The following is a 204,274-nucleotide window of genomic DNA, read 5'->3' as shown; positions in this document are numbered from 1 at the left end:
GGTCGTGTTTAACTGTTGTGTTACCACATTTATTGACTCCGTATTACTGCCGCCGCTCAATACCATAGTGGCACATTGCGCGAGTGACACTCAAAACGGAATAGGGGGAGCGAATAAGATGTCATCTACGAGATTCTAATAATGGTATGATAGAAGCATGTGGACTATTAAGTTCGAACCATTTTTTTTTTTTTTTAAAAAAAAAAAAAAAAAGAAGAACGCATCCTGATTAATCCACCTGTACAGCTCATTTTTGGGTGAGTTGTCTACCTAACCTAACCTAATGTGAATATCGTTTGGGTGGTGTCGGTAGGCAAACCTGTATTTAGAAATATCACGCTGACGCTTTGTATCCACTAGAGATTAATCGACATGAAATTTGACCGTTTCTAGTCTGACCTCGTTTAGAATAAGTCCAACAAATAAGGATTGGGGATACGCCTAGCTGCCCTATCAAGGGTAATAAAACAGTGGTTCTGCTGGCCTTTCTTATGCGTCTTCCACCCGAACCGCTCCACCTCGCCCGGGGTAAACTGCCAATACCTTAAAGGAGGACGGCGTACTATTTTGAATGGCAGCTCCTCGTGAGAATTAAGATTTTGCATGTTAGGAGCGTGCGTCTTTATAGGCAATAAAGGTGGTAACTCCAGCGTAAAGTTTTTCAACACCTCGAGATCTTTCAGTTGTGCAGCGACGCCTTGCTCGGGAATCTTTCGCCACGGGCCATGATCGTAAATGTCTAAGGATATGCGCAGACTGTGTAGACATGAGATACGTCCTAGAGCTTCCCATAGCTCTCGAACTCTGCTCTTAGACCCATCGACGATGAACGGGGCGTACTCATGAAAGGGAAGACTGAGTGATAAGTCCAGGTGGCGGATACTTGTGATATATGGTGAAGGGTTGTAGGCGAAAAACCTATGTGCCGAGAAAAAGTCATTGAATAAGAACTGGTGCGATTCGAGTATCGATTCCATAACCTCGGGAAACCTATACGCTCAGCAGGTTAGTTTAATAATAGCGAGTCTGACTGTAGCTGGAGACATGACATGAGAGTAAGCACTGGCAGGCTTTGTTGGAGACTTACATTCGTTTACAAACGAGCATCATGGACATGAAGTTTGTACCATCTACGGACTTTTGTGTACCGTATTGGACTCTTTCCTCACATCTCCAGTGACGGTTACCCCAAGTCGACGCCAGCCTCTTTTGCCACATTAATAAGTTTCCTTTGCCCGAGTTATGGGCTATGTCCACTGAAACAAATTATTAGTATTAACAATAACTAGTAAAAAATAGCTTTTGCGTCCTTATAAGGCGTAGGGATATGGACGTTATAGATGAAAGTATGAAATAAACATACTATTCTTCTGGATGAGATCTGGATCCTCGTCATCTTTATACATGACGCATCTCATGTTGACCCAATGGCCGTCCACAAAGTGAATATGTCTTCCACGCAGCGTATGATATTTGTGATCGTAAGGTTCACACCAGACGAATTCATATATCATCCGCCTGATCTCAATAGGTAGGTTACGGAAGAACGGGCTAGCGAGTTGAAGATCAGGTCCGGGTCCATTATTATCTTCGATTGTTAAGGTCGACGTGTTCTTTAGTTTCTTATGTTCGTATTCCGAACATGGGTTGCTTAATCTTCTTCTTCTCTTTAAGCCTGAGCGGAAGAAAGACTTGACTTTCAACTGGATCGTACCAACAGCCATCTTGGTTATGTGTCACACAAATCCTAATGTGAGATGAGGATAATGAAAGCGAATTACACCGGTGTATAAAGAAGGTAGGGCACACGGGGCAGTCTAAATACTTTTACGTATAGAATAGGCAGGGAGGCAGGGAGTACAACCAAAGGCAAGCAGTCATTATCGACATGCACCAGGGAGGCGTCTATCATCGCTCCTCAGTTGTGTTGAGACTAATACACAGGCTGGCACATGTTATGGTCCATGTCACCACCTAGACGAGAATGACATGTCTTACAGCATGATAACATCAAATAGACTAAGCCACCAGTAAGAAATTCAGACTTCGCCATCGTGACGAAGCTGGCTTTAAAGCTCAAGATGCATTCGTGGACAGTCATGCCGGAGCTGTGCTTCATCAAGGTTGTCTCGTTAAAGTAATGGGGAATTTCCACCGCCTTGTCTTGATTGGTCGTTTGGATACTTTATACAAGTTGTACAGCGTACGCCTACGAAAGTTGTTGCAGTCGTGTGCCATTAGGATGGTAACCAATCAGCATGAAAGTTATACCCGGTTCGAGTTAATAACGGCCAATAAGGAGTAAGAGTTCTTCTAGGATCGCTTAATCTTAACGGTAAGGCTAAGTATCAGGGTACGTGGCCACGTTAACGACCGTGCGTAGAGAGTAGCAACAGAGAGATGCCGGCCGGGTTCCCCGATCCAAAAACTATTATTTTTACATTCTCACACATCATCGCCTGTGATCAAGTTGAAGAGTCAACCATCTTGAGTCGGTTATATCCTGATCACAGGAATAGTCCTATCGCCCGATGTTATTGGGGATCCTGAAGGATGACTCTTTTCTGACCTTCCAGGTGATCTCACGCACTGTACATTGCGTGGCTGTGGTCGACGAATCGAATATGATAATGGTGATGGATTCGAGACCCCTCAGGCCACACACCTCCTGAAGAAAAAAAAAGGAGGGTACGATATATCTCAACACTAGGTAATACCAATACTAATTGGACACCTAGACAGGTTTCAAGGGTTCTGACTGATGGAACACGCATCAACCTATGTCTTGTCTTTTCAATATTATTTACCCCACGTTCTTTTTTTTTTTCTCCTTTTAGTTTGGCCAACATATTTTGAAGGAGCACAAGCCAAGCCATCGTCACACCATTTTACATATCTTTCAACGCTATTCCCAACTTAAGCTCCCATGAGGTTTTACTATTCAGCCTATCAACCCCGTCTCCTCTCCCCGGTCATACATAGCAGCACATTTTTATTTTTTTCAGTTATTCAAAATATACCTCGTACTGCCGAATACAAAATGTTTCATATCGGGTAACGATAGAGTTAATATGGGAAGATACTGCGCCGTCATTCGTCAACGAAAAGCATTGGGGAGATATTTAACCCGACCTATCTTAAACAGTATCTCGGCTGCGGACATCATAGAACAGATGGCCCTGCAAGCTACCCTGATTAACTGAGTTACAGTACGTGCGTATTCGATGCGATGCAATGCAATGCACGCCCGTCAGTTCCGAACAGCTGACGAACCATCAAACTCTGACTTTTGGTAGACCGTAGACATGTCGCCCAAGGATTCGTAGAGATACCTGTATTATTATTATCATTATCTCTATCCCCCCCCGGGCGGAATAATGTGCTGGATCGTATTAACCAGCTAGTTCCCTTTCCCACAATAGATTTGTCAGTTCTGTTAATACCTACCAATGGTAGTATGCAGGTTACTATATTCTATAAGTTCTACACGATTCAGTACTGAAGATTATCCAAGTGGTCGGTAACCCATATGAACTACTGTCATAACTTTATCTCGTCAGCCGATAGGTACGATCAAAAAATTAGAGTTAGTGAGCAGAGCTAACATTGATGTGCGTCGTGGCCTTGGATCCGTTGGTGGTGTTGTCCTCACCCAGTAAGCGGTGTCTTTGGGGGTTCATTATTTACATTACCTATCATTGGCGATGCTTATGATTCGGTTTAGTATGGTAGGTAAGCTGTATAATTCCCATTATATGAGAGTAAGATCAATTATCCTACTGAATACCCGTGGATCTACTCACTTGTTCAGCCGGGGAAAATCCACTACTCATAACTCATCGAATTAGAATCCGAAATTTGATCAATCTTTAGATTTTTCTTTAACGGGTGGCGCGAGCGTGGGAGGACCAACTTATGGAGGGTCGTCAGCACTAATGCGCGAGATCGACTGGGGAAATCATGGCGAAATCTTTTGGTATATGTACTCGATACCGCTCGATACCTAAGACTTTATCTATGAACCATGTTACGTGCTTAATGCTGTGGAATCGAAAAGATCCGTTGTTTCGCCTCTTCTATCTGATACAAATGATCGAATTTAACGAAGTATGACATATTAAGGAGAAACTGAGCGACCACACTTTGGTATGTATCTTTCTAATTCTAGATTAGATGTTATTTCTTCATCAAAGATATCAAAGATGCTGAAATCTAACTGACTTAGGTTAGAATAAGCAATTCTACTTTCAACTATTCCTAATATACTTCTCAGCCAGCCACGTACGCCATCATAGGTCGATAACTGCACTATCCATGGATGCGGGTTCATCTTACTTACACACACGTGGGTGCCCCCATGTTTCCTGTCATCTACCCCGTGGAGAGGACTAACCTAGCTCTGCAAATAATTGCCGCAAAGCGTGGGCGTCGTAGATATCTGTTCCGTCTATCTAGGTAGTTTACCTCCCTCTTCGGTGAATTAGGCTGTGCATAGAAGAAGAAGTAAAATGTGTTCGCCACTCGTTCGGTAGGAAAACCAATAGGAATCAAACCGTATCTCATGGAATCTATTCTTTAGCTGCAAGTACCTAATAGTTATGCATAAGATGCAGAAGAAATACGCTGTTGAGCATCATGTCAGATATATCTACACACACCCGACCCCCTCCCCGCGACCCCTCGCGGTAGCCGTTCCGCCTACATGACATATGTAGTCGATACGATGCTTCCCTCTCGTGCGGTCAAATGTCCCCGAGTTTATACCGGGCATAGACCGGCGAAGATCAAGCAACCAAGCACCAATAACGCTGATAGGAGACGACGCCATGCTTCCTGACATATCCGACTGGCAGACGTAGCGAGACATCTTATCGAATTCTGCCATCTAGATGAATACTACGCGGTCATTCTCCGGCGTGACACAATGAAACCGGTCTCGCTGTCTTATTCCCACTTAGTATACTGTAGTAGGAAAAAGAAATATAATCTCCCTGTCTATCTCCGGGTGCGACATTTTCCATATTAGCCAAGATTTACGTTATGCGGCAAACTTGACTTCATGTTGATCCGCTCATTCCTTCTCCTCTCAAGTCCTAGACTTCTGAACTCATTTGTCTCCTGATTTCTCTTCTACCCACCTGTAACCTTATACTTCTCTAGATAGGCGATGTTATCAATTTTCCTCAAATCAACCCTCAAAGATCGGCTATGTCAACTAAGCTAACAAATCTCAACCCCGGGAGATAGCTGGAACGTTCATGCTCTTTATTTTCTTCTTTTTTTTTTTTGTAGCTTCTACTGAATTCACATAACACACTAGCCAGTTAGGCTTCTCCTATTTTTACATCCTTTCCCCTGCCTAAATTTCAATAAAATCACTGCGCCATCTCTGCGTAGATATGCAAGAATAGAAAGACCGAGCCTGAGGAGAATCTTCATCATCAATTCATTAATAAGCTACTTAACCTGTCCAGTAGCTATACACTCGTGTACGCCGTCCTGGTATATACCCATTTGCTCACCAGAGCGCGAATCTAACTCGTCCCTTATCTCCGGGCTGGTAATACTCGATCTAGACATGCATGAACCTAAGTATAGTCAGTTAGCGAACGGTTTATTTTTTATTTTAGGAAGTTGGGGTTTGTATGTTACTCACTTCAGGTCCCCATACTCCTTGATTTTCTAGATATCTGCTCATTCCCCTGATTAGTTCAATCTGCTCCTCTGGTGCCAACCCCGTAATAGCCATCTCCATGACATTTCCAACGTTGACTTTGTGCTGTGCGATGAAAGTTTGGTAGTAGATGAAGGCAAAGAATCCCATAATAAATTGACAGTCCATTCTGTCCGTCATGCCACCGTGGCCAGGGATCGAATCGCCAAAGTCCTTGATCTTAAAGGTCCTCTTGAGTCCCGACGCGAAAAATCCACCAAAAGGTGCGATTAAGGATGCAAAAGTCGCTAAGACGATAGCATGAAACTGCATGGGCTCGGTAGTGAAGGAGAAATTAGTCCTTCCAGGAAGGAAGAATAGATCGGGGAGTGTATACGTATGCGGGAGGAACACTGGGTTAGGATCACACTCGAGACCAGTGAAGATGCTAGATCCAAGATTGTTGACAGGGCAGATAAAATATTTGGAACGCATCAGCACGTTCGTCAGAAGGGCAGCCCAAACAATGGTCATAATCCAAGCACCTAAAAACCCCTCTACCGTCTTCTTGGGAGAAAGCTTGATTAATTGTGTTCGACCAAAAGTAATACCGCAGATATAAGCGAAAATATCATTAGTGATAACCAAAGCTGCGGGCAGGAAAAACCAGATCATGCCCTCGAAGACGTTGTTCATGACGAAGTGAGCCTGTACGACGATCAAGTATAGCGCCATATGCGTCCAAGCAAAATTGGTAAATTGAAACTTCAGGTGTCCGGCCTTGAGGTTGGCGACGAAGAAGACGAAGCCGATGACATATAAGACGAAGCTAATAAAGCGATGATGCGTAGCTAATGGGAGTAGAACCTTGTCGACAAGTACGATATGCTTGAAGTAGTAAATAACGGTCTCGCCGTAGAGGAAATACATGGTGGTGGCAAGCCAATACCAATTCAAGCTCTTGGTAGGACGTAGCTGTCGAGCTCGACTAGGGACACTAGCAATGGCAATGACTTCTTTGAAGGAGACGATTTGTACAGCAGTAATGCAAGCAATGATGTATATGTGGCCTGAAAACAGAGCTGCGAAAAAACCCCCTATCATGACGAATGTCCAGAAGGTTCGCGTAAGGAAATTGGCCTTTTTCTTCTCGTAGTCAGTCATCTGAGGCTGTTCTGGCGCTTTCTATAGACAAGACAATATGTTAGCTCTGAGATCAAGAAGTCTACTATAAAGTCTACTTAGTTATATCAAAACATACTTCGCTAATACCGTCTAGTTGCGGCGAGCTTTTAGTTTTGATAGGAGATCCTGATCCATCTTCGCTTATTTCGCTGAAACTAGATCTCCTACCGTCAGAAGAGACGTGGCCATTGAGGCTTCGACCGGGGAACCGGACACCACGACGTGGTTTTGTCATGGCGGTTATTTCTTATACGCTTGCGCGTATATATATCGGCGTAGATGTAGCGGAAGTCGGCGAAGAGTTTACTAGCTAGTAATGGTCTTGTTTTGCAAACGCGACAACTATTTCGCGAATATCTGTATAGATGAGCTGAGGAGACGGGGAGAGTTTTCGTTGGTCAAGAAACAACAAGATCGACAAGTCGGGGCGAGGCTGTTGAGCTGAAGAAGATACCGCGCCGGTAGAGACTTATAAAGACTATAGAAATTCTGTATTTCTAGTCTTACTAACTACTCTGAATTAACGACTTGGTATAACAAAGGACGAAGCGTTGAGAATCGAAGGGTGGGGGAAATCGGATCGTCGGCTGGTGGACACTTTTAAATCTTGACAGTAAATAAAATAAATAGTGAGAAAAGAGGTTTTCTTTCTTTTTTTCCCTTTTCACGTTGATGTCGGCTACTACGGTCCCTAAAGAAACCCGAGAGTCCGTGTTGTTGAGCGACGATATGTTAGGTACACTTCTTTTTTTTTTCCTTGGTGATTTTTCTTGATTTGGGGCCGCGGTTTTCGATGATTGTAGGTGCTGACGGGCTGAGCTTTAGCACTAGATTTGCCTAACGGTTAGACTTTGCAGGCCTTGCAGACCTTGCAAGGTTGTCGTTTGCCCGTGGCATGCTTGGCTACGTCAAAATGTGGCTCAGTCATCAATAAAGTGTGGCATTGCAGCGTGCCACATTTATCTACATAGGTACATAAAGTACTGAAGCCAAATAAATGTGTCGTCATCCCGTCTATTCGATCAACCTTATCAACTTCACATGTCAACATGTCATTGGATATGTGACCTTTGAATACCAAAACTTGTTGAATGCATATGCAGGTAATATAAACTTTCAACTCCACCACCAATGATTCCCATTCACTATTCTTAAACGATAATCCACAACGAGGTCCATAAAAGAGCCTCAAAATTATATTTTTGTAAATATCTTCGAGGAAGCGAGTAGGGCTGACTACTACGCTAATATCCTTAGACCTTTAATAATAATAATAATCGATACACACATCTTTCTGGACCTTCCAAAGTACATTTCGAACCAACAATACCCTAAGCCAATGTCCTCAATGCTACTAAAAATTAGACTAAGTAGACTGAGTCGTATATATGACGTGATTCTGGTATATTTGCTGGCTAGATAGCTGGCATTGTCCAACTGCGCGATCAAAATTGCTTACCCCCCGAAGAACCGTCCCAACTCCTCACCCTCTTCCGGTGTTACTGCTAGCTCCAATAATTCATGCGCAAGTTCTGCCGTTTCTTCTGATACCAGATCTTCTGAGAAATTTAGTCTTCCTAGACTGAGCAAGTACTTCTGCGATACCCCTGGTGGCTTGGCCAGTTTCCCTGACACATTCACCAAGTCAGCAGTCAAGGGGTTCGTGATGATCGTATGTAATAGTAACACCGAACGTGCTACCAATTTCTGTAGTTCCTTTTGTGAAACATCATCCTCCGAAGATTCGTACCGCATGTCGCCATCGTAGAGCTCGTCTATACACGAGGAGAGCAGGGTGACAAGGCGTGGAATAGCATAGTCATTAATAGCTAATTGCGCAAGTCCGAAGGGGGACCTTGCAAAGGCCGCCAGAGTTCGAAGTACGGCGTTTCGAACACCCCGTTGCTTATACTGGTCAATTTCCCAACGTGGTTTTTCGACAAGTTGATGCGAAATGCGCTCAATCAACGCACCCGCTACAACCTCCAACGTCCTGTCAGGACTGATAGGTCCGATGCTTTCGGGGAACACCGACGTGCATAACCATCGCAGTATGGTCAAATAATCCTCTACTGGATGTTTTTGACTTAGATGTAGGAGGAAATTCCACCTGGACCTGACTCCAGAAATCAATTGCAGGGTCTGTGACACCATCAACGGGCGGTGAAGCTGCACATCCTAGGGCAGTTAAATATAATAAAGAGAGAATCTCAGGGGTCGAAATATTCCTGTTGAAATTTCTCCAGGCTTCCTCTGGCGGATCACCAGGGCCCTCATGATAAAATCTAGGAATTCCTACCTCAAAACACGAGTCCATGGCAACCGGTAGAAGAGAGGGTGCAATATACGGAGAAACAGCAACGGTATATAGCTGTACCGTCAAATATCAAAGACACCAGCTCCATTATAGGCTCCAACTATAAAGTGGTCAGTCGATGCTCCTTGGGTTAAGAAATTGGATACCCACAACACCCTCCTTGTGACAGCTACGCCACAGTTGAATAACTTGCTCGCAGAATTCTATCGGTAGGCGCATAGGATCGTGAGGGTCTCCGATGACAGCCAGTTTTTGAAAGAGGGTAGAAGCAAGGCTTTCCGTAGGTCTCGACGGAAGCCGGTAATTAGCTAGGGACTCGAAAGCTAGTGGGCCACCACGTTTAGAACTATGATTAAGTATCACTTTCATATACTGCTGGCCATTAGTATTCTGTAGATAATATATTGATTATTTATGAGGTTCCGGAGACGACATACATCGAAGGAAGCAGCTCTAGGTAGAGCATCTACGTGTGTAAATTGTGCGTTACTAGTATCGTTCACACCAGCATGATCCAGCATGATTGCATCTTCCGAGTGGGTTTCTAGTGCTGCGATAGGACTATCGGCAGCAAGTCGTTTCCTCTTTCCTTTGGTAGGAGTTCTCGTTAGTCTTGCAGGCGGTTCTACCATAGCGCCGGCTACAGCACCGGTATTCCTACCACGCCGTCCCTTGCTCGGGCTACCAGCCATCTCTACATCTTCAAATCCATCCGCAATACCCCACGATTTGGCAGCGGCATTCTTCTTAGGCGTTGCGGGTCCATCTTTACGCCTGGCACGATCTAGCTCGTCTTTGAGATCTCGCCTTGTAAATTCAAGTTCTGTAGAAGCGGCCTGTTGTGCCGCCTTGGCAGCTTCAAGAGCTCTTTCGTGCTTTGATACCTGCTCGGTTGCCTGCTTCTTAAGTGCCTGAAGCTCGCGCTCGTGATCTTCGCGTGTCTTCTCCAACCGTTTCCGGACAATGCCTATCTCTCCATCTTTGGTTGTAAGCCTCGTTTTTAGGTCTAGTATCTGGGCTTGTAAGGCGGATATTTCGTGATTGGTTGGCACATTAGGCCTTTGAGCTTGCGAGGCTTGGTATCTCGGAGGAATAGAAGGAGCCGGTCGGGGTAAAGGAGGCGGTGGACGAATTTGGCTATATGATGGAGCTGGGGCGCGAGAAAAGGTTGCTGAGGTTGACGGGATGTAGTAGGAGCTGGTAGGGGATTTCGAGGGGTTGAATTAATAGGCTGAGGGCGGAAGTGATTAGTAGGAATAGGTACCGGACCACCCCATTGTTGTTGATATTGTTGATATTGTTGATATTGTTGTTGAGGAGCTACCCTCGATGGTAGCTGGGTTGTTTCTTCTGGTAGGATAGAATTTCCGCGCAGTTCGTCTTGTACGACAGCATCGTCGAGGTCATCATCTTCGAAATCATCAACTAATTGAGGCTGAGTCTGAGACTGTTGATACTTCTTCTGTGCTTGAGTGAATTGAATGGCATTATTCTCGAGCTCCTGTAGGATGTTCGCATTGAGAGTATCGAAGTCATCGTCGGAAAAATCGTCCATGGCGACTCGAAGAGTCAGGATTGGTTATATACAAGCCCATTGGCGAAATCATACGACTTGTAGTATTATTTTATTATAACATTGAGTTGGTCATTAATGTTAAGTGGACTATTTTGTTTTGTTAATGAGGGAAGTTTAATATCAATTGTTTAGGTTACCTAGGTACTCTTAGGCTTGTTTATCTTATCTTCTATCGTCTATTATCTATCAATTTACATGTATCTACAAGGCAGTACCTAGATCGCGTAGCGCGTTAAGTGGTGGATACTAGAAATATTACGTCAAATATAAATGTACGTCAGTAGGTACCTGCATGTACTATTTTTATAACAGATACATATTCGATCAATTGATCTTTCTTCTATTCTTTAACTTAATTCTCCACTTGAATATTTGATAACTTACACCATTCATAATTCTTCTTTTTTTATTACTTTAGTTTAGTTTTAATCTGTGTAATTTTAACCTCTTCTCATTATCAAGGAGATCATCATAGCCAAATCGTGTTTCTAACTAATAACACACGATAACTAGCCAAAAAAATAGTAGCAAAACTATCTAACCTTAGACCATAATCAGCTGGTTGCCTTAACAACATAACCCCAAAGCTGACTCTCTCTATCTCTATCCGGTACTGATATTTGGCTTGGCAGATATAAAAATTCGTGCTGTGGCCTAAGAAGGATTCTCCAATCTCTAAATCTACAAATCTATTGGATGAAAAAGGTGGCTGAATGTTATGGTGGTAGCACGACAACTGCGGTCAGATTCCGAATCTTTCAGGAGGCCTCTTATTATCTTATTATATTATCATATTAACGTTTAGATTTTAATTGGCGAGTTTAGCTAAATAAACTCATTTCAGCCTCGTCAGAACGCTTTGGGATGCCTTAAGGGATATATATTTTGTCTCCTCCCCCCTTTTCTTTTTCATCAAGTGCTCTCATTGTCTTATAGTATACCTCTAATACATCTACTTTATATCTTACAAGTGTAAATATACGCAACTCACCCGTATCATGGATCCTCAGAAGCAGCATTATTATTATCAATTTCCCCCTACTGGTGGACCTCCAGACCAGCCTGGACAGTCTCAACCAGGATATCAACAGCCTCCACCCGGAGCCTCGTATTACCCTCCTGCCGGGCCACCTGTTCCTGGACAGCCCCCTTACCAGCAACAGCCTTATTCTTTTTACAACACACCCCAGGGCCCTCCTCAGAATAGTCAATATCAACAGCAATCCCAGCAGTATCCATCAGGTCCACCTCGGGCTCCAGGACAATACACTCTACCTCAACCTTACCCATCTCAGCAACCACAGCAGGGACAATACGAGAAACCGCCAGTTCCGTACCATCAATGGGGTCCTAGCTCTCGACAGAGCCCTCCTCATATTACTTATCCACAAGCCCCGATTCCTTATTCTCTACAGCCGCAACAACACGGAGGTCCTGTAAGTATAATGCTAGCTTTTTATCTACTATAAATATTAACAATTACATGCAGCTGGGTGTTCCGCAATGGCCGCAGCCTCAGCCTCAGCCTCAGTACTCCGAGCCCGGTTATGGTTACGGCGTACCACCGACCCCTGCGTCGCCTGGTTATGACCTAGCTCAGAGAGCGTTCGTGGCCCCCGTCGATACGTCGGCCGACGTTGAAGCTCTTCGCAAGGCTATGAAGGGCATGGGATGCGATGAGGCGGTTCTAGTACGCGTACTCACTTCATCCAAGTACGAGAATCCGTGGGCGATGGCTCAGCTTGTTGGTGATTATAACAAGCGCTTCATCCGCGATTTGGCCAAGGATATAGAAAGCGAAACACGTGGGGGTGTAGAAACCGCACTCCTCGCTCTGATCCGAGGACCACTAGAACAGGATGTGCGAGTCCTCATTAAGGCTCTCGACCGAGCCGGCACAGATGAAGATGCCCTCATGGATGTTCTTTTATGTCGATCGAATGCGGACATTCGCGCAATCAACGCCGAGTATAAGAGAATCAAGGGCAACGAACTCCTGGTAGATATCAAAGACGACGTAGATGACACGTTGTTCCGGCTCTATAGCATGGTACTTTCTGCCACGCGTGCCGAAGATGCAGCGCCCGTAATCAGTTCGGATATCGATCAAAAGGTGACAGAACTGCAGCGCGCGACTGAGGGCACGATCGGCGCCAATGCCATCTCCGTGGCGCAAATATTCACGAATTCTAACACCGCACAGCTACAGGCTATTAGCAAGGCGTACGAGCGGAAGTACCACCGCTCGTTCGAGGAGGTCATTGAGAAGGAGTTCCGCGGGGATATGGAGGACGCGCTCCTCTACATGCTCGAGAACGCCATCGACCGAGCACGCTTTGATGCCAAGAGGCTGGAGAGGCCACTATACAAGACTCCGCGCAAGGACCGGCTCTTAATCAACAGGGTCGTTAGTCTGTACTGGAACCGTCCACGTCAGGATATGGCCAAGGCTGCTTACCAGGTACACTCTTCGGCCAGGACTTCATTGCGTGCTGCGTTTAAGGGTGTCCTGAGTGGAGATTACGAGGATCTGATGATTGCGTTGATTCGGGAGAGAAAGTGAACGGGAGTTCTTAGCTTTGGATAACTATACTTAATCAATCGATCTTGAAAAGTTCGTCATAATGTTCTTACAAGTAAAAACCTTTGTGTCTCGTGTGTACTAAGCTATTTTTGGTTTGAGAAATAGAATATTGTAGATTATATTCATACTTACATTAAAATTGCTAAAGGTTGTATATAATCTAACTATGTGACTTGAAAGTTATAAAAGAGAAATAGTACCGAGGTAAATTACTAACTACCTAGTTATTAGTAAACTCTATGTTTAAAGAAGGGTCTTATATATGTGGATTATCTTCTCCATGTGGGGATAATATAGAATCATTCTATTATGTAGAATGACATGTATAGGGGGTACTTGATTACATCAACTACAGATCATAGAGGATTCGGTCCATTATTAAACATTTTCTTCTTGTGAGCATTGATTTAAAATGTTTGTAGGTTAATATATCGTATATTTATATTCTGGCTGAACATGAAATATATCTACCTACCTCCTCTGATTTATACATGTGGGTTAAATTCAAAAGAGGGGTGTGGGGGTATCGTGGATCGCGATAGGGTGCCACGTGATTTCGTGTTAAATTGGTTCGGGTGGTTTGTGAAATCCGTGCTGTCCGTGCTGTGCTGGACCGAGCCAGGCCGGTCGGTAAACCTAGGGTAAAAGAAGAAGCGCCATTTTTTGAATTTTGCTTTTTTCTTTTTCCTTTTTCGCTCCCGCTTTCTTGCTGCAGTGGTTTGACAGGGGATAAGTCGATCTTATTACTCGCTTTAGGTACATAGGTACTTTTTAATTTAGGTCAGATTACCACATGCATGTAGGTACATTTATGGAAGCCTTCGAGGCAACAGAATTTCTTATAGCCAATTATCTCTTTTAATATTTCTACCTATTTTCTTCCATGGATTTTATTCATAATTAAATGAAACCTTCAATTTCAAGAAGAAGAAAAAAAAAAAAAAAAAAGAGTTGCCTCCATAGAATTGCTGCAGGGACAACGTGTATGTGGTATATGTGTAGCAATGTACATGTAGGTACCCATAGTAAAAATGATCTGCCTACAAGGTACAGGCCTTTTGTAGTGGCTGCAAGACGCTGGGGCCAAGCGTAAATCTAGGGAAGTCTTAGCGCACATGATCCCCCGACAACCTTGGAAGTAGATCCAGGTGCGCCCAAGGTGTACCTAAAAAAAAATACATTAGGTACATAACCTTTAGGTAGGTGCAGTCGCGCGACTTACATAGACCGCGTAATAAACGGCCAATGGCTTCCCTCCATTTCTTCCCCTCCTAATATTGGAACCCATTCGCTACTTTGGATACTTTGGATACTTTGCCCAAGAGTTGACTTGTTCATATTCCCTTGGATCCAAGTTAAAGTCAACGTCAACGTCCAATGTTCCCCTCCGACTTTTTCAATATCATCACCTATGGGGGGTTAGTTAAATGATTAAACTGATACTTCTGTCGTCAAAACCCGCGTCGCGTCTAAACTTCATAGCTGGATTTCAATTCGAGCTCTTTTACTATTAATTCCCGTGTGGCCGCACTTTTATTTCGCCTCCTCGCTTCACCTATACCTATACTTCTACTTATACCTCTATACCTATACATACCTATACTTTATAACATATATCTTATGTCTCAGTTCCAGTCTCAGATCTTTTTCGAATGCTAAATTTACTGAGTGTTGCATTGGCCTCAACGCGACTATAACAATCCGAATGTTATAAGTCTTAATCTAAACTCTCGCAATAACCGCGACTCTGACGACGACGTAACGCGTATACCTCGCTAAGCGACATCAGCGCCCATAAAGGAAATCCTTCGTCTTCTAAACGTGGAATCTTACCGCTTTCAACAATATCTACCTACCCTTCCAAATAGGCTAGGTTCAAGACATGATTTTATGGAAAACGCGATTGATAGCTTCTAATTAGTTGAATTGCATCCACATCCAACAAGACGCGACAACTTCGTGCCTTTGACCGTGGCACTTTCTCTAACATTATATCTAACGCAACTAACTTCTACATTGGATCATGTCGCAAGTCAACACCTCAAGTTCCTTGACAGGCCTCGGCCACTCGTCACAATCTCAAAATATCCCAAGTTCCCAGAATCAACCACTCAATTATTCAAGCAACGATTCCCAAGATACTACCGCTTCCAATGATACAGATCGTATTTTCACTCCGCCCGAAAGTGACAGTGAGGGTAGCAATGGAATAAGAAATAGCCATAGCTCGAGTCAAGAGTCTCAGCTCCTGCAGCTCTCCCAGCTCGCCGCAGCACAGCAGAGGATGAACGAGGTAGACGGGGCACCTACGGCTGGTGGTCAATCAAGAAAGCGTATGGCCGACGGTGTGGTCAAGCACAAGAGGAATAGCTCAAGCGTGTCCCCAATTCGACCTGGTCACTCTAGAAACACTAGCACCGTGAGCATAGCTTCTACCTCTAGTCGCATCGGAGAGGTAATTCGCTAGCATCTAATAACGCATTGCCGCGATCTCTGCTAACTCAATCGTAGCTATCGGCTGAATTGAGGACCAAATTGTCTTACGCTATGGTCAAGGTCAACAACGGCTGGCAAGGGCATTCTATCGATGAGGTTGAGTCGCTCGCGTCTCAAGTTGCCTCTCCCACTTCTAGCACATCTACGTTGCATGGTAGATATGGGGCGTCTGCAAGCCCCCGAGTCGCAGTTGCTCCTACGAGGCACAGGGCTTCAAGCATGGTTACCAGCCCTACAACGCAACATCCATTCCAAGGTCGCCCGTATGAGCCATTATGGAGAGAGGGTAACATGAAGTCATCTGCTTCAACATCACCTAACACCCAAGTGTCCGCGCTAGCTCCGCCTGCGCCTATACAACCACGTCAGCCTAACCAGACCCATCCTCGTCGTAGCTCCAACGCGAGGTTTGCACCAGCTTACCTATCTCACCCGCATCACGTTTCCCCCCATACTCCTGCTCAGCCAAGTCCGTTACAAGCCACTCCGGGTCACGGGAATATTAGGACACCCAATGTCGACCCTATCCTCTTTTCTCCGCACCAGAATGTGCGGGAGCAGGAAGCGTTGGAGACGTTGATGTTTATGAGCAGCCCTGGAAACTCGGCAAATGTAAAGCATACATTTCCCTCATCTCTCCCTTCATCACAGGGCTCGCAGCCAGTACAGCCATTACATCCGCCGCATACGCGCAACGGCGGAAGAACTGCTCTCCCTACCTCGCGACTAGGTTCGGGAGCCGAGGCCGGGAACCAGGGACGCAAAAGTTTACCAACAGCGCGGCCGCAACATAATCACGCGCCCCAAGTTAAGCGCGTTGGATTTGAGAAGTCACCGGGTATCTACGGTGGGATGGATATTGATGACACGCACGTATCTCCGCGAAGTAGAGGCACACCTCGTCGCCGAACGAATGGATCGGCTCCGCGACCAACTCTATCTATCCCTGCTGGCCTAAGCGGCCCGTCCCGACCGAGAACAGCACTGCGAGGTGATGACATAGAAAGGATGCTCGACCGGGTAGGGGCCAGACGACAGCTCGGATCGAGTGAGGAGAGTGAGATCCACATTCCCCAGAATAGAAGAGTGAATGGCCCAGTGGTGGGAGTTTGACGCAATATTCCTTTTCATGGGGTTGCTATACGGCGTACTTGGCGACTGAGATTGTCATTTTTTTTCATCAGTTGTCTCGCGTATATAACATGTTTTCCGCATTGTCGAAAAAGGATGTAATTTTTTTTCTCTCTCTCAATGTCGCATTCACGACCATATGCATTAAGCTACTGGGGTTTTCATGAGATGACACTGGGGATTGCGGGAGCAACTGGGTGCATTTACGGGAGATTTATGAGCATGATGACTGGGGGTAGATGCCGTTTGGGTGTATATGTTGGAACGGGTGATGAGTTTGTTCAAGCGTAGGTTACCTACATACTATCTTGTCTAAGTAGGGGTTATCTTCGGAGCGATTGAATGCATGTGTTGAATGATTCACCATCAAATCGAAAATGCTCTTAATAGTGTACACGTATCTATCTAGGTTGGGGTTTAGGGGTTATGACATAGGAACGAGTCATGTTTACCCCTGATCAAACCTAGGCGTAGAATGCCATGTATATCGAGGGTGTATTAAACGACGACTTGGGTGTATAAGGGGTATGTAAGGGGTATGTACCAGGGTAGGAGTCTGTAATGATATTTGTATAACGAAGGTTGTCATGTTTCTAGTAAGGATGTCTTGCTACTGAGTTAACGAAATAAATGAAATTTACAGCGATACCAACAAAGTTCCCCACGTGTTCATCCCGGCTATCAGCTTTTGCTTGCAGATATGTCTTACAAGGGGGGGTACCTGAAAAGGGGGGGGCAGCCGACAGCTTCGTACATAGGTACACACTTACCTTTCACTTATTGAACCATAAAAATCAGCCTCATTCAGCTAAGTTACCTAATGTACGTAATCCTGCATCGATTATCTAATGAGGCGAAGCTGATTTTCCCCGCCATGATTTGTTCCATTGCGGGCAGTTTGCTCAAGCCTCCGTCACGGCAAACGCATCCGAATTTTCTCCATGACTTCTTCTTTTTTTCCCTGCCAAGGCTTTCTTTTCTTCCAAGCCTCATTCACTTATCGTCACCTAGTATTAATACCGGTGATTGCTAAGCTCCGACTGCGTGTCCGCATCGCCGCGTGTTTCCGCTTTAGTGCACATTTATAGTAATCAGCTGCGAGGCAAAATGACTGCGCCTCTTAATCACGATGGTTGTTGTCAGCAACGTCGGCGCTTATTGGATTAGGAGGTACATACATGTAAGGACGTACATATGTACATGTAAGTATGAAACCAGCCTCAACTTAATATAACCTACTTAAGTTAAGTATATAATTAAAGTTCTGCTTACTTATAAATAAGCTTTATCGACTCTTCTTTATTTTCGGTCAACTTTTTTCACTTTTTCTACTTTTCCTCTCTTCCTCTTTTCTTGCCATAGATATTCAACAAACTATACTTCCTCTCATACTCCTAAAAGTCATTCTTCATAGCGTATAAAGATCGCTTTAGAATTTCTACTTTCAACTTATATCCTCTATTCCTAAGAAAGAGAAAGGATATCAACATGTCAGCAGCAGACTACTATGGAAATAGTGGAGGTGGTTATCCCCCGCCTCAACACCAGCAGGGCTCGTCGCCTTATCCCCCACAACCTCAATACGCTCAGACGCCATCGCATTCCCCGTATCCATCTCAACCAAACTATGCAAACGGTACCCCCTCTCCGGCGCCATACCCCGCTCAGCCCACCTACGCTCAGTCGCCAGCCCCATCTCAACAGGGTTATCTTACTCCCTACCAACCACAGTCCCAGCATTCGCGACCCGGTTCCGCTCACTCGGATGCTGGCTATGCGCCGCCTCCGTGCCCACAGAACGATGGCCGTCACCCAGGATCGCGTCCTCACTCCGCAGATCCATACGCCCAGAATGATCGCGATCCGAACTACAACCAGGCGCAAGCTGGAGAGGATGGCGAGCGTGGTCTAGGCGCGACTCTACTTGGAGGCGGAGCCGGCGGCTTCCTCGGCCACAAGCTCGGTAAGGGCAAACTGGGCACCATGCTAGGTAGTGCCGTTGGTGCGGTGGCAGCCAATTTAATAGAGAACAAGCTGGAGAAGCGCCATTCGAATCAGAGCCAGAATCAAGCTTATGGACAAGGACAGGGATATGGGCATGGTCACGGACATCATGGGTCATCGCATCACGGAGAGTCTTACTATGGTGGCCACCAAGGACAACATAGTCACGGCCACCATGGCCACCACAGCCACCATGGACATCATGGGCAACATGGGCAACATGGACATCACAGCCAGGGCTGGTAAAACATCTGATAATTCGGTAGAACAGTTGGATTGCTACAGTGGATGCGAAGGGGTTCCCCCACTTCCCTAACGATGAATTTGATATTATGAAAGGCGGCGTATTGGTCAGTATAAGTGGGTTTTATTGGTATAGGATTCGGTGGTTTCCCGTTTCTCTCAAATTCCGGTAGAGAAACAACGAGATGATGTTATGGTTCATTATGTGGTTACTACAATAAGTAGAGGGCTGCTTGTATGGGGAATGCGTATTACCTACTACCTTTATTATCCTCGTGAGCGAGGGTATTCTTAACAGCCTATAGTTGGCTGTCGTTAGCCTTGAATATATCTAGTTGCATGATTACCCCTATGTTTTAGTGCGATGATGTAAACACTTGTGGAATTTAAATGAAGAATATCGGTAAAGACTCATTACCTCTTACAGAAGATGACAAAAACATATAGCAGTGTATAATCATTAGTGTCGATAATATACTGCTCGACAGTGAGATACTCAATGTGATGATAATGATGGATTCTTTAATGTCCAATAGTGAATATAAACTACCTAACTCCTTCCATGTGATCGTCTTCGTCGTTAGATACTAGTCTCTCAGACAAAGCCTTTCTAAAGAATTGATAGTGGCGTATTGGAGGTAGAATTTCAATCCTATTGTTTGACTTCCTTACGTCTCAGGTATAACAAAATGAAGCTACCAATTATGAGACCCCTGTCAATATCCTTCCACTTCCTATCTCTATTTGTCCGTCTCTCTTAATTTCCTCCCTAATGTCCAACGAATATCTTTGATTTCTTTTTGGGGGTTTGGAAAGGTGAAGCAATTTGTCAGGCTAGTGTCGCTATAGTCTTGGGCGGAGTGCTCTCCATCATTTCGTCTTCGTCTTCGTCAATCGCCGCTTGGTACGTTTGCATCTTCTTTGGCGCTGGCTTTAATGACTTTCTAGATGGATTAATTAGTCGATTGGATAGTAAAAGTTCTCTTTCGTTTGGAGTTGTTGTCAACATACCACTACACTAAAATATTGCCTGCCATAGAATTTTTAGGAATATGCAGTGTTAGCTCGATTTTCTCTCACTTCATGTTCGGTAATTAAAACAATAGTTGTGCTGCTTGCATACCTGATTTGTAGTTCGCAGTGTTGTAGGCGAAGAGTTTATTTTATGTCGTGTTGTTGACTAGAGGTAATAGGAGGTTTCTAGTTCTTATGGTGTGGTGGCAATATTTAAATACGAAGTGTTAGTTTCCATATAATTCTATGAGTATCTGATGCATTCATAGTACTTACAGTATTTTACTTTTTAATTTGTAGTTATGTGTCCGTCTGCTAACAGGTAACCTTTGTTAGTCTTGCCGATAGTCTTTCCTGTAGTTTTGGCTACAGCCTTCCTCGAGGGTTGTTTCGTATGTGTTTTCTATGAGCCGAGGTGTGTCGATTAAACATACAAGGAAACTTGGTCTTTCTTCCTTTCTGATCCCGATAGCGTCGATGTTTTTGATAGTTTTGTGTAGTTGTTTTAGGTACTTATGTAAGTGAGATTTTGTGCTCTTAAGGGTTCCCTTTTTTGCCTTTCCCCCTTTTTTATTTTTACTTTTATTATTATTATTATATTTCTTTGGGTTTTTTTTTATAATTGGTTTAACTTAATTTTTTTTGTTTTTTTTGTTTTTTTGTTTTTCTTCTTTTTGTTGGATGTGCTGGGAATCTTTTAATCGATCACGCCATTTTAAGGCATGTAGATTCCATGATTTATGAGGTGGTTCTTCATCGCTGTTCTCAAGATTTTTGGGATCTTTGTAAATGCCGCTACGTTCCAACCGTCGAAGTCTGTTCGGAACGTATTCCAAAGATCTTCGTATCAATGTCGAGGTTCTTAAAGTCCTCGTGTATGTGCTTCTCCCAGTTATAGCATCTTCTTCCCATGGCCGCTATCTTGGGCCGCTTTGAGTTTTCCAGCGAACTTTTCCTTGCTGCTCTGTGATTGACTTGTCAGCCAACCACTGATCAGTGTTGGAGTGACAACGGTTAGATGTGTGTATCACCCCAGCATTTTTTTTTCTCGTTTTCTTTTTTATAATTAGTTTAACTTTTTTTCGTTTTTGTTATGCTTAGTCTTTTTCTTATGTATACTTTATTTTAGTTTTTCTTATTTTTTTTTTTTTTTTTTGTAAGTTTTTTTTTTTTTCCTTTGTTTTTTCTTTTTTTTTTCTTTTTTTTTTTCTGAAAATTTTTTTTTTTTAAAATTTTTTTTTGGTTTTTCTTTTTGTAAGTTTTTGATTCTTTTTTTTGGGGTTGGTTTTTTTTTTCCTTTCTTTTTTCGGTTTTTTTCTTTTTTTTTTTTTTTTGAGAGAGAGAGAGAGATTTTATTGTCCGCCAATCTCATTGTATCGGCAAGTTGCTCGATATCTCGTCAAACTTGCAATGTCGTAGAGTTATTGGCGAACCTACCAACCTACTAGTACATATTATTGATGTTCCGTTGGGAGGCTACGCCTCCTGGAGAATGAGATATCTATAAATACTTGTTAGATTCACTTCATCCTAAGTTTAGCCTTCTCAACACTTACCTTGCATACTTTTCGGATATATGGAGGCCAAGTGACATGTGTAGTGAGTTAGAGGCCAGAGGGCTTACCAGTTGGCGAGAGGAAGGGAAAGAGGGGGTGTAATAGTCTAAGACACGGCTTTCGCCCAGTCAAAAACAAAATAAAGATAACAGCCCATCTTCCCGATTTACCGCTCCAAAGAGGGAAGAGAACTGACGTTAAGCAGCCAGACTGCTCTCCAGCCCCCAGGTAATGACAATTAGTACAAAGTCCCTAAGCCAGGCCCAAAGCTCCGAGCGAAGATCTCATTTTCCAGACGGCATATTCCCTTAAATCAACACCAATCTTTGATTGGCACATGCACCCCATAAAAATGCATGTTACATATGAGCCTGCTTGCGAGGCAGAGCTCACGCCAATCCGGCGAAGGACGGCCATGGGGTACAAGGGGGATTATGCTGAATGAAAGAAATGAATTCTTACGACCGCAAAGCTGTTGGGTTGGTGTTGGGACCAGGTGTAACTGTACATTACCAAGGTTCAGAGTAGTCTACTTTTTATCTGCCGGTTTCTTCGGTTTCTTTGGAACGAGGAACGGGTTGGCAGGTTTCTTCTTTAATTTCATTAGTGATTGGTAGTCTGCGTCGTTCTTCTTCTTTTGCCACCCCTCCTTCAACTTCTTCTCGGCCTCCGCGACCAGAAGATTCTTCTCGTTCTGCTCGTCTTGGTTGTGCTTGCTTGCTGTGTCTAATCTCTCCATCATGACACTCAGACGTTCATCATCCATCTCTGTAAATGGAAGCCCATCGGTCTCCTTGTGAGGCAAGCCCTCGTCATCCATGGTGTAGTAAGTGTCAGGTAGGAGGGACCCCTTCACAGCTGCTTGGTCGAAAGCCCTCTGCTTCCCGCCTCGTCCCATGATGCTTTCTTTTGAGCGTTCCTCTAAATTGTTTTTGAGGGTCTTCTTAAGGGCGTCGAGATCCAATTTTTCTGCCTCTCGCGGCTTAGATGGGAGCAACCAAGCTGTAGGAATGCTCGAGAAGGGGCTGGGGCTTTAGGGTGACTAGGACGGGCGTAGCCTTGTCTGGAGAAGTCTCATCAGAGGGATCCTCTTCCATGGGGGTATCTTCCATATCAGGACCGCTGGCAACCACAGGTTCTTCAAATATTGGACCAGGTGCTTCAAATACCAGTTCTTCGTTTCCCATATGGGGGTTACTTGGTGGGGCGATAGTAGTCTGGCTTGATATACCCACATTGGAGGTAAAGTTAATAGAGGATGTAGGTGTATTCATAGAGGTGATATCAGCCGAGTTAAGGTGAGCGATAGGAAATGGGATAGTCGTATGTATGGAGGTAACAATGTTAGTCGGATAATAATTTGGGATAGTAGGAGTATCAGGAATAGGCTGGCTGTGTGGATCCAGTCGCTATAAATGGAGCTTCCGTCATAGGTTCATCCGGAATATATTGCTGGTCCTTATGGTTATCTACTTCTGGTGCATCTTCCATAGATTCTTCGTTGTCAGGATCTTGACCATTTGCAAGCTCCATTGCTAGCTCCTCCTCAAGTGTCTGCTCCATCAATTCTAGAATATCATCGTCGGTTTCTTCTTCCATTGCCTCTAGGTTTGCTTCACCTGTTTCGTCTTCATCGGTTTCGACATCCATTGCCTCATGAATTCGATCATCGGTTTGGGGTTTCTATTCCATCGAAGCCGAGTGATCAGAATTCATTGGCTCGTTTGCATTAATCTGCCAGCTTTGCTGATCAGAGGAGCCCTGGTAAGCTTGGCTTTGCTCAGTGTTAAGAGGCACAGGTTCCTTAGTGTATGCTTCTTGAGTAGTACCCTGTGAGCCATTAGGGAGCGCCCCGGGAAGGTAAGTTGTCCGATATTATTAAAGTCTTTGTGACTGGAATAGGACATTGAAGCATACTGCTCGGGTTCGATAGGCTCCTCGTCACCGTAAGGGAACACTGGCGCAGATTGTTCGCCACTGAAGTTAAAGATAGGGGCAGACTGTCCAGCTTCTGTGGATTGCTCGTTGCCGAAAGAGAACATAGGTGTAGATTGTTCACCGCCAAAGTTAATGGTATAGTCAGGTTGCTCAGCTTCCGTGAATTGCTCATTACTGAAAGACAACACCGACATTGGCTGTGGAACCTGAATTGGCTGCTCATTAAGGAAGGGGGGTATAGGGGTATGTTGTTCGGGTTGAATAAACTGTTCAGCACCGAAGTTAAAAATGGCAGCAGGTTGTTCAACTTCTATGGGCTGCTGGTTGACGAAAGAGAATGTGGGTGTGGACTGTCCAACACCGAAGTTAAAAGAGGAGGAAGATTGTTCGGCTTGAGTAGACTGCTCGCTGTTGAACGTGAACACGGGCGTAGATTGGGTGAGAATAGGTGGTTCACTGTCGAAAAGATGACCATTTTCGACAGCTTGTTCTATGACCATAGGGTTCTCTAGAAATTGTATATTGGAGTCGTACTGTGCCGGCGGGGGGATTATATCTGGCTCGTAGGTAACAACATGCTCGTTGCTAGACTGGCTGTTCTCGGCCTGCTGCGAATTATCTAGAGACAGCATATCGTCCAGTATATTGTCAATAATCTCTTCCCATTGAGCCATATCATCGGATGGTTGCTCATCGTGTGAGACCTGTTCAATAGCATGATCCTCTACAATAGGCTCGCTAAGCTGTTCAATTGCACATTGCTCAGCCGAGGGCTCCTCCTTAAGAGTCTCCGAAATAGTGTGCTCCTCCATAGAGTTCGTCTCAGTAAGCTGCTCGGTGAAAGACATCTCCTGAATCTCGGGGGACTGGGAGGTAGGTTGTTCAGTAATCGCCGTCACAATGGATTGCTGCTCCGCGGGAGGCAGCTCGAAGGTAACAGGGCCGTTGGTCAAGAGGTTTTCGGTACTATGTCCTTCAACAGCAACAGCTTGCTCAATAACCATCTGTTCCATAGTAGGCTGCACGTCTAGAGGCTCCTCACTAGTGGGTTGAGAAATAGGAGAACCATGAGTAGTGAGCACCTCGATAGAAGGCGTGTCATCACTGAGCTTCTCAGGGGTAGACTCTTCAGGGGTAAACTCCTCAGGGGCAGGCTTCTCGATGATAGTCTGCTCGATGATGGTCTGCTCGATGACGGGCTGGTCGATGACGGGCTGCTCAATGGCGGGCTTCTCAACGGCAGGCTTCTCAACGGCAGGCTTCTCAACGGTAGGCTGGTCAATGGTAGGCTGATCAGCTGCAGACTGTTCGATAATAGGCTGCTGAATACTAGGTTGGTCGCCAACAGGCTCTTTAGACTTAGGCGGGCTTTCAGTCGGCGTAATCTGGTTTGGCTGCTTGGCCATAGCCCACTTATTCCTGAGATATTCACGTGAAGAGATTGTCTGACCTGGAGCCCGTAGTATTTCCTCGACAAGCCCTGTTTCAAGATCATCTTCTATCATAAACGATGATCTTCGAAGATATGTAATTCTCGGTTTGACCTTTCGAAGTATCTCGAGAACAGACTTGTGAGAGTGGACTATAGGTGTGGTGTAGGCGTAAGCGGCTCAAGAGGAATAATAGGGGGCAAGTCTGTAACAGTCATGATGGTAGATATGGCTAGCTGACTTTGGCTGTGAGTGTCCATCTGCGTGCTAATGTGAACCATCTTAGGCTTTCCTAGAACCCGACATAACTTGCACCAGAGAGTAAAAGGGAGCTTTAAGATGGACATAGTAACACGCAGGATGAGAACCAAGAAGCGGCCTATGAGTAGACATGTGCGCTGGGTTAATCCGAGAGCCACGGAGAGTACCTATAATATAACACGTTAGAATTAGGGGTAAGTATAAGGGTCGGGATGAGAGTTACCTGGTGAGGGATGTGTCGAAGAGAGGGGGTTGCAGCGCAGACAATCATGACAAGATCAAGAAGAAACATATCCTTGTCGCTAGTGAGAAACTTATGCATTATCATGGTCGTCGCAACGGTGATCGCGCTGGGATACGTGACACCCCAAGAATCCTTGCATGCGCACATGAGCGCGATTCCGTGGATTTCCCGAAGAACACCTCCTCCAAGGGCATACTTCACGCAAATAGCCGTAAGAGTGTTTGCGAAAAGGGCGAAGATATTGGCAGAGGGATCGTTGTCATCATAACCGGAGAGACAAAAGATCATAATAATGCCGATGGCTCCTCCAAAGGGGGCGGCGAACATGGCGTCAAGGGCCAGAAGGAAGGGAACGAGGATAGTGATAGCGTACATGATGAAAGACTTGGTCGATCAATGTACTAATAGAAGGGTAAATAGAGGAGTAAGGTAGAGAGTAAGGTGAATAGGGGAAGAGGTAGGATAGGGTAGGTAATAGATAGATAAATCAATGAATCAACTAAAGTCAATAATTATGACAATAAGATGAATCGATTGATGAATCGATGATAGAGTGGATTGATTGATTGATGTATTGAATAATTGCTTGGATCGAAGGATCAATAGATCAATGAATCAATGTGTAATTGGATAGTGTAACTAATGATATGTGTATGTCGAAGTCGAAGTCGAAGTCAAAGTCGAAGACGAAAACGAGTACGAGGATGATAACAATTGTTGCACTTGTAGAAGAAAGAAAAGAAGGAAGAGAAAAAAGTTCAGTTTGGGTTGAAGGTCTGTAGAATTAAATAGAGAAAGTTTGCGCCGGTGATTGTGAGAATAGTAGTAACATTGGTACTTAGGTTGGCAACAAATCAATTTTAGAATTAGGAAAGAGGAAGGTACGATGTTAGAATTTTCATATGTACCTCAGGTATCGTGAGTTGGATCAAACACTCAACACATCTTAGGCGGGTCGTCACTACAGTTTTACACATACTGTCCGTGCATCTCTTACTGATAAGGCTGTAGCTTTGTTGAAGGTACGCAACAACAGCTAATCAACATCTGTAAACGATCACTTTACAGGTGTAATTATTCCACCTGAGGGGGGGTTGTTGCCTCAGGAGAGATTTGTTGAATTCTTAGCTTGATTTAATTAAAAAGAATTTTTATAGGAAAGCTAAAATTTACCGCTAAACAATTATTGACTTATATTTCGGAATCAAGAGAAATATTAATTTCTATCTAAAATGCAACATAATATTACTATAGCCTTTCATCCCAACACTGGGTTATCAGTCACGAGGGACCCGGGCTAATTTTTAGTATGACTTTAACCAATATATTTTTGAACTTGATATTTGATCATTATATACTTCAACTATCTAAGCAGCTCACTGTGATATCTATTGTAAAGCCGTGACTCAGTAATAGGTAGGTATGATTGTGTAATACAAGAAGTTGTTGTGTCATTAATTCTGACAGTTGGGCAGGTTAGTCTGATTATGTAATTTGTTTGTGTAGCTGTGCAATGATTGGTTAATCATGCGACCCACTTTCCAAAAATAGTATTTTTCTTCTCTAGAGCAGGGTTCCCCAGATTTTGATCGCAGATTAATTGATCTAGATCTAGCAAAGGTACCTAGGTACGTACCAAGATCTGTTGATTTAGATTTTGGTGGGAGAAAAAAAAAAGAAGTATGTACCTAAGGTACGTATCGGAGTGATTTAGGTACTGATTGCCTGGTAAATACAGAATTTTGATTTACTTCCGAGTTGGTACCTTCAATATGAGGTGCGCACTTGCTGGAGGTACGTAGGTACGATGCTAACATGAAAGCTCGGGCACAATAAATTCTGTCACCAGCCGCCAGACTACACGTGCCCATGCGGATTTCAAACTGGATGACTTAGTACCTAACTACATGTACATTTATCCCTCAGGTATGAATCTAATTGAACATAAATACCAGAAAGCTTAATCACGTCCGGTTTACGAAACATGTGGTAAGCATTGTATGTTTTCAGAAAGTAATATTTAGGTCTACTTATAACAGTTTAAATTATTTGAATGGGATGATTCTGAAGGAATGAAGCGATTAAATATAGATGGAATGTAAGTAGTAGAAGGACGCTTAATGCCGTATAATAAATATGGTGCTGCTTAAAAACCTACCTGACCTAGTCCAGAAATTAAATTACAATTACATGAGACTGACTATCAACATCTTTTGAACTTGAGAGCTAACATGTCTGAAGACGTTTTAAGGTGATTTGGTACTAAGAGCAGATGAAGATTATCTTAGATAGTTAGTAGCAATATAAGTGTCAGAGTTGATAGCATCCTTATTTCATATATACCTAAGGTATATAGTTGAGAGTGGGCATATGTATGGGCTGAAAAGGCGAAAGACTAGAGAACTGCCTTCTTTTTTCTAATTTTTCTAAATGTTTTTTTTCTATATCTAAGATCTATAATCTCAACTATGTCCCTTCTGGCAATAAATACTTGCTAACCCTACAGCGCATTCTCATCTACTAGATCTCGTTCACCATACTTAAATCAATATCCCTATTGCAAGTTCATCCGCTTAATTGCGTAAATGCATTAATATGAATCCAAATCTCATCGCTAAATGTCATATGCTCTATCTAATATACAAATAAAAACCATACATATATATATATATATTTTATCTTCGCCCCTGTTCTAGATCCTCTATTATTTGTATCTCCGGGTTGTTATTCGCTAGAACGCCATCAGAAACCACGATCTCGGGAGCTGCCTCTTTCTCTTTAGTTATATTATTTTCTTGTTTTTCTTCCGATGAGGACTCTGTCTTCTTCGACTTCCACATCCTGCTAAACACGGAACCGATCTTGGCAAAGAATCTAGCCAAAAACTTATATACGGCGACGACAGGTGCGGTTACGATCTCGGTGATCCTGGCGAATAGAGCGTCTGGGAATAGTCGTATAACGATAGCCCACGGGAGCGAAATGGCTGCTGCCACCAGGCAGATAGCCCATTGCACGCCGTTGATAGCAGTGATCTCGAACGCAGCACCTCCCACAAAGACAATGGCGATCTGAGCACCAACCATAATGATGTTGATTACAATGAAGAATTTTGTTGCGAAGCACACCTTCGAAGATGTTGAACTTGTTATCCAGGCGTCGGTTGTTAAACTCGTTGAATATTTGCATCCATACGAACGTGTTGAAGACCATAGTGTTGAGCTCCGTCTTCTGAGTTTGGTTATCAGGGTCATAGCCTAGGATGGAAGCGCCGGCGAAGTGTAGAATTAATGTGATGATAAGTTGGTAAATTGCCTGTCCTACGATCATTTTCCACATATTGGTTGTGATGAGGGGTGCGCTCTTCGGTTGGGGTTTGCGGTCGAGGATCTTTTCAGTCGGAGGGTCCGTTGCGAGTGCGAGAGCTGCAAAGGTATCCATGATGAGGTTCACCCAGAGTAATTGCACGGCAGTGAGTACGGAATGCATGTCGGGGTCGGCAACGGCAGATATGAAGGCGAGGAGGACTGCTGTGATATTGACAGTAATTTGAAACTAGAAGATGATTAGTATCGTATACAAATAGTTGTTTGTATCATGTTGACCTGAAACTTACCTGAAGGAACTTCTGAACGGAGTCGTTAACTGCTCGTCCCCATTTGAGAGCAGTAAGAATAGAAGCGAAGTTGTCATCCATCAGTACAATTTCCGAAGCCTCCTTAGCCACCTCAGTTCCGCAGATGCCCATAGAAAAACCGACATCAGCAGTCTTGAGAGCTGGAGCATCGTTGGTGCCATCTCCGGTAACAGCTACCGTTTCTCCAAGAGCCTTGAGTCTCGCGACCAGAATCCTCTTGTCTTCAGGCGACGAGCGTGCAAGTACTTGTAACTTGGGTAATTTGGCATCCATCTCATCCTGGCTGAGTTCCTGAAATCAGGACCTTCCATGATAAGGCCATCGGTGTAAATACCACATTCAGCTGCGATGGCCTGAGCGGTTACAGCGTTGTCTCAGTGACCATGCGAACGACAACACCAGCAAGTTGAGCTTTTCGAACAGCTTCGGGGACCCGGTCTTACGGGATCCTGGATACCACCAGCCAAACCAAACCAAGTTCTTTAGTATTGAGCGAATTTACATGGCCATCTTCAATCTCGGCGTCGACAGGTGGCCAACTCTCAAAATCCTTGTATACGATGCGATGGTCCTAACGATCTTTGGCATAAGAATCAATAATAGATATTATGCCATCGCGATCGCTATTTGAAAGGTCGCTTGTAGCAAGAGACTGAACATCTGCCTTCGCGCTGCAATAGTTTAGGAGGATTTCCGAAGCTCCCTTCACCAAGAGCCTGTATCCAGAATTGTCTCGTAGCTTGATGACTGCGCCCATGCACTTCTTGGATGAGTCGAAAGGCATCATTTGAATAACCTGTTCATTGTTGCGGGCCTCAGCCAATGATTGCATCGCAAGGTGGTCCCTTGCTAGCTGAAGCAGTGCCGTCTCAGTCTTGGAGCCAATAAAAGCGAATTGACCATCTTCCTCGCCCTCAAATGCAGTGGAGTTGATAGCCACTGATTGTACAATAGCGTCCTTGGTTTTTTGACTAAGGCCGGCCGCCCATTGGGAGACGCTCTGAATACCTGGTTTCTCGTTTTCGGATTTGGCAAAGTTTGATTGGCCAAATGTTCCTGCGACAACTGTCATTTTGTTGGTTGTTAATGTTCCCGTCTTATCAGAACAAATTGCGGTGGCGTTGCCCATCGTCTCACAGGCGCGTAACACACGGACAAGGTTGTTTTCCTTCAACAATCTAGTTGTGGCGAAGGCCAACGCCAAGGTAACCGCCAGAGGTAAACCTTCAGGTACAGCCACAACAATAATAGTTACGGCTACGATCAGGATGTCCAAGAAAGCGGAGGCCTTCCCTGAGCTAGAACGCTCGTCCGTTGAGAGGCCGCCAAGGAAACGAAATAGTAGGACGAAGAAGAGAAGACCAGCTGCTGTACTGCCTAGTTTTGCAATAGCAACGGCGAGTCTTTCGAGTTTCTTCTGAAGAGGAGTTGCTTCGATATCTGTTCGGACAGACATCATGATCTTGCCGAAGCTGGAATGTACACCGACAGAAGTGCAGAGGAATGTGCCAACGCCTTCAAGCACCTTAGACCCTGAAATAATAAAGGGGTCGAGACCTTTTTGATTGGCGCCTGATTCCAGTATTTCCATAACCTGCCCACCCGGTGTCTTTTTGATAGCGTCAGATTCACCTGTCGCTGAAGATTCATCGCACTTTAAGTCGTTGCCGTTAATATAAATTCCGTCGACGGGGACAAGATCACCGGGCTCGAGATGTAGAACATCTCCAACCAGGACGTCGTGAACATTAATCATAAATGACTTCCCAGACCGAACAACTTTAATCTCGCGGTCATCTTTCTTAGCGTTAAGTCTGACGAAAGCACGTTCCTTTTGCCAGTCATTGAGTGATCCTACTAGCGTGACGATAAGTATAGCGATGATGATTGCGACGCCTTCAACCCAGTCCACAGATGGTGGTCCTCCTGGTTCAGGGGTCGTCCCGAAAGTTTCGTAAAGGCCAAGTGCCAGCGATATTACAGCGGCTACTGTTAATAATATGATAACCCGGTCGTTGTAGGCATTCCACATGAGTACCCATATCGGTGTGGCTTTCTTCGCTGGTAAAATATTCTTGCCAAAGACTCTTGCTCGGTCAACAAAGGAGTCTGATCCGGGTTGAGGTGTCCGCTCCGGTGTCTCTATAAATTTATCTGACGTCCTCCGCACGGCCTGCTCAAACGTAATGGATGTTCGTACTGTTGCCTCGTCGAGGCTCAGACCAGCGTTAATATCGGATTGTAGGCCGCGTGCTATTCCGGAGATGCCGCCCAGCGCCTGAAATGCGGGTAAAGATTTTGGATTTTGAAGTTTGTTTAACTGACCCGGGCTAAAAGCAAACGGGTTATTTTCGACCTGGAAATCCGCCTCCGAGCCGGGATCTGGACGGAGAGCTGCCTCGGGGTCTACTGATAACACACTTGCTCCACAGTCGGATGGGACTGGTGTTTGGAAAGGATTAGAGTGAGCTGGCGTTAGAAAAGGATTCGATATGTTCGAAATATTAGAGACAAAGGAACCAGCAGGCGTCACCACTCTGGTTTCATTAGTATCGCTCCTCGGACGCGTTCGTGTATCGATCGCCAGCGTTGGCGGCGCTAAACTATTGCCCGCCATGACTATGAAAATGTATAGCTGCTAGTTTTATCTTAATAGATGAATAAATATGAGGTATATCATGGGTTAAGATGGCAATAGATATTTAGATATGATGAAGTATGATGATCATGTAGGCTTTCAAGAACAAGCCGGTGGTCGGTGAGGGGGTATGATATAAGAACCAAATAAAACTAAACGGCTGGCTATGAGGTGAAGTGAGGCCTAGAGAAGGCACATGCTGACACTGTCAAGGCTCACCGTATAGAATTTCCACTTTTACCGAGGCCAAAAGAAAGGGTGTCGTGGTAATGTTGCCCCAAACTAAACTGCGTAGCAAGCTATCCTAGATAGCCAGGACTCTTGGCCAGGCTGTGCAAAGCGGAGTAATGCGATGGCGAAAGTGTCGGATTAAAGGTACCAATATTTTGGTAACTTAGATGGGCAGGATGGTGGGCCCGTCGTAATGCAGACCGCAGCTTGATCTTGGTTATGGGTTATGATATACTAGGCTAGGTTGCTTAATAGATAGATAGTACGCGTTGGGGGGAAAAGACGCGACTCTTTTAAATGTTGAGTCTGTTCATATGTTTAAGGTATCATCTAGACTCGGGCGCAGTTATCAAATCTGTCTTGAAGGTGTAATAAGGAAGGCTATGTTAGGCAAATGACGCAGTAAGAGGCAAAATGCTGTGTTGGAGGCCGCTTTTGCTTGAAGATAAAAAGGCGCTTCCTATCCCCTCAAAGACAGACTGACTATGACGGTTTAGCAACGAAGTGTAGGAATTAGTGGTATTGGCGACAAGATCACAACATCTAAAACATGGTAGTACTATGTACATAGACATGCATGCAACCTCCGCTTCTATGTAGTGATTAATAAAATAATAAAATATCAATACAACAGTTTGATGGATTAACTACATTATGAAGAGAGAGGAGAAATTTCTGACGTTCCCTCCCTTATGCCAAGAGGGGGCCGAGTGAGGCTGTGTAGATGTTAGATACCGCTTTGACCAATTAAAAGTTGGGCGATACGCAGACTTAACATATATTCTATCTGTTTATTGGCATTACTCCTAGTGTGATTTGAATTTAAAAACCGGATCCATGGATCATGGTACATGGTCTAGGTAGTTTCTTCAAACAATATCGCGATTCATGAGCGAAATTCGCCTTTAACCAATTACACGTGGAAAACCATGTTAATTATACTCACTAACAAACCGGCAATACCAAATATACCGAACTTAAACTATCTCCAAATAATAATTTAACATTAAGCCGTAAGAAAGATACGTGGTTTGATTAATCTTACTACTTTCTTTAGGTATCGTCACGAACACGTTCCCTTGCTTTAGTTGATGATTGATAACCTGACACGCCAACAAAAGGGCGGAGTCAACTTACATGTAGCAACTAAGAATGCCTAGCTTTTAGACAAACAATACCAAGCCTGGCATTAACACTTGGCTTAGATGATCTATTCGACATGACGCATACAACTATTTCCTTATCATCGCAAATTTTGGATGAATCTTGTTTTCGTGACCAAGTGGCTCCTTGGAACAAAATCTAAGCAATGCACGATCCGTATGGTCTGTGACTGTATTTTGCTCTCTACCTAATGCATCAATCGTCAACTCTGAATATCTTATTAGTGGAGTCTATAAAGTGATCGAGTGACTTGATAAGTATTAGTGGCCCCTATGTACCACTCAATATAAACCACGTAGATTCCTAATCAAGTACAAGCCAGCACAGAGTGGCTATACGGGCATTAGACTTTATAGACAGAGTGGGTAGTATACTCAAGTCGTCACTGAAAAAGCTAAGCCTTTTCCCATCCCAATATCTCGTCAGCGCCAGTCTAGAGTTGTCCAAGTTGATTCAATAGTCTAACAACAGGCGTGTCGGAATTCTTGTCATTCTAGGAATTAGTAGCTATCACAACAGCATGTTGCTTAAATTACGATGTGATGCATCGTAAGACATCCCCTACGGCACGCTACTAATCGGGCAAGTGAGAATGCAGCTTGTGATTCACGAACTCAAGGGGTTATCTTGTGTCGGTTAAGATATGGTCCTCCTCGCAAGGCAGACTCGGGAGGCATAAGAAGCTCGGTACGAAAATCGCTTCATCGAACCATACCGAACAAAGTCATAAACTGACAAGGAAGACTTCAATATACTAGATATCAAACAACTTTAATTATTAAGCCTTATGAAAGCTACTTGTAAGGGATCCATATTATCACTACATTAAATCAATATAGAAACGGCGGTACTAAGAGATAATGACATATCGATTCCTATCACGATTTATGCGAAAGATCTTGCCATCAGTTACCTTAGGTTAAGTACTTTACACATTAAGAATAAGTGAGAACAAATTCAACAGTCATAGGACCTAATATTGATAAAGTAACCCTATCCCCCGAGAAAGACGTATAAATACTGCCTTGGGACGAAAAGGAGCGTTTTACCTAGCATATTTTCTAACATAAAATACTTATAAGCGACTGCTGATCGATTTCGGTATAATTGATGACATATCCTTCCAGTTTGATGGTGAGCATATTACGAAACTAACACCCTAATAGATATAAGACAGCTTTCGGATTAATCTAGTCCTACACTACCATACACAGCCTCATTATATGTACTCAAGTGGGCAAGCCGAGGCAGAGGTGGAGAGATCTAACAAATACGCGGGTTGATTCTACTTGAGATATCAAATAAAACCCAAAGAGGTATATATATATGCATTTAAATACGACTGTCGGTTTGTCTTGAATATTAAATAATTACACGGTATCGAGTTGAGTTGTGAAGAATGTTCGAATTATAGAGCAACAATTAACAGGCCTCGGAGTTGCTTCATGCCCAGAGTGAGGGAAATAGCATAAACAAAGTATATGAAGAAAATGCCTCATACTATGTAACACTAGAGTCACATTTAGGGTGGCTATGTCCTCCCTCGGTGGACGGGAGCTACAGCTAGTAGAACAGTAAATGTGCAATATTTTCTACAGTGGCCTAATAGAAACTGATATATCAGACACTTGTGTGTATTTGAAGACACTCCTCCTCCCTATTTATAGTATGGTATGCTTAGGTATGTAGGCCTTACCTCATACATATTATTCATAGTTTTTAAGTGTTTCCAATTATCATTTAAGCTGTGTTATATATATTCAACTTACAACAGGTAATTAGAATCAGATGCCGCTTATTGTGATTCTGAACATCTGTTATTAGACTATAGGTTACCAGGGCCCTAGACTACGGAATTATCATTATGTAACTAAAACAAAGTTCCGTTCTATCTTGTAATATATATAGTTGAAACTTGATCTATAATATTCTTCAGTAGGTTGGCGCTTGGGCGTGACTGGAAAGGTATATTGGGTATATTGCATATACAATCTCAAACAGGAATTCTTGTTAAAATCAAAGCGAGCAGGTATAAGTAATTCGTCCCAAGATGAGACCCTACAAAACTTAGCAATATATCGGAAGATCACCTTTCTGTTTCGACCAAGGTTACACTCGGGTGTCTGACCGAGTACAAATGTGTAATTGCTGTATATGGAATCAGGCATATATGGGAGCACTATTTAGATTACATTCGCACAAGGCAGACTTTAAAGGATACCTAAGGTAAGGCTGACATGATCTTAGGTAATAGTAGGATCCCTTCCTATTTGTAATTATTAACGGTATGAGCCTCAAACTATCATGAGACAAAAACATCTGATAAGATAAATAGAACATAAAAGCTGATACATCTTTTCTTAACCCCTGTTCACTTCTAGAACCATTCTGTGACCTCCTGCAGGAATTTGGAGAATTCGGGAGTAATCAGCGCAAATCGCACCTCAATAGAAAAACGGCTGTTACTTAACTACGCCACCATAAGCCCCACGATGAGTACGACCAAACGTCCCCAGAACCGGACTTTGTTTTATTCTTATATTCTCCGATCAATCTAGCGGATAGGTACGACTGATAATATTCTCGGAATGCGCCTCATGGGAAGACTTCCTTATTAAATCAACCAGTTCCATTTCCGGCAATGCCTTAGGTGATCAGACGAGGGCGAAGGAATAATTTATATCATATGACGTCTTTAGAAATGGAGACTTTTGGAGGATCAAGCCCGATGCCATCTAACAAAGAGAGACAACAAATTCGCAGACTATACGACAGTTTATATCCTCGATAGACTTACGTATATCTTTGACGTAGCACTACTCGTACATTATAACGGTAAAAAAAACAGTCAAGTATCATATCTTATTTCGCAGAAATAGCCGGAGTCAAAATACCACATCTGGATAGATATAAATGATATAAGCGAAAAGGTAAGTTGAGGCTAAATGCCATCTTTACTAATTCCTCATGGAGTATTCGATGTGCAAGCTCCGCATCAACGATATATACGATGGATGCATAAGATAGGATCCCAAGCCGCCTATGGCTTAGATACGTATGTAGTAGACAAGAATTTACATGTCTAGAGAGAGAAAAACGATATTGGCTACCCAAGAGAACAATGAAGAAGGCACCAGGGCTCATCGCACTACTCTCCTGGCGGTGCGCCGCCGCCGCCGCAGCCTCTTCCATCCAGACCAAAAGGCAGAATCCAAACACCATCTATCCGCCCTGCACACAAGACGGATACAAGCACTTCTTGATCCGGAACTGGCATAGCACAACATACAACGACAGCACCGAAGTCTTCACCTTCGAGCTCCAAGCCAATTTCAGCGGGTACGCAGCGCCGTGCCACGGGACGCGCAAGGGCGACGACAATAGCGGATGGACATCATGCGACGGCGATAAAGATAATACCTCGGACCCGAGATTCGCCGTCTCTTTCGATTTCTCGTCCAACGACTACCTCAGCGTCAACCACACGTACATATGCGACCGCGGCGACACCGAAACAGACCCGCACAACCGCCTCGCAAACGTTCTCGCGACGGGCGACGGACGACTACAAATCGGGCTCGTCGACACGCCCGAGGGCCATTTCACAGGCACCGAAGGGGATAACATGACCATCGCAGCGTACCCCGAAGTCGCGCATCGCCTACCGAAAGCCGACTGCGCAGCAGCATACGATTTCAGCGAATGGGAAGTACGAGAATTCAAATTCGGCGCTCGGATGCAAGCCGGCAACCCGTGGATCATCGGAACAACGGTAGCAAGTATCAATTACGACTTGTATAACGCGGCGATTGATTATCTGATCAATTGCCAAGGCGTTAACGACTCGGTTGCCGCGTTTCCGAATAACCCGGATCTGATCAATCCGAAAACGCGGTTCCCGTGTCCGATTAACTACCGCGATGACTTGATTCCGCCCGAAGCGTATCCGAAGACTGGGTTTAAGTTTGATAGGCGGTCGAATGAAGTATCTATTGAGCAGCAGTGGGATTGTGAGGATGATGACGGGAATGAGTAAGTAACGGCATCAAATTGATTTCAGGGATTAATTTACTAACGGAGATTTAACCCCTTATAGAAGTACGCTTCTAGCAGTTGGCAGCGCGCTTCTTTCGTTAGAATGTCATGAAACTCCTACTTCGGATGATAACCCAATTCCCCAAGCGGTCGATTGTGATCCCATAACTGTAAAAGTAGAGGGGAAATTGGTCTCCTAAATCAGTTTTGTAACGCAGTGTAATATCGAGGTGGATACGGGAGTTCTATGATACAGAAAGTAATGTATAATATTTGATGCTAGATACTATTAAGCATAGCTACAATACCTTCACCTACTACCCTATCAATGTCTCTCTGGGCGGCTATAGAGTATGATGCCGAGTAGAGCAAGTTCAATCTAAATCTGTAGCCAGTGTCACACATCATCGTCTCACGGCATTAAAGCTCATAAGGACCTGTGGCTCGTGGCTAACGTTAACATAAAATAATCAAGCAGGATCCTCCTTATGCTTTTCTACAAATCTGAATATCCAAAACGCCACCTTCGAATGCTTTTGAATGCTTTAAAGTGCTATGCAATATTTATCGTGAACTGGCTGTTTCCGAATCCAGGGCCGGCCTGCAACTGGTCCGGGATGATTGGCTACCTCCTACTATTCGGTAGGGGTATATGCTGAGAGGGGATTGTCATATATCGCCGATCGGGAACAGTATCCGGGATGTTCTCAAAGGTACGTAGATGGTACACTAGTAACCGACAATTCGTATCGAGGCATTGGCATTGACTTCATCCCTCAAGAAGCGTGCCCCACTCTTGATCTAAGAGAGAATATCGCTCGCAGCCGCGCAAGCGCCTGTTTCTTCAAAATCTTCTACTTCAGTCATGCGTATGGCTTCTCCTACGTCGTCAACGAAGCGGTGTCTACCACCCAACGAGTTCGACAATGCCGCTTCGTTCCATCAATTGCCACACTTCGTTCTGTCGGCTCACGGGTCGGCTGAAGAATACCCTGACGCCCCGGTCTCGATAATTGCGTACTATCTCCTCTAGTACCTGAGTACCAGAACCATCCATTGAGGTGACTCCGTGGATATCAAAGATGACATTTTGTTACTGGCCTGTGGACGAAGACGCGGCAACGCTGGATGTGCATTTCCCGTACCGTACAGCTCGAGCCGTCGCAGTCTATTCTTCAATTCACCTGTATTTGCAAACGTCAAGGGTTCGGGAATCTTCACAATCAGACATCCCTCTACAAACTCGAGATCCTGCGGGTGTTCTTCGGCATTAGCGAAGCGATCACTGTTGGGGATCCTACCCAGAATTTGTATACGAGGGCGTGTTGCATGACGAATGACTTGCAAAAGCGACAGGCCAATGCCAATCGCAATGCCTAGATTGAGAGAAAAGAAGACTGTGACGGCTAGGATGACAGCCATAAGGGCAAGCTCAGTCCAGCCCTTGATTCGTAGGAAAAATGATATGTCATGCGGCGCTTCTTCGATTAAAGACCAGGCAACTGCCATGATCAGAGCAGATAGGACGGGTTTCTGCATCGTAGTTAGTTTGGCGTTCAACATAAAGAGCACTTGTCGCAAAAGCTCAAGGGAGGCCAACGAATGGAGTATGAGGGCGGGTCACTCACAGGAAGGTAATAGAACCACGGCAAGAGGAATAAGATACATATGACAGTAAGGACGCTGAGTATAAGGGAACTCATGGGACTCTTCCCGCCTGTACTCTTATTGACCTTGCTTCGACCGTAACCTCCAAATGCCGGAATGGCCATAAAACACGCACCAACAAGGTTAGCTGCTCCGAGAGCTACAAGTTCTCGATTAGGACTCAATTGCATCCCTTCGACGATTTCTTCGCCTCCCAGACTCTTGGCCGCAACCGAGGACTCGAAGAAACCAAGCATGCCAATCCAAGAAGGACGTGCCCATAGCCTCTCGGATGTGGGACATGTGCGATAATTGGAAAGGGTTATGAAAAGTGAAGACGTGGCCGGACGCTGCTTCGACTTTGCCTAACACTGGAACACCACTCTGTTCCCAGCCCAGATGCCAAGCCATGAGTGCAGAGAATACAACCACAATGAGTCTATCAGGGAAATATGCTACCCCTGGGTATCGTGGTTGCAAGCGCCTCTTAGCCTCCCTACGCATATGATCAGCCGAATTAAATTCTAAAGACAGCAGAGCAATCCTAAACTTACCGTAACACCATAATGACAACAAACCCCACAATACCGACAATAGCAGTAAGGTTGTGTCTGTCGCCAAGGTGTGTGAGTACGAACTCAAGCTTCTGCACAGTGCTTCCGTGCGTAACTCCCGGCGCTGTTTTAGCTGCATGGTTAAGTCCTAAGACGGGAATTAATTGGTCGATAAAGATAACCACGCCAATGGCGGAAATGAAGCCTCGTAGGAATGGTCGGCTCAAGACGCTATCAAGAAATCCCAAACGAAATACACCCATAAAGAAGACGGTTGCGCCAGCTATGCCGACAGCCACACCAGCCACCTGAGCTTGTAGAATGGCATTGTCGTCGTCGCCCCCTCCGAGATCGATACTATTCTTAACAATAGATCCGATAAGTAGGGAACCAGCTGCCTCTGGCCCGACCACCATCAGCGGACAACTTCCCAGTAGCGCATATATGAAGGGGTTGATGGCGAAGGCATATAGGCCATTGATCGGAGGAACATGTGCCAGGTTATCAGCGTACGAAAGAGCCATAGGGAGGTACATAGACGCAATGGTGATAGCGGCCGTAAAATCGCCTTTCAACCACGACCACTTATACTGCTTGATCCATATGAGGAAGGGCACATAGTATGACAAATACATCACCCACGAGTCCTTGACGCCATGTTGCTGTGCCAATGTACTAGAATCCGTCATCTTTTTGCTCTTTACCCTACTCGAAAATGTTTTTCTCCAACTCTTAAGCTGCGTCTCGCTAGACGGTGCAGAGCCATCCGAATCCGCCACAGACCCTATCTCACCATCAATATTACCGGCTTTTGGTGGCGGGCTAGATACACGAGGAGAGAATGTACCGTGGTCGCAAGGGCCATCGTGTGGGCGTTCGTGGTGGAGGAGAGAAGTGGTCTCGTTAGTGTCGTCATGAGATTGATCGTGGCGCGTGCTAGGTCCTGCAGGATTTATGCCTTCCAAATCGTCACTCATTGAAGAGGATGAGACGGTGCGACTATGACGAAGGCCACTCGGAGTCGGTGGAGCATGGTCGTGAGGATAGGGTCGACCAGTCGTAATAGAAGGAGGTCGTGATGAAGACGACATACTTTTTGACTTCAATTATTAGATACTAACTAGCCTAGGAACGTCAAATGAGGCAAATGCCTACTACTTTCGACTTTTGCAGGCTAGAATTATGAGATTGTTAAGAGGAACTGAACTTTCGTTTACGATCCAGCCGTAGTGCGTTTGCGACGTAACAGGCAGAGAGGCAGAGAGGCAGACAAGATAATAAGAGATTATCACTAGAGCAATCTAATTGGCTTTAAAGACCAACAGATCAACGAGAAAACTGGGAGAATGCAGAGTAGAAGAAGGCTAGGTGATCTACATTATGCATACAACTGGAACTGCTAATAGTAGAAATGATATGGGGGATATTGGAGACATGATGAACGATATGCAAGATGAAGTAGGAAGGGAAAAAAATAACATTTATTTAATTGGTTCATTGATAAAAAGAATGACACCAAAGTACTTTTGTACTATTCCAAGGGTCCCGTAGGACAAGAAGTGGGTACAGCGGGGGGGAAGTTCCATACATGTAGGAGGGAGCATTGAGATGTAACTTCTTAGTATCATTTCATCTCAAAAGGTAGCAACTTCTTCTTAACCGATATATGTATGTGCTGTGCTTACCATCTTATAATTTTAAAGAAATAAGAGGAAAGAAGAAGTGAAAAATAGTAAAGAACCTTTCCGCTTAAATAAACTTTCTCAATGATAAACCGAAAAAAAGGTTTAATGGTCTCACATATTTCATAAGATGCAGGTGTACATATAGAATAGATAAACCCTAAATCAGCCATGCGTCTGCAGCCCACCGAAACGCGAGATCCAGACCCCTCGCGAAGTCATGCAGTGGAGATGTTAATGTACCACGCGAGCCGCAGTGGGTAGAATGGCTGCATGTATAGAATTGGAGTTACCTAATAAATACCTAACCTACCTACCCAGACACCAATATCATTTCAACGTTTAAGAAATATTAAGAAATATTTATGTAAGTTCAAAGCTTAGCTACTTTAAAAATTACTTGGTATTTTCTTGGTATTCACTTGGTATGGTCATTACTTGGTACGATTATAAATCAGACGTTGAAATTTGGCTGCCTATAGATCAGCTATCTAACCTAGTGCAATTCAAACGAAATAATTCATCGCGCATTCATATCATGATAACCCATCGAAATTCCTCCACGATGTCGTCTATTCATATATCGGGTGACGAGAGAGGGTGCTATATCGCATCAAGCAAGTCGTCGGAAAATGGAAACGGAAGATCAACGTCGATGTGTGTAAGCAAGAGTCAACGATAGTTGAAATGAGTGTACTATCCGAAGATGAAGAAGGAAGGCAGACCTTCATTGTCGAGTCATCGTGATAGCATATGAGGTCTGGCTAATAAATGCATTATTACCTGTGTTGATGCGATTACACCAGGGCATTAGCACCTTCCTCATCCTCTTCTGCTTCTTGAGCCTTGATATCGGCTTTGATCTTGGCATTGGTTTCGTCTTCATCTTCGCTACCATCTTCCTTAAACTTAGGAAGGGCCTTTCTAGAGGTCTTGGTCTTCTTGCCGGAACCAGGGGTCTTCTCGCTGTCGGCCTTGCGCTTCTTGCCGCCTTTGGTGGGCGTGCTAGGCTCGCTGGTGTTGGCCGTTGTCGATTCTCCTGAGGCCAAGGCGAGCTTTTTCTTGATAGGTCCGAAACAAGCGCGAGCAGTTGAGGCGTTCTTGAAAGGCGCAAGCTTAGCGAGCTTGTCCCAGTTGATCTAGAAATACGGAAACATGGTTAGTAACTGCCAAGATCTTGGCCATATAGTTTTATAAAGGAAATCACGAGGTGTAAGTTAAAGTTTCAAGACGAAGGTCTCAAGATAGCAGGTATATGATTGGTAGCATAAAATATTTGAGGAGTTTTTGATAGGTGAAGGTGGAAAGGTGGTTTCGGTCTTACCTTGGGAGCTACCTCAAAGCACTGCCAAGCTATTCCTAGAATCTCCATGTCTCGAGCGGTGAACTGAGCATCCTTGATGGATGTTGCTTTTGATGCCATGGTGATGGATGGTGATGGATAGTAGTACTGATTGTAGGGTGTGTTGATGAGGGATGCCTTAAGCCTCTAGAAGTGTGAGGAGGGAAGGAAGGAAGTGTGTATCTAACGTGTAGGTATTATCACGGTAGTGAAGAGGAGTCAGAAGCTTTGGAGATTCTTCTTCTAAATGTTGGTAATCTGAATGAGAATCGATATACTAGCGTAATTGTAAGTTAACCGCAGCCTAGGATAATGTATTTGGGTAGATGTTGGTGCGTGTGGAAGGTAAGGTAGATGGGTAAAACAGGGTTGATTTGAAGTTGTAGGATGTGATGATAAAGAGGTAGTAAAATTAAATCTAGGTTGTTGCCCGATACCTTAATATCTTATTTGAGAAATTTACGTACGAGAACTGTTAAAGTAGGAAAGAACGGAATGCGTTAAGGTGCCTTAGGTAGTTTGTGCACTTGTTTTCACGAAACTACACGGCATCTACTTTCAAATTCACAGAATGCAGCTCGGACTAATATTTCCAACTGCTATATTTCCTTGCCATAATATTTACCAAAGAACTTTAAGTTTTTATTTATTTATTTATGATAAGTTATATATTCTTATGTGTGCTTTCTCTCATTATATTATATTCGAGCAGCTCTTAATGAACAACCTCCCAATCCCTAGTTGTGGTGATTTAATAATAAGTTTTTACCCGTGCGCATATAATCCGCTTGGTTCTCATGGAGTAATACTTTGGTTGCATAATAAATGAAATGATAGCTTTTGGGATGTTTTAAATGGTGATTCCAAACCATTTGCTCAACTTATCAAACATAAAGGTCTAAGTATATTCAAATCATATAACATCTGGGTACTATTGCAGTCGATAAATATTGACTACTAAAACATCATAAAGGTATAACAAATATCCAAATGGTCATGAGAACTTGAGGTTTAATCTACAAGATCATCTGCCCTTGAACTTTGAAATCCCGATCATAACTTGTGTAGACATTGGGTAGCAAGACTTTCTGGACGTATAATCAGCATTGATTCATCCAACTAATGAGAGCATTATCGATTGCAAGTTACCTAAAGTACTGTGCTATTCGTCAAGATAAGAAGAAGGACGAGTATTAATATTCAGATGTTTCTAAATATAAACTCTAAATACCTACCTATGTAATTTACATATGATCATGGAACATTACGTATATTTGTGAGACTCGGTAAATTCATGCCAAGACTCGGTATAAGTCTCACTGGATAATTTAATATCACATGGAAGCAGCATTTTCCCATGAACAGAAGGGATATATATCCGCCATAATGCAATTAAAGGATGATACTAATATGCATAAGCCGTTTCGGAGATGATATGTTACTTCGGCCGATTCTTCAACATCAGTCGGACTTATCCCTGATTCACTTCATCACTGATTGATTAGATTAGATCAAGGACTAAACTACATCACCTAAGCTTTTTCTCAATTTCTAGACATTGTACTACCATAGGCTTGTAATGGACGAGTCACAGAGCCTCAAAAGCGACCGTCGCCGCCGCCGTCCAGCTCTTTCATGCGTTAGCTGCCGAAGATCTAAGATCCGTTGTGACCGCAATTTACCTTGTGGTGCTTGCGTTCGTTCTAAACATAAGACCTGTGTTTATGAACCTCAAGGTCGGCATTCGGAGTTATCTTCTTCTGCAATTGGTCCACATCATCAAGCTGATTCCTTGTCCGCCGTTGACTCCGATACAGCCGTTTCTCCCGTGACCAGTGGATCAAACCACGCCCGTCACGGTGAAGCTTCACACGAGGATCAATCAACTCATTCTTTGAATGGGTCTACGACCGTTGACTCGACCCCTTCTCAAAACTATGAACCATCTTTTGATGTTAGGTCACTACTAGACCGAATCAAAGATCTTGAACGCCGCTTAGAGGACTCTACGGGGAATCACTCGCGTCAGAAGAACGCCACACAACCCTCCGCTGACCCAGAGCTTGTAGCTACCTATCCTAGTTATCTAGCAGGAGACTTGCACACCATGAGTAAAAGTGTCATGACCAAAACCCGGTATCTAGGCCAAAGCCACTGGATGAATCAAATAGGAAGCGTACGTTACTCTCATATTCTTTTCTTTCTCTTCTTTTTTTTTCTTTTTTTCTCATTCTTATCACGTCTTGACGTAGGTATAAATACTATATATATTGACAGGTTACTTATCCATTATTAGTTTAAGTACATATTGGAAATATTCGACCAGGAGTGTCGAGAAAAGAAGTCAGAGCCGATAGCGATGGTAAACCGGTGCAAGTCGCTGGCTCGGACGGTTAAGGCGCAAAGGGCACCCGTACAGACTATTAAATATGGTACTAATATACCGTCACGAGAAGTCGCGGATAAGTTCGTAGAGGGATATCTTCGAACGTCGGAAACTGTCTTCCGAATATTACATGTCCCGTCATTTAGAAAGGACTATGAGAATTTCTGGTTGTCGCCCGACTCGGTCGATCTCCCCTTCCTGATTCAACTTCAGCTCGTTATGGCAATTGGTGCCGCGGTTTATGATGATCAGTATACCATGCGCAAGTCGGCTATGCAATGGGTGTACGAGGCACAATCCTGGCTCATTTCTCCGGCCCCTAAATCAAGGCTGACCCTCACTGGCCTACGGGTCATGCTGCTTCTCTGCCTCGCACAAGAGACTGCATCCGTAGGCCAGGATCTGGTCTGGATCCACGTAGGACAATTAATGCGCACGGCTATCTATATGGGCCTTCACAAGGACCCGAAGAAACTACCCAAGATGAGCTTGTTCCTCTCCGAGGTTCGCCGCCGGTTGTGGAATACTATCCTCGAAATCGCGCTACAAGCCAGCGTTGACTCTGGAGGGCCGCCCCTAATCTATCTTGAGCAGTACGATACTTCCGTGCCGGGCAATTACGACGATGATCAACTGACAGACGACGACACGCCGGTTACGGATAATCCCCCAAATAAGTTCACAGATATGTCTGTGGCTATAGCACTTCGTGGTAGTTTTTCGGCGCGTCTAGCGATTGCCCGGCTCCTTAACGAAATCGGTACACAGAACACATTCGATGATACCATTCGACTTCACAACCAACTCAGTACCGCGTACAAATCTCTCTCACAACAGCTCCAACGATTCACGCCTGGCGACCGACAACCGACAGGGTTTCAACGACGCCTCGTAGACCTTCTCGTGCGCCGATACTTCATGGCACTCCATCTTCCTTACTTCAGCTCGGCCATGAGTGAGCCGGCTTACGCTTTCTCGAGGAAGACTGTAGTAGAGATGAGTGCAAAACTGTATTCTACTTTTTTCCTTCGGCCGCTTTTAGCCCTCGGCCACTGCGACCTCAAATGAATGAGTTGGGTCAAATGTCTATTGTCCCAGAAGGGGACGACCTGGCCCGACTTACTACTTGTGCAGCAGGCTTTGCTCGCAGCATCCTCTCACAAGCATCGATGGCTATCGGTCTCGATCTGCAAAACCAATTGCAAGAGGATGATAGCTTAGGGCCGCCCACCCCCGAGCGGACCTACTTAATATTTTCAAAGATGCCACCGCGTGGGTATATTATCGCATCTATATTGGGGAGACGAATGTAAAAGGCTATTTATTTTCATTAGCACTATTAACGCATATCGAAGGATTAATGAAGGGCCTAAAACGAACAGATATCGTAGATTCGATTATTACAGCTGGCACCGAATCAATGCAAGACTGCTTTGAATTGCTCAAGCAGCAGATTGCCCCACAACCTGATGAAGCTACCAGCACGAATAATGCACAGCTTGGTTTCGATAGCATGATGGCGATGGATCAAGATTGGGAATATAATACCCCGGTAAGCTACTCATATCCAGGCTAATGATAACAATAGACTAATATATAAGCCAGATTCAGAATGTCCTCTTCAATTTCACCAACATCGAAGCTGTGTTAGGCGTGACTACAGATTCTGATATGATGACAACCGATTTCTCACAATGGCAATAGTAGTCGAGAACATAGCTGCCTACCTACTTAGGTACATACCTTATAACCAACTGCGTACCTATATATGTTAGGCACCTCCGACGCGCCGAATACTGGAATTAGCTGAAGAGGTAAGTCCGATATGGCTAAAATTCAAGAACCGATACTGCTACTTATCAAGCTGCAGTGTATGGTATTTTACGAACTAGCTAAGGGACTAAACGTAGCCGCATACTTATTATATATCTCGCATCATAGAGATTTTGCTCTTGCGCAGACGAAAACGCCCCTCAATTCATATCGCATCAGCCTTTGCATCCTCCACATACTCCCTCCTACTCCTTGATACAACGATTGTCCTCTACCAATTGTACAAGAGGCAGTTGAAAATATCGTGCCTAATATGTTACTAACACAACTGATACTGCTTGCAACCCAAATTTAATGCTGGCTAATAGTCTGCTGTAACATCTATGCTAGGCACGCTATTGAGGACTGCGTAGCTGCGTGGTGCCATTTGAAAATATTTCCTAGTAAGAGACTGAAGCAAAGACAAAGCGTCGGGGCTCACCGATATCTTATTTCTGTTGTCAGTTATCGAAGCGGTTTCCCAACGCTGCCGACTGCCTAAATATCCATTCATGGGCTGTTAGTCCTTGATCCTCGTCCTCCTTTACTTCATCAGGGACACCCTTCCCTCTGATTGTTTTCATGACACATTTGTCTTCTGGTCGGACGAAATAGACGATGCTATAACGCGGATATCGGCCCTGAGATCCAGGAGATGGGATCACTCGATGGCGCCCGGAACATAGTACGCCGTTCGTGAATTTAACGGCGGCATCGCCTAGGTTAATGATAGCGCAACCTTTTTTAGGCTTGACCCAGAGCCATTCACCCGGGCACATCTGGTTGGCCGTTGCTAAGCTGTGCCTTCCTTGCTGACTCAGACCAGACCTGGAGTCCACCCAGCCAGTTCATCAAGATGGTAATCCTGCGGGACTAGAGATCAGCGATAGCCGTACGGGGAAAAAAATAAGTAATTACTTACGTCCCAAAGTCGGTGTGCGAGGGTGTCTGAATCTCGGGCATCTCATCCGTTTCTCGGGGCGGGCCCCTAGTGATACGGACATGGTCTCCCGAGGGCTCTTCTATTCTATGGCGGTTCGTGAGCTCGGATGGATCAATGCCAAGCCTTTCCGCAAGATATTCATAATCATCATCCCGACAGAATGCGCGCTCTTGATATAATCGGCAAAAAGAGGTTTCGCGTCTAGGATAGCGGGTGGCCATGGGCGGCTCATACGGTCGTTCGGCACAATCATGTCATTTTTGCCCACGTTGAAAAACTCGGCAGTATCTCGAGTGCCAGCCTTATCTGTTACGGTTGATCCAGCATATTTGTACCCGAATAGAGACTTGGCCATCTTATAGTCCATCTTCTCAGCCAGTGGTAACCGGAATACACGTTCTCCCGCCAGCGCAATCTGCTCGGCACCCCGGCGGATGGTGTTCCCTGTAGCGCAGCCGTCTAGGTCTAAGTAGAAAAAGCCGCGTCCGACACATGCTTCGAACACGCGATCCTGCTCGACGGCGTCGCCATTGAAAAGTTTAGATAGGGTGATTGTCTCTAGCGAGACCGTAGGCACATCTGAAGGGAACGGCGGGTATAATTCCGGAGTGAATTCGGTATATGGTTCTTCCTTATGAGGCATGGCTAATTACTTGTGAAATATTTTGATCAGCTCTACAATAGTCTCAGGTTATATCGAAGGGGGGTCGGAGATCTATATAGGTACCTAGGATAACCGAGTTTCCGTTCCGTGTTGATCTAGAAATAGGACGGAAACCTCGGGTAGCCGAGTGGAGGTGAAGCGGGGAGAGGTCCAGCGACACGTCTATGAATATGTCGAAGATGGAAGGTTGCGTAGGGAATACCTAATATGGGAATCCTGCAGCCAACTCGACGCCGATCTCAGTGCCGACAGAGCTTCCCCAGCTTCTCCGCATAGTCTTAGCCGGTATTGTCCCGCTTGTTGATAAACACCAACTTCTGCGCGTTATAGTCAAAGGGGGTCAGAACAAAGAAGTCAAGGATATCAAGTAAAGGGTGTAATGAGTATTTTTGTATAACAGTTTGGAGAAGGGTGTATATTTAAGTTTCTTCTCAGTCTTGATCTAGATACCCCATTAAAAATGAGATCACTACCTGCCTTATAGGTTTAAACTAATAAACATGTGATAGCTTTTATAATTGATAGCTATTTCCTTGGCCTATATATACCTTACCTAAGGTGCTTATTAAGGTAGGTGAAACTATAATGATTTGGAAGCTAAAGCCCGAGTCTAGACTTTTTCTCGTAGTAATTGCACATTGTTCTCAACGTACTTTCTAATACATATAAATTGCTCCGTCTTAACAACGGGGTAACTACCGGCATTTGATATCGGTATGTTCACGCCGTTCTGCAACGCGACCGAGTCGACTTAATAGGTAGTTTCCGGTAATGGTACAGAAGGAAGTTATATACTCATGAACATATTTGTGATGGTGGAATAGGTGTCTTTGATTCGCAGTTTCTTAGTCTTGGCCACAGAATCATACGCTACGACGCGGGAATCGGTAACCACAACGGCACCTACGGGATCATCCGGAACGTCAATGGGCCGCGACCCCGGGCGGTTCGCGCGCACGAAGAAATTCTTGAATGTCCGGTATTGCTCGATATCCGAGGGCTCAAAGTCGGACATGTTAATGTTGTATGTATCGACGAAAGCCCGGATTTGACTATGCGATGCCGGCGTACCTTCTCTCTCGCTCCTCCGGACGGACTTGTTGTGGATCCAGAGCCGCATTAGATGTGCCGTGTAGATCCATTCTGTAAGTGGGTTGAAGAGTACCTAGTAGCAGTTTGATCTTCTTGGTTAGGCTTGCCGGTCTAGTTTAGGCTTTGTTAACTCGAGTATATTTTAAGTCGGCTTTATTAAGTTAGGCTTACCTTGCGGTCAAGGGACTTCTATCTATGTTCCCCATTTGCAGACTGCGCGTGTGACGAGTCAGTAAGCTGAAGTAGGATATCTAAGCTACACTTACTAAATGGCATTTTGCGAGCAGATGGTTTGGAAAGGAATTGGGCGAAATGGTATAGATACTGGAAGAATTCGGTGAGTCTTATGGTCGCGTGTCAACGATTAATTTTCTTTGATTATGTTTGATGGCTACGGTGTTAAGCCCCTTACTCTGGTTACACTGCAAGCTAGCGAGTATCTATTTATTCTTAAATGCGTAGGTAGTTAGATAATTATGTATTCTATTCTGGTAATTTCTCTCTTGCGTAAATTTTATCTATATGAGCACCTTGAGACTTGAGATTCCAAATTTGAATGTTCTGAAGCTGGAATCTCTAATAATATGTTCATCATATGGCTTCTCTAGTGACGTCATCGTGACCTCGAAGTTATAATGTCTTAGTCACCGGAAGGATGGCAAAAGACAAACAGGGTTCGACTTGGTCAACCTCGCATACATTTACTTCACCTCTCTCACACGAACTCGTCAGGATTCTAAACATCAGTTGGATGCTAAAAGTTGACGATACCGGTAGAAGAGTAAGAACGAAGCCGGGTATCCATCACGTGGACCGGAGCAAAGGAGCAAATATCTTGTCCGGTAGAAACAAACCGAGTAGGGATCATTTTGTGCCCCTTGCTTCCCACCAAGTTATTGCCTAACTTTGAGAAAACAGGAGATGTTCCTGAGAATCAACATAACCTTAACCTTGCTACTAGTAGCTTACCTACAGGTATATATGACAACGTCGGTATAGTTCTTAGACCGAACAGCACATATACATATTTCGCGCCGGCTCGAAATATATCGAATAAGCAATACTAAAACACTCCGTAAAAGGAGATCCGCAAAACTAACCAAGCCGTTGCCGTATGGGTACTCTTTATACTATTACTCACTAGTCTAATATCCACGTGTTCGTGTTCATCATTGTCGGGATACCAAGGCAATGCCTTAATTCTAAATTGGATTCTTCTCCGCGTTGCCCAGATCCACAGCAAGACTTATCCTTGGGGGTCAAAGTTGGAGAAAGATGGGGGAACGGTCCCCGCTCTTCGGTCACTCGTTTGTGCAATTAGCGAACGACATCCATCACCGCGAGAGCCGACTGAAAATTCAAAAATTCCCTAACTAGTCCTAATAAGGCTTACATCTTCCGAGGAGGTCATCTACATTAGGTACTCTTCTAGAACAAAAACACACGCTGCTCGGCTTGGTATTGCCAGAGACTAATTTAATGAAGTTTTACTCAGTACTGACAACAATAGGAAAGAATAATTTTGTCCCTTCCCCTGAGGCGATTGGGGTTGAATTTGGAGACCCCAGATGGCGCCGTTTCTAAAAGACCGTTTTAGTCTGACACACGGGAGGCACCCGGGAGTGAAAGCCGTTCGCTTTTGTAGTCGCGCTTATGCACCCGAGGCCTTCCAAAGTTCCTTTCTCGAAAAAGACAAAACTCCCGGATCTAAGAAACGGCAATTTATGTCATTTAGGTAACTTACGAAGCCAAGGAATAGCTTTGTGGGGATGATGCGCCTCCTGAACTTCCCGACTTATTGGTAATAAGTATGTATTCCCAAGTCTCTGGTTGGGCCATGATCAACAAAATCTGGAGATCGAGACTCGGTCCTATTACGACATCGTTCGCTCTTCTACATATTCAACGCTGACCGTTTATTTCAAGCGTCAGTTTACCCGGCGGTGGGCTGACCGGGATAGATTCTTACGGTTTGTTCAATTCAATGTTTGACTCAATCTAGGGATGTAAGTATCACTAAGTTGAATAAAAACATCCAGTTAGTGTTCTTTTCTACGTAGTTCCCTTGCCGAGAAAAATTTTAACTATTAGACAATGATTGTTTGCCGACATCTCTCCCTTGGAGCCCACATCAAGTAGCTAGCCGTACACTAGTATCTTACAAGTCTGGCCCTTGTTCGTGATGTTGGCTACCTAGGTTAGACAGGTTAGACTATTTCTCCTCAACAGACACCCTTGGCACCCCGGTTCCCCCCCCCAAATACCCCAAGCGCCAAGACACCGAAGAAGAGCCTCGTCTCCTCGTTCTCCCCCAAATCTTTCCTCGTTATGATTCCTCTCACGTAGTTTGCCCCGCATTATGGGGTGCTCGGATGGAGAAACGGAGATTGGGAGAGTGGCAAGCCCTTCCCTGCCTTCGCCTTCGCCTTTAGTTAAGCTTCTGCAGCTCACATGGGCTGCATGAGCTGGTCGGTACACGAGGGTGGTACCACAGGGCGTGTCTGCCCAGGGCGGGTTCCCACGATGCTGGTTAGATAAAAACCTCGCCATCCCAGCCATCCCCTCTGCCGGTCATCCTTCTGGCATTCTTTCCGGGCTTCCCTAAAATTGGTTGGATAGTCCCCTTTGTTTGGGTTTTCTCCGAAAAGTCATTATACCCACCAGCCATCAGGATAAAGAAGCTAGGGGAATCACTACTTTCAACAAATATCCATCATGGCCGACGAGATAACAAGAGCCGAGCCTTCTCAAGGCCTGGCGGCGAAGCGGGATGTGGAAACACTAGAGCATACGACAGCGCCTGTAGATACTCCTGGAAACTTACTTGCCGCCGCTTCGATGGATCCGGCGCATCGTGCGCGCGTAGAGAAGTCGCTGTTACGCAAGTTGGATGCGCGATGTTCTCTTTTCGTCTTCATCTACATCCTTAACTATCTCGATCGCAACAACATTGCGGCCGCGCGACTTAAGGGACTCCAGAAAGATCTGAGTCTCGATGATGTACGGCTCCCACTTTGGCACAATTGACAATTTGTGACCAACATCTGTCAGGTTCTTTCTAGATCACCATGCTAACTACTAATAGACTCAATATTCAACTTGCCTGAGTATCTTGTACGTCGGGTATATTTTGATGCAGGTACCATCGAACATGTTCATCAACCGGATCCAACGACCATCTCTCTACATTGCATGCGCTATGCTTCTGTGGGGACTCATCTCTACACTCAGCGGGAACACATACAACTTTACCGGCATGGTTGTAGTGCGATTCTTCTTAGGTTTTGTCGAGGCTGCTTTCCTGCCAGGAGCGCTTCTGATTCAGTCTAAGTGGTACACGCGAAAGGAACTGACGACGAGAAATGCGATTCTGTTCTGTGGTAACATTATCTCTAACGCCTTCTCAGCCCTTGTAGGAGCCGGTGTGCTGTCGAATATGGAGGGCGTTCTAGGCCACGCCGCTTGGCGATGGCTGTTCTGGATCGAGGGTGCGGTTACCATGGCCACAGCCATCACCGCTGGCTTCGTTCTTCCGGATCTACCACACAATTCTCGCGGATTTTCTGCCGAGGAGCTTGAGGTCGCACAGCTGAGAATGATCGAAGATGTAGGCGAGGCCGATGTCGATGAAGCCAATCAAGGTATCTTCGATGGTTTGATTATGGCCGTCAAGGATATTAAGATTTACCTCATGATGCTTACCTTCACGGCCTATGTCGTCGGTCTTTCTTTCAATGCCTTCTTCGTAAGTAGCGACTCATCAAAGCCTCCGTAGGGTTCAAATTAGCTAACTTCTACGCAGCCTACTCTTACTGGTACACTCGGATTCGCCGATATTCCAACACTGCTCATGAGCTCGCCGCCTTGGGTCTTCTCGTGTATCGTTTCGCTACTGAATGCTTGGCACGCTGACCGAACTCAGGAGAAGGTGTGTATACCCATTTCGCAAATCACAGTTTACTATTATGCGAGAAAAGAAACTAACTGGACTTATAGTTCTGGCATATCGTCGGACCCATCCTTGGTGGACTTGTCGGTTTCGTCATCAGCATGTCGACTCTGAATGTAGCCGCCCGATACGTGGCTCTGTTCCTCCAAGCCAGCTCATACGCAGGATTCATCGTCTTTTACTCGTGGATCAGCTCATCATTCCCTCGACCGCCGGCCAAGCGTGCCGTAGCGATCGCGCTTATCAACGCGTTCTCGCAACTAGGCAACGTGGCGGGCAGCTACGTATGGAACCTGAAGGACAATGGATACCGCAAGAGTTACGGTATCGTCACAGCTATGTTCGGAATCACGATCGTCGGTTGTTGGGCGTTCCGTGCCATCCTGGCAGACCTTAACAAGAAGCTCGAAGAGGGCGAGCGTGCCTGGGAGACGCAACCCGACGAGGCGCGCGTATCTGACGCGAATGCCCCTGACGAGGCGCTGCGGCTGCACAAGGGATACCGATACATATTATAAGGAAATGAGTTACGCATATATATGGAACAGGCCGCTCAAGATTTTAGATACCCCTTGTCTTGCTTTATTAGCTTTTGGATGAAGACAATGATGTTAAAGAAGATATAAGATAAAAGTAAAATAACACTGCTGAATAGGTGATTCTTGATTTTCTTGGTGATTTAATGATACTAGGTTAATGTATGGAACTTAAAACCAACAATAATATTTACCGATACGAATAAAAGAGGATATGTCCATATTAGCAAATAAACTGGAAATTATTGAGCAATTGGTAATTTAAGATAGTCCATCGGTGTTCTCACTAATTGAACCATGGAAAGTAGAAGGAAGGTTCACTATAAACGTCATAGCCACCCGGATGGCCGATCGGGTCGGTCAATTCCTAATAGATTGGTTCCGGTCGGATGCATGTCCCGCCAGGTCCTCAGTATTTCTTCAGAAGGAACAACCACAGAATAAGGTTTATATCTTTTATAACACTATATCATATAGATAACTATATCTAGTAAAGTCAGCTGACTTACCTTTTTTTTACTATCTCCATCACAAATCTCTAAGGCTAAGATTTCCTCTACGCATCTAAACTTGAAACAATATATATAATGGGACGAACTGAACCCTCAGTCGGTAGACCACCCGCTAGCTTCCGTCGCGATGCCCGTGCGAAAAGGGCTAAAGCAACTATTAATAAAGTTATACCGCCCCAACTAGCGGCGCATCCGCGGGCTCGCCGGGGGATCGAAGCTTCAGAGTTGATTGTTGATCCCCCTTCTCCACAATCGTCTACTCAAGCTCCCGGTGGGACGCGACAGCATACCCGTCGGAAATCTACCGTGGATGAGGGTCATGACGGGGCCGGAGAACAAGGAGAGAAGGACAGAAGCAAAGGCCCTCGTATCTCGTTATGCGTCGCAGATACCCTAGAAGCAGCATACTCCCTACTCCTCGTCCCGGGCCACGAACCAGAGCAGCGGCGAGATCTCTCCAACACGACAGCTCGTGTTGGCGTGTTGAATATGGCGTCGCCATTATCTGGAGGCGGTGGGTTTCTAAACGGCGCATCGAGCCAAGAAGAATCTCTGTGTATGCGCTCGACGCTTCTCCCGTCCCTACGGGATGAATTCTACCGTCTTCCTGAGCTCGGTGTTGTCTTTACGCCTGACGTGCTGGTGTTCCGTGGTTCTGGTAGCGAGCCTCAGGGTAAGAAAAAAAGGAGCGGGGAAAAGGTAAGGGATGATGAGGACGAGGATAGAGATGAGATAGGGGTAAAAGATACGGGGACAGGGCGGGGAGGCGAAGAGGAAGAGCTCCTATCGAAACGCGATCGTTGGTTCGTCGATGTCGCATCTGCGGCCATGATACGAATACCTGAAATCGAGGTCGACGAAGAATCTGGATTTGCCCGGTATGCTAGCGCTGCGGACCGCGAACTAGCCGTGCGTAAGATGCGCGCCGTGCTACGTGTATTTACTGCTAAAGGGGTGCGCCGGGTTGTGTTAGGTGCATGGGGATGTGGCGCATACGGTAATCCTGTCGGCGAGATTGCGAAGGCATGGAAGAAAGTCCTAATTAGCGGGAGCAGGAACGGGAATAAAGGAGAGAATGGTCAGCAAAAGAGGAAAGGGAAAGGGAAAAAAAAGGAGTCAGATTCAGACTCATGGGAAAGCTTCGAGCACGTCGTCTTCGCGATCAAAGACCCGGGGATGGCTCAGGCGTTCGCAACGGCTTTTGGTGAGGAGTTTCTCGAAGTAAATAATTCTTTTGGGGGAGAAGGTAATATTGGTAGTGAGGATGGAGAGGACGATGAAGAGAATGCTAATATGAAGGAGCTCCGTGATAAGATTCGGGAGCTAGAGGTGCGCGCCGGACAGGCACAGACGCCTCAGCTTCGAGCCGGGCTTAGTTCGGTACTCGCTGGATTAAGGAGTCAATTACCAGATTCTGATGATGTTTCCTCCCGGGCGGACCCTGTAGATAGTCGAGGTGACAGGGATGATGAAAGTGAGAGCGAGGGTGATGACGAGTCGACCAAAAGAGAGTCGGGGAGCGAGATGAAAACCGAAGCGGGCATTATAACGAGAGTTAAAATTTAAATAAACCAATTCGAACCTGTACGTTTTTCTATAAATGTCTTACGATACGGCTAGTATAAGACAAAATGCATAGGTACTTAGATGAGACATACTGGAAAGCAAAACCTTGTCTAAGAATACTATCAAATAAGTTCATTGGAATTCCACTTGTAACCACTCAAGCCCTTGCCTAAGGGAGTCGAATCGCTAATCTTCCCCCCAGTATAACACAATTCTCTGCATAGGGTATAGTAGAGATCGGATTTCTCTTCTCATTCAATATTCACTTTTGTAAAATTTATTATTACAATTCATGCGGCATAATGCTACAAATGGATCTCATCCCTTGTCTATGACCAATCATTTCCCTGACGCCCCTGGGTACATAATTTTTCTTCATTCACAGAAGCAGCTCAAGAGGGTTCTCTACCACCTTCTTGAATTCCTTGATCCATTCGGCACCGACTGCGCCGTCAACTACCTTGTGGTCGAAGCTTCCAGTGACTGTGATCTGGTCATCCCACTCGACACTGGTACCATCCTCACCGGAGGGGATAGCAACCTTCTTCGTGGTACCGACAGCTAGGATAGCAGCCTGAGGGGGGTTGATGACGGCGGTGAAGTTGTCGACGGCAGCGTTCATGCCCATGTTGGAGATGGAGATAGTACCACCCTGGTATTCTTCCGGCTTGAGCTTGTTGTCGCGGGCCTTCTTGGCGAGCTCCTTGACCTTGGACGAGATAGATTCTAGACCGCGGGCCTCAACACCAGTAACGATAGGAGTGATTAAACCGCTGGGGGTGGCGACAGCGACAGAAACATCGACACTGTTGTACTGGCGGATAGCATCACCCGTCCAGGCCGAGTTGGCAGCAGGGACCTTCTTAGAAGCAACAGCGATGGCCTTGATAAGGAAATCGTTAACAGACAGCTTGTACTTGCCGTCGGACGAGCTGTTTAGAGCTTGTCGGAGCTTTAGAAGCTTGGAAACGGAGATCTGGCTGCTGACGAAGAAGTGAGGGTTCTCCCTGACGGACTCTTGTAGGCGCTTGGCGATGGTCTTTCGCATGTTGGATAGGGGGGTATCTTCGTAAGAGGCAACAGGGGAGGCAGAGGAACCGGTAGTTGTGGTGGCTTTCTTAACATCGTCTTCCGTAATCTTACCACCGGGGCCGGTACCCTTAAGAGCAGAGACGACAACCCTTCTCCTTAGCCAATCGCTGGGCTTCCGGAGTTATGTTAGGTAGTCGCTCAAGAGCGGGCTCGATCTTTCTTCTTCGTGAGAGTATTGTTCCGGCTCTTGGGCAGGCGTCGGGGCCGGAGCGGAGGTGGCATTAGACGGCGCATCCGACTTCTTTTCCTCCTTACCTCCCGGTGCTGCGGCGTTACCTCCTGCGTCTGAAAGACTGAAGGACTCGAAGGCAGATAATCGGTTCCCTCTTCGACGAGAATAGCAATTGGCTAAAATAGTAATGTAAGCGTTTCGGAGTATGGAATGGGGAAGCGCAAAAAGTCACGCACGTTGCCAACGGGGACATCTTTCTCGCCGGCATCCTTTAGAATCTTAGCGATGACACCTTCCTCTTGGAATTCGAAGTCCATCTGAGCCTTGTCCGTTTCAATCTCGACCAAAACGTCACCGGGGGCAATGGTGTCACCGGCCTTCTTCTGCCATGCGCCAATGTTACCGGCCGTCATTGTGGGTGACAGTGCGGGCATCTTGACGACTGTGTGTGGCGGGAAAGATGCATAGTATCTGGCCAAGGGCATAAAGCCAGATCTGAGGCTTGTTGTCCTTAGAAGGCCTTGCCTTCTTAACACGGCGCCGAACATTTTTGCTATTGGAAGAAAATAACTCTTCCCCGGATGAAAATATATATTGAAAAGAGGAAGTCCGGAGCAATTCGATATGGCAAAATTAAGGAAAAAGAATAGGACAGGTCGGGGTATCTCAGAGCAGACAAGTTGCCAGCACCTGGGAATGATTGACCGAGTCCAATTGAGTTGAGGTGTGGGAGTTGAGGAAGGGAGACGGCGCAAGACGGGGACGTTGGAGAGAAAAAAAAAAGATTAGATCTGAGAAGTTGAGGTGTGAGAGTTGTTGATTGGCGGCGGGTTATTTTCGTGACGGGGTCCCTTCTCAGCAAAGTACGGAAGTACCGTCCGTCTACGGTGCAGTTATGGGCAGCCTTGCCCCAAAACTTTCTAGGGACGTTGAGAGAAGCTCCGAATTGCTAACGTGTTGCACTAAGAACCACTAGCGCTACATATAGGTACCATATTTTTTCTGGGTAGTGATGTATTGGTACCTTTTATTGTGTAGATTACCTGATATTCACAATTATAATAGGTAGAATGTATTATTTACTTAAATCTATATTAACTAGGATAATATGTAATTCTCAAATGATATATAAATGAATAAGGTATTAGAATTTATTTGTAGAAATTCTATTTTCCTTTTATACCTTTATTGTTAAACGTGGTTTCTATACGACTGTGCGTTTATACTGTTATTGGTATTATTGAGAGGTAGAGATACACCGTCCTCGTCGGAATCCGTAGGAATATGGAAATGGGTCTCCCCAATGGATTCCGCCGTGCGATCTATTTCTGATTGGCTGAAAAGGCGCAAGCTAATAGAGCTCTAGTTAAAAATGTGAAGTTTAAAAAGTACATCTATCTCATCTTTATTACATCCAATCCGTCCTAAGAGCTTCTCTATTAAACATTTACGTCGATATTTAACAGTATTGAAATACGAATGTCTATAAAAACTGAAGAAAAGAGAGAGATTCATTTCAAAGCTGCGAGAAGAATATGCCTAAAGGATTCGGATGATTATGAGATCTAAGAAGTTAGGGAGGTAGGTAAAATGGTTGAGCGAGCTTACATCCATAGTTGTAAGCAGCTGGGTTATCAGGGCTTATATCTTATCTATGAGATAGATAAAGTCGTAAGACACAAAAATGACAGAATTATGGCAGCTGTGGCTGGCTGATGATGGAAATCTCAATTAAGGCTCAATTAGATCGATGTGGCTAAGATCGGTACTCGTGTAAGGCCGCCAATGTTACCTACATAGTAGGTAGTACTTCGTACATACATTACATAACCTAAGGTAAGCAGCTAAGGCCGCTTTTGATTTATCCGTTTGTAGTATGTAACCTTGAACTCCCCACCCACCCCTTGCCGCGGTTTTGGACCTTGGGCGGACTTGTCATCAATTAAAATCTACAGTGGAGAGTGGAGGAGCAACCCTTGTTCAGGGAACTTTGCCAGCTTGGCCAGACCAAAAACCTCTAAAAACTAATAAAAGTCCCTACGAAATTCGTCATTTATTACGACTGCGCCTTCTTTTCCCCTGGAGGTATAAGTTGTTAGTTTGCGATATATTTGTAGTGATCAAGGCGACGAGATATATTACATCGAGCATTGAAGATCGAGAGTGTTGAATCGTTCGAAAAGGACAGACTGACGAATCTCCCTGGATCACGATTAAAGTCGTTAAAGTCGCGAACTCGAACTCGAACCCGAACTCAACTCCGAATCAAACCCCCCTATCTTCAACTAACCGACCTTCCTCGGATGGCCACTATTCCTTCTCCTTAAGCTCGGCGAACCATGAGCTCTTTAGTCTTTGTGGTGTCCTCTCTTGAGGCCATCGCTGCATCCAAAGAAGCACAGAGGAATAAACAGCTCGCCGAACTTACCGAGAAGGCCCTCAAGGCTATTAAAGAAGAGGAAACTCAGCTGCCTGACCCTCAGGTTGTCTTCGCGCCCTTACAATTAGCTACCAAGACTGGAAGTAGTCAATTGATTAATACCGCCCTCGACTGCATACAAAAACTTACATCTTCCTCGTACTTCTCCGTAAATGTTGCCACAGGTAGCGCGCAGGAGGATGGCACGGAGCAGGCTCCTATGATAGATCGTGCTATCGATACGATATGCGATTGTTTTCAGGGCGAGACCACTCCCGTTGACGTCCAGCGACATATCGTCCAGGCCTTGTTAGCCGCTGTGCTGAACGACAAGATTGTCGTACATGGAGCTGGGTTGCTGAAGGCTGTGCGCCAGGTATATAATGTCTTTTTACTGTCGCGAATTCCGGAAAACCAGCAGGCCGCGCAAGGAACCCTTACCCAGATGGTTGGTATGGTATTCGAGCGAGTCAAGGCGAGACTACATATGAAGGAAGCTCGCATTAATCTAGGCACATTGAAGAATAGCTCTAGCAATGTCACATTTGAACAAGCAGAGTCTGTCGCCAATGGAAATGACGCCGCCGAAGAAGAACAAGAGACACCCGAAGAGGCGAACACCGAAGGCTTACCTCAGCTCGCACGTTCTCAGTCGACGAACGAAGGCGGGCCGAAGTTGACCTTAAAGGACCTCGAGCACCGAAAGAGTTTTGACGATTCAAACCTGGGCGATGGTCCGACTATGGTCACCCAGTTAAAACCGCTTAGGAAGACGGCAAGGAGGGTTTCCGAACAGACGCAGAGTGACACGGCCACTGAGGCGGAAGAAACTGCCGAGTCCCTCGAAGCCGAAGATGAGGTCTACATCCGGGATGCATATCTTGTCTTCCGGTCTTTCTGCAACCTATCAACTAAAGTCCTACCTCCAGACCAGCTTTATGATTACCGAGGCCAACATATGCGATCCAAGCTTATTTCACTCCATCTTATCCGTACCCTTTTGAATAACCACATGCTCGTTTTTACTTCACCCCTATGTACCATCACCAACACAAAAGTAATGAGGCGACCAATTTTCTACAGGCTATCAAGTTCTACCTCTGCCTTAGCATTACCCGAAATGGGGCCAGCTCGGTTGATAAGGTATTTGAGGTTTGCTGCGAAATATTTTGGTTGATGCTTAAATTCATGCGAGCGCCGTTCAAGGTAAGCCTAGCATCCGGTTTATTAACTTCTATTAATCTAACATTGTAACTATAGAAAGAGATAGAGGTATTCCTCAACGAGATATACTTGGCGCTTTTGGCTAGACGGACCGCGCCACCCTCTCAGAAGATCTATTTCATCATTATCCTCACCAGGTTTTGTGGTGACCCTCGCGGATTAGTCGAGACATACCTCAACTACGACTGCGACTCTCATCTCGACAATATCTTCCAGACCATTATAGAAGATCTATCGAAGCTTGCTATCAACCCCGTATCTATCACAGCTGCCCAAGAGCAACTATACGAGGAGAAGAATTCGAATCCCAACATCGGCTCAGATTGGCAATTGAAGGGAGTATTGCCGCCACCTCTAAACGTGAGAGACATCGTGCCCCCTAGCGAACCTGAGCCTGAAATACCGCGGGAATATGTCCTTAAGAGGGCAGCCTTAGATTCTCTTGTTGAGGCTTTACGATCGCTTGTCAATTGGTCTGTTGTTGGCCGTCCGGACGTGAACGGTGCATCGCGTGATAATGATACGCGCGCTTCAGTAGACGATATCCGGGAGTCTATCGACCCCTCGGCTACCGATAGTAACTCTCGCTTTGAGACGCCGCTACCCCCATCTACTCCCGTTGTTGACGACGATCCGGCTCAATTAGAGAAAGAGAAGGCTCGAAAAACGGCACTAGCTAATGCGATCCGTCAATTCAACTTCAAGCCGAAGAGGGGAATCAAGCTTCTAATCCAGGAAGGGTTTATTCTAAGCGACACCCCCAATGACATCGCTAGGTTTCTAATTTCAGATGATCGACTTGATAAGGCACAGATTGGTGAATATCTTGGTGAGGGGGAGCCAAAGAATATCGAGATTATGCATGCTTTCGTCGATACTATGGACTTTGCTCAAAGGCGCTTCGTCGACGCCTTAAGACAATTCCTCCAGTCGTTCCGTCTTCCTGGAGAAGCCCAAAAGATCGATCGATTCATGTTGAAATTTGCTAATCGCTATGTCATGGGCAACCCAAATGCTTTTGCTAATGCGGACACTGCCTACGTTCTAGCTTACTCAGTAATCTTGTTGAACACAGATTTGCACAGTAGCAAAATAGCTAGGCGTATGACCAAAGAAGACTTCATCAAGAATAATAGGGGTATTAACGATAATGCTGACTTGCCAGACGATTATCTAATCGGGATATACGAGGAGATTGCGGGTAATGAGATAGTTCTCAAGAGCGAACGCGAAGCTGCCGCGGCTGCGGGTAGCTTGCCTGCGCAGTCATCAGGTTTTGCTGCCGGACTTGGCCAAGCTCTCTCGAATGTTGGTCGGGATCTACAGCGAGAAGCATATGTTCAACAGTCTGAGGAAATCGCGCTGCGTTCAGAGCAGCTTTTCAAGAACTTGTTCAAAAACCAACGAAGAACGCCGCAAAGGCTGGGGTCAAGTTCATCCCGGCGACATCTTTCAGGCACGTTGGGCCTATGTTTGATGTGACCTGGATGTCATTCTTTTCTGCCTTCTCGAATCAAATGCAGAAGGCGCAAAATTTAGAAGTAAATAAATTGTGCTTGGAAGGGATGAAGCAAGCTATAAAGATCGCATGCCTTTTCGATCTGGCAACTGCACGAGAAGCCTTTATGTCGGCGTTGAAGAACGCCACTAACCTAAACAACCCTCAGCAGATTCTCGCCAAAAACGTAGAGGCATTGCGAGTCATCCTGGAGCTCGGACAGACAGAAGGTAATTATCTGAAGGAGTCTTGGAAGGATATTCTTATGTGCATAAGTCAGCTGGACCGGTTACAGCTTATCACTGGTGGTGTCGATGAAGGTGCCATCCCGGATGTGTCCAAAGCGCGCTTCATGCCGCCTGAGAGAACAAGTACGAACGACTCTCGTAAATCGACGGCCTCTGCCCGACGGCGAAATAGGTCTAACCCTGGGGCGAGAGGCTTTTCTATGGAAATTGCGCTCGAGAGCAGATCAGACGATGTCATTAAGAGCGTAGACCGTATTTTCAGCCACACCGCGAATCTAAATGGCGAGGCCATTGTCCACTTCGCCAAGGCTCTCACCGAGGTGAGCTGGGACGAAATTAAAGTATCAGGTTCTAACGACTCCCCACGAACGTACAGTTTGCAAAAGATTGTCGAAATCAGTTACTACAACATGACCCGTGTCCGTTTCGAGTGGACTAATATCTGGGTGGTTCTTGGCGAGCATTTCAACAAGGTAGGATGCCACAACAATACAGCGATCGTTTACTTTGCGCTTGACTCGCTACGGCAGCTGTCAATGCGTTTCATGGAGCTTGAAGAGCTTCCAGGTTTCAAGTTCCAGAAGGACTTCCTAAAGCCATTTGAGCATGTCATCGCCAACTCAAGTAACTTGACTGTTAAAGATATGGCCCTGCGTTGCTTGATCCAGATGATCCAAGCCGAGGTGAGAACATTCGATCAGGTTGGAGGACCATGTTCGGTGTCTTTACTGTTGCAGCGCGGGATCCTAACGAGACTATCGTAAACTTGGCCTACGAAAACGTTACCCTTGTTTATAAGACACGATTCGGCGTTGTCATCTCTCAAGGAGCCTTTACAGACTTGATAGTTTGTCTTACTGAATTCTCAAAGAACATCAAGTCCAGAAAAAGAGCCTGCAAGCAATGGAGACGCTTAAATCGATAATTCCGAAAATGCTCAAAACTCCGGAATGTCCACTATCGCACAAGTCCAATCAAACATCTGCATCAGATGGTAGTCCACTAGAGTCGCCTAATACTGTGTCTAGACAGCAGGGCGGTACTTCAATCGAAGAGGGTTTCTGGTTTCCAGTTTTATTCGCATTCCACGACGTCTTAATGACAGGGGAAGACTTGGAAGTAAGATCAAATGCCTTGAATTATTTCTTCGAGGCCTTGCTTCGATACGGTGGTGATTTCCCGTCTGATTTCTGGGATATACTATGGAGACAGCAGTTATACCCAATCTTCATGGTACTTCGGTCGAGACCGGAGATGACCAATGCTCTTAACCATGAGGAACTGTCTGTATGGCTATCGACCACCATGATCCAGGCACTTCGTAATATGATCATCCTCTTTACACACTACTTCGATGCCCTCGAGTACATGTTGGATCGCTTCCTCGAGCTGCTGGCACTTTGCATATGCCAAGAAAACGATACGATCGCTAGGATAGGCAGCAATTGTCTTCAGCAGCTAATCCTGCAGAATGTGACGAAGTTCACCGATAGTCATTGGGCTCAGATCGTCGGATCATTCTGCGAGTTATTCGAGAGGACAACAGCTTACCAGTTATTCTCAGCTACAACTATCAACGTGCCATCCGCGCTATCGCCACCTCCCAACGGACTAGGTTTCGAAGTACCTCTTACGCCTACAAGTGACTCGCCCACAGACGAAAGGTCGCTAAAGATTAATGGCACAGATAGGGGTAGCATTTCATCTGGAATCGAATCTGCTTCAGATGCCACTACTCTACCTCACCATGCCGAAGACTCCTTACGTTCGCCAAATGGCAACGCCTCGAGCCGTCTTGAAGACTACAAACCTACTTCTTCACTCCAGCAGCAGCCTGTAGTGGTAACGGCAGCTCGACGGCGCTTCTTTAACCGCATTATATCTCGCTGCGTTCTACAACTCCTCATGATTGAGACGGTTAATGAACTCTTTTCCAATGACACCGTCTACTCTCAGATACCATCTAGAGAGTTACTGCGTTTAATGGCGCTCCTTAAGAAATCATTCCTTTTCGCTAGACGGTTCAACGAGGATAAGGACTTACGCATGCGCCTATGGCGGGAGGGGTTCATGAAGCAACCACCCAACCTCCTAAAGCAGGAGAGCGGCTCGGCTGCCACCTACATCCAGATCTTATTCAGGATGTTCGCCGATACGTCGCCGTCGCGTGCAGAGAGTCGACCCGAAGTCGAGAAGGCTCTAGTACCCCTCTGCAAAGACGTAATCAGGGGTTACATAGCACTAGAAGAAGAATCGCAGCAACGAAACATTGTAGCATGGCGTCCAGTCGTCGTTGACGTGCTGGAGGGCTACTCAACATGGCCGGAAAAGGAGTTTGCCGAGCACATTCCTTCGTTCTATCCCTTAGTAGTTGAGTTGTTGGGTAAGGAACTTAGTGCCGACCTGAGAGTTGCTCTACTCGCTGTCCTGAGAAAGGTTGGCGAAGTAGGTCTCGGGATTGAGGGGATGTCCGGTGGCCGGCGAGAGAGTGTTGCTAGCGTCGCCATCAGCGGGGAGACACCAACTACGGAGTTAGAAGTCGGTGAGGTTGGTATGGGTGGCATAAGGGCATGAGATGGCGGGCCGATTCTATCACGACGCTAGTTACTGGTGGTCATTCGGCACTTCCCAGAGAGCGACGGGAGCGAGGCCGTCGCGAGTATTGATTTGTCATAAAAGGGGCATTGGAACAAAAATGGACGCGATTAATAGACGACTACGGTCACATCCGGTGTTCGGTTGGGCGGGAGGGTCCATTATAAGCAAGTTAAGCTCTTGTATGATAGATACAATTTTGTTTTTTTCTTGGTGTTTTGCGTATGTAGGCACTGTACGTATATACGTACGTTGTCTCAGCAGTGATGTTTCGTATTGTACAATTTTAAACCCGTTTTGCCCTCCGAAGAGGATGAGATAGATGAGTGAGGCCTCATGTCTGAGTATGTCAAGTATATCGAGTCTTAATTACCTTCCTAACCTAAGGTAGACCGGAAGCCGCAACTAGATTCCCAAATGGGAAATGTGTGTTGACGGAGCTATTTCGTCTGCTCGTAGCTGGTTTCTGGCGCATGTAATACTTAGATCGTACATACCTAGACGCCAAGGTTAGATATGTAATACCTGGGTAGGTAAGATATCTATCTGGGACAATAGACATCCTGTACGTCACAGCAGTTCTCCAAACAAGCTTTGTCTGCTCCTGTACGAAACCAATGACGTTTCTAGTAAGTCTTTTCAGTTCCTGTCTTGGAAGTCATCTACTTACCGATTGGCTGGTTGCCCCTGGTTGGTTCTGGACTATATATAACTGTTACTAGTATATTTATATGTATGCTAGGGAGGTACTCCTGCTCGTCTTCCAAGGTTCTTACACACACTTGCACTCCTTCTCACCCCCAATGTAATCCTAGTCGTCGCGTGTACAACGACTTTCGTATTGTACGGCTAGATTTCTCGTTAATGATTTCGTTCGTGTTTGCTGGTGTTTTATTTTTTGAGGGGCTGCCTTATATTCTATGTAGATACCTACCTAACCTACCTAATCTAATCTATTTACTTGTCCCTATAAACCTAGGACTATCAAACCCCAGGCCATTCTGCTCTTTTCTTAGCTAACATCGTATCAGGTTTGTCATGGGCCGTACTCCATCGTATTAAAGTATTCCCTAGTTCTAAGCAGGTCTACGGAGTTAAGAGATAGGGGCCAAAATGGGGTTGTAAGTTGCACACAAAAAAAAAACATACTAAATTCTTCCGCGCGGTTAAGGATTACGATAGAAGTTTGAATTGTAGTCTTCTTCTATATTAGATACTGCTTATCAATTTTTTGTCATCTGCTTCATCATTCGCGCCGTCTCTATGGGCGAGGGGGGGTTTTGTGTGACTTCGCGTTGTCTACGGGGGCCGAGATTATTACATTATCTACCTAGGTAGGTACCTATCTATCTATCCCCATCCCCATCGAGGTTGACGATATGAGATTCTCGATTAGGTTTTGCATCGTCCGATAGGTCTCACCAATCCTTCCGGTTTGTTTTTCGGCGATAGTTTATATGCTTTGTTCTTTTTTGATAAAGTATTATCTACCTGATAATTATAATTATAATAATAAAAAGCGTAGCTAGTAGGTAGGACTAGTTTAGAGCCTCAGACGATAGCATGACTGCATGGGCTTGCAAGAGATTGCGATATGTGCAGACCATGTTTATCTAATATTACGGAATGTTGAAGCCTTAGGAGAGAGACAAATAGGAGGGCAGTATAGCAAAGCGTGGTAGGCATGTCAAACAAAATAGGATCTTATCTAAGTGGAATGTGTCCGACCAGTATGTGTTTATGTTTGGTACCTCTGTATAGACCTCTTAAGCGATGTTAATACATGTATTAATAGACGAATCAGCATCCGCATCTCAAAGTCGAAGGGCGTTATTCAGTATTATAAGATTACCTACCTATGCATTTAGAGGTTGAACTACCGGGGACAGAACACACCGAGATTTAAGTAAGGTAGGGTAGTCTCTTATTCCGGAAGGTTTTATTATTGGATAGGATCCCGTATTACTCCCCTCGCTTACTTATCTTCATGCTTTACATGACTCGAGTTACTAGGGTAGCGAGTATGATAAGTGATAGATCCCTTATAGTATGTATTAGGAAATAGGGAAAATAAAATACTGTATACTCGAACTGTCTATTGGTAGACGACATCCTATTTACGTGAAAAACTAGGCACGTGTGCTTACGTTAGGGCTGACCGGCGAACTGGAGGAGGGTTAAATTATCTATCTATTGTTCATTATTAGTAGACGTTATGTTGTTTTTATCTAAGACATATATGCGCTACGATGCAACCCTCAAACGAGATAATGGGTAACACAACATTTTCAGGCAGTAGTATAGAGAACAACAAGTTAAGTAATAGCCTACTCTAAGTTATTTCTACGTAGTGACATAAGATTGAATTATTTGTCTTCTTTCGCCCCTAGTCCCGAGAATATTATACAAGAGAGAGATAATACGACAATACGTCTACCGCGCTAATCTTCCAGAAACGGGAAGGAAATCCGCATCGTTATTTTGTCTATTTATGTGTAGTAACTATGCTATGCATATCTTACCCTGGCTGCTTCACGATAGCTAATTAATTATCTCTTGTCATGTCACACTAGTAGTCCCCCTTCACGACTTCTATTCGTACATCTCGTTCCAGTTCTGCGGAAGACTTGGAGACGAGTGTCTCCTGAGTTATATTATTGGCTCAACTAGGCCAATAAGAGGCCATACAGGGGTCGAGACATGTATATAAATTTCCTCTTCGGGGACCTTGTTGCGTTCACCCTCTGATTGGCCAATTCCTACCCCAAGTAGAATCCGCTTCTCCCTTCTAAGCCATCGGCAGTTCTGTAGGTCTTTTCCTCAACGGGAAGTCGACGACGAATGGAGATGTGATACTGTCAGTTTCTAGAATGCTTCGGCCAGAACTAATTACAGGGGGGGAGATAAAATAAGCTATTTGTCCACATACATACGGTGCCCTTAGATGTGGATGGTACCTACTCACAGTCTTAGCTATGCTAATCCCGTCGTGTTCACGATATTCTACAGGCCGTCACTATCCAAAGCCACAGTCCGGGCATGTCCGAGGTTCTCTTTTACAGACTAAAGTATATCTCCTTGCCCCTGACCTGGAACCCGTGTGCCGGGACGACTACTCAGCCTTACCACGGCATGTTGCAAGGTATCTAGCTACGTAAATGTTGCATATAAAACTAAGTGATTACGTGAGAATGTGTGGTGGGCTCTGGAATATGTTGTTGATCCCCACCGCATAGGAATGGGGCTTTATGGTTTTCGAAAGCCGGGCCTTGGTTCGACACTCCCCTCACAAGTCAGCTCCCCGACAGGAAGAGTTCGTTGTGATACGCTATAGTTCGGATGTACTCCGTTGCCTAAAACTCAGCATCGCACCATTATATTACTCAGCCCTAACTGGCGAGTAATGAAGCATCAAGGCTCGATAGCCACCGCTTTAAGGGGCCCTATTAAGTAGTTAATCGAGCATCAAGAACTCCTTTACATCAGTTTCAATCTAGCTCAGCTGAGATTAACTTAGATTGACTCGTGCGTGGGGGCAAAGGAATCCAACCCCTGACCGCTACCTGGAGACGCCGTTGCTGCAGAGCCCCAAATTTATCGGGCTGTACCTTGCTTAAACCCCTGACGACGTGCCTCGTATCGTGGCTATTGAGGTTAGAAGGTCCTACATTTCTATCTTCGTGGCTGCTGGCTAAGGAAGACGAGCTGAAGCAACTACGTAACATACATAGCATCAGATGCGACTCTCCCTTTTCGACGCTTTAGATATCTCAGCGTGCTTAATAAACGGCAGACCTCTCCGAGTCGGAAATGCTGGTGTGAGATATCTCCTTGAATACAACGTTACGCTACTACAGCAAGTATCAACACGAACATCAACGCAAAAAGATATCGTCTAAGGTGTGTCGCATAACCGGCTCACCGGTATCCTCACAAACGAATCAAGCTAGTCGTTGTAACCATGGTTGGAATACCAAAGAGTAATCGTTGCACATTTTGCAAACTACGGAAGACAAAGGTAAGCCATCTAACCTTGCTCCACTTCCCCTATCCCCACGGGCTGAAGTTGATATTTCCGAATAGTGTGATGAGAACTGGCCAACGTGCGGTGCATGTGCTCGAGCCGGCAAGGTCTGCTCAGGAGCACGGAACAATTACAAGTTTGTGGTGAATGGCTGCCACAATGAATCGACCAACTCGGATGGTGCCAGCGAAGCCTCCGATAACAGTAGTCATATTCAAAGCCAACGGCCACGAGAAGCTGGCCCGAATGGGACTATGATCATTGACATGAAGGAGTATACCGCCGCCATGGGTCCCGGCACATTCCACCGGATGCGGCTTACACGTCCACATCGCGCTAAGAATACCAAATGTAGTAGGCCAACACCATCCCCTACGCCGTCGCCCACACCATGCCCGGCTATGAGCGCTTCAGATCGACTAGCAGCCCAATTAGTGTATTGCTTAGAGTCTGCATCTGGAACGGGCCGTGATATGCTGATATGGGGCCCATCAGTGTGGATGATACCGCAGAGACTCGGATCAGAAAGCGCAGTATTGCGAGACACAGTCAAGTTGGTTGTCGCATCTTGGGCTAACAGCCAACGGGGTATACTACCACCAGAAGCGTGGTTGGACTTGCGACTGCATACGCAAGCTTTAGGAAGTCTGAGAAAGGCCCTTCAAGAACCGGGGCAAGACTTGGTGACAGACACAATAGCGGCGCAATGGTTGCTGCAGAAGCTTGAGGTGAGTTTATATTGGCGTATTCGGAGAGATAATCAAGGAAACATTCCTGATAATTATGACAACTAGCTCACATATGACTTCGAACGAGGCGCAAACCAAGAGCGTCACGCTGCTGGATTAACCGCTGTGGTCAGTAGAGGCGGCCACTGGCAAAGCTTTGATGAATTAGGGCTTCACGCCACCTTCGACAGCTTTTTCAATATGGTAAGTCAAGAGTTTAATAGCGTATCAGATTACAACAGCTAACAATAGCAAATCAGCTACAAGAGGATGTACGCCTAGGGAGAGACTGCGTATTCATGCACCCGGAATGGGCAACAGCTTTCAGACAAGCAATAGATTTTAACACAACACGACCCGCTCTCAAAGCCATGTATCGTCTATGGGTCGAGATGACGACTTGGCCGACCCTAGTAAGACTCGTACGCACGCTATGTCAAGACCCTACAGATACCATGACCGCAGCCGAGCTTGTACTCAGAGCCACACCGGTGATAGAGTACCTCGAGCACGAGAATGAGACAACACTACAATCGATGATGGAGTCAGGAGATATAACCGAGGTAGAGAATATACTAAACCCGGACTTATTCCCGACATGCTACCAGTTTCGCGACATCGACACGGCAAAGCTATTCTATACTCACGCTATGTATAGCATTATTATCCATCGAACTCTGCAAGAGGCAGACCTTGTCTTAGAAAACTACAACCCGAGCGTGATGAAGCGGTGCAGGGAATACAGCAAGCGAATATGGATGTCATACTGCTGGATGAGTGCGAAGATACCTCTCGCCGTCGAATACACAGCTGCTCTGGTATTTTCTTACGAATCCGCAAGCGAAGAAGAACGAGAGTTCTGCATGAGAAGTCTAGTGGATCTGGAATATTATAGGAGGCCGCCACCGGTGGGTCAATGGGTGAGATGCAACTATTATGGCTAACTAAAGGGGTATACTGGCCGTCTACCTTTTATTAAGAGCCGGGACATAACCATCGAAATCTGCGGAATAGGTTGTCGGAGCTAACAGGGCACATGAATATTTGAACTCATACGTGGGCTAGGCTAAGCTAATGGTAAAAGAGTACAAAAGTTTTTAGCAATCTGATATAATTACACTGTTCATGATGCCGTCTTCCTTATTCCGTAAGACAAGTATGGATGACTGAGTGATGTATGCAACGAACTATATCCATCGCTCCTAGCATCCACATTCTTGGTTCTTACCTAAATATGGGGCGCTATGAACTCGAATACTAGAGTCTATTAGGCTTGGTTCTATACGTCGGGAGAATTAAAACACCAGGGCTACTAGCTAGTCTAGTCCGACCGCATAGGTATATCCCCTCAAGCTATTACGCTATGGAATTGGCTGACCCCTGGATGCCAGAAGCAACAGAAGGCTGAGTGTATGGATTCTTCAGCCCTTACTAAGGATTTAGGATCTCTCGAATGAATTGTTGGAGTTCGTCAGCTTCTTCGGGCACAGTTCGTTCGGGTAAGGTGAGTATTGCTGCCTTCAAGACATTATCCTGCGCAGTAGCATCTCTTACAAGACTTTTAAGCGTATCAATCTTGTAGGTAGAAAATGGTGTGACTCGCTGAATGCTTAGAAGGACCTCGAAGAAATCAATGAGATTGAGATGCACCAACATATCCTCTTTATCAATCGACAGGGCAGCAAAATGTAGTAGCCCGCCATTACCGTTAGACTTGGCGTATTTCTGGTTCAAGTCGGTAAAATCAGACCAAGTGACAGCACGGAAGTTTAGGGCCGTCAGACGAGGTAAGATTCGTAGTACACGGCCTTGGGCGAGCGACTGCTGCTGGGTACCGAGAGGATGGTTTGCGCAAAGCGACAGTATAATCTCATATACGTCGCGATCATAGAAAATTCTCCGCCACAATAGCCCTTGACCGGGCGGCTTCCTGATCGCGATTTCCATGCCATTAGCTGACAAGCCATCGGCTGGTCGAGTTTCGCAGTCAACATCTAGAAGATCACCCAGGACTCTGGAACCCTTCTCGCCAACTTCGACTTGCGGTGCGCTCAGCCACTGTATTAGGAAGTTTGTAATTATATTGTTCATCCTAGCTAGAATAGCAGCGTCGCCTGGTGACTTGGTGGCCTTTTCAAGCACGGTCATGGCAAGAATGTTTGCTGACGGAGCGGGAGATCGTAGAGCTTGTATTAAAGCCTCTTCCGAAGCTAGTGATAGTATTTGAGTGAAGTTAAGGGGTCCAAGGAGCTTGATAGCTAAGCTACATAAAATCTTGGGATCCTGTTGATACTGCTTAAGGATCTCGGTGATTTTTGGTAAAAGTCTCGGAATAAGAGGCGGGATGTTGGCGTCTATCGAATAAGTGTTAACAGGTACGATTAATATATCTATAATAATATAATCTTAGCTAGGTGAATCTAGCTGGGCAACCCTACCAGTCAGCTGAAGTTCCACATCGTCGAATAGCTTAAGAGTTGATTCTAGGCTCGGATCTGCGATGAGTTCATCCAAATGCTTTTCTAATTCCTCAACACCGGTGACTGGGATCGTATCTATATCCATTTTAACGACGACCCGGCTCATTATGAAGCCTGAGAAGTTATGAATAGGGAAGAAGATATCTGGATATGGGGAGATATTATCATGTAAGTCCAGGCAGACAAACGATGCGTTGTATTAGTAAAGTTGACAGTTGACTTTCAGGGATGAAGATGGGATCTCCAAAAGACTGGAACTAAAAGAAAGCTATAACCTTAGTGGGGGCGGGGCTATGGAACAGCTAGGTGTGTACCCCACAATAGGTACATTGGAGATGTACATATATAAAGTATCTACGTACCTACAGACCCCACCAAGTCCCCGCCGAAATTTTGAGAAAGCTTGACTCTAAATTCATCCTTTTTCAAAATAATCACAATTTTGCAATTCACATTCGATAACAAGCTATATCCAACAACCACAACATCTTCAATAAGAGGTCACTTCATGCATAAAAATGTCAGGTCGCGGCGGTAGAGGAGGTCGAGGGGGCCGTGGTGGCCGCGGTGGTTTCGCAGCAGGTCGCAAGGCCGCGCCCCAAGGAATGCCTGGCGCCGACGAGCCTGGTCTGATGTTCAATGAGAAGCCTCAAGACACATATCCCGTAAGCTAACACCTCCTTCCCATCTACCTACCTACAAAGACTCAATTTATAAGCAATATTAACATCGCGATCCCCTCCTAGAAATCCTACAACCCCCCCATCGCACCCCCCCTCGACGACTCCGAATCCCGCGCCATAGCCTCCTTCGTCGCGTTCCGACGCGCCTTCCACAGCACGCCCTTCTACACGCACCGACACCTAGCCAACACGACCGGCGACGCAGCAACATCCAAGCCCGCCGACCCCGTGCGCCGCTCCTACGGACAGCCGCAAATCAACGCGCGCTTCGCTGTCAAGAACCGCGCCACCCTAGACCCCTTCCAAGCCGTGCCCATGTACAGCCACAAGTTCGCCGACGAGACGCGCACGCTTCCCGACCTGAAGGCCCGCGAGCACGAGTACGTCCGCGCCCTGTTCCCCGAGGAGCTATGGGCCACGTTGGACGGGAAGGATATGGGCGGGCCTAAGGGCGGGTTTCTGGGGAGCAAAGCGTCGCGGGAGAAGAGGGGCGTTAAGCGCAAAGCGATGGTAGTAGATGGCGACCCGTTTGCTAGTGATGACGAGGGAACCGGAACTAGAGCAGATGGCCTGCGCAGACGTCCGCACGAGGACGAGACGGAGGAGGAGCGCAAGGCGCGCATCGACGCGGCGATAAAAGATGGTGATAATGAGGATCCAGCCAACCCCGAGGACGTGGACTTGGACGAGGAGGAAGAAGAGATGTCGCAAGAAGACGATGATTACGGAGATGACGAGGGCGGCGATTACGATGCGGAGGCTTACTTCGACGCGGGAGACAACGACGACTATGGGGAAGATGAAGGGGTTGGGGAGAGCGCTATGGATTTTTAGTCGCTTATTTCCGAAATTGAAGTTGAAGTCTAATTGCATTGGGGTTGGCGTTCACGAAGGAAGGGCCTTGTATTAGATATATCACAAGGCCTATGATACCATGGCATTTTGGCATATTAGCATTTCTTAAAACGAATAGAAGAACTCTTGCTTAACACCGATCTTCTCTAAATTATATACAAACCTCTCATCACGAGTATGTATCAAATGGTCCGATATGGGCTTTTACCTTAACACATAAATTCAAGGACAATAGAGATATTAGCTTTACTGAATTATACACACCATAATACGCCTTGTATTGCCATCTATCCGCTGGAGAACCATTAATTGAATATCTAGAAAGGTTTAACCCCTTTTTCTCTTCTCCCGCAATACTCGCTGACCGATAATGCCAATAAAAAAAGAACAGGGTAAGATGAACCCATATAAAAGTAAAAGGGATCCGGATCAAAAGAATGAAGTAATGGAAGAACCATGAAGAATATATCCCGACTTAGAATGCAAGCTGTCTTGTGCTATTTGAAACGCGCTTCTTTACCTGCAACTTCGTACCCTTATCCTCGCCCCTCGTTCGGAACCAGATGCGATCTTGGAAATGCTAGTTACTCGTTAAAAATAGCTACGCATGGCATCTTGGTATCCGGTGCCTCCCTTAAGGTCTTGCTCAAAGTTTTGCTGCACATTGAGGACCTCGCGAATATGGCGCATGCTGAGGGGCTCTCCTTTATTAACAGCAAGTGCTTGGGCAGTGCCAATTGTGTTCTTGATCTGCCGACCGTTTAGGTTGTGTCGTGCTAAGCTTGTATAATCCTCCTCATCGAACGGCATCAAGTCGATACCTGCGACTACTCGGGCACGTTCGATAAAAATCTTGAAGATAGCTTTCTTCGCCTTCACATCCAAATCGTCGTATCGCAGCGCGATGTGGATCCGAGATTGGAAAGCGTCATCGAAAGTCTACAAATGATTAATTCTAGCGTTAGTTCCCTATCACCCAATATGGACAGAATAGGAGTGAAAAGAATACATACCTGCACACGATTCGTAGTGAGGAATAATATGCCCTGGAAATATTCCAGCTGCCGGAGGAATATGCTCACAAGAGCATTCCGATGGATGTCATGCATATTCCGTTTCTCCAGAAATACGTCGGCCTCGTCGAGTAGGAGAATAGCGCCCCAGGCATGACATATGTCGAGGATCTTCTGTAGCTCTGCTTCAAGATAGCGAGAGTCGGTTCCAAGATCACCGGCTGATACCATATACAAAGGGCACTTGAGATACTCGCTTATACCCTCTGCCGTCAACGTCTTCCCGGTCCCAGGAGGCCCATGTAAGACAGCTACTAAGCCCTTGCCCTTGCCCTGAATAACATCATCGATACTTGCGGCTGGGTGGTACTTATGAGACTCCACCAAAGCCTTGGGATTCTAAGTTAGCGAAAAGTTCAACAACTACAGAAGCCAGCTTAGGCGGCTGCTTTTGTATCTAATAATAGATAGAAAATAAAGCTTCATCACTTACCTTGACTATTTCCTTGGTGTTTGACTGTAAGACCAACGAGTCGTAAGCATGCTCGTTCCACGAAATCTCCTTAATGCCAGAAACGGTGAACTCAAGCCAGAGCTTCTCGGCAAACGCAAATCCTAAGACGACAGGTGAGGCAATCAAGTATTCCTCGTCGGTAAAGACTGGTGGGGTGTCAGCATTTCCGTCTTCCCCAGCACCCACTTCGTCGTTCTTGCCACTCTCATCGTTTTTACCCTTCTCCTTCTCATCCTTGCTAGGAACTTGATCAAGCTTCTCTTTCGGCGTCTCCGAGTCAATGAAATCTTTAGGTACGCGCACAGTGCGTACATTTCCCTTATTGTCCTTGTATACCTTGGTCACAAATTTAACTTTGCCACTGCCGTCTCCGGCGGCACCTTCGAGGCCGGCATCACCAGTACCCCCGGTATCGTCTCCCGAGTCACACCCACAATCTTCAGCCTCATCGTCGCTATCATCGTCGTCGCTAAGGACGTCGTGATCCTTGGGCCGTACAAGGGAAACCGGGTAGTTGGGGTTTATACGACGATGGATGGCTGGATCAACCATGATCCGGCCATTGATATTGACCTTGATCACAGACTTCTTTTTCTTGTGGTATGCCATGCCTTGATGACCCTTATAATGCACACCACCAAGGCTAACGAATTTCTTACCACGCTCGATAAGATCTTTGCGTAGCTGAACTTCGTTCTTGTGGTATTTAAGAGGATAACAACCTAAACTCGTGATCTTACGAGCACCGCGGAACTCGGTTATCTCCTCTGACATGCTGCCATATCCGAACTGCTTGCCGTCGTATTCGAAGTACTGTGCTCTTAGTGTTAGCGACCGAGTCTACAATTCAGAGCTAACGCTTTATGACAGGGGAGGGAGACCTACCTTGCCCTCTATGTAATAGAATTCCCCCCTAACAATACTATAATGTTTTTCGGCTACTTCGACCTTGAAGACGCGAGGTTCATCGACAGAACCATACGTAGTTGCGTAGGCGAGCGTATTCGGCTTCCAAAGAGCCCATAAAAGATCGAATGTAATAAGGCCATTCTCTAGCATGGGATATAGACTGGTAGTCATATGAGCAAATTGTGTCACCAGCTACATAGAACGCTTCATAACTTACCTCTTTTTGGTCTCGGAAAAGTCTGTGTCTATATGTTTAATAAGGACCCGTAGATGGCGCCTTTTCTCGTCAATCCATTTCTGGACTTTTCTACGTTCTTTCCGTGAATCTCCTTCTGGCTCAAGGTCCTTGAGATTTTTCACATATGTACGCATATCTTCCAGATATCTGTAATTATGGTTAGCAATTTAAAAATAGGATTCAACTTAAGTAGCTCACAAGAATAGCATCTTGGGGTCTAGCTTGGGAGTCTCCTCAACTAAACTGACACCTTTGACGTTTCCGATGATATCCTTGAGGGCCTCTCGTAGTTGTTTGCTTTTAATATCGACGATTGTCGTCTTATATTTTCCCTCCCAGTCAAAGGTCCTTCTCACATGAAAGAGGTATTCGTCGTATTGGGAGCTACTAGCATCTTCAGCCGTATCTTGGAGCTTGTAATTGTGGATCTGCGAGTCCCAGACTTGATCCACGCGTTTAAACTCGAGACGTTGGGCAACTGGCTTGGTATCACGGGCGTCCTTTGTTTTAGATTCCATGTTACGGCCTGCGCTACCGTCTAGCAAGATGTCGTTAGAACTAAGCCGTCTTAACCGACCCACGGCTGGCATGCCACTACCACGGCCCTTATTCATAATATGCATAGTTTTTGGCCTGCTATCTAGTTGTTCATTCCGTTTCTGCGCATATCGATTACCTAAATAGGCATCATTATAACCCATAGAAGCACCAGGAGGCGGATATCGATTGTCGTAATAGGCATCGTGGTAACCTATCATAGGAGCATCGGGAGAAAACTGGTACCCACCAGAATTGAGACCACCAACGAGCCCTCCTTGAATACCTATTCTGGGAGCACCTTGGTTGAGAGACGAGGTAGGGCCGCCGGGAGGATTGTAGGTGAGGTCCATAGATCCCGTTTGGCGCAGGAGCTGTTCGACTTGCAATCGTAATTTGGTAAGCTCTCGTTCCGCGGCCTCGCCCATACCCCCCTTTTTGCCGAGATGAGAGCCATCTTCATCCTCGGCGTCGGTATCGCTAGTGTTGCTTTCTGAGGCCTTGATTTGCGATTTTGACTGCTTAGTGCTCGTCTTGGATGACTTTATCAATTTCTTGGCTTTCCGGAGATCCTGGCGCTTCTTCTGAATCTTCTTCTTCTTCGCGCGCTCTTCGCTCCCAGACGCGGACTCGGTGTCGGTGGACTCATCTGAGGATGAGTTGGTAAACCCGTCCTCGCTACTGCCAGAAGAACTCTCACTATTGGCAGGAGATGCCTTCTTGGACTTACCAGACTTTCCTTTCTTTCCTTTTTTATCGGGTTTACCAGGGGCTTTCTTTTCGTTCTTCAATCCTTTAGTCTTCTTACTGGCATCTGGGAGAGCGGTCGTAGGGCCATCCTCGACCGGAAGAGCTTTGGTATCGTCATTATTAGGGAAATTGCCTTCATGACGGTCTGCCGAATGGCTGGTTTTGGTTTTCTGCGATTCGATTTCCAAATCCATTTTGGAGGCCATATATGCTAGACAGCCCCGGTGTAGGGAGTTTGGGATTTTATGGAGGATCAGAAGTAAATGCGCCTAAGAAAAGCGCACAAGTAAATGGCTTTTTAAGAGTTTAATAAGCTGGACGACAATATAGAATGGCCTGAAGCTGAAAGGCGGGGAAAATTCCTGCTTCTGTTTGCTGTGGGCACAATTAAAATCTTCAAACGTCGTGGGTGATCATGACTGGCTGGTCCGTAACCTAAATACACCGTGTCAGCAAGGGGAAAACAACAAAGTATGATAAAATAGGAATTAAAGGGTGTGAAAGGAGTCGTGTAATTAACAGTGCCAACTGTCAAAATTTCTTTGGGTCGCCTTTTTCTTCCAGTGTCGAGTCCAACAGCAGTCGCCACGCTGTACACGGCAGTACAAAAACTCTTCTTTTTTATCCAATAGTACTAGAAATGAGACGTTACGCACCTATCACGCGACGGATATTGCCGTCAGTATTCAAGAAGCCAGGCGGAGTGAAGTGAAGAATGGATAAGTGGATGATGTTGGAAGATGGCGGGAGAGGGCAATGGTAAGAGATAGTTGTATAAGACAGCTTCACAAGCGGAAGGTATATGTATTATGTACCGAACTGTCTGAGGATAACGTGTACATCCTATGTCTCTTTACTATAGCTTTAGAATAGGAGCCAATATAATGGATGAATACCCAAAGTTAAACAAAGAGTTACTAGAACGAAGAATAGCACGGCAGAAAGACGTGTGTGTGAATATATGTAAGAAGTGTAGAGGGTGTAAGATTATGGTAGTGGTAAGGCAGAACAAGCTGGGGAGAGACACAAGGATGACTTTCGTGGATGACGATACCTACATATGTAGCCTAGATATAAGTATGATATGACGAAGATAACATTAGAAGTATGAACGTGCGTCGGTGTATTTGTTAACTTAAGAATTAGGTTAGGCACTCTGCACGTGCAAATGAGCAAGTGAAAATGAACAAATTAGAAGGAAGGATAACGGAAGAATAGCAAAGAACGGCAACAGTAGTCCCTCTAGAATAAGAAAGGGCGACTCCCGATGCTACTACTTTCTTCAGCTGTACGATTTAAAAGTAGGCAGCGGCGTGGCGCATGCGGTGGTATAATACGTGCAGGACCTATCTTACAGCACATTTACTCATATCAGCATATGTACTTGCACCTTTTGGTTGGATACACAACCTTAGCGCCGCTGTAGCCTATTCCATCTTCGATTCCTGGGGAGAAGCAACATCCTACCTATAAGAAGATGGAAGTAGCGCTGATACCGATGGTCGCCTATGGTCGCCTTACGGTCGCCTACCATTGACAGGGGTTCGTAACTGAGTACCTTACCTAACGTACCGAACATTCCGTGAGAATGGATTAGGTATACATGTACCATACATATATATGTCATTTGTACGACTTATAACCTTACAATTTACCTAAAGTGCTTGATAATTTCTATAGTTATGATATGAAGAGAAATAATGGTATATTTCTGTACTTTAGGTGCATGCATGTAAATGTGAATCTATAGATGTGAGATCAACGCCACCAGACACGTCTTATGCGTAAAATAATAAATATATTCTCTTGGCTACATTCAACGTTAAACTGCACGTATTTAATGTTCTATTATATGTCTTAACTGCCTCTTACATACCCGCCCACCTAAGGGAGTAAATCTAGGCCCCGACTCACCCCACCATCTGTGCCCACGTTTACATTAGGTACGTAAGTACATTCAAGATGATGGCTTAATTAATTATTTGAATACATATAGGAGGTAGTAACTAGAAGGAGGCTTGGTGTAGCCCACCCCAACCGCATATAGGGCTACATAAACTAGAACCACCTGCATTTAACATACCCACAATAGGTATTAACAAACAATAAATGTAACTATAGCATTTATAGTGTAGTAGTACATACCTATTATTTAGTGTACTTGTTGCAAAAGAGATTGAGTAAATCACGGCCATGCCAGCGTGGTTGCCTTATAAGCCTGTAGATCACTCCGGTAAACTTGTCCGCCCTACTATGCCGGTCAATAATAGTTTAAGCGGCTCATTCTATTACTACCCGATTTAACGCTATAATCCGGTATATTGGCCATGTTAGCCTACCATCTGCCTATCTGCCTATGTACAGCCACTACATGACCAGCCTTGGAACACTTATAGAGGACCAATAAGGCAACGTAATAAATATATACATACGTAAGACCTTTCGTCAAAACATAATGTTATATTATTTATAGTTAAGACGGCATATAAGTAGATAGTAAGTTAGGAACATGGGTGCATGCTGGGCACGCATGGCAAGCATATGGTACGATCGACGGTAAACGATGTTAAGTGCTGATTCCGGTGCTGCTGTTGATATATTGCAGTTCACATGCTGTACGAACCTAGCTCTAGTTTGCTGCGCCGCCAGCAGCCCATTAGGCTAGTAGACATCACGGCACCGGTATGTAGTCTCGTGCGCGGCCACGTCGATTGCTTCTATCATGTCTTCCTCGACTAAGTTTAGGCAACACCTTATAGGCAGCTAGCTCTGGTGCGCGTATCATAATCTAAAAGTAAGAAGGTAAGGAGATGAGGCTGAAATCATGACTTATACAGAAATGGAGCTAACCGGCTGCGTATGTACGGCTCGGGGCAGACTTACGGTTTTCGGAGTCACCGGAGGTAAACGCCCCTTGAGAATTTTGACCTATTACTTACAGCATTTGGACGAGGCCGCCGTTACATTCTGATCAAGTAGCCTTTCTAGACTCTCGCATCCCGCATCCCGCATCCCCCATGCCCCTCACCGAACGCGGCGTTGCCTTCCTATGTTTCTATATGATATGAGTCGCGGGCTATTAAATGGAGGAAAGAAAATTTTCCTCGCAATCCTACATTTTGCGGCGGGCAATATGCAGGACCATACATTGATTATCTGCATCGTTGCAGCACTACACCGATATTGTTATCCAATCAACTGGGCAATCCCACGAAGCCTCACCTCCTCAACAAAATCGACCTAGGTCAACGGAGATATGCGAATCAAATATAACAGCTTATTCGTGCTTAAATAGGATTATCTAGACCCGTGAGTGTTGGAAGTCATATTAGAACTCATATAAGCGCGGGATATTTGTATGTATTCGTCGGGATTTTAAATCGTCGGGGCTATACCTTCGCAAGGTATATTTCATCGAAATGATTTTTTTCATGAATTCTCATACTAGTGAAATTCATCGTTGCTGCACCGGGATTCTGCAGAAATCGAGGCAATGCCATTGGCTAGCCGATAGTTGATATCCAAATGATGCAACTCATAATCCGAGAGCCAGGTCCCTCATTTTAGAGCCATAGCTCAACAGGCGTATAATAAGCAAAATGCTTGCAGTTCAATACAGTCGAAATAAACCCGACATGTATCTCTATATTCCTTAGCAACTATAATTGCGAACACCTCAATTGTGAAGATCTGAATTCTATATCAAGATTCTAGATTGGGATTCTAGATCGAGGCATTAGGAATCATGGACGGAATACGAGACTTGGAAGCTTCCAAGCATTTGAAGTTGGTATAGATAGGTATTTATGTAAATATGCCACATACACTAAGTATTTATCCAGTAGAGATAGCTAAGAGATTCTAATAGTAGGTATTTGAATCAATGCGAGATTTCCCCATCCCTGTACGTACCGTACTCCACCTGGGCGGCAGCATAACGTCATGGCGGCTTGCGAAACAACTTTTATTTCTCCAACCAAAAAGCATTGCGGACATCACAGACCGTAGCTGGTCAAGATAAAATAAAATCAAGAATTTTTCGCATTTGAAATTGCTTTTGGGGAACGTCAATCCACCTCATTGGCGTTCTTATTGGTACATGAGCTAGGGGACATGTATTAACTATACCTTTTTTTTCTTCTATTTCTCCCTAGTTACCTCTTTCCCCTCTTTGTTTCGCATAGTTTACCTGTTAGTTAATTCTTCTTCAAGTTTATACTTTCTCCAAAATCAGCTCTAATTATAGTTTCGATCGTCTTAAGACTGGGACGATACTTCTAAATATCGATATCTTTTAGGTTACGCATTAAAAATATTATGGGAAGGTTCAATTGGAGGAAACTCCTAGGATGGGATCGTCACCCTTCGAACGGTCATCACGATTGGTCATTTCACGAAACTCGTCGTCGACGTAAGTCAATTCACTCATCTGTCAAGTTCCCTATCTGGCTATATTCGCCCTTATTTCTTCGGACATTTTCTATAATTGATCTGAAATGAGCTTCTGGGCTAACACACGTCGGACTCTCCGATATGAAGTCCTCCCCGTTCATCGAGACGATGCAGTCGAATCTGCCATTCCCGCTTCAGAAGTTACCAAAGTTGCCCTCCGCCTCCGATACCTTATCGAACAGTGCGTACCATGCGAACTAGAAGAATTGCAAATTACTCGGCCTCATAGCAAGATAATTACACCTAAAGTTATTAAAGCTGCAAAAGAGGCCGGAGGATCGGAGAATCGCTCATGTGTAGTGTTCTGCCTCTTAGTTGTCAAACGTTGGTTTAAGCATCAAGCCATAGTTGAGCTTTGGGATGCCGACCTGCATCAAATCCGAGCTATCGCTTGCGAAGTCATAGCGAAGCAGATCATCGAGTCCGAGGATGATATACCTTATCTGCTACAATCGGTTCTGCTTAAGCGCTACTCCGTCGTCGTCGACGGCGAGGATACCCCACCTGTTAACGTTATCGAGAAAGCTGTCGATCTTCATGCCCTGCGTGTAATTGCTTCTTCGGGCTATCAGAAATGTATCAACTATCTCTGGAGAGGTTGGCTTGTCCAGGATGAGAATGATCCTGCCAGCTTCGTCGACTACAAGGATCGCGACAATACTACATTCATGCTTCATTTGGATCCCGACCGCATGCGAGCACCCATGTACCAGAACGCCTTCCAACTAATCATTTCTTTCGTTTACTTGGCTCTCTACACTGGTGCGATCAACACCATTAACCCTGATGGTGATCTGGACTTTGTCGAGATTTTACTCTACGTTTTCACCTTTGGCTTCCTATTTGATGAATTAGCAAAGTTCTATAAAGCCGGATACCATATTTTCAGCTTCTGGAACGCATTCAACAATGTCCTATACTCGCTACTGATGGTTTCACTCGCTATGCGCATAGTCGCCTTTACCCACCCACCAGATGACGATTCCCGTCAGAAATTCAACCAGCTTTCGTACAACTTCCTCGCGTTTACGGCGCCTATGTTCTGGATCCGCCTACTGCTCTATATGGATTCATTCCGCTTCTTCGGTGCGATGCTTGTTGTGCTAAAGGTGATGATGAAAGAAAGCATGATCTTCTTTGCTTTGCTAATTGTTGTTGTTATCGGTTTCTTGCAAGGTACGTATAGAGTAAAAATATGTATGAGAACCCACTAACATATTGTATAGCTTTCATTGGCATGGATTATGCGGACGACATGACAGGAGAAGATACGATTTTTATTCTACAGGCCATGGCTAATGCTATCATGCAAAGCCCGGATTTCAGCGGGTTTGAACGTTTTAGCCCGCCGTTTGGAATCATTCTCTACTATCTCTTTACATTCGTCGTCATGGTCATCTTGCTAAATGTATTAATTGCACTTTACAACAGTGCCTACGAGGATATATACGATAACGCTGACGATGAGTTTCTGGCACTATTTTCTCAGAAGACCATGCAGTTCGTGCGTGCACCGGACGAGAATGTTTTTATCGCCCCGTTCAACTTGATTGAAATATTCCTCTTGATCATTCCTTTTGAGTGGTGGATGCCCAAGAATCAGTACGAACGTCTTAATGACATTGTAATGGGAATAATATACTCCCCCTTACTCTTCTGCTCTGCCTTGTTCGAAGTCAGGGCAGCTAAGGATATCCGTCGAAATAGGAGGAGGGGTGAGGAAGATGATGATACCGAAGAGGAATGGGAGCAGATGGCGAACGATATTGACTTCGAAAGCGAGGGCTGGGCAAAGAAGGTTGCTGGTAGCAAACCTAACATCGAAGAGGATCCTACCATGACAGAGGTCAAGAAGCTGAGAGAGGACATTGAGCAACTCAAGGCATTGCTGGAAAAATTTAGCAAGAACGTCGATGACAAGGTTGGAGGTGATGGTTTACTTTGATATATAATACCCTCGGCAAGGACAGTCTACTTAGATTGCGATCGTAATGAGTTGTAGTTTTATTTAATAGTCTACATTAATACCAGTATAGGGGTTTACTTGTATTAAAATGATCAAGTGGCGAGCTAAAGGTATAATGATATATGCCTAACCTATACTTATATGACAATGAAGCCAGATAATTAAACAATGATCACTCCAAGTCAGGGACTTCTGCCTACAGGTTTGCTTAATCTAATCCTTACATACAAATAGAGTCCAAGGTTTATACTTCCATCAATGGGTCCCTACCTGAATGCTCATTGTCTCCATAACAGCAACGCAATGAATAAATCTAATGCCTTGGCCGAAAAGAAACGTTAGGATATCTATATGTTGTAGCTTATCTCAAAAGTATGAGCGACATATCTAAGCTTAAAGTATATACATGGGCTATTGAACTAGTTGCTGCCGTAATGCTGTATTTTCTTTCGTTCGGTTCCCATTAATACGAAAAGGGGTCGAGCGTAGATTCATGGTATTACTAAACTCTATAAAGTTAACCACAATGTTATAAAGTTATTCAATTGCAATGCATCTGCAATTACATAGGTATAAATTCTCGCCCTCCCCTAGAAAATTCCGGTCATTGAGAAGTAACCAAATCACTTTCTTTCATTTTCGAATCTCTAGACTGTATTATTGAAGAGATCCCCTAGGTACATCGAACTATCAAGTACTAGCAACTACTAGGATTCTTTCGCCTCTAAACAGACAAAGCCTTACAGTAATAACAAGAAGATCAAAGATATCAAGGTACGTAATCTCAACCGCTACTCTTATAAACAAAACAGAATTTAACAACAAAGGACATCTAGTTTCGCCATGGCTAGCAAGTCTTCAAACTCACCCGAGCTATATGAAGCCCAATCCAACTTTCCAATGGACTCTCTCACTCTCCATTTCGTAATAAGCTAGCACTCGGTTACAAGCCAGATCATTACCCCATGGAAACAATTCCTAAGCCACCTCACTGCGCATGCACTCAGTGCGAGTGCCCTAACCTCGCGCGGACTCCCACAGTATACACCAGCAACTCCGGTTACATCTCGGTCGAGCCACAACCGGCTTTTTGCCTCAGATGCGAGAATCTTGAGTTATGGGCAAGAATTCACCTTCATACAAAAACTGCAAATGCGACTGTCGATGCCAGCTTAAGCGTGTGGATGGTCAATTGCAGTGTGGCGACTGCCTCGAGGCTAACCAAAAGAACCTCACCACCATCAGACTCATGGGAAGGAAGGCGTAGGGGAGTAAGAACTATAAAGATTGGGGAAACGGCTAATCATATCCTGTAACCTTAACGCTTGGCACATCTTTTAGGGGGGAAGAGGGGAGGATTATAGTTTTTCTTTTTTCTTTTTTACTATCATATTCATCATGGCGGATTATAGCGGGAATATTCCTTGTATTCAACCGGTTTCAAGACGAAGCGGTTATCGAAGTCAACGACTTACGACATGTTCTGGTAGCTTATAACAAAACTCCAGATAATATACTTTCTTATGTACTTACAATAAAATTTGTTCTCATCTATGCTAATGACTTACTATCGATGTGGCGATATAATAAGACTGAGTTGATATTATTTAAATTCTTGCTTAATTAACTCGACGATCTCGTGACTATTGACTTGTCATGTTAGCATTGATAAATCATGAATAACATACCTGTACACGTTGGCGTGATCACTTGTAATAGCGTTGTTTGGTTCCTAGCTTGCTGGAATTAGAATGGCTAATGAGTATTACTGACATATCTCTTCAATAACATGGAACAATACTTGCGGCCGTTCGCATCATATAGTCCATCTCTCACGAACCCCGAGATACAGGATTCAATCAAGTCAATCGTCAACAAATATCCTATGCAATACAAGCATAGACCCTACACACCAAGGAAAACGTGTATGTTGTTATTGCACCGTTCAAATCTTCTTCGCCCATTCGCTTCTCGCCACCCAGCTCCTTAGTCTCTTGCCATAGATGTAACTAGGGATGGTTAGTAGGCTGATTCCTAGGTTTAGCATTGCGATTCCGATGAATAGGGTCTGAGGCCCAAACTTGGCAAGCAGACCGTTTCCGATAGTCGATGCGACGAAGCTTAAAAGCGCTTTGACAAAGTTGATGGTCACAAATGCCTGATTGGCATCCTTAGTATGACAGTCAATAACGTAGCTGATCGATGCCTGAGAGGCGAATGGCACGGCTATCGAATGCATCGTAATCCACACTAAGCACCAAGTTAAGGATAAACCTTTGGAAGAAGCGATCCCGAACCCGATAAATCCTACTGTGCTAAATGGGATAGCAATGAGCATAAGGACCAAGCGGAACTCAGGCTCGAAAACTCCCCCGTTCCGCTTTGCCATCCAAACAGGGATTGCGTCGGCCATCCATCCGGAAAGTGGCGAGAAGATTAACGTGGCAAGGGCCAGGGGAATGTTGGTGAGTCCAACCTGCGCTGGTGTAAGGTTGTACGGAGGCGCAGAGAATATGTTGACAGACAAGACACCAATCATCAAGAGCCAACAGAAGAAAGATGCGTAGACGAGAGTTGAAAATATTACGGCAGGGAAACAAATGAGAGGGAATGGCTTAACCACACCCTTCCAAAAGGCGTCGTCAGATAACCGGCCACGGAAAATACGGAGCTGGCTCTTGTAACTTTCCTTTGGCTCGCTGAGTGGGTCATCGCCTTTGAGATCCATACTCCCTATCGAGGATGCTCGCGACCCTGGGCGCTTCTCGTCGAACTTGGTGTTGCGCGGCTTCGTGTACGTGGTCTCGACGATTATGAAGTACATAAGGGGTAATATTAGGCAGAAGATAAGGGCACTAATAGCAAAGGTACCAGTGATACCCATCGCCTCGATGATGTAACCGGAAATGATCTGGCCTAGCAAAACACCTGTTCCTAACATCACTCCCCATAATGACAAGCGTAATCCTCGCTGGTGGACGAAGAATAGATCCGAAACCGTCGACGTGACCAGCGTCTCTAGGGGAGCGGAGGCGATTCCTTGAAAGATACGCATAGCGGCCAGCGAGGGGAAGGACTATAGGGTCTTAGTATGGAGAAGGAGGAAAAAGCGTAAACACTGTGGCTTGACGTACATCTGCGAAAGTACCCCAAATATTTGATATTAACAGCAATAGTGTAGATATAACGAAGAACGGTCTCTTCCCCCAGATATTTGCTCCCGAAGCCGTAAAGAAAGTCACTGCGCCTGTAAACAACAGGATAGACCCGACCATGAATGTAGATACCATGTCAGGACTGGCATTGTATTGTTTACTAATTATCACCAAACCAGGTGAAATCATCGGGCCAAGCCTGTTTACGTTAGATTATCTGCGTAGGTCAAAGATATAACTCTGAGTCTACTTACGAAGTCGTAACGCCGGAGCTGAAGGCGAGAATGAGCATGATTGAGTTTTTCTGCACCATTGACCACTGCATCTCTTCATTAGTCCTCAACCACTTAAGACTTAAGTGTTGTAAATCGATAATACTGACGTTAAGGGGATCATTAGGCGAGTCGCTCGGTTGCGGAACCAGGATGATGTCGCCATCTTTCTTTAAATCGCTGGTACTCGCTAAAAAGACTCATTTTAGCATGGGAGATAACGGACAGCAGAGCAAGAGGAGCTCTCATAACTGACCTGTATCGAAGGCCGGACCCTCTTCCTCGCCAAGCTTTGATGTCCCCGGCGGCCTGGTCATATGCCTATCCTCTAGTACCCCGATACCCATTTTGAAGGAGGAAAAAAAGAAACCGACGATAAAAAATAAGTAGTATTATAAGAAATACAGTAGCCGAAGCGAAGGTAATGAAAATGAAATGAAAGGTAAAAAGACACTGCCGGCAGCGTCTGGTCGGATAATTAAAGATTGAAAAAAAAAGAGATAGTAAGAAAGGAAGGAAACACATTGTCGCAAAACACACGGCGGTACATGTCTTACTTATCCTTCAAAAGAGCGACCTTGCGATGATCATGTCGCACAGATGGCGGTTGGTAATAGTCCATCGTGTGTTCTTAGTGGAGTCGAGTTGGGCTTGTCCCTGTGTCAAGCGATTGATCATCATCAGATAGACGAGTCGTCTACGTTGTACGTATCGAGCATAACAAGGGGAACCCGCATCGTTTCGCTATGATAAACGATATTCGTACAGAGGGAGAGAGCACGGTGAACACAGAGAAAGGGCTTATCAAGAAGGCCAATGCGATTGATCTTCGTCTTGACTGTTCCGTACTACACGAAATAAGTCCATGTGAAGAGGTCGACGGGGCCGAGAAGCGCGGATCATCAGGGTTATAAAACATACATCCCTCCCACAACCCGGTCGGAAACAGCCATGCCCCTGTCGATCCGGCACGATTTATCACGGTAGTTGAAGATAGACTTAGATGGTTGGTTTAGCATTTCCAGCCTTGTAAGTCCCTTGTAAGTCCTTGTAAGTCATTATAAGTCCTTGTAAATTCTTCTAATTCTTGCATTCGTTTCGATAAACGCCCGATTCGGTGTTACGGACTCGGCATCGGGGGGGGAAGTCTGGCTGCCTTATCACACCAGGGGATGATATCAATAATACATAATACATGTAGTTAAAGACATTCCACGTTTTACAATGAATTAGTTTATGTATGGACGATTCTTGCTTACAAATTATGTGGCTTAACTTTCTATGATGACATATGGCTTTCACGATGCATAAATAAGCCCAGATATTTACGTTTCGTCGTGAATTCTACTAACTTGAAACGAATCGGGCGACAAATCGGGGTGAGACCGACTCCGATACCCCGATTAAAACCACCCTAGCACACGGACGCCATGCGGCTGATGAGATTTCTTATTCGGCACCCCACCTCCTATATGGTCGGTATATAACATAGACTGTGCGGTAATGTAGTTTATCTAAGCTTCATTTTATATACGAAATAATAAGATAAGAGATTCAATTTTACGTATAACTGTCATACACATTTAACCTAGTCTATAACACCTCTATTAGAATAATGATAAATGTAGTTATAGTATAGTTAATAGTTACGTAGTTGTATATAAAACTTACAAAAGCCAAATATAATCTCAAACAATGCAGGTACCGGCTATAAGTCAGGCCAAAGCCATCTCAGCATAGCCCTTAAGAACAGACATCAATCAATATATAAGTGGTTGGACCTAGTGGCTATTTAGTTTCAGACCTATCATCTTGTTAAATAAACCCCTAATGTAAGCCCATTTAGATCGGCCACTTAAGAGGCTTCGTTGTACTGTAGTGTTAGTGGAAAACAACATTAATAATAATATTATAGACAACCTAAGTTAAGCTAAAGATCGGCGGCTAGAAACCGGTATAAACTATTGATATATCTAAACGTACATGATTTGAGACAAATTCCAATCTCTTTTTGACAGGGAGCATCTTGGGCTCGTATTAGTCAACACAACAAGTCCCATTAATCACCTTGTGTTTTCGAATCTTCATGCTGTTCTTGACTTAGTGTCGATTGTTCAGGTTTCTTTTCCTCCAATCTTTCTGTTGTCTCCTCATCCTTTTCTGTCTCCTTAGTCTTGGCACCGTTACTCTTATCGCCCTCATCTGCTGTGTTACCTACGTCGTCATTGGCGTCGTCATCCCACTCAGGTATCAACTCGTTCGTGGCCTCGCCCTCATCACTCTCGTCATAGCCTACCAGTACACTCTTAGCCGCTCGCCTCCCCATAACTGGCAACCGCTTAACTCCTGCATCGCTAGCTTTCTTCGGCACTACCTTTGGATCCAATAACCCACTTGAACTAGCACACTAGCCTGGTCCCAGTAGACGTGTTCGTGATATAACTTGCCTCCCCGCAAAGTCACAATACTTACTAGGAGAATCTCGACTTTCTTGTTAGTCGGGGGCACACCTGGAAGTATCCAGGGCATTTCTTGCGTATGCTTGAAAGAGACGTGTAACTCGTCGACGACACGGTCGGAACCGATTGTACGTGAAAGCAAAGTGAGTTTCATGGATTCGGGGTTCCTGTCAATGAAGAACTCGGAATAAAATCTCTGGAGCTCTTCGGAGCCAATAGCTCCTGTCAAGGTAGGGACATAGGTGACGTGAGGGCTCTTGTGGGCCGTATAAGTTGACAAGGTCTGTTGTAAATGGCGGTTGTAGAATTTACCTGATCAGTGTTAGCGATATTAAAGCTACCATCTTATTCATCCATTTTATATTGTCGATCGGGTCAGATAAACATCACGAATGAATAAGGGTAAGCTTTCCACATACTTTCAATATTCTGCTCGAGTACCTTCTCCAGGTCGACATCTCTCCGAAACGCCCTTTGCACCGTTGCTAGGCTTCTAGTCCAGCTAAGCTCTGCGCTGACTCTATCAAACTCGTCCAGGTCATGTTCTGCAAAACCGGGTACTGCATTATAGGTGTAGCTTGGATACGACACTTGCATTGTCCCTCCAGAACCCATACCACGATCAATTTTTCGTTTATCGGTCCTTTTCTTGCCCTGGATTCCTACTATCTGCGTCTGCTTCACGATACCAACTTCTTCGCCAGTACTAAGGTGAACAAGTACATGAATACCCCCCGGGAACTTGGTACGCGTGTCTGGAATGCGCGTAGGATAGTATGCGATGAGACAGCAGAGCTTAAACTCGGGATTATTATCGAGTACGTGGAAGTGCTCTAAGCAGAAGCTGGCTGCATCGCCGTACGCTGGACTACCGTGTTAGAAATACAATACATACTATATCACTCTTAAGGAGTAAAATCCGGGAACTAGAGAGGGGTATCTCAGTCTGTCTAGACTGTAAACATACCAATGATGCCGTAGGTTTCGCAAGGGCCCAAGTTACTCCTACTTAATGATTCTAACTTCATTCGATACTCATTACCGCCGTTGCCCATAGGGATATACTCGACATTGAACCCCTCACTCCTCCATTCATTAACAGTGAGTAGATCGAAGTCATTGTCTTCAGCAGTGATATATAGCTTTGGGGGAGAGTGTGGAAAGTCCTTAGAGAGAAAGCCGGGGTCATTATGATTAGGACCAAGGTTGGAAGAGATAATTCCTACGTTCCTATTACCGCGATTCGGCATAGCGGCGCGTCGATAATGTTGGGGATATTAATTTCCATTATTCGTGATGGAATAAATAGAGATGTAATTGGAACACTAGGATTTTTCAAGGCTTGGTATGAATTTATTAATGATTAACAACTTAAATTTCTACATCTAGAACCATTTAACCTCATACTCACGTAAAAAATAGTTTTTGATTCCTGGTTGGTCCCCAAAACCGGGCATAAACAAGTTAAAAGATGAAGGTTGATTTGGTGATGACGTCAATGCTGAGTTCAAAAACCTGTCTCTCAGCCAGGGTGGCTATCAATATATGTATGTGTAGCCACACCTCCAACAGAGACTACAACTGAAAGCCAATCATAAACCGGAAAAATCAGCTGTTATGATATCTGGAAGGTAAATGTGCCTATCTGAACTGATTATGTTCGTTTTGTATGTATGCCGAAGAAGTATGTTATAAACTTATTAATCAATCATATCGTCCCTCTGATATGAGCCATAAGAATTATATGATTAGCTTTATGTATAGTCGAAGCTTAGTCGTCCGCAAGGAAAAGTCTTTAGTTTGATCTTAATGACTTCACGTTAAGATTTTACAACAGCCCGTTGGGAATAATTTCGGCAATCTAAGATATATACCAGACAGATAGTTGTATTAAAATACCTACCTTTCATAAATAATCCAAAGAACGTTAAAAGTGCTCGGATAGTGCTCGAATTCAATACTACCCAATATAAGATATAAGTTACCAACATACGATACCCCCCGTGTTAAACGACACCACTTACACGTAGATCGACGAACACATGGGTAAGATTTCAAACCAACTGGTCTATAATTGCGTCTTATTAAGCTATATAAGAGAGGCATTATCTAATGTAAATAAGCCTGCGATGGCTAGGATGACGCAAAGGGCCACCTTCTGGGCTACCTTCTGGGCGCCGAGATTCAACATAAGACAGCCAAGACGAACAATACCCGGGCTGACCATTCGGTATCGGGGTCGGTAAACTCTTAACATCGTCAAGCTTTATTCGGTCAAAAAACTATACCCATCATTTGACAATGATCACTATCAGAACCCGATGCCAAGAGACCGCCAGTCATACAATTACACCTAAATTCTCGTTGTCCAAGACAATATAGTCGTACTAATGACAAGAAGATAGCGCCTTGTAGCACCACAGCGATAATACAAAGATGGGTTCATTCCTAGACGAGTCATGTATAGGTATTTGTAGATTAATAATGAATCTTATTTCAAATCATATCAATCAGTCATTATCATCAAGAAATAGACACAGAACGACTACTTTGGTGTCGCTATCCTAAGTCAATGGTATCAAAAGCGTTCCCGGCCATATCCTTCCATCCAAATACAATATCCGCGTGAAGTTCCAGTTATGGAAACCCTATATCTCAAAACAAAATCCAAACACGATCATCAATGAATGAGAATTGCAAGCGATTCTTGTTATATAGATCCAACATAATCATCCACAGCGGGTCACTGAATATCGGTACGCCGCTTCTCGGCGTCGATCCGTACCCTTCCAAATACGATCGGCCTATTGCAAATTTACCCCTAAGGAGCATGGGTAACGGTTCCTTTCTCCGGGTCGCCGTCCTCGCTCGCGGAGGCTTCGCGCCCGGTGTGTCCGTGCCCAACGGCTTTGCTAACGCTTTCCTGGCCAGCTACCTCTACCGCGTCGGCATCATGGCCGACATCCATGCTCCTGCTCAAATGCTCAGGACCAAGTAGAGTTAGAAGGATAACATAAGCGTAAACGCAGCCCATAAAGATGCAGACAACAATGCCATAGTTGTACCGCTTTACCTCGCCCTTAGGCGGGAGAGGGAAACGCTCTCCAATTGTGGCTTCGATCGTGGAACTGGCGGATGAGACGAGGTTACCAAGCTGGTAACTGGTGCCGACGACGAAGGTTCGGAATGCACCGGGCGATAATTCCATTAGATGCACAGGGATGACACCCCAAGCACCCTGGACGCAAAACTGCTCGAAAAATGCGGCGGCGATAATCCTTTCGTTAGAGACAAATGTGTAAGGGTATAGCAGAGCACCTCCGATGATGCACATAACGATGATGCTGAGACGACGACCAAAGATCTGCGAGCAGAAACCCACAACGGCTCCTCCGGACATGGCTCCCAGATTTGCAACAACTTGGGTCACGGTGACTTGATTAGCGTTGAAGTTGAACTGGTTTTTCAGCATGGTAGGATATAAGTCCTGAGAGCCATGAGACATGAAATTGAAACCAGCCATGAGGAGGACCAGGTAGGTAAGTAACATCCAGTGATGCTTCAGAGCAACCTTGCCCTCCTGCACGAACGTCTTGCCGATACTTCCATTAGCACGTCGCATTGCCTGGTGTTCTATGTATGTGTTGGTCTCGGGTAGAAAGTAACGCCAGATGATGAAAAGGACAGGGGGTCCGGCACCGAACCAAAATAGAGGACGCCATCCGTGGGACGTGGAATTGACTAAACCGCGGGCGAAAGCTGTAGCGAGGAGATAACCGAAAGCGTATCCTTGTTGAAGAATACCGCTCATTAAACCTCTCGTCTCGTTCGGTAGATCTTCTAAAGCTGTTGCAGCGGCATTTCCATAAAGACCACCCATAGCAACACCGAAGAGAGCTCGACAAGCTAAGAATTGACCGTACGTATTACAGAAACCGGTTCCCTATAATTCGCAAGTTAGCGATCTAAAGTTACTCTTAAAAAGAAGAATATCGCTCAAACGCGACGCTGGAACCACAAAAAATGAAGCTTTGCCAACACTGCGCCAAGCGACGCCAAGCTGTGGGATAGTGATTGGCATCCCGAGCTTAAGGAACGCCACGCTACGAGGTAACTTCATGGGGGTATTCATGGGGGTGGAACCCTCCAATGGATTTTCTGGGGAGCATGAAGAATGATGTAAGTGATGTGCAAATGTGCGACATACCAATTCAAGTGCGATAAATAGTATGTTATTTACGATGAAGGGCCATTTCCGACCATAACGATCCGACGCGATACCGAACATGATGGAGCCGACAGATCGAAACATGAGGACAAGCGTGATGCCCCATGTGATATCCGTGTTAGACCTGTCGAACGATTCGGCCAAGTCGTCAACTGTCAACGATACAGTGAAGAAATCGAATGCATCCCATGTCTATAATTCACACAACATATTGTCGAACACGGTCAGCAACAATAACAACAAGAGAAATAAGATGAGGGGAAACTGATCAAACTTACCCAGGCCCAAAATGCGACACCAAAGAAAGCCCATTGGTGTCGATTCAACATTCTAATTAAGCGAATCGGGTTGGGTGCTTTTGTCATGGGAGGCTTCAGCGTAGAGATACGCGTAGCCAAATATTCTCTCGCCGACATGCCATAATGAGGAGGATGCATCTCGGACTCATCGGCAATTGCATTTCCATAAGAGTTGTGAGGCGCTGGTGCGCCTTCGTTCTTAGCGACTGTCGCCATTGTTGAGCTATATCAAGCAAATGAGGCTCTTTTTTGTGTGATGTTGTTCACTGCAGTGACAGAACACACAATGACCAGAGTCGAGAGGGACTCGGTCTTATTTAACAGAGGCCGGGGTGGAAAAGAATAAAAAAAACAAACGGCTTACGGCAGATAATGGAGATAATACGGGATACTTGACAGGTTATTATAATGTGGTTTTCCCTCACCTAATGACAAAAAATACATAACATATGTATAACAACCTGGTCATCACCCCCAACCCCAAGGTCCTCTGGCTTCTAGGCGGTCTAGGGGATTAATCTTGGGGTGGTGCGGGGGAAGGGAATGGAATCCCTGGAGCTACCGGGATGCCATATGCAAGTTACGGAGATGATGATTGGGCAGATATCCGGGCGGATAGCTGACGTTATGTTGCCAACAGTCATGAGAATAAGAAGAAAAATCCGAGAGCGGTACCACCGCGGCCTCTATAGGCTTGGCCTATCGAATACTCTTGCCATTTTTCTTTGTGAGATTCGAGCCAAGAATAAAAGGAGCACGAGGTTTCTTTCATCTTTTGGGCTAGACTATCCGACGATCGGTAGTGTACGGAAGCTATGATATAAACGTTGCGTTGAAAGAGGAGGAGGAAAGCAAGGGCTGATGGTAACCTAGTAACCTACTAGGTTAAATTAGAGAGCTCCGCGAAGTATTACTTCTCTCCCCTGACGGTGGGGATGATGAAGCGTGAGGGGAGAGTGTTGTTCCGTTTGCTCGAATCGCATACGTGCCTTTTTTTAGGGTAACCAAATGCTGAAGTTTTGTTGTTGTATTCTTATTACCACGCACTTACTGACGTCCATACTACCATGCTACCATGCTACCACACTACATACCACCTACCTAGGTATATTAGGTAGCTATGAGGTATGATGTATGTAGGTAGGTATGTATGTAGCTCTTAGCATATCAGCATACCTAATGCATCTCGAGCAAACCGCGGGCCTATTACAAATTTAGTTCGATACCTGCTATAAGGTCGTGCATTATCATGAAGTTACATCATTGCTGGAGGCGAGAATAGAAATGTCATACCGAAAGAACCCGAATGGTCAGCCGCATAAGTAAGTCTAACGGGGCAGGGGAAGCCTAAGTAAGATGGCCGGGTAGCAAACTATGTACATAGAACTGAACAGCGTTTTTCTCGAACACAGACTCATTACAGCTAGGTTCTCATACGATTTACTTCCTTGGCCATCCCCCTCATTTCCCCACGCCAGGATAGAGATCCCACTAGGTTAGTAAGTCCAAAAAGCTGGAACACGAGCACACACTAACATACTTCAGGTATGGAAAGCTGGAGAACCCCAATCCAATTAAAATCAACACTCTAAGACATACAAGTCACCATTAAAAGATAATACATACCTACCTACCTACCTTAGGTACTCATGGCGTCTTATTACGCCACAATATTTGCTGAGGCGTAAACGATTCTGTATTTAACATGCGAGTCTAACCTCTAACGGCTCATCCTAAAGACGTGTGGGGAGAGAATGGGGACTCCCCAGAAAACAAGGGCATCGCCGGCGATTTTGTCCATATCGCCTGGACCCTGCTGTGCTGTGGACCGGTTATGTTATTAACAGGCCATATCGCTGTCGCCAAGTTTCTTATTTAATATTGCCCTGACGGACAACCCAACAAGTTCTAGGTCTAGGTCTCAGTCTTAGTCTTCTTAGCCTTGGGAAACGCAACGCAACGCAAACAATTATCGGGTCCGTCATCTAAACCTATCGCACGAGCTTCCAGATCTTGTCCCTCCCTCCTTACTGCGAAAAGAAGATGCGCTACGACGTAAAAATGCCGTGGCGTCAGCGAGAGCTATCCTATGGGCGCCTGCAACTGCAGGCTCAAGCCCACTGATAAAGTCGGATGCGACTGAACACAAGATCCGGGAGGACAAGACGATGTCGCTTAGCCCTAAGGACTACGATCTGGACCTCACGGCCAAGACTTGAGCAATTGAGTGATTTCACACGCACTGTTTTTGTTGTCGCATGTTTACGAGGTGAAGAAATTGGGTCGGTGGGTTTGTATTTTTATTTTTTATTTCTTTCATCTATTCTACTTACACCAAGCTAAACTATGAAATATTCCCTCAATGCTGTACCCACGATATCGAATGCCCGCATCAAAAAAAGGTTCTAGCCCGCCACGCAGCCTACTGTGGGACCGAATACTTATCATCTGTTAGTCACTTACATATTTGTGCCGACAACAAGAACAAACCAAACCATCTAAGATGAGTCAACGACGCCAAAAAAGGTACGCGAAGGTTCCGGCTACTTCTTCCGGAATATTATCGGATTTGCTTCGGTTGTAAGCCGTTTCCTCGCCACCCCGTCCGAAGACCCGAGAATCTTTTTTTCACGGAGGCAAGTGAATTTGACCTAAGCATGCATATATCGAACTACTTTTAATCACATGGAAGAAAATATCGCCAAGTACACTATGTGTCCAATATGGCCCCATGGTAAGGATTAAAAATATGGGAAGTTGGAAATGCTAAGCACTTATAAGATTCATCGACGACAATACTAGTAGGGCTTTTATAGTATAATATAATAACAGTTATACCTATTGTTTTATGTCTACTGGTTGAGTTAGGTTTGACAACTATATTTAGTCTCTACTCCAAGTAGTATTCTAATAAACTTCACGTGTTAACTTAGAGTTCCAATATAGACAACGTCGGAACTAACAAAAAGAGACAAGTTTTAATTCAATAGTTATAATTAAACCACAAGGATGACAGTAATGTAGTTTACCGATAAAATAACCAACTATACCTATTAGTCGTACGTACTTTTCGGCTTTCTTATTATGGAAATTCCCCTTGTGTTAGGTTAGGTAGTGTTAAAAAGTCCCAACTCTGACCGTCTAGACAAGACGCCATGAAATCTTGGTTTATATTGGCATCAGTAGTACCGGTAGTAAAAGTCGGTAAAAGTACGGCACCGGCCCGTAAGTCTTATACCTACCTAAGTTGCTAAAACTACTGGTGCTTGTTCATCTCTACCCGCTCACTAAAGCTCTTAGCATCTGACTGTGGGGATAAAGAGATTATACTCGCCTATTTTCTTACCGGATTTGGTCCAAGTGTTTTTTTTTGCTAGCTGAATCATATCTATTTAGGATCAAGATGAAAACCCTTCCGTTACTAAGAACCAACATGGCCTCGGTATGAAAGTGGTTTTATAATAGACGGCTTGTCGTTGGTAGGTTCCAATGTTACTGCGGAGCCCTATTGACGGCATACGTAATAAGTTAAGAGCAATGAGACGTAGAAAACAGAAATAGAGAAAGATGACATAAAAATCTCACGATAACTTCCCCGTGGGGAAATAAAATTTCAGACTTTCCCAAGATAAAGCGGCAAAAATGTAGGCTGGTAAGTCGGAGAAAGGTATAAATAGGGAATAGGATAGACGCTACTCTCTAGGCATCACAATGCGCTACGCGGCTATTACGTACGTAATCGAACCAACTTACACCGTCTATCATAACTCTAGCTTCAAATATAGACCGACGATGCCAGCATTCTCAGTAACTAATCGTGTATATCGTCTCATTGTTAGCTTGGCTCAAGTTCCCAAGTTCCCAAGTTTGTTAGAAGCACGATCTACTAAAATAAACCCTACCTTCTGCCCAGGCCCTTATTATGTCTCCTTACGCATCGGGCTAGTTCCAATGGCGAAAGCCGGCAGCTAAACTTGCCAAGTTATCGGAAGGCCAAGAAAAAAATATATCGTAACATTGTTGGTTGGTTCTCCGTTCCCACATTCCCCATTCCCCCATTCTCCATATCTCGCTCGCTGGATCCTTAGCACCGAGAGAGTGAGGAGAAGTCCAAACGCGGGGTCCCCATGGTGTAGGTATTTTTGTACCAGGATCATAACTCTTGGCTTTGGTTACACATGGCATGGGGGTTAGTTAGCTGGTGTTTTTTTTCTCCTTCTTTTGTTATTTGGAGAAGAGGTCACGCTGGATGGGACATGCCCCATCCGGCGCGTGTCACTCAAGTCAGCGTAAGATAGGGATAGGTAGTTCGTTAGTCGAATAACTAATGAAAGAGGAGCTACGCTTACCTACCTACCTACCTACCTACCTACCTATATAAGCTGGATGATCTCCTGACGAGACGCAGTTTTTTTACCTCGTAGTAGTAGTAGGCCCCCGTAGAGTCTAGTATTCCTCAAAAGACTGAAAAAAATGGCTGGAGGCGTCAAGAAACCCGTCAACATCTTCAAATTGAAGGATTTGGGAGAGCCCAAGAACGTCTTCAATTGGCGATTATGGTTCGCCGTCATCTCCTTTGGTCTCCTCGGCGCAGCCCGGGGAGTTGACGAGGGTCTCATCTCGGGCGCGTTCGGTTCCAAGGATTTTCAGAGGACAATCAACTATTCTTCATATAGCGATATCGAGAAGACTAATATTAAGGCTAATGTATCCTCTATGGTCCAGATTGGCTCTGTTGGCGGTGCTTTGTTCGCCTTCGTTATTTGCGATCGCATCGGTAGAATATGGGCTACACGCCAGCTCTGCGTCTTATGGATTTTGGGTATTGCAATCTTTATGGGCAATGGTGGCAATCTTGGAGCTGTTTACGCCGGACGATTTATCGCAGGTCTCGGAGTTGGCCAGACCCCTGTTGTTGGTCCTATTTACGGTATGTATTAGAATATTTCCTCTGTTCTTTATTATGCAGTAGTTGATATGTGCTAACTCATTCGCAGTATGTCAGAACTTACTTTCATCCTCCATCTTCCATTTAAGAATCGTCTTTTCGAATCTTCCTATGTTGGCGATTATTAGGAGACCTTCCAGGATCGTTACGATGGGTCCTCGGGTTTAACACGGAATGCTGACCTGAAATAGATTGCCGAAATTGCGCCAGCCTCCATTCGTGGCCTGTGTACTTGTATCTTCACTGGTTTCGTGTATGTAGGCATTGTCCTCGCTTACTTCACCAACTACGGTGCCCAAATCAACCTAGGCGATTCTACTCACGTTCGATGGGTATGTATTATTCCGTTGCCTCTCATTACATGGCTCATGTAACTAACATTGACGATTGCTAGCTCGCACCTACAAGCTTGCACATCATTTTTGCTGGGCTCATTTTCATTTTGACGTTTTTCCAGTATGAGTCGCCACGTTTCCTCATCAAGCAGGGAAAACATGACGAAGCTACTGAGACAATGGCTCACATCCGCCATTTGGCAGTGGATGACCCCTATGTTCTCTCGGAGATACAGGCCATTAGGACCGCACACGAGGAAGAACTTGAAGCTACCATGGGATCTAGCTGGTACGGAGTCTTGAAGGAGATGTTCCTAATCCCTAGCAACCTCTACCGCCTATACCTTAGTGCTATGGTTCAGTTTCTGTCTCAATGGTCCGGGGCTGGGTCTATCACCTTATACGCGCCCGATCTTTTCAAAATCCTCGGTATCACTGGCCAGAACGAGTCCCTTCTAGTCACCGGCGTATTCGGTATCGTCAAGTTCGTGTCGGCCGTCATATGTGCCTTGTTTCTTGTAGACGTCATCGGACGCAAGCGTGCCCTGCTCAGGGATAACATTACAGGCAATTGCCATGATTTATGTGGCTGGGTTTCTGACGGCGGTCCCGGAGCTGGGAGTAGACGAGAGTTATGTGCTACCAGCAGCTGAAGCAAGTGCCAGTCGTGGCGCTATCGCCATGATCTATATATCAGGATGCGGTTGGGCACTTGGCTGGAACTCGATGCGTATGTAAAATCCAGCCCCTATTTCTAGGATAGCAGGTACTGACCACGATTACAGAATACCTCCTAACGGCAGAGCTTTTCCCTTTGCGCATCCGCGCCCTTTCTACTTCTATCGTGATGACGCTACATTTCGCAAACCAATACGGCAACTCACGCGCTGTGCCTAATATGCTACTGCCCACAGCCCAGGGAGGTATTTCGCCCATGGGTACATTCTGGTCCTTCGCGGCCATTACCATTGTTGGTGGTCTATGGGTCTGGTTTTTCGTCCCTGAGACTGGAGGCCGTTCACTTGAAAGTATGGATCGTCTGTTTGAACTGCCATGGTATAAGATCGGGCGTCGCGGTAATGCGGATGCTGACCTCAAAGACGAGGCCTTTAATGAGAAGGCGGGTATGGGCGGCGGAGGTAGATCAAGTCGAAGTGGTCGATGAGAAGAAACCAGGCGGAGATTTACGTGTTTAAAATCGCCAAGTATTCTACACAATTAAAGAATTGGGGTGTACCTAGATAGATACTGATAATTCGAGAAGAACAAACGCAATTAGTTTTTTTTTTCTTCTACTATACGAGCATTTTAGAAACAACTCATGCCCGCAAATCCCTATAAATTTGACTAGGCAATTAATCCATGACGAGAATATAGGTTTATCTGTCAAGCCCTAGGCTTTTAGTTAACCTCTCCATAAGACACCGCAAATACCTTTGTTAGGCAAACACCGTCCAGTCCCCAGCAATATACAGTTTTCTTCCCCTTTCTGGGACGTTTCCTCGTCCCTTAGAAAGTCATCTTCAAGGGTTGTATAGTTTGAACACTTCGCCGGATGCATCGCTCGACATGTACAACTGTCCAGCCCCGTCGAAAACTAGACCAACAGGTCGCGCGCAGCTTGATGACGAGCAGTTTCCTTCGTCTGGCGGGTAGAAGATATCTACATACCCGGTCTTACAATTAGCGGGTGCGACAGGAGCGTAAGCTCCGCCATTGGCGGCATCACGCTGGAATGGTACCGCAACAAGCTTATACCCAGCCGGAGGACTGCGATCCCAACTGCCATGCAACGTAACGAACAGGTTGGTGTACTTAGGTGCGTCAAATTTAGCGTCGAGAGGTGCGGTATGAGCTTGGAAGGTAAGTCGCGGTGGTGTTGACATTCGCGCACATGTGTTGTCGTCGAACGTCTGGTTCGGCGCCAGAACGAATTGCTGACCAACGTCTAGTTGGTTTCCGCTAGTAGCATTGGTGATTGCTGCCTCAGGTTGCCACACCGTAAAACATGTCGGATACCCATACCACTATAGTATTGAAAGTCAAAAAATGGTTCTCTTCATGGAACGTGGAATGATTAACCGAAAGATTATATAGATATGAAATTTACTTACGTTATCATTGGGAGTCATGACATCTCCCAGGAAGTTGAGTTCCTCGGCTGGATTGTCGTTGTGAATATCTGTCGATGTTCCGTTGATGTCGCGTGTGATTTGGTCGGCGCTATTCTCTACGCCCCAGAGCCTACGTAGAATCAGTAAGATTATCCCCCGTAATTTCTCTTAGAAATCGATGGGAAGGTTTGTCATACATATTGTTGCCGTCGAATACTAATCCAACTTCGTTTCGCAAGCCATATCCAGCGCGCCAACCCTCTTTAACATAGTCGTAACCACCGTTTGGTGGGGCGGAGATATTAAAGACTTTGACAGTGGCCCTTGCTATTCCCGGATCGACAGCAGCATAGTCAACGTTGCCTGTGGAGCCGTGAGAAACGACTAGAAGGTCTGGGTAGTGAGGTGGGATAATCAATGTTCTTGTAACGTGGTCGTTGGGCGACATGCCTGAAATCACTGTAGTTGGCTCTCCATCTATATCGCCGGTTGTGAAGTTATATGACCATCTGAAAACCGTTGTGGCTGAACTGGCATATAGTGTATCACCATTGATTCCAAGATAAATTCCGTGGTTCAGGTCGGGCATGGAAATAAGAATACGCGAGGAATAAATGCAACCATCAATATCGAGCTTGTGTTGACTGATCCCGACCCGTTTTTCCACGATTAGAAGTCGATCCCTACTATCAATAACCATACCACGAGGCGAAGATAGTCCATCTGCCACTTTTTTGCCTATCCAACCTTCGGCCAACTTGAACGGATGTCGAGGAGGCGGGACACCGGGACAAGGGTCAGCAAAGCCGCCAACTAGAATGGGTGCCTTTCTGTTAGAATAGATGTCCGATTTAACACAATGTCCCCTTTCTCTTGTGGATGCTTACCGGTGAAAAGTAGCACCGCTACTATGATTGTAATAGGATTATACCACATCTTTGTTCGATTTGGTTCGAAAGACGTCCTATATCGTGAAGTACGAGGGGAAGATTTAATGAAAAGGAGTTGACAAGGGTCAGTTGTTATAAATAGCCCATGTGAAGTTGAGCGGTGGGAGGCAACTGCAATATACTAGGTTACCTGGTAAGGTATCTAAGGAAACTTTATCTTGGAACTAAGTAAATAAAGAAGGCAGGTGAAGAATAGGTAGTGAGCATATAAGCTTAGTTGTATCACGGCAACTACGATGTAAGTATCAAATTATCGGAAGCAGCACCCAATAAGCATCAACGTATTAGGGTGAGTAAAAGTATTAGGTAGGAGTTGACAGGTAAATAACTTGCTCTTGCTTTTTTTTTGTAAGTACAAGATCGGATAGTGCCTCTCACGTGGATTTGGTTGGGCGCATGGGGATTTTGCTCTATTGGTGACAAATATTAAGAGGGTATAAATTTTGAAATCTGCCTCCTAAGGTGCCTAGGGTTACACATGCTCTAAGCCTATCTTTTAAATTCCCTTTTTTTATCCTGAAAATTTAAACTTTCTATACTTTGCTTCTGATGGATATAAAAAATGGAAACATATATCAGTCAAACCGAAGAGATGTGGTTTCGACGATGATATAATACTGACGTCATGTACGATCTATAAATATTATCTTTAGATATTATAATGAGAGGTCTATTATCATAAATAATTAAAACACCTTTAAAGTTATTCTTAAATTCATGACTTAGAAATATCCAAGATGAAGCAATACACCGCCGAGGAATGGCTGCCGTCCAAGTCAGGGTTAGGTGAAAGTCCCTTATACCGTGTCCAGGACGACACATTCTATTTCGTCGATATTAAAAATAACCTGGTACACACTGTACCGCTTTCAAAAGGCTGGGATGGAAGACACACGCTCGAATTGGACGAGCCTGTCACCAGACTCGATATCGTGGATGGGGAGTCGAACTTACTGGCCGCGCAAACAAAACTGGGATTTGCTCTACTTAACCCGATTAAAGAGACACTAGATCGTATCACAGACATCCACCATGTGGAAGGCGCGAACGTAGATGATAAGGTGCGAATGAACGACGGCGCGATCGACGCTCGGGGCAAACGGTGGGCTAGCACAATAGCTTAGGACGAGGAAAGCAAATTGGTCAGCTATGGTGTTTACAAGGCGGCAAAGTGGAGAATGCATCAGCTCGAGATCGATCACCAGTGTTAAACGGCCCCGTTTGGTCTCCGATGACAAGATCATGTACCTTTGCGACACGCCGGAAGCTAAAATCTATCAGTACGACTACGATGTCGAGAGCGGTAAAGCTACCAATAAGAGACTTTTTCACATCTTGAGGGTGGAGGCATGCCGGATGGTTTGGCAGTCGACATTGAAGGTCATGTCTGGGTGGCCGCAAATTCTCTTGGCAAGATAATCAGGTTGTCGCCTGAAGGAGTGATTCGAGAAACATGTGTCATACCCGGCGCGAAGATGTGCTCATGTCCAACATTTGGTGGGAAAGACATGAAGACAATATTTATTACATCGATTCGGGATGAAGACGGGGAATCTACCGGTAACGTTTACCGTGTTAATGTCGATGTTGCGGGTATTCGAAGACACGCTTATAAGCGGAACTAAATTTAAAAGGGACAATCTCATAGTATAACCTAACCTTACGAATATAGAAACGGGATAATTCTAGCTATTAAATACTTTCTCCGATACTGTAGATCCACCTATGCTTCGTGCTTTCCCCCTTTTCCACCCTCTCGCAGAGCTCACGAAGCACCTCGCCAGCCCACTCGAAATCATCAATATCTAGATAAGTCTGTGCACTTATCCTCGCCCACTTGCGGCCATTATGCGTGAACAATGGGAAAAAAGTTTTGTAGTCAGAAACCATCCTCTCCATCATCCATGAAGATGCACGAGATGCCTTATCAAGTGTTAATGGCAACGCGACGTTTGTTGTCGCACACTGTGACATCGTGCCGGACTTATTATCCATGACCTCAGTTCCAAGAATCTGCGCGATCCTTTTACCCCCTTCCTTAGCTAATCCATGGGTATATTTGAGTAATTATCTTCGCTACCGAAGGTCTGCTCCCGCCATACGATCGCATCTTTCACGCAAAGATAGGCGCTCGTGTCCAGAGTCCCCATGAATTGAAAGTTATTGACAAAGGGCGATGGATGACTCTTCGGTAACGGGTTGAACCTGTCGCCGGACTTGGAAATATATCCGTGGGATGTAGGGACTGTCGATGCTATCAATGATTGATTTCGGAATGGGACATATAGGACGGCACAGCTTCTCGGCACGTAAAGCCATTTATGACAATTCGAAACAAAGAAATCGGGATCCAGAGCCTCGAGATCGAGATCAAGCATCCCAACGCCCTGGGCTCCATCTACTAGGCTCAAGATCCCTTCTTCTTTGCAGACTCTTATAACATCCTCGAAGGGAAATCGAACTGCCGGGAGGCTAGATACTGTGTCGAAGAGACACACTTTAGCTCGTTTCCCATCCCTTTTCCCGCTCTCTATTGCATCTTTGAGCGATGCTACAATGACGTGGTCTTCGCATGGATAGGCTATCTGTATCTCTCGAGATGAAACTAGGCCCCGTCCCGAGTCAACGAGATAGTCAATAGTCTTTCCACAGGCACCATATATAGTGCTGAAATAGAGAATTTCATCCTTGCAGTCTTCTTTCCAGTCAATATTTCGAAGGACCGTGTTCACTGCTCCAGTAGCATTTGGGACGAACACTACCGTATCAGTTGGTGCCTTGAGTAACTTCGCCATAGCTTCTCGAGACTCGTTGAGAATATCGGGCAGATCATAGCGAATGAAGGTATCAGGTGTTGCTTCAGTACGATCTTGGTACTGGCGAAGTTTATTTCTTACTTCGCGTGGGCTTGCCCCGAATGAGCCTGTCGATAACTAAGTAAATGCACATAGCTACCTATCTAAGTTGATGAGACTCACTTACCATGATTAAGATTGCGGTGACTTGGGTCAAAGTCAAAGTGTTGAAGAGCTCTCTTGCCAAATATATGCAGGTTGCCTTCAGGTTTACTTCGCGTCGTGTTATCAGCCGCTCTTAGAGCCACGTTGTTACTGTCAACAGTCATCTTGAACGGTATGGTACAAATATTTCGTCGATTCTTAGTAAAATATAAATAGTTCCGACATACCATACATGAAAATGCTCTACGGTATAACTGTTACTATAAAACTACCACGGCTTTCCAACTCTTATATAGACTTTGTTTGCTAAATGTCTTAACTAGGAGGTAGTATTATAGATTACAGATAACTACCCCAGTATAATAGTATTAGTTAGTCACTATCAAACAGCGCCGAACTCCACCCATAGGTACAGAAGGGCGTGAAGCCTACTTCCTACGTAACATCTGTCATGATATACTCCGATATCGAATATGTTTTTAAGCCGATCGCGGAAATCGCGGAATTGTGCCTCGGGTAGTTGCGGGTTAAAATAAGATACGGTATGTCTATGGTGGAAGAGAGTATATTTTCTTTATTCTTGGGTATCCAATTTTGATATCATTGAATCTTTGCTTTCCGTACGCGGCATGAGTCATTCTCCTTTTTCCCTTGGCCCTTTATTTGGTTATGGCTGTTATTATACTCACCAAGTCAGTTTATAGCCAAAGCTACAGATTGCTTATAAGTGGTTCTCAAGTGTAGATAGTAGTTAGCCAGGATTTAGTCTAAGGTATTACAACATTAAAACATAGACGAGATTATAATTTACCTAAGTAGCTTTAATATCGAATATTAACTTAGGTAGTTAAACTGTATTTTCTAGTGTTTCCTGCCTCTTTTTTAGATTCCCAACCCATATAATATTCATAATGACAGCCCCTGTAATTGCACTTTGCTCATCTGTAAATCCCTAGGTCGTAATTTTGTTACCTTTAATATTTTTATACTTAAGTTAGGTAGCTTACCTATATATTCTACCTTCAAGCAAACTATATCTACTCATACCTTTAGCGTCAGCTAATGTTATTCCAAGGTTCTCTACACGTGCTTATTTAGTTATGTATTATATGTTAATTGTAGGCAAATTTCCTCTCTAAATAACTCCTTGTCCATCGTAGTCCTCGGCAACTTGTATTAACTCTGCTATTTTCTAGGTTAAGAAGTTATAAGTTCCCCTCGAGCTAATACGGAATTGATCATATACTAGGTACTCATGCGCTTCTAATATCATTGGCAAATATTCCCCACTCGGGCAATATGCGTTGCCACGAAATATCTATAATAGTCCCGATCTCTCTGTATCGGTAATGCGGGGAGAAATGAATGCCGGATATAGTACAAGACTTGGGGGAGGGGGGATATTAGCCATAAACTATCTCGGTTATCTGTCTTGGATTCATCATAGCATCTGTCAATCTCAAGTAAACTTGCTTTTCTCGGTTTAAAATACTTTATCTTTTCTAACATAATTCCTTTTAATTTTCCAAATCGATTCTAAATGGCAGATCAAAGGAAGCCGCGGATAATCCTTGGCCTCATGGTCATTGGTCCCGAGGGAAGTCCCGGGGCACGTATGACGGATCCGGATGATTTCAAGAAGGCCCTGGACATCTTTCAAGAGCGAGGTTACCATGAGCTCGACACGGCACGCCTATATATCGGTGGGAAGCAGGAGGCATTTACAAGACACGCCGGTGGAAGGAGAGAGGCCTATCCATAGGCACAAAACTATGGCCGCTACCACCAGGATCGCACGAGCCAGAGGCATTAACAAGTGCATTCGATACTTGTCTAAAAGAGCTTGGGACAGATTCTGTAGATGTACGTGCACAGGAAATAAATCTCGCTATTGAGATAGGCTGAAGCAGCGTAATAAACGGTACTGACACAAACCTAGATTCTCTACCTTCATGCACCTGTAACGGAACTCTTTTATAAACAATACAGATTACGAGTTTCAAAACCCATGGGACCTGCTAACTGACACCTTAGGACCGATCTGTGCCTTTCGCAAAATACACTCGAAGCTATAGATAAACTGCATAAAGCTGGCAAGTTCTTGCGACTAGGTCTCAGTAACTATGCGTCTTTCGAGGTGGCCGAGATTGTGATGACGTGTAAACACAATGGATGGGTAAAGCCAACAGTGTACCAGGCCATATACAACTGCCTATTCCGGACTATTGAGGACGAATTGATTCCAACCTGCCGTCGTTATGGTATCGCCATCGATGTATATAGCCCGACTGGAGGCGGATTCCTCCTCGGCCGTATCACATCAAAGGATGACGATCCGAAGGAAGGAAGATACGCGGCAGGCCCGTTTCAGCATTTGACGCGAGGGCGGTACTTTAGAGACGGCATAATCAAGGGGGCACAGCTCATCCGTGAAGCTGCTGAGGCACGAGGGTTGAGTCCCTTGGAGGTAGCAATGCGCTGGTTGGTACACCACTCAATACTACAGGTTATCGAAGGGCAGGATGGGGTCGTGATTGGCTTCTCTAATCTACAGCAACTAAGGGACAATCTGGACTACAAGGGACCGTTAGACGCGGAGCTTCTTCAGGTACTACAGCGAGCATGGAAAGCAGCCAAAGGGGACATGGAGACATATTGGCAGCTACCAATGGTATACACGTACGACACGAAAGAAGTGCTTTTGGGTAAGTGAACAAGTGAAGCAGGCATATATTAGGACCTACCAGGTACTTAGACAAGGCAATATAGCGTAGCAGCCTACATTCATAGTTAAACTAGGTACCTACCTAGGTATCAACATTGAAGGGTAAAGTGTAGCAGCTTATAAGACCAGTATACTATTGTTTTCCAAGCCTCATTGTATGTTTCTTATAACTAAGGTTTCATCAAGTAAAGGAAATAAATTCACTGAGAAGCCATCATGTCACGTAAATTGGTGGATTACCTTGTTAGGGTTATGGGTTAATGTTTGGTGGGTATCTATTCCGTACCAGATACTCTTCTTTTTAGGTAGTTAGATACCGTACGCAATATCATTATCTCTTGTCTCAATAATACATAACTGTCCTTATAATAAATACCACTTATTACATGATCTCTATTTTATCTAAACTAACGGCTTATAGTGCCGGTAGCGGACACATCGGGAACCTGGTGATATCAGTGTCGGCGCCTGCAGCGCGCCCTTGATTGGCTTCACTTCGGCAATAGGGGCAGGTGGAAAGTGACGACTATATGGTGGGGTGTATTAGCAGATATATTGTTAATTTCAAACTAGAATCCTAGGAGAAAAAGAGAGGTAGGAATGAAGGACTTACGGTTAATGCTATTATAAGCTTGGGCGTCCTTAACTCAAATGTGACGAAACTTTTCCCAGCTTCTCACCATTGCCATTATGCATGAACTTTCTAACGGTGTCACAAGCAACATGAGCAGCCCCATAGCTTGGATAGCCATAAAACCGGTGCTAATTGCGCTAAACGCGATAGTTTTCAACCCATTCTGCACGGCAAGCTCCAGGCTCGATTTGTAACAACTGGAAGAGCAGCCTCGCTCTTAGCGGGGTTCGTATCGTCGTATACGGGACCGACAGTATGAATGACTTTTTTACAAGGAAGGTTATATGCATCGGTGATTAGATAAACCAGTATGGCAACACCAAGGTGCGACACTCATCACGTAGCTTCGGACCAGCAGCACGGTGGATAGCGCCATCACCACCACCGCCGAGTAGAGAGGTATTGGCAGCATTTACGATGCATCTACGGACAAAGTGGTGATATCGCCACGAAATAGACCAATGCGATCTTGTGCGCGAAGATGCGCCGTTAAGGGGAGGATCCTTCGGGGCTTCTAGTTTGCTGTTGCGATAAAGAAAGGTAAGAGAGCGGATATCCGACGCAGATATGTGAGCCATCCTGGCGACGATACGAAGCATTCGTGCGTTAAAATTTTACATGGTCGTAAGAGAGAAGTTGAGGTTGAAGATTGAAGATTGAAGATTGAAGATTAATGGTTTGATGATTGGTTGGAAGATGCGTAGAAGAGGTGCGGAAGCTAACCTTAGAGATGTGATGCATACATGTACCTAAGGTACATTTGTACTGATTGAATTACAGGTAGATGGTACCTAACATAGGACAACAAACTTTACATGATAGGAGTATCTACCTACACCTAGGTACAATCAATTGACTGAATTACCGTACAGGTAGGTGGTACCTAACCTAAGGTACTACATGTACCTAACATTACAATGACGTCTTCATATGTACCACCCTGCTCTCTGCTCTCTCTGCCCCTCCCCCGCGTACAAGTACTCAAGTATCTAAAAGATGGTCCCTTAGGTAATGCTAACATCAATGGAAGTTGGACTTATTAGACTTAGACTCAAACTTATACATGGTAATAATACGTTGACCTTTATAAGATATGATCCGGATGCGTCCCACGTCTGCTTTGTGGACAAAAACTTTCTTTTATAGAAGAAAAGTAAATATTGAAAGCAAAATGTCGAAAACAATTATAGAAAACAACTATCTAAAACAATTACAATATAGCCAAGATGGACGGACTCAGTTCCCTCAGTCCATGGTCAACATATCGTCAACATATCGTCAATCTTTAAACTACTTATGTGTTAGACAATTACCAATTTGACCGCACGTGTATTCCTACACAAATATTCTCCCCCGTATAGCATATCTAACTATATCGTTCCGAAGAGATTCCTACTACCTAGCACAATGTCGGGTTGGAATCCAAATTGGCCCAACCCTCCCAACCCTCCTAACCCACCTAGCCCTCCTAACCCTCCTAGCCCTCCTAACCCTCCTAGCCCTCCCGTCCAGCCCCCCCAGCCCCCCCAATCCCCTCAAGTTAACCCTCAAGTTAACCCCCAAGATAATCAAGATCTATCTTACGATCCATTTCCACCCCCATTTCCAGCTCCGTTTCAATATCCGTTTCCAAAGTCTGTCCCATATAACCCCGGCGATCCAATTTCGGGTGGAATCCCAACACCCCCTCAGGTTCCACCAGCTCTGGTTCCACCTCTGCACTTTATACCTCCGGAACATCGACCACCTGCGTCTCAACTTCCAACTGCAACTCCACCTTTATATCAGACAATACCTCATTTCTATCATTTGGACGTACTTCGACCTGAATCCATACCAGCTGACCTCACCAGACCTTTATCGTCATTGGCAAGAAAGCATGGCATCGCTCAACATCCCCTTTACCGCCTAAATCACCCTGACGGCCTAGCTCACTCCGGCCTAAGTCCAGTATTTCCTAGCACGCTACCCCCGGGAAAGGCTGATCCGATACCAAAACCAAATCTTGAGGAATTAGACAGACTTTTCAGGGGAGAGAGGGAACAACTCCTTTGGTCCAATTCCGGCGTCAAGACTTGGAGGCTAGAAGCCCTTAATGATGGACTTGTTTGCGGATGGCCATCCGCAGAAGACCGCTTGAAGAGCAACTGGGATCAATGGGAAGCCTTCAAGACCAACCTGAACGTCGTGGACGAGAGCCAGTGGCTTTCGTGTTTTCGGAAAGAATTCTGGTTTGATTCAAGACACAATGTTTTAAATGCGTTACGTGAACCTGTTCCAGGCCTCAATGTGTGGCCTGATGAAACGTGGTACTCAGTTGACAACCCTATAATTTGGGAATATACCAGTTACGCTATAGAAACCTTCACCCGTGTTATAGGGCTATTATGTGAAGAACAGAATGGATGGCATGTAGCCCCCTTGTTTACATTATATTATCTTATTTTCAACCTGGCTATTGGCGAGCTGGTAGCTAACATTCAATCAAGGCTCGATGCTTTATTATTCACAAGCCCAATACCTATAGGAAACAATCCCAAATACCAATTTCCTGACAATGTTAGGGCTTACAAAACGAAATTCGTTAGCCGTCCAAGGGAACAGAGGGCGTCCGCTGCTGAAATGTTCCAAGCAATCGAAGATCTGACAAGGGGGAGAGTTGTCCTTACCTTCGGCGACGAGACAACTATAGTTGCGCCGGCCCAGGCTACCACATCAAGATTCCGTAATCAACCCAAGGCAATGGGAAGAGCAATTATGTCTTTCAACGTCCGTTATGCCTTACGAACCCTACTTGAAATGGAGACATCGGTTCCCGAAAGATGCAGGCAATTAATCACTTATACCAGTCTTGTACGAGACCTTTTTCCTACAGTGCTGTGGAATTTATAACTAATCACTCTCTTAATTTCGTAGATGCTGCACGAGTTTGCGGTGAGTCTCAAGTCTATTTTCTCGACCCCTCACCCCGCCCCCCTTTTTTTTTAGAAGGCAGTAGAGACTGAATAAGACGAGTAGCACGCGATGTGGATGTGTCGATTTCCCAAAGGTCCTTCGGATGACGAACCGGTAAGATACATTTTGCTGAATATTTCGTATTATTGGGAAGCTTACTTTCCGTTCTACTAGTTCTTTGAAGACGAATGGATCGCAGAGTTGGGCCACTCATTCACGAAACAATTGTGGGGTGGCACGATACAACCTAGCCCAACCCAAAAATTTGTACGCGGGAGACATAGGGGCTTCATAACCTTTCATATACTTGAATTATTCCCCAGTCTTGATTTTGTTGCAGAAGAAAGAGATTATGATAAAAATGTTTACGAAATGTTCAAGAGAGGTGAACGAACAGGTTTTCATTTCTTGCTACCTGCCGCGTGGGCCTCGGCTATCATGTGTGAAGAATTCTGGACCTATATCATACCCCAGCGCGGCAGTATTGCACTTCAGGCACCACTACTGTTTGGCATGGGAACTTTCAATTCCGCAGTATATGAGGCCCGTAGAATACAGAACCCGGAATTCTGGACTCCCGAGCTAAGAGGAGTTTATGAGTCGGCTATGACGCGATGGACAGACGTAGGAGCGCGTATGTCACTCGCAAGACATGATTGGTTCGACGAAGAGTATAAGAAATGGAAAAATTTGACCTGGTCTAATACGTGGTTGGTCGCCCAGATTGAACATTTCACTTACCACCACGCGAATCGGAATTTAGCTAGTTGTCGAGAGATATCAAAGAAAGTCATACGAGGCACAAGGCCGCCGTATGGATATTTCCCAACCAGTTTTACGGGCGTCGCCTATTTAACAGGTTTACTTATGTTATTATCTCGTACGTCAGCCTGCCTATCACTCTCTATCCCCAATCCCTCCAATTAAGTTGAATAGTATATTGCCTTTCTCAAGACCACAGAACTCCTCCCATATCCTTATCCGGATTTTACTAACTCTCAAATAACACAGTTCCTAGAGAACCTATGGGTGATCTATTAAAGCCAATGATGCCGAGTCAGGTCTTTTACTACCCAAGTCGTGCAGCGGTACCTAGGTTTAAGTCTCTATTGCCTGGGTGGAATGAACCTTATTGGGGACCTTCAAATCCCATGGATTATATCCCACCAAACGTTGTTGAACCATTTAAAGATTATACAAGTTTCCCCGATAACATAAAGCAAATTAGTGATACTCTTGTATACTTTGAGTTCGAAATAGGCGCCCCACTGTAAGTTATATAAATCTCCATACCAATAGCTATATCTCCTAGAGCCGTCTCTCTAATAAAAAACTTCCAAATATAGAGGATGGTTAGTAACCATTGTCGACTGTTTTACTCAACTACACGTGGAACGCGACTCGAACCCAGACCCTAGCTGGGGAAGCTTCTCTTTCAAGACACCTCCATACGACCCGGGGTGGGTTAGAGCAAGAGAAAAGAACCAACCATTCTCCAGACCAGTAAATCTTCGATATAAGGCTATTGTGCCTTGGCAACTTGCAAACCTTCCTCAGCCACGATGGTCCCCACCACCTAGTCCATATCTACTCCCAACCAAATGGCCAGCAGGGAATTACAGGCGCTTCCTTGGCTACACAGCCCAGAATACACGCGTGAAGAGAGAATATCCTCAACACTTGTATATCGGTGATGTAGCAAATCATAGGGTCCTCAATGATGCCTGGGTCGTTGAATCAGACGGAAACGATGGGTTTGATGTATTCGATATCACTAGTAAGTTAACCCTGACCCTTCCCCTAGTTCTAACCCTGACTGCTAACTAATGTTCTAGGTGAATTAAGAAGTCTAGGTGCTACGGAAACTGATTATGGCGCCATGGTAGTGATTGGGCCTCAAGGTCCGGCATTGAATCAAGATGCAAGATCGGACGTAGTTCGTGCAAAATTCAACACCAGTATCAAACCGATTGGCAAGTTGATGTTACGAAGGTGTATAGAGGAGGTCGCAGAATGTGATGGCCAGAATGGGCGACCTGCTTGGACCAGCTGGGGCCCACTTGTCTTCGACATAACCAGTGAGTTATAGATATCATATTTAGGAGCAGAGCTATGCTGACTTTTCGCAAGACTTCCCTACCCGGTTATCGAAGAAAAAGAGGGGTTAATCGAGAGTTCTGGTGGCCCATTGTCCAAAGATCTGACAAGATCAGAATATGAAACAAACCAGCTACTGGAGCGTCTAGTCCCCTATACCTGCGCGCATCTCCACGTACCACAACCAGTACGGAATATGAGGTATTTTACACCGGAAATGCTACGGTGGTATGATAATCCCTCTCATGGGGTCTACATTGCACTAGGAAATGCGGTCTACGATATTTCGGGTCAGTTATTCTTCGTTGTAAAGGGCTCTAACGAGTTCGATACTGATATCATTTAGACTATATACGTTTTCACCCCGGAGGTTCCCAATTGTTCATCCACTGCACGGGACTCGACGCTACTCAACAATTCCTGCAGTATCACCAACCTGAGATGATGAATGTTAGTAACTACCGGATATATTCATTTTTCACTCGATGGCCGGAATAGACTTGGACAGTATTATATATATCTACTCCAATCACAGAAGTTCGCCTATAACTCCTATGTGCCGTTAGCTAATCTCCAATTTATATAGTCTTACCAATTTATGCAAGTCGGCTACCTCGTCCCAGAGTGTAATTGGGAACATTTGCAAGATAATCATGTCGTTGTCCATAATTGGGTGTTTAATATAAGCTGTAAGACCCCCCCCCCCTGAATCCTTAATCGCGTCAAATCGCTAATTTACTATGCATTAAAGCGCTTCAACAAGAGGATCCAAATCTCTTCAATTCTCTCCGTACATTTATCCGCCGAGATACTACAGTCGCCGTAACTGGCGACGATAACGACGCCGCGGCATTAATTAAGTTATTTATCCATAAACAACATCTCATCGTTGCAGGTTTAGCGAAGCAGGAACTATTGGATATACCGTTGTGGGAGTTTTTTAAACACAACCACCATGAGAGCGTCCAGGGCGCGTGGGTTGCTGTTGAAGGCTACGTCTACAACGTTGGGGGTATGTTCACTACGCTACGAATTTTTATTCGCCTAGGTTCATAATAAACTAACTCATTCTCAGATCTCATGAAGTATCCCGACTACTACTATTATAAACTAGAATTCAATTGGGCTGGAAAAGTGTTGAGTAATCCTGATTTAGCTCAATGGTTAACGACAAACTACCGATCTCGGTGTATAGGTAGGCTTGTCGAGGGACCTATCTTGCCAGAACCAGAAATAGAACCGGATTTGACCCCGGAAGCTCCTAGAGGAATCGTAGATCTGATTGTAGAAAGAAGAGAGGGTATAAATGAGTAAAATAGTCGAGGAATTTAAAGACAGAATTCAATTTATATATAGATTAGGTACCTAGGTATTTAGTAAATCAACCTAATATTGAAATAATCATCAAAGCCCTTATATCATCCTACTCGCTCTAGTAAGGCAGCCTTACGCAGTCGTAACTTTCATTTTGACCGATCTAATAAGGGAAGTCCTGCTCCGACCCTATGAATTATTTTCTTCGAGGCACGAATACTTGTTAAGAAACATCTCCCAAAGGTGATTGTGATATTGATATGAAGTCATTTCATTCTACTCCCTGGGCCTTTCTAAACCCGTCTTGGAACTCAGTGGCAGTAGTGACATATCCCCTTGTGTTAAGGATCTTATTAATCATAATATCATGGACAGCCTCATCTGGATCCGCACAGCCATTTGAGATGACTGTAGTAACGTATTCGGCGTCGGTAGCTGCAACCGCAGTCCTCATCACGCACCCGGATGTGCTTAGGCCGGTAAGGACTAGCGATTTGATGCCATTCTGCCTTAGGAATTCGTCTAGACCAGGGGATCGAAGAGCAGAAACATGACCGGGCTTGCGGGTAAATGTGACATCGTCGCTGCCACCTTCTGATAGTTCGATAGCCTCTTCGCCGCCGCTTGACCTCGCGCTCGCGATCGTTTCCATAAGCTTATCGGCGCCCCGACAAGTCTCAAACGTCGATGTGTTTAAATCTATCAGGGCATGGATTACCTGGATGCCTTGCGACTTTGCCCAAGCCCTCATACCAGCTGCTACACGAAGAGCCATAATAGCCTTCGGCCCGCCGGCTTTTTGGACAATAATGGAGTGGAAGTCGAGAAGAAGTAAGGCTGTCTGGGAAGGTCCATAATAACTAGGTGTGGTTGGATCTGTCTTGTCGAATATAGCGGAAGGACCTGACATGGTTGGTGATGAAAAGTTAGGAAAGGTTGATAAACTTGTGACTTCTTACAAGCAGCTTTAGCAATAATGCAGTTCTAAAAATCGATGAGATAACTAATGATATTTTTAATTGATTGATTCGAATCAGCAGACATTTATCTGTCTATGGCTTTGCCGACGCCGGCTCCGGTATCTAGTAACTGTATGCCCGAATTCGCTTCCGAAATCACAAACTACCCGGACCTGATATCTGGATAATGTACTTAGGTAGGTAAGAAAAGTTATCGACGAACTCGATATAACCAAGGAAAATCTAACGAATGTTTAAATAAGTGATCGTTTACCAAAAAGTTGTAAAATGAATTTTCGGGATCAGCAATTGCCATAGCCTTTCTTGAATTAACAATTATTATATCCCCATTTACTACTATCCGCACATTGTTAAGTATAAGCTTGTTACCTTACCATCAGATACTAGTGAGACCTGCGTTGTAAGTCTAACAGCCTTCTTATAAACGTGATAACTTATTAGACGCGATAGTAATGAGGATAGGGGTTATAAGAGATTGCTGCATAAGTCTTCGCAAGTGTTGAGTCATTGCTTGGCTTGAAAGTGTTTAATTAGAAACAATACCTGATGAGGGCTTTGAGGGTAACTATTTATGACATATTTATTGTATGCTTGTCTATACACACTATATATGAAATCTTTCGTGGCGTCATCAATCATATAAGAATAACTTGTTATCGTCTTAAATGCCGTCTTACCCCTGAGTAGGTGCTGGCCTCCACATTCAGTAGGCGGTGCCGAACTTCGCTTTGTAGTCGTAAGCAACTGGAATGGTGGCTGAGACCGCCTAGGTTGTCTGGGTGTCGGAAGCATTTATGGAACATACAAGGATCACACATATGATCGTCATATATAGTGCGTATTCAGCAGTTCAAAATAGAAACATCCCTCCATCGCTTGATCAACAAAATCTTATTTTATCCTAATGCGGTTCCACCCTTGGCTCAATTAGTACCTGGCTCCAGTGCCATGATACCCGCTTGCCGTCCTCGTAACCGAATAACTGGGGAAGATGCCCGATGGTGATAGGCTGGTTCTCCGGCGAAATGAACTTGTCGTGCTATGTATCATGTACCACATCACACCGTCAGCAGCGTCGTAAAAAGCTACAAACCCTTGAGGCTTGCTGACTTCGCCGGTATATATAAAGTGCACGGCAGTACTCGATAGAGTTGGCACATCTTTAGTTTAGGTCATCAAACTTACACCATGTTCTCTCCTTCGCTTGCTTCTCTCGCTCTCATCTCCCTCGCCAACACGGCATGGGGACAAGCCGCTGGCTGTGGCCAGAAACCGTCTTTCACACCCGGCGACTTTAAAAACTTCACTGCCCCGGGGGATCGCGAGTATCGCGTGTGGTTACCGGCAAACTACGACTCTAGCAAAGCGACGCCGCTTATTCTTAGCTACCATGGTGCCAACAGGGTTATATCACGCCAAGTTGAATTAGATAAGTTAACCGATCCGTTCTTCAACAAGGACCATATCGTGGTATACTTGCAAGGTCTAGAGGTGAGTCACCATAACATACCAATCGCACAGGTACGTGTTATTAATATCTGAATAGGTTAGCCGACCTGGCCACACGGAATGGGAGGGAGCTCCAGACTGTAAATCCGACGACATCGGGTTCACAAACAACGTTCTCGACGCTGTTAGCAAGGAGCTATGTGTGGATGAAAAGCGCATATATGCGACAGGTAAATCCCAAGGTGGAGGTTTCGTCGGTCGTCTTGCATGTGACTCGGGTCTTTCGAAGAGAATCGCGGCGTTCGCCCCGGTCTCGGGAGCTTATTACATCAAGGAAATCGACAATGAAGCGGACTGCCACCCGGAGACCGTCGAGGTGCCTTGCGACGCGGGTCGTTCTAATATCCCAATCCTAGCTTTCCACGGCGGCGCCGATACCACGATTAGGTACAACGGAGACTTCCGGTCGGGAGCCTGCCTGCCGGCTGTCAGTTCCTGGGCGAAGCAATGGGCAGCGAGAGATAACTTGGACCAGACGCCGGATAACACGACAATTGCCAAGTCGGGAGAACGGTGTTAAAATGAGCTACGGAGGCGGTTTAGTCTCGCTGGTGTATGACGGTGACAACATTGGCCATGACTGGCCGTCTACTCAGACGAACGCGGATAACGATGGAAATGTAGCGGCTTTCGATGCCAGCACGGAGATTATGGAGTTCTTCCGAAGCCACAAGTTATCTTAAACTATTCTGTCGTATTCTATTCGATGATACCTAGACATAGACTTGGTTACCTATTATCATATAATCACTAGAAAATAGACTTGTTAGCTATAACTAGCTTTATATCCATATAACTTTGCTGCTTTGACTAGCGTTTCTTTGTGACTGAACCCGATTCAGGAGTCTACGTTGTCAGCTCCCACCCGCAAAAGGATAAGACGTAGATACCTCGGTGCAGCATGTAAGCTATTTATATTGACACTATTAAGGACATCTCTGAGCCACGCTGAAATAGTGTTAAGCAATATATGTATTTGGTATTGGTTGTAGCGTAATTTGTAATAAGATTGATTATACAATCATCCATCGTCGTCCGTCGTATAGCGGAAGCCCCCGGATTTAACGGACCTAAACTTGAAAGATTACAATGTGGCACAGGTTACATAACCCCGGCATAGTTGATTCTAAGCAACCTGTTGTAGCTAGTATGATACTAAGAATATAACTATCGGATCCCGGGAGCCCTCGGGACGGAGATCGCGCTTCGTCCGTAGGCAAGGCTTGTCTTGTATAACGAACTGGGCTAAAAACTGTAGAGAAGACTGTAGAGATAGCTAAAATTACTATCCACTGCTAGGTGTAATATCTGCTGCTGGTTATGATGATTATATAGAGTTACGGGGCGGTTAGACATTTGCCAAATTGTAATAATACAGAACACATAGGTGGTGAATGTGTATCCCTTTCTCTGAGTTGGAATGGGGGAGTGGCCATCTTTTACGACACAGTTGTTCTCCGCCGCCATATCCTGGTAAAACCGACAACACAACGAGACTTGGCTCGCGGACTTAACTATAGGATTGATAATCAAGATAAATCGTATTAAAGCTACTCATAGTCTAACGTATCAACTGCTCTTCATGCTCTGCGTTTTTCGCTTCATAATCACCTAGGAGAAAACTATAGGAGAGTAGTCGTTACTTTAACCCCTTAATACTGTTCTTCGACGAATAAAAATGGCCTCAAAGCTCATACGTCTGATCGGGCTCATAGGAGCTTTTGCCCCCGCCTTAGGGGTCTCTATTAAAGGACTTCGTCAGATATCCCCTCCGTTATCGTCGAGAATCATCGCCAGGATGAATCAATCTGATGCCTTCGTCGAAAATATTGCTGTCCGCAGTAACGGTGACCTTGTCGTGACGCTCCTTAATCCGTCGGCCTCGGTCTATACAGTGAAGGAGCCATATACTGATTATCCGATTATGTCCCTCGTTCACACATTTGACGGTGCCAACGGTACAATTGGGATTTCCGAGACGAGTCCCGATACGTTCGTCGTCGTAGCGGCACTCATCCAGGACGCTGCGAGGCCCCTGCCGAATACAACGTCGCTATGGGAACTGAAGCTAGGCGACGGAGATCAGCAGGCTACTGCTCGTAGAATGGTCCACATTCCCGAAGCAGGCTTAATAAACGGGATCATCTCCGTACCGGACAGCGACTCTATCATCTTGGCTGCGGATAGCCAACTTGGTGTTATTTTCCGAGTTGACGTCGCAACTAGCGAATACGAAGTTATACTTGATACCCCCGAGCTGAAATTTACTCCCGGGGCAAGTATCCAACTCGGTGTCAATGGCTTAAAGGGTATGTGAAAAAAATACCCGTGTAATGCTGATACCTGAACTTTCCATTCCTCTATTGTCGAGACTCGTCCTTCTATAGTAGCTAACAGTTAATAGTAAGCAAATAATATCTCTTAAATATTCCACCGGGTTTACCCTATGCTTAGATGTCTTAAGTCTAAGTCTACCAACCTTTTTAGGAATGTTTAAGGTCTAACATATATTGGTTACTAGATTCGTGACGGATATGTGTATTTGTCTAACTCGAATCTATTCTCGATTTATCGCTTCCAGATTGACGAGAAAGGATATCCTATACAGGGCGCCGCGGTTGAGAAAGTCGTCACGGTTGAAGGCGTTTCGTTTGTGGATGATTTTACTTTTGATAGACATGGAAACATATGGGTTGCGACGAACACCAATAATACAGTAGTGGCTATTGGAAAAGATGGTCGTCAGTCCGTAGTGGTGGGCTCACTGACGGAACTTACTGTTGCAGGAGATAGCTCTCTTGCATTCGGTAAAACGTCGATTGATCAAGACGTTCTTTATGTCACTACGTCAGGAGGAATTCCCGCTCCCGTCAACGGTACAGTTACCGAACCAGGAAAAATTGTAGCTGTTGATGCGAGAGGATATTACTAGCATGAGCTAAGCTGAGTTATACATGTATACCTAATCTAAGTTAGCAGGGCTATATTGGAAGAGGGCGATAATTTGTTGCTTATTATAAATGGATGGCGGGCAAATCCTTGGAGTTAGCACTAGAAACTGGGTTGGTCTTCGAGGGGGCCTCTAGTTACTACGCAAGTAGAACATGATAATATTAAAAATAATATTAAAAATATGTTAGTTAGAATTCCAAATCGGGAGCACAGTTCCATTGCATTGGATGGATCCTAAGCTCTAAGGGTCTAGACACTAAGACCTGGAGGATAATCTGGAAGTCTACCTAGGCTTGTGATCGGGAGCTGAATATGTACGGAATACCACTGAGGAATATCAGAACGTTAAAGAGGTTGAACATGAAAATAAAGAGGCGTAACCTAAACGTTAGGAATAAACAAATTCAATTCCGTGTTTAAGCGTTCAAGGCTTACGGGAGAAACGGATGTAGTCCCGGATTCGCAAGCATACCTGACCTAACCGTATCTCCAGATTTTTGATATATATCCTGGTACTTTATGCGGGCAATGGGCAAAGATTTTGGCGGGGAAGAATGAGAAGGACAAGTCGTAAAAGAAGATTTCGCCTTCACCGCTTGACCGCCTTACGAAGTGTACAAAGGTACATATCAATAATACCACTGGAAATTGTAGGTCCCTGCTTCATTGCCCCCCTGCCTCCGGAGGTCCCTTTTAAGCAGCTAGTATGTCCACTTCTTTTGATGCCTAAATGGGACTAGGTCTAGATGCCTAAGTGAACTCTGAGAGTTTAAAGAAGCATGAAGGCACGATAAAAGCGATAAAGTACGATAAGCATGAATCATGCTGACCCCTGGCTTATAAACTATTGGTCCTATTCATCTTAAGTGGGCCTAGGTACTTGATAAAGACAACCTAAAGAAAGTGCCAGTGCCAACTGAAGTTATTGCTGACCATAGGTTAGGTACATTAGGTACCTACTGTCAGTAGCTAATTCTAACGGGGGTGGCAGTGGCGTTTTAACAACAATTGGGTTTATCGGGAGTATTAGCCCCACATGTTAATCGATTACAGTGAGAACCCTGCAATCTTGTACACTTCCCCTCGGCAGCCCACCTATCAAGGTTGCCCCTCGCGGGCAGAAAAGAAAAAAAAAATTTGGCCGCCAAAATTTTTTCAGTTAGGATTTGGGACATAGTATTTTCTACTACTAGGACACATAAACCTCGCCCACCACTCCCCAATCCACATTCCACCCTTTTCCCAAATCCTCCTTTTTTTCTTATCACCACATACAATCTCTTTTTCTTTCCATTTTATTCTCTTTTCTTGAAGAGTGACCATCTGAGCCTCTCCAACTCAGATTCGGGTTCATCCTCTTCTCGAGACAAAAAAAAGAGATCTTTGTTCTTCGCCGCGGTTGGGCTTAGACTGGATTAGACGAGCCACGATAGAGTAGATTCTGAACACACGTTTGTCGGAAGTTCTACAGGCTCCAGACGAAGGCCACTTCCTAGACTTGGGTGTGTCTCTTTAGACTTTCATCGTCAATTACCCGTCACCGCATTCACGACCGAGAGAATTAATCGACTCGAGATAATATCACACTCGACTACTTTCCATCAACATATCCTAATCGATTTCCCCTCGAAAGAAAAATAATTAAAATGTCTACGGCTCAGGAAAACGCTCAGTCCATCAAGGTCTTAGATGACCTGATGCAAAAGCTCACTATTTCCAAGGATGCTGCTTCTATTAAGGATGCATCTCACTCTCTGGCCTCTTTCATCAACGGTCGCATCGAGGACCAAGAAGCCCCCACTAGGTAAGAAAATTTTGACGCTATTATTCATACACACATACACATATACAAGACAAACACGCATTTATCGTTTATATTGCATTTTGCAATTTACGACTTCTTTGCTATGTGTGGCACGTCTTTGCCACCTAAATTCTAGCTCCATTTTCAAATTTTTTTCTTCATGTTTATTTTGAATTTCGCTTTTCCCTCTGCCGTTCCTATCCTTTTTTCGCCCACACCCCCACCATGTGCACGTGCCAAAAAGTGTCCTTTACACTGGCATTATGTCAACCCCTCCCCCCACTCATTAGATAGCCATAATATCTACTAGGCGAAATAGAAGAAAAAAGGGAAAGGGGGCTACGACTTGGTGGAAGTGTTCCTCGACATACAGTTGCGATCAAAAACACTTGCTTTTATCATAATTCATATTTTCCCTGATAAATCAACATATGCTAACATGAGATTAATTCTCTCGCAGAACCGTGGAGGCCCTAAAGAAGCAGATTACCAACAAGAAGGATGCTGCGGCTCGCGAGAAGGCAGCCAATGCCGTCCAGGCCATTGCCCAGCACTCTGAGATCGCCCCTAACGTCGAGCCCTACTTGGTTCTCCTACTACCTTTGACCCTAGCTGCTATTGGCGACAAGATCACTGGTGTCAAGAATGCTGCTATTGCTGCCACCACCGCCATTATTGAGGCTGTCAACCCCAATGCTGTTAAGGCCGTCCTACCCGTCATTGTCAAGTCTATTCTCGAGTCCCAGAAATGGCCCGAGAAGATTACCGCCCTTGACTGCATTGATATCCTTGTTCGAACTTCCCCTGCCCAGCTGGCATTCCGAGTTCCTGAGCTCATCCCTGTTATCTCCGAGTCCATGTGGGATACCAAGAAGGAAGTGAAGGAGCGTGCATACAAGACTATGGAGAAGATCTGCGAGTTGATTGTCAACAAGGATATTGAGCGATTCATCCCCGAACTTATCAAGTGTATCGCTAAGCCTGAGAACGTCCCTGAGACTGTACACTCGGTGCTACAACCTTCGTTACTGAGGTTCAAGAGCCTACTTTAGCTTTGATGGTTCCTCTGGGATCGTGGTCTGGCTGAGCGAGACACTGCCATCAAGCGAAAGGCCGCTGTTATCGTTGACAACATGTGCAAACTTGTCGACGACCCCAACATCGTTGCTCCTTTCTTGCCCAAGATGATGCCTGGTCTCCAGAAGAACTTCGATAACTTGGCCGACCCCGAGGCCCGTGAAAAGACTAAGCAGGCTCTGGATACTCTTATCCGCGTTGGTGACATCAAGGATGGCAAGATCCCCGAGGTTCGCCACGACGGTGATGTTGCTGTTGTCTTGAGCCACCTCCAAGCTGTCATCCCCAGCAAGCATGCTAAGACGGTCGAGAAATTGACTCCTATTCTGGAGTACATCTCTGCCATTGGTGGCCAGCTCGTTGATGAGAAGGAAACCGAGCCCTCTACTTGGGCCGCTGCTGTCAAGCCTTTCGTCACAGTTGTTGTTGGCGATGTCGATGCTGAAAAGGTTGTCGACGGTCTTAGAAGACGCGCTTCTTCCGGTGCTGCGAATGAGGCCGAGGAAGAGGTAGATGACGATGAGGGTGAAGACCTCTGCAACTGCACCTTCTCTCTTGCCTACGGTGCCAAGATTCTTCTTAACCAGACCCACCTACGTCTCAAGCGTGGTCGCCGTTACGGTCTTTGCGGTCCCAACGGATCCGGTAAATCTACTCTCATGCGTGCTATCAACAACGAGCAAGTTGAGGGTTTCCCTAAGCAGAGCGAAGTCAAGACTGTCTTCGTCGAGCACGACCTAGATTCTGCCGACACTGAGATGACTACCATTGACTGGACTATGAAGAAGCTAGCAGAGGCAGGTGTTACCACTAGCAAGGCCGACGTTGAGAAGCGCCTTGAGGAGTTTGGCTTCACAGAGGTAATGACTCAGGGTGAGATCACCGCTCTGTCTGGTGGTTGGAAGATGAAGTTGGCTTTGTGCCGTGCCGTCTTCGAAGCCCCGGATATCCTGTTGCTCGATGAGCCTACTAACCATCTCGACGTGAAGAACGTCAAATGGCTCGAGGACTACTTAATCAACTCTCCTTGCACTTCCATCATTGTTTCTCACGACAGCAGTTTCTTGGACAATGTCACTCAATACATTATCCACGACGGCGATTCAAGCTGAAGAGATATAAGGGTAACCTAAAGGAGTTCGTCCGTAAGAACCCCCATGCCAAGTCGTACTATGAGCTTGGAGAATCCGAGATCGAGTTTACTTTCCCCGAGCCCGGTTTCTTGGAGGGTGTCAAGACCAAGGCCAAGGCCATTCTACGTGCCACCAAGATGAGCTTCCAATACCCAGGTACCCCCAAGCCTCAGATCACCGACATCAGCTTCCAATGCTCGCTTGGTTCCCGTATTGCCGTTATCGGTCCCAATGGTGCCGGAAAGTCGACCCTCATTAACGTCCTCACTGGTGAGCTGATCCCGACCGCTGGTGAAATCTACCAACACGAGAACATCCGTATTGCCTATATCAAGCAGCACGCCTTCGCTCATATCGATAACCATCTCGACAAGACCCCCTCAGAGTATATCCAGTGGCGATTCCAGACTGGTGAGGATCGTGAGACCATGGACCGTGCCAACAAGATTATCACTGAAGATGATGAAAAGGCAATGGACAAGATCTTCAAGGTCGAGGGTTCGCAACGCCGATCATTGGTATTCACAGCCGTAGAAAGTTCAAGAACAGCTACGAGTACGAGTGCTCTTTTGCCTCTCGGAGAGAACGTGGGCATGAAGAACGAGCGCTGGGTTCCTATGATGACAGCCGACAATGCTTGGCTTCCGCGAACCGAGCTTCTCGGCTCTCACCAGAAGATGGTTGCTGAGGTTGACATGAGGGAAGCGCTTGCTTCTGGTCAATTCCGACCTCTAGTCCGAAAGGAGATCGAGACCCACTGTGCCAACTTCGGTCTCGATGCGGAACTTGTTTCCCACTCGCGCATGCGCGGTCTCTCTGGCGGTCAGCGTGTCAAGGTCGTTTCTGTGCTCGTGGCAACGACCCCACTTGATCGTTCTTGACGAGCCTACCAACTATCTCGATCGTGACTCCCTAGGTGCCTTGTCTAAGGCTCTCAAGAAGTTTGAGGGTGGTGTCATCATCATCACTCACAGTGCCGAGTTTACTAAGGATTTGACTGAAGAAGTTTGGGCTGTCATGGACGGTAAGATGACACCTTCAGGTCACAACTGGGTCCAAGGTCAAGGCGCTGGCCCTAGGTTAAAGCAAGGCGACGACGACGAAGAGGAGAAGTTCGACGCCATGGGTAATAAGATTGTGACGAAGAAGAAGAGGCTAAGTTGACTAGCTCCGAGGCTAGAAAGAAGAAGAAGGGTAAGTCCAATCTTGCAGAAAACCCCCATAATCCCTGATCCAGTAACTAACCTGACTATAGAGCGTATGGCCCGCCGAAAGCGTGGCGAGGAGGTCTTCTCCGATGAGGATGACTAGACGATTCGCCATTATCATGGCTAGCACGCATCCTTACGACTTACTCTTGATTCACGAATATGATCACTTTTTCCTTTGTTTGATATGAACATAAAAAGTTCGGGTTTGCATGGTTAGGCATTGTCTATGTTTCTTACACGCCAAGGTTGCCCAATGCTCATTGCAACTAAAGGGGGGGCGTTTTATCGCATGGTCGAGCAGGACGAACAAGGAAGGGCATGATACCGCTGGATTGGAGGCCCAGAGGTTAGCCTTTCGAATTCTTAACTGGGCGGGAATACCATAGATAGACAAGCAGGTCGTGAATAGACTTGATATAGAGTTCTAAGTCTTCTTTTACCCGTAGCTGTCAATGTGATATTGTAATCTTGATTTATACTCGGTGCCATTTTGCTTTTGGGACTACTCTTGGGCGAATTATGTAAAGTCAGGCACTATAATGAATTATAGGCTGCATTTACGGGTCGGGGGATAACATCTACTAAACGACAACAACAATCGTTTGACTAATGCCCTTCTTTAGATTCGCCAACATTTCAACCCTACCTATGTATATTATGAGGTGTCGGATCCGGGTCAAAACGTAATGTCACTAATGGGAGGAATTCTTTGTCCTGACCTTTGTTTCAATTGTACCTCTTCTTGACTTTCCGAGAACGGTAAGACAGACTCATTAGATGCCTACAAAGGCTTTCTAGATATGCATTGAGTGGTAGGAAATGGAAATATCCAAGATCCAGGTCTGAAGGAGCAATGCAATTTATCTAAACGTTAGCATTTCGTACTTTTGACGTTAGCATACCTTGATAACATAGAATGATAACAGCAACGATAGGAAGAGAGCAGTAGCAGGTATCGTATAAGCAAAACCACGGGGATAATTATATACATAGTTATCTATATACGGCCTCTCGTACAAGCTCCAGGACCATATCTTAAGTAGACCTAATGTCTAGAAACCCAGTTAAAAGCCAAATCGAGTCCACAACGCCGGCTTACCCGCCGCCGCTGCAACCTGGGCAGACCATCCAAGAGGTAGCAGGGGCGTATTTAGAGACATTTAGGGGGAAATTACCTTCCAATTATTTCTGGGACTGGCAGCCGTTTTTCGAGGCGCTGGTCGAAGGGAACATCTCCGTTCATGGTGTTAGCATTGTATTCCCGCCCGACGAAAATGATGAAATGGGCTTTCCAGATGATGGCCGGGGGCGCGACGGCCATATAACTGTTAGGGGAAAGGTACCGAAGCCGCCTGGTAGCGGGTCGTGGAATTACACGTGGTATATTCCCGAATGGTCTCACCCTGATTTTGACCCGAGTTTCACGGTGTCATACTCGAGAGGATTCCGCCAGCTAGGCTCTAGGGATCCGATTGTTAGACTTTACCCGGCGTTGCGGCCCCAGGACCAACTTCAGAGGCCGACAGAGTGGGCGAAACGCTTCGGTATCTATCCGGGAGAACTCGGGGGTCGAAGTCGTCTTAGTCCGACGTTATCTGCGACTCGAGATCCGTGGGAGGACTACGCGAATCAGGTCAACTTGCTCCCAGAAGAAGCAAGAAGAAAACTCGCTCAAGAGACGAAAGATGCGGCGCTGAAGGCAGGGAAACCCCTTCCTCCTGAAGGCTATATCGACAAGGATGCGTTAGATAATTTGTTGAATTCCGAGAAGAGGTTGACGGGAAAGCAACTACGGGTAAAGGTTGCGGCATACCTAACTGACGAACATGTTCCTCTTAACCTGCAAGTCGAACCTCCTACTACCTTGGAAGAGTTCATAGACGACCTTCGGGAAAACCATCCGCATATCTTAGATGCCCATAAGACGTATTTCCAGAAGGCTTTAGATGATCAAGATTATCAGCGGGTCATGTTCCATGATATGACGTCCGACGAGATGGTATATAACAATATTTATACACAGTCTAACGATCCGATTTGCGATCTTGAAGGTCCGATTCATCCGTGAGTACCGGTGTTTGTTATAAAATGTGTGCTTTATCAGCTAAGCTAACGACTCTCGACTGCTCCAGTGTTCTCACAAGAGACAGGTGGAGAGATTCCTCATCAAAAGGGGCTGAAAGATTCGACCCTCGATATTTATATAACCTAAATGGTGTAAGAGAGGAATGGGATATGGTGAGTTCTCTTACCCTCATCCCTCATCCCTCATCCCCCTTTCCCCTTTCCCCTTTATCCCCGAGCGCGAACGAGCTCGGAATTGGTAAAGTTTAGCTAATTCATTTCCCTGATAGAAAACGAACGATACTCTATGGGCTGCGATACAACCAGCGCTATTGCTTGTATCAAAAATGCTTTTAAGCGGCCATCCCGGCATACGAGATTTGATGGACCTAAGGACGCGATACAAGATTCCGGACGACCTAGTTGCAGAGCGAGAAAATCCCAGGACGCCTCATGTCGTTGGATACAGGTCTATGGAGAAGACGGTTTTGAATCTCGAAAATTCATGGCCGGAGATGATTCAGCTAGATCGATTGGGATACGATTTTATCGAAAATGTGTGGAGGGTTCTCTTCTATTGCCTTCGCTTCGATATCAGTTGCGCTTGGTTTGAGCCCAATGAGTCGGAAGCAAGATCTGCTGTTGATGGCGTCAATGAGGCCAGGACCTTGATATATGGTGTAACTCAGCCGAGTGGTCACGGCAAGGATAGTATTATCACTATTTGGCTGGCGGCTGAGTTGATATGGCCGTTGCTGGTGCCTCAATATAGCCAAAGCGAGAAGTTGACGGCGTCTTTCCTACTTGCCTCGACGTTATTACATGAGTTCGGTGTAAGATAAATAACTCCCTTGGTTCCTAAACTCTCCAACTGCTTGTTGTGTGTCACATTTGCTAATATGATCCTCATCGCCTTTGCATATTTTAGCATGCAATCAACAGTGCCCAATATATTCTAACAACGGAAGAATTTTTTACATCGTATCCAAACCAACCTTTAAATACTGTGCTCCTTCTTAAACAATTATCGCATGTTCTTTGGGATTATGATTTAGAAGAGGGAGACCCTTTTTGGGATGGTATAGGTGTGGCTGAGTTAGGCTTCGATCTCGAGAAGTCGATTTGGGGGTTCCTCGCCAACGTCATGTTAAACGGCTCATTTATTAAAGGTTCCAGGCAGATAGCTTCTTTGCCACTTGCAGCGGAAGCAAATCCGTATCCCCCTGCTAGAAACCCCCCTCCACCTGGATTATTACACATACAACCCATCGAAAACGCCGTGTGGCCCACCGAGAATTATTGTCATCCCGTCCCCATCGACTATATGGCTCAGTTCTTCAAGGAGTCCTTCTGGACCGACGTCTACCCTGTATGGGGTCCCGAATCCCTGAAGCTGAGCCCCAAGAATCGCCTCCTGAAGACTACAATGTCATCTTCCTGGGTACACACACCCATGGGCCAGCGGATCTATGGCGATTCGGCATGGCATTTTTTGTCCTTCGTATACCGGACGCTAATAAAGAACGACTACAGCATACTAGGAGAGTATTTGAAAAGAAAGGCGTGGCACATGATAATGCCTTCGATATTAATGCTCCGCTGGGACTATGATTCCAAACAATTGGATATAGAAACTATCAATCCCCTAAACACTCACATCACGAAATTGTTTAACGAAATAGAAAAGGGGCAAGAGATCCATCGGATTTGCGGACTAGACTACGATACCATGCTCCAAACGTACGTTGCTCAAAACAATAGCAACATTGTTAGCGGTGTTCATCAAAACGTCCTGTCCTTCGTGGATTGGACCCAAATGAATGAACGGAACCGGGAGCAGTATTTCACTGAAGGCGGGACTATTATGCGGGAAGTAGCAGCAACATATAGATGTTTTATGAAGGACATTGCATATCTACAGCGTCTGATGGTAGATTTTCTCAGCTTAGATTTTAATGCCCGAGCCTTTATTTATACAAACAATGGCGCTGCGGATACAGGTCCCCTCGGGGTCATGTACCGACACATAGAAGAGGCGTTTGGATGGGCTCAACACTTTGTAAAGATACTTAACATATTTTCCAATACAGCAACAGTCCAATCCGTCCAGCACGCGTGGGTCACATGGGAATCACATATGCGATCCTGCAATATAGCCTACACAGACCTCCTGGAGATGTTGGGTAATCCGAACCGGTGGCAACCGGATGACCCCAACTGGAGAAGACGTTTTACAACGGTACCGTCCTCCTACTGGAAAAACCGCATGGATCGATTGCGTGTTATTGCATACAGACAGTACGTCACGTTGGACCCACGGATCCGTCATGTTTTCGATGAATGCGAAGGGATCATGGAAGGTGTACAAGGACCGTACGATCTCCCTACTCCGTTCCAGGACTTCCGAGGATCTGTTAGCAGTCTAGCACACGTAGTAAGAAATCTGAAGAGCCTGGGTCAACCTCCGCCTGCAGATGGAGTGTATAAATGGACTGCCCCTGGCCCAGTACGAAAACTTGCACAGGAAGAGCGCCGATCTTTCACGCCGGAACCGCAGCCTAGCCCCATTACGACCGATTTACCCAAGTTCGAATTTACTCCCTCAGGCAAGGAAGAAATAAGAGACGCTTTTGGTGTACCGCGCGACGCAAGGACACTAGGAACACGCGCGCCTCGACGACTTAATATACCGGACTGGGGCTCAGGTGGCGGGAACTTGGGTGGTTCCGCGTCCGGGTCGACATCAAGAGGCGGTGCTCTGGGGACAACAGGAGGTGGTGGACTCAGCAAAAACCGACGTCAGACGAATAGAGGCTACGCACGTTGGAACAAGAATCGGGACGGCGCACAATTTATCCTTTCCGCGCAGAAGATGAATAGCCTAGATAGTCTCCAGGAGATAGGGGTGTCGAGTTCAACCATCGACGAGATAGTTAAGTCGGCCCCCTTCGGAACAGGAGGACGTTTTCAGAGTGGGACGGGGGAGACCATCTTCACGCCACAACCTATTGGTTCTAGAGCCGGGAAGCAGCCGACTATATTCCCCAATCCGTATGCAAATCCTTTGATCACGACAAATGAATCTATTTTATATGACGAGCAGTATCTCCTCCAGGAGGCGCAGCGGTTGGAGGAGCGTAGGGGACAGCAATACCAAACAACGGATACCTGGCGGGACGCGCGAGCTACAGGCTTCGGTGGTACTGAAGGCCAAAGTCCGGGCTCGTCTTCAGGATCGCCGAGCGCATTCCCGTCCCCTGCTCCTAGCACTTAGTCCAAGCACCACTAGGATCGATTCTGCTCGGGGCCAGTAGGATTTTCTCGACCCCAGACGAACCCCTAGATGCATACAATGACTTCTCCCAATCCCTTGTAAGCGACTGACGTTACGGATGACGATGAGTATGTATAATAAGATAAATGCGAAGAGGGCGGGAATGGATAAGCTAATAAGAGCAACTGTTGGGTTAGAGGCCTAAGCGAGTTTAGGCAATTAGGTATTGAAGTCTTGTTTTACCATCAATGTTAATTAGGTTAATTTGTTTCGGACGCGTATAGAGGTGTCCTATTAGTACTCCGTACTCAAGTGATGAAAACAAGCACTCAACGTGACTTACCTGGCAGTAGTCCCCCTGGGCAGGTACAAAACTTCCAACTGAAACCTCAAGGTGACAAGGCTGAGAACTGTTGTCGAGATAAAACGAGGACTTCAAGGTATATGCTGTATAACATAAACTTAGGTAAAAAAAATATATCACTGTAGACAACCATATATAATATATAGCTATACTTTTTTTTATTACTAATAGATGAAGGGCCTCGAGTAGGCTTAACATGCGGGATCTTCTACTACACATCTAGCCAGATAAAAGCCATAGTGTTGGATCATGCCTTATCTCGAATATTTTAGTCCTTCGAGTACCTGAGCTCCCTCGAGGGCTTCTTGTTGGGCCAATTCCCATCGAAGTTGGTCTGAAGGGCTAGGCGGTTTGTCGTACGCACCTACACTAGATTCCTTGGGTGGCCTTCTGTAATTTGTGGTCTCGTATCGCAACTTGATAAGCGGATCGCTAAATAACATGGGATACGTCGCCTGGCCGTATGGCAAAAATCTGGGGTCGCGCTATTGGTGGCAGGTCAGATAGTGGACTCCGTGGTGATACATTCAAACTCGGCTCCAGGGGCTTGATCCTTGCAGGAGGCGAACGCTCCCACCCAGGATGGAAAGGAGGTAAAATTGGCCCTTTAGAAGGAAGCGCCCTACAGTTTGTTGAAGGAGCCAACCCATTTTCAGTGTCATTTGCTCCCTTAAGGCCATGGCCTGGTGTAGAACGTGGAGGTGCAGGTCTCTTAGTTCGAGAAACGATTCCACCAACCGGAATTCCCTCAATCATCTTTCGTTTCCGCCGGCGAGGATTAATCTTAACAGCGGCAGTGATAGAACTGGGCGGTTCATACAAAGGAGGCGTCGCACTCTTTCTATAAGGCGTCGCGCTGCGATTTAATTCTGCCAACCTAATCGGGGTCGGAGATTTACCAGAGCGTGCAAGCTCTTGGGCAGCCTTTTCGTATTGTTTCCGGCTATTGCAATTAGCTAAGAACGTACCTTTGTTAGCAGGTCCAAATTTGATCTCTGGATCTGCCCCTGCATTGGCTGAAGAGACGAGGGCGGCCGGTGCTGATTTCCTTGGTTTCTTTGATTTGGTAGTCGGGATGATAGTCTGAGATACCGGAGTAGGGTGACTAGGAATAGGAGATGGGACGGCCGGCGGAGGTCGACAAGGGAGTGCGTATCCGAGATTATCAAAGGGGCGGTCACCGATCTTGGCTAGGGTTTGGAATATCTCCCAAACTACGTATGCTCCACATTGGTAATCGTTTCTCATGGAAGACGGATTTTTAGGTGGTGGCCGAGGTTTGGCAAATTCGATCGTGTGTCGCCTCTTCTCGCCCAAGCTTTCCCGCTTCTTGGATGTAGTCTCCCTCTTCTTCTCGGCTAGAGCCTCGCGCCTTTGCTTTTCAAATTGCAAAATCTCATCGGGAGACAACCAAAGGTGCGGCTTCCTATCTTTCAAGTCGTCAACCCAAGCATCACAATCCCACTCAATCCAGTAATCTATAATGTCGCCCCAAGCACTATCGGACGGCCTCGTTAGGTTAATAAATATGACCTTGCCTCCTTTATTATGCACAGCTTTAGCAAACTCCTTGACCATCACCTTCAGACCGTGGACCTTAAGACTAGTTCCTAATATTAGGAGGAGGTCCGGTCCGACGGAAAGGTCGTGTTGAACTATAGGAGATATGAGATCGGACTGCGGATGCTCTTCCCCATAGAGGACAATGTCTGGCCTAAGCTTGCCGATACCTAAGGCTCTCTTCCCCTTTTCCTGGCGCGCGGCAGTTGCTCCCGCGCAGTGGGGGCATTCGGGCTGTTCACCCGACATCGTACAGGATTCCCGTCCATCTTCATCCCAATCACAGAGTTTCCCGCAAACAAAGCAGCGAAGGGCATGTAGAGAGCCATGAAGGAACACACATTCAACGCCCTTGTCTTGAGCTAAAATTGAACGGGGAATGTGTCGCCCGGAAGTATCAGAGCTTTGTGAGGCTTGTCCAACATCCACATTAGGGTCATCTTCGTCCTTTGACGCTTCCAAATTCTCTTTAGAATCCTTCCCCCAATCTACCAGTTGTTGTTTAGCAGACTTCCTCCTTTTATTGCCTGCACCGCTCTTCAAGTCCGTAGAAAGGCCAATCTTCTTCTCAATTTCGTCGATATTTTGAGTATATACCCTGGCAAGTTTTCCAACATCACGTAGTTGCGCGATAAAGCGGTGAGTTGTGGTTGGCTCAACTTCCTTTACCTTTTGCCTTAGCGTAGTAGCGAAGCGATAGAATACGGATGTCTTCAGTGGATCTGCCCATATATTACAGTCGAATAGATCTCGTCCTTTCATATTACGTAGGCTCGAATTAGAGGTCTGCGAAGACAGGAGATCTAAGGAATTTTGTGTGTCTTCTTGGTCGGATGCCTCAGAATTTTCCGCACTCTCTCGTGAACTACCCTCTGTAGATGAGTTCGCATTTTCGTAGGGATCGAATAAAACAGGCGGTGGCGAAGAGAGAGGAGACGAGCTGAATACCTTGCCCAGAACAGCTCTCGGAGTAGTATCCCTCGTTTGAACGTTACGAAAGCCCTGTCCTACGCAGAGAGGTGGGTCATCAGTCTGGGATGAGGTTCTTGAAAGTCGGGAGCCTGAGAATAATGACTCTTGGGATGTAGAGGATTGCACGGAATATTGCGAGGCGTGTCGAGGTAATGGTGGCCGTAGTCCTGACTGCGACCTAGTAAGTCGCTGTAACGATATATCAGAAGCTACTACTTCTTGTTTTACAGGGGCCTCTCTCGTAGATCGAACAAGGGTTATCATATCTTCATCAGTGCTGCCAACTAAGGTATTCGCTCTATCCTGGGCTTTTTGACTATCCGAGCCGTCTGCTGCTTTCGTTGGTTTATGTTGCTCTGTTATCCTTTCAGTCATATGTGATATTCTTCTTCTTTTGGTCGGGCGTTCGCTTATAGAAAAATCAACAGCCTGCCCATCGTTATCTTTACCATGACCGGCCTCCGCCCGTTCAAACTGGGCCTGGATGAGTGAATAGAGCCCATTTTCTGAGCGGAAATCCTACACGAATAGTCAGTCCCTAGATGTCTCCAAATATAGCAAGGATGTGATCATACTGGGATACCAGAATTGGTACTTATCCCAGCGCCTGTGATTATGACAACTTTTTTGGCCTTCCCCAGCGAGTTGGCGACGTCTTGGAGCAATTCCGAAGAATTTGGTGTGACTTGGAGTATCGTCATGCTGAATGTTCAAGACCAGAATGTCCAAGGTTGAGTCGCGAATTCGGAGGGATTGTGTTCTAAGCGCGTAAAGGAATCATTGCGCGAGAATGGTCCGTAAAACTTGTGGTCTTAACACGTATCTACGAGCTTGCCGCGTCCTATTCCTCTTCCTCTAGAAGCTTCAAGGGGAGCGCATAGGTAGAAATCGAGGATAAAGACGCGTCAGCACGCGTGTATCGCGGATTAATTAAGTTGTTAAAAGGTCGGCCTTAGAATCTATAACTAAATAGAAACAACGGGATATGGGTTGTTAAATTCAAGAGGCGCGATATAATGGGTTGTGGTATGCCGACGGTTAGAGATACGTTAATCGTGTACAAGACGGGAACATAGAAGCTATCGATCGTGGGGCGGGAAAGTATACGAATATAATCGGACAGTCGAAGGTGATTTCGAATACAAATGACGGCAACAGAAGTGCGAGTACAGGACTATATAGTGTAAAAGAAAAAAAAAGTTAAGTAAATTCTAAAACACAGAAGGAAAAAAAGGGTAACGTGATTCACAAGTCAGAGGCCCAAACAAGTCAGCGGCCCAACCAAAATATAACCAAAAATCAACATTTTTAAAAATCTAAAACCATTTTTAATCAAACTTTTCCAAATTTAAATATGTATTATATAACTATAAAACTAATATATAAAAAAATTGAAAAAAATATTATTGCACTATAACATAAGTTACGATATTTTTGGACCCACTTTTATGTTTTTTATTTTTAATTAATTAAAAAAATAGTATAAAAATAAAGAAAAATATTATTATTATTAAGATTTAAATGCATATTTAAATTTAAAATCCGAATTTTAATAGGAATTCTTTTGAGTAAAGTGCACGGTTACGCACAGACGTATTTTGTATGTATTTTCGTTGGGCCGTTGACTTGTGTGGGCCTCTGACTTGTGAATCACGTTATATAAACTAAGTTGTGTAAACTAAGTTGTGAGATAGTTAAAAAGTACGAGTAAGTACGAAGTCGGCAGTAGCAATTGTAGCAATTACCTTCAATCTTGAGTACAAAGCGCGAATCATCTTTAGCTGGTGTGGAGTCAGTAAACACTGGCAAAGCTGACTGAGATGGCAGTAACGCGTGCTAAGTTGCTAAATTTACCCCACTAGTTTGGTACCTCGTACTTTAAAATGCGGAGATTATTTGATTAATCGCATTCCCATATATACTTGCATGCATGCTCATAGAATATATGCATATATCAGCTCAATATTTTGTATGGAGGTCCTCAAACAATAAACCTAGGTACCTAACCTAAAAAATTCAAGATTGACAAAATGTACCTAATTTTATTATCTACCCTAACATATTCAACAGCTTCGTAAAGTCACCAACGGAACCGAGACCAGTTACACAGTCATAGCCCTTTACACTCTCCCATCCAGGCTCTTTATCATCGCCAAATACACAATTCTGACTGACGCCCGTCGTGATGTCTTGTAGCGTTTCCCTAACAGGTTGTGAATACAGCGCTGGATTAAGCCATCCTGTACTATTCTTCCCTGCCTTCAACCTCGAATCATTGATCAACGCCACTAGAGCAGCTACAACGGGTGTGCTGGCACTCGTTCCAAGTACGTCGGTTTGGTAGCCGCCTACTTGGATGACGTAGTTCGTACCGGTAGCACTAATATCAGGGAACGCCCGTCCGGATGCATTATATAGACCTCTGTGAGATCCGTTGAGGGTAGATATGTACTCGTCCACGACGCCCTTCTGCCACTCTGGCCTAGAGAAGTAGTTGCTGAAGCCACCTGTACTAAATTCGGCCCCTTCTAAAGGTAGAGTATTTCCTGTTGCGCCTACAGCCGTGACATACGGGCAGCTGGCTGGGAACGTGGGGAGGAATATCTTACGCCTTCGGCCATCGTTACTATAACACTGATTCTGCCCTATACCACCAGCGCCGCCATCGCCCGATCCAGAGAGAACTGTAATACCACGAGCTGCAACAAGAGCCAAAAGGTCGCACACGCGAGTAGCATCTATTAACAATAATAGTTAGCTATTACTTCGGGTTGACAAGTTTAGATGTCTCAAGAGTGGTAACTCTTTAGCTGACCAAAAGGGAGAAAGAAAATTATTGATGTCACGTACATGGAGTTGGCACCGACTGCTCATCATCAGCATATGAGATACTCATAACGTGGGGTATTTCTTCGTCCTTGAGGTCAAGAAGGTACTGGAAGAACTCGAGGTATGGCTCATTATCGCTCCTATTCGATGGCATTAAGTCTCCCTCACGATCAACCTTCTCGCCTCGTCCTCCTGTTGAATAGTAAATCACATTCGCCGGATAGGCAAGGGCCATAGCGTACTCGACATCTAAACTAGCCTCCAACCCCGCTCTCGATTCTGGTACATTAGGCTGAGGATTGGTACCATTATTTAGCGTGACAACCGTGAAGTTATAATTCAGTGGTGCGAGTTCCGGTGAATATCTTCCAAGAAATTCGGAAACATCGTCGTATTTGATCCACTGCTCAAGGAAGCCAGCTATTCCGAATCGGACAGGCGACTCTATGGGCGTTTTAGTGTCGGTATATGTCACATTATAAAGCTTTTTGAGACACGCTGGAGTGACACCTGATGAGCAAGGCTGGTCGTCGTCGCTCGCTTCGAAGGCTGCTTTTCGAGAAGGGCGGTGCTTAAGTCTAGATTGAGGTGGTGGCATGAAATTAGAGATTGGATATATAAACTCGACATTTCCGTCAAGTATCCGAGGCAGTGCATATGATTGAGCACGAATGAATGATGAAGAGTCCTGGAAAGAATAATATCCTAGGTTGGCGCGAAGGATCCTATTAACTTCCGCAGCAGTCGAAGTAAATTTCACCATTGAGCCTTCGTTAGTTATATTTGTGATTTTGTTCGACCTGAGCCACGAGTGGACCAAATTCAACGTCTTTCGGTCGGGTGCTTGGTAGGCTTTTACTTCATCTCTCGTGAGATGGTATCCGTATTCAGCATGTCGCGGATCGCTGATACGATTGAGACGGGTTTTTAGTTCATTGATTCTAGGTTGCTTGAGTGCGATTGACAATTGTATCGGTTCTTCTGCCTTCGCTGGCTTCTCGAACTTCCAACCAGCCGGGAGATTGGTTACCACCTCGCGAGTGACCAGCGTTTCTGCGACCGCATAGCTTGCCCATGCTCCAATTAGAGCACCCACAAAGGTTAATCTCATGGTGAATTTCCCTAGGAATTAATGGCCATTTAAAGTAAAGAACCGAAGCACCTCTATTCAATAAGACTACAGACCCCAATCTAATCACAGAGAAAAGGTGAGCTCTCCTACTTCGCTGAAGAAATGTTTAAATGAAATAATTATTTATCAAGATATTACCTCCAAGAAACCTTCAACGCCCTTAACGGAGCGTACCTATTTTCTAAGCACATAATCGCTTGGGATCAATTATGCTAACATATACATCCGGTTTAGCCGGGGCTGGTGCTGTACAAATTAGTAGATCTGGCCAGTGGCCGGAGCTTTCTAATACCATTCTAGGCTTGCGATGGACACATTTCTGTACGTTTATTAAGAGACTTAATCAATACTAGCTGGTAGCTAAGCTTAAAATAGAAACGGTGTCACGGAATAAATATGTGTATAATAGATCACTTTAGGAGATCTGGCCTATAAATACGCTTGCCTAGGAGGCTAGAACGTGTGAACACCGCAGTGCCTAGGTAGCTATGTTAATAATTATTATGCTAGATGACGTCTGTAACGTATGTTACTACTTCAGGTTCTATATACTGATTTATCTTTCCTAAGACGGCAATCCGCCTTCGCGGTACGACTCGCCGAGACGACATTCACTCGAGATTAAACTTCTCCCCTATCAGATCTTCACTTAAGTACCAAAGACGCTCAGCTATGTTGGGATCCTTAGCGAAGTCTGCGCTGGGGAAGAACTGACAATCAGCCAAGTAGAGACCACCGCGAGCTGGCATTATACATTAGAAAATATATCAAGCTAGTGAATAGAGGATAGAGAGACTCACTATTCAAGGCCGGGTCTAACGCTGCGACAAGGGTCGTCGACGCGCCTTGATCGCAGTTCTTCCAGAACGTGGACGTCTTCGCAATAGCATCGGCCATCTCCTCATCGTGTTCTCGGCCAAGCTGGCTATCAACACCTATACGAACAATAAGTTGGTCGGTTCTTCAGGATCAAGAGATTTAGGCTATGTTCTACCTCCTGGGTGTACGGCGTACGACATAATCCCATTCGCTTGTAAGTGCTCTTGGAGATACAGCGTGAACAATACGTTAGCGGTTTTGCTTTGAGAATATGCAATGGTAGGCATGTAGCCATCTTCTTGGATCCTTCCGAAGGTAGGTGGTAAAGGAGAAAACGGCTTTTCTTCTTCAGGGACCTCCTTGTTTTCAATATTGTAATCGTGGAATCGAATAGTAGATAGTCGATGTCCGTGGCTAGACAGGTTGACAATTCGAGTCGCCCCAGCAGGTGATTGTTTAGCTGCTTCTTTTAAAAGAGGTAGCATGAGCTTTGTAAATAAGAACGGTCCGATATGGTTCGCACCGAACTGTATCTCGATCCCCTCAGCTGTCCAACGGCGAGCATTGTAAGTAGCACCAGCATTATTCACTAGTATATCTAACTTCGAGATTATACCAGCGACCTCAGCAGCCGCTTTGCGAATTGAGGCCTGGGATGCCAAGTCTATTGTAACGACTCGTATATCAACTTCTGGGTATGATTCTCGAATGTGTGATGCTACGCTATCGAGCTTTTCTTTGGTCCTTGATACCAGGATCAGAGTTGCAGGTTTCTGAGATGCGAAGGCGATGGCGGTTCCTTCACCAACACCTGCTGGTGCCACGCCGGTAATTAGAACTATTTGCTTCGTTAGATCCATAATAAAGTCTTAGACAGGAAGATATACTTACCATTTCTGCCTTTAATGTACTGAGCATAAGTACTGGCGACCTCCAGTCCGGAAGTCTTCTCTCCCCACTCTGGATTCGACGTCATTTTGGCTACATAGACCTTACAACATAATCCACATCCACGGTGAGGGGGCGTGAGAAATGATGCTATAATCGTTGGTTATTTTATGGTACTTACTCCTCAGATAAAGATGATAGCGAGAGTGTCCTTGAATTATTCCTTACTAACCGAGCCTGACTCCCGTTGTGCCAGACTAAACCGCATTCCTACAACATGGGGTCCCTCAAGAATATCGGCATTATTTACAATTCGTACAATCGGCCATTCTAGGCATTCCAGGCCGGAAGTCGATGATCATGTATAGGCTAAGGTCGGGGGGTAGTATATGTCCAGGATACTCCGTTTGGAGGTCATTAAGGTATCTACCCAATAGTCGGCTGTAGTCCCCGGACAAACTATCCGACGTTCCATCTGGGTCACATCGTAATCCAGTCCCTTGCCAAGCCGAATCCTCTTACCTTAGGTCTCGGGGACATGGCAGCGTGACTAGAAAGGGTCTACGCTCCACCGACTTGGGGAAATCCCCATGTAAGAATCTCCACCCCCGCATCGCGTGTTGGGTTTATGGAGTCGTCTAGCATTAGGGGCAACCGGCATATTTAAATGTTGGTGGTATCAGTACGTTATTGGCCGTCGTCATACACCTAAAATAGTTTGATTATCCTGTCGCAACTTTGGTGTTCTAAATTCTGCCACAAGGAAACTCCTATCTTCTCCCATCTCGGGAGATTCCTTTGTGCATTGACTATCAAGATGGCAGCTAACGGCCATACCAATGGAGCAACAGAGCGACCCAAGACGGATGTGAAGGTAATAGTGGTTGGGGCTGGTATGTACTCTATGCAAGTTATATAAAGCCTCCGAAGCGAGTATCTGATTGGTGATTTCTAACCTCGATTCTTTAGGATTTGGTGGCCTAGGAGCGGCGATAGAATGTCACCGTCAAGGACACGACGTCGAGATATACGAGGCATTCCCAGAGCTTAAGACTCTTGGAGATATCATCTCATTTGGGCCAAATGCGGGAAGAATTTTCTACCGCTGGTCAAATGGCGAAGTAGTCCAACGAATGAGGCCCCTGAGTATTGACCTGAGGAAATATGGGTTCAATATTCACAAATATGACACCGGCGAAATTGTTATTAACCAAAAGACACCTCAATACTCTGAGGATGCGCCAAATTTTAACGGTCACAGAGGCGAGTTACATGAAGTAGTCTTTAACTACGCGAGAGATGATCTCGAAATACCTATTCACTTAGGACACAAGATTCAGACATATTTTGAAGACGAAAAAGAGTCTGGAATCGTTCTAGAAGATGGTAGAAGAGTCAGTAGCCTGATAGATTGAGATTTTGCTATTGCGGTTAGCTAACTGTGTATAAAGATCGCCGCCGACGTAGTCATCGCGTCGGATGGAGTACGATCTAAGGCACGGAAGTCCGTACTTGGATATGAAGATAAGCCAAAGAGTAGTGGATATGCTGTTTGGCGGTCATGGTAAGAGTAGCTCTCTAATTAACACATAGGATAATAGCTAAGAAAGTATAGGTTTCCAAACAAGGACATGCTCGCCGACCCGGAGACTGCCCAGTTCTGTAATAACGGCGATACTTTTAACGGGTGGATCGGACCGGACATGCACTTTTTGTTCAGCACTATTAAGAACGGCTCTGACTGCTGCTGGGTGCTAACTCATCCGGATGATGAACATGACATCGACGAGTCGTGGAGTTTCCCAGGGAAGCTCTCGGAAGTTAAAGAGGCATTGAAAGGTTGGGATCCTCTGTGTACTCGAATCGTCTCGAAAACACCCGAGGATATGCTCGTTGATTGGAAGTTGGTATATCGGGATCCTTTGCCTACCTGGGTCAGCCCTTCTGGGCGAATCCTGCTTTTGGGAGATTCAGCGCATCCATTCCTCCCCACAAGTGCCCAGGGAGCAACTCAGGCGCTCGAAGATGGCGTAGTTATTGCTGTGTGTCTGCGACGAGGCGGTAAGGAAAACGTACCGACCTCTGTCAGAGCACACGAGAAGATAAGATACGATCGCGTCCGCCAGACCCAGAAGACCGGCGAGAGTACACGAGATATGTGGCACAAGACGGACTGGGAGAAGGTAAAGAAGAACCCCGAGATGATTCAGTTCCCAAGGCAAGAATGGATTTTTGATTTTGACGCGGAGAAGAATGCTGAGGAAACATATGATACTGTTGTTAAGGAACTTATTGCGGCATAGACTATGAATTTGCATGCACAAGCTACTTAGGTATCTATCTGAACGATTCGTTATAACTTATACTCGCTTTCATCGCTTACATATGTCTGTCTCTTTAATAAATAGTGAAAGTCTACCGCGCCAAGGTTGTTATTGAAGCCTAGGTGAATTATACGTGGTTATGTGATATATTATTGCTTCATCGGAGTTGATGTCGGTTGATTTAAAACGTCAAAAAACTTGTGAATTCCGCATGTAGCCACGGTATAAAAAATTTACCTTCTCAATCATCTTATTTATCATGACCGGCCCTCTCCTCGATGTATTCCGTTTGTGTCTTCTCACCAAGGGCTGCATGCTTTCCCGTGCAGCGATATTTGCGAAACTTTCGTGCCGGAACCTGAGCTTCGAACTATTTCACGAAAGTTAGCGAATTCCTCTATATCCATGCTAGTTTGAAAGGCATACCATTTCATCTATCTCTTCTAATGTGCGATCCTTCGCTTCGGGCAGGAAGAAGAAGATCCAGATTCCGGCAGCGGCACAAGAACCAGTCCAGATATAACCATACTTCGGTCCCCAGTTTAGCGAATCGGGATTAATGAAATACGGCGCTGTAAAAGCTACACCAAATTAGTACTAAACATCAAGTATACCTAGCGTTTATGAAGCATTGAGACATACTGGTAAGCCACTATGTATAATTAGTTTCAACCCTAGGATGAAGACTTTGAAGGACTTACAGCAAAGAAGAACCCGACGCCTGTAGCTAGACCAAACGTGTGCGAACGTAGACGCTGCGAAGAGAGCTCGCCTCCGGATAGCCATGCATAAGGTGCGACCATAGAGTTGTAGGCGACTATGTAGAGGACGCTCATACCAACGAGAGCTTTTCCGGAGCTTTCTGTATTGGGATGGATTGTGTATACTATGGCTATGATGAGCTGAGAAATCCCACAGAAAATAAAACCTGAAATCATCATAAGTCGTCGACGTCCGAATTTGGTAATTAATATGGCGGTAGCTCCTAGGGCAGCCACCCCCACTCCAGTGAGGATACATGAGTTCTCGAAAGCGTTTCCTACGTTCGCCATCTCGAAGAAGTAAGTTCCGTAAGCTGCCTATATTAGTTACGTACTGGGAACTAGAAGCGAGTAGATGTACGAACATATGACAAACATCGCACCCGATGCTGCTTGACTTGTGAGAGCAAGTATAGCAACGGTTGTCCTGCGGCGGTCGATGGGGTTTCTGACGAGATCCATGTATCCGATGCCCGACTGTAGTCTGGCCTCTGCCTCTAGAGTCGTCTTCATATCTGTCAATTCTTGCGAAACAGACCATCCTTCAGGCCGTAATCGATATAAGGACCGTTCGGCTTCATCAAATCGCCCTTTCGCAGCTAACCAGCGGGGCGATTCGGGGATGAAGAAAAGTCCGATAAACAAGATCCCGGGAACAATGTGGACGATACCTAAAGGGATAATGTAGGCATCCTTAGTTGCGATCTTGGCTGTAAAGTTATCTACGATAGTCCCAATAAGGGATCCTTGGCAAGTTAGGAAGAGTACACCTTATATGGTCGAATGCTTGCAAGATGCGGATTCTTACCGAATGAGACCCAGTATGTGAGGAATGATATGCCCAATCCTCTGTAACGGCTAGGAACACTTTCCTAAGCTGAGGTGTAAGTCACATGTGGTAGTTGTCAGCGCTATACATGTCTGCATACCTGGATCTGCTACATGTTAGTTTCTGCAATATTAAGATATATGCTTGAAGATTAGCTTCTTCGAAACATCGAACCATCCCCATTATTCTTCCGAATCATAGATTTCTTTTCATTTTCTTTTTTCTTATCCCTATAGGATCTTGACAAGGTCTTCCCCCACCTCGTCGTGTATTTAGGTTGTTCTAAGGTTGAGAGAACTAAATAATTTGCTTACTATCACCTCAGTTAGTACACATAGAAGCTGATTTTATAATTAAAGAAAAGGAATTGTTCGAGGTACCATAAAGTTGTGAGTGTGTCATCAGCAGCCCATTGGCAAGACCAAGTATCAGTCTTCCCGCATATAGACCACCTATGTTTGTAGTAGCTTGCATGATAGCGGTAGATGCAAAAACACCAATGCATGCTATCCACAGAGATAGCTTTCGGCCGACATACTTAGCAGTAAATCCAGCAGACGAAGAAGACACAAAGGCGCCTAGGACCATCAAAGACGCAATAAGCTGCTGCCTATCGGATGGAATATTCCATCCAAGTGGAATTGATGGGTCTTCCTGCCCAAAGACCTTGAAAATAAAGCGTGAGATACTACTAGTTCGTTTAGGAATGACTGAATTACCTTTAGGAATGGTACCATGGCTTGAAGACCGCCAATAATACCGAAGTCGAGTCCATACTACCATAAAAGGTGTCAGTACACCTTGACAGTAGGATATCGGTCATAGAAGTTAGAAACCACTAAGGACTGTGTAATAACCCACTTGGAACGAACTTAGAGACACCAGGGTCATCGCAATTATTGCTTTCCAGTGGTCCTTGACCCCTAGGGCCTTTTCTTGGTCTGTCGACATTTTGACGATGAACGAAGAAATTGTAAGTCGCGTGAGTAAAGAAGAGATTGTGTTTGAGGGTCTACTTGCCTGGCTAGACGTTGGTTAGATATCCCAACTTAAGAAGCAAGCACCCATGGCATACTCTATGCATGATGACAACCCCAGACACTTGGAACAAGGAATCCACATATCAACTCGCGGTCTGGATTTGCCGTTATGGGCACGCATACCTGTTCTAGCACACGTAGCCATAAATGTTAAGCGATCCCCTGTTACCCCAGCGTTCAGCAGACCTCTTGGGGCTGATCGCCCCCCTTTCCCCACACGATCACAACAACCATGTAGTATTGCCGGCTAATTCATTGCAACCTCATTTTGGAGTTAGCGTTAACCCTAGCTACACGACGGACGAGAGGGGCCGGGACTATATGGATATTTGTGGCTGCACGGAGATTCTCCAGGTCTGGAATAGAACTTGGCGGTATAAAGAGAGTAAGTTGGTTACCACGTATAGAACAACAGACATGGCTATCTCATGCCGGATGCGACGTGAATAGTATAGTTCCTTGATTATTATTAATGTAGGCAAGCTATAAACCCAAACGAACCAATCACAAAACTTGTAGTATGCCACGGCACATCACATTTTATATCCTAGCCAATCTGAGAACCTGCATCTCCACGATAATCTCTCTATTCTTCAAAAGCTGTTCTTATTTAGCTAGCTCCATCCTTCGTGAGAGGTTTCTAAACGGAAAAGGCCAGCATATGTCTCATCTTGGCTTGGTAGGAAATAATGCTGCCGGATGAAATCCCGGTAGGTCGAGATATCCAATTCTACCAAGTAAATAATTTTGTACTCAGTATCCTTGCTGGAGGACGTAGCCCTGTAATGTTCCCGCGAGCATCGAGGGATTTTCTATCTGGATAATGAGCTGAATATATCTGCGCAATCATGATCGCGTTTTCTTCGAGTGGCGTCTGCAGATTCGTAGTCGCTAGCTTCCTGATACCAGCTTTCGAGAAGTGTTAAGGTTTCGTAATAATTCTTCCCAGGTGGCCAGGCTCTCCCTTGGAGGTTAGCTGCGGACTCAAGGTATTCCCTTGCTAATTTATGGTCGACGCTCGTCGTAGGATCGTCCCCATCAGACCGTGTCTTGCTATAACGGGCCATACAGTACTCGCCGACAAATTCGAGGTAGTCTGAAGGCTTAGGAGACGACTGGTTCTGCTCTAGAACTTTCAACGCGACTTTTGGGAGCCTATCATCGCGCCAGCTACATTGATTTCCAAAGATAAGTAGTAAGTCTGCTCGTAAGTTGGATGGATCCTGAACCTTTCTAGATTTGGTAAGGTTGCTGTCGGTATCTTATCGACTTCCCAATGATTCAGGCATAAGTAGTACCGGTGATATGAATCCCATATAGGTCCGAGATCCCACGGCTTCAGTAAAGTGTAGTCAAATGGTTTACCGTCAAACGAGCTATTAAACCTACCCGAGGCCCACTGTAGGGCCCAGTCTAATACGTTGGTATTGTGTTCTAAACTGTGCTGCTGTGAAAACCTGGCGAAAGACACCAATACCCGATGTAGTGGTTGGTTTACCCCATCAATAGCGGCAGCATACCGCGAGAGATAGCTCCAAAGCTCCCTCATGATCTCTGCGTTCGGATACCTTTGGATCGCCATCATCATTTCGAAGAAGGATAAGGACGCAGATGTCTCGAGAATATGGTGTAGAAGGGCAAAAGCACCTCGACAGAACCAGCCACCCTCTTGATTACGGCCTTCCGAGAAGAGCCAGCATCCGTGAGTCAATAGCTGGACGGAAAGGAGGGCATTGCTCGTATGATGGGCGTCCAACTTCTTCAAGTAGTCAGTATCTATCGGACGGGGCTTGATGAATTTCTGAGATGTCCATTGGAAGAATCTCTCCTTAATACAGAGGTCGCCAGGGGAGTCCAGAAGCCTCGGGATTGAAGGCGGTGTCCGGCATCTTACAGTTGGCGGCAAGTCGCCCGAGTCCGCCACTTCGACGAGATCGAACGCGCTAACCCCTCTTCTCCTCATATACGCCTCTACGTCGATTAATTTACCATTTCTACGGAACGTACTTTCTTTGCCGATAGCCAGACGGTGACGCTGTAAGTAAAGGAGATTTGCTACGTCAGCTTGGCGATTATTCTTGAAGAATTTCCATTGCGTGAGCTTCGTCTTGTACATCTTTTGACTTTAAAAGCTGACTTAGTTAATGGACAAAGAAAATTAAGGGGAAACTCGTAAGCTTACGATGCTCGGAAGCCCCATCGGTTCTCCATAATTTCCATCACATCCTTGAGCCGTTTATTCTCGTCAAGGTAAAGGCGGCCAATCTCCGCCTTATGCGTTTCCCAGACTTCGGGAGCATGTGTTCGTTTACGATGGCCGCGATTAGAACCTGTCGACTTCGGCTTCGGCTTCAGCTTCGGAGTCTGTCCTGAACTACTGGACGATCCGGCCACTCCGGGTATTACCATAAGCTCGCCGCTAGCTGGCCCCGACGACTCTAAAGTCGCTTCTTGTCCATATTCAGTGGAGTCTGATCCCGAACCTACGGAATCGGGCGACAACTGGGGTTTCCGAGTTAAATGTACAAGATCGCGGCTCATCGCGTCCGACTTCTGGGTTCTCGCCTCGGGTCGGCCCATCTGTATCCGGCCAATATCCTAGACCTTTCACCGTGTACCAATATACGCGCGATCAGAAAGCAAGGAGCCCATGATTCCAAATGAGCGGATTAGGCTCAACAAATATTGCTCTTAGACCTTAGTCTATCGCACTGCAACAGAGACGCGTCGGTGGGTAAGGTATTGGTGAACAGCTTAGAATGAATACCCAGTAAGAGCGGTATGTGAGTATGGAAAAGAGGGACAATTTACATGGGTTGAGGGATATCTATGTAGGATTTTTGAGTGGGCTGCGGGCGCTTAACCTCTTCTTGCTTCGCCCTAAAGCTCTGCATAACTACCTCACATTTATAAATATGAAAATATTGGCTACGTGGGCTACAAGGGTCTAATTTTACATAAATATGTTCAGGAATAGTAAGAACACTACCTCATATACTCTTATAACGAGCTCATAGGTAACAATTTAAAGGCTTAGATCTTAACTAAAGTAATCTACTACTATTCATATACCTCGTTGACATATCCGAGTTAATAATACATTTCAATAATGCAAGGTATCCAAAATCCGGGGCAGATTCATTTTTTAAGTGGCTAATCCAATCACAAGACCTTGTCAACTACTTATGCCGACCATCGTATTAACTCCGACATAGCCCTAGGCATCACTCGATTCGCGGCGTAGATATATTATTAATGGCCTTTTTTTAAGAGACCGATCGGATTGTGTATCACGTATGACTATTCACTCGGAAAGATTACATACTCCACTAACGTCCGAAATATAAATATAGCAAACTAGATGATTTACTATGTTACGCGCCCGCAATAGCTTTTGATTTCGGAATCAAACAACAAGTTTAGGTTAACTAGGTACTTTGAAGCTCAGACAACGCCTTGTTCTACCCAACGTAAAGGTGGTCAGGCGTCGAAAATAGAAGCACAATTAGTCTATAAACTGTCTAACCTTTAGCATCTATAGATTGCAATGCGCTTTACCAAAGTTTTCTACAAATATACCTTAGGTACCTGTTATCTATCTTATAAGAGCCCCAGCCCACTTACAGTGCCAGACGGTGGTCTCCCTGAAGATTCGCTCAGACAACTAAAGGAACCAAAGCAACTCGGCTAGCAAAACCTCAACCAAAATACTTCGGTTGAAGCATCATCTTACCTTTCTATGTTGTAAACGTGCTTTACACTTCACATTAGCGATTAGTATTAAATCGCAGTTTACTAGCATTAGGAAGAGACCAAATACAGACACGTATGCCATCAAAGTCTCATGGTAAAATATAAATTAGAGGATAGGTACTATCGTTGGATCCTAAATCAGACGCTCAAGCCGCTCGTAGTTTAGCCAGTCTCTCCTTCGTACTCTTCACGATGTCTTCTTCGTTATATATTCCTGTCACGCTGGGATGCTTGGAAACAGCTTCTCCCCATTTATAAAAGTTAGGGGCCTTGGAGGAGATATCGGTGAGTATATGCGCAGGCAAGATACCATGCTTTGGTAGTGTGAAAAGTCGTATGATGAAGCTCCCCGTCAAAACCTAGAATGATTTAGCTCATGCAATTTAGACAATGTGAGCAACGGGAATAACTAATTACCTCGGCCTGCGTAAGCTTGTCGCTGCCGTTGAAAAAAATGCGGCATTGGCGAGGAGGGGCTCGAGTTCCTTCACGACTGCATTGACGTACTCTTTGACAAAGCCTTCTACTTCATCATCGTTCTTGGCGAATGAGGCCTTGAAGAAGTTACTGTTCACCTTTGAGATGAAAGTATCGACGAAGAAGGCGATCCTAGCACGCTGCAAGGCTCCACCAGGGGCATTTGAAACCGGGATAAGATGAGACGGGTGAGCGTCAGCCAAGAAGTCGGAGATAATACCCGACTCGGTGAGGATCTCTCCGTTATACTCAATAGACGGAACTAAACCCCGAGGGTTGATCTTTAGATACTCGGCAGTACGGGGGGTGCTCAAGTCAATGATCTCTTCTTCAAACGGCAGCCCGAGCTCGGCAAGAGAGATGTGTGCTCGGTGAGCCCCTAATGAATGTATTTATCAGTTCATTTTCCCATGAGAATTGGACGGGGCGCTCGCACATGGGCAACGATGGTTCGTATACAACTTAATCTTTGGTGTCGCCATTTTCTTAAGGGGGGTTGGAGGGAGTATATCAAGAGAGTAGGCTGTAAATGTGATATTTGGAATAAAATACAATTACTCCGGCCTCACGACTTCAACTTATATCTACGGACCTAAGGTTTCTACCGGCATCGACGGAGACTGCTTACCAATATGCGGGGTCATCCTGCGCGCAACTCGGCGTGATTACCCAATAACAGAAAGAAGAGGCATGTAAAGAATTGCGCAATTCGTCTCCGAGAACGTCTCAGCTCGGGCATTTTGAGATTAATCATTCCGAGGAACGTTTCGTAACAAACTCACGATGTAATTATGATTCAAGTTGAAAAGGTATACTATCGGTGTATTCCAATCTCTTCCCCACTCGAAAATGAAGCTATTCATCAAACCCATGTCCTATATAGATTCCTCAGATAAGAACGCCTTAAATAACTTCGTTTTAAGCTAACTAATATAATTCATCACACTACTCTCTACTTTATGATCTTTATAATATTATAACAGCCACTTATGCTCCGTAGGCGTGACTTTTAAAGATGAACTAGAAATCCCCAGAATCTTCATTATCAATCATATTAACCGAGATCTGCGAATATATTCACCTTCGCGTTCGTCGTGACGTAAATCTGACCTCATGAAAATGTATTGATGTTTATAATGTCGATGACGTCAGAGACATTGTCGCCGTTAACTTAAATACCCAAACCCAAGCTACGCAGATGTAAGTTATAATTATTTCATATTTAGACAGGAAACAAGACTACACTACAATTATCACGCTACTAAGTCAAAAATATCTCTAAATCAATATGCCTCGAGACGGAAGCGGTCGAGCCCACAACGCTCAAGATCTCTCGCCTGAGACCGACCACAACATCATCCACGGTGCCGGCAACGAGACTGTAAGCCAAGTCCATCAGTCGCCTAACCTTAGGTAGTCTTTCTCTAATAATATTTATAAACAGGACCCTCATGTTGCACGAGCAGATAAGACTGCAGAGCTTCCCGAACACGAAGATGGCGCAGGAGTGAAAGGATTAAAATGCTAGTGGTGGTTCAAGTCAGGGTCTAACACACATGGTCCAGAGAGCGGACAAGGAGGACGTGGAAGCACAAATTAATGCCTTCACTTCGTCAAAGTGTACATTTATTGTTCTTCGGGGATAGTAGAAGAACATGTATAAATAAACAAATAAATGTTTCAAAAATATTTTACCAAAGTACGCTCATGAGTTACATTAATAATGTATTCTTGCTGCCACCATCGGGGAGCTTAGAGCGCAGTATCAACCCTGGATATATTCTTCTATCGACTCCACTATTCCAGTTTGGTTGGTACGGCAGCTGGTTAATTGTCACATAGAGGTATCCATCCCAGCCCACGTTGGCGCTGTCTGGCCAGACAATACGAGGGTCCCTAACGTACGGTACTGTTAAACGAGACGTGTAACTGAGTAATGTTAGCATCTTATACAACCCTAAATCTAAAAATCAACTTAAATAGATGCGTACTTGTATATAAATATTGCATTGTGCTCCGGCATTAGCATATACACGTTACCGAGGCTGTCTCCAGTGAACCCGTTGGCGTTTCCGCCCCTCTGTCCTAAATTCTTGACGTTATCGAAGGCGTTCTTATTAGCGAGCGGGTCGTTATTCGGGTTTGCTCGTAGATACCGAGTCTCTATCGAGTATAGATAATCTGTAGTGAGTGCAGAGTAGTACATGACCTACTAAGGTTAGTCGTACTCGATATCTTCGAGTTCACATGCCTACCTCTCCGTATTGATCTAGCTCAGCCCCATCAATACCCTCTTCTTGGAAACCGAGCGGATGTCCATGTTGGCGTAGATAAAACGGAATGCCATTATAACTGGGAACGACTTCAGGTATAACCTGAGTACTAGGATGTTGATTCAACTGTCTCCAGGACTCCCCTGTCGCGAGGTCGATCATGATGAACCCCGTTCTCCCTTCATTACTGCTGTCTACAATATACGCAATACCGCCTCCTGACTGAGTGACATTAGGCCGAAGGTCAAACCGCAGGTCATTCATGTAAGAGTCTGGATAATGAACCGTCGGAGGTAGGGTGTACGTCTTTCTAATGCTATTTGTAGTTAAGTCTATAGCTACCAGCTTCGGGCCACCCGGTGCGGCGTATGGCGTGCTAATCTTCTCCTCTTGGATGATAGTAGGGCGTCCAGTGTCGAGCACCCAGAGCGTGTCATCAGGTGTCACATATAGTGCCTGCACGCTGATAAAGTGACTCTCATCGTTACTGCTGCCGAATGTGATTCCGTTGCTAACGGCGGAAAGTCCTTGAGGGGGTGTATTCAGTTCTAAGTTAGGGTACGCCACCTCGGCAGTCTCATTAACGACTTCACCCAAGGTGTATGCGTACGTCCCTCGCGTGTAGCAGGTGAAGACTCGCCCATTCTTAGATACAGCGAGTCCAATGGGCCATTGATCATAAAAATAGTGGTATTCCTCTACCGGTGTCCCGTATGTACCTGTGTCAACACGGACATTTCGTACCCCAGAGGTCTCGAACGTACTATTAAGTGCTACTGGGAAGTTGGCTTGTGCCACCACGTAGCTAAGGACGCCAGTTGCGACGAAAAGGGTTGACTTCATATTTAATATATATTACGATATGAAATCAAAGTGGCATATAAATTTCTAGAAATTACTGTTTAATTCTAAGTAGAGAGGTCATATATTATGAAGGGCTTTAACGCCATTACACTACATCAAATGCCGAGGTCCCGGGCGCATGAATACGAAGTGGACGTCAACCAAAATGTTACGTGTTCCGGAACTATACATCTACATATTTTCTAAAATGCATGATGCTGAGATGTTTTCCAATTCGGGGGTGATGTAATGCGGGGATCATCCATTGACATGTTGAGGGGGTTGCAGCAACATTGAATATTTCCGACGGACTGTTGAGCTGATTAATTCAAGCCCCTATTTAAATATTTCTCCTTATATGACCTAATAATAATAGCAATTTTTAACTCTCCTATTTATACCAAAGATTAAAGTGAACAAATGTCAAACAGATATAAAAATATTAGGCAGTTAATCTCAAGGAGCACAATGAGATATGTATTAGATAAATATTCACTTCCAACTTTGTAAACAGATACCTACTCCTACTAAGCTAAGCAGCACAGTGTAACCTTAACCTTTATACATTCAAACAATTAGACTAGTAGTCTCAACATAGCCTTCTATAATATGGTCAAACCATCTTTACTTGAGCTATGCAAGTAAGTTCAGGTCCGAGTCCTTTGACGCTTTAGGAGATGAAATACAAAACGAAACCGCCAAATACGCTGATAGGTATCTCTCTTGATAGCTTATTATCCCGTGAGTTGGTATTTTGGTTGTTATTAACGGTCCTGCTCGAGGGCTTATACCTAAGCTTTAAATTTATAGTTCTATGGTCGTTCGCAAATTAATAGGATCCTTTCTCGTAGAGCTTAGCCTATTGTATCTATTGTAGTTGTAACTACCTACCTAGGTATCTTTCAAAATTAAAAGCACGATACTAAACTGACACATTGAACTTGGGTCTCTGCTGTGACCATATGCATTGGACTGGTCTGTGGTTTAATTCAAACGCAACCCTTCCAATCATGTCGAGAACCTTATCGCGTCCAAGTGTTCGTCGTTGGTCTCTCAGTTGTTGAATACTTCGTTAGCCCCTTTCTCAACGTCTTGACACATTTATCTAGGTACCTGTTATTCTACTAAAATTCTATTACATTCCTTCCATTAACTATATCTTCTCCCAATCATCCATATCATTACATTTTCTTTTCAAATCACTTATAAGTCTCGTAGTAGATTTCTTTACTTCGACTTGGTATAAAATGTCAACCAAGGATTCCAATATGCTTATTCCGCATATCACTATACAAGACTGGAACGATCCATATGAACTTGATGGGGCCAGGCCTGTGTCGTCGTCGCGAAAGATTGTTAGCGGCATACGAACATTCTTCCGCCGCCTATGGTCGAAACGACATTTTTCAAAGTGGAGGTCTAGGAAGCCATCTTCTAATGGAGAAAAGGCAGCGCTGAAAACAGATGAAATAGATGAACTATCTAGTTCATCCCCAGATTCGACCTTTGATATGCCACGGCTATATTTACCAGACAGTGGCGCACACATCAGCCTACTACATGAATGCCGCAAGTCTCTCCGTTGCTCAATTTCCCTAGAATCATCCGAGGAAGACACAGAGCCAACAGAAGAGACTAATACGAGGGAAGAGCGAGAAAAGACACTTCGCATACTCGAACAGCCTAGAGAAGAGCGGGCGACAAAATTTTCCGATACTCTGGATGCGGCACGGAGACACAGACGATCATTCAAATTAGCCACTGACCCTCGGATTGATGCCCAGCAGTTTGAAGAGTTTCAGAGGTACCTTGAGGAAGAAATCGCTGCAGATCTAGCTCTCTGTCTCGGAGTGTGGCGGAACCTCACTGACCAGTTCCTAAGTCAAGCCTGTACTCCCGTCCCTCCCGAGTATCCATCAAGACCATCGGCTTCCGGAATTGCATCTTGTACCGGGGGACACTCGCAATCTATAAACGGAGCTAGTCGGTCCTCATTACAGAACAACACTACCACTCGACGCTCAGAGTTAGGTGCCAGAATCGGCGAGGGGGTGGAACACCAAGACGGCGCAAGGAAAAGGCGAAGCAGACTTAGTCACCTAAACCCAGCAATAAAGGCCCCAGATCCACTGGTTGGATATGATATAGAATTTCCAGGAGCTAAACGTTTACCAAGACCTAGGAGCGGCAAGCCTACAAGGTCCAAATACCTTACCGTACCTTCGAGAAGATGTTGTCAGGAAAGACGCGCATCCGCTCCAAGCTTATTACATACGGTTACAGAGTATACCAGAACAGAAATTCCTCCAGATTCTAACATGAAACGGGAAAGCAGACGCAAGTCAGATGGGCTCGGGTACAAAATCAAAGTACACCAATATCAATGGATGTCACGCCCAGGACTCTTATCACGCATAATCATGTCTCCCTCTCTTGCGTATGTTTTCGCTTAGAGGATACTTTATAGATGGTCAAGATTAGGCAGTGTTGTCGGGATATACAATGCTTTTATATGGGAAATATCATATTTCTTATTGTTTAGGGGGTCTAGGTAGTTATAGCAAATTAGGACTAATTTTTTAACTTAGGGTATAAAAAATATACCTACCTGTTACTTATTCTATTTCTATCATCTCATAATTAAAGACACTGCGGAATATATTTTGTCGCTCAATCATTGAATAGTCAGGCTTGTTGGTTACCTCCTAAATATCAATCGTAACTTAATGTCAGGTAATTAATCATGGCGTAGCTTTAACAAGTTCCAAAGCTCAAGATTTGGTCTGAGCGACCTCAACAAATACCCAACTATTCGAAGCTAGGAGGCCTCATGCGCCAATGGCTGAATGCATAGCTCTAGATAGCCGGGGAATATACGGTTTCCGCAAGTACCATGCGTAACGTTTTAACGCCATGCCGACTTGGGGATGCAGCTATCGTGCAGCCTGGTGAGCATCATGATTGGGCCGACCGTGCCCTTCCCGCGTAGTACGATGCAAAGCCCCTCGCGATCCCGCAGCTTTGTCCCTCATGAATATCGACTATTACTCCTCACATATGAAACAGATAACTACTAAATAGGAGGTGGGGAGATGACTCAAAATAACGTATTCCCTTATTTATTCTAAAGGCAATCATAAGATCAGATAAACACTTAAGTGGTATAAGGATAAAACACTCTGGTTAGAACAACAACTTTTGGCACTTTCATTCTCATAAGTCACTTACTACCAGTTTAGTCCTCGCAAAAGGTCATTCGCTAAATACCCACCCCGCATGATGGCAACCAGCAAGGCTATCCCACGGGAACGACTCTTGGCTCTGCAGCACGCTTACGATACGCTCTGCATATATCTCGGGTTTCACGACGATGAAAAGCACTTCTTGCGGCAGATCCTAGATGGTGACTTCATCGACCCCTTTTTCGCAGAGTATCGGCGCGACTACCTCGAAGCCGAAGTAGAGATCGAGGATGTAGATTGCAATGAGCTATTCAGATGGTGCAGGTCCAAGAATGCGTTCGCGTTGCCCAAGTACGTCAGCTCTAAGACGCCGAGTAAGGGAAACTGGACAGCGCTCGATCATGCGGCTCGGTTTCTCGTCCGTACTCTTCAGTTCAGTTGGGAAAACGATGGCGAGTGGACACATGGGAAATTTGATCCTGATAACGACCAGGATCTGGAGAGCGATAGAGAGTTTCATCAGGTCTGGGCTATCCTGCGGTATCTTCAGATAGAATGGGAAGCCGCTAATATCGACGAGTGGGAAGGGGATAGCATAAGTGAGACTCTCGCAGATGTGTTATCCAGTCGATTATAACTTAGGGATGAAGTTCAAGCCGGGAAGACTCGTTCTCTTTATGTAGCATTAGATATAATGTAGGCTAAGGCGTATAGGGATCGGTAGCGATTCGAAGCGCGTAGTATGCCCGGAGCCAATATTTCTACTGATAGGCTCTAAATTACCAACCCTTACTCTATTCCGATATATCTACAAAACCACGAGATTCTACGAGTGTACAAATGCCTTGGTATTGCCTTAAGTTTACTTAAGGTTTTGTGTCAAGAGATTTTTAATATGTTAAAGGTAAAGCTTTATTAGCCTTACATCTTAGTTTTGCGCTAATTATCTCAGCCTTACGCTAATAGGTTTTAAATTAATAAAATTAATTAAAAATATTTTATAAATATATTATATTTATTTATATAATATTTTTAATTATTTTATTTATTATTTTATAATATTTTTAAAATATTTAATTAAATTTATCTATATCTTATTATCTTTATCCTTACAAAAATTCTTATCCCCTTCCTCCCTAATTAATCATCTTCTATCTATTCCTCCTTATCTAATTCCCCTCTTTCTTCCTTTTTTTTTCTCTCTTCTCTCCTTCTCCCCTCTTTTTCCCCCCCTTTCTCTTTCCCTCCTTTCTTTTTTCCCCTTTCTTTCCCCCTTCCCCTCTCTTCTCCTTCTTTTCTCTCCTCCCTTTCTTCTCTTCTTTTCTTTCTTTTTCCCCCCCCTTTCTTCCTTCTCTCCCTTCTCTTCCTTTTCTTTTCCTTCCTTCCTTTTCTTTTCTTTTCTTCTCCTTCTTTTTCCTTTTCCTTTCCTTTTCTTTCTTTTCTTTTCCTTCCTTCCTTTTCTTCCCTTTTCTTCTCCTTCTTTCTCCCTTTCCTTCCCCCCTCTTCTCTCCTTCTTTTTCTCCTCCTCTTTCTCCTTCTCCTCCCCCCCCTTTCCCCCCCCTCCTCCTCCTCCCCTCCCTCCTCCCTCCCTCCTCCCTCTCCTCCCTCCCCTCCCTCCTCCTTTCTCCTCCCCTTTCCCCCCGCCTCTCTCTTTTTTTCTTTTCTCTTCTTCCCTCCCTCTCTCTCTCTTTCTTTTTTTCCCTCTTCTCTCCCTTCCTTCCCCCCTCTCCCTCCTCCCTCCCCTCCTCTCCCTCCCCTCCTCCTCTCCTCTCCTTTTTCCCCCTTTCTTCCTTTCTCTCTTTCTCCCTTCTTTTCCTCCTTCTCTCCTCCTTCCCCCCCCCTTCCGTTTTTTCTCTCTTCCCCCCCCGGCCTTTCTCTCTCTCTCCCTCCCCTTCTTTTTGGCCTCTTTTTTTCCCTCGTTTTTTTTTTCCCCCTCTTCTCCCTCTCTTTCTTTTCCTTCCTTCTTCTTTTTCTTCCTTCTTCTTTTCTTTCTTTCTTTTCTTTTCTCTCTCTCTTCCTCTTCCTTCCTCTTCTTCTCTCCTTCCTCCCTCCCTTCCTCCCCTTCCCCCCTTCTTGCCCTCCTCTTTGCCCCCCCTTCTTCTCCTCTCTCTCCCCTCCTCTTCTTTTTTCTTCCCCCTTTTTTTTTTTCTTTCTCCTCCTCTTCCTTTCTCTCTTCTCTCCTTTTTTTCCCTTTTTCTTCTTCTCTTCTCCTTTCCTTTTCTTCTTTCTTCTCCTTTTCTTTTTTCTCCTCTTTCTCCTCCTTTCCCCCCTCTCCCTCCCCCTTTCCTCTCCCTCTCCCTTTCTTTTCTCCTCCTCCTTTCCTTTCCTCCCCCCCTCTCCCCCCCTTCTCTCCCTTCCTCCCCTCTCTTTTTCCTTCCCCTCTCCTTTTCCCCTCTTCTTTCCTTCTCTCCTCCTCCGTTCCTCCCTTCTTCCTCTTTCCCTCCTTCTTTCTCCCTCCCCCCTCCTTTCCCTCTTCTTTCTCTTCCTCCCTCTTCCCCCTCTTCCTCTCCCTCTCCTCCCTCTTTCTCTCTTTCCCCCCTCTCCCTCCCTCCTCCGCCTCCTTTCCCCGCTTTCTCCTCCCTCCTTTTCTTCTTTTCTTCCCCTCCTTCTCCTTCCTCTTCTCCTCTCTCTTCCTCTCCCCCCTCTTTCTTCTCCTCCCTCTCCTCTTCCTTCTCTCCCTCCTTTTCTTCCCTTTCTCTTCCTCCCTCCCTTCTTCCTCTCCCCTTTTCCTCCCTTCCCCCCCCTCCCCTCCCCCTCCTTCCTTCTCTTCCTCTCCCCCCTTTTCCTCTCTCCTCTTCCCCCCCTCTCCTTTCTTTCCCTCTCTCTCCGTTTCTCTCTCTTCTCCTCTCCCTCTCCTCCTTCCTCCTCCTTTTCCTTTCCCCTCTTCTTCTCTTTCCTTTTCTCTCTTCCCTCCCTTTCTCCTTCCCCTCTTCTTTTCCTTCCCTTCTTCTTTCTCTCTTCCTCCTCTCCGTTCTTTTTTCTCCCCCCTCTCCTTTCTTTTTCTTTTTTTTTTCTTTTTTTCTTCCTCTTTTCTTCCTTTCTCCTCTTTTCTTCCCTTTCCTCCCTCCCCTTTTTCTTCTCTTCCTTCTTCCCTTTCTTCTCTTCTCTTTTTTCTTCCTTTTCCCTTTCCCTCTTTTCCCCCCTCTTCCCTTCTTTCTCCTCCCTCCTTTCTTTTTCCTCCCCCCCTTCCGGTCTTTTTCCTCCTCCCTCTTTCTCTTTTTTTCTTTTTTTTTTTTTTGCTTTTCTCCCCCTTTTTTTTCTTTTTTTCCCGTTTTTTTTCCTCCGTCCTCCTTTTCCTCTTTCCTCCTCTCTCCCTCCTCCCGCTCTCCTTTCCCTTCTCCTTTCCCCTCTCCCCTTCCTTTCCTCTCCCCCTCCTTTCCTTCCCTCCTTTTCCCCCCTCCCTTTCCCTTTTTCCCTTCTTCTTCCCTCCTTTCTCTCTCCTCTTCGCCGTTTTTTTCCCCCCTGTCTCCCCTCCCCCTTCCTTCCTCCCCCCTTCTCCTTTTTTTTTCCCTCGTTTTTCTTCTTTCTCTTCCTCCCTCCTTTCTTCCCTCCCTTTTTCTCTTTCTTCTTCCTTCCTCCCCTTCCCTTTCTTCTCCTCTTTTTTTTCCTCTCCCTTTTTCCTCCCCTCCTTTTTTTCCTTCTTCTCCCTTCTTTTCCCCCCGTTTCGCCTCCCCCCTCCTTCTCTCCCTCCCTCTCTCCTCTTTTCGCCCCTCCCCTTTCTTTTTTTTCCCTCTCTTTCTCCTTCCCCTTTCTTCCCTTTCCTTTTCTCTTCTCTTTTTCCCTCTTTTTCCCCCGCCCCTCCTCCTTTCTTTTTTTTCTCCTCTCTTTTCCTCTTCCTCTTTCTCCCTCTCTCTTTCCTTCTCCCCTCCTCTTTTCCTCTCCCTCCCCTCCCCTCTCCTCTTCTTCCCCTTCCCTCCTTCTCCTTTTTTCTCCTCTTCCCCTTCCCCCCTCCCCTCCCCCTCCCTTCCCTCTCCCCTCTTCCCCCTTCCTTTCCTCCCTTCTTCTTCTCTTCCCCCTTTTTCGGTTCCCTTTTCCCCGCCCTCCTCCTTTCTTCTCCTTCTTTCTCCCCTCTCTTCTCCTCTTTTCTCCTTCTCCTCTTTTTCTTTCTTTTCTTCTCCTCCTTTCCCCCCTTCCTCCCTCCCTTTTCTCTCTTCCTTCCTCTTTCTCCCCTTTTCCCCCCCTCTCCTCCTCTCTTCCTCTTCCTCCCCCCCCCTCCTCCTCCTCCCTCTCCTCTTCCCTCCTCTTCCTTCTTCTCCTCTTCCTCTCCTCCTCCCCCCCGCCCTCTTCTTTTTCTTCTCCCTTCTTTCCCTCTTCGCCCTCTTCTTCTTCCTCTCTCCCCGCCCCCCTCTTCCTTTCTTCCCTCTTTCCCCCCCCCTCCCCCTCTTCCCCTCTCCTCCCCCCTCCCTCCCCCTTCCGTCCCCGCCCCTTCTTTCCTTTTTTTCCTTCCCTCTCCCCCTCTTCCTCCCTTTCCTTTTCCCCTTTTCCTCCCTTTCTTCCCCCCCCCCCGCCTTTCCTCCCTCTCTCTCCTTCTCCTTTCTTTTTCTCCTTCCTTCTTTTCCTCTTCCTTTTCCTTTCTCCTTCTTTCTTTCTCCCCCCTCCCTCCTCCCCTTCCTCTTCCTCTTCTCTTTCTTTTTCCTTCCTCCTCCCCCTCTCTTTTCCCCTCTTCTCTTCCCTCTCCCCCTCCTCTCTCTTCCTCCTCCCCTCCCCCTCCTCTCCCCTTTTTCTCCTTCCCCCTTTCCCCCCTTCCTCTCCCTTCCCTCTTCCTTCTCTTGGTCCCCTCTCGCTCTCTTTTCCCCCTCCTTTCTTTTTCCCCTTCTTCCCCCTTCTCCTTCTTCCTCTTCCTTTTCCTCCCCTCCCTTTTTCTCTCCTCGCCCTTCCTCTTTTTTCTTTTTTTTTTCTTCCCCCTCTCCCTTCTTTTCCTCTTTCTTTTCCTCCTTCTTCCTTCCTTCCTTCCTCCCCTCCTCTCCTCCTTCCCGTTCTCTCCCCCTGCCCCTCTTTTTCCTTTTCTTTCCCTCCTCTTCTTTTTTTTCTTCCCCTCCCCTTCTCTTCTTTCTCTCTCTCTTTTCCTTCTTTTTCCTTCCTCCCTTTTCTCCTTTTTTTCCTCCCCTCCCCTCTCCCCCCTCTTCCCCCTTTTCCCCCCCTTCCTCCCTTTTCTTCTTCTTCTTCCCTTCCCCCTCCCTCTTCTCCTCTTTTCCCTTTCTCTTCCCCCCTTTTCCTCTCCCTTTCCTTCTCCCCTCCTTCTTCCTCTTCTCTCTTTTCCTCCGCCCTTCCTTTTTTCTCTCCTTCCTCTCCTCCTCCCTTTTTCCCCGGTTTCCTTTCTCTCCTTTCTTTTTCTTCCCCCCCTTTCCCCCTCTTCCCTCTTCTTCCCTTCCTCTTTCTTTTCCTTTTTTCCTCTTCTTCCTTCTCCTCTCCCCTCTTCCTTTTCCTCCTCTCCCTTTTCTCCTCCCCCCTCTTTTCTCCCTCTTCTTTCTCCTTCCCTCTTTCTTCCCCCTCTTCCTTTCTTCCTCCCGTTCCCCCCTCTTCTCCCCTCCTTTCCCCCCTCTCTCCCCTCCTTTTTCCCCCCCTCCCCCCCTTCCCCCCCCTTCCTTCTCCCTCCTCCTCCCCGTCCTTCCTCCTCTCCTCCCCTTCCTCCCTTTCTCCTCCTCTTCTTTCTCTTTCCTCTTTCTTTTCCCCTTCCTCTCCCTTTCTTTTTTCTCTTCTTCTCCTTCTCCCCCTTTCCCTCCTCTCCCCCCTTCTCCTTCCCCTCCCCCCCTTCCCTCTCCCCCCCTTCTTCTCCTCTTTCCCCTCTCCCCCTCCCTTTCCTCTCCTCCCCCCCTTCTTTTCTTCTTCTTTCTTCCTCCTCCTCTCTTCCTTTCTTCTCCCCCCGTCGCTCCCCCCGGTTCTCTCCTTCTTCTCCTTCTCCCTCCCCCTCTCCTCCTTCTCTTCCCTCTTTTCCGCCCCCTTTCTCTCTTTTTCTCCTCTGCCTCTTCCCTTCTCTCTCTCCTTCCCCCCCCCTTTTCCCCTTCCCTTCTTCTTCTCTTCTTCCCCTTTCCTTTTTCCTTCTCCCCTTCTTTTTCCTCCCCCTTTCCCTCTCTTTTTTCTCCCCCCCTCTCTTTCCCTCTCCCCCCCCCCTTCCTTCCTTCTTTCTTTTCCCCTTCCCCTTCCCTGGCCCGCTCCTTCTTTTCCGCCCCTTCTCTCCCCTTTCCTCCCCCCCCTTCCCCCCGTTTTTTTTTTTTCCTCCTCTTTTCTCCTTTCCCTCTCTCCTCCCTCCTTTCTTCCCCGTCCTTCTTTTCCCTCTTCTCTCCTTTCCCCCCTCCCCCCTCCCCCTCTCCTCTTCTCTCCCCCTCTTCCTTTCTCCTTTTCCCCCTCTCCCCCTTTTCCTCCCGCTTTTCTTCTCCTCTCTCTCTTTCTCCTTTCCTCTCTTCCTTCCTCTTTCCTCTTCTCTTCCTCTTTCTCTTCTCCTCCTCCCCTCTCCCCTCCTCCTTTCCCCTCTTCTTCTCCTCTCTCTCTCCTTTCCCCCCTTTCTCTCCCGCCTCCTCTCTCTCCTTTCTTTTTCCCCTTCCCCCCCCCCTCTTTTCCCCCCCTCTTCTTCTCCCTCCTTCCCTTTTTCTCCCTTCCTCCCCTTCCCTCTATCTTCCTTTCCCCTTTCTTTTCCCTCTTCTTCCCCCCCTTCCCTCTCTTTTCTTCCTTTTTTCCTTTCTCTTTCTTTCTTCTCCCTTTTCCTTCCTTCTTTCCCCTTCTCCCTTTTCCCTCCCTCCTCTCTTCCCTCTTCCTCTTCTCCCCTTTCTCCCTCCCCCCGCTCCCGTTTTTCTCCCCTCCCTCTTCCCCTCCCCCTTCCCCCTCTTCCCCCTCCCCCTCCTTCCCCCTTTTCCTCCCTTCTCCCTTCTCCTTTCTCCCCCCTCCTTCTTCTTCTTTCCCCCGCCTCCCTTCCCCCTTCCCCCTCTTCGCTTTCCCCCTCTTTCCTCTCCTTCCCTCTTTTCTCGCCTCCTCCCTCCCCCCTCTCTCTCTTCTCTTTCTTTCTTCCTTTCCCCTTCTCTTCCTTCTTTCTCCTCCTCTCCTCTCTCCCCTTTCCTTCCCCCCCGTCCCGCTCTTCCCTCTCCCCCTTCCCTCCTCCCTCCCCTCTCCCCCTTCCCCTTTTCCTTTTCTTCCCTTCCCTTTCTCCCCTTTCTCCTTCTCTCTTTTTCTCCCTCCCTTCTTTCTTCCTCCTTCCCCTCTCCCTTTCTCCCTTCCTTCTCTTCTTCTCTTTCCTCCTCCCCCTTTCTCCCTTCTCCTCCTCCCCTCTCTCTTCTCCTCCTCTTCTCTCTTCCTTCTTTCTTCCCTCTCCCTCCCTTCTTTCTCCTCTCTTTCTCCCTCCCCTTTCTCCTCCCTCTCCCCCTTCCTCTGCCTTCTCTTCTTTCTCCTCTCCTTCCTCTCCTTTTCCCTTCCCTCCTTTTTTTCCCTTTTTTTTTCTTTTCTCTCTTCCTTTTTTCTTCTTCTCTTCCTCTGTTCTTTCCCTCCCTCCTCTTCCTCCGCCCCCCTTCCTCCTTCCTTTTCTCCTTTTCTCCTCCTTCTCTCCCCTTCCCCCCTTCCTCCTCTTTCTTCGCTTTCTCCTTCCTCTCCTTTCTTCCTCCCTCCTCCCCCCGTTCTTCCCTCCCCTTCTCTCCCTCTTTCTCCCCCCTCCTTCCCTTCCTTTCCCCTTCCCCCGCTCCCTCCCCCCCGCCCTTCTTCCCTCCCTCCCTTCTTTCCTTCCTCCCCCCGTTTCTCCTTCCTTCCTTCTCCCCCCCCCTCCCCTCCCTCCTCTTCTCTCCTCCTTCCCCCCCCGTTCTGTTTTTTCTCTCTTCCCCCCCCGTCTTTCTCTCTCTCTCCCTCCGGTCTCTTTTTGGTCTCTTTTTTTCCCTCCTTTCTTTTTTTTCCTCTTCTCCCTCTCTTTCTTTTCCTTCCTTCTTCTTTTCTTCCTTCTTCTTTTCTTTCTTTCTTTTCTTTCTCTTCTCTTTCTTCCTCTCTTTCTCTCCTCTTTCTTCTCCCTCCTCTTCCTTCCTCCTCTCCCCGGTTTTCTTTCCCTCCTCCTTCTCCTTTCCCTCCCCTCCCTTCTCCCTCTCTCTTTTCTTCTCTCCTTTTCTTCCCCCGCCCTTTCTTTTCTCTTTTTTTTCTTTCCCTCTCTCTTCTCCTTTCTCTCCTCTTTTCTTCCTCTTTTTCCTTTCTCTTTTCTTTTCTCCTTTTCTTTCCTTTCCTTTCCTTCCCTCCCCTTCTCTCCTTCTCTTTCCTTTCCCTCTTCTCCCCTCCCTCTCTCTCTCTCTCTCTCCTTTCCTCCCTTTCTCTCCCCTCCCTCTCCTCTTTCTCTCCTTTTTCTCTCCTTTTTCCTTCTCCTTCCCTCCTCTCCTTCTTCTTTCCCTCCCCTCTTTTTTCTTCTTCCTTTCCTCTTTTCTCTTTTCTTTTTTTCTTTTTTTTCTCCCTTTTTTCTTTTCTTTCCTCTCCCTCCTCTTCTTTTCCTCCTTTTCCCTTCGCCCTTTCCCCTGGTTTCCCGCCCCCTCCCTTTTTTCCTCCTCTTTCTCCCTCCTTCCTCCCTCCGCTCTCTCTTTTTCCCCTCTTTTTCCCTCTTTCCTTTCCCGTCCTTTTCCCTCTTTTTCTTTTCTTTCCTCTCCTCCTCCTTCCCTTCCTTCCCCCTCTTCCTTTTCCCTCCCTCCCCTCTTCTCTCCCCCCTCCCTCTTCCTTTCCTCCTTTCCCTCCCTTCTTCTCTCTCCCCTCTCTCTCTTTTCCCTTCCGCTTCCCCCTTCTCCTCCCGCTTCTCCCGTCCTCCTTCCCCTCCCCGTTCCCCTTTCTCCTCTCTTCTCCTCTCCTCTTCTCTCCCTCTGTCCCCCCCCTCCCCCCCTCCTCCCCCTCCCGGCTTCCTTTTCCCTCTTTCCCCTCCCCCCTCTTTTCCCCCTCCTTCTCCGTCCTTCTCCGTCTCCCTCTCTCGGTCCCCCTCTCTCCCTCCCTCTCTCCTCTCCCTCTCTCCCTCTCCCTGCGTCGGTCTCCTCTTTTCCCCTTCTTCTCTCTTTTTCCCCGTTCCCCTTTCTCCTCTTCTCCTCTCTCTTCTCTCCCTCTCTCCCCCCGCTCCCCCCCCTCCCCTCCCCCCTTCCTTTTCCCTCCTTCCCCTCCCCCCTCTTTTCCCGTTTCTTCTTCTTCTCTTCTTCTTCCTCTCCTTTTCTTCCCTCTCTCTTCCCTCGTTCTCTTCCCTCCTCGTTCAAATTAATTTCCCCACCCTTTTTTTACAACCTCTCATAACTATATAGATTAAAGGTTTATAAACGTTTTATACGTTAATAAAAAAGAGGTAAAGATAAAGCCTGCTCTTCAAATCTCTAATCTTAATATATTAATAAAAATAATAATTTTATTTTAAATATTTTTTAAATAAATATTCAAACCAAAAAAAACCTTATATCTTATAAATTAATAAATTATTATCACTTCACTCTATCTTCATCCTATCTCCTTTTTTCTTTTCTATCCCTCCTCCCTTTTATTTTTTCCCACCTCCTTTCCCTTTTCCCCTAATTCTCCCCTCCTCCTCCCCCCTCCTCCTCTTTCCTTTCTTCTTTCTCCTCCCTCTCTTCTCCCTTCTTCTCCCCCTTCCTCCCCTCTTTCCTCCCTCTCTCCCTCTCCCCCCTTCTCTTCTTCTTTCTTTTCCTTCTTTTTCCTTCCTCCCCCTCTCCCCGCCCTCTTCTTCCTCCCTCTTTTTCTCCTCTCCCTCCTCCCCCCTCCTTCCCTTTCCCCTCCTCCCTCTTCTCTCCCTCCTCTCTTTCCCCTTCCTTCTTTTTTTCCCCCCTCTTTCCTTCCCTTTCTTTCTCTTCTTTCTCCCCCTTTCTTTCCTCCCCCCTTCCTCCTCTTCTTTCCCTTTCTTTCCCCTCCCCTTTCTTCTTTCTCTTCTCTCCCTTCCCCCTCTCCTCTCCCCCCTTCCTCCCCTCCTTCCCCCCCCTTCCTCCTTCCTCCCTCTCTCCCTTCCCCCCTTTTCTTCCTCTCTTCTCCCTTCCCTCTTCCCTCTCTCCCTTTTCCCCCTCCCCCTCCTTTTCCCCTTCTCTCTTCCCTCTCTCCTTTTTTTCCCCTCTTTTTCTCCTTTTTCCCCCTTTTCCCCCTTTTCCCCCCTTTTCCCCCCTCTCTCTTCCTCCTTTTCCTCTCTCCCTCTCCTTCTCCTTTCTTCCCTTTTCCCTCCCCTCCTTCCTCCTTCCTTTCCCTTCTCTTCCCCCCTTTCTTCCTTTCTCCTTTTTTCCTCTCCTCTCTTCTTTTCCTTTCTCCTTTCCTCTTTCTTCCTTCTTTTCTCTCTTTTTCTCCTTCCCCCTCCCCGTTTTTTTCTCTTCCCTCCCTTCCTCCCTCCCCTCCTTCCTCCCCTCCTTCCTCCCCTCCTTCCTCTCTCTCCTTCTCTTTTTCTCCCCTCCCTTCCTTTTTTTTCCCCTTTTTTTCTCCTTCTCCCTCTTCCCCCCCCCCTCTTCCCCCCCTCCTCCTCTTCCTTCTCTTCTCCCTCTTTTTCTCTCCCCTTTTCCCTTCCCCCTTCCCCTCCTCCCTTTTTCTTTTCTCTTCTTTTTTCCCTCCCCCTTCTTTCCCTTTCTCCCTCTCTCTTTTTTCTCCTTTCTTTTCCCTCCCCCTTCTTCTTTCTCTTCTTCCCTTTTCCCCCCCCGTCTCTCTTTCCCCGTTCGCGCCCCCGTTTTTCTCTTTCTCCCTTCCTCGTCCCCTTTCTCGGCCCTTTTTCTTCCTTTTTTCTTCTTTCTTCCTCTTTCTTTCTTCCTTCTTTCTTCCTTCTTTCTTCCTTCTTTCTTCCTTCTTTCTTCCTTCTTTCTTCTTCTTTCTTCCTTTCCCCTCCTCCTTTTTCCCCCTTTCCCGTCCCCCTCTTTTTCCCCCCTCCCTTCCTCCTCCCCCCCCTTCTCCCTCTCTTTTTCCCTCCTCTTTCTCTCCTTCTTTCTCTTTTTCCTCTTCCCTCTCCCCTCCCCCTCCCCTTTTTCCTTCTCTTTCCCTTCCTCTTCCTTTCCCTCCCCTTTCTTCTTTCTCTTCCCTCCCTTGCCCCCTTCTTCTCCTCCTTTTTGCCTTTTCCCCTCTTCTCTTCTTTTTCTTTCTTCCCCTCCTCTCCTCCTTTTCTTCTCTCCCTCCCTCCCTCCCCTCTCTCTTTCCCCTCTTTTTTCCCTCTTCCTTTCCTTTCCCCTCCCCTTTCTTTTCTCTTTCTCTTCCCCTCCTTCTCTCCCCCTTCTCCCTCTCCCTTTCTTTCCTCTTCCTCCCCCTCTCCCCCTCTCTCTTTTTCTCCCTTTTCTTTTTTTCCTCCTCTCCCCTCCCTCCCTTTCTCTTTTCTTTTTCCTCCTCTTTTTCCTTCCTTTTTTCCTTCCTTTTCTCTTTCCCTCTTCTTTCCCCCTTTCTTTTTCCCTTTCTTCCTTTCCCTCCTCTCTCTCCTTCCCTCCCCTCTTCCCTCCCCTCTCTTCTTCCCCTCCCCCTCCCCCTCTCTCCTCCTTTTTTTTCCCTCTCTCTCCTCCTCTCCTTCTCCCCTCCCTTCCCCTCCTCCTCCTCTCCCTCTTCTCTCCCTCCCTTTTCCCTCTTCCCTTTTCTCTTCTTTTCTTTTTCTTTCTTCTTCTCTCCCCTCTTTTTCTCCCTTTCTTCCTCTTCTCCCCCCTCTCTCTCCCTTTTCCCTCCCCCTCTCTCCTTCCCTCTCCTCCTCCTCCCCTCTTCCTTTCTTCCTTTCTCCTTTTCTTCTTTCTTTCCTTTCTTTTTTCCCCTCTTTTTTTTCCTTTTTCTCCTCTTCCCCCCCTTTCTTCCTTTGTCCCCTTCCGGCTTGTGTCGCCCCTCGGGGTGGCCTCCAGTATCATATTCGCACTCTGAATTAGGTATATCCAATCATCACCATCAGTGAAGCATTGTCGTTCTATAGGGTATCGTCGTATTTCATTTAAATCATCTTATCCACGTAAAATTTATCCCCTTAACTAGCATAAGACAGCAACCCCCCCTATAATCAGTATAGTACAAAATTAGCCTATAACATATACGTAAGAGACCTACTATTAAAATTTAAGGCCTTTTATTAGTCAAAACCCCTCACAATCGACAATATAAAAAAACTAAACTAATTCCTTTAAATCTCACGTTTTTTCAAAAAATACCATTTTTTCAAAATAACCTTAATTACAATATTTTAATAACGTTTTTCTAACCCATTTTTAACCCAATATTATTATTTTTAACGTTTATTAATAATTAAATAGCTTTTTAAAACTTTAATATAGTTTAATATTACCTTTAATTTAACTTAACTATTATATAAGGTAACAAAATAAACCTTATAATTAAACAAATTAAAACCTATGTAATCTTATATAGGTACGCATTTTAAGCCTTTTAATATCCCAAATCGTAAACTTCAAATATTAAAGTTTTTTAATAACCTAAACAATTTATTTAAATTATTTTCTTTAAATTTTTTATTAAAAAATAGGTTATATATATTAATAAAGTTTAATTACATATTTAAGAAAAGTTTTATATATAATTATACGAATGGTACGATATTACTATCAATAAAGTTTATTTTCTTTTATTTATTATTATTTATATAGTATGTTATTTCGAGAAAAAGGTTAAAACGTATTAAGGTAGTAAATTATACGAAATTTTATATTATTTTTTTATATAATATATTAGTTTACGGTAATTTTAAATTTTAAAATAATAATTTTGTATAATTAATCTAATTTTTAACAAAATAAAGTTATTTAAACGAATTAATAAATAAGTTAATTAAATATAAAAACATTTTTAAAAATATAAACCTTGAAGTTTTATATGTTAATCGATAAATTAATTATATGTTTTTATGGCAAAGTTAACAAAATTATTATAATCTTTTTAAATCTAATTTGATTAGATTTAAAATTTAAGTTATTATTAAATTAAATTATATATTAAAGTTTTTTAATATATTTTAGGTTAAACTTAAAGATATAGTCTTATTAATATTATAATAACCAGCCTTAATAAAATTAACCGATATAATTAATAACGATACTTTTAATATTATTTAACGTATAGTTACAACTTTTATTAATAGTTTATTTAAAATATTTGGATATTTTTTTTTTACGTTTTTATCGATAACTTTTTTATAAGCTTATAATTATTTAAATAATTACGTATACGAAATATTATAATTATTAAAACGTATTATAAAAATTATGGAATTGTTATTGTAGCAATATAAATATATAAAATATTAAAATATAATAAAGCTTATAAATGGCTAATTTTTAATAATTAAGTAAATTAAATTGTATGGTATAATAATAACTTTATTAATTTTTTAATTACGATATTTTAAATTTTTAATTGTGTTTTAAAAATGTGTATAATATTAAAATACGTATTAAAAATAATATAAAAAGTATTTAATTTTTAATATAAAAAAGTTTTTAATATCCTGTTAATTATAAATAAATAAATTATTATATAAATGGGGTTAATATTAACGATTAAATAAAGTTATTATATAAATATAATTATCGATTTTATTGTTTAGTTTTAAAAGCCTTACATTTTAATTTTTTATTATAATTAATTTTAATTAATATGTTTTATTTATAAAAAAAGGGGTTATTTAATTAAAACCAACTAAATCCCTAAAAATTAAATAAATATATTATTAAAAATAAAAATAAAAATATAAATTTAATATTAAAGTTTATAAAAAAGCTTAAAAATAACGTTAAAAAAAGATAATACGTAAATATTTTAATAATATTACCGAAAAAGTAAAAAGGTTATAATGTTATTATATTAAACCTATAAAAATAATATATAAAAATAACCTTATTAAAAATTAATTAATTTAAATAATAACAATTTAAATAGCTTTAATTTAAAGCTAAAAAAAACTAAATATTAATGTTAAACTTATAATATAGCTATTTATAACTTGAAAAAATGCTAGTATAAATAACATAGCTTAAAATAGATATAAAATTAAATACTTTGATTTTATTAGTCTATAAGATTAAACTTAGATTATTTCGTAATACTATACCTAAAATTTGTAGGTTGCTGTCTTATGCCAGCCAAGGGGATATAGCCCAAAAATGTAAGTAAATCAAACACAATCTGAGATTGTGTCCTCCTGACGGCGTTCCTTTTCGGCAGTAATCTCCCTGACGCTTCCTGACGACGATCCGACGCGGTCAGAGTAGTGGCCTGGTTGACTGCTCCCGTCTGGAATATAGAATCGTTTATCGACCCTGCTTAAAGTCAAGATGCATAAAATAAGAATCTCCACTGTGAAGTTGAAGACGTAGAATGGAGCTTTGCCGTGATACCAAGCAGGGTTATTAAGTGCTCGGGGAGGCGCGAATGCAGTCCCAATTTTGAACCCTGAAGTCAATATGCATAGACAGGCCGTCGCAAGGACAATGACGGCCTTGGTCTTCATTCTGCCATATCCAAAGGTTTCTTCTTTAGGGGATCGAGGTAATAGGTAAGCGGCAGCCGTCAAGAAGACTGGTATGGTGGTGAAGACGAGGAGATAGGTACTGGAGGTTAGTTGAACAGCTCGACAAGCTCGTAGCGTATACGGATCCAAGCTATACATTGATAATACCACAGCAGTGATAACCATTATAAGAGCACAGGCAATCCCGACATATAGTAGTTTAAAAGTGGTACGAAGCGCTATGTGCCAACCAAGAGATGGTTGCTTTGCTCGTAAAATACGTTGAGCAAAGATTAAATTAACGACGTAGGCAATGAGAATACCGGCGTTAACAAGGATATTGGCCGCAATAGCAAGACGAATATTGGTCTTCCGATTCGCCCATGCTATCCGTAAGGTGAGAGTAGCTATACGAGCCATACAGAAGCCGAATAGGGCGCCGGAAGGGATGAATTTGTGGCCTCTTCGATTGTTGATTTGGAATATCGTCATATTGGTTGCCGCGAAGACCATATATAAGGCGATGAATACAGCTGAGATAGGGACGTCGGGTATAACTGAAGGAAGGCCTCCAACGGCCGCTGTGGTGGGCGCATAAGGCGGACCCGAGCGATGTTGCTGTGTTTGTGACATTGCCGAGTTGTTATGATTATGATGATATCAGTGATAATAGGGGTAATAATATCGACTTAAGTAACGTAGATATAACTAAGATTAGGTTGAAGGATGCAAATCTGTCAGATTTGATAGATCTGACAAGAGACGCATGCAAAGTATAAGAAGTTGAAAGTATATGCAGATGTTTCGAAGAGAGACGAAAAAAAACAATAAGAAGGAATGTATGTAAATGTCAAGTTACCTCGGATTCAAGATGAATATGTCCTAGAATATCGAAGCTCAAGCGGTTGATGCAAAATTTAAAAGACTTGAATGAAGACATAAAACTCTTCCTCGAAAATAACTTACTATAGTAACGTAGTAAGTTATTTAAAGGTCATATCGTTCGTCTCATTTCCTTTCGGCGCATTACCGCGCATATCTCGCGATCCCGAGACCACGAAATCCGTTCAGAAGATCTAATCACATCTTGTTCTAGTACTTGTTCTAGTGTTATTATAGTGCTACTAGATCGTTCCAGCTAGGCAGGCTAAGTTGTTCTTTATGTTACTTGACTCAAGACTACATCATCATGCCATCCCTGTTACGAATCCGATCTGGTGGATTCACGCATAAGTCCCGGTCGGTCGGCGTTGACGAAATTCCTAAAGGGGTAAATTAAATTACAATCGACCAATAGCATCTTATCATTCTCCGTAATTAAGTAGTAATAGGGTCCGCAGGCATATAAAATAGCGGCGTCTTGGAATGCCGATGACCGACATTTCAGTCAAAGCGATGAAGTGTTATTACTTGTAATGCCAAAGCTCCAAAGCTCCATTGTGTCAAAATGTAATACGACATTGTTCTTACTAACAATGCTATTATCCATATCGCTTATAAAAAGGTTTAGTTAAACAAATACTACAACTTCAACTTCAACTCTAAGGCATCGGATGATTTATAAAAGGTAGTCGAAGTAATAGCACAACACACTCAAAACATCAACTCAATCTGTACATACCTAAGTATAGGTACTTGAGGTATTTAATCATTTACATAATTAAACGCCTGAGACCCGTGCAAGCGAAACTATCTAAACATGGAAACATGAAAACATGAAAACAAGACGAGGGTGGGTAAATAGAAACAAAATAAGAATAAAACAAACCGTTCAAACATTAGAAACATATTCGTAACATAATTCCGGACTCCTGGCTCTTTAACTCCCCTTAATTTTTTTTATCGGAGTTTTTCCTTTTTCCTCTTTTTTTCTTACTTTTTTTCTCTTTTTTCTCATAGATTCATAAATTCGCAAGCCCGTAAACAATCAAATTATAACGATCGTACCTCGTACTTTGTTATAGAGACCATCCACAGTCTCTAGCAGTTTTATCTACTTTTCTTCGGAGGTATCTTGAACGTAATTGAGTCGGCCAAAGCGCTACCACCTTTTCAAACTCCATTTCAGCATCCTCTTCAACTCCGGCAAACTCGCGGACTCGGTGTTGAGCGCAATAAGGAAACAGTCCCAACTTCCCGTTGTCCAGGGTAGAGTTACATTCCAGGCAGAGCGCATCGCGTTGCTCCTGGTTGAGCTTGTCGTAACATTTCGGTAAGACAACGCGTCCCCTGCACTTTTTATTCTGAGCCTTACGACCTTCCGGACAGTAAGTCAGCCATTCATATTTCTCGAGCAGTTTCTGCCCGCAGCTTTTGCCTCGCTCTGCGCAATATCTGTACTCGCTACCTCTCCAGGTAAGACACCCGCAGGAAAACCTGGTTACGGCAAAGTAACACATCTTGGTGTAATATCCGTAAAGGCTTTTAGTACAAAGTTTACAAGTTACAAGTTGCAAGTTACAACCTACAAGTTACAACTTAAAAAACTTACTCGGACGTGTTCTGAACACAGCTCGCTCGCTCGAAATAGTACAAAAAAACTGTTTCGAATGCTTTGAGTTGCGGAATAGAGCGAACATAGAAGCTCCCATGCTACTTTAATAGGTAATCATATGAAACATATTATCGCCTTCTTTATACGGATCGCCTACTTGTTGCTCATCTGTTGTCTATCTAACTTGGTGATCAAATAAACAATTTCATTCCTCGGAGAACAATCTCATCTACAAAATGTAAAACCCATATATATATGTAGGTGTGTTGGCAGCACACGTCACTGCTGTCTTCTAACGTCTTTACTGTTATACTGTTCTGGACCGGTCCAGCTTTACTTAGTTTCGATACTTGGCTAAAACATACCTCATAATAATTCATGTGGCTAGGAAGTTGTTCTACCTAATATACCGAGGCTTCTCAGTAGCCAGACTAATACATGCTAATCGTATATTCGAAAGGCAGCTGCGTTGCATACCTACAAGCTATATCAATAAGAAAGTCAATGGGAAATTATAACCAAGCTATAAACCTAAAAAAAAAAAAAAAAAAAAAAAAAAAAAAAACCAGGGGACACCTGGTGAAGGTTTAGATGCAAACTTCAAATCTCTAACGTAAAAATCCACTTCCGGCTTCATTCTCTTTATCGATTCTTCATTGGTATAATAGCATCTACACATGATCTTTTCTTTTACCGTCGATTCTACGAATATTTAACAATAGGCTAGGGCGATTATTTTATTTGGTCATTCGTTTCATCATGGCTTCCGAAACAGCGTTGACATTCGGCGTCGAGCTAGAGTTTATGGTTACCGTCAACTACAACTATTATAGAAATCAAGCAGCACTATGGGCAATGGCAGAAATTTTCTTGAGAAATCTGAAGGATCTAGCAGTCTCCTTGCCTTGTGCCTGTATCACTGCTAAGCTGAGCAAGTCTTCGGGCCAAGGCTATCGGAGTGACTATCCGGCTCCCCATAAAGTGCCTATAGAAAAGAAGGAGTGGAAAGATCACTATTGCTTCTCCGAGGACGTAACTGTTTATCCGACCTTCCAAGAAGAAATGAAGTTAGAAACAGAAAATAAACGCGCGGTTGGCTTGGAGCTTTCTACACGCGCTCTTGACTTTGATAAGCAAGGATGTCCCGAATTGAAAACTGCTTTCACGGCCGTTCGTAATGGCGGCGAACTCACGAATAAGGAAATTGCTGAAGAATTCAAACCCTCAGCTCACAATACAGCTGGACTCCACATCCATGTTGGCGTCAAAGATGGACTCAGCCTAGAGACGGCCAGACAGACAGCTATTCTCGGATGGCTTTTAGAGCCGTGCCTCTTTTCTCTCTGCAGTGCTGATCGGGGAATGAATTGGCAACATGCACCAATCCGAAAACAATCCATGTTATCACGACGCCCATCCATATCTGATCACGACAATATGGGGGTATCTGATTCCCTCTAGGACAGTCTTGCTTCAGCCTCCAGAAGCGTCAATACAGAACTAGCACATACAACGATTCTAACAGTATCCATCCCCCAAACATTCTCGGATGACGATATAACACGGATCAGGACAATCCTAACAGCAGGGAATATGAGCACGCTTTCGGCAATTCTGTCTGGTGCCCTAGTAGACCCGTCAGCCCAGCGGTTGGCCCTGGCTATTTACGAACGGCAAAATGATCATACTACTATTGAGTTTCGTCATTTTCAGAGTACGATGGACTACGAACTTGTCTGGAAGTGGATTCGTATCGTAACAAGCCTTGTTCAAGTAGCTTCGAAGCCAGCATCTGAATTCGACCATAAACTGCAGTTGATCGCAACCGAATGGATGATAGGTGGAGGCTGCACACATGGGATAAAACCTTTGGATAGGAGACAATAGATCCATGGTTAAACAGTTGGGAGTGGATGCTCCCAATTCTAGATCTCCAAGATGATATCCCGTTCTGGTGCGATTATGTTGCTCGTCTTCCTAGAAGAAACGAACATTATTGGGGAGATGTGATTCCAGTAGTCGGCTAGATTAAGCAATGGGTGCAAAGCTCCATTTTGTGTACATAGCGATATAGCGGTTACTTTTCGTATTGGTAATTCACTTGGATGGGTGGACTTAGTTGCTTTGGCTTCTTTCTCTTTAAACCCTAGTATCCCACCGACGTTAGGCTCTCCCGGGACAAAGGGAACAAGAAGATTAGCCAACAATAAGTAATAGAGGACATTGTTATATTTAGCTTAAGAATTGTATAGCTCATATAGGCTGCACAATGAAGTGTTATATTCTAAATAACCATATAATCAACTAAGTCCTTGTTCTTCTTGCACTAATCTCATCAAACAATGCCGAGTTTAGAAGATAAAATCATGCTCATCGCCAGTTCCTAAGTATGATAATAATAATACAGTTCCAACCCATAGTAAGACCTAATCATAGAAGACATAAAGGCCTAGGTGACTGAGACAAGCATAGAAGGTTTATAACTAACAGAGATAGGCCAGTCAATCCATACATACCCAGCTAACAAATACACCTTACGGGCAAGCCGGCTTGCTAACCAAGATGTCGATCCCACTACCGTCAAACTCGTCCCTCTACCAAACTAACGCTCCGACGACAATCTCTGGTCTGCCGGAAAGAGCGCCGCAGGAAAGCCACAAGATAAGAACGTTAGCTGCCAATTTATAACCTTCTATCATACCTGCGGGTGCAGATCTAATAAAGAATCTGTTTACCTTTGTAGCACTGATACATGCCAACACACGAAATCAACTGTGCTGTTAGGGGAGCTGCCATTCGCTTGTGGATCGTACCCGGGACGATCGGCGGCGTGCGGTGTCGAAGACCCAGCCAAAAAGGAGTTCGTCAGAGAAGTAGACACAGCGGACAGACTCGATAGACTGTTAATTCTCCCAGACTGTACCAGGGCTGATATTGATATTCTAATACCGCCGTTCCAAAACCCAAACTGGCATAAATATATCTACAGCCACTACCAACAAAGGCGAAGTCAGAACAGCATCATATCTCCTCCACAACTTTCTCCGAGAAATGACCGGGATGTTGAGGAAAGAAATGTTAACATTGAAGAGGTTGTGCAAAGACTCCTATATAAATACAAGGTACAAGAGGAGGAATATAGAGGAAGCATGGTGGAAAGATTCGTAGAGGAGCAGCAGCAGCAGCTCAGTTATCAACAAGTAGAAAATACGGCAACTTGGCAAGAGGAAAATATAGAGTTAAATACTCCTCCTCCAGTAGGTAGTCACTGGGATACCATCGAGTCCGCCGAGAGCCTTGAGAACAACTATTTGGATGATGCGGTATGCTACGATGAGACCGCCGCCAACACCGTCATGTTTAACTTCGAAGACGATACTGGGGGCTCTGTATATGGTCTCGAGATAAGTTATACCAGCCCTCTAGCCGCAGTAGAAAGCGCAGAGGATATGTATTATGACGACCATCCCCAGGGCAATTATTACCAGGACGTTACCCCTGACTTGGAGACCCCCAGTGCACCCGGTGTACCCGGGTATTCTGACGATAGATACAGCGGTGCGGATGATATTACGGATGATTTCATCGATTTCCTTGCCGAGAAAGAAAAAGAGAAAGAGAAGGAGAAAGAGAAAGGGCCCCAAGGGGGAGGCCCGGTGATAAAAAACTTTGGTCATACTTTAGAGGGTCTTCTTGACCTAATGGATTTCTTGGCTTAAAAGGGGCTAGCTATTTGGAATTTATGAGTTATAGATTTATCATGATTAGAAAAGAAATTTTGGGTTGTTTCAGTAAACTTATTCATATTTTTATTTTTATTGACATCTTGTGAGTTTCGACTTTCCAAACAGTGCCATAACAATGCCTTAATCAGGGCTCAGTTATCACGGATCTACTGTATCCTAAACTGACCCTTATCATTTCATAAGACGTTCGTGAAGGTGACCAAAGCGGCTTATCCGAATCGGATCGTTCCTCTACCGCACCTACCCATTCCTCTACAATCTTATACGCGAACTCATTATCACAGTTCTGTACCGCGGCTTCGTAATCCCTCTGGTATTTCTGATTATAAGAAATATCAACCCATTCCTGGCATCTGTGCATCATCTCACTAATAAAAACCTGTCGAAGGAGGGTTAGGTGGTGCTGCCTTAGCTTTATGCCGTACACCCGAACTTCTTCGTTGATATCTAAGTGCTCTCGAGTGACACTATAAGGAGTCAACGGCTCAAGAGGCCTATCCCACGGCTGATGCAGAAAGGCTGGGAATTGGCAGGCTTCATATAGAGGGAGGCATGAAACACACGACCAGTCGATAATACCCATGAGTATACCGTTCTCATCAACAAGAATGTTGTCAAGAGAAATGTCATCATGCCAAAGCATCGTTGATTCATATGGCTTGTTGCTCTTATCGATAGTATTCATCTCCTCCTCGTCAGTTGACTCATCCTCGTAAACTGGTTGTGCGCTATCATTAGAAGGTCTAGGAGCTGCGAAGAACTTGTCTTCTAGCTCTCGGAGACGATCGACGAGATTTACCATACTAGATATGATCCTACGATGGTCTTCGTCGGTTGCTTCATCCAGCCTTAATCGAAGCTCAGCAGAAATAAGACGGAGGCGGCATTTCGTCCACTTGAATGCGGTACGGAAAGGCATCTCGTGGTGACGTATACTGGCACGCTCACCCTAGAAGAGCACCATCGAGGCCATTTTACCCACACGAGCTTGTAGATCAGACTGATGCGATTCCAAAGGGTATATATTGCCAATCCCTCTGAATTGCCTCGTGAAGGAAATTGCGGCATATTCGGCAATTTGCTTGACGATGCGTTCCTTGGCGCCTTGAGTGGTAGATTCCCAACATTGAGAAAGGGGCATCCCATCTATATGATCCATCAAGATCCACTCGAAACCTATAGGGCTGTTTCGCGAGGAATCGTAGTGGCGAACTTTAGGAACGGGTAGACGGGTGTTCTCGTCTATCCATCGCAATGTTGCAACTTCGCTTTCTGTCATAGATTTAGGACATACTGGTAGAGATACCTTCAAGATGAAGCGCATCCCGTCATACGAGACACGATATATTTTACTATACACCCCATTCCAGTAATGCTGAACTATATACTCCTTATCTGGGCCAACGACTTTCCGGAGGGTTAGGATGATAGAGTCAACTGTCGGTTCAATAGTCCATTCAGGTCTTACGGAAAAGGAACTATCGTCTCTAGTCCACTGGAGACCGTATGCTGGGTCATTTTGGTGAGGAGGGACATCAGCAGAGTCTAAGGGACCATCTTTGTCGTCGTCATTGAAAGATTCGATAGGGTCTCCGAACAAGGAATCTATATCTTGTAAGAGAGCGCGGTCTCGCTCCGTATGCTCCGAAACGCTACCCCAGAGTAGGGGATCCTCTAATATATGACCAATGTTAGGCTGCATCTTGGATCAACTCGAGTGAAGGTTCATAAGTATTAAAATATGCAATATATGGGGAATACGAAGAGTTTCTGACCAGTAGGAGGGGTTTGAGATGGAGACAAGGTGACTTATTGCTCAGAACTGTAGATGACTCTTTAATATATCACGAATAATGAAGGGAAAAGTGTCACAATGCTTGTACTTTGATATGTAGTTGACGTTGTTAAGGAATGGTAACTATACTAAGTTACGATTCTTCATGCTTGAGGTGTTTACGCCAATAAAGAAAAAGATTTTGTTGACGAATTGTAATAGTGGTGAGTGTCTGTAAGGCCTTAAACTGTTGATTGGTATAGGTAGATACTTGCGATACACGAAAAGTTGTACCTAAAGTACATACTTCGAAGTACCTCAAATGATAAAACACCGAGCTTTCGCCGGTCCAGTTAGGGTCAGCTTCTTCAATATACTAAGATGCATCAAGGTTAGTAAGGTATCTGCATAGGTAGGTACAACATAGAAGGACGAAAGGTAGGAAGGTAAGGCCCGATGTATGTACTACCCCGGCAATGCCCGGGCCGACAGTGGAAGCAAGTGTGTTTCTAATGTTCCTTCCCCAGAATCTTACGGTCGATCGGCGAAAAAAGGATGCTCGCACGCATTTCTTTCTTTAACTCCTACGCTTTTTTTTCCCTCTCAACTTATTCACCTCAACCTACCTCTCTACCATACCTCTCTCTCTCTCCCTTCGACTTTGCGTGCTCTTGGTTTTTATAACCACCTTCTCCTTCTCGTCTTTTCTCTATTACGTGTCATAACACGCATAGTTAATACATTAAAATCACATATAAGTTCAAAATGGTTCTTGCACGAGCTGTTTTCGGTGGTGTTCAACGCCGAGCTTTCTCGGTCTCGGCGCGAAACGTAAGTAAACTTTTTTACACCTCATTTATAAACAAGAATGGTATCCGGAGAGTCAATGGTTAACTTACTTCTCTCCAGCTCTCCAAGGTCACCGTTCTTGGTGCTGCCGGTGGTATCGGCCAGCCGCTCTCTCTTCTATTGAAGCTCAACCCTAGGGTAACTGAGCTTGCTCTTTACGATATCCGCGGCGCTCCTGGTACGCTTTATTCTCCAATTGGCGGATATATAGTCGTAGAACTTGATTCTACCTATCCCGCCATGTCCGTATGAAATTCTACCCAACTAACATAGAATTAACGCACAGGTGTTGCTGCTGATGTCTCCCACATCAACACAAAGAGCACCGTCAAGGGCTATGACCCCAGCCCCACAGGCCTTGCCAACGCCTTAAAGGGCAGTGACATCGTCCTCATCCCTGCCGGTGTCCCCCGAAAGCCAGGCATGACCCGTGACGATCTTTTCAACACCAACGCTTCCATCGTCCGCGATCTTGCCAAGGCCGCTGCCGAGTCTTGCCCGGAAGCTAACCTTCTCATAATCTCCAACCCTGTCAACTCCACCGTCCCCATCTGCGCCGAAGTTTTCAAGGCCCGTGGTGTCTATAACCCCAAGCGTCTCTTCGGTGTTACCACCCTTGACGTCGTTCGCGCCAGCCGATTCGTCAGCGAACTTAAGAGCAGCGATCCTAAGGACGAGAATATCACTGTCGTTGGTGGTCACTCCGGTGTTACTATCGTCCCTCTCTTCAGCCAGAGCGGCCACCCCGACCTGACCTCCAATGCTGAGCTTGTGAAGCGCGTCCAATTCGGTGGTGACGAGGTTGTCAAGGCTAAGGACGGTGCCGGTTCCGCTACTTTGTCCATGGCTATGGCTGGTGCTCGCATGGCCGAATCCCTTCTCCGCGCCTCCCAGGGCGAGAAGGGCGTCATCGAGCCCACCTTTGTCGACAGCCCGCTCTACAAGGACCAAGGCATTGAATTCTTCGCCTCAAGAGTCGAGCTCGGCCCCAACGGTGTTGAGAGGATCCTTCCCGTCGGTGAGGTAGACGCCAATGAGGAGAAGCTCCTAGAGGCGTGCTTAGGTGACCTCAAGAAGAACATCGAAAAGGGTGTTGCTTTTGTCGCCTCCAACCCTCCCAAATAAATAACAACAATCTAGATAGCTAGAACTCGGCGTTAGTTAACGTGCACACAAATAATCACGAAGGAGAAGTAAAGTCGATGGGTATGCTTGAATGATGTAGACTATGTTTGGTCATATGCTCATATGCACCCGCGGCTTACTTGACCTCCGCTACTTGTCTCATGGGAAAATGCGATAGACTTAGTACCTAGAGATGTACGATAGTATGATAAATAAAGATATGATATCATGATATCCCCCCTCTTATTACAGGCTCGAACAAAAAGACACTCGCTGTGATATATGATATACAGTTCCGGAGCCATATGCACAGTAAAGCAAATACAAACTCGGTCACTGACCACTGGTATTTCTACGGCTCCTCGCCATCTCAGGTTTGCCTATCACGGCTTCGAGAGTTCTCGCCAAGCCCGCCTCATCATACTTGAGCATACCGTTGACCCTCCTCCCGTAGACCCGAATACAGTCTATACCCAGGGCAGCTAGTTCTTCCTTGTTGACCTTGGGGGCGCCCTCGCCCTCGAGGTAAACTAAGTGTGTGACATAGCTACTCACCTCCCCTTTACTCATACTTTTCTCGTCGCCAACAGCGAAATCCCCCTGACTCTGCGCAGCCGCCCGCGCAATCGCCCTAACAAAACCAGTCGCCGTCAGCGGTTCCGTACTTGGTCCCGTCTCCCGGTCTACACTTGAATTCAGAATCAAGACCTTATACCGGACTCCCGGATCCGCAAGCACAGCCCCCACTCCGCGCAGCACTAAGCTGGGTATAATAGAAGTGTATAAACTGCCAATACTATAAATCACTGCGCCGGCGCGACGTATGGCATCCAAGACCTTGGGATTCGCAAGAGGCCAGATCTCATGCCCGTACGGGTTAATATACCAAATTCTCTCGATACGCGCTGGCAAGTCTTCTTCGTCGGCCTTGCTAAAGTTAATATACTGCTTGCGTAAAGTCGGCAGTGAACCGGGTAACGTGGCGTCCTCGATGCGGTCGTGCTCATCCATTTCCCGGCGCAGATGCTGCTGCTGCGGGAGCTGCTCATCGTCGGGTAGGGAGGTAGGCGCCGAGGGGTGCGAGATGGAGTTCTGCCCCGTGATGTAGGTGCCGTCGGCTAGGCCTGCCGAGATATGATGCGTGAAGTTGCTATTGATGCGGGGAGGGCGGATACAGTGGGTGCGATGCTACAGATTGTGGAGAGGAGGTAGATGGCTGATTCGAGGGAGCCGGTGAAGACGCGGCCTCTGTGAGGAGTTGTCAGTACAGTGACATACGCATATATAGGTATATATATATTAAGTATAAATTAATAAGAAAGCATATACATAAACCTACCCAGTCAAAAACAAATTCCCAATGCTGGCCTTGGAGAAATTAAATACGGAACTAGGCCGCGCCCTCTTAACTATCTCCAAGTTGACGAGGTTAAAAACAGACCGAATGAGCTCACGTTTCTCACTCGATATGTTGATCCAGAGCTCGGCTCGACCCTCGACTATATCTAGCCATTGTAGCCGCGCTTGTGTTGGATCAGACGAAAGTCTATAGTTGAACAGCTCCTTAAGCGATGCTCGCTCTGCGTCTGTCTCCGATCCGGGGATCAGACGCACAAGACGACCTAGGTGATACGTGATGGAAATATCAGCTAAAGAAAGCCCACGTTTTCTAACGCTGATTATATAAGTGAGATGTATTACTCACTGCGGATATCACCAATACCTAATTATTATTATTAGCCTCGTAGACAAAGACGCAAAGGCCAAGAGGGAGGAAGAGGGTAAAGATGTCTTTACCAGGACCACCGAACACACGGATTAACTCCGACGAGCTTCCTCCATTATCGCTTATAGGTATGACGTAGCTAAGCCAGCAATTCCGGCTCTCTCTAATACTCTCAAATACATCGACGAGGCTATTAGTTGCAGTCCCGCCTCCGAAGACAACAATGCCTCTGGAACGTGCATCCATGATTTACGTACGCTAAGTAAGTAAAGGGTGAAGATCTAAGTTGGATCCAAGGTAACGAAGATACTTTGCTTATATTTAAAACGGAAATTACACGTAGTGTCATGCGTCATGCAACCAGTTGGGTTATGAGTGAACGAAAGGGGGACATTTATAACATGATGGACTCGTCTTATAAGCGATCGGAATGTCCAAATTAAGTTAAAGCAATATCCATGCCGATTACTAACGACTGAAAGTTGTAGGTAGTCTAAGACTCGTATGCATGTAATTCCCCTTTGAAGACGAAGAGAAAGAACCGGCGGAAAAAGAAAAGAAAAGAAGAAAAAAAGGAGCGGAGGCAACTATGGAATAGAATATACCTCGACTTTTCCTCCCGAAGTTTGCCCGATCCCATATTATACAACATCACAATATCACGGTATTGTAATACCATGACTTAAAACGACACGCCTTTGACTACGAATATGGCTAAACAAGAAAACAGGCGGGCTAATCTGTGGAACCAACGTCTTTTCTATATGTCTACAATGTCATATCTATGCATCAAACATCCCACCCATCCTTTATATAGAATGCTTTCTAAAGGAACATAAAGTATTACCTCGCAGCGCGGGCAGCTTGTGTCGCCTCTCGGATCTTCTGCTTTCGTTCCTCCAACTTCCTCTCAAAAGCTGCCACTTTCTCCGCTTGCTTCTTCTCTTCCTCGGCGTCCTTCAGCGCCTTCTCTGCCTCCTTTCTTACCCTCTCCCGCTCGTTCTGCTCTGGCCGGCGCATCGCGATGTCACGAGGACGGAAGTCGCTAAAAAGCCGCTTGAGGATCACCTCGATAATATAACAAGCAGCATAGTCGATAACCATAACTGCAGTCATCGTGGTCTTAAACTCCTCCGTAAATTTCACAAGCTTCATTTGCTCGTTGAGTTCCGGGAAGAATTCCGTCGAGCAGGCGAACGCAATACCAGTAACCGAGATGATACCCCAGTACATACCTCGGTTCTCAGACAGAGACTCTCTAAATGGTCGGCCCTGATAATTGACTGCAAACGTAGAGATCTGCTGGATCAGTTGCAGAAGGTATACGGCACTGTTCAGGAGTGACGGCTTGAATTCGGCCTCGAGATCAACCATTTCGGATCGTCTATAACACTATTAGCAGAAAATTCTAAGAGTCATAATTTACAACAACTTACGGTTCCAGCTTGTCACAGAATCGGGCGATATAGATGAGCGTAGCAATATGAACGGCAAATTGGCCGAGAATGGAGCCGATGATATAGAAGTTGAATATGTTGGGTTGTGGTCTCTCCTTGGACAGTCCCTCGACAGATTTCGCGCGGGAAATCGAAAGAAAACAGACGCTCATGAGCATTCCGCTAATAGTAATCTGCCCGTCACCAAACTTGATACCCTCAAGATAAAGAACGCTAAGACTGTAGGCACTGATGAGACAGTTGAGAGCCAAGATCTTGTACATCTGAATCGTAGCGACCAGAGTGCAACGACCTTGTCGAATGATGTTGGGGACGGCAATGACATTTCGTAACTTGCTAGTAAAAGGTGCAGCGACTGATGCATCTCCTAGCTTGAGAGTAGGCGGCTCATCATCACCCAATTCCTGCTCCATCATCGCGGTCGTCATCTTGTCAGCAAAGCCGGCGGCCTTGTTAGCCACTTCTTGTTGCCTAGATGCTCTCGGGTCTTGGTTCAGGAGCTGCCGAGCTCCTGGGCTAGTTACAGTCTCGATGTTTGTACCATTTAGCTTCGCAAGTTCTTCGACAGTAACACCTCGCTTCTGCGCCTCTCGCTCCATTGCCTTTTCGTAGTGAGGGTTAGAGGGGCCAGGAGGATAAAGATGAGCAATAATGGGCGGAACAGGAGGAGCGGGCTGGTTGAATCGTTTCATAAGGTCGATCTGCTTCTGATAGAGCTCCTTCATCTTGGTGTTGCGGGAATGCTCTGCGATCCTTGTCAAGTCTTCTTGTGTACCATTGAGAAGAGCGATACCAATGTGAGCCTGTTTTAGAGCTCCAACATTAGTCCCATCTCCAGCCATCAGTGTAAAATAACCCATATCCTTTAATCCTAAGAGAATTTCCTCCTTTTGCTTTGGAGACACGCGAGCATAAACCCAAGTATGACGGAGGAGCGATCGCCAGGCAGCTTTATTATCCTTAAACTTGGCCAGCGCATATCCAGTAACACAGATATCCTTCGACTTGATAATTTCGGGGTCGATCGGTTTCGACGCATCTACCTCAACATTGGTCTTATCATCAACACTACGCCAGACTAACTTCTCCCCTCCGTGATTTTGTTCTGGAGCGTCTAGGATGAGAACATCACGGTCAACAATCTCGACCTCTCTGGCGACGTGCACAGCCGTAAGTGGATTGTCTCCCGTAATCATGACGACACGATGGCTGCTCTCATTCAACATTTGCACAGCTTGCTTCGCATCATCTTTAGAGGACACTGGAGAACTAAGAAACCGGCAAACGTAAGGTCAGCCTCGACTTGCTCACGCTTCAGATCGTTGATTTTGCCAGAGCCGAGCTCGCTATCGTATGTTAATTGCTTGTAAGCAAGAGCAAGCACTCGGGAACCACGTCGAGTAAAGTACTTGAACGTCTCTTCATAATCCTTGGGGATAGAAACAAGCATCCTCATTATGGTTTCTGGAGCGCCCTTTACACCCACGAAAGTGCCGCGCACCTTATTACCAGTCTTAGGATCAGCAGCATTTACTGTAGCGACGGAGCTCTGGCGTTTCAGAGCAGACGAGAATTGGAAGCGGCGCTTGATTTGAACAGCACCTGAAGTACCTCCTGCGGCCGTGACGGCAGGCTTCGCAGCGAGAGTATCGTTTTTACCTAGACCCCAACCGAGAGCCGCGAGCGTGGCCTTTTCCATAGGATCACCCACAATTTCGCCGTCCTCAAGCTTAACGAGAGCGTGGGCGCTAGCTAGCACGAGGGTTGTTTCCATTCCAGCATCCTTGACAAAGGTTAAATGGCTATGGGCACCATCAGACTCGCGAGGGGTATTTGTGCCAGTGTGGCCAAGTCCAAGTCCCGCAATGCCTTCGACGACCAGGTCCTCGCCGGTTAAAGTACCAGTCTTGTCAAAGCATGCTATGTCAATACGGCCGGCGAAGGGGATACGGAAAGGTTCAGTACAGAAGATAGCAAACTTAGCTAGGGCAGCGAGACTAGTATTTACTGCCAAGCTGAGTTCCATGGGAAGCTCAGGAGGCACGACGCTAGTGACGATCAAAACACAGTCGAGTAGCAATTTCGATCTCTTGCGATCTTTCTTGACACCCTCGTCCAGACATACCACGAAGCGGCCACCGCAAAGATGAGGAGAAAGAGGATAAAGAACAAAGCTTCGGCATTGTTCGCGAAAACACGCTCCGTCGAGTAGATCATGGTCCGAACCAGACTACCCTGCGACGTCTCGAAGCCAGTTTTCATCACGATGGCCATGGCGCCATTGTCAGGAGGCGGTGGGACACCTGAGGCGAGCTTAGGCTTCTCCTCGTCGGGGTTACCATGCGTAATTTGCAGGACTTTAGTGCCACCCAGAGGAAAGCATTTTTATCCAGTCCCTCGGTATCGATAGAAGCATCGGTAGGTCTAAGTTGTATCGAATCCTTCAATAACGGTGTGCTCTCTCCTGACAGCATAGCTTCGTTAACGATAGCTGTGCCCTCGACCAGAAGCATATCACATGCAACACCGCTATCCTCTTTAGTTCGCCCAACGGAAACGAGGTCTCCCGGAAGCAGCTTATCGCTCTCGAGCTCAGTCCACTTGCCCAATCGGTACACCCACATATCGTACGGCTTAATACTCATGCCTCGAAATTCGACCAAGGTACGCTGTCGTTGCCAGACTACCGTGCTCTCGAATGCGACAAGCATAAATAGGGTAAATAGAGAATAGTACCAGTACTCGTCCAGCATCCAGAGACCAACACAGAAGACTTGGAAGACAAAAAAGGGAGCAACGGCATGCTCTCGGAAGAGCTCGGTGAAGGTAGGGACGGGAATATCAAAGGTATTAGAGCCATAGTATTGCTCGAGCCTAGTGAGTTCAGCTTGAGAAGAGATACCCGTCGATTTTTGAAACTTCCCAATCTTAGGCTTAGGCTCAGCGTCAATCTCGTAGGTCAAGGTACTGAAAGATTTCTTCGCAGGGTCATAGAGAAAACGGCGCTTCTGAAATAGAAAGGACAGGTTTGTCTTGTCCCCGACCTAGAACGAGTAAAGCAGTTAGCAAGAGCAAAGGAACTAGTATGAAGGGAGAAAACGTATACCTTATCGCGAACAAGTTTGCAGATGTCGGCCGAACCGGCATTGGCGATGGGGATGACCTTGATCAGCTGCGCATCTTCGATCCTACTTGCTTTCCTCGCAGTAAAGAGAGCCTTAAGATTGACACTCCAATTTGTGCTAAGCCAGACCAAACTCTGCAGAGTGATGATGGCGCCGCACCAGACGAAAGTCCACTCAGATGAGCCAATATGCTTGGCGTATAGCTCGGGGGTGTAGAAATAACGGGCGAATATAGGCCATATTATAGCAAAAGGCGCGACATATGTGTGAAGATAGAGGGGGAGCGGCTTGAGCAGCTCAGCGCCCTGAATCTGAGAATTGTCGACGAGAGCCATTATAGCACCGGGCCTCTCGGTGATCCCATAAGTCTAAGAGACTTAAGACACCCAAGACGTATATTAAACTGTAGTCGCTCTTTTCCTTGTAATCAATCGTACGTGGGCGGTCGGGGCGGATAGAACAGCACTAACACGTCCAACGTTGAGTGGACACACAAAAAAAAGAACGAAAGTAGAGGGAGATTATTCGAATAGTTAGTTAGAAATTGTTGAACTCAGAAAATCGAGATGACGTGTGGCAACTGTCGCTTATGACAAGTGTTGGCAACTGATTGACTGCCTTGTAGCTACTTGGCACTAAACTCAATACGGGCTATGTACCTCTCTCTCGTCGTTACACAAACCACATATGCATGTTTGAGTTACCCGCTACATTACTGCCACATGCACTGGCACTGTGTATACAAGGTTTCTGCAGGGTTATGGCTCCTTCGCTCCAGCGCACAGACATGCGAATGTACCTAGCTGAAAGTGAAGTAGGTACCCAAGGCTGCCAGATCCTTAATCCGACACAATCCACGATGTACCCTACCTCATGTACCGAAGTATACTCAAACAATCATCTCGAGATATTTTATCATTTATTCCATTTATTCCATTTCATAATTTATTTCAATTGTTACTTTACGTGTTGGGCCGATACTTTGCAAAAGTGGCCAATGGTATATGATAACTAACTATGTAGTTTATCTGGTTAATATGTAACTTATCAAGAATCCCGCTGCGCGTTAGAATCGACAGTCCGCATCAAGAGAGGGAATGACGAGATTTTACATATAAGTGACTGTGACTACGACTATTATAAACACTCGAAGATATCAAATTACTCTATTGATACTAGGCCGGTTTCATTCGATTCTTTTTGAAGGTATATATAAAATAAATGTGCAAGAGTCCCAATCGCCAGCTAATTATAAGTTAGCGGTCGCATAAGTTATAATACGACAAATATAGTCCAGAGCGCCTTATACGACAATAAATAAATAATAAATTGAACTTATATCAGTAGTATTAGAACAAGCTTAAAGTCTCCAGCATTATGCCTTCGTCCTCTGAGCCTCCCCTCAAGCTAACATAATTCTTTCCAGAAGCCAATACGACTGTTGCTGTAATATTGACGTATTTTCCTTTGCTAGGGAGAAGATCAAGGCTCGTTTGTGGCACCTGATTAACTTCGATGCTGAGCCCTACTGTCGTATTACCAACATTAGAGTAGGTGAGTATCAGAGAGGTCTGACCACCACTGGATACGATTCCGGAAAAGGCTACATTGCTATCCGTACCCAGTCCTCCAACAACGGCTCCATTTGCCGTAGCAGTTGAACTGTTATCAAAGACGACGCGCGTGTCTTTCCCAGTAAGGTAAGAATCGACTGCGTGGTAGGTTGGGCCAGAGATGGGCGGCGTCCAAACCTCCAGTTCGCAGATACCGACCCAGAGGTGGGACGCCTTCCGATACAGGTTAACAGCTAGAAACTGTGTCTCAGTTTTATCAAAGGTTATTTCGTTACGGTCGTTAGGCAATAAACTAGAGGTATCATTGACCGTGGCTAACAAACCGGTGGATCCATATACCTCTATACGAGCCGGCACATCTATGCCTCCTCCTCTTACGACATCTGAGAACAACGCGAGTGTGATGGAAGATATGTTTCTAGGCCGAGCAAATGTAACTGTAAGTGTATCATTTCGGTTTGGTGACCCGTAGTTTGTCCATCGATTGTCAGGGATTGAGTCGTAAAACAAAACACCGTCAATAGCCTTGAATTGGAAGTCGCCGGAATTGGTGTACGTCGCATTAGCCATCGGATATTGTCCAGGCCCAGTAGGATTCGCTGTATCCATTAGCCATGATTTTAACTTTGATTATATAGAATAGTCTAGGTTGGGTTGAAAATTTAAGAAAACAACTCAGTAGAGAGTGCAGGTGGGGTAGGGGGTAGAACCTAGAAGTATAGTAGAATTACCAATACGGACCTGCAATGTTAATCAAGGCATCGGCTGGTAATATTGGTGGGGGGATGCGTATCGTAGCATGCTTTTCAGCGCCGTTATATACCTCCTTACCGTCAACAAAAACAGTCAAACCATGTCCAACTTTGTATCTTGATCCATATTTATCATAAAGAATCGTTACGAGGTGTCCATGATATGACAGATTTTCGAGAGCAAAGTAAGTCCAATTCTTTGGAGTAATAGGTGAGATTTCGAGTGTGTTATCTTGCTGCGGTATGATTCCGAGTAGGCCAGTTATGACATCGTCATTGTTAGTTGAGTGATCGTAATGCTCTGAGTGGTTCCAGCCGTCGGCGCTCCAAGTATCCAGAAAGGGATAATGAGATTCTGCAACATAAGGATGACCGTCTTTCTGCTGGGTTCTCGCATACATCTGAAGATACTGCAAGTACTGCTCTGCGGTAACATTTGTAGTTCCAGAGCGATATATTGCTGCGAGTGACTTCAAGGTATGACCTGTTGAATACGGCCACGACATACCATTCCAGTAACAACCTATGAGACAGTCAGCGAATTGCAAAAAACCTTCACCTGGGGTTATAATTTCGGGTCGAGCTTCAGCGTACAGTAATCATCTGGTCTAGTAGCCATGAACCATGGGTCTCGTATCTCCAACGTTGTTGGGCCGTAAGGGGCTAAGAACCCTTCCTCATCAAACATAGCATCGACAGCTGGCTGTGCATACGACTTATTCAGGCCAATGCCGAATCGATATGGGAATAGGCCAACTTGCTCCCTTCCGGTCAGCCGTGTCAAATTAGGGTTATTAGGCCGAATGATGTCCATGAAGAACTGCTGCTCGGGGCCCACATCCTCTTATACATAGCCTCTTCGAGGCTGTCGGCCATAATGGAAAATTGAGCCTCCCTAAACCCATCGCGGGCAAGGTGGGCAGCCCGAGCTATTGCCCTAGCGTTTGCCACCATATAAGCATTATGGCTAGGTCTGAAGGTATCAGGGCCGTCCTTCCTTAGAGTCCAATCAGTCCCATTAGGGTCGGCAATAAAACCCGGCAGTGATAATTCTTGAGCATCCCAAACTGGCTGGTAGTAGTATAAGCCAGCTGCCCCGTCGTAGACTTGATCCCATTCATGCCATATACGAATTAAGTCATCGAGCTGGGAAGCGAGAAAATGGGTGTCTCCGGTCACCATAGCACGGCGACTCGCTGCGTCGAGGATCCATTGTGTGTATTGCAGCGCGTCGGCTGGCCCACGGGTATAGAGATGGATATAGTCATCACCATAGAAGGTATCTCTCAACCATCTTGACTCGTCAATCTGATGTCCAGCCGCGGCATCGATAGAACCGAAAGCCTTGGCGTAGCCAACTGGTTGAACAAACTCGGTGCACATATAGCCCGTCCCTGCCCTGATGTAGCGAAGATTACGCTGGATAGATGTCCACCTGTAATAGTAAACATCTTGGATAAGCGAATCGGGGATGTCGATGAAAGGGATGTTATGTCTCAAGAAGGATTTGCCCGCGAATGCGCTGATAGGTGTCTCATGATCCAAGAACGAAGTACCCTTGACATCTTCAAGCTCAGGCCGAGGAGGTACTCGCTGTATGAGGAGAGAATAGGCAAGCACACAAAAAATTCCAACCGCCGAAATAAGGGCGGACACTTTAAGAAGGAGGTAATCAGCATCGGACGGCCCGCCATCCTGTTTTCTCCTCGGTGAATTCCCCTTGCCGTAATGTAGAGGCAACGAATCAACTTGCTCCTTGAGTTTGGTACTTTTAGAACCGGCCGATTCAAAGGTGTTATAAGAATGCCGCGGCATTTTTGCGAAAAATATATCTTATTAGGTGAACTCCAACTTGGATGATGGGTACCAAGGTAGGGTTACCTTGCGATGAGACCTATCGATGCTGCATGGATTGGAGTGATACCAGTTTGATACCAATCGACAGCAGCAGCAGCAGCAGCAGCAGCAATATCCGACTGATTGGACACTATGTATATCCAGTAAGTATCAACGCACTATTAATCTATCTGGACGCCCATGGAGGTAGGGCTGCAGACGGTATAAGTAGTGTAGGTATACAATGTAGCGGAGGCTTCGGTAAAGATAACGGTGAGAAACGGTAGACACCGGCAAACGACGGACCTGCGACGTCACTAAATCTAAGGGGGGGAGGGTTCTCCACAATCAGATCCCCGCAATGACCAAGATGCCGGGAACAACCTGTCGTACCAGATTGGCGAGGCAAGATGCAAGTATTCGAGTTATAAGTATTAGACGTTAAACAGTCTGGACAGTATCTAACTCACAGGTATTAGCACTTCGCTTTATTATGAGGTAGGTACATACCTAATGGAATAGATAATAGATAAAAGTTAAATAGATACCAACCACTCCAAGATTGATATAGAAAGATCTGCGTAAGTTGAACCAATTTTGTATTAATTCCCCAACGATCATCCTTTGAATTGTTTAATAAGGATATTAACGCCATCTTTATGTAGACTTCCCCGCCTAAGATCCCCTTCATTCTAACTACCTAAGTAGGTAGGTAGGTAAGGGGAGTCTCATGTGGCCGAGGGATGAAATAGTCATGCGCATAACGTCATAAGTATGACCTCTCCGCATGTCTAGGAAATATGGTCAATGCCAACCCCGGATAGCTTGCGATAGGTCAATAACTAGGTCTCTCACCTTGAATTTCGACGACAGCCATCATGACCTGGGTCTCCAATACTGCTTCATGTTCCTTCAGAGTCCAAATTCGTCGGGCTTTTGGAGAACCTGCCGGTGACATTATCAGTAGTACACCATAGATAAATCTAGAGCGCTCCCTGGTTAGGACGTGACCGAAAGAGGTTACATTGCTCAATAACACGAAATTCAGATAACTAGATATGCTAAGAGAGGGTTCAATTCAATATTGTTAAATTTCTGCAAGTGAACGTTCGTATTGTTGATTTATTTAGATATAATGATTTAGTACTAATGGGTTGTCAAAGACGATTGCACATATATAATATACCTACCTGAGAGGTAGGTTTTATAGATAAGTCAACAAGTAAAGAAGTAAAAGTAGGACAACTTTTTGTTGGGGTTATAAACATTGGCAGGTGTATCCAGCTGCTAATCCTCACCAACAGTTACCTATAATCACTAGTGTACATAAACTATAGGGAAGTACATTAATACATCAATACAATGTACATGGCATCGGCTCGCGTGTGTCATATCTAATTCCAAATATTTGAACCTTTTTCGATTTCAGAACATCACATTATATCTAAACCAGCAAACGGTCTCATTCTAACCGGATTTCATATTTTCTGTTCATTTTCTGTTCATTTCAAGTTGCTATGTCAACATTTCAACTATCAAAGCTAACCTCTACCTGAGGGTGAACTGAAACAAAGTCGTAGATTATGCAGCTACGCTCTCTAAGCTAGAAGCTGCTGAACATTTTCGGAATCTACTTGGCGAATCCTGAATCTATTGATTTTATAGCTTCTTTTAATTCCAAGAGACAAGACCCCACTGATTCCGCTGCATCGTCGAATAGGTTTTCCTCACGTATTGAACCTGTGCCAAAGCCGGCGAGAGCACCTAAAAAGCCAAAGGCTCAGTTGCATACTCCCGCTCCACGTCCAGTCACCAATCTCGGCCCTACACCAGGAACCGCGTATAATAAAAATGTTGAGAGTGACTAAATCACTCGGCGTCCTAGCCCGGCCGCAATTTCAACCGGATCTGGGTCCGGAAGAAGCCCCCGCCTCAGAAATCTGCTACTCCCCTCCGCCAAAGCTGCCTCCCTCTGCCGCGGGTCAGCTGATATCAGATGTCCGGAAGCCCAAGCCAAAGTCAACACCTGTTTCACGGTCTTCAACGCCGGCTCCTAAAACCAAAGTTCACATATCTGGTGGTACTGCCATGCATGGCGCATCACAGCTTTATCAGACCTAGACAACGCATTCGCCTTCTTGAAACAGCCACAAATCCTACTCTAGGAACAGATGACTCCGCTCGGAAATGCAACTGCGTCGCTGCTAGGCATCCCCTGCTGGCTGCCGCACCGAACTGTATGAATTGCGGGAAAGTCATATGTGTAAAAGAGGGCCTCGGGCCCTGTACATTCTGCGGCACACCGCTTCTGAGCCCAGCCGAGATACAGTTAATGATACGGGAACTGCGCGATGAGCGGGGCCGAGAGAAAATGGCTGCCAATCGCGAAGCTAACAAGAAAGCTGACGTGTCGAGGACTCCCGCTCCTTTCTCAAAACCTAAGGAAATTACTAGCGAGACTAGTGAAGCACAAGCGAAGGCTCTGGAGCATCGAGATCGTTTACTAGGATTTCAGGCTCAGAATGCACGGCGAACGACTGTCCGGGACGAGGCCGCCGACTTCGATGTCAGCGGGGCAATGACAGGATTCGGTGGTAATATCTGGGCCACGCCTGAGGAGAGAGCTCGGGAGTTAAAACGCCAGCAGAAAGTTTTAAGAGAGATAGAATGGAATGCTCGACCAGACTATGAGAAACGACGGCAAGTTATCAGCATCGACGTGGTAGGTGGCAAGGTAGTCAGGAAGATGGCAGCCGTTGAGCGACCAGGGAGCCCTGAAGACGACATACAAACCGATACGGCCCTACAGGAGGTCAATAATACTAACCGCGACAATGCGAGCAGAGGAGGCGTAACCGGAGGAGCTTTCAGCAAGAATCCATTATTAGGCTCGCTAATCAAGCCAGTTTTTGACGCCAAGGGCAAGGGAGCTAAGTTAGAAGGTCGTGATCCCAAGGCCACTCGATGGAGGAGAGTACAAGATGATCTAGACGATAACGAGGCCGTCATTCTTGATGGTGGAGCGTATGGGGGGAGATCCGGTCAAGAAACGGCTCGTGCCGATGTAGATGAACCTGCTTGCGGTTAATGCAGGCCTTAGTTGTTTAGAAAAAGCAATAAAGAAGTTTGAACGAAATTACTATCCAAATCATCATGTCACTGTCAGGTTCGGTTAGGAGTATTGTAGTGTTGTGTAAAGGAATGTCAAATATCTTCATTGGTATAATATCACCTCGAATGACCATTGCTACGCCTAACTTGAGAAACGAAGACTAGTCCATATACGGATCTGTGACCATATTTCCATTGGTATCTCCCTAGCCTCATCAATCCGTTACCGTCAACCCAAACATTTTACCTCCTTGGAGGCTTACCAGGCAGTACGTCCAAGGCATATTTCCCTCTACTGCTCACAGCTGAAGCTGGTGTGTGCTTGAGCTTGGCCTTAAGAAACCAGCAGTCGCCATACATCTATAGAACGATCGGCGTAACGCTACAAAATGTACTGAGTGGTATTAGAATTATAATTCCTTCGTCATAACGGGCGTTATCGACAATGCCGTCTGCGTCCAAGTCATCATGATCACGCTACAACTGCGTCCCGGGGCAATGATAGAAAACTAAGCTGCAACTTTCTCCGGCTCTTTGCTCTCGGCGATACCGTTCTCGGTAGTGCCATTCTCGGTAGTTCCATTCTCAGTAGCGGTGCCGTTCACCTTAGGTGCCACAGCCGCCTTCAACTGTTTAACTTGCTCCTCAAGACTCTCAACCTTTTCTGTGGCTTCCTTCTTCTCGGATTCCAAGCGAGCAACATCAGCTTGAGCGTCTTCGAGCTTGGCGTTCAGATCGGACTGAGTTTTCTCATCTTCCTGCTTTTCGGATTGGAGCTCGCTAATCTTCGTCTCGAGAGCAGTCTTCTCCTAATATTAAAGTTAGCTTAAATAGTGTCTAAAAAAATGGCTCGGGAACGTGAGAGTTGGGCATACAGATTGAGCTTCCTTAAGGTCTTCTTCAATCTTGGCAGCCTTGGCATTAGCCTCCTCGGCATTAGCATTGCTCTCCTCGACCTTAGCTTTCAGGCTAGTGATTTCTTCCGCTTGTTCATCATGCTGCTTCTGCAAATGCTCTCGTTCATTCTGGACGGATTCCAACTTTTCCTGCAACTCGACTGCTTCTTGCTTTTGCTTTTCGAGCGTGGCAGCCTGTTCGTCGTGTTGCGCTTGCAACTTCTCGCGTTCATCCTCGGTGGCCTTAATCTTGTCTTGCAACTCAGTTGCTTCTTGATTTTGCTTTTCAAGTGTAGCAGATTGCTCGTTATATTGTGCTTGCAACTTCTCGCATTCACCCTCGGTAGCTGTGATCCTGTCTTGTAACTCCACAGCTTCTTGCTTTGCCTTCTCAAGCTCGGCCGCCTGGGTCTCAAGCTGCTTTTGTAGTGTCTCGGCCTCCTCCTGAGTCGATTTTAATTTGCTCTCTAATTCGCTTGCCTCTTTCTGCGCATTCTCGAGCTCCGCCGTATGATCTGCCTTCAGCTTGTTCTGGCTCTCTTCTAGAGCAGCAATGTTTTGTTGCAGCTTCTCCGCATCGGTACGCAGTCGCTCCAATTCAGCTTCGTGGGATTGCTCAAGCGACTGCCTCTTCTCTTCGGCTTCGGTCAAGCTCTTCTTGGCATCTTCTACTTCCTTAGTAAGATTATCGTATTCCTCCTGCAAGGACTCATGCTTTTGCTTCCATTCAGCCACATTCCTCTCCGCCTCAGCAGCCTTCTCACCGGATTCTGTCTGCAACTGGCCATGGGCTTGGTGCAAGTCCTCATGCTTCTGCTGCGTTTCGGCCAGGGTTTTCTTTGCCAAGGCAATCTCATCGTCAGATTCTTTCTTGAGTTGATCGTGAGTTTGCTCGAGGGCCTTGAGCTCGTCTAACGATTTTGTAAGACTCTGCTCTAGTTCATCTCGGCGAGTCTTTACAGATGAGAGCTCTTCGGTGAGCTTGCTGTGATCGCTCTGCAGGGCCTCGTGTTTCTTGCTTGAGGCAATCAATTCCTCTTTCACGCTGGCCAATTCTTCCTTGAGAGAGGCTTCGAGAGAATTGCGCTGCTCGATAGCATCGGCTAATTCCCGCTTAACGGCTGATAGCTCCTCGCTTAGTAAGTTCTTCTCCTGTTGTAAGGCGTTCACCTCGTCTCGTTTCTGTGCTAGTTCGGCACGTTTTTCCTCGAGCTCCTGGGCTTTGGCAGAGGCAGACTCTTCGAGAGTGCGACGCACTGAGGCGGAGTCGTCAGAAGTCTGCTTTAGCTCATTTTGAAGCTTATCAGCCTGTTCCTGGTTTTCCTGCTTCAGTGATGAGGACTGCGCTTCCAATTCGTCGATCTTTTTGCGCAGGGTCTCTGTCTCCTCGGTGGCCTTGTTGAGTTCTTCCTTCGCCTCCGACAGTTCGCTTTCCTTCGTAGCCAAGTCCTTCTCAAGAGTGGTAATGTTCTCGTCTCTCTCTGCAATCTTCTTTTCTATGGCTTCTCTTTCTTCCTTGGCGAGAGCAGCGGCACTAGAGAACGTAGAGAGTATGTTGCCCATCTCGTAAAGTGCTTCTTCGCGTCCTCTTTATATGTGAGGCGGAAAGAGAATTGAGGTTGAAATTTGCTATTTTCGTTGCAAAATGTGCCGCAAATGGGGAATGAAAGTTCAGACGAAATGCAACGGCTTTCTACCAAATGATGTTTGCTTTGTTGGGGGTATCCGACAGCAATCAATCAAGTAACAGAATTCAGATGCTAGGTATCAATTAAACAAATTGTTCATTCATTCATTCCGTCGCATGCATAAAATGAGATGTTGAGAGGGGAAAAAAAGATACGATAGGTTCCGATGGTGGTAACAGGGAAGTGACTGGGTAAAGAAAAGTTCCTTCCCTTTGCTATCACTGCCAATTAAAAAAAATATTTTCAAGCCAAACAGGGATCCGAGGTCCCGCGGTCCCGCATCAAACGCTACTTAAGCTACCTATCTAGCGGTCAAGAATTAGATGTGGTTGGTTGCCGTGCTAATTCAAATGTTGGGTGATTTGCAGGTGACAACTCATATACAGTACAATCTCCAATGACCCCGCCTTACCTTACTTAAGCTTATCTGAGTGTTGACCTGAATTTGTTCCACTGCCATTAGTGGGCTACGCCCACAGCGCCACAGGCGCCTCAAAAACCACTGGCTTATATATTTGTACCATAACGGGAATATTCGGTCTTGTGTAACAAGTGTTATATATAAAATGCATGCTTTTTATAATAATGGTTAATTGATTGTTAAAAATATATAATTTAAAATAAAGTTTATTATTTATATAAAATAAATTAAAAAATTATTATAAAAAATTTATAAAAATTATTAATTTATAAAAATTTAATATATTAAATATAAAAACAATTATTTAATTAAAAAAAATTATTTAATTAATAAATAATTAATAAAAAATTAATTATTTATATTATATTAATTATAAAAATTATTTATAATTAATTTATATATTAAATTTATAATAATAAAAAATAACATTAAATTAATAATAAAAAAAAGTTTTATTTAAATAATAACTATATTATTTAACTATAATTAAAAGTTATGTAAAAGTCGCATAAATATTATATGTATTTTTATATAAATTTATTAAATTACGCATATATTTTTTATATTAACTTTATATATTTATAAATTATTTTTAATATATATTTAACCAAATTATTTAATTAATTTTAATTGATTAACCGGTTAAATAACTTTATATATATATATATATATTTAAACTTTATTTTTAGTTTTTTTATTTTATGATGGTTATATGATAATTAAGGAAAAGTCATATTCCTTATACATTAAAAGAAAAGCATACCTATATATATAAATAAAGTATACTTTTAACATATTTTTTTAAATAGTTTTTTTTTTTTAAATATTATAAATATATTTATTTTAATTAATTATTATTTTATTAATTATTACTTTATTTATTTATTTTATTATATATATATATTTATTAACATTAATTAATATTATTAAATAATTAATAATATAAATTAATAAAATTAAAAAAGTTATTATAACAATAATTTAAAAAATTTTATTATAATAATATACGTAATAATAACATTATATTTTTTATTAAAAAGATATTTTTTTTTATTTATAATAAAATATTAATTTATATTATTACGTAATTTTTTTAAGTTTTTATTACTATATTATAATTTAACCTTATTATTTATTATAACCTTATTTTTTATAATATTTATAATAGTTTAAAAAACATAACGTGATTCACAAGTCAAAGGCCCATACAAGTCAACGGCCCAACGAAAATACATACAAAATACGTCTGTGCGTAACCGTGCACTTTACTCAAAAGAATTCCTATTAAAATTCGGATTTTAAATTTAAATATGCATTTAAATCTTAATAATAATAATATTTTTCTTTATTTTTATACTATTTTTTTTAATTAATTAAAAATAAAAAACATAAAAGTGGGTCCAAAAATATCGTAACTTATGTTATAGTGCAATAATATTTTTTTCAATTTTTTTATATATTAGTTTTATAGTTATATAATACATATTTAAATTTGGAAAAGTTTGATTAAAAATTGGTAAAGTTATAGATTTTTAAAAATGTTGATTTTTGGTTATATTTTGGTTGGGCCGCTGACTTGTTTGGGCCTTTGACTTGTGAATCACGTTAAATAAAAAATTTAATATAAATATAAATTTATTTTATAAATAATAATTTAATTTAATAAAAAAATATAAATAAATTATATAAATTAATAAAATATATTTTTAATTAAAATATAATTTTTAAAATATTATTTAATTATATAATAATAAAATAATAAATTATTAATATTTAAATAATTATTTATAAATAAAAAATAACTTAAACATTATTTATATTAATAAATATTTATATATTTAAAAAAAATATTAAATAAATATAAAAAATAATTTAAAAGATTTATAGTAAATAATTTTACTATATTATTAAAATAATTATAATTAATATTATAATATACGTTAATATAAAAAAATATTTATTATAATAAGTATAATATTAATTATATAAAATATTTTATTAATTTTATATTAATAAATAAATTACCAATATAAAATTTTAATAAATTAAAAAAAATAAAATAAAAGTGGTTAATTATATTAATATAAAAAATCTCAATATATAATACCAAAAAAAATATAATTTATTTAAATATATATATATTTATATATATTATAATATAAATATAATAATTAATAATAATTTATAATTTTAAAATATTATTACATTTAATTTTATATATTAAATAAATTTATAATTAAAATATTATTTTAGTTAAATTGCTATTTATATGTTAATAATACGCGTTATTTTTTCTATGAAAAATATAATTTCTTTTTTTTTTTTTCCTTTTTTTCTTTACTAATCTTTTATTAATTTTTAATATTTTATTAAAGTTTTAATAAATAAAACCTTTATTATATTAACTATTATTTTTATTATATTATACCTTTCCTTAATTTTAAACCTAAATATTTTAAAAAATATTAAATTATTTATAATAAATAATTTATTTTTAATAAAAAAATTAAAATAATTTTTAAATAATAAATACCTACGCTTTTTCCCTTCTTTTTTCTTTTTTAATTTTGTAAAAACCTCCCCTATTCTTTTTAAAATTTTTCTTACTAAATAATAATTTTAATATTTAATAATATATAAAATAATAAAGATATAATTTAGATTATAATTTAGGGTATAAAATTGATCCAATATAGGAATAATCCAACCTACTAATTCTAAAAAATAAATTTAAACTTTTTAAACCGTTATTAAATAATTTATATATAATACCAGCGGTTTTTTTAAGCAACATATAAAACAGAAAAAACCAACTAATAAAAAAATACGATTTTTTTTTCCAAATAATTCCATTATTTATACTAGCAAATAATTTATTAAAATAAATTTTTATATTTATTACTAATTAATAAAACTAAATTTATTATAACATTTTTCTAATATAAATTTTTAATAAAATATACCTTTTAATTATTATAAATTACTTTAAAAAAATTTAAAATAATAAAAATAATTATATAAACAAAATATATAATATTTTCGAAAATAAATTTCGCTTTTTTTTAAATATATACTATATAATTAGAATTTATTAAATTTAATTCTATATTATATTTTTAACTATTTTTAAAAAGAAAATAATAATTTATTTCCTTTATAATATATTTTAATATTAATATTTTATAAATATATATTTAATTATAAAATAATATTTTAATATAGAATAAAATAAAATATAATATTATTAAAACTAAATAACTACAATTTTTTACAATATTAAAATTAAAAAATAAAATAAAAATAAATTAAATATAAAAATATTAAAAATTATATTTAATAAATTATTACTATATTAACGTATTTTTAAATTAAATTTTAAAAAAAAAAATAATTTATTATAATTATTTATAAAATATATTATAACATTTTATAATTATAATATATTTTATTTATTTTATTATAATCATTTAAAAAATTAGTAAATAAATTTTATACGTTAATTAATACTTATAAAAATTTTAAAAAAATATAATAATATAATATTAATATTAATAATAAAAATAATAATAATAATAAATATAATATTAAATAATATTATATTAATTATAAATATTACCATAATAATAAAAGAAAGAAATATTATTTTTATTATAAATTATTTAAATATTAGAAACGTTATTATTAAATATATAAAAAAAAGAAATGTTAATTTATTAAATATTTAAAAAAAAACGTAAAAACGTTAAAATATAATAAAAAGCAAATAAAAACTAAATAAAGAAAAACTATTTAACTTTTTTAACTAAATATAAAAATATTAACAAATTCAATTTTAAAAATTTTAATAAATTTACTAAAAAAAAAAGAATTTAATAAATAATATATAATTATAATTTACCTTTATAATTAATTATTTTAATATCGACTTAATTTATAATTATTTACCCATAAAAAATAAGGTAATAAAATTAATGTTAATATTATGTTTATTTTTAATTAATATATAAAGAATATATTTTAAAATATTATGTTAAATATAGGAATAACATATGTATTAATAATAAAATAAGGATAATATAAGGCTTTTATAACTAAAAACTTAAAAAATTAATATAAATTAAATATTAATTACGTTAATAAAATATAAATATATTTTAAAAACAGCTTATTTTTAAAGTTATTAAAAACTATAATTATTAATACTTTTTTTAATAAAATAAATTTCTATATAATAAAAACTAATATCTTATTCTTTTTTTTTATTAAAGATATAAATTATTTTAATATTTACTTTAATAATATTATTAATTAATTAATTGGTAAAAATAGTATAATAATTAAAATTATATAAAAATAAAAATATTTTTGGTTTTATTTAAATAATATTATTTTTTTTATTAAAATAAAGTTATGTTGTTTATATATACGTTTTGATTATTTATTAATTAATAAACTCTATAATTTTTTTAATAAAATAAAATATAAAATAAATATTAAAAATTTTAAAAAAATTAATAAATTTTATTATTATTATTAAATTAAAAATAAAATATTATAACGTTTTAAATTTACATTAAAAAATCCCAATATAAATTTTAATTATAAAATAATTATTAATATTATATATTTTAATAAAAAACCGATTTTTTACATAATTAATATAATAATAAATTTTTAAATAACTTGATTTATATAATTTATTTTTATTAAAAAAACCTAGAAAATATTAAAATATTATTAAATTAATATTTACCTTAACCCCCCTAACATTATTAACTATAATATAAATATTAATTTTAATAATAATAAATTTTGCAACAAAATCTATTTTATAAATATCGTTTATAATTAAATATTTATTAAAATATATTAATTTATTAATAAAATCGAAAAATATTATAGCTTAATTTAAAAAACATACAAAATTATTTCCAAAAAAATAAAAAAATTAAAAAAAAACTGCCTATAAATAATAATAAAAACAATTAATAATGAAGCAAATTTTAATAAACTTATATTTATATTAACGTAAATCACTAGTCAACGGCCCACACAAGTCAACGGCCCAACGAAAATATATATAAAATACGTTTGTGCGTAACCGTACACTTTACTTAAAAAAAATCCTATTAAAATTCAGATTTTAAATTTAGGTATATATTTAAATCTTAATAATAATGATATTTTTCTTTATTTTTATACTATTTTTTTTATTTAATTAAAAATGAAAAATATAAAAGTAGGTCCAAAAATGCCCAATAATTTTATAACTTATATTATAGTGTAATAGTATTTTTTTCAATTTTTATATATATTAGTTTTATAATTATATAATATATATTAAAATTTGGGAAAGTTTGACCAAAAGTTGGTAAAGTTATAGATTTTTAAAAATATTGATTTTTGGTTATATTTTGGTTGGGCCGTTAACTTGTGTGGGCCGCTGACTAGTGATTTACGTTATTTATATTTAATATTTACTTTAAAATTAATATAAATTTACCTTTTATATTATTATAATTATAAAGGGTTTAAATAATATAAAAAATTATAATTAAAATAAAGAAAATTAAAGCATAAAAAACTATCCACAACGCTTTAAATATATAAAATAAACCTAATATAATAAAAACACTACTTATATCATTACTTATCGGTAATAATATATTAATTTATTATAAAAAAGGCAAATAAAAAAAATTATATAAAATTATTATAATTATAAATAAAAACGTAATAATTACATTAAATATTTTAAAAAAAACCTTTATATTTTATAACACATACGTTAAATTATATATATAATTAAAAATTTTTTTTAAAATTAAACTATTATTACCGCCACCAAAATTTAATTTAATTAATTATAAAATTATTCCTAATAAAAACCTTAATATATTTTCTATAAATATAATATATTTAAATATAAAAAAGAAAATTAACCAAGCTTTTATTTTAAAATTAAAATTAAATAAAAAAATAATTACCTCGGAAAAACTATATAAAGTTTCCAATATAAAAAAATTAAACGTTTTATTTTTTAATAACATTTTATAACTTAAAATATATAATAAAATAATTTATTAAAATATAATTATTTTTAAATCCTATATAATTTAAAAAATAAAAAGCAAAAATATATTAACATTATATAAAAAATCTTAATTTATAATTTAAAAATATAAAAACCTTAATAAAGATTTTATTATAATATATATATTTACAATTTAACATATTAATTAACGCCTAATATTTGAATTAATATTTATACTATAATAATAAAATATAAAAATAATAATTTAAAATATTATTATAATATATATATAATTTAAAATCTTTATATAAAAAATAATATACGTATACCTATTTTTAAAATTAAAAAAAAATATTTTTTAAAAGAATACTATTATAAATAATTAAACTTTTATATAAATTAACAAAATTAAATACGTATTAATTTAAAATTTATTTTAAACATTATTAAAAAAAATTAAATATATTTTTATTAACCTTTAACCTATATCTACTAATTATAAATTTTAACCAATTATTCAAAATTATAAATTTTTAAACAAATAATATATTAAACGTTAATACTACAAAATTTATAACCAAAAAAAATAAAATTTTTACAAAAATAAACATTAAAATAAAACCTTAAAAAATATTAAAAATAAAAATAATCAAAAATTTTAATAAATTATAAATTATAATCTATAAAAAAATAATTACTATTATTTAAAAAGAATAAACTAAAAAATTAAAAATATTAAACCCAAAAATATCTAATATAATTAAATATTTTATAGAATAATAAATAAAAAACACATATATTACATTTATTTATTAATTAAAAACCATATTTAACTATTTTATAATAATATAACACATAAAATTTAACTTAAAAAAAATAAAAATATTAAACGTAAAAATTAAATAATAAATAAAATATAAAAACTAAAACTTTAACTTTATTAAATTAAATTTATAAAATTTATAATTATACGTTTTCATAAATAAATTATTTACTAATAATTAAAATATAAACTTATAAATTAGCTATATTATTATACTCGACAATAAAAAACCTATAAATTATAATAATAAAATATATATTACAAACAACATTATTTATTAATTATTTATTAAATATAAATAAATTATTTATAATATATTTACAAATAAAATTTACAATATAATATAAAAATTTAATATAAACTATATTATTTATAATATAATTAATATAATTTTAAACTAAATAAATTTTTTTAAATTTTTTTTTATTTTATATATTAACTTTTTTTCGTTATATTAATATTTTATTTAAATAAATAATATTAATAACAAAAAATTAATAATTAACTTTATAATTTTATAATAATTATATAAAAATTAAA

General features: G+C 44.0%; 54 protein-coding genes across 57 annotated transcripts; 24 read left to right on the top strand and 30 right to left on the bottom strand.

Moving 5' to 3' along the window:
- Positions 1 to 5,546: 5,546 nt before the first annotated feature.
- GL218_09258 (putative phosphatidate cytidylyltransferase) lies at positions 5,547 to 7,073 on the bottom strand (the record flags this gene model as incomplete). The annotated part of the gene is made up of 3 exons (XM_033586087.1): positions 5,547 to 5,588; positions 5,657 to 6,838; positions 6,915 to 7,073. 3 exons carry the CDS (start codon positions 7,071 to 7,073, stop codon positions 5,547 to 5,549), a joined length of 1,383 nt encoding a protein of 460 aa, XP_033439781.1.
- A 1,220-nt stretch (positions 7,074 to 8,293) lies between these two features.
- GL218_09257 lies at positions 8,294 to 10,710 on the bottom strand (the record flags this gene model as incomplete). 2 transcript variants are annotated; one of them, XM_033586086.1, is made up of 4 exons in its annotated part: positions 8,294 to 8,821; positions 9,593 to 10,148; positions 10,208 to 10,386; positions 10,480 to 10,710. In XM_033586086.1, the coding sequence occupies 4 exons, from the start codon at positions 10,708 to 10,710 to the stop codon at positions 8,294 to 8,296; spliced, it is 1,494 nt and encodes a 497-aa protein (XP_033439784.1). The 2 variants fall into 2 exon arrangements, with proteins under 2 accessions (XP_033439784.1, XP_033439785.1); XM_033586085.1 differs by having other exon boundaries at positions 10,208 to 10,710.
- A 1,019-nt stretch (positions 10,711 to 11,729) lies between these two features.
- GL218_09256 (Annexin A7) lies at positions 11,730 to 13,294 on the top strand (the record flags this gene model as incomplete). The annotated part of the gene is made up of 2 exons (XM_033586084.1): positions 11,730 to 12,167; positions 12,221 to 13,294. 2 exons carry the CDS (start codon positions 11,730 to 11,732, stop codon positions 13,292 to 13,294), a joined length of 1,512 nt encoding a protein of 503 aa, XP_033439783.1.
- Positions 13,295 to 15,338: 2,044 nt separating this feature from the next.
- On the top strand, positions 15,339 to 16,924 carry GL218_09255 (uncharacterized protein; the record flags this gene model as incomplete). Of its 2 annotated transcripts, XM_033586083.1 has the most annotated exons (2): positions 15,339 to 15,770; positions 15,827 to 16,924. In XM_033586083.1, 2 exons carry the CDS (start codon positions 15,339 to 15,341, stop codon positions 16,922 to 16,924), a joined length of 1,530 nt encoding a protein of 509 aa, XP_033439788.1. The 2 variants fall into 2 exon arrangements, with proteins under 2 accessions (XP_033439788.1, XP_033439787.1); XM_033586082.1 differs by lacking the exon at positions 15,339 to 15,770 and having other exon boundaries at positions 15,863 to 16,924.
- Positions 16,925 to 18,430: 1,506 nt separating this feature from the next.
- On the top strand, positions 18,431 to 19,192 carry GL218_09254 (uncharacterized protein; the record flags this gene model as incomplete). The annotated part of the gene is made up of 1 exon (XM_033586081.1): positions 18,431 to 19,192. One exon carries the CDS (start codon positions 18,431 to 18,433, stop codon positions 19,190 to 19,192), a length of 762 nt encoding a protein of 253 aa, XP_033439786.1.
- A 3,096-nt stretch (positions 19,193 to 22,288) lies between these two features.
- On the bottom strand, positions 22,289 to 26,007 carry GL218_09253 (Serum response factor-binding protein 1; the record flags this gene model as incomplete). The annotated part of the gene is made up of 4 exons (XM_033586080.1): positions 22,289 to 22,741; positions 23,233 to 23,442; positions 23,589 to 25,109; positions 25,612 to 26,007. The coding sequence occupies 4 exons, from the start codon at positions 26,005 to 26,007 to the stop codon at positions 22,289 to 22,291; spliced, it is 2,580 nt and encodes an 859-aa protein (XP_033439790.1).
- A 2,300-nt stretch (positions 26,008 to 28,307) lies between these two features.
- Positions 28,308 to 29,542, bottom strand: GL218_09252 (Calcium-transporting ATPase 2; the record flags this gene model as incomplete). The annotated part of the gene is made up of 3 exons (XM_033586079.1): positions 28,308 to 28,776; positions 28,832 to 29,187; positions 29,249 to 29,542. 3 exons carry the CDS (start codon positions 29,540 to 29,542, stop codon positions 28,308 to 28,310), a joined length of 1,119 nt encoding a protein of 372 aa, XP_033439789.1.
- A 298-nt stretch (positions 29,543 to 29,840) lies between these two features.
- On the bottom strand, positions 29,841 to 31,886 carry GL218_09251 (Calcium-transporting ATPase 2; the record flags this gene model as incomplete). Its single annotated transcript, XM_033586078.1, has 1 exon — positions 29,841 to 31,886. The coding sequence occupies one exon, from the start codon at positions 31,884 to 31,886 to the stop codon at positions 29,841 to 29,843; it is 2,046 nt and encodes a 681-aa protein (XP_033439792.1).
- Positions 31,887 to 36,423: 4,537 nt separating this feature from the next.
- On the top strand, positions 36,424 to 37,338 carry GL218_09250 (uncharacterized protein; the record flags this gene model as incomplete). Its single annotated transcript, XM_033586077.1, has 1 exon — positions 36,424 to 37,338. One exon carries the CDS (start codon positions 36,424 to 36,426, stop codon positions 37,336 to 37,338), a length of 915 nt encoding a protein of 304 aa, XP_033439791.1.
- A 1,820-nt stretch (positions 37,339 to 39,158) lies between these two features.
- GL218_09249 (uncharacterized protein) lies at positions 39,159 to 40,515 on the bottom strand (the record flags this gene model as incomplete). Its single annotated transcript, XM_033586076.1, has 2 exons — positions 39,159 to 39,480; positions 39,539 to 40,515. 2 exons carry the CDS (start codon positions 40,513 to 40,515, stop codon positions 39,159 to 39,161), a joined length of 1,299 nt encoding a protein of 432 aa, XP_033439819.1.
- Positions 40,516 to 42,017: 1,502 nt separating this feature from the next.
- On the bottom strand, positions 42,018 to 42,643 carry GL218_09248 (uncharacterized protein; the record flags this gene model as incomplete). Its single annotated transcript, XM_033586075.1, has 2 exons — positions 42,018 to 42,359; positions 42,545 to 42,643. The coding sequence occupies 2 exons, from the start codon at positions 42,641 to 42,643 to the stop codon at positions 42,018 to 42,020; spliced, it is 441 nt and encodes a 146-aa protein (XP_033439820.1).
- Positions 42,644 to 44,669: 2,026 nt separating this feature from the next.
- Positions 44,670 to 46,016, top strand: GL218_09247 (uncharacterized protein; the record flags this gene model as incomplete). Its single annotated transcript, XM_033586074.1, has 2 exons — positions 44,670 to 44,738; positions 44,859 to 46,016. 2 exons carry the CDS (start codon positions 44,670 to 44,672, stop codon positions 46,014 to 46,016), a joined length of 1,227 nt encoding a protein of 408 aa, XP_033439823.1.
- Positions 46,017 to 47,525: 1,509 nt separating this feature from the next.
- On the bottom strand, positions 47,526 to 48,346 carry GL218_09246 (uncharacterized protein; the record flags this gene model as incomplete). Its single annotated transcript, XM_033586073.1, has 3 exons — positions 47,526 to 47,625; positions 47,683 to 47,872; positions 47,938 to 48,346. 3 exons carry the CDS (start codon positions 48,344 to 48,346, stop codon positions 47,526 to 47,528), a joined length of 699 nt encoding a protein of 232 aa, XP_033439824.1.
- Positions 48,347 to 49,154: 808 nt separating this feature from the next.
- On the bottom strand, positions 49,155 to 49,382 carry GL218_09245 (phosphatidylserine decarboxylase; the record flags this gene model as incomplete). Its single annotated transcript, XM_033586072.1, has 1 exon — positions 49,155 to 49,382. One exon carries the CDS (start codon positions 49,380 to 49,382, stop codon positions 49,155 to 49,157), a length of 228 nt encoding a protein of 75 aa, XP_033439821.1.
- Positions 49,383 to 52,174: 2,792 nt separating this feature from the next.
- GL218_09244 (uncharacterized protein) lies at positions 52,175 to 53,926 on the top strand (the record flags this gene model as incomplete). The annotated part of the gene is made up of 4 exons (XM_033586071.1): positions 52,175 to 52,459; positions 52,545 to 53,204; positions 53,262 to 53,387; positions 53,456 to 53,926. 4 exons carry the CDS (start codon positions 52,175 to 52,177, stop codon positions 53,924 to 53,926), a joined length of 1,542 nt encoding a protein of 513 aa, XP_033439804.1.
- Positions 53,927 to 54,531: 605 nt separating this feature from the next.
- Positions 54,532 to 56,022, top strand: GL218_09243 (uncharacterized protein; the record flags this gene model as incomplete). Its single annotated transcript, XM_033586070.1, has 1 exon — positions 54,532 to 56,022. One exon carries the CDS (start codon positions 54,532 to 54,534, stop codon positions 56,020 to 56,022), a length of 1,491 nt encoding a protein of 496 aa, XP_033439827.1.
- A 379-nt stretch (positions 56,023 to 56,401) lies between these two features.
- Positions 56,402 to 57,720, bottom strand: GL218_09242 (Dihydrolipoyllysine-residue acetyltransferase component of pyruvate dehydrogenase complex, mitochondrial; the record flags this gene model as incomplete). The annotated part of the gene is made up of 3 exons (XM_033586069.1): positions 56,402 to 57,226; positions 57,370 to 57,462; positions 57,523 to 57,720. 3 exons carry the CDS (start codon positions 57,718 to 57,720, stop codon positions 56,402 to 56,404), a joined length of 1,116 nt encoding a protein of 371 aa, XP_033439860.1.
- Positions 57,721 to 59,625: 1,905 nt separating this feature from the next.
- GL218_09241 (Protein transport protein sec71) lies at positions 59,626 to 63,439 on the top strand (the record flags this gene model as incomplete). Its single annotated transcript, XM_033586068.1, has 4 exons — positions 59,626 to 60,596; positions 60,815 to 60,911; positions 60,966 to 62,241; positions 62,307 to 63,439. The coding sequence occupies 4 exons, from the start codon at positions 59,626 to 59,628 to the stop codon at positions 63,437 to 63,439; spliced, it is 3,477 nt and encodes a 1,158-aa protein (XP_033439825.1).
- Positions 63,440 to 63,608: 169 nt separating this feature from the next.
- Positions 63,609 to 65,249, top strand: GL218_09240 (Protein transport protein SEC7; the record flags this gene model as incomplete). The annotated part of the gene is made up of 1 exon (XM_033586067.1): positions 63,609 to 65,249. One exon carries the CDS (start codon positions 63,609 to 63,611, stop codon positions 65,247 to 65,249), a length of 1,641 nt encoding a protein of 546 aa, XP_033439826.1.
- A 6,204-nt stretch (positions 65,250 to 71,453) lies between these two features.
- Positions 71,454 to 72,608, bottom strand: GL218_09239 (uncharacterized protein; the record flags this gene model as incomplete). Its single annotated transcript, XM_033586066.1, has 2 exons — positions 71,454 to 72,376; positions 72,461 to 72,608. 2 exons carry the CDS (start codon positions 72,606 to 72,608, stop codon positions 71,454 to 71,456), a joined length of 1,071 nt encoding a protein of 356 aa, XP_033439768.1.
- Positions 72,609 to 73,020: 412 nt separating this feature from the next.
- GL218_09238 (putative dna-directed rna polymerase iii subunit protein) lies at positions 73,021 to 74,019 on the top strand (the record flags this gene model as incomplete). Its single annotated transcript, XM_033586065.1, has 2 exons — positions 73,021 to 73,167; positions 73,249 to 74,019. 2 exons carry the CDS (start codon positions 73,021 to 73,023, stop codon positions 74,017 to 74,019), a joined length of 918 nt encoding a protein of 305 aa, XP_033439767.1.
- A 612-nt stretch (positions 74,020 to 74,631) lies between these two features.
- GL218_09237 (putative aaa family atpase protein) lies at positions 74,632 to 78,195 on the bottom strand (the record flags this gene model as incomplete). The annotated part of the gene is made up of 7 exons (XM_033586064.1): positions 74,632 to 74,979; positions 75,054 to 75,452; positions 75,547 to 76,380; positions 76,453 to 76,636; positions 76,694 to 76,861; positions 76,913 to 77,252; positions 77,391 to 78,195. 7 exons carry the CDS (start codon positions 78,193 to 78,195, stop codon positions 74,632 to 74,634), a joined length of 3,078 nt encoding a protein of 1,025 aa, XP_033439776.1.
- Positions 78,196 to 82,350: 4,155 nt separating this feature from the next.
- GL218_09236 (Calcium channel YVC1) lies at positions 82,351 to 84,398 on the top strand (the record flags this gene model as incomplete). Its single annotated transcript, XM_033586063.1, has 3 exons — positions 82,351 to 82,412; positions 82,503 to 83,629; positions 83,680 to 84,398. The coding sequence occupies 3 exons, from the start codon at positions 82,351 to 82,353 to the stop codon at positions 84,396 to 84,398; spliced, it is 1,908 nt and encodes a 635-aa protein (XP_033439775.1).
- Positions 84,399 to 86,364: 1,966 nt separating this feature from the next.
- GL218_09235 (uncharacterized protein) lies at positions 86,365 to 88,193 on the bottom strand (the record flags this gene model as incomplete). The annotated part of the gene is made up of 4 exons (XM_033586062.1): positions 86,365 to 87,495; positions 87,554 to 87,773; positions 87,829 to 88,036; positions 88,103 to 88,193. 4 exons carry the CDS (start codon positions 88,191 to 88,193, stop codon positions 86,365 to 86,367), a joined length of 1,650 nt encoding a protein of 549 aa, XP_033439774.1.
- Positions 88,194 to 89,905: 1,712 nt separating this feature from the next.
- Positions 89,906 to 91,555, bottom strand: GL218_09234 (putative dienelactone hydrolase; the record flags this gene model as incomplete). Its single annotated transcript, XM_033586061.1, has 4 exons — positions 89,906 to 90,253; positions 90,319 to 90,617; positions 90,725 to 91,168; positions 91,273 to 91,555. The coding sequence occupies 4 exons, from the start codon at positions 91,553 to 91,555 to the stop codon at positions 89,906 to 89,908; spliced, it is 1,374 nt and encodes a 457-aa protein (XP_033439773.1).
- Positions 91,556 to 93,126: 1,571 nt separating this feature from the next.
- GL218_09233 (Carboxylic acid transporter protein like protein) lies at positions 93,127 to 95,048 on the bottom strand (the record flags this gene model as incomplete). The annotated part of the gene is made up of 3 exons (XM_033586060.1): positions 93,127 to 94,248; positions 94,513 to 94,725; positions 94,812 to 95,048. The coding sequence occupies 3 exons, from the start codon at positions 95,046 to 95,048 to the stop codon at positions 93,127 to 93,129; spliced, it is 1,572 nt and encodes a 523-aa protein (XP_033439772.1).
- Positions 95,049 to 99,305: 4,257 nt separating this feature from the next.
- Positions 99,306 to 101,280, top strand: GL218_09232 (Quinate permease; the record flags this gene model as incomplete). Its single annotated transcript, XM_033586059.1, has 6 exons — positions 99,306 to 99,762; positions 99,830 to 99,924; positions 99,972 to 100,112; positions 100,175 to 100,619; positions 100,669 to 100,845; positions 100,901 to 101,280. 6 exons carry the CDS (start codon positions 99,306 to 99,308, stop codon positions 101,278 to 101,280), a joined length of 1,695 nt encoding a protein of 564 aa, XP_033439771.1.
- Positions 101,281 to 101,638: 358 nt separating this feature from the next.
- GL218_09231 (uncharacterized protein) lies at positions 101,639 to 103,165 on the bottom strand (the record flags this gene model as incomplete). Its single annotated transcript, XM_033586058.1, has 4 exons — positions 101,639 to 102,142; positions 102,230 to 102,359; positions 102,427 to 103,042; positions 103,117 to 103,165. 4 exons carry the CDS (start codon positions 103,163 to 103,165, stop codon positions 101,639 to 101,641), a joined length of 1,299 nt encoding a protein of 432 aa, XP_033439770.1.
- A 751-nt stretch (positions 103,166 to 103,916) lies between these two features.
- GL218_09230 (uncharacterized protein) lies at positions 103,917 to 104,303 on the top strand (the record flags this gene model as incomplete). Its single annotated transcript, XM_033586057.1, has 1 exon — positions 103,917 to 104,303. One exon carries the CDS (start codon positions 103,917 to 103,919, stop codon positions 104,301 to 104,303), a length of 387 nt encoding a protein of 128 aa, XP_033439769.1.
- A 918-nt stretch (positions 104,304 to 105,221) lies between these two features.
- On the bottom strand, positions 105,222 to 106,303 carry GL218_09229 (uncharacterized protein; the record flags this gene model as incomplete). Its single annotated transcript, XM_033586056.1, has 2 exons — positions 105,222 to 106,102; positions 106,162 to 106,303. 2 exons carry the CDS (start codon positions 106,301 to 106,303, stop codon positions 105,222 to 105,224), a joined length of 1,023 nt encoding a protein of 340 aa, XP_033439810.1.
- A 1,608-nt stretch (positions 106,304 to 107,911) lies between these two features.
- On the top strand, positions 107,912 to 108,852 carry GL218_09228 (Aflatoxin B1 aldehyde reductase member 3; the record flags this gene model as incomplete). The annotated part of the gene is made up of 3 exons (XM_033586055.1): positions 107,912 to 107,955; positions 108,079 to 108,099; positions 108,174 to 108,852. 3 exons carry the CDS (start codon positions 107,912 to 107,914, stop codon positions 108,850 to 108,852), a joined length of 744 nt encoding a protein of 247 aa, XP_033439811.1.
- A 7,283-nt stretch (positions 108,853 to 116,135) lies between these two features.
- GL218_09227 (uncharacterized protein) lies at positions 116,136 to 116,774 on the bottom strand (the record flags this gene model as incomplete). Its single annotated transcript, XM_033586054.1, has 1 exon — positions 116,136 to 116,774. The coding sequence occupies one exon, from the start codon at positions 116,772 to 116,774 to the stop codon at positions 116,136 to 116,138; it is 639 nt and encodes a 212-aa protein (XP_033439850.1).
- A 1,258-nt stretch (positions 116,775 to 118,032) lies between these two features.
- GL218_09226 (Feruloyl esterase B) lies at positions 118,033 to 118,873 on the top strand (the record flags this gene model as incomplete). Its single annotated transcript, XM_033586053.1, has 2 exons — positions 118,033 to 118,335; positions 118,391 to 118,873. The coding sequence occupies 2 exons, from the start codon at positions 118,033 to 118,035 to the stop codon at positions 118,871 to 118,873; spliced, it is 786 nt and encodes a 261-aa protein (XP_033439851.1).
- A 1,158-nt stretch (positions 118,874 to 120,031) lies between these two features.
- On the top strand, positions 120,032 to 120,670 carry GL218_09225 (putative six-bladed beta-propeller-like protein; the record flags this gene model as incomplete). The annotated part of the gene is made up of 1 exon (XM_033586052.1): positions 120,032 to 120,670. One exon carries the CDS (start codon positions 120,032 to 120,034, stop codon positions 120,668 to 120,670), a length of 639 nt encoding a protein of 212 aa, XP_033439852.1.
- A 2,281-nt stretch (positions 120,671 to 122,951) lies between these two features.
- On the top strand, positions 122,952 to 124,161 carry GL218_09224 (Elongation factor 3; the record flags this gene model as incomplete). Its single annotated transcript, XM_033586051.1, has 2 exons — positions 122,952 to 123,109; positions 123,570 to 124,161. 2 exons carry the CDS (start codon positions 122,952 to 122,954, stop codon positions 124,159 to 124,161), a joined length of 750 nt encoding a protein of 249 aa, XP_033439858.1.
- Positions 124,162 to 124,242: 81 nt separating this feature from the next.
- GL218_09223 (Elongation factor 3B) lies at positions 124,243 to 126,630 on the top strand (the record flags this gene model as incomplete). The annotated part of the gene is made up of 5 exons (XM_033586050.1): positions 124,243 to 125,229; positions 125,295 to 126,192; positions 126,236 to 126,431; positions 126,488 to 126,513; positions 126,575 to 126,630. The coding sequence occupies 5 exons, from the start codon at positions 124,243 to 124,245 to the stop codon at positions 126,628 to 126,630; spliced, it is 2,163 nt and encodes a 720-aa protein (XP_033439766.1).
- Positions 126,631 to 127,578: 948 nt separating this feature from the next.
- GL218_09222 (uncharacterized protein) lies at positions 127,579 to 129,436 on the top strand (the record flags this gene model as incomplete). The annotated part of the gene is made up of 3 exons (XM_033586049.1): positions 127,579 to 128,594; positions 128,663 to 128,768; positions 128,885 to 129,436. 3 exons carry the CDS (start codon positions 127,579 to 127,581, stop codon positions 129,434 to 129,436), a joined length of 1,674 nt encoding a protein of 557 aa, XP_033439859.1.
- A 1,334-nt stretch (positions 129,437 to 130,770) lies between these two features.
- GL218_09221 (uncharacterized protein) lies at positions 130,771 to 131,868 on the top strand (the record flags this gene model as incomplete). The annotated part of the gene is made up of 1 exon (XM_033586048.1): positions 130,771 to 131,868. One exon carries the CDS (start codon positions 130,771 to 130,773, stop codon positions 131,866 to 131,868), a length of 1,098 nt encoding a protein of 365 aa, XP_033439853.1.
- Positions 131,869 to 133,095: 1,227 nt separating this feature from the next.
- Positions 133,096 to 135,465, bottom strand: GL218_09220 (the record flags this gene model as incomplete). Of its 2 annotated transcripts, XM_033586047.1 has the most annotated exons (4): positions 133,096 to 133,109; positions 133,201 to 134,799; positions 135,214 to 135,283; positions 135,340 to 135,465. In XM_033586047.1, 4 exons carry the CDS (start codon positions 135,463 to 135,465, stop codon positions 133,096 to 133,098), a joined length of 1,809 nt encoding a protein of 602 aa, XP_033439854.1. The 2 variants fall into 2 exon arrangements, with proteins under 2 accessions (XP_033439854.1, XP_033439855.1); XM_033586046.1 differs by lacking the exons at positions 133,096 to 133,109; positions 133,201 to 134,799 and adding an exon at positions 134,800 to 134,942.
- Positions 135,466 to 136,813: 1,348 nt separating this feature from the next.
- Positions 136,814 to 138,704, bottom strand: GL218_09219 (Tripeptidyl-peptidase sed3; the record flags this gene model as incomplete). Its single annotated transcript, XM_033586045.1, has 2 exons — positions 136,814 to 137,502; positions 137,615 to 138,704. 2 exons carry the CDS (start codon positions 138,702 to 138,704, stop codon positions 136,814 to 136,816), a joined length of 1,779 nt encoding a protein of 592 aa, XP_033439849.1.
- A 632-nt stretch (positions 138,705 to 139,336) lies between these two features.
- GL218_09218 (Retinol dehydrogenase 12) lies at positions 139,337 to 140,520 on the bottom strand (the record flags this gene model as incomplete). Its single annotated transcript, XM_033586044.1, has 4 exons — positions 139,337 to 139,467; positions 139,526 to 139,686; positions 139,740 to 140,382; positions 140,436 to 140,520. 4 exons carry the CDS (start codon positions 140,518 to 140,520, stop codon positions 139,337 to 139,339), a joined length of 1,020 nt encoding a protein of 339 aa, XP_033439829.1.
- Positions 140,521 to 141,249: 729 nt separating this feature from the next.
- On the top strand, positions 141,250 to 142,735 carry GL218_09217 (6-hydroxynicotinate 3-monooxygenase; the record flags this gene model as incomplete). The annotated part of the gene is made up of 4 exons (XM_033586043.1): positions 141,250 to 141,325; positions 141,402 to 141,826; positions 141,884 to 141,996; positions 142,048 to 142,735. The coding sequence occupies 4 exons, from the start codon at positions 141,250 to 141,252 to the stop codon at positions 142,733 to 142,735; spliced, it is 1,302 nt and encodes a 433-aa protein (XP_033439856.1).
- A 271-nt stretch (positions 142,736 to 143,006) lies between these two features.
- Positions 143,007 to 147,927, bottom strand: GL218_09216 (Maltose permease MAL31; the record flags this gene model as incomplete). Its single annotated transcript, XM_033586042.1, has 7 exons — positions 143,007 to 143,126; positions 143,183 to 143,337; positions 143,399 to 143,408; positions 143,458 to 143,831; positions 143,883 to 144,188; positions 146,776 to 147,509; positions 147,569 to 147,927. The coding sequence occupies 7 exons, from the start codon at positions 147,925 to 147,927 to the stop codon at positions 143,007 to 143,009; spliced, it is 2,058 nt and encodes a 685-aa protein (XP_033439822.1).
- Positions 147,928 to 149,285: 1,358 nt separating this feature from the next.
- On the bottom strand, positions 149,286 to 150,098 carry GL218_09215 (glutathione S-transferase domain-containing protein; the record flags this gene model as incomplete). Its single annotated transcript, XM_033586041.1, has 3 exons — positions 149,286 to 149,484; positions 149,557 to 149,995; positions 150,053 to 150,098. The coding sequence occupies 3 exons, from the start codon at positions 150,096 to 150,098 to the stop codon at positions 149,286 to 149,288; spliced, it is 684 nt and encodes a 227-aa protein (XP_033439842.1).
- A 1,230-nt stretch (positions 150,099 to 151,328) lies between these two features.
- On the bottom strand, positions 151,329 to 152,732 carry GL218_09214 (uncharacterized protein; the record flags this gene model as incomplete). The annotated part of the gene is made up of 3 exons (XM_033586040.1): positions 151,329 to 151,545; positions 151,608 to 151,825; positions 151,872 to 152,732. The coding sequence occupies 3 exons, from the start codon at positions 152,730 to 152,732 to the stop codon at positions 151,329 to 151,331; spliced, it is 1,296 nt and encodes a 431-aa protein (XP_033439828.1).
- Positions 152,733 to 156,008: 3,276 nt separating this feature from the next.
- GL218_09213 (uncharacterized protein) lies at positions 156,009 to 156,551 on the top strand (the record flags this gene model as incomplete). Its single annotated transcript, XM_033586039.1, has 1 exon — positions 156,009 to 156,551. One exon carries the CDS (start codon positions 156,009 to 156,011, stop codon positions 156,549 to 156,551), a length of 543 nt encoding a protein of 180 aa, XP_033439816.1.
- Positions 156,552 to 169,967: 13,416 nt separating this feature from the next.
- On the bottom strand, positions 169,968 to 170,936 carry GL218_09212 (uncharacterized protein; the record flags this gene model as incomplete). Its single annotated transcript, XM_033586038.1, has 1 exon — positions 169,968 to 170,936. One exon carries the CDS (start codon positions 170,934 to 170,936, stop codon positions 169,968 to 169,970), a length of 969 nt encoding a protein of 322 aa, XP_033439815.1.
- Positions 170,937 to 177,492: 6,556 nt separating this feature from the next.
- Positions 177,493 to 178,245, bottom strand: GL218_09211 (uncharacterized protein; the record flags this gene model as incomplete). Its single annotated transcript, XM_033586037.1, has 1 exon — positions 177,493 to 178,245. The coding sequence occupies one exon, from the start codon at positions 178,243 to 178,245 to the stop codon at positions 177,493 to 177,495; it is 753 nt and encodes a 250-aa protein (XP_033439818.1).
- An 837-nt stretch (positions 178,246 to 179,082) lies between these two features.
- On the top strand, positions 179,083 to 180,291 carry GL218_09210 (Malate dehydrogenase, mitochondrial; the record flags this gene model as incomplete). Its single annotated transcript, XM_033586036.1, has 3 exons — positions 179,083 to 179,148; positions 179,227 to 179,344; positions 179,453 to 180,291. 3 exons carry the CDS (start codon positions 179,083 to 179,085, stop codon positions 180,289 to 180,291), a joined length of 1,023 nt encoding a protein of 340 aa, XP_033439817.1.
- A 333-nt stretch (positions 180,292 to 180,624) lies between these two features.
- On the bottom strand, positions 180,625 to 182,263 carry GL218_09209 (uncharacterized protein; the record flags this gene model as incomplete). Its single annotated transcript, XM_033586035.1, has 5 exons — positions 180,625 to 181,415; positions 181,484 to 181,539; positions 181,631 to 181,913; positions 181,997 to 182,014; positions 182,089 to 182,263. 5 exons carry the CDS (start codon positions 182,261 to 182,263, stop codon positions 180,625 to 180,627), a joined length of 1,323 nt encoding a protein of 440 aa, XP_033439808.1.
- A 597-nt stretch (positions 182,264 to 182,860) lies between these two features.
- Positions 182,861 to 186,934, bottom strand: GL218_09208 (Manganese-transporting ATPase 1; the record flags this gene model as incomplete). The annotated part of the gene is made up of 6 exons (XM_033586034.1): positions 182,861 to 183,401; positions 183,454 to 184,735; positions 184,786 to 185,522; positions 185,600 to 185,799; positions 185,961 to 186,518; positions 186,581 to 186,934. 6 exons carry the CDS (start codon positions 186,932 to 186,934, stop codon positions 182,861 to 182,863), a joined length of 3,672 nt encoding a protein of 1,223 aa, XP_033439809.1.
- A 2,771-nt stretch (positions 186,935 to 189,705) lies between these two features.
- GL218_09207 (Six-hairpin glycosidase) lies at positions 189,706 to 190,740 on the bottom strand (the record flags this gene model as incomplete). The annotated part of the gene is made up of 1 exon (XM_033586033.1): positions 189,706 to 190,740. The coding sequence occupies one exon, from the start codon at positions 190,738 to 190,740 to the stop codon at positions 189,706 to 189,708; it is 1,035 nt and encodes a 344-aa protein (XP_033439806.1).
- A 1,872-nt stretch (positions 190,741 to 192,612) lies between these two features.
- On the top strand, positions 192,613 to 193,849 carry GL218_09206 (uncharacterized protein; the record flags this gene model as incomplete). The annotated part of the gene is made up of 2 exons (XM_033586032.1): positions 192,613 to 192,841; positions 192,909 to 193,849. The coding sequence occupies 2 exons, from the start codon at positions 192,613 to 192,615 to the stop codon at positions 193,847 to 193,849; spliced, it is 1,170 nt and encodes a 389-aa protein (XP_033439807.1).
- Positions 193,850 to 194,381: 532 nt separating this feature from the next.
- GL218_09205 (Laminin subunit alpha-2) lies at positions 194,382 to 196,331 on the bottom strand (the record flags this gene model as incomplete). The annotated part of the gene is made up of 2 exons (XM_033586031.1): positions 194,382 to 194,681; positions 194,748 to 196,331. The coding sequence occupies 2 exons, from the start codon at positions 196,329 to 196,331 to the stop codon at positions 194,382 to 194,384; spliced, it is 1,884 nt and encodes a 627-aa protein (XP_033439805.1).
- Positions 196,332 to 204,274: the final 7,943 nt, after the last annotated feature.

This window comes from Daldinia childiae (genome assembly GCF_008694065.1).
Source record: "Daldinia childiae strain JS-1345 chromosome Unknown Scaffold17, whole genome shotgun sequence".
NCBI lineage: Eukaryota > Fungi > Ascomycota > Sordariomycetes > Xylariales > Hypoxylaceae > Daldinia > Daldinia childiae.
Note: the sequence above shows the minus strand (reverse complement) of the source record. Positions and strands in the feature narration are given on the sequence as shown.